The 213,658-nt window shown below is 42.7% G+C and overlaps 3 protein-coding genes and 2 pseudogenes across 13 annotated transcripts; 2 read left to right on the forward strand and 3 right to left on the reverse strand.

Annotated features, from left to right (window-relative positions):
• The first annotated feature begins 41,201 nt into the window (after window positions 1–41,201).
• On the forward strand, window positions 41,202–118,745 carry CFAP263 (cilia and flagella associated protein 263). Of its 7 annotated transcripts, XR_013411829.1 has the most exons (10): window positions 41,202–41,385; window positions 43,984–44,110; window positions 45,254–45,415; window positions 49,669–49,824; window positions 51,130–51,210; window positions 53,984–54,139; window positions 59,125–59,232; window positions 70,143–70,298; window positions 74,617–74,757; window positions 80,872–81,011. XR_013411829.1 is itself a non-coding variant. In XM_077986342.1 (9 exons), exons 1-9 carry the CDS (start codon window positions 41,285–41,287, stop codon window positions 117,799–117,801), a joined length of 1,074 nt encoding a protein of 357 aa, XP_077842468.1. In that variant the 5' UTR covers window positions 41,202–41,284; the 3' UTR covers window positions 117,802–118,745. The 7 variants fall into 7 exon arrangements, 6 of the variants coding, with proteins under 6 accessions (XP_077842468.1, XP_028697013.1, XP_028697014.1 ...); XM_077986342.1 differs by lacking the exons at window positions 74,617–74,757; window positions 80,872–81,011 and adding an exon at window positions 117,775–118,745; XM_028841180.2 differs by lacking the exon at window positions 80,872–81,011 and having other exon boundaries at window positions 71,345–74,796.
• PRSS54 (serine protease 54) lies at window positions 71,878–86,433 on the reverse strand. Its single transcript, XM_028841179.2, is given in 6 exon segments — window positions 71,878–72,405; window positions 76,550–76,681; window positions 78,195–78,453; window positions 83,490–83,667; window positions 86,348–86,396; window positions 86,398–86,433. Coding segments are annotated over 6 exon segments (1,182 nt in total).
• Window positions 118,746–130,371: 11,626 nt separating the features above from the next.
• GINS3 (GINS complex subunit 3) lies at window positions 130,372–199,733 on the forward strand. Of its 5 annotated transcripts, XM_077983778.1 has the most exons (7): window positions 130,372–130,922; window positions 145,819–146,071; window positions 146,189–146,256; window positions 181,188–181,271; window positions 188,775–189,327; window positions 196,682–196,915; window positions 198,101–199,733. In XM_077983778.1, the coding sequence occupies exons 5-7, from the start codon at window positions 189,142–189,144 to the stop codon at window positions 198,329–198,331; spliced, it is 651 nt and encodes a 216-aa protein (XP_077839904.1). In that variant the 5' UTR covers window positions 130,372–130,922; window positions 145,819–146,071; window positions 146,189–146,256; window positions 181,188–181,271; window positions 188,775–189,141; the 3' UTR covers window positions 198,332–199,733.
• On the reverse strand, window positions 175,139–175,237 carry LOC114674570 (U6 spliceosomal RNA; annotated as a pseudogene).
• LOC114674574 (U6 spliceosomal RNA) lies at window positions 181,108–181,207 on the reverse strand (annotated as a pseudogene).
• Window positions 199,734–213,658: the final 13,925 nt, after the last annotated feature.

Genomic DNA, 213,658 nt, shown 5'->3' on the forward strand with positions numbered 1-213,658 from the left:
CGGGATTACAGGTGCCCACCACCACACCCAGCTAATTTTTTTTTTGTATTTTTAGTAGAGACGGGGTTTCACCACGTTGGCCAGGCTGGTCTCAAACTCCTCACCTTGTGATCCACCCTCCTCGGCCTCCCAAAGTGCTGGGATTACAGCCATGAGCCACTGTGCCTGGCCATTTTTGTGTTTTTAATGAATGCATATTTGGGACTGAGGTATTTTCTTTGTTTAACTTTTTTTGTTAAAAAAAAATTCTGACTACAAAGACCTGGAAAAGAAAAGTTAAGGCATTTTGAAAACTATGTAATTATCCTAGTCCTCATCAAACTTTCTATTTAATTATTTATATTATTGGATTTTGTTTGTTTGTTTTTTGAGACAGAGTCTCGCTCTGTCATCCAGGCTGGAGTGCAGTGGCGCAATCTCAGCTGACTGAAAGCTCCGCCTCCCGGGTTCATGCCATTCTCCTGCCTCAGCCTTCCTAGTAGCTGGGACTACAGACACCTGCTACCATGCCTGGCTAATTTTTTTGTATTTTTTTAGTAGAGATGGGGTTTCACCAGCCAGGATGGTCTCGATCTCCTGACCTCATGATCTGTCTGCCTCAGCTTCCCAAAGTGCTGGGATTACAGACGTGAGCCACCGCACCCAGCCTTTTGTTTGTTTTTTGAGACAGAGACTTGCTGTGTCACCCAGCCTGGAGTGCAGCAACATGATCACTGCTCACTGTAGCCTTGACCTCCCAAGCTCAGGTGATCCTCCCACCTCAGCCTCCCAAGTAGCTGGGAGCACAGGTGCTTGCCACCGTGCCTGGCTAAATTTTAAAAAATTATTTGTAGAGACGAGGGTCTCCATATGTTGCGCAGGCTGGTCTTGAACTCCTGGGCTCAAGCAATCCACCCACCTTGTCCTCCCAAAGTGCTGGGATTGCAGATATGAGCCACCAGGCCCAGCAGTTGTTTATATTATTATGGACTCATGGATGTCTATTTTATTCAATGAGTTATAATCCATTATTATCATGAGTTATTTTGATGCTCAAATCATTTCTATTGGCTGGTGGGAGCTCCTTCCAACTGGCTTCTGAATCCCTTTTACCTGTGCTATTGTCCTCTGATCGCTTTCTTGTTTTTTTTGGCACAAAATTTGCTCCTGGTTCATCTTGTACTTTTCCTGTTCCAGCCCTGAAATCAACCATTGCTCAAAGGGATCCTGATTCCTTTTAGTGGAGGGTAGTGTTTAGAAGCCAACATCAGAGCATGAGTGTGCTCATTGTTATTGAACTGTTGCTGCTCCCAGGCTGACCTAGAGAATATATGTATGTATATGTTCAATAACACACACACGCAGACACACATTTATATCTCTATTTATTTCTGTATTTATTTGTGTATATTGAAAACTATAAGTACATTTCGTGCCTCCAATTCCAATCTAAACCATAGAACTCATTCTAGTTTTCTTCCTTTCTATATTTGTAACCCTCTTTTCTGACAGTGAGCAAGCTGGCGATACAGGCTCTTTGAGGTGGAGGAGGCAGTGTTAAGAAAGGTCTCTCTGAGAAGGTGACATTTAAGCTGAGACTTGAAGAAGTGAAGGCATCAGTAAGACAGATTCTGGGGGAAGAACATTCTGGGGAGAACACGATAGTAATCGCAATGGCCCTGCAAGAAGCATGCCAGTGTGTTGGAGGAACAGCAGGTGTCCTGTGGCTGAGCCAGTAGGCAAATAATGCCAGCCAGGTAAGAGGGATGGTTCAAGTAGCACCCTATTGTAAGCACTACAATAGTGACCAAGATAGGAAGCCATTGGTACATGCTGAATACAGAGGAGATACTGCTTTGTAAAGGATTGCTCTAACTGCAAATGTGGAAGCAGAGCCACCAGCCGGGAGACCTGCAGGAAACCAGGAAAGTGAGGAGGATGGTTGGGAAGGTGGTGAGAAATGCTCAGATTCAGGAATCGTATTTTAGGGGAAGCTAACAAGATGTGGCATGTGGGGTTTGAGAGGTAGGTGGTGGCACATGGTGCTATGTAAGTGTTTGTTAAATAAATAAGAAAAATTGTATGCAAAGCACTCAGCACAAAGTGTGCCATATAATAAATGAATCATTATCACTGTCCATTGATGAATGAAGATGAAAACCTTCCCTCAGTCCCATTGACCCAATTCTGGCCGCATCTTGGCATCCTGAAATGTCACCTCTTGAGCAGTGCTACCCCTTTTCTACCAGCGCTCCCTCATATCCCGTTTCCACCCTTCCCAGTGACTCAAAACTCCCACTTCTTCTGAGTCCTGTCCCTGCAGGGTGTGGGTTGGTATCTGATAAGCTAATTCACAATAAGGTATGGACTTCTTGCAAGATGCTTACCCCTCCCAGAAGGATTCACATTTTTAAAAGGTGGCAACTTATTTACTTACCTCTGGGAGTGTGGTGGAATCTCTGACAGTATGGCAGGGTGGTGAAGGAGGTTATTTTGTTTTGGGCAGGCCTCAAATGACACTTTATGGACATCTGGGACCTCTTTGAGGGGGCCCAGCCCAGGGCCAGGCTGCATTCCTCTGTCTCCTGCCTCACGTTACAAACCCTGGCACTTACTGCTGCTATTTACTGCAAGAACTTGATCCTGATGTGGCCAAAAGATCATCATTCTAGATTCTCTCCCCATGGTGAGCAGGGCTTGGTGTAGCGGCCGTACCCTTTTGAGACCCTCCACCTGTGGGATGGCTCAGAAATGCATTGATCAGATTTAATCCACGAATGGAAATTTATGACCTGACGCCACGGTGCTGGGTACCTCAGATTGCGGGCAAAATTGGTGTCTGTGCAAGATTGGTTTAAGAAGCAAGGCCACAAAACCACAGTGAGATACCACTTCTAGCCCACTAGGATGGGTGTAATAAAAAAGATAGATAGTAACAAGTGTTAACAAGATGTGGAGAAATGAGAACCCTTATATATTCAGAGCTGGTAGGGATGCAAAATGGTGCCACCACTTTGGAAAACAGCTTGGTAGTTCCTAGAAAGATTAAACACAGTTACCACATGAGCCAGAAACTTCACGCCTAGGTGTATTATACCCAAGAGAAATTAAAACGTATGTCCCCCGGAAAACTTGTAATGCATGTTTATAGCAGGATTTTTCATAATAGCCAAAGAATGGAAACAACTCATATGCCCATCAACTAATGAATGGATACATAAAACCTGGTATAGCTGTCCAATAGAGTATTACATGGCAATAAAAAGGAAGGAAGTACTGATCCATGCTATGACATGGATGAACCTTGAAAATATTGTGCTAAGTGAAAGAAACCAGACACAAAAGGCCCACATGTTGTATGGTCCCATTTATACAGAATGGACAGAATAGGCAAATCCATAGAGACAGAATGTGGGTTATGGGTTGCTGGGGACTGGGCAGAAATGGGGACTGATTGTATTGGGTATAGAGTTTCTTTTTAAGGTGATGAATATGTTTTAAAACTGATTGCACAACTCTGTGAATATACTTTAAAAAACCCATTGAATTGTACACTTTGGTATGTGAATTATATCTCCATAAAAGTTATATATTCATAAAAATGAAAGCAAGTAAGAAGGGAAGAAAGGAACGCACGGAGGGAGACAGACAGGGAGAGAAGGAAGAAGGAAGGAGGAAGAAAGGAAAGAATAAGAAGGAGGAAGGAGGGGCCAGTGTGGTGGCTCACACCTGTAATCTTAACACTTGGAGGCCGAGACAGGCAGATCACTTGAGGTCAGGAGTTCAAGACCAGCCTGGCCAACATAGTGAAACCTTGTCTCTACTAAACGTACAAAAATCAGCCAGGTGTTGTGGTATGCAACTGTAATCCCAGCTACTCGGGAGGATGAGGCATGAGAATTGGTTGAACCCGGGAGGTGGAAGTTGCGGTGAGATGAGATTGTGCCTTTGCACCCCAGCCTGGGTGACAGAGCCCGAGTCCACCAAAAAAAAAAAAAGAGGGAAGAGGGAGGGAAGTGAGGGGAGGGAGGGAAGGATGAAGGAGGAAGAAAAGAAAGGAAGAGAGAGGAGGAAGAAAGGGAGGGAGGAAATGAGGGAAGAGGGGAAGAAAGAAGGAAGGAAAAAAGGGAAGGATAGAGAAAAGAAAGGAAGGAAGGGAGTGAGGGAGGAAAGAAAAGGAGGGAGGGAAGGAGGGAAGTAGAGAAGGAAGGGAAGGAGGGAGGGAGGTTACAGTGAGCTGAGATCATGCCACTGCACTCCAGCCTGGACGACAGAGTGCAACTATGTCTCAAAAAAATAAAAATAAAGAGATACCAATAAATGATGGCCTTAATCACCATAGACACCAGAACTTGAGCTGTATGGTGAAGACACCTGGATGCACAAATGAGAAGAGTGCAAAGTACTCTGGGAACTTAAAGCAGGGGGAGACACTACAATGTTAGGACCTGGAAAAGAAGGATTTTCCTTAAAATTTTATAGAAACGTGTATGTGTGTATACATAGATGCTTACATTCTATACAGAAGAAGAGAGAGAAAAAAAGTAAAAGCCTACAAAAATAATCACCTAGTCAGGTCTGGTGGCATGTGCCTATAGTCCCAGCTACCTGAGAGGCTGAGGTGGGAGGATGGCTTGAGGCCAGGAGTTTGAGGTTATAGTGTGCCATGATCATACTTGTGAAGAGCCTCTGCTCTTCAGCTTGGGCAACATGGAAAGACCCCATCTTTTAAAAAATAAGAATAATGGGGCTGGGAGCAGTGGCTCACGCCTGTAATCTCAGCACTTTGGGAGGCCGAGGTGGGCGTTGAATTCCTGACACCTGAGGTCAAGAATTCAAGACCAGTCTGGCCAACATGGTGAAACCCTGTCTCTACTAAAAATACAAAACATGAGCTGGGTGTGGTGGCGGGCACCTGCAATCCCAGCTACTCGGGAGGCTGAGGCAGGAGAGTTGCTTGAATCTGGGAGGTGGAGGTTGCAGTGAGCCAAGATTGAGCCATTGCACTCCAGCCTGGGCAACAAGAGCGAAATTCTGTCTCAAAAAAAAAAAAAAAAAAAAAAGAAGAATGACCAAAATTATGTTATCAGTGGTTTTCTTGAGGAGGTTTAAGGAAATTTTAAAGTGTTCTTCCCTGAGCTTGTCTGCATCTTCCAATTTTCCACAATAAATATGTATTACGTTTGAGTTTTTTTACATTCTTTGAAAGAAAGCCAGCAAATAAATTTGACAGGAAACAAAACTCAAGAGTAAGTCAAGAGAAATGAACCCCTTATCTGAGCACACAGGGGAATGGAGTGCTGAGAAAGTATGTTCTCCCCAATTCATAAATAACTAGTTGTGACAGAAACAAAAGAAGTAAAAACTGGGTTTTTACTAACTGTGTTGTAGGTTGCTAAGAGGTCTTCAGATCAGTTTATAGCAGTGGTTTTCAATAGGGGGTGATTTGTTTCCCTGGGGCACATTAGGCAATGAATGGAGACATTTTTTATTGTCACCAATGGGAAAGTGGTAGGTATCTAGTGGTGGAGGCCATGATGTACTAAACATCCTGTAATGCACAGGACTTCTTCTGCAACAAAGAATTATCTGGTCCAAAATGTCAACAGTGCCACAGTTGAGAAATCATGATTTATAGGAAAAAAGCCAAAGGGAAAAAATCAGAATCTGAGGTGTCCACATTATAACTCTAATTATGTAAATACAAAGGCAAAGATATGGTTAAAACTAGGTGCAGCCCATTCCCACCCACCAAATCCTGCTCCTTGACAGCAGAGATGCCTGCCCTGCTGTCATCCCCACCCACTGGGGGATAAGGAGTGATGAACAGTTACTTTTTTCTTTTTTTCTCTCCTCTGGAATAGGATTTCTGTCCTTACCATGGAACATTATGCAGCTTTCATAAAGAATAAAGTAAATCTATATGTGCTGACATTGAAAGATGTCCAGAATATATTAAGTGAAAAAAAAGCAAATTGTCCAATGATATGTACAGCAAGATTCATTTTTGTAAAAGGAAACTGTACAAAGGGGTATAAATACTCACGTGTGTAGGGAAGCATCATTGCAGCGATCTACACTGGGGGGAAAATGGAAAACATGGCACTTTCACTTAATAGATTGAAGGCATTAATTTTTGTCTGCCCTCTCCCAAAGCCAAACCAAAATCAGAGTCAATGAACTAAAAAGGTATGAACTCACAAAAGAAACAAAATGAAGCAGAGACAGGAAAATAGCAGATGAGAGTTTTAAACAAATTTTTGGAAGGTGGAAAGCAGGTGAGTTTGGTAGAGCTGAAAATGCCTGCAGAGGGAAATATCAACCAGCAGTCAGTGTACCTGTTAGCCTACAGTCTTTGCATGAAGAAGTGGCTTCCTTTTCTCCAGATGCTTGACATCCGTCTCGTGGGAAAGTGACATAATGTGTTGTTCCTCCCACCCTTTACTGCTATCTGCTGGAACATTATCATAGGTGGACAAAGCAAAAATGTTTACAAGGTGAATGGTACCCCTAAGATATGGTTCCACTGTGTGCTGCCCAGCCTGCACGCCTGTACAAGGGGTCTCCCCACAAGAAATAGAAAGATCTATGGACTAAAACCCCAAATGCCAGAAATTTAGTCAGAATGATGTGTTGGAGGTGGTTATGATTTGAATGTATCCCCCAAAGACCTTGTGTTGGAAACTTAATCCCCAGTGCAACAGTGTTGGGAGGTGGGGTCTAATCTGAGGTGATTAGGTTATGAGGACTCTCTGCTCTTATGAATGGATTAATGCTATTGTCACAGGGGTGGGTTCATCACTACAAATTGAGCTTGTTGTAAAATCCAGTTTGGCCCCCTCTTCTCCCATACTGTCTTGCCTTTCCACCTTCTGTCATGGATGGTGGTGCCCAAAGGCCCTCACTAGATGCTTGCACCATGGTCTTGGACTCCCCAGACTCCAGAACTGTGAGCCAAATACATTTATTTTCTTTATAAATTACCCAGTCTATAGTATTCTGCTATTGCAATACAAAATGGACTAAGATAGAGGTGGAATGGGCTTGAAAACAGAAGTATGACTAGGAACCCCATGTAAGAGGTGGTGAGACCACTGTGGAGATTGTGTTTTCCAGAGATAGCCACTACAAATATCTCCCATTCCACATGCTATTCCACAATGTGACTGACATTCCTCCTCTTGAGAGATACAGTCTAGGTCCCCTCTGTTTTAGTTGAGGCAGGCTCAATTAAAGTGACTCGTTTATAACCATAAAATTCAGTGGAAGTGGTGGTGCTTTAATTTCCAAGGCTGGAACTCTCATGCTTAAACTATAAACCTTCTATGTGAACAGTTTGACTGCCCTGACACTGCCATATTGTAAGGAAGCTTAAAATAGCTCATATGGAGAGACCACATGGAGAAGACCTGAGACTTCAGAGAAAGAGTGGTAGATGCTTTGCCAGCTGCGTGCTAATCCAGCTTCAATCATTGTTTGGCTGCAACAGCATGAGAGATCCCAAACTAGAGCCACCCAGCTGAGCCCTTCCCAAATTCTTCAGCTGCAGAAAGTATGAGAGACAGTAAAATCAGTGTTTTTGTTTTAATTAGTTTGGGGTGATTTTTTGCATAGCAATTATAACTGGAATAACCACCTGGATCTCCTTTCAAATCTGGGGTGGCCGGGCAACTACCCCTTCCTGATCTTGCCAGAAATTTGTTCTACAGAAAAATGAGACTTAAGGACACTAGAGGCCAGGTGCAGTGGCTCACGCCTATAATCCCAACACTTTGGGAAGCCAAGGTGGGTGGATCACTTGAGGTCAGGAGTTTGAGACCAGCCTGGTCAACATGGTGAAACCCTGTCTCTACTAAAAATACAAAAAATTAGCCAGGCATGGTGGCAGGCACCTGTGATCCCAGCTACTTAGGAGGCTGAGGCAACAGAATCACTTGAACCTGGGAGGTGGAGATTGCAGTGAGCCGAGATGGCGCCATTGCACTCCAGCCTGGGCAACAAGAGCAAAACGTCATCTCAAAAAGAAAGAAAGAAAGAAAGAAAAGAAACCACTAGACATGGCAGAAGGGAGGGGGAGACACTATACTAAAAACGGGGATGATATGTGAAAATCTGTGTACCCTAGCCCTTCCTTGACTCTAAGGATGCTGCCAGCCAGGCACATATCCTTCCTCAGCAGGAGACTGAAGATTATCCCTAGAGAAGACTCAGAAAATTAGCCTAGATATTATGGACCAAGCTAAGTTCTCCACATAGAAGCAGGAGTGTGCCTTTTTAAAAAGTTAGATCTCACTATAATTCATATCCTTACAGAAATAATGAGATATTGCATCCATAAGACAAGAATAAGATTTTACTTTAAAAAAGGAGGGGCAGCCATTCTTACACTGCTATAAACAAAATACCTGATATGGGTAATTTATAAAGAAAAGAGGTTTAATTGGCTCACAGTTCTGCAGGTTATACTGGTAGCATAGGGGCTTTTGCTTCTGGAAAGGCCTTGGGAAGATTACAATCATGGTGGTAGGCGAAGGGAAAGCAGGGACATATTTCATGGCCAGAGCAAGGAGCAAGAGAGAGATCGGGGAGATGCTACACACTTTAAACAACCAGATCACATGAAAACTCACTCACTATACAGTACCAAGCGGGGAAATCAGCCCACATGATAAAATCACTTCCCTCCAGGCCCCACCTCCAACACTGGGTTTTACAATTCAACATGAGATTTGGGTGGGGACACACATCCAAACCATATCAGAGTATCTTGGTTTGGGTTTCCCCAGCAGCAGACTCTGAGACAGTGAAAAGTAAAGTTTGGCAGGTATTCCCAGAAAATACAAGTTGAGGATTGGGGAAGTGAGATAGATAAGTGAGGGAAGCCAGTGAAAGGTGTGCTATCCAGCCAGTTAGCGTTGTGGACATTCAGAGCTTAATCTTACTAGGAAACTCCAAGAGGTGGTATAGAACTTGCTGCAGAGACATCCCAATCAAAGCGCAAGAATCTACCAACTGCTTCTAAGGGAACTGACCTTACTTTCTTTTTTTTTTTTTTTTTGAGACGGAGTCTCGCTCTGTCGCCCAGGCTGGAGTGCAGTGGCCGGATCTCAGCTCACTGCAAGCTCCGCCTCCCGGGTTCGGGCCATTCTCCTGTCTCAGCCTCCTGAGTAGCTGGGACTACAGGCGCCCGCCACCTCGCCCGGCTAATTTTTTGTATTTTTTTAGTAGAGACGGGGTTTCACCGTGTTAGCCAGGATGGTCTCGATCTCCTGACCTAGTGATCCGCCCGTCTCGGCCTCCCAAAGTGCTGGGATTACAGGCTTGAGCCACCGCGCCCGGCCGGGAATTGACCTTACTTTCTTCCAGCTTGTCTTGTAATCAGGCTGAGGATGCTACTTGGAAGAAAACAGCCCTTGGGCACACAGTCATAGATATTTACAGAAAATAGCCTTGGGCAGCATGCAGGAGCCAATGCCAAGGATTTGTGGATGGGGCACCAACAATGTCTGCTACAAGAAGGAATCAGAAGACAAGAAAGAGTTCTTGCAAATGAAAAATGTGAAAGTAGAAATAAAACATTCCATGGGACGTTGAGACAGGAAAAGTTAAAGAAATCCTTCAAAAGTAGGATAAGAAGAGAGATAGAAAGAGATAAAAATAGAAAAGAAAAATATCCAAGAGGTCCAACATACAACTAATAGAAATTTCAGTAAAAGAAAATAGAGGGTACAGAAAATTGTTATAAGACTAATTCATAATTTTTTTTCTCACACCTGTAATCCCAGCATTTTGGGAGGCTAAAACAGGCAGATGGATTGAGTCCAGGAGTTCAAGACCAGCCTGGGCAACATGGCAAAAACCCATTTTTACTAAACATAATAAAAATTAGCCAGGCATGGTAGCACACATCTACCATCTGTAGTCCCAGCTACTCAGGAGGCTGATACAGTAGGATCATCTGAGCCCAGGAGGTGGAGGTTTCAGTGAGCCGTGATTGTGCCACTGCACTCCAGCCTGGGTGACAGAGTGAGACCCTGTCTAAAAAAAATTTTTCAAGAACATGACTCTCAGGTTGAAAGGAGCTATCAAATGCCCAGAAAAATAAATAAAATAGAGTCACATCATCACAAAATTTCAGACTACACAAATTAAAGAGAACAGCCCAAGAACTTCTATAAAGACGATATAGGCTTTATACACAAGATCAGGAATGAGAATGGCATTGGACTTTTCCAAATACACAATGGGAGCCCAAATGTAATGGTTTCAAAAATTATTAGAAAAAATAATTTCCAACTCTAGAATTTCCAACTCTAGAATTCTAGAATTTCAAGCCAAAGTCCCAGTCCATCAGGTTTGAGGGTAGCATAAAAACATTTTCAGACATACAAGGTCTCAAAAAATATACTCCCATGCACCCTTTCTCAGAAAGCTACTAGAGGATCTGCTCTACCAAAAAGAAGAGAGTATCAAGAAAGAGAAAGACAAGAGATCCGGGAAATACAGAAAGCAACACAGAAGAAAGAGAGAGAGCTGTGGGTGGGCCACACAGACAGAAGGAGTTTTCTGTAGTGGAGTAGGATGGCCCCAGAGCATCCTTGTGGGAAATGGAATTTCTAAATGATGTTGTGCTTGACAGTGTAGACAATAGCATCCAGAGGGGTTTTACACTCCTGTAGGAGAGTTTTAAAAGAATTCATGATAGAAACATAGAAATCTAAGCAGGTGTAAAAAAATATTTCCCAGAGGAAATATTAAACAAAGAAAACAATGTAATCATATGTGGCTTAGCAACAGTGGTTCCTGCCCTTGGCTGAACACTGGAGTCCCTTGGGGAGTGTCAAAGCATCCTGATACCTGGACCCCACTCCCAGACAGCTGAGTTGACTAGATCTAGTGTGTGGGCTGGGCTCTGAGATTATTTAAAACTCCCTGTGTGGTTCAATGTGCAGTTAGAGAACCACTGTTTGGCAGGAAAAAGTAGTCCTATGGTTACAATAATGTAAACAGAGGATACTGATTTAACTGGAAAACTGTCATATGGGAATAATTGAGAGAGGGAGACAAGTTGGTAGGGTGGTGAGTGTAAAGCATTAAATCCACTTCCACCACAGTAGGAAGGCAGTCAATCATGTCTAAGGTTGAGAAATCAAGAAATCATATATTAGCATCTTATTTGTAAATATGGAGGTAAGTACCTGAAGAAACAGCTGAAAGTGACAAGTCATTTTCTTTTCCCTTTTTTTTTTTTTTTTTTTTTTGGCGGGGGGATAGGGTCTGGCTCTGTCCCCCAGGCTGGAGTGCGGTGACGCGATCTGGGCTCACTGCAGCCTCCACTTTCTGAATTCAAGTGAGTTTCCTGCCTCAGCTTCCAGAATAATTGGGACTACAGGTGCCCACCCCCACGCCCCCATGCCTCCATATCTGGCTAATTTTTTTTTTTTTTTTTTGTATTTTTAGTAGAGATGGGGTTTCACCATGTTGCCCAGACTGGTCTGGAACTCCTGGCCTCAGGTGATCCACCTGCCTTGGCTTTCCAAAGTGCTGGAATTACAGGCTTAAGCCACCATGCCTGGCCTGAAAGTGGCAAGTCGTTTTCTTACAAGAGCAGGGCTCAGAAGTGGATGTAATTGGGGGTTGATTACTGATTTTTTTCTATAAGCCTTGTATTATTTGACTTATTAATACCAGGAACATGAATGAATTTGGTCAAAGTTGAAAAAAAAATTTTATTAAAGATTAAAGAAAAATTGGAAACAACCTAAATATTTATCAATAAGAAAAGGATAAATAAATGTTGATATATTCATGTAAAACAATACCATTGTCATGCTTAGAACAAGGTAGCTATGTACGTCCAACATTGAAGAGATCCTTAGACTCAGTGTGACTGGGACTGGCAAATAATAGGTGTGATATATGGCGGCATTTATATAAAACACATGTACACAAAATACAGCTTTCTATTTCCCATGGACCTAGACATACGTACAAATAAAAGCACATAGAGAACGGTGGAGAGGAGAAAACCCACGGGCTGTGGCAAGAGTGGATTCAGGTGGTGGGTAAAGGTCAAAGCGAATTTTGCTCTGCTTCATTTATTTTTCCTCAAAAAAGAAAGATGTCTGTATTAGTTGCAAAAATAAATGTTAATTTTAAAAATTGAATATGCATTAGACAAAATCTGGAATGTTGCCATACTGAGCTATTAATAATGGTTTCTTTGGGGGCGTGGACAGGGATGGCGGGCAGGGAGCGGAAATTTTCTCTTTTTACCCTGTGTTATTCAGTAATCATTGTTTTTGTTTTACAAAGGTGATCGTTGGGAAGACTTTTGAGTAGAATGGGGTTCTGGGGTCCTGGTAGTTCTGGCCTGGTCCGTTTGTGTCTTCTGCTTCTGATTCCAGAGAAGGGAGGAGGGCCAGGGTTGGCAGGGGCCGGCTTGGCAAGGGCAGGCCTCAGCTCCAGGGGGATCTGGTAGAACCTGCTGTGATGTCAGAAGGGCATGTTGACAGGGTGACTCACTTTCCAGGAGGGTGGATATGGCTCCTCTCCTCCCTTCACAGGAGCTGCCTGTGGAGCTGTCGCCTGCGGGGTGCCCTGTTTCAGCAATCCTAGAGGAGGAGTCCCTTCTAGATCAATAGAAAACAGGGACATTTCAATCCAGGCCTTTGCACAGAGTTCTCTTGCAGCCAGCCTGGGGAAGTTGTGCAAGGTTCATTGATTAGAGCAAAGGGTGAGAGGAAGGGATGGCAGAGAATGGTAGAAGAGTCTTGAAAATGAGGCTCTGGGGGCCCCCAGGCCTAAGTGTGTATGGGAGGGAGGGAAAGGTTTTAGTGATCCCTTGAGCTTCTTTAGGGACCTTATATTTTCCAGGAGCTCCTAATTCTAACCATTTTTAAAATTTGCTCCCCAGGACGACTTGTGAAGTAGATGGAACTGGTGTAAATATCCCCATTTTCCAGATGAGAAGACTGAGGCCCAGACAGATGATTAGATCATTCATCAGAGGCTTGAGTTAGTAGCTGAGTCTCGTGTCCTCTCAGCCCAACCCACAGCCTCTGTTTGCTTTTTTTTTTTTTTTTTTTTTTGAGACAGAGTATCACTCTGTCGCCCAGGCTGGAGTGCTGTGGTGTGATCTCGGCTCACTGCAACTTCCGCATCCTAGATTCAAGCGATTCTCCTGCCTCAGCCTCCCGCATAGCTGAAATTACAGGTGTGTGCCACCACACCCAGATAATTTTTGTATTTTCAGTAGGGATAGGGTTTTGCCATGTTGGCCAGGCTGGTCTTGAACTCATGACCTCAAATGATTCTCCCACCTTGGCCTCCCAAAGTGCTGGGATTACAGATGTGAGCCACTGCACCCAACCTCTCTTTCCCTTTTTATCAACCACAGTGTCCCTCCTGAGGGAAAACAGAGAGACACAACTTCCTCCAAGACAACAGCCTCCCTCCTTGAGATCCACTATTAACTCAGCCGCGAGTGCCAGACTGGCAGGGACAGACATGCTCATGTTGACCTCTCAGATAGTTGCTGGTCCTCCAAGTCACTCCTTCCCAGTGAATCCACCCAGCGTTGGCTACAGGGTGGTACTGTGTCCAGTGCCTTCCGTACATGATCTCATTTCAATCTTGAAACAAGCCTGTAGTGTAGGTGATATTATTATTATCACCCACGGTGATGCTGGCCATTTGGGCCATTTGTAAACCTGTTTTTACATTTCTCCATTTTGCTTTTTTTTTTTTTTTTTTCAGACTGAGCTTTGCTTTTGTTGCCCAGGCTGGAGTGCAATGGTGCGATCTCAGGTCACTGCAACCTCCGCCTCCCAAGTTCAAGTGATTATCTTGCCTCAGCCTCCTGAGTAGCTGGGATTACAGGTGCATGCCATCATGTCCAGCTAATTTTTGTTTTAGCACAGACGGGGTTTCACCATGTTGGCCAGGCTGGTCTCGATCTCCTGACCTCAGGTGATCCGCCTCGGCCTCCCAAAGTGCTGGGATTACAGGCTGAGCCACCGTACCCGGCCCATTTTGCTTTTCAATATCCAGGAGTAAAACAACAACAATGATCAGGTCTTTCTTGATTTCTGTTTGGCTCTGTTCATTCAGCACCTGCTTATTGGGCACTTGGTCTGTGCTGCTCTCTCCTCAGCATGGGGATAATACAGGGGACAAAGCAGATGGCATCCCTGCCTTCAAGGAGCTTTTGGCCTCCTGCAGGTTGGGGTGAGACTGACAGACCGTGAAAGTGTGTTATCACTTTTGATCTTCATAACATACCGTAGAGGAGCGGATGGGAGGTATAGGTGGTCTTCTGTAAGGTCATGCAGAAAGTGGCTGGCAGAGGACTAGAGTCTTCCATAGCCACAATGGAAACAAGAGGAATCACAAATGAGAAGGAAGGGGACACCTGAGAGTGTCACAAAGTCCTGAGGTTTTAACACACAGTGACCAGTGAACTCTAGATACCAGCATCCTTCCCCATAGCCATCATTTTATCTCATTCTGTTCACAACCATATGGGGTAAGCAGGCAATGCTTCTTCATTTAACAGAGGCTCAGGAAAGCTTGCTTAGGTCACACAGCTAGCGGGAAATACAAGAGAGAGGGAGATAGAAGAGAGAGGGAACTCCAAACCCAGTTCCCTTCCTCGTTCCATCATTTGGTGAAGCTCAGAGGAAGGAGGATGAAACCAAGATTAAAAGGGGGCTCTGAGCTGGGCTTGGTGGCTCACGCCTGTAATCTCAGCACTTTGGGAGGCCAAGGTGGGCAGATCACTTGAGGCCAGGAGTTCAAGACCAGCCTGGCCAACATGGTGAAACCTCATCTCTACTAAAAATACAAAAATCAGCTGAGTGTGGTGGCTCGTGCCTATAATTTCAGTTACTTGGGAGGCTGAGGCAGAAGAATCCCTTGAATCTGGGAGGCAGAAGTTGCAGTGAGCTAAGATTGCACCACTGCACTCCAGCCTGGGTGGCAGAGTGTGACTCTGCCTCAAAAAAAAAAAAAAGAGGCCAGGCACGGTGGCTCATGCCTGTAATCTCAGCACTTTGGGAGGCTGGGGTGGGTGGATCATGAGGTCAGGAGTTCAAGACCAGCCTGGTCAACATGGTGAAACTCTGTATCTACTAAAAAGAAATCCAGAAATCAGCTGGGCGTGTTGGCGCATGCCTGTAGTTCCAGCTACTCGGGAGGCTGAGGCAGGAGAATTGCTTGAACCCGGGAGGCAGAGGTTGCAGTGAGCCAAGATCGTACCACTGCACACCAGCCTGGGCGACAGAGTGAGACTCTGTTTCAAAAAAAAAAAAAAGAAGGACTCTGGCTTTCCAGACTGACCCACAACATGGTCTGATGCTTGGAGGTTTACAAAGCACTTTGATGCTCCCTTTCTGGTAGCACTGTTCTGTCTCTTCTTTTGTGGTCCATTAGGGCAGACCTTACCTGGGCTCCAGAAGTGAGCATGTGTATTAGCAGGACATAGGTGGCACATTCAACTCTGTCACTGAGGAGGGTGTTATAAAGGATCTCTTTACTAAGGTGAAGGCAGGATCTAGGGAGACAGACAAGAGTTGGTGCACTGTCTTGGGTCCTGCAATAACAGCAGGAAGCCATCATCTCCCATATCTGAGGGGCAAGGAGGGAGGGATTACTGGACCCATGATGAATGGTGCTGTATGAAGAAGGCACCTTGGCAGGAGCTGCAACCTTCAGTTGACACACGCAGCCAGGGCATGGAGACATGGGAGGGAAGTAGCTGAAAATGCACTCTGACCTTACTCTCTTCCTGCCCTCCAGTCTCCTTCCTGTGCCTTCCATTTGCTGAACCCAACCTAAACCGGGAAGGCAGGGGAGCTTGTTTTTGTCATCTCTAAGGTCACCCTCCCAAGGCACAGAGCAGGGTGGAAAGGGTGGAGAGTGGCTGTGGAGAGGCAAACAGAAGTGATTCAGCACAGCACATGACCTGGGATTGGTTCAGAGATGGCACGTGACCCAAGCAGACCAATAAGCCCTGGGACAGTTGCAGATGGTCTGGGAAGAAGCCACTCTCTCATTTTTCAGGTTGCACAGCTGGTGGGATACGAGCCCATGGCCATCGAACATCTTGCTGCCACACAAGAGCCTGCCACAAGGTGAAGCCAACACAGAGGTAAACTGAGTCCAGAAGAGAGAAGAGAGTTGGTAACTTGGTGACATCATTAATTGTGTCTCTGGATCCAGCCATGCCTGAAGGTAGAGGAAGATCCAATAGATCCTTGTTTTGTTTAACTTGACAGGCGCTAGAATTCTGTCATTTGCATCAGAAAGTGTCCTGACTGACACAGATACCTGATGCACAGACACATGCAGCTGCTTGACTAACGTCAGGTCAGCATGGAGGTCTTGAAGGCCTGGGCCATGAGAGATACTTGTGAACAGCAATCCCTGTGGGTAGTGGGGGTTCTCAGGAATCATTTTAAGCGATAAATCTAAGAATGGGTAGATGTCTCCAAAGGCCACAGCCTATATGTGAAGTCATGACAACCGCCAACATCATATCTACAGCTCTCACGTGCCAGCGGCTGCATCGAATAGTGTCACCCTCTGCAAGATCCTCCGGAGGCACCACATCCCCATTTTACAGATGAGGAGGCTGATCCATAGAGATGTGAAGTCACTTGCCAGGGCCAAGATTTGAAATCAGATGTCTTGGCCCTTCTTAACCACCTTCCCCACCTGACTCCCTGCAAACTTCCCCAAGCAAAACAAAGTGAAATCCCAATACACCAGGTCAGACATGATGGCTCATGTCCATAATCCCAGTGACTGAAGGGCTGAGGTGGAGGTTCCCTTGAGGCCCGGAGGCCAGGAGGTTCCCTTGAGACCAGCCTGGGCAACATAGCAAGACTCCATCTCTGCAAAATAAAAATTAAAAAATTAGCTGGGCTTGGTGGCACGTGCCTATAGTTCCAGCTACTCAGGAGGCTCCAGTGGAAGAATTGCTTGAGCCCAACAGTCCGAGGTTGCAGTGAGCTATGATTGTGCCACTGCACTCCAGCTGGGGTGACACAGTGAGATCCTGTCTCAAAAAATACATTTAATTTAATTTAATTTAATTTAAAATCCCAATATACCAATATATAAAACAGATACCTTTTTAAAGCTGACCTGGGTTTGGATGTCAAAGTCAGGGTTCAGAGAACTCAAGCAGAGCTCCCTGAGGTTCACCGTGACACTGTGGAATTCCCTATACCTCCCCATTTGAGTGTTACTAGGATAGGCCCACCATGGAATGTGATGAGGAGGAAGAGAGGTTATTTGAACCCACATTGAAGAAGAACCTCAAACATAGACTTTTGCTTTAACTATCTTATGGGGGAACACAATTATACTTGCATCACTTTTTGTGGGGGGTGGTTAAAAACCATTGGTTTTATAAAATGTAAACACTTGAAATATACTGCAATATGTATAATTCTTAATTTGAGCATTCTTCCTCATCTTCCTTCTCCTCCTCCTCCTCCTTCTTCTCCTCCTTGTCCTCCTCCTCTTCCTCCTCCTCCTCCTCATGCTTCTTCCTTTTTTAAAAGTTGAGGTGTAAATTCTGTGCCAAAAGGAACCAGGAATGTTTGGAGAAATGGCTGATTCCAGATTTGGATAAGGGAAATAAATACAGATGCACATCTAGCTTGCCAAAAGTAAGTGAGTACACAAAAAATGATGGGAACATGTCAAAAGGACACCGGAGCCAGCTGGAAGGGGCTCCTATTGGCCAAATTTGGCACAATTTGAGCATCAAATGGAATAATGGTAGTAAGAGATTACAGCTCATAGCATAAATTGTTTTATTGGTACTGATAAAAATAAGTGTAGAATCCTGACTAAGAAATGTAAAAGGAATGATGGAATTAGAAAAATCACCATTTGACAGCTGTCATAGTAACAATGTATTTAGGCAAGCATCACCAATGAATGCTGAAACAGGTGGGTGAAAGTATGATGAGAAACAGGATATTTACATCGACTTAAAGTGTCTTCCCACAAGATATTGATAAATTACAAAGGAAAAACAGTAATTTTACAGTAGAGAAATCTGGCAGGCACCATCTAACCAAGTGATCAAAGTGAAAATCACCACCTAGGTATCAAATGCCTCCTGATGCACTGCACTGAGAATGATGCTTCAGTTGGTGGTATTCCTGCCCACAATGCAGAACCGGACTCAGATCACGAGGAAGCATCAGACAAGCCCAAATTGAGAAGCACTGTTCAAAAATAACTGACCTTTACTCTTCAGAAATGTCAAGGTCGCAAGACAAAGACCAATGAAATGCACCAGATCAAAGAACACTAAAAAGACATGACCATGAAACAAAATCCTGGAACAGAAAAATCCATTCACTTATTGTACTCCAAGGGATATTAGTAGGACAATTGACAATTTTTTTTTTTTTTTTTTTTTTTGAGATGGAGTTTTGTGCTCTCATTGCCCAGGCTGGAATCCAATGGAACGATCTCAGCTCACTGCAACCTCCGCCTCCCAGGTTCGAGTGATTCTCCTGCCTCAGCCTCCTGAGTAGCTGGGATTACAGGCATGTGCCACCACACCTGGTTATTTATTACTTTTTTTTTTTTTCTATTTTTAGTAGAGATGCAGTTTCACCATGTTGGCCAGGCTGGTCTCAAACTCCTGACCTCAGCTGATCCACCTGCTTCGGTCTCCCAAAGTGTTGAGATTACAGGCGTGAGCCACCGCGCTCAGCCGACAAAATTTAAATAAGTTATCTCATTAGATAACGCTATTATATCAATGTTAATATCTTGGTTTTTATAATCTTTTAAGAAAATGTCCTCATTTCTAGGAAATATACACCAAAGTATTTAGGAATGAAGAGCCATTAGATTTGTAAGTTACTCTTCCATGTTTCAGAAAAAAACAGAGAGAGAAACAGAGAAAGAACGATAAAACAAAGGTAATGAAATGTTAACATTTGGGGAATTTGGAGAATCTGGGTAAAGGGTGTATGGTAATTCTTTATTCTATTTTGCAACAAACTATTTCAACATAAAAAGTTAAAAATAATGCAGTGTTAAAAATATATTTCATACATTGGGATTATTAATGTGATCCCCAAAGGGGCAATTTATGACTAGAGGCAAAGGTCTAGATTATCATAGGCAAGTTCATTACATAAATTATTTTATCAGATAAAATGAGCTAATTGTTAATCTGTTAAAGCTGAAGGTTATGACTTGTTTTCAGGCTATTACTAATAAAAACAAATAAGTATACAAATGAAAAAAATTGAAGTGTAGCATACATGTGGTAAAGTACAATTCTGTGTTATGTGTGTGCGTGTATATATGTTTGTATACACACACACACATACACACACTACTTCATTGATGCTTATTCATCATTTAATCCTCTCAGGAACCTGGTCAGGTGGGCATCATTATTTTTATTTTACAAGAATGAAGGAAACTGAAGAAGGTTCCACACTAGCAAGGGACAGAACCCAGATTTGAACCATTGTCCTTGGAATTCCAAAGCCGGTGTTTTAAAGCACTCTGCTACACTAATTACTGATGCTATTGTCATCAACAAATATTGACTGGGTACCAGTTACTCCACATCCCTGTGCCCCAGTTTTTTGATTTGTAAAATGGGATCACAACAATACGTGCTTAATAAGTTAAGACATGCTAACCGCTCAGAACAGTGCCTACATATAGTAAATGCTCACATGTGGGTTATTATTATAACCTACTGTGCATAAGGCACTGGGAATACCACGAGGTCTAAGATGCCATTCTCCACTCCTGGGGCTACTGTCTATCCAGGAAGCCATCCCAGGCAATTCACACTGAGGACTGGCCTGTGGATCTCTGATCCACAGAACCAAACAGAGGGATGCCTTGGAGGGAGCAGCCTTGGCCAGCAGGACAGAAGGCGGCCTCCCCATATTGCTCCTTGGTCGAGGAGGAGCTACTGCACTTATTTGGCAGCCATCCTTCTGGTGACTCCCCAGGCAATCTAGAGCTTATCTAGGCCCTCCGCCCTCCCCCTGGGTCTGCCACCACCAGTGGAATGGTCTTAGTGAATGAGACTTGGCCTTCTGCCTGGAGATCTCCCCACTGGCCCTGGTGGTCCGTGCCAGGATCAGTGAGCATCTAACCAGAAAGAGAGAAACTATTCTAAAAGCATTTAAAACTGGCGGTGATTGTAGGAAATTGGATACCTAAGTGATGGATGAGTGGGGAAACCAAAGAGGCACGACAGTAGGAAGCCACTGCTGCCTTCCCCTCCCCCGCTCTCCTGCCCCTGGCTGCAGGAGCAAGGAGACAGGGGATGCTACTGCACCCCATGGAAGAGACGCAGTCACAGCCTGTAAGCTTCTTCCATTCTCCTGCCTGCTGGGCTGTAGGTAGCACCATCCAGCTGATCCAGGGGCCTGGGAAACCCAGCCTGAAGGGCTCAGTGCCAGCCTTTACCCCTGATCAACCCACCCACCCACATGCTACCACAACACTCACAGACACAGGGGAGGAGAAGGGTGAGGAATAGATCTCAGGGCACATGAGGCCAGCACCAGCCTCTGGCCTTTCCACCTGAGCATTCCAATTACCCACCCTGGCCTGGGCCTGGCACAGATTTGAGTTCCATAAATGGGTTGAACAGATGATTGACTGTTGGGGAAAGAGGGCACAGTGCCTCATGTCACTGATTTTTTTTTTTTTTTTTTGAGTGAGTGCCTGGTATAATCACCCTGGACAACTATTTGGCAGTAACTACTAAAGTGGAACATTTTATGACCTAGCAATTCTACTCCTAAGTGTATACCTAGCAGAGATGTGTCTGTGTGCTCACTGAAAGACATACACACACACACACTGGAGTGATCATAGCAGTGCTTACTGCAATAGCCCCAAACTGGGAACTCCCCAGATACTCATCAACAGGCAACAGTGGAACGGATAAACACAATGGAATACTGTACAGCAACGAGCATGAACGATCTATAATTAACCTTCATCAAAGTGGATGACTCTCATTAACATGATGTTGAATGAAAGAAGCCAGTCACAAAGAAGAATGTACTGCGTGATTCCATGTATCATAAATAGAAAGGCAGGCAACACTAATGTCCGCTTCAGAAGTCAGGGTAGTGGTCACCCTTGTGGGTGGCAGTGACAGTGAAGGAGTATTTGAGGGGCTTCTGAGGCACTGGCAATGTTCTGTTTCTTCAACCACGTGCAGGTTACACAGTGCGCTCAGTTTTTGAAATTATATCAAGTTGTACTTATAATTTACATGCAGCTTCTTGTACGTAATTCTTTTTTTCTTTTTTCTTTGTGTTTTTGTTTGTTTGTTTGTTGTTGTTGTTGTTGCTGTTGTTGTTGAGATGGAGTCTCACTCTGTCACCCAGGCTGGAGTGCAGTGGTGTGATCTCGGCTCACTACAACCTCTGCCTCCTAGGTTCAAGTGATTCTTGTGCCTCAGCCTCCCAAGTAGCTGGGACTACAGGTGCACGCCACCATGCCCAGCTAATTTTTGTATTTTTAGAGACGGGGTTTTACCATGTTGGCTACGCTGGTCTCGAACTCCTGACCTCAACTGATCCGCCCCCCTTGGCCTCCCAAAGTGTTGGGATTACAGGTGAACCACCATGCCCAGCCTGTAATTCTTTAATAAAAAATGAATACCTTAGTGGAAGGACTGTTTTCTTTTCCCACTTCCTGCTTTCTCTTCCCACTTCCTGCTTTCTCTAGTGAGCCTCCCTGGAAACCTGATGAAGAAGGCTGGGTTCAGAGATGAGAAGGAAATGAACCCAAAGGACTGGGCTCTTTTTGGGTGCCAAGCCCTGTGCTGAACCCTTAGGAGAATGGTCCAATGACCCGTCTGTAGCACACAGGCACACACCCCCAGGGGACAGCATCATGGTTATGAGGAATGAGGTTGGAGAGGTGAGGTGACTTGCTTCGTATTACACAACTAGTAAGTGGCTGGGGCAGGATTTGAACCCAGGTCACCTCCAAACTCCCCAGGCCAGGCTCCTCATCCCTTTGTTCCTTTAAGATCCAGAGGAAACAGGAGACACAGGTAATGACTATGGCTCCTGGCCCTTAGCTATGAGTTTCTGATTCTGATTTTTAAAATAGGAGCTACCTTGTCAGTGAACAGGCCCCAGCTCTGACGCTTTCTGGGGACTTTGTGCCTCTGCCTCATCCTTGCTGGGACAAAGTAATTTCTAGACACCAAAGATGCCTGATGTCCCTCTCTAAATGAGGTCCAAAGACTTTGTCCTGGCCTAGGTCAGGCCCAGACATGAGTCCCTGTAACTTTAGGAAAAAGAGAATCAAGCTCAACATAAATACCAAGAGAAAGCATCCAGCTGGGCTCGGTGGCTCATGCCTGTAATCCCAGCACTTTGGGAGGCTGAGGCAGGTGAATAACTTGAGGTCAGGAGTTCAAGACCAGCCTGGCCAACATAGTGAAACCCTGTCTCTACGAAAAATACAAAATTTAGCTGGGCATGGTGGTGCAGGCCTGTAATTCCAGCTACTTGGGAGGCTGAGGCACAAGAATTGCTTGAACCTGGTAGGTTGAGGTTGCAGTGAGCCAAGATCGTGCCACTGCACTCCAGCCTGAGCAACAGAGCAAGACTCTGTCTCAAAAAAAAGAAAAGAAAAGAAAAGAAAAGAAAAGAAAAGAAAAGAAAATATCCAAACAGCTCACACTAGAAAGGAAGGTCAAAGGGAGCCCCCAGAGAACGGGGAGAAAAACCAAAAGGTGGATATTAGTAATCACCATCTCAGCTTTTTTTTTTTTTTTTCTAAAAGGTGAATCAGCTGGACATGGTGGCTCACGCCTGTAATCCCAGCACTTTGGGAGGCCAAGACGGGAGGATCGCCTGAGGCTAGGATTTTGAGATCAGCCTGGGCAACATAGCAAGACCCTGTCTCCACGAAACAAAACAAAACAAAAACAAAACAAAAATTAGCCAGGCATGGTGGTGTGTGTCTATAATCTCAGCTACTTGGGAGGCTGAGGTTTGAACCCAGGAGTTCGAGGATACAGTGAGCTATGATTGTGCCACTACACTCCAGCCTGGGCAACACAGTGAGACACTGTCTCAAAAATAAAATAAAATAAAATAAAATAAAATAAAATAATAAAATAAAATAGTGAAGCATAGACTGACTTTCCTTCAGTTCTTCAAATGCGCTCTCTTTTCTCTCCAGGCCTTTGCACAAGCTCTCAAGCTCTTCCTTTTCTTTCTTTCTTTTTTTTTTTTTTGAGACGGAGTCTTGCTCTGTCACCGGGGCTGGAGTGCAGTGGCTGGATCTCAGCTCACTGCAAGCTCCGCCTCCTGGGTTTATGCCATTCTCCTCCTTCAGCCTCCTGAGTAGCTGGGACTACAGGCGCCCGCCACCTCGCCCGGCTAGTTTTTTGTATTTTTTTTTTTTTAGTAGAGACGGGGTTTCACCGTGTTAGCCAGGATGGTCTCGATCTCCTGACCTCGTGATCCGCCCATCTCAGCCTCCCAAAGTGCTGGGATTACAGGCTTGATCCACTGCGCCTGGCCAAGCTCTTCGCTTTTTAAATACCAAACTTCCCTTGGCCTTTGCTTGGGGGCTAAAGTTGTTGTGGTGGAGTCTGGCTCACCTGGATTCGAATTCAACTCAGTCTGCACATCTCAGCTAAGATCTTACTTACTCCAGGAAACCTTCCCTGGTGCCTTAAAATCTGGTACACCTTGAACTTCTTCCATTACAGCATTTATCACCCTAAATTGTAATGGTCTATATCAGAGCGGAAGCTCAATGTGAGCAGGGACACCATCGGCTTTGCTGCTCACTGCTGCATGTCCAGGACCAAGCATATAGCAGTTGCTCAATAAATATTTGTTGGAAGACTGAAAGAGTTTTGTTTTGTTTTGTTTTGTTTTTGGTAGAGACAGGTTCTCTGGCAGCCATCAGATGATAATTTTCACAACTTGCCCATGAGCCTGACTGAGTTCCTTTATCTGATATTGCGTTGTTTTTGTTTGTTTTTAGAGACACGGTCTTATTCTGTTGCCCAGGCTAGAATGCAGTAGCATGATCATAGCTCACTGCAGCTTCAAATTTCTGGGCTGGAGTGATCCTCCTGCAGGTGCGTGCCACCATGCCCAGTGGATTAATTTTTTTTTTTTTTTTTATAGAAACAGGGTCTAACTTTGTTGCCCAGGCTGGTCTCCAACTTCTGACCTCAAGTGGTTCTCCCACCTTGGCTTCCCAAAGTGCTGGAATTACAGGCATGAGCCACTGCACCCAGCCCCTTTATCTGATTTTTGAGCAGCTTCCCATTTGGGAAAGAAGAGGCGAGGTACTTCTTACTTATGGTTGAAGCTTAATACTTAGAATGGATCCAACCCTATTGTTCAAAACATAAAATCCTGCAAAAATTCAGGCAGGAACAACATCCCCATAAGGATACTGGGGGCTAAATCAGAGGAAATGGGCCCAGAAAGGTGGAGGGACTGAGTGGGCGGGAGAGGGTGGCCTCTGGACTCAGAGAGGGCGGCCTCACCCACTCTGAGCCCCTTTCTGTTTGTAGCTGTCAAGATTAGCAGAGGCAATTCTCATTGCTTTCCAGAGAAGAAATGCCTCTCTGAAGCAGGGGTTCTCAACCTGAGCACTACTGACATTTGGGGCCAGATAATTCTTTGCTGTGGGAGCTGTTCTGTATATTGAAGGGTGTTTAGCAGTGTAGAGGCTATGAAAATGCATACCCATCTGGTCTGATTTCAGCCCCACCCTGGGAATAGCTATGTGACCTTCAGCAAGTTGCTTAATTTCTTGGAACCTCAGCCTCCCTGTGAGTAAAACGGGGGTTAATGAAGTTACCTGAATTTCACAGAATCCTCAGGCTGATGAAATGAGATAATGCGTAGACTGTGCTTAACACAGTGTTGAGCATACAGCTAGCACTCATCTGCTAAGACCCTTGTTCCAGGGTCTTAGCAGATGTAATTAGTGAAAGATCTCAAGATGAAAGAATTCTGGGTTTAGGGTTGGCTGTAAATCTAATGATGTACAATTATTATTTGTCAATTAAAGAAAAATAAAACTTATGACTGGTGTCCTTATAAGAAGAGGAGGGGACACACAAAGCCACAGGGACGAAGTCCATGGGAAGATGGAGGCAGAGATTGGAGTGATGTAGCTACAATCTAAGGAATGACGAGGTTGCCAGGAGCCACCAGAAGCTAGGAAGAGGCAAGAGAGGATTCTTCCTAGAGCCTTCAGAGGGAGCGTGGTCGTGCAGACACCTTGCCTCCAGACTTCCGGCCTCCGGAACGGAGAGATGATACATTTCTGTTGTTCTTATGGTAATTTGTTACAGCAGGCCTAGTAAACTAATACACACGGCATCTCTGGCTCCACCCATGAAATGCCAATCTCACCCCCTCAGGACAAACAGAAATGCCTCAGACATTGCCAAATGTCGCCTGCGGGAGGGGGCCAAATCTTTCATGCCAACTTGCTGAGAACTCCTGGTCTAACGGAGCGGAGTGGATTTGTGGAAAAGACAGAGCAATGTGGAATAAGCCTGGGTTTGGATTTCGGCCCCACCCCAAATGGCTACGTGACCTTGGACAAGTTGCTTAACTTCGCTGAACCTCAGTTTGCGTATGAGTAAAACGGGGCTAATGCAGGTACCTGTATCTCACAGAATCATTACGCTGATGAAATGAGATAATGTGTAGAAGGTACTTAGCACAGCGTTGGGCACACAGCTAGCACTCAAGAAATATAGTACCTGAAACAATACTTGTTACAAGTGTTTTTTATTAAGCAATAATAATATTACCTAATTGGTAATAAATATATTAAGAAATAACAATGACAAGTAAATTATGACTATGATCACTTAAAGCCTGCAAGCTGACTCAGTTTCTCAGGTGGTAATCTACTATAGACTGCTGCCAAACTAGGGCAGTGGCTCCTCTCAGAGGAGGAGGTGCTGGGGTGCCCATCTTGGTGTCATACTTTCCAAACTGCTGCCTCGTCTTACTTTATCCCATTTGATGGCATATTAGCCTGATGATATCCTTGTAACATGCATAGGGTAAACGCTTAAAATGTCATCCCCACTTTACAGAGGTGGACACTAAGGCACAAAAACATTAAGTTATTACCAAAGTAATTACCAGTAGCCAAGCCAGGCCTGGAACCCTGGGTCATTTAAACACGATCTGCTCTTGACTCCCCTACCTCCAAGCCATCCCCTTTCCCACTTCTTTGAGACCCCTGTTACTACCCCACCCCCTTACAAAGCCTGGCTCCAAGAAAAGAAGCCGATACCCTACAGCTTAGAGTGACTTTACATTCAATAGTCATCTTCCCGAGGGATATTTGCGCAGTGAACCTCCGTCTAGTGGGCCAACAGGTAGTTTTTGGAGCTGACGTGAAATCCTCAGGTAGGTGGAGTCCAGGTGTATTTATTAGTCGGGGTCCTGTAGGAAACAGAACCCTACTCAGTTCAGCTGAAGAGACCTTAGTGACGGGGCTGTTTCCATTCCCATGGGACTGTGAATAAGGGAGCCTGCGAAGATGGTTGTGGCACCCAGAGACCAGCAGCATTCCAGGTAATTCTAGGTGAGACGGGGGAGGGGAGGGATGATAAAACCAGCGTCCTGGGTCAGCCAGACACGAGGTATGATCAAGGAGACGCTGTGCGCCGTCAAAACTAGGGTGGGAGAGCAGAGAAGAAATATACGGGGTGCTCTCCCTTCCCGCCCGCCTGTCTCCTTGGACGCCTCTTATTGGCTGAAACCAACTCGAAGTCAGCCGCAAGGGAGCCTGGGAAATGGAGTCCACAGGAACCAGCCTCCCAGGGCTTAGGGCAGGGAGGGACAGGATTATGGGGAAGGGGGTTGAGGGAGGGAGCATCGCTAGCACACGGATGGGTGAGGTGGTGATTTGAAGGGGTAAAGGGAAAATCAGCAGCACAGGCAAGGAGCTGATGTGGTTATAACCGTATTTGTATGAACTCTTCTGCTAGGAACAGGACGCCTGGAAACATACTGGCTCACACTGACTTTGTATTTTTGGTGCTTGCTTTAAAATCCAACCACTTTGCTTGCTAAGTTGCCAGGACCGAGAAGCGGGCAGAAAGGAGGAGGAGACCTCCTTGGAAGATAATCGAATCTGAAGGAGGTGAAGGGATGAGCCATGTGTTTATCTGGGGGAAGAGTGTCCAGGCAGAGGAACTGCCAGGATGAAGGCTGGGAGGCAGGAGGATGCCTGTCACGATTGAGAAACCGCCAGGAGACCAGTGTGACTAGAAAGGACTAAGTGAAGGGGTCGGGGTAGGAGCTGAGGTCAGAGAGGAAATAACTGGGGTGACAGACAGGGTCAGCCACAGTAAAGCACTTTGGGTTTTACTCTGAGTGAGTTGAGAAGTCATTGGAAAGCTTTGTTAGGAAGAGGCATGATCTAACTTACGTTTAACAGGATCCCTCTGGCTGTTGTGTGGTGAATGCACTACAGGAGGTGGAGGTGAGAACAAAAGGGGATGAGAATTTGGGATTGGGCAGTGTTTCCCTCCCTCCCTCCCTTCCTTTCTTCCTTTCTTCCTTCTTCCTTCCTTTCCCTTCTTTTCCTTCCCCTCTTCTTCCTCTTCCTTTCCTTCTCCTCCCCCTACCCCTCCTCTCTTTCCTTCTTTCAGCTTTTTCTTTCTTTCTTTTTTTTTTTTTTTTCTGAGACAGGCTCACTCTGTTGCCCAGGCTGGAGTACAGTGGTATGATCTTGGCTCACTGCAACCTCTGCCTCCCTGGTTGAAGCAATTCTCCTGCCTCAGCCTCCCAAGTACCTGGGATTACAGAAGCGTGACACCATACCTGGGTAATTTTTGTGTTTTTAGTAGAGACGGGGTTTCACCATGTTGGTCAGGCTGGTCTTGAACTCCTGACCTCAGGTGATCCGCCCACCTCGGCCTCCCAAAGTGCTGGGATTACAGGCATGAGCCATCATGCCTGGCCCTCGCCCCTCATCTTGTAGTTTTATTGACCCATAACAAACTGCAGAGTGATGAGATGACTGCTATAATGTAGACAAAAGATGATGGTGGCTTGGACTAGAGTGGTTGTAGTAATGAGAAGAGGTCAAGTTCTAGCTTTACTCTGAAGCTTGGACCAGTGGGATCTGCTGACAGATCAGATGTGGAGGTGAGAGAAAGAGGAGAGTCAAGAGTTAGTCAAGGATTACTCCCAGGTTTGTTGGAAGGAGTGATGAAGTTGTCCTGGAAGGATGAAGTTGTCAGTTACTGAGATGGGGAAGAATGGGTTTGGAGGGAGGGGGAAAGTCATGAGTTTACTGCAGGTATGTTAAGTTTTACGTGTCCATTACACATGCAAGTGCAGATGTTGAGTAGGTGGTTAGATGTAGACAAGGCTGGAGTACAGAAGACAGCATGTTTATTTGTTTGTTTTACAGCTTTATTGAGGTGTAATTGAAATAAACAAACTGCAGGTATATAAATATTGTACAGTGTACAACTTGATAAATTTTTTTTCTTTCTTTTTTCTTTTTTGAGATGGAGTCTCGCTCTGTCACCAGGCTGGAGTGCAGTGGCACAATCTTGGCTTACTGCAACCTTTGCCTCCTTGGTTTAAGTGATTCTCCTGCCTTAGCCTCCCAAGTAACTGGGACTACAGGTGCACGCCACCACGCCCAGCTAAGTTTTGTATTTTTAGTAGAGACAGGGTTTCATGTTGGCCAGGATGGTCTAGATCTCTTGACATTGTCATCTGCCCACCTTGGTCTCCCAGGGTGCTGGGGTTACTGGCGTGAGCCACCGCGCCTGGAAGATAAGTTTTGATATATGTTTACACCCACGAAATCATCACTCCCAAAAGTTTCCTTGTTCCCCTATGTGATCCCCTCCACCGTATTCCCACTTCCCTGCCCCCTCCATATCCCAAGCAGCCATTAATCTGCTTTTCATCATTGTAAATTAGCTTACACTTTCTAGGATTGTATACAAATAGAATCATACAGCATGTACTCTTTCTAAAATCCAACTTCTTTCACTCAAACTATTTTGAGATTTATGCATGTTGTTGCCTGCATCCATGGTTTATTCCTTTCCCTGTTTTTTTTTTTTTTTTTGGATGACAGATAGCATTCCATGGCTCATATATATGTGTGGATTTGTTTCTGGACTCTATTTTATTCCATTGATCCATTGTCGATTTGTCACCAATGCCATGCTGTCTCAATTACTATAGCATTATAACAAGTCTTACAGTCAGGTAATATAAGTCATTCAACTTTGTTCTTCCTCTTCCTTTGTTCTTTCTTCTAAAGTTGTTTTTTCTTTGTTCTTTGAATTTCTGTGTGGCAGTTAGAATCAGCTTATCAATTCACAAAAATAAAGTCTGATGGGATTTTAATTACAGTTGCATTGATTCTACAGATTAATTACCCAGGATAACTGATATCTTAATATTTAGCCCTGTGATCCATGAAGGTGGTCTCTCTCTCTCTCTCTCTCTCTGCAGTACAGGCATTTTAGTATTTTAAATTTCTGTCTAAACACTGCTTTGGGTGCATGCTATTTATTTTAATATTTGGTGTTTGATTTTTATTCCATTTAAAGTAGTTTCTAATTTCCTTATTGATTTGTTTTTTAACCTATTTGTGATTTAAGAGTGTGTTATCTTGTTTCCAAATATATTAGAGGTTTTTCCAAATGTCTTTCTGTTTCATTTCTAATTTAATTCTATTGTGGTGAGAGAACATACTTTGTATGGCAAATACTTTTAAATATACTGAAGTTTATTGTTTTATGAATATGGTCTTCTTAGTTATGTTCTGTGTGCACTTGGAAAGAACGTGAGTTCTGCTGTTGTTGGGTGGAGTGTTTTAGAAATGTCCGTTAGGACACTTCAGTTAATAAAGCTGCTCAGATCTTCTATTTCCTTACTTATTTTTGTGTCCTTTTAGCCTATCAGTTTTTGAGAGATTGGTGTTGATATCTTCGAAATCTTTATTATTTATTTATTTATTTATTTATTTTTGAGACGGAGTCTCGCTCTGTTGCCCAGGCTGGAGTGCAGTGGCGCGATCTCGGCTCACTGCAAGCTCCGCCTCCTGGGTTCATGCCCTTCTCCTGCCTCAGTCTCCCTAGTAGCTGGGACTACAGGCGCCCGCCACCACGCCCGGCTAATTTTATGTATTATTTTTAGTAGAGACGGGGTTTCACGGTGTTGGCCAGGATAGTCTCGATCTCCTGACCTCGTGATCCACCCGCCTTGACCTCCCAAAGTGCTGGGATTACAGGCGTAAGCCACCACATCCAGCCTGAAATCTTTAATTGTGAATTCGTCTGTCTCTTTCTTCTTGCAGTTCTATTGGTTTTTGCTTCATGGATTTTGAAGCTCTCTTATTGGATGCATAAATATCATGTATTTATGAATTCATCCCTTTATTATTATAAATGGACCCTCTTTATTACAGGTAATAGTATCCTTTGTTCTGAAATATACTATGTCTGATATTAACATAACTACTTCACCTTTCTTTAGTGTTTGTATTATTGTTTGACTAGTGTTTGTATCTTTTTCCCTTTTACTTTTAACCCACTTGTGTCTTTATATTCAAAGTGCATTTTTTTTTATAGGCAGCACGTATTTAGGTTTTGCTTTTTTATCCAATCAGATAATCTTTGCCTTTTAGTCAGAATGTTTAGACCAATTACATTTTATGTAATTATTGATATGGCTGGATTTTAATCTACCATCTTGATATTTTCTACTTATTCTTTCTTAAAAACAGCTGTATTGATATATAATTCACATACTTAACAATTCACCCACTTAAAGAGTACATTCAGTGACTGTTACTATATTCGAAAGTTGTGCATCTATCACCCCAATCAATTTTAGAACATTTTTCTTATCCCAGAAGAAACTCCACATGCCTTATCCATCACTTATCCCTCCTTTTCCCTACCCCAGCCATAAAAAACCACTAATCTATTTCTTGTCTCTAGGTATCTGCTTATTTTTGACATTTCATTTACATAAAATCACACAATATGTGATTCTTTGTGATTTTCTTTCTTTTTACTTATCATAATGTTTTCACGCTTCATCCTTATTGTATGTATCCACACTTCATTCCTTTTATATTGCCAAATAATATTACATTTTATAGATACAACATTTGTTCATCTGCTCATCAGTTGATGGACATTTGTGTTGTTTCCACTTTTTGGTTAGTTTAAATAATGCCCCTGTGCACATTCATGTACAAGTTCATGCATGGATATGTGTTTTAATTTCTTTTGAGTATATAATAGGAGTAAAATTGGTGGATCATAATGTAAGTCTATGATTAGACTTTTAGGAAAGACCAAACTTTGTTTTTCAAAGGAGCTGCACCATTTTCCATTCCCACCAGCAGTTTATGAGGATTCCAATTTCTCCGCATTCTTACTGACACTTGTTTTTATCTGTCTTTTTAATTATATATGTTTTATTATATATTACACTTCCATGATGACTAATGTTGCTGGGCATCTTTTCATGTGCTTATTGATCACTTGTATATCTTTTTTGGAGAAATGTCCATTCAAATCATTTGCTAATCTTTTTTTTTTGAGACAGAGTTTTGCTCTTGCTGCCAGGCTGGAGTGCAATGGCATGATCTTGGCTCACTGCAACTTCTGCCTCCTGGGTTCAAGTGATTCTCCTGCCTCAGCCTCCAGAGTAGCTGGGATTATAGGCATCCATCACCACACTTGGCTAATTTTTTGTATTTTTCGTAGAGACAGGGTTTCACCGTGTTGGCCAGGCTGGTTTCGAACTCCTGACCTCAAGTGATGTGCCCGCCTCAGCTTCCCAAAGTGCTGGGATTACTGGCGTGAGCCACTGCGCCTGGCCTATTTGCTTATCTTTTAGTTATTGAGTTGTAATAATAGTTCTTTATATATCCTGAATATAAATCCCTCATCAAATATATGATTTGTAATTTTTCTCTCATTCTATGGATTGTCTTTTCACTTTTTTGATGGTGTTCTATGAAGCACAAAAGTTTTTAGTAAGTCCGGCTTATCTATTTTTTCTTTATTGCTTTGCTTCTATTTGTTCTTTTTGTTTTGTTTTCCTTTTTCTGCCTTCTTTTGGATCCATTTTGAATATTGTACAATTCCACTTTATCTCCTTTGTTGACTTAGCTGTATTAGTTTCATAGGCTATTGTGATCTATTGCCACGAACTTTGTGGCTTAAAACAACACAGATTTATTCTCTTATAGTTCCAGAGGCCAGAAGTCCAAAATGGGTTTCATTCAGCACGACTGTATTTTCTGTAGAAGCTTGAGGGGAGAATTCTCCAGTTTCTAGAGCTTCATTCCTTGCATTCCTTGGCTCCTAGGCCCTCTCCTCCATCTTCAAAGTTCACAGCATAGCATCTTCAAGTCTCTCTCTGCTGAGGTTGTCATATTGCTTTCTCTCTTCTGTAGTAGAATCTCCTTCTGCCTCCCTCTTGTAAGGACACTTGTGATTGCATTTAGAGCCCACTTACATAATCCAGGATAACCTCTCCATTTTAAGACCTTTAACTTAATCGCAAACTTGTTAAGACCTTTCCCCCCTTTACAAGGTGATATTCACAGGTTCCAAGGATTAGAACCTGGATATCTTTGTGGGCCATTATTCTGTCTACTACATTGTCTAGACATTCAGTCTAGAATTAAAGCTACTCTTTTAGTTTTATGTCTTTGCTGTGTCATTTTTATCATTGCTTTAGGGTTTGTAGTACATTTCTTTAACTTAGTACAGTCTATCTTCAAGTGTTATTATACCACTTTATGTATAGTATAAGAACTGTATACCATCACACTCCCATTTCTCCTCTACTATCATTGTCATACATTTCACTTATAAACTCTACAATGTAAATGTTTTTGTTTGTTTGTTTGTTTTTCCTTTTTTTGAGATGGAGTTTTTTGCTCTTGTCACCCTGGCTGGAATGCAATGGCCTGATCTCGGCTCACTGCAACCTCTGCCTCCTGGGTTCAAGCAATTCTCCTGCCTCAGCCTCCCAAGTAGCTGGGATTATAGGCATGTGCCACCACGCCTGGCTAATTTTGTATTTTTTTTTTTTTAGTAGAGACGAGGGTTCACCATGTTGGTCAGGCTGGTCTTAAACTCCTGACCTCAAGTGATCCACTGGCCTCTGCCTCCCAAAGTGCTGGGATTACAGGTATGAGCCACCATGCTCAGCTACAATGTAAATGTTGTAAACTCTACAAGACATTTTTTTTTTTTTGAGACGGAGTCTTGCTCTGTCGCCCAGGCTGGAGTGCAGTGGTGCGATCTCAGCTCACTGCAAGCTCCGCCTCCCGGGTTCACACCATTCTCCTACCTCAGCCTCCCGAGTAGCTGGGACTACAGGCGCCCACCACCACGCCCGGCTAATTTTTTGCATTTTTAGTAGAGACGAGGTTTCACCATGTTAGCCAGGATGGTCTCGATCTCCTGACCTCGTGATCCGCCCGTCTCGGCCTCCCAAAGTGCTGGGATTACAGGCGTGAGCCACCGCGCCCGGCCGACATATTTTTGTTATATAAACAGTTATTTATCTTTCAGAGAATTAAATGAGAGAAATATATTTACTTACCCACTTAGTTACCATTTCTAGTGCTTTTCATTTCTTTGTGTTGATCCAGATTTCCATCTGGTATCATCTTCTCTCTGCCTGAAGGACGTCTTTTAACATATCTTTATGGTGAAACTCTTCTGGCAACAAATTCTTTCAAGCTTTTGAATATCTGAAAAAAATTTATTTTGTCTTTATTTTTAAAAGATATTTTTGCTGTGTAAAGTATTCTAGTTTGACAGATGTTTTTTTTTTTCTTTCAGAACTCTACCAACTTGAATTGTTACCTACAAGAAATCTGCTATCATTTTAATCTGTGATTCTTTGTATATACTGTGTCTTTTTTTTTTTTTTTTTCCTGGCTGCTTCTAAGGTTTTCTGTTCATCACTAGTTGTAAGCAATTTAGTTATGATTTCTTTGGTGTCATTTTCTTCATGTTTATTGTTATATGAGATTGGTTGAGCTTCTTAGATCTATAGGTTTGTAATTTTCATCAAATGTGGAAAAATTCAGCCATTATTTCTTCAAATATTTTTTCTGTCTCCTCCACACTTCTGAAGATGAGCAGGATCAAGGAAAGACACTACAAAGGAAAATATCAAGAGAAGGCAGTACAAAGGAAAATGTACTAAGCTTCTTACATCTTGGAGATGCACATTTGCATAGTCAGGACTTTAATCTCGGAAAATAATAACCCAGAGCTTGCTCCATGCCTGGTACCTGGTTAAATGTAATCTCAATGAACTCTTCCAAGACCTTAGTGGGAATGGCTTTGGATGGATAGGAGAAGGACTGGGATGGGAAGGAATGAGTAATGATTAAAGGTACAAGCTTTCGGCTCCAGCTCTGCATGTCACCTGCTGTTTGAGTAATTCACATCACCTCTCAGGCTTTCACTTCCTCACCTATACAAATGAGGTGAGTAATAGTGTAACTGACCGAGTCCAGCTGCTCACCGCTTGGAGGCCAAAAACACGAGAAGTGAGGTGTGGTGAAAGGAAAGCAACTTTATTCAAATGCTAGCAGTTGGGGAATGGCCAGGCTCATGCCTCTGAAAGACCATTCTAACTTTTTGGGCTGAGTGAAGGGGTTTAAGAAGGAGAAAGGTGGGGGAAACACGTGGGACTGGTGCAGCGGGAGGTCTTGTTATCTTGATCGCCTGTCTGGAGGACTGGTTTGCATCATCCTAACTGCGGTAGCGGTGGGCTAACTGCTCCTAACTCCCCCTAATCAGACGGTTCCGCAGTCGGGTCTCTCTGCCTGGCTTGTTTCAAAATTGATCCCTGGAATTTCTAAGCAAGCACATAATTAGATAAGCGAGTACTGTTCAAAGAAGTGGCTGGTGGGAAAGGGCAAAACAAAAAGTTTCAAAGTATGTTTCAAGGCTGGAAGCAAGAAAGGAAAAATGTTTTAAAACGCATTTTGAGGCTGGGATACTTGATTACAATAGTACTTATTTTACAGGGTTAAGGAACAAAGCACTCGAATGTTGGCTGTTATTACTACTATTTTTTTTTGTTTGCCAATATTTGAAATATCCCTCTTCCTTACTAACTCAATTCTTCCTTAACATCAATTAAAGCAATATATGTTGCTCAGCTGTGACTGACTCCACTGATTGAGGATTGAGCCAAGATCTGTTTATTTCCTTCTTCAGCTCCACGTCTCTGGAGCTTTCCCTGGGATATGGAGGTTTTCAGGATTAATAACGGGATGAGATACTCAGTTCAGATCAGCCTCAGTCTCCTTTTCCCATCTTGCTTTTCTCCCCTCCTCTTCTCCATTCTGTTGCCTCTGGACTTTCCAGGGTGGAGTCCGAGAGAACAAGGGGAGATGTAAGAGACAGAAGAGGTCTCACATGACAGCAATGATTTTGGGCTTATGCTCTTGTGACCTGCTTGTGCCCCCAAAGCTTCTCATTCTCGAAGGGCTACTGTGGGCTCCCTAATGATTCTCCCACAGATAAATCCCACTGATTCCCTGCCATAAGTCACAGTGTTTTTTCTTAAGATTCCTCTTGGTCTTCTGAATTTTCTGGATATGTCTCCAGCCTCTTTCTGTGAAGACATCTGACCCACGAAAATCCTTTCTCTTGCCCCATCTTGGGGTCAGTGCAGCCTGCTCCCTGGTAGCCCTTGCCCCTGCCTCCCCGTTAGATGTACAGATCCCTCCAGCCTCTACTTTTAACTTCTTGGGGGCATGAGGCAGATGTCAGCCCCTTGCCCCCAAACTCCAGAGCCTCAATAAGCTCATCTGGTGACAGTCTGGAGACCCCTCATTTGGTATGTGAAACCCCTCCTGCAGTAACCCCTCCTGTGCCTTTCCTTACAGAGAAAGTTCAGAGTACTAGGACAGCTGTCGCCAAAGGAATTGCCACTTCTCAATGGTGTACCAAGAGCAGAGTAGTGGGAGGTTCTACCTATGGTGTAGGAAATAATTTAGAATTGCATTGTCCATAAAGACCTTTAAAACAATAATAAAATCAACCAAAAGTTGGTCTTTTAAAAATTGTTATTACTGGGTGCTGGCAATTCTAAACAATGACAGCAACAAAATTCTCCTCCCCCCAAAAATCATGTGTGGGTCTAAGTCCTAAATAACGGCTACAGTTAATGTTGAGCTTTTATGGTACACATTTTGGCTTCAAATCGGCATATTTCGATTCAGAGAACTCCTTGCTATACAGTCATCCCCTGAAACTCACAGACTCAGTTACACTCATTTATTTTGTGAATAGGTTCCTATAGGTTTGGAAAAGTTTGGGCTTGTTTTGGGTAAAGTTCTCATCTCCAGCTCCTGTGGTATAATATATTCTTGCATTTGAATAACAGGTTCAAAATAAGCGAGGATAGTACAGTGATAGCAAAGACAAAGAAATGGAACTTGAGTTACTTCAGTTTTGTTATTCTGTGTGACTTTTTTGGAATTTTAATTTGTGTTTAAAAGCTAAGGCAGTGGCTGGGCGCAGTGGCTCACACCTGTAATCCCAGCAGTTTGGTAGGCCAATGAAGGCAGATCACGAGGTCAGGAGTTCGAGACCAGCCTGACCAACATGGTGAAACCCCGTCTCTACTAAAAATACAAAAATTAGGCCGGGCGCGGTGGCTCAAGCCTGTAATCCCAGCACTTTGGGAGGCCGAGACGGGCAGATCACGAGGTTAGGAGATTGAGACCATCCTGGCTAACATAGTGAAACCCCGTCTCTACTAAAAAATACAAAATAAAAAAAACTAGCCGGGCGAGGTGGCGGGTGCCTGTAGTCCCAGCTACTCGGGAGGCTGAGGCAGGAGAATGGCATAAACCCGGGAGGCGAAGCTTACAGTGAGCTGAGATCCGGCCACTGCACTCCAGCCTGGGCAACAGAGCAAGACTCTGTCTCAAAAAAAAAAAAAAAAAAAAAAGTACAAAAATTAGCTGGGTGTGGTGGCATGTGCCTATAATCCCAGCTACTCAGGAGGCTGAGGCAGGAGAATTGCTTGAACCTGGGAGGCGGAGGGTGCAGTGAGCCGAGATCGTGCCACTGCACTCCAGCCTGGGCAACAGAGTGAGACTCCATCTCACAAAAAAAAAAAAAAAAAAAAAATTAAGGCAGTGATGGAAGCAATTCAAGTGTCCATCAACTGATGAATGGATAAACAAAATGTGGTATATCTATACAACAAAATAGTATTAAGCCTTAAAAAGAAAGGAAATTCTGACACATGCTACCGTATAAATGAACCTTTAAGACATGCTAAATGAAATAAGCCAGTCACAAAAAGACGATAGTATATGACCCCGCTAATGTAAAGTACCTAGAGTGGTCAGATTCATAGAGACAGAAAGTAGAACTGTGGTTGCCAGGGACTGGAGGGAGGGGGAAGCGGGTATAGAGTTTTATAATGAATATGGAGTTTCCATTTTGCAAGATAAAAAAGTTCCGGGGATTGGATGCATAACCGTGTGAACATACTTAACACTACTGTATTGTACACTTAGAAGTGGTTAAGATGGGCTGGGCGCGGTGGCTCACGCCTGTAATTCCAGCACTTTGAGAGGCCGAGGCGGGCAGATCACGAGGTCAGGAGATCGGGACCATCCTGGCTAACACAGTGAAACCCTGTCTCTACTAAAAATACAAAAAGTTAGCCGGGCGTGGTGGCGGGTGCCTGTAGTCCCAGCTACTCGGCAGGCTGAGGCAGGAGAATGGCGTGAACCTGGAAGGCGGAGCTTGCAGTGAGCCGAGATCGCGCCACTGCACTCTAGCCTGGGTGACAGAGCCAGACTCCGTCTCAAAAAAAAAAAAAAAAAAAAAGAAGTGGTTAAGATGGCAAATTTTACAGGCCGGGTGCAGTGGCTCACGCCTCTAATCCCAGCCCTTTGGGAGGCTGGGGCCGGCGGACCACGAGATCAAAAGTTTGAGACCAGCCTGACCAACATAGTGAAACCCTGTCTCTACTAAAAATACAAAAAATTAGCCAAGTGTGGTGGCGGGCGCCTGTAATCCCAGCTGCTCAGGAGGCTGGGGCAGGAGAATCTCTTGAACCCAGGAGGTGGAGGTTGCAGTGAGCTGAGATCATGCCATTGCCCTCCAGCCTGGGCAATAAGAGTGAGGCTCCATCTAAAAAAAAAAAAAAAAAAAGAAAGAAAAAGAAAAAGAAAAAAGATGGTAAATTTTATGTTATTATTTTTTTCTTTTTCTTCTCACCTGCCTGGGTCTCCCAAAGTGCTGGGATTTAGAGGCATGAGCCACTGCGCCCGGCCATGTTATGTATTTTTTAACCACAATTTTTAAAACATGTAAAGCAGCTTGAACAGCAAGGTGATCCAAACAATATTTTTGTTTGGCAAGTGCAAATTTTAGTTCATACATCTAATATGTTACCAAATTAGAATAATATCTTTAAGACTGGAATTTATTCTTTGTGTTGGTTTGAGTCCTCCAAACCAAGATAAAATTAGACATGAAGAGATCTCTTTCTTGGGGAAAGCGTCTGTGATGGACAAAGGAGAGGAAGCTGGAGTAGACAAGGACAGCCTCCCACTGTGATGACATCTGGGAGAGGATGGAGGGAGGGCAAGGGAGCAGCCATCCCAGATCAAAGCACGGCGCTAACAAAGTTCCAGCCAGCCTGATGGGGAGTCTTTGAGTCCATGATGCCAATTAGGCCAGGTACAGTGGCTAATACCTGTGATCCCAACACTTTGAGAGGCTGAGGCAGGAGGATCTCTGAAGGGTAGAGTTCCAGACTAACATGGGCAACATAGCGAGACCTCCATTTCTACAGAAAAACAAAAACAAAACAAAACAAAACAAAAGAACAGAGGGAGAAAGAAAAAAAAAATTAGCCAGGCATGGTGGCATGCCTCTGTAGTCTCAGCTACTCCAGAAGCTGAGGTGGGAGGATCGATTGAGCCCAGGAGTTCAAGGCTGCAGTGAGCTATGAATGTGCCACTGCACTGCACTCCAGCCTGGGCAGCACAGTGTGACCCTGTCTCAAAAAAGTAAAAATAAACTCCCCCTTCCAAAAAAACAAAAACAAAAATTTTAAAAACAGTTTCCAATTAGATGCGTCCCCTGGGGCCATTTCTCTCTCCACACAAAATAGATGACCAGCCGCAAGACCACTTACAACCCTGCCAGTTGGGAAGCTTTCCTTCTCCACTGTCTTTCACTACCTTTTGTGAAGTGGTTGTAATGCAGCCACTGTCCATTTTTGGCTTCCAAGCCAGCCCATCTGTAAACTGAGCTCAAGCCTTTGCCTTCTCTTCCAGGTGGTCATGAACTCCCCAAGCCCCTGCAAATATAGTCATACATTTGAGCTGGGGGAGGGATCCTGGTGCAAATGTGGTGGGTGCCACGTTGGTCTGGGCTACCTGCTCATGCAACTTACTCATGCTCTCTGGTCTTGCTGAGGCCCAACCCTGGCTTAACCATTTTCAGGACTGAGGCTGGGCCTGTCCTGCTTAATAACTCAGTGGGTCCAGCGGAACCCAGCTGGTAGAGGGCAGGACTGGATGCATGGTCACTTGGTACCCCATATATTCAGCGTTCTGTCTCTACCAGGGTATAGTAACAGGCCAGGAGTTATTTCTCAAAAGACATATAATTCTCTGCTGTGGATCATATGGTCTTGTTTCAGAATCCTGGGTCCTTTGTTGTGATTCTCCTGCTGGGTCTTGCTTTAAGATTCCTGCTGCATCTTTTTTCACCACGGATACCCCCAATGCCATAGAGTCTATTGTATCACACAGCCCAGTTGGCAGGGTTGTTTGCATCATAGCCTCTCAACTTGCTACAGAGCCCTTTCTTGCTCTGGGTACACTTGGAGCTGGCACCTTTTTATGTCACCTGGGGATAGCATCCATTTGTGTCACCTTGAATATGGACATATTAAGTATTCCTAAATGTGGTCTGCATTGTCCCTAGAACCTAAAGAGGCCTACCGCCAGAGAGAAGGTGGTAGGGCTCCAGCTCTCTGCTGCCATCTCCAGTAATTCTACTCTGGTCCCAACTTTGTGCACCCTGAGCAGCAAAACAAAAACCTTCCCTCAGATCTAGGGAGTGCCTGTCAGTGCTAATGCATGCCCCTTGCAGGGGAAGGTGGCTGACACGCACCCCAAGCACTTTATCACATCTTGCTTTCTAAGCACATCTAGAGCTTACCCTCCCTAGGAGAAGTCTCCCCGTCCTGCGCTCTGTCCTCTTTTATCCCGAGGGGGAGCAGAGAGCTCCCGTGTTGCCTCCCTGATCCTTACCATGTCTCACATCAGCGTAGAAGTTAACAGCACGGACTTTGGGTTCCACCGGAGCTTGATTCCATTCTTGAGTGGAATGGAACCTAAGCTACTCCATTCCTTGGTTTTCTGATCTGTAAGATGACGGCAATAATATCAATTGTACCAGATTGTTTTGAGGACTTAAGGAGATGACTACGATGCACAGTGTGACGCATGATGTTGCTGTCTGCACCCCAGGTTCCAGCGGCTTGTTTAGAAGCTGTTTCACTCATTTAATTGGAAGCTCCTTGAGGATCAGAATGGTCTTTTGCAGACATTCCCCCTAGGATACTAAGGACACAGTAGATATTCAGAAACTATTTAGGGATGTCTCTTGAATGTATACCCATTTTTATCAGCCACGTTTTTTCCTTCCAGAAATGCAGGATGTTAATATCTGAGAGGAGCTGCTGTTAGCATGTAGGAAGCCCCAGGTGGTGAACAGAGCAGGGGCCTCCCAGTGGGACAGGGGAAAAAGGACACTGATAAATTGTGTTAATTTTCTGGGCCCCAGTTTCCTCATTGGGAGAATGGAGAGAGTGATAGATACCATTATAAGGTTGTGGCGAAGGTTTTTCATAAACTATGCTAAACACGATGCCAAGGACACAGTAAGTGCTGAGAAACAGCAGCTGCTATTATTACTATTAATTTAAGAGTTATTGTTAAAGAAGTGAAACTGAACGCACTTAGGTGTGCGGTCAATGCCAGCAAACTGGCTGGGTCCGCACGGAGACAGGCGGGGCAGGGTGGGGAGGGGCCACCGGAAGCCCCACCCCTTTCCTCGCGTCTGGTCGCCCGGGTAACGCGCCGCCGCATCGCCGCGTCGCAGCCGGAGTGACGTGTGGCCGCCGGCACCCGGAGCTCCTGGGCACACGGCATTGGCAGGGACCACTTCGGCAGAGTGATGACTGATGATGAGATCGAGAGCGTCCTCTCCGACTCCCATGAAGGGTCGGAGCAGGAGCTGCCTGTTATCCAGCTGTGCGGGCTGGTGGAGGAGCTCAGGTACCGCGGCCAGCGCCTAGGGGCCGCCCCTCTTCCTCCTGGGCCCTCCTCCCGGGGCGGCCTCCGACCCGGGTACTAGCATGGAGAAGATCCAAGCCCGCATTGAGCACTGGGGAGACTTTGCTTCTGCTCCTGCGTCTCCACCACCACTGAACCAACAAGCTGTTGGTGGAGCTAGATCGGGGTGGTGGGGCGAGGGGGTGGGGCCGGTGGTGGGAAGCCCGGAGGGTAATTGGAGAAGTGAGAGTTTCAGCCGGATGAGTCTCTCTTGTGCCAGACGGTGTGCTTAGCCGATCCACAATTCTACAGAGGCAAGTTGGACCAGGTGACTTCTAAGCCCTTTTCTGATGCTAAGATTCTATGATAAGGCCGGGCACGGTGGCTCACGCCTGTAATCTCAGCACTTTAGGAGGCGAGGCGGGCGCATCACTTGAGGTCAGGAGTTCGAGACCAGCCTGGCCAACATGGTGAAACCCCGTCTCTACTAAAGATACAAAAATTAGCCAGGCGTGGTGGCACGTGCCTGTAATCCCAGCTACTCTGGAGGCTGAGGCAGGAGAATCACTTGAACTTGGGAGGCGGAGGTTGCAGTGAAGCGAGATTGTGCCACTGCACCCCAGCCTGGGCGACAGAGAGAGACTAAGTCTCCAAAAAAAAAAAAAAGAAAAAGAAAAAATCTGTGATAAAACTAACACGGCAGCAGAATAGAAACCTAGCTATTGAGATGGTTTTAGTATGAGGCAACGTGTGCCTGAACCTGGATATAAGCATGGAGATGGATAGTAAATAATGACTGGCCCAATAGTCTGCGTTTATTTTATTTTATTTTAGTTTTGCAGTCTACTTTATATCTACTACTATAGCAAGTAAATTGGATATCAAGATTCCATGATGTAGTTTAGTTGTACAACTTACTGGTCTTGCACAGAATATCCTAGCTCTAGCAGCTGAATAGATGTTACTTCTTCACAGCTACAAATACTTTAGGTCAGAACTGAGGTATTATTACTAATAGTTCTCATTTTTGAGTGTTCCTATGTACTATGCATTTACATATATGATCTTATATGATGACACTGCAACCCTAGGAGGTGGGTAAGGAAACAAAGATACAGAGGTTAAGTCACTTCCCTAGGTTCACACAGTTAGTCAGTGGTAGTGCTGGGATTCAAACTCAGGTGTGACTCCACAGACTACACACACCTGGAGCATGATATATGCTGAAAAAGCAAGCTAGTTTGATAGATTGTGTTTTCTATTCAGCCTTTTCCACTAGTTTGTTTTGTTTTGTTTTTGTTATGGAATCTCACTCGCTCTGTCACCCAGGCTGGAGTATAATGGCATGATCTTGGCTCACTGCAACCCCTGCCTCCTGGGTTCAAGTGATTCTTCTGCCTCAGCCCCCGAATAGCTGGGATTACAGGCGCCTGCCACCACACCCAGCTAATTTTTATACTTTTAGTAGAGATGGGGTTTCACCATGTTGATCAGGCTGATCTCGAACTCCTGACCCCAGGTGATCCACCTGCCTCGGCCTCCCAAAGTGCTGGGATTACAGGTGTGAGCCACCATGTCTGGCCCCACTAGTCTTAAAATTCAGCCAAACAGGAATTATTAAAAGTAATAGCAAAAACTGCAGTTACTTTTGTGCCAATGTAATAGATCAATAACACATGAAAACATCAAAGTTGTTCTCTCTCTCTCTTATATATATATACATATATATATGTGTGTAACACACACACACATACACACATAAGAGAAGTTAAGAAGTTAAAAAGGTTATAACCTTGGCATATACAGGATAAACTAGGTATGTTTTCTTTTCCTCTGTTCAAAGTTTTCCACAGTTTATGATAAACTTCTGGTTGATACTTTTCATCTATTGGGTGCTGGAAATAAAAGAACTGAAAAACATAAACCAAAGGAAACATCTGAAGATTGTGGGTGTGTGTAACTTCAATAATATAGTAATTCAGGATGGGCACAGTGACTATTATTGCCTGTAATCTCAGCACTTTGGGAAACCAAGGTGGGAGGATCACTTTAGGCCAGGAGTTGGCGCCTAGCCTTGATAACATAGCAAGATACCACCTTTACAAAAAATTTTTTAAATTAGCCAGGCATGGCGTTGTGCACCTGTAGTCCTAGCTACTTGGGAGGCTGAGGCAGGAGGATTGCTTGATCCCAAGAGTTCAAGGTTACAGTGAGTGCAACAGAGTAAGACCCTGTCTCTTAAACAAATTAAAAAAATATGTATATATATAATATATAGTAATTCAGAAATAATTTCCCAAATGGGTTCAATGATACTTGAAACCTATGACAATTTTCAATGTAATACTAGTGTTCTGAATTTTATGGCTCATAAACATATTAATAAAAATATCAAATATATAGCACATGTCAGGCACTGTCCCAGAGGCTTTGTCTTCCTTATTGGAACCCTAAAGTTCTATTCTTATACCCATTTTATAGGTGAGGAAACTAAGGCACCAAGAGGTTAAGGGGTCTTGCAGGTCCACTAGTTATTAAACACTAGTTATTTGGGGTTTAAACTCTTATTACTAGAACTTACTCAGGTACCCTGTCTTGCAGCTATGTAAACTCTGCTCTCAGAACTGAGACTGAGATGTTTGAGAAATATTACGCTAAACTGGAGCCCAGGGATCAGCGACCTTCACGATTATCAGAAATTAAAATGTCAGCAGCAGATTATGCACAGGTACACAATGGAGATCTAGAACATTCTTTTATTGTTTGTCCCCTTAAATGCAAGTGGCATTTGTGTATCTGCCTTTGGTGTGCCCTCTACGGCCAATTGACCATGGGACCTTCTTCTCCCTGTTTTACTTTTGATTTTTCTTTGCCCTCTAGGGTTTCTCTTTCAAGTGACTACGAAAGAAATTGGGTTCAGTTAATAGTGGATTGACTCTCCCAGCATATCTTAGTTTACTTGAAATAATTTCTTTTGGCGAGGTGCAGTGGCTCAGGCCTGCAATCCCAACGCTTTGGGAGACTAAGGTGGGAGGATCACATGAGACCAGGAGTTCGAGACCTGCCTGGGCAATATTTCTAGACCCCATCTTTACAAAAGAACATTCTTAAATTAGCCAGATGTAGTGGCATGCACCTGTAGTTTTAGCTACTTGGGAGGCTGAGGTGGGAGGATTACTTGAGCCCAGGAGTTTGAGGCTGCAGTGAACTATGATCACATTGCTGCACTCCAGCCTGGGCAACAAAGCAAGACTCTGTCTCAAAAGAATTAAAAAAAAAAATCATTTAAATGAAGGGACTCAACTGTTTACAAGGCCCCGCCAGCCACCTAAATGAGGAAAGTAGGCCTGGCACAGGCCCTTGTCTCAAAGGGGTTATCTGTGGAGGCTTATCCTTTGAGGGCCAAGCAAACCCATATGTACCCTGGACCACCCACTTTTGACCTTTGCCTTAAATGCATAGAAAGTCCAAGATGTTTGTTTGTCTGTTTTGCTGAACACAGTCCCCCACGGATGCAGTTTCTTTCCTGTGTTCAGCTCAGGAAGTACCTCTGAGCTTCCCCTGTCTTTGACTTGAATGCTAGTCTATAGCAGCTTCACAGCCTTTCCACCTCAAGATGTTTACCCTTATTTATTTTCACTTCATTGTCAAACATAGGCCTTTGAAGTATTTAGTGTAGGGGCTTACGATGACTTGAGAAATAAATGTCAGCTCAGGCCTAATATCCAGCATCCTTTTACCGTGAATTTATTCTCCCCGGCTGTCACTCTGGGGAACTTCTAGCAGGTCAGAGGATCATTTCGATGCCTACCTTGGGCTGGTTTATTACTAATTCCTCTTTGACAATGGCTTTGTTTCTGTTGGGTTGCAGTTTCGAGGCAGGCGTAGATCCAAATCCCGGACAGGTGTGGACCGTGGGGTGGGCCTGACTGTCGACCAAAAACTTGAGCTGGTACAAAAGGAGCTGGAAGACACGAAGGATGACTTACGGCACATGAGGGCAAATGCGGAACGCGACATGCAGCATCACGAGGTACACTTTCCTCCCGGCGCAGCCTGTCCTGCCCGGGCTCCCCACCTCCACCCCATCAAGAGGTATCTAGAGTGGGTTCATGTGATTGTTGGGGCTTTAGAAGAAACACAAGTAGGATGAGGCGAATCCAGGGCCTATCTTCAAGGAACTTACCACCTGCTTGTGGGGACGACATAGTTTCGAACTTTTTTTTTTATGGGAAATTTCAAAAATACACAAATGTAGAGAGGCTAGCACAACAAACCCCTATGTACTCAACACCTGGGTGCAGTGATCATCAACATATGGCCTCTTTTGGTTGATCAACTTTCCCTTCATCTGGCTGGGTTACTAGGAAGTGAAATCCTAGTGAATCTCTGTACATAGTTCAGTATATATCTTTAATATATGAATTCTTTTAGAAGACATAACTACGATAACCCTAAATGCTCTTAAAATTTTACAATAATTTCTTTTTTTTTTTTTTTTTTTTTGAGATGGAGTCTTGCTCTATTGCCCAGGCTGGAGTACAGTGGCACGATCTCAGCTCACTGCAAGCTCTGCCTTCTGGGTTCATGCCATTCTCCTGCCTCAGCCTCCTGAGTAGCTGGGACTACAGGCACCCGCCACCACGCCTGGCTAATTTTTTTGTATTTTTAGTAGAGAAGAGGTTTCATCTATTAGCCAGGATGATCTCAATCTCCTGACCTCGTGATCCTCCTGCCTTGGCCTCCCAAAGTGCTGGGATTACAGGTGTGAGCCACCATGCCCGGCCTACAGTAATTTCTTAATAATACAACAGGTTTGAGGTTTAAGTTAGTGTATTAGGGTTCTCGAGAGGGACAGAACCAAGAGCATACATGTATATATGAAAGGGAGTTAATTAGGGGGAATTGGCTCACGTGATTACAAGACAAAGTCCCACACAATCGATCGGCTGTCTGAAGGCTGGGAAAAGAGAGAAGCCGGTAGTGGCTCAGTCCAAGTCTGAAAGCTTCAAAACCAGGGAAGCCAACAGTGCAATCTTTACTCTATGGCCGAAGGCCCTTCAGCCCCCAGGAAGCCGCTGGTACAAGTCCCAGGGTCTAAAGGCAAAGAACCTGGAGTCTGATGCCTGAGGGCAGGAGGAGCGGAAGGAATTGTCGGGCGTGGGAAGAAGAGGGAGAGCCAGAAGTCTCAGTACACAAGCTTATCCAGCTTCTTCCACCTGCTTTGCTCTAGCTGCTCTGGCAGCCAATTGGATGGTGCCCACCCACATTGAGGGTGGATCTTCCCCTCCCTGTCCACAGACTCAAATATCAGTCTCTTCTGGCAACATCCTCACAGACACACCCAGAAACAATACTTTCCCAGCCATCTAGGCATCCCTGAATCCAGTCAAGTTGAAACCTAATATTAACCATCACAGTCAGTGAATTGAGTGAAAAGTCCCTAGGTCAGCATTTCTTTTTTTTTTCTTCTTTTTTTTTTTTTTTTTGAGACGGAGTCTTGCTCAGTTGCCCAGGCTAGAGTGCAGTGGTGCGATCTCAGCTCACTGCAAGCTCCGCCTCCCAGGTTCATGACGTTCTCCTGCCTCAGCCTCCCAAGTAGCTGGGACTACAGGCACCCACCACCATGCCCAGCTAATTTTTTTTGTATTTTTAGTAGAGACAGGGTTTCACCATGTTAGCCAGGATGGTCTCGATCTCCTGACCCCATGATCCACCCGCCTCAGCCTCCCAAAGTGCTGGAATTACAGGCGTGAGCCATTGCTCCCGGCCCCTAGGTCAGCATTTCTATACGGCACACGTGCCCATGGTTCATGCCCTGTTACAGACTAATATAGTAGTGTCTCTTAGTGAGTCCAATACAGTCAATTTCCTCCAGAGAAGAAACATCACTGTTAATTCGGTTGCCCACAGGATGACGTTGTTGGCTTGCATTTGAGACCCATGTTGTATGAAAAATAGATACTTCTGTTCTATTTCTAAAGTTTTCTATTTTTCTGTTTCTAAATGTGGGCATTCACAGAATCACACTTGTCTCAAGAGGGACCGATCAGTAGACTCATGTCTCCCATTGATGCAACCATCTGTATACATCAACTGATACCGCTCTCCCACCCCTCCTCTCTCTCTTTCCAAACATGCATTGTTGAATTCTAGCAAGTTAAAGGAGGTTGGGATGTGGTAGCGTTATCCTGACCTGCTAGGTTGTGCAATGTAAGCATCAAGTGCAGAGACAGAGATCAGTATGGGCTAGAGTGGTCAAAAAGAATGTGTTGAGGAGGTAGGGCTTAAAAGGGACTTGGCATGATCTTGAAGAATGATGACATCTGTTTAAGGCACAGGGAAAGAAAGGCACCCCAGGTAAAGAGAATGACATGGGCAAGGAAGTGGAGGTGGGCACAAGCATGGTGAGCTCATGACATTGAGGAGGCTGGTGTGATTAGAGAAGAGGCTACTTTGGAGGCTGCTTCAGGAAGTCAGGTTGAGTAAGGCAATGATTTCTTGAGAGCCATGCCAAGGAGTTTATCTTTGATGTCTTAGAAAGCTGGACCTCACTGAGGATACTTGAGTAGGAGAGCAACGTGTTGAAAGCAGCATTTCAGGTGGATTGATGTTCTACCATGTGGAGATGATGGGGCTGGGAAGAGGCTGGAGCCTGAGGTCAGCCAGTGAAAATGCTTTTGCTTCTTGGTGCCCAGAAAAAAAGTCTGAACTAGGATGACTTGCAGTCTGGCTGCAGATACCATTCCAATGTATTTTTTATAGTAATGTGTGTGTGTGTAAGTGTTTTCTTATTTCCAGGCAATCTATGTTGTAGAATGTTGAAAAATACAGTTAAGCTAAAAGAACATTTGAAAACATTCACAATTTACCACTCACAGGTAATTTCTGTTGACTTTCCATTTACCTCCTACAGTTTAGATAATTTTCTATGCATATATGAATTTCTTCTAAAAAATAGTATCATGTTATTTTGTAAACTATATTTTTCACTTAACAACATCTCTTTATGTCAATACATATATTCATTTTATAACTTTTTTTTTTTTTTTTTTTTTTTTAAGAGATGGGGCCTCACTGCATTGCTCAGGCTGGGGTGCAGTGGCCATTCACAGTCACGATCATGGCACACTACAGCCTCAAACTTCTGGCCTCCAGCAATCCTCTTGCCTCAGCCTCCTGAGCAGCTGGGACTACGGGCACCATACCTGACTTTATAATATCTTCTTTATTTTTTTCCATTCTCTCCCCTCAAATACTCAGGCTTGGAAGTATAATGTCTTCTTTTAAAAGTAACAGAAATATAATAAGAGTGCCTCTTTATTTCCCCACTAATCCATCTCTGTAGATGTAACTGTGGTTCATGTTTTGATGTATATCCTTACAGATATTTTTAATGGATAAATAATCTCAAATATGGAAATACATATCTAGATAGATACCTTGGCCAGGCATGGTGGCTCATGCCTGTAGTACCAGCACTTTGAGAGGCTGAGGTGGGCGGATCACCTGAGGTCAGGAGTTCAAGACCAGCCTGGCCAACTTGGTGAAACCCTTCTCTACTAAAAATACAAAAATTAGCTAAGAGACACCACCCGCATGGTGGTGGGTGCCTGTAGTTCCAGCTACTCAGGAGGCTGAGGCAGGAGAATTGCTTGAACCGGGGAGGCGGAGGTTGCAGTGAGCTGAGATTGTGTCACTGCACTCCAACCTGGGCAACAGAGAGAGACTCTCTCTCAAAAAAAAAAAAAGGCCAGGTGCGGTAGCTTACGCCTGTAATCCCAGCAATTTGGGAGGCCGAGGCGGGTGGATCACAAAGTCAGGAGATCATGACCGTGCTGGCTAACACGGTGAAACCCCATCTCCACTAAAAATACAAAAATTTAGCCGGGCGTGGTGGCGGGCACCTATAGTCCCAGCTACTCGGGAGGCTGAGGCAGGAGAATGGCGTGAACCCGGGAGGCGGAGGTCGCAGTGAGCCGAGATTGTGCCACTGCACTCCAGCCTGGGCGATAGAGCAAGACTCCATTAAAAAAAAAAAAAAAAAAAAAAGATAGATACCTGACATCTGTTTTTGTTTGCTCTCTTTTTATGGATTCTATTTTTCAAAGAATGCTTTTAACTAATAACATTGAATAGTCAAGTTTGTATCTTAAGGATATGTTCCTAAGACTAAGAAGAAACATATTTTGGGACACAAAGAGGCCTGGGAACTTAGGTTTTCTTAGAGGACACATCCTTGAAGATTGCTGGAAACATTCTTCTCTCTTTGTGCTGATCCCCCAGGCGATCATTGAGGAGGCTGAAATTCGATGGAATGAAGTTGCGAGAGCAGTGCATGAGTTTGAAAAAGATATTCTAAAAGCCATATCCAAGAAGAAAGGGAGTATTTTGGCCACTCAGAAAGTGATGAAATACATAGAGGACACGAACCGCCGGAGGGTGAGTTGGCAGACGGAGCTTAAAAAGGGAAAAAACATTCTTGCAGGGATGTTATAGAAATCGTCCATGTGAAGCAGCCTAGCTCCATTTGGTCTACCATAAATGTTGCCCACATATGCAGATTTTCTTTGCATCCCTGAAAGTGTATGTGTATATGCATGTTTTAAAATGTATGTTTATGGCTGGGCGCAGTGGCTCACGCCTGTAATCCCAGCACTTTGGGAGGCTGAGGCAGGCGGATCATCGGAGCTGGAGGACCAGCCTGGCCAACATGGTGAAACCCCATCTGTACCAAAAATACAAAAATTAGCTGGGTGAGGTGGTGTGCGCCTGTAATCCCAGCTGCTTGAGAGGCTGAGGCAGGAGAATTGCTTGAACCTGGGAAGCAGAGGTTGCAGTGAGCCGAGATCACGCCACTGCACTCTAGCCTGGGCAACAGAGCAAGACTCCATCTCAGAAAAAATAAATGAATGAATGAATGAATGAATGAATGAATGTTTATCAAGGTTAACACCAGCCAGGCAGGATGTATATTAATAGTACCTCAGATTGATTTCTGTTTTTTGTTATTTGTTTCAAGATCTGTTATCTTTTCTTGAGAAAGGTATGAGACTGGTCTGGTCCAGCCTGTCTAGAGAGATGACTGTGGAGTAGGACAGGTAAATCTCTTCTTCAAATTTTAAAAAAAAACCTTTTAAAAAATTGTTATAGAGATGGGGTCTCACTGTGTTGCCCAGGCTGGTCTTGAACTCTTGGGCTCCAGCAGTCCACCCACCTTGGCCTCCTAAAGTGCTGGGATTACAGGTGAATCTAAAGCTCTTTGAGATCCTTTGTTATCAGGAGATAGACCTTGGGCTGTTATGAGAAAAAAGGAGAATTTGGGGGGTAACCTTCATTTCCAGAGATTTTACAATATGTCAAGCTTTAGATCCTGGAGACAAGGTAGGGTTACTAACCCTAACATGTTAAGAGTAATAAAAATTATGTAAACTACCATGGGAATACAAGACCAAAAATCATAAGATCATTTTGTCAGGAAAGACCCCTACAGTAGCATACACCCAAATAATCTTGATTTTGAAAGCAATGTAAAATTTGCATGTTGCAAAACCAATGTGTTCTGCTTCTTGGTCATGAAATATCATACCAGCCCCAGCTTAAGTAGAAGTAAAAGGACCTAAAATAAGTGACAGAATGTTAGGGCTCAAGGTTTGGTTTGCAGCCCCAGAACCATCCACTTTTCAAACCAATGGGAAAAAGGAGAGAAATAGATTAAATGCATTAAAATATGCCTTTATGTTTTAGGATAATATGAAGGAGAAATTACGTTTGAAAAATGTTTCTCTCAAAGTTCAGAGGAAAAAACTGCTTTCACAATTGAGGCAGGTATGTGGTCCTTTCTCTCTCTCTCTGTTTCTTTTTAAGGTTACCATGGTAGGCTGAATAAGGTTCCCACCCCCACCCCAAAATGTCCATATCCTAATCCCTGGAATCAGTGAATACATTAACTTACATGGCAAAAAGGATTTTGCAGATGTGATTAATTTAGGATCTTGAGATGGGGAGATGGTTTTGAATTACCTGGGTGGGCCCTATATAATCTCTCTCCTTATCAGTGGGAAGCAGGAGGGTGGGAGAAGCTATGATAACAGAAGCAGAGATCAGAGTGATGAGCTTTCATGCTAGGGAGAAGGGGCCAGGAATCAAGGACTGCAGACAGCTTCTAGAAGCTGGAAATGACAAGGAAACAACAGATTCTCCCCTAGAGCCTTGGGAAGAAATGCAGCCCTGCTGAGATCCTGATTTGAGCCTCCCAACCCATTTCAGACTCCTGACCTCCAGAACTATAAAATAATAAATTTGCATTAAAGCCACAAGGTTTGTGGTGATTTGTTACAGCAGCAATAGGAAACTCATATGATGACTGTGCAGGCAAATCAGAGGTTTTCTGTAGACAGAGTTGGCGTGAATTTAAAAGACCCTCAAGACATACTTGTTGGCCCTTTCTGGGAAAATGGCCTGGTAGCACAGTTATATGTGCTTTGATGTGTCTAGCATCACCACCAGCTGACCCTAATGGCTCCTGATGAAAGGCAGTAAGGCAAACATGGTTCCGTCCTTTCCTAGCTCAATATTTTTATTATTAACTTGAATTTGGGCACTGGTGGCATGCTCATCAAAGGGGGCTACTGACAAGGACACAAAACTGGGCAGGAGAATTAACACGTTGGGGCACTATTGCTTGAGTGACTTGGGATCCAGAAAGACCTCAGCAAGCTGGGACAGATTTAACAGCATGAAGTGACGAAGGACAAGTGTAACACCCTACACTTTTGATCCCCCAAAATACCTGATCAGGTACAGGTTGGCTTAGCCATAGAGTACCTGATAAAGTCAGCTCAGCTGGTGGTGATGCTATGGCATAGGCTGCACTTATAGAAACACAGTGCCCAGAACAAGGAAGGGGTAGACTTTCTCTGCTGTGTCTGAGCGGCCCCTACCTGGAGTGTCATGTCACAGGGTGAGCCCCACCCTTGGAAGAATTGGCAAACTAGAGTTCACATCGGAGAGCAAGCCAGATGTCGGGAATAGAAACCATCTCCAAGAGCCTGGGACTGATGTGCCCGAGGAGAGAGGGCCCAGGAGGGCCACAGCCATGTCTCCAAGTGCTCAGGGTTGCAGCAGGAAGGGAGAGCAGAGCTGGGGCTGTGGATGGAGGTGTCAGGGAAGGAGATTTGAGTTCAGTGCAAGAAAAAATTCTGCAGTGAGTGGTCCCAGTGGAGCTGTCTGCAGATCATCAGTTCCTGGTACTTGGAGGTTCATGTAAGCACCGGCATCTTGAAGAGGGGCTTTAAGCTGGAGATAGGGAGTAGATGGATGATCTTTAACCTTAATGCTGCTGCTACACAGAGGTAACACAGACACGGGCCCTGCCCTTGTGAGCTCCTAGACTAGTGGGCAGCAGTGTTGTGAGAAAAGGTGTATATGTGTAATTGTATACAGAAGCTATATACCAAGGACTGGCTGGGCGCGGTGGCTCACACCTGTAATCCTAGCACTTTGGGAGGCCGAGGTGGGTGGATCACGAGGTCAGGAGATTGAGACCATCCTGGCTAACACAGTGAAACCCTGTCTCTACTAAAAATACAAAAAAATTAGCTGGACATGGTGGCGGGCGCCTGTAGTCCCAGCTACTCGGGAGGCTGAGGCAGGAGAATGGCATGAACCCTAGAGGCGGAGCTTGCAGTGAGCCGAGATTGCGCCACTGCACTCCAGCCTGGGTGACAGAGCGAGACTCCGTCTCAGAAAAAAAGAAAAATAAAAAAAGAAGCTACATACCAAGGATCACAGAGCTAAAGCTTCCAGGGGCTCAGCAGAGAGAGGGATCCCCCTCCGGTGTGGAAAACAGGTTGGGAGCATCTCAGCTGGAGGAATGGTTGTATTGGGGCTTAAGGAAGTTGTGTTGTTTTGGGAAGGGGAAGAAGATGAATCCCAGGAGATAGGACAGACAGCATGAGTGAGGTGTGGGAGTGAGGAACAGCAGTTCCCAAGTCGGTCTGTTGTCTGCCACAGATATAAAGTGGCATAGACCTGGCAGGGCTGGTAAGGTGGGCCAGGACAGGGAGGGAACCTTATACACTCGGGCACTGCAGTGCAGAAATATCAGATGATCAAAGAAGGGGGAATCTATGGGCTGCTTGTCCTGGGTTTTTCATGTTAAAAACAACTTTTAAATGGCCTGATTCTTTCTCTTCCTTCATGGCCCTGTTAGGCACCACCCACTGTGGGATGTCCTCTGTGCGTGACTCAGTCTTTCATCCTCCCCTGGCCTGGCTTAGCGACTTCTGTGTGCCCTCTGCCCCCACTCCCCCACATTCCCCCCGAACAACACATCCCACTGCGCCACACTGTTGAGTCAATGGCTTGTCTGTAAACCCTCATATGCACTGCCTGGAGCCAGGGAACATTGTATTTACTTAAATCTCTATTCCCAGTGCCTAACACCATGCCTGGGACCAAACAGATGCCCAATACGTGTTTGTTGAATGACTGAATGATGACTGACCTCCAAAGTCTTATCAAGAGTTGCAAGATGTGAGCCATACATTCAGAATCACAGCTGACGTATCATCTTTTCTTTCATCTTTCTGAGCTGTAGAAAGAAGAGGTGGGTGAGGCCCTTCATGATGTTGATTTTCAGCAGTTGAAGATAGAGAACGCTCAATTTCTTGAAACAATTGAAGCAAGGAATCAAGAACTGACCCAGCTAAAGCTCTCATCTGGAAATACTCTGCAGGTCCTCAATGCCTACAAAGTAAGGCCATCCCTGATGCCTAAGGCTCCCCCAAGGCTTTCCATACTCACCTTTCTGGCCACAGGGAGGTTCTTGTGCACTCCGGTTTCACACAGCGCTTAGGTGCCCCCTCACTGTCAAGCCATGTGTTCTGAAATTTCCTGAATGCTCCCATAACCCTGGCTGTGTGTGAGAACCAGGGTTTTTCTTTAAAAAGAAAAAAAAAAAAAAAAGATAGATAGATGATAGGTAGGTAGATAGATGGATGGATGGATAGATAGATAGATAGATGACTAGTCCCACTCTGACTAATTGAATTAGGAGGTGAGGGCTATGCATCTTATTTATTTTGTTTTCTTTTTTATTGTTGTTGTTAATTCCCCAAGTGATTTTTATGGATGGTGAGTTTTGAGAACTAACCACATTTAGAGCCCTGTTTAATTTGAGCACATTATAAGCACTTTCCTGCTTAAAACCCTGCAAAGGAAAGCAGTCTTAGCTATAGATCAGAAAACTACTAAATAATTTATCATCCAAACAGAACTCTTTTGGGAGGGAAAAGAGGCACTGTTAATAATTAGGCAGAGACTATAGGCACACAAAGGGCCTGGCCCCAACAGACGAGGCCATCTGGTTACCCTGCTAGAGACCATCTAATGTAGTATTCAGCAACTACAGGCCAGTGTATCCCCACCCACTGCCCTGTGAGCTAAGAATGATATTACAGAAGAACCTTTATAACCAATTTGATTATAGAAAACACTAACTGGAAACCAAATGAAGCAACATTGGTTTCTTCCCTAGAAATTCCATTTCTTTCATTAGTAGACCTATATTCTAAAATATTATTATATCTTGAATTGAATCGATAAAACGTTGGTAGGATTTTTTTCTCTTGTTAATGTAAGTACACAATACCCACAATTTTGCTTCTGGGCTTGCAAAACCTAAAATATTTACTATGTGGTCCCTTACAGAAAAGTTTTGCTGACCCCTCACATAGTGCCCAGGTGATATCGGTGGCTATGAGCTTAGGTAGCTCGCAGATGGGCTTTGTTTGGTCCACACAGTTTAAAAATGTGAATGTGAATGCGTTTAGGCCAGGTTTATGTTTGTTCAACATTTTCCTTTTACAAATGAAAAAAACCGAGGGTCAAAGATGCAGAGTAGACAGGGAGCAGTGGCTCACACCTGCAATCCCAGCACTTTGGGAGGCCTAGATGGGCAGATCACCTGAGGCCAGAAGTTCAAAACCAGCCTGGCCAACATGGCAAAACCCTGTCTCTACTAAAAATACAAAAAATTATCTGGGCGTAGTGGTGCACACCTGTAATCTCAGCTACTTGGGAGGCTGAGGCACAAGGATTGCTTGAACCCCCAGGGGCAGAGGTTGCAGTGAGCTGAGATCATGCCACTGTACCCCAGCCTGGGCAACAGAGCAAGACTCTGTCTCAAAAAAAAAAAAAAGATGCAGAGTATTTGCCAAATTCAAGCAACAAGTTACTGACAGAGATGGGACTCCAAGCCCAGTGTGCATCCCACCTAACTCAGTGTGTATCCCACCCGACTGCCTTTTCCAGCATAAAGTATGTAGAAAACAGTGTGCTGGCATTCTGAAATTTATGTGTCATAAACATCCGACAGATCCTCTACTTTTAGCTTCTCTCATCAGTTTTTAGCTTATCTGATCACTGTTATTTATAGAGGAAACCAATTCCTGTGGCTCCCAGGCCCTCGCTGCCTGGAGAGCGGGTTGTACTTGCTTAGATCACACTGGACCTCCATCTTATCCCGTGGAATCAGTTAAGTAGCACAGGGCCTGCCTGGTCTTGTGGGGGAAAAGCCAAGGGTTTTGGAAATGGAGCTACTGATTTTTAAAATCAAACTGCCAGGTTGCAGGGCCTGACCTCTTTAGGATGGGTCTAAACACGCAGTGCAGATTGCTTGCAGTACCCGAGATCAGCAGCACAGGCCACCATGGGCAGAGTGAGAGCCATTCCTGGGGGAAATGGAGGCAGAACAACTGAGTTGTGGAGTCAGACCTTGCCTGTGCTTGAATGTTCTGCTGGGGGAGGTGCTTCATCTAGGCAAGATTCTTCACCTCTTGGAAGCAAGTTTTGTGTCACCAGGATGATGCTCTATCTAGTATGTGTTATGTCCCCAGCATCAAGGATGGTGCCTGGCCAAAGCAGGTGCTTGGCCAATATTGCTGAATGAACTGCTTGCAGAACAGGTGTGTATTTGGTAGGCGTGGGAGGGTGACAGGAGGGGCCACTTTGATGTAAATATGAAACATTCATTCTCCCAGCAATCCGAAAATGAAAATAAAGAAACAAATATCAAACACCCAAGTATGAAACCTTGTTAAAGACATGCAGAATAATTTTCCTCTATACTAAAAGTACCAATACCTTCAGTAGGGTAGGCACCAGGCTAAGTGCTAAGGGTACCGCATTGAGACAGCACCAGGCAGAAATGGGCTCTTCTCTTCTGTGAGTTTCATGTGTGAGCCTGAGTCAAGGTGGCAGCTTTTTCTCTGACTTTATGCCCTCAAGCCCTGCCTGGTGGAGTTTGGTGAAATGTAAGCATGTGACTACAGCTGTGATGAGTCACTCCAGACTGCCTGTAAACTAGTGATCTGGGGCCTTGTAGGTAGAATTCTAAGATGTCCCCAAGACTCCCCAGCCCCTGGTATCTACACCCTGTATAATCTCCGGCCAGGACTGTGAATATGATGGTTTCGGTTAAGTTCTGTTCTGTTCTATGGGTCGGTTATACTGTATGGCACAGTTGACTAAAGACCGGGAGATCACCCACTTGGCCTGACCTAATCACACGAGCCCTTTGAAAGAACAGTTTCTCTGGAAGAGGAAGTCATAGATATGAACCATGAGGAGAAATGGCTGGAGGAGGTCTTCTCCATTGTGGGCTTAAAGACAGAGGGGCCATATGGAAGGGATTCAAGAGGGACCTCTGGAAGCTGAGGCGACCTCCTGCTGATAGCCCAAAAGAAAACAAGGGCCTTGGTCCTATAGCTTCAAGGAAGTACCTTCTGCCAGCAATAAGGGAGCTTGGAAGAGGACCCTGAGCCCTTGACAAGAACCACAGCCCTGGCGGACACCTTGATTTCAGCCAGATGCGACCGTGGGGGAGAATCCAGCCACACTGTGTGCAGACTCCTGGCCTATGGAAGCTGTGAGATAATAAATGGGTGTGGCTCTAAGCCACAAAAGTCTGTGGTAATTTGTTATATAGCAATAGAAAGTGAATGCAGTCCTTTTCAAAAGTGGCCTCCCCAAGGGACCCACATCTTGACTCAGCATCACCAATGCAGCTTTTATCAGCCTTCGTGGAGACTGCCCTGGCAGAGCCAGTGATGGCCTCGCTGCTACTCTTGTACCTCCATTCCTTCCTGCCCTGCCGCTCTAAGTTGGTGACCACTTGTCTTCCCTCCACTCTCCTTCCTCCCACCTGAATTGCTGGATTTGCAGCAAAGTCCTGCCCCATCTCCCTGGCCCCACACCTCACCCTGTCAGTCTGGTCTCATTCACTTTTGCTTTCGTTAGCAGAGCAATTCTCAGGCAGGACATGGAACAGGGAATGAGCCTTAAGAAGGGAGGCCTGAAAATAGGAGTGGGGAAGAGAATGGCCCCTGGGTGCTGGAAGGTCCCCCAGGCAGGTGGTTCTAGTCTTCTCTGTTTTGACACCCTGGGGCAATGCCCTTGCCCCCTCCTCCTGCCTTTACTTTGACTGTGGCCCTGCCGCTCTCTACCCACTCTCCCAGCTCCTATTAGATCCTCCTCTCCTTGGCTCTTTCCTTAGCTTGGAATGTTCTCTTCCCTCTTCACCTAGACATACTGACTCAACCTTTCAGCTCTCTTCCCAGCATATATATATAAAATATATATATTATATATATATAATATATTAAATATATAACATATATATATTTTTAATATATAATATATATATTATATATATATATATATTTTTTTTTTTCAGGAAAACCTTCTCCAACGCTGTCCTGGCATTCTCATAGCTTGGCACAATTGAGTCTTACATTTCTTCTTGCAATTATTTTACTGCCTTTCCCCTACTGTCCGGGCTGTGAGCCAGCCTTCTGGTGGCAGAGCCTAGTTTGCTTCACTGGCCAGTGCGTGGTGCAGGGACTGGCGCCTGGTGGGTGGGTTTTCAGGGTTTGTTGAGTGAGCTCCCCCAAATCACTGTGTCTTTCCCTTGGCCCACTCCTCTGCTCAGCAAAGCACATCCCAGCGCCTCTGGCCGACTCTTCCCCACTGAGAGAGAGTGGTCAAAAGGGGACCAATCTAAGAAGCAGGGGTGGGGCCTGCAGGAGCCGGTGAAGGGCAATGATGCCGTGGGAATCTGCAAGGCTGTGCTCCTGCAGGACTCCTCTAAAACTAGCAGGCCCGGCCTCATTAGGTGATGAGACGGTGGTGGAGCCTGTGGGCTGTGGAATCTCACTGTATGGGCTCAGTTCCCAGCTCCCCCTGGTCTCTGTGTCCTTGGGGAAATGGTTTTACCTCCCTAAGGGTCAGTTCTCTCACCTATAAATGGAGATAGCAGTAGCACCCACCTTATGAGGAGTATTCCCCACTCTCCATCCACATGAGATAGTCACGGCAGCTGTTTGTTGAATGTTCTCCATGTGCCTCAGCACTCTACCAGGCTGTCTCCTGTACACCTCTCCACAACCCTACATGGTGACTGGACCCAAGTTTAGAAAGGTTCTGGGACCTCCCCAAAGATTTAGGTCCCCGTGTGCCTTACTTCTTTGCCTGTCCAGCTGAGGACAAGACTCCAAGGTCCCCTCCTACCACACCAGTTCTCAGACATCAGGATTTGGAAAATCTGGGCAACAGTGAGAAAGGCAATTTGGACTTTCTGGATGGTCCTGCTTTTCTGTTCGTTAACAAAGAGCTGTCTCCCCTTCCTGCGGTTCTGAGAGGTCATCTTAGCTCAAGACTTGCTGTGTTGTTATATTTCAGAGCAAGCTTCACAAGGCAATGGAAATATACATCAATCTGGACAAGGAGATCTTGCTGAGAAAAGAACTACTTGACAAAATTGAAAAAGAAACACTACAAGTAGAGGAGGTAGGAGAGGGCAAAATGTGGTATTTCTGGTATTTGTCTCCTTGTGTTTATAAGGGCTTGAGTCAAGGTCCACCAAGATCTAAGCCACCTTGCTGGTTTATCTAGAAAAGCCTAGACCATAAAAATCAAAGTAGCTCTGGGCCATCAAAGCACAAAGTGGCACCTGGAGACCTACAGTCCAGGTGTGTCGCATTTTACTGCTCAGTTGGGTTCTAGAGTCACCTCAGAAAACAAAAATTTCGTAGAGTCCAAATAACATTTGGGAATTCCTTAAGTGACCCATAAAGTACAATATTCAAAGTTTCGTGTCTATAACCCCAGGAAAAATGTTTAATGCATGTAGTAATGTCCCTGATAGGAAAAAAAGTACACATGCCAAAATAGAATGTTTGATGTAAAGGAGAGACAGAGAGAGGAAAGAGAGACAGAAAGAGAGAGAGAGAGAAACAGAGAGAGAGAGAGAGGTCATAACCATATGACATCTCGCCTGATACCCGGGCTAGACACTCACAGCCTGAGTAGCCTGTAGCAGAGACCACTGAAGGACAGCAGACCTGTGACCTCTGTCCTGGGCTCACTCCAAGGCCTGTGGTCACTGTGTGAAGAGGTGAATGGAGTCATCTGAGCTCCCTGCCTATCTAAATTGCAATTTACCTCTCTCATTACTTTGCTGACAATTGATAGCTGAATTTCCCTAACTTAAATGCACATAGGATGTGATGCAAAGAGAACTTTTTGGGGCGCAGGAGAAAGAGTGCTGGACTCGTGATCAGAAGGCCTGGTACGAGGTTTGGTGCTGCCAATTTCTAGTCTTGAACAAGCTTTTAAATAGGACTGTTTCCACGTCTGTGAAATAGATCTACTGCCCTTATTGTAGTGGCTAGAGAGGACCACATATAATGACGCTTTGTTAACCTCTAAAACTGTATGATTATTAGTGTCATTGTCTTGTGTGGCCCCAAATTTGCCTACAGTGGCCCCAAAGCCACAGGATTATTCACATCTAAGTTACATCACAGCATGCACATCATTTTCTCGATGGAGAACCAACATCTTCCGCAAAAAAACCCCAGGCTCAGTACAGAGTGGCAAGAAGCAAAGTTAAAGCAAAAACCTGTGAACTCTCTTAATGCAGAATTGCTGTGGTCCTTATTTATTTTTTCCTTGGGTTGATAGTTATTAGATTAAAAGTAAAACTTAAAATTGATTTTTTTTAAAAGCTGGGCATTCACTGCTTAGTATATTTTAGTTTTCTTGTTAATGTTTTGAAAATAGCTTTATTGGAATTTAATTTATATACCATATAATCACCCATTTAAAGTGTACAGTTCAGTGGATTATAATATATTCACAGAGTTGTGTAACCATCAGCACAATAATTTTAGAACATTTTCATCACCCCAGAAGAAAACCCTGCACCCATTAGACCTCCTTCCCCATAGGACAGGTGCAGTGGCTCACCCTGTAATCCCAGCACTTTGGGAGGCTGAGGTGGGCAGATCATTTGAGGTCAGGAGTTCAAGACCAGTCTGGCTAACATGGTGAAACCTGGCCTCTACTAAAAATACAAAAATTAGCTGGGCGTGGTGGTGGGCACCTGTAGTCCCATCTACTTGGGAGGCTGAGGCAGAAGAATCGCTTGAGCCCACGAGGTGGAGGTTGCAGTGAGCCGAGATTGTGCCATTGCACTCCAACCTGGGTGACAGAGGGAGACTCCATCTCAAAGCAAAACAAAACAAAAATCTACTTAAGTACATTTATTTATAAAATGAAAGAAAGAAAAGTCCTTCTCCATTCCCCACACCCCACTCTCACCCTCCAGCTCTTGGCGGCCACTAATCTACTTTATGCCTCTGTGGATTTGCGTATTCTGGACATTTCATTTAAAAGAGATTATACAATATGTGGTCTTTTATGAGTGGCTTTTTTCACTTGGAATAACATTTTCAAGGTACACTTGTATCATGTATCATTTGTTTATTGTCATGGCTGAATAGCATTTCATTGTGTGGATAGACCACATTTTATTTATCCATTCATCACTCAGTGGACATTTGGGATTCCACTTCGGGACTATCGTGAGTCATTCTGATATGAACATCCTGGTACAAGTTTTTCTGTGGATACGTGTTTTCTTTTCTCTTGATGTGTTTTCTTTTCTCTTGATGTGTTTTCTTTTCTCTTGATGTGTTTTCTTTTCTCTTGGACATATACCTAGAAGTGGAATTGTGGGTTATACATGGTAATTCTATGTCTAACACCTAGAAAAACTAGCAATCTGTTTTTGAAAGTGGCTGCCCCATTTCATATTCCCACAATGTGTGAGGGTTCCAGTTTCCGTACATCTTTGTTATTCTCAGTTTTTTAAAAAAATGGCCATCCTACTTGGTATGAAGTGATATCTCGTTGTGGTTTTTATTTGAATTTTCTAATGACATGGAGCATCTTATCATGTGCTTATTGGCCACTTGTCTTTCTTTGAGAAATGTCTAGTCAAGTCTTTTGCTTAGTTGGGTTATCTTTTTAACTTACCCATTGTAAGTTGAAAATATCATAAGTTAAAAATGCATTTAACATACCTGACCTACTAAACATTATAGCTTAGCCTAGCCTATTTTAAATATGCTCAGAACACTTACATTAGCCTACAACTGGGCAAAATCATGGAACACAAAGTCTGTTTTATAATAGGGTGTTGAATGTCTCATGTAATTTATCGAATACTGTACTGAAAGTGAAAAATGGGTTATGTCGGTACTCGAAGTATGGTTTCTACTGAATGTGTGTTGCTTTAGCACTATCTTAAAGTAAAAAAAAAGCAACTTAAGTTGACCCATTGTAAGTCAGGGATCATCTGTATAAGATTCACAAATATTTTCTCCCATACTGTGGATTTTCTTTCACTTTCTTGATAGTTTTGTCTGCAACACAAACGTTTTTAGTTTTGGTAGAAGTCCAATTTATCCATTTTTTTTCTTTTGATCTTGTGCTTTTGGTGTCATATATAAGAAATCATTGCCTTACCCAATATCATGAAGATTTTCTCCTCTGTCTTCTTTTAAGATTTTATAATTTTAGCTCTTATGTTTAGGTTTATAATCGATTTTGAGTTAATTTTTTTAAATGGTGTGAGCGAGGAGTTCAAAAGCTGAAAGAAGAAAGGAGATGAAATATGTTCACAGAGTTTGTCATATTAACCTTTTTGTTTACATTTCTTCCTGTGAATTTGAGTTACTATCTGATGTTTCTTATGTAAATACAGCTTTGTTTCAACCTGCCTCCTTTGTGCTGTTACTGTCAAATACACTCCATGATTACATGTTATAGTTCCCCAAATACAATTATATATGTATTTTTATACACTTGCTTTTTAAATCAGTTAAGAGAAGAAATATGCAATTATACTGTCTTTTATAGTTACCTATTATACAGTTAATTTTATTTGCACTACTTTTTTAATGTCGATTTCATATTCCTGTAGGGTATCACTTGTTTTCAGCTTGAAGAACTTCCTGTAGTGTTTCTTGTAAGGCAGGTCTGCCAACCATGACTTCTGTAGGTTTTTGTTAATCTGGGAATGTCATTATTTTTCCTTTATTTTTCAGAAATAAACTTTTATTTTAGAAGTTTTAGATTTACAGGAAAATTGTGAAGATAGCACAGAGAACTGCCATACACCTCATACCCAGTTTCCCCTATTTTAACCTCTTATATCTGTAAAATGTGTTTTTTACAATTAATGAACCGGTATTGATACAGTATTATTAATCAAAGTCTGTGCTTTTGTCACATTTCCTTAGTTCTTACCTAACGTCCCTTAACTGTTCCAGGATCCCACCCAGGATATCCACATTACATTTACTGCTATATCTCCTTAAGCTCCTCTTGGCTAAGACAGTTTCTCAGAATTTCCTTGATGTTGATGACCTTGACAGTTTTGAGGAGTACTTGTCAGGTTTTTGTAGAATGTTCCTCCACTGGGATTTGTTTGATGTTTTTCTCATGATTACACTGGGGTTTATGTGTTTTGAGGGGGAAGACCACAGACATAAAGTGCCATTCACATCACATCATTTCAAGGGAGTCTACTATCAACATGACTCATCATTGATGTTAACCTTGATCACGTAGATGGATAGTATGTGACGGATTTCTTCACTGTGAAGTTACTCTCCCTCCTTTCCATACTGTACTCTTCGAAAGGAAGTCACTATGTACAGCCCATACTTAAGGAGTGGGGGTTCCACATAATTTATTTGGAATTCTTCTGTATAGGAGATTTATCTATTCTCCCCCATTTATTTATTTTTAACATCATTTATTTATTTTTAACATCATTTATTTATATCAGTTTCAATTCATAGATACTTGTTTTATATGTTGGGTTATAATATCATAAGCCATGCATTGTTTAATGATGGAGATACATTCTGAGAAATGCATTGTTAGGCAATTTCATCATTGTGTGAACATTATAGAGTATACTCTATGATGGTATACCTAGATAGTATAGCCTACTACACACCTAGGCTCTATTGTGTAGCCTGTTGCTCTAGGCTATAACCCTGAAAAACATGTTATTATACTAAATGCTGTAGGAAATTATAATACAATGCTAAGTATTTGAGTATCCAAACATATCTAAACATAGAAAAGGTACAGTAAAGATATGGCATTATAATCTTATGGGACCATCTTCATAAGTGGTTTACTGTTGACCAAAATGTTTTATGTGGCATGTGACTGTATTACATTATTTATTTTGTTGCTCAGATTGTTCCAGGTTGGCCATTGGGAGCTCTTTCAGTTGAATTTGGTGTCCCTTTGACTCTCTTCATCTTTATGGCTTTTTTTTTTTTGAGCACTTCCTTTCTGGCACCAGAAGATGTTCTAAGCTCATCTTAGATATTTTCTGCCTCAGTCCTAGAATCCACCATTTCTCCAAGGAGGCTTGGTGTCTTTTATTTGAGAATGACATTAGAAACCAAGATCTGAGTGTGTTGATTGCTTGCTTTCATTTTGAAAGATCATTTTGAGGATTTAATATTCTTGAGTGGCAGGTTTTTTTCTTTCAGCCCATTGCCTTCTGGCCTTCATTGTTTTGGATGAGAAATCAGCTGTTAATCTTGTTGGGCTTCTCTTGTATGTAATGAATTGTTTTCTCTTGCTGTTTTCAATATTTTCTCTTTGCTTTGCCATTCAACATTTTGAGTGTGATGAGTCTCTGGGTGTGGATTTATTTGCATTTCTTCTGTTTGGAGTTTGTTGAGCCCTTTGGATGTGTGGCTTACTGTTTTCCAACAAATTGGTGAAATTTTCAGCCATTATATCTGAATAATTTTTTCTACTCCTTTCTCTTTCTTTTGTCTCTCTGTTACTCCCATTACCTGTATATTGGTACATTTAGTGGTGTTCCACATTTCTCTGAGACTGTTAATTTTTCTTCATTCTTTTTTCTCTTTGCTCCTCAATCTGCATAATCTCTATCAATCTACAAGTTTACCAATGCTTTATTCTACTGGCTTAAATCTGCTGTCAGTCTCCTGTGGTGAATTTTTCATTTCAGTCATCATATTGAAAAGATTCTGGATTTTCTATGTTTTAAAAATGAATTTCTACCTCTTTATTGATTTTTGTTACTTGATGAGACATTATTATTATTACTTTAATTCTTTAAACATGGTTTCCTTTGGTTTTTTGAATAGCTCCTTTGAAGACTTTGTCTGCTAAGTCCACCATCTGCTGTCCCTCAAAGGCAGTTTGTTTTGCCTTCCCTGGGTGGATCATGCTTTCCTATTTCTTTGCCTATCTCATAATTTTTGTTGGAAGCTGTATATTTTAGGTGATACAGCAATTCTTGATATTGATCCCTCCCACCCCTTTCTTGGGCTTGTCATAGTTTTTGCTTGTTACTTGTTGAGTGACTTGGCTGGACTAGATCAGTAAAGTCTATTCCCCTCCTATTAGTACTCTTTTTTTTTTTTTTTTTTGACATGGAGTCTCGCTCTGTCACCCAGGCTGGAGTGCAGTGGCGCGATCTCGGCTCACTGCAAGCTCCACCTCCCAAGTTCACGCCATTCTCCTGCCTCAGCCTCCCAAGTAGCTGGGACTACAGGCACCCGCCACCACGCCCAGCTAATGTTTTGTACGTTTAGTAGGGACGGGGTTTCGCCATATTAGCCAGGATGGTCTCAATCTCCTGACCTCGTGATCTGCCTGCCTTGGCTTCCCAAAGTGCTGGGATTACAGGCGTAAGCCACCGCGCCCGGCCCCCTGCTGTTAGTACTCTCTAATGTTTCTCCTCACCTGGTGCAGCCTTGGTCATGGATACAATTGCCCTGATGACCAGGGATAATTGTTGCTTCTGCTGAGTTCTCTTTGACTCTGCATCTTCCTACTAAGCTTACAGCTGGTCTACCTCTATTGGCATCACACCTGGCCATCAGCCTTCATTAATTGTTAGCTAATTGCTCTATTGCTTTCAACAGTACCCTGAGACAGTAATTGTTTTACATTCTGATTCAATTAAAGTCAGGACCCTTTGCAGGGGCAAAGTGTTGCCAGTCTTTGAGGCTTCCCCCAACTCTCAAAGGGCTCTTCTTAGTGGTCTCTTTCTCTGTTCTGTTAAACATATAGCTGGCTTAGTATTTTACTTGCTGCTACTAACATTGTGGAACTACCAGCCTCCTCTAAATTGCTTACCTTAAAAAACTCCATTGTTTCCCACACAGTTCTTAGGCATGAGCTCCCCATCTCTGTTCCAAATAAAGCAAGTCCCCTTGGGCAACATTCCATGGCCCTCTGATTTATAGCCTGATTTGGTTTGGCTCTGTGCCCCCATGCAAGTCTCATCTCAAATTGTAATTCCAATGTGTCAAAGGAGACACCTGGTGGAAGGTGATTGGATCATGGGGGCAGTTTACCTAATGCTGTTCTTATGATAGTGAGGGAGTTCTCACGAGATCTGATGGTTTTTAAAGTAGCAGTTTCAGCTGCACATGCTCTCTCTCCTGCTACCTTGTGAAAATGTGCTTTACTTCCCCTTCACTTTCCACCATGATTGTAAGTTTCCTGAGGCCTCCCTAGCCATGCAGAACTGTGAGTCAATCAAATCTTCTTTTCTTTATAAAATTATCCAGTCTCGGGTAGTTCTTTACAGCAGTGTGAAAACAGACAAATACACAGCCTCTCTCCCTGGGCAAAACTTCTGCACTGCTGCCCTGGAACTGGGGTGGGACAGTGGACAACTTTTCCCATAGTGACATTGCTGTGGGTTGCTGGGTGGGAATCATAATCTCTGGTCTTCTCAGCGTGTCCCTCACAGCTATAGCACTTATGTTTTAATGCCTTCGTTCTTGCTACTTCATAATATTTGTCTTAGGTATTCTCAAATCACCATCTGGACAGGAGTATGCATTGATGGTTCTGCCCATATCTTTGGGTCTCTCCACAGTTGTTTGTTTATGCTAAACAGACAAGAGCTATTCACTGAACACCTGACAATTTATTATTGCATTCTGAAAACAAGTTAATAAAAATGAAATTAGTGGCTTGTTTTATAGTGTATTGAAACAGTGGAAGGTGCAAACCAATTACCTGGGGATCTTATTAAAATACAGATTCTGAGTGGGTAGGTCCAGGGTAGCCTGGGAGTCTGCAGCTCCCAGGTGTTTCTAGTGCCACAGATTGTGCTTTGTGAAGCAAGGAATTAAAAGACAATACCATATTGGGAAGATTCAACATAATAAAAATGTTAGTTCTCTTTAAGTTGATCTGTGAAATATGATATTCCAATTAAAATACCAAGGAAGGTTTTTTTGTTTGTTTGTTGTTAAGAATCTAAATCAACTGACTCAAAAATTCCTTTGGGGGGGGGAAAAGAGTATCCCCAAATTCCAAATGAATAAATGAGAGGACTAGCCCTATCAGATAATGAAATATGTTATAAAGTTACAATATTTAAAACAAGCTCAGGAATAGGCTGGAAGATCAAAGAAAAATGTATAAGGTCTTATAATGAACCCTGATACAGATCATATAAGTATATAAATATTTGATAAAACTTTGATGTTGATACCTTTATGATAAAAGTGGCATGGCATTAATCAACAGACAGCCAGATTATTGAATACATGACATGGGGTAACTGGGGTAACTGGTCAACCATTAAGGAAAAAATTAAGTTGGAACTATGTCTTTTACTGAAGTTAATTCAGGTATATCAGATATTTAAATGTAAGTAAGAAAACCATTAAAATCCTAAAATAAATACTAGGAAAATTTTTAATCTTGGAATGAAGAGGCCTTTCAAAATATAAAACCTAGAAACTATGACATCAGTAAAGTGAGTTATATAAAAATGTAAGTTTTTCGCATAGCAAAAATGATCATAAGCAAAGTCAAAAGGTAAATAACTGGAAAAATGTTGTATCTAAAATCACAAGGAGCTAATAACTCCAAACAAATAACTTCTACAGATCAACAAGAAAAAACTAATAACTAATAGAAAAAATGGGCAAAAGTTTTCAAGAGTTTACTGAAAAGCTAAAATACTAAAACGTGAAAAATGCTCTACCTCACTCATAATACAAAGAATACAAAATAAAGCTATGATGGGATATTATTTTCCTCCTCTTAGATTGACAAAGATCAAAGAGTTGATAAAACTGGAGTGAGAGAATGAGGGAAAACCGGCAGTCTCAAACATTACTGCGGAAGTGTAATTGTCTTGATTATTATAAAGGGGAATTTAGCACTGTTTACCAAACATTAACATGCACATGTGCTTAAGGCAGGGTTTTTCACCCTAAACACATTATTATTGACATTTGGGGCTGGATAATTCTTTCTTGTGGCGGCAGGGCAGGGGGAGGTCTTGTGTATTGTAGGGTTTTTAGTAGCATCACTGGCCTCTACCTACTAGATGCCAGCAGCACCCCTCTAATTCCCACAAAAATGTCTTTAGGCATTGCCAAATGTCCCCTGGGGGCAAAATTACCTCTGGTTGAGAACCACTGCCCTAGAACAAGCAATTTCACTTTTAGTAGTTTATCCTACTGATTCACTTGCATAATGACAATGTGATGTATACCCAGATGGTTAGTAATTGCAGCATTGCTTATTGTAATAGCAAGAGATTAAACAGTTAAGTGACTGTGGGATAATTGTTAAATTATGGTACATCCATGTGGAAAATTATGTAGCTGTCAAAAAGAATGAGTAAATTCTTCATGTGCTGATACAGAAAGATCTTCAAGATTTATTGAATGAAAACATCTGGATGAATAAAAGTGAATAGAGTATGCTACTATTTAGGTCAAAAAAGGGAAACATGTTTGTATAAGCCTAGATTTCTGGAAGGATGCACAAAACCTAAAAACAGTGTATGCTTCTAGGCAGGAGACCCTCCTGATGGGGTGACAGGAGTGGGATGGGAGCTCGTCACAGTGTACCATTTGAACTGAATGTATAGCCTAAACAAAAGAATTAGTAAAATAAAAGTTAAAAGGATAATGTTAATTTTTGGGGGGGAGACAGTTTCACTCTGTTGCTCAGGCTGGAGTGAAGCGTCATGATCTCGGCTCACTGCAACCTCCGCCTCCTGGGTTCAAGCGATTCTCCTGCCTCAGCCTCCCAAATAGCTGGGATTACAGGCCTAAGCCACCATGCCTAACTCAGTTTTGTATTTTTAGTGGAGATGGGGTTTCACCCTGTTGGCCAGGCTGGTCTCAAACTCCTGACCTCAAGTGATCCGCCCGCTTTAGCCTTCCAAAGTGCTGGGATTACAGGGGTGAGCCACTGTCCCCAGCTGATGTTAATTTTTAAAAAATGCATTTTATTAAAAGGGCTAATGAATTTTACAGTATGATAATTTTTAAAATAAATATTTAAAAGACAAGGATTACTCACAAAATTGAATTACCATAGGTTCTAGCCATTCTGCATCTGGGAATGTACCCAAAAGAATTGAGAAGGGAATTGAACAGAGTTTTATACACCCATGTTGACAGCACCATTCTTCACAATAGCCAAGAAGTGGAAGCAACTCAAGTGTCTTATCGATGGATGAATGGATAAACAAAATAAATAAAATGTGGTATATCCGTACAACGGAAAATCATTCCACCTTAGAAAGAAAGGATGTTTTGACGCATACTACCATGTGTAGGAAACTTAAGGACATTATGCTAAGTGAAATAAGCCAGTCACAAAAGGACAAATAGTGTATGATTCCACTTATATGAGGTACCCAGAGAAGTCAAATTCATAGAGACAGAAAGTGGAATGGTGGGGGCCAGAGGCTGGGAGACGAGGGAAGGAGGAGTGATTGTATAATGGGTACAGAATTTCAGTTGTACAAGACAAAAAGAGTTCTGGAGATGGATGGTGGTGATGGTTGCACAAGAATGTGAATGTACTTAACGCCACAGAACTGTATAGTTAAAAATGGTTAAGATGATAAATTTTATGTTTTATATATATACCTTATAATTTAAAAAGACATGGAAGTGAATTGAGTCTGATCGAAGTACACTTAAATACACAATTTTTCACACACAGAAAAACCCTAAGAAGTCTACAACACATTCCTTAATAAAGGAGAGGAAGAGGAAGGAGGGAAGGAAAGGAAAGGGGAAGAGAGACAAAGGAAAGGAAAGGAAAAGAAAAGGGAAAGGAATGAAAGAAACAAGACTATTTAGACCGCACTAGGTGTTTCTGAACTGGCTTAAAATATGTTTTGCAAAAAAATCAGAGTTTTGTGATTCCCACCCCCTCCCCAACCTCTTTGAAAATGTAAACATTATTTTTGGAACTCTATTAGAACCATGGGAAGAGATGTCAGGGCCAGTGAGTTCTCAAAGCAAGAACTTCTGGGGTTCCCTGGGTGTAACTGGTTCTTCCCAACCCAGGACCGGGCCAAAGCCGAGGCAGTGAACAAGAGGCTCCGGAAGCAGCTGGCTGAGTTCCGGGCGCCACAGGTGATGACTTACGTCCGGGAGAAGATCTTAAATGGGGACTTGGAGAAGAGCATCAAGATGTGGGAAAGGAAAGTAGAGATAGCAGAGGTGAGCCACGGGGAGCCCTGAGATGGGCAGTCTTTTATGTCTTCAGTGTTTTCATTTAGGATTTTGTTCTTTGGGCTAAGAATATAGATGTTTGGATATGTAATTTCTGGGAGAAACCTCAGCAGTTGCTTTAACTATTAAACCAAGATGAAGGATGATTTTTTTTTTAAGTTCCCCCTTTTGCATTGTTAGGGGCAGGGTCTTTTCCATTTTCAGGGAGAAACTCTGTAGTAATAGTGTGTTTTTAGTTGCCTGTTTTCTTAATGAATTCTAGAAGTTTCTGAATCCCTCTGCACTGGTAATTTAGTGATTGCTACTTTATACATGGAGAAGTCAGTTTTTTAAAAAATGAGATACTGATAGATTTTTAAATATCACTCAGGACCTCATTCCATGCATGTACACAGTCGCCATGGGTCTTTCTGCTTTTCAACGAATCCCGCAGACTTTGAATATGGTAGTGTGACAGGAAGCGCCCTTGCTCCTGTGAGCTGTGGGGGATAAATGGGCAATGGAAACCATATGCTGGTGTCAGAAGAAAGACAAGCACCCAGACTGCCATGGCCACGTTGCAAACTGAGGTCACGCAGGACATCATCAGAGTAGCTTAGAAAGCCAGTCAGGTCACTTGGAAAACTGGGACCTTGGCGTTTTCACATCTAGACCCTGGTTCCCATTTCCTATGTTACTTTCTTCTGCCTCTCCTTTGGCCATTTTGCAGCAGAGAGTAAATTAGGATCCAAACTTAGGCCCCTTAGATCTGAAGCTGAGAAGTAGCGGAATCGTGGCAGGAGCATGCAACTTCTCACTTCACTGAGCAGAAGAAACATGCTCTATAGAAAAATCCTCTGGGTGGGTGCTGCCCCTTGGTGGCCCCCACACAGCAGCATGCATGGAGGACATGCTGCCCCACACAGGGTTGCCTGCACCATCACGGGGCTGGATGAGGGCTGCATTCTGAGTAACCATAATCAGTTTTCCCCAAGTGACCTTCTCCCCACTCTCCTTTATAGTTTTTTTTTCTTTTCTTTTCTTTTTTCTTTCAGATGTCCTTAAAAGGCTACCGTAAGGCTTGGAATAGAATGAAAATAACCAATGAGCAGTTGCAGGCAGATTACCTTGCTGGGAATTAGCCAGAGGCAGGCCACGGCTTACAGACCACAACATGACCTATTAAAGTAATCAGCTCCTTTCTAGTCACCGGCTCCTCTGACTGTTCCCTGTCTGCCTGGTGTTCCCAACCCCCCAGCCAGGCTGAGCATCACCTCCTGGGCCACATCTGCCCATGTGGAGTGTTTTCACAGCCTGGCCCCTGGAACTGTTGCCACTGAAAGAACCACAGGGCGCTCTAATGGTTTGACACTTGTTAGCCAGCATTTAGTTCACAAGCATAATAAAAGTGACCTTCCCACACCCAGGAGAGGGACAGAGGAGGGAGAGCCAGCCCAGTGTATGCTGTGGGCTTATCCATGGCAGCCCTGGTGTGCAACTATTAAAAACAGACACCAAAACAGCATGGTGAATGCCTGGCACTCAGCATTCTGAGCTTACTCTTCAGTTTGGTGGGGTGGCTTCTAGACTAGATACTGCTGCAAAAGAAAACAAGCATGAAGGAAACCAAGATGATTTCTGCGGGCTGATGCAACCTTTTCTGACCTGCAGAAATCCTACCTTCCCCCACCTCCCCACCATAATAGTCATAGTATAAGGGTTGTACAGATGCCTCAGGAGACCGGCCTGATTCCTTTACACCCTTCTCCCTAACATCTAGATCATCTCTAGAGCTGGTTGCTAGTCGTGAATGCGTGATGGTCCTTCCTTGTCCCTGCAAGTATGATCCAACATGGCCTAGTTCAGAATCAGAATTCTGTGTCATGGCGGCATTTGGTCCCTGGTGGGAGAAAGAAATCAACTTTTCCCAGTGGTGGAGTGACGACAGGGGAGGGCCGGCCCTCTCAGCCTTGGATGTGATCCATTTGCTGTAGTCTTCCACCTTGGTGTACAGAAACAGGCCAGGGCACGTCTCACCACCGAAGTTCAGCACTCCTCTCAGAACCCACAGATCGAACTGCTGTAGCTGGCACATCATTGGGCTTCCTGGGTCCCCCTGTGACAAAAGACAGAAGGCTTCAAGTCTTAGAAAAACTAGTTTTTGTTGCAAATCTATCCTTGTGCAATATACTGTTTGCTCTAGAAATGTTTTATGCTGGTTCTCACTGGAAATGGGGCAAATTATAGGGTACGATTTCAAATCTAGGCAGCCACCACCACAAATTCCAGCAAGATGACTTTTCCTTTTATTATGCAAATTAGCTGTGGACTTCTACTGATTGCCTATAGCTTCCTGGTTCATACTTCATTTTCTTGCCCCTTTCCAGTCCTTTGGCCAAACCTTCCCTCTCTTCTGGCTGGCTTCTCATTCCTGAAATGTTGGTGTTTGTTTCCATTCCGTCCTGAAATGCTCACGTTTTCCCTTCTCTCTGCCTTGCTTCGACCCTTAGTTTAAGCCACTTCCTGCCGCCTGGCAGCTGCTCACCAGCCTGGCTGGCTGTACTCTTGGTCTTCCCCACTCCCAAGGGAGCAGTCCTCTGGGACTCAGGAATTCTGCCACATACACTTTACCTAAGGTGAGGGAGTAGAAGCTTGGCACCGTTAGCTAGATATGGGACCCTGGCAAGTGACCAAATCCTCTCTGAGCCAAAGTGGGAACACAGTTAATGCCTGTAACACGTGCTGAGCACAGCACAGTGCCTGGCACACAGCACACACTCAATAGAATATTAGCTACCGTCATCTTGATGTCTCTATAAAGGCCATCATCTTTCTGAAAAGTTGGGGAAAACGGGAAAAGCAACAAGGCAGCTACTAGGTATCATTTACCTTACCTGCCCTGACCCCACGCCCCCAGGTCTCCTCTCAAAGGAATTCCTGCCCCTCCTGTGGCCCATCTGTGTCCAAGAAGGGGGTGGTCATCCCTAGGCTAGCCAGCCACCTCTGACCTGTGTGGCCTGCCTGGCTGGAAGGCCCAGGCGATGACATGTTGCTCTCATGGTTCGGACTGAGACACAGAATGGGGCTGCAATTAACAACAGGAAACAATCTGAACAGACTCAACCACAAGCAGCAGAAGGCAAGAGAGCAGCTGCCTCAGCCCCTCACCATCCAAGGCCTGGGTGTGTGGTCTGTCTTGGGTATTTCTCTCTCTCTTTCTCTCTCTTTCCTTCTTTCTTTCTTTCTGTGTCCCCGAGGCTGGAGTGCAGTGGTGCAATCTTGGCTCACTGCAACCTCCACCTCTGAGTTTCAAGCAGTTCTCCCACCTCAGCCTCTCGAGTAGCTCAGCTATGTGCCATCATGCCCAACTAACACTTTTTTTTTTTTTTTTTTTTTTTGAGATGGAGTCTTGCTCTGTCCCCCATGCTGGAGTGCAATGGCATGATCTCAGCTCACTGCAACCTCCTTTTCCTGGGTTCAAGCGATTCTCCTACCTCAGCCTCCCCAGTAGCTGGGATTACAGGCGCCCACCACCACGCCTGGCTAATTTTTATTTTTAGTAGAGATGGGGTTTCACCATGTTGACCAGGCTGGTCTCAAACTCCTGACCTCGTGATCCACCCACCTTGGCCTCCCAAAGTGTTAGGATTACAGGCATGAGCCACCGTACCCAGCCTAATTTCTGTATTTTTAGTAGAGATGTGGTTTCATGATATTGGCCAGGCTGGTCTTGATCTTCTAACTTCAAGTGATCTGCCCGCCTTAGCCTCTTAAAGTGCTGGGATTAGACATGAGCCACCATGCCCAGCGGGGTATTCTTTTTCAATAAATCTCCCCTTTTCCAAGGAAGCCACACCAGAACAGAGAGAAAGACCCGTGGGAGAAGAAGGGAGCAACTCCGCGGGCAGGGCAGCAGGGAGGCCGTGCTGCAAAGCTGCTGTGATTCCCTGGTGATCTCAGCAGGTCAAGGCGAGACACGTGAGAAAGGCCTTGAGGACTTCATTCTGTGCCTCTCTTTGGATGGAAGGGGGTGCTTTAGTGCAGAACTCTTGACTTTTCAATTGACTGGTGAACAGGCCCTTGTGTGCACCTATGTCTGCCTAGGTCATGGGGGCTCCCTGGCTAAGAATGACATGGTTCCCCCCTTCATCTGTCCCATTCACAGTTTAACTGTAGTGGTATAGCCAGAGCAAGAAAAAGAATGTGATTTAGGACGAATGATTGGATGAATGATTGGGAGATGTCCTCAGCTATGGCGTGGTTTTGCAGGTCGCTGTTCCACCTGGGCACAGCATATGCACTTTTTCTCTTCCCCATAATGCTGTAGGGGCTGCGACTTCTGAAGCACAAGAAGCAGAGGTGAACAGCTCCAGATGCCCCTCTGGAGCTACCCTACTTCATCTCCCAAGGGAGCGGCCACAGCCCAGAGTGGGGTCTTTCAGTGTGTGATCTTTTCCCTTGACATTCAGCAAAAGCCCTAACAGTGGTAAAATAAAGGCTGGATGGGTGAGTGCAGAGTGATTCTGCTTTTGTTGGGTTTTGGGGAAACCCATAGGCAGATTCTGAACCTGGTGGTTGATTCTACATGTGGGAATTGTGGCTTTGAAGACCTCTGGACATGAGAACATATTTCCAAAACAGAGGATTCTACGGGGACAGGTCACCATTAAGTGGTGTGCAAGCATAATTCTGTTAAAAAATGAAGGCCTGTTTAGAGGTGTGTCACAGTTAAAAACCAACCTGCACTTTGCAGTTAGATTTTAAAAGATGGTCACTTAGAGTAGAAATAGCTTATAATATTCCATTGAATCTAAGATACAGTTAGAAATCAACATCTTTGAAATTAGGGTGCGTCATTTTTTTTTTTTTTTTTGAGATGGAGTCGCTCTGTCGCCCAGGCTGGAGTGCAGTGGTGCGATCTCGGCTCACTGCAAGCTCCGCCTCCTGGGTTCATGCCATTCTCCTGCCTCAGCCTCCCAAGTAGCTGGGACTACAGGCACCCACCACCATGCCCAGCTAATTTTTTGTATTTTTAGTAGAGATGGGATTTCACCATGTTAGTCAGGATGGTCTCGATCTCCTGACCCTGTGATCCGCCTGCCTCAGCCTCCCAAAGTGCTGGGATTACAGGCGTGAGCCACCGCACCCGGCCAGGGTGTGTCTTTTAATCAGCTGACATCAGAGTTTAACTGACAGCATTTTTTTCTTTCTTGGGATTACATAAAATGATGGTGCATTCCATAATTGGCAGCATCTTAGATCTGAGGACGTATGATACTTGTTTGATGGAATGGTTGAGGGCAGAATTTTGTTAAAAAGCTCTATCTTCACTGTATTTTAACACATTATCTAATTTAGGAAATTGTTAAGATCCCCCACCTGGCAGAGGACCCAGTACGAAGTAGGCACTCAATAGATGTTACACCAACTTTGGAAGGGCAAATGTATTTCTTAATGAGAGGCAGTCCATGCTTTTGCAATAAAATGACTTAGAAAAAATTATCTTTATATATGTATTTTTCCCCTTGCTCTAAAAATCCTGCCTTTCTGGATCCTATAGGGGAAAAAAAAAAAATTCCCCATCAGGTGTCCTGAAGGTTATTTAAAGGAGAGTGAGTGATAAGCTTCTTAGAAAAGCAATTCTAGAGTAGAGGAGATAAAGTGTATCTGGATATCTGGTAGACCTAGGTCCTTGTCTTTGCTCTAACTTTTATTGACTGTGTGACCCTAGTAAGCCACACTTTCTCCAGATTTGGATATGAAGGGCCTGAACCAGGTGTGTGTGACTTCCACACATTTTTTTTTGAGGCAGTAGGACAGCCACATCTGTACAGCCCTCATCTGGCTGGAGGGCAGGGCTTCTCAGAGAAGAAAAACCCAGTAACTGATAGCATCAGAGGGGAGTCTAGGTTCCCTAGAAGCTGAATACAGCAGCCCCACACTGTAGACCTGCTCAAAGCATATCTGCCTATGTGGTTTGGACTCAGACTTTCAAATTTTTAGCTAGTTAAAAAGCACCTGTGACTTAGACAAGCTGCATCATGTTACACTGAAAATCATGACTGGTTAGTTCATTCAGCAGATTTTTATTGAGCGCATACTGTCTGCCAAGTGCTGTTCACTCCAGAGACAGCCACTCGTCCCAAGCTCTAGTCCCTGCCCTCACAGATATCCCCATCTAGGGAGGGGGTCCCGAGGCTCCCTTGGATGTGACCAAGGCTTACTCTCAACACTTAGCTTCTATTCCATGAGGTTCTTACCAAGCAGGCAGTCTTGGTTTCCTCTTTCGTGTGGCTGCCGCATTCTGTCTTCTGGAGTTTGTGTAGGGGACATATGTCAAGATCTTTCACGAAGATTTTCCTCAGGATACTCATCGTCATGTGATTTCCTGTCTGGACCATGCAACAGAGAGCCCAGGGATTATTAATGAGAAGGCAGTCCCCTATGTCAATACAACTCCCACTCACATAGCCAAATGAAAGTGAGAATTTTTTTTTTTTTTTTTTTTGAGTTGGAGTCTTACTCTGTCACACAGCCTGGAGTACAGTGGTGTGATCTTGGCTCACTGCAACCTCCACCTTTCGGGTTCAAGCAATTCTCCTGCCTCAGCTTCCGGAGTAGCTGGGATTACAGGCATGCACCACAACGCCCAGCTAATTTTGGTATTTTTATAGAGATGGAGTTTCACCATGTTGGCCAGGCTGGTCTCGAACTCCTGACCTCAAGTGATCCACCTGCCTTGGCTTCCCTAAGTGCTGGGATTACAGGCATGAGCCACTGTGCCCTGCCAGAAATGTTCTCATAAATTCCTTTTTTTCATAGAAATAAGAACCTGTGACTGAGTTTTTGCTGAAAACTACCTCCACTTTGAACTCGAATGTGCAAACAAGCAGAGAATACCCTTCCTCCTCTTCTAGAGAGCATCCATTTCCTTGTTTCTTTCTTTCCCCAAAATGAAAGAAAACAAGGATGGCTTAGACAAGAGGACAATCAGCCCTAGTTTGGGGACTAACATCCCCTCACCCCTCTGTACTCTTGTACTCATTCCAGGGTGTCCACTGCCTGTGTACTTCCAGTTTTGATGTAAGGCTAGAGGGTAAAGGACCAATGTGATGTAAGAATGGCCACGGAATGGGCGCAGTAACTCATGCCTAATCCTAACACTTTGGAAGGCTGAGGTGGGAGACTTGCTTGAGCCCAGGAGTTTGAGACCAGCCTGGGCAATATAGCAAGACCCCATCTCCACAAAAAATAAATTTAAAACAATTAACCAGGCATGGTGACATGTGCCTGTAGTCCCAGCTACTCGGGGCTGAGGCAGTAGGATCACATGAGCCCAGGAGTTCAAGGCTGCGGTGAGCCGTGATGGCACCACTGTATGAAAAAGACCCTGCCTCAAAAAAAAAAAAAAAAAAAAAAGGCCGGGCACGGTGGCTCAAGCCTGTAATCCCAGCACTTTGGGAGGCCGAGACGGGCGGATCACGAGGTCAGGAGATCGAGACCATCCTGGTTAACACGGTGAAACCCCGTCTCTACTAAAAAATACAAAAAACTAGCCGGCCAAGGTGGCGGACGCCTGTAGTCCCAGCTACTCGGGAGGCAGAGGCAGGAGAATGGCGTGAACCCGGGAGGCGGAGCTTGCAGTGAGCTGAGATCCGGCCACTGCACTCCAGCCTGGGTGACAGCGCGAGACTCCGTCTCAAAAAAAAAAAAAAAAAAAAAAAGAGTGGCAACAGAAAGGGAAAGCCCTAGGAGACTTGACTGATTAGGTAAGGGTTTCAGCCAAACTCTAGAACCTCAAGCAAGCTCCATTATTAAATTAAGATAGGCCCTAGATTGGATTATCCAGGTCACCCCCACTGCCAGCACACACACAGCCTCCTCTGGGAGGAGGAATGCCTTAACTGCAGATGTGGGATTCCATCCTGACACCCAGCAGTTCTGCAAGACTGGTGGTGTATGCAACTTTCTGCCGAGGAAGCAGATGGACTGGACCAGGTTGCCAAAATGCATCGCTGTGTCTGTCTTCAGGAGGGCTATGTTGTTGCTCATGGAGTTGTTATCAAAGTCCTCATGGATGATGATGGTATTGACTGGATACTCTGTGTGAGCAATCTTGCTGGGATCCATGTTACTTATACCCACTATAACGACAATGTCCTTCCTGGAGAGAGAGCAAGGGAATCTTGAGAGGCCAAGACAGCAAGGAAGCTTCACACTTCCCTGTTTTCCTATTTATGTTTTTTCAGCCTGGAACACTCCTATTCCATGTGTTAATTCTTCCTGACCCCTTTGGACTCAAGTTTATAGGAAATCTTTTATGAACCCCTAGGCTTGTGCCCTCTTTTGTGAGCCTGCAGAATCCTGGAGATTCTTCAATCTTAACACCATTTGCCCCACCACTAAAGAAAATCTGTTAACATGTTATTGCTGATTAACGTTTTTTCTATGAATAGGTTTTTTGTTTGTTTTTTACATATTGTAGTTTGCAAAAGTAGTAATTGCAGTTCTACCAAAGATGTCATCTTGACTCCCGCTTTTAGTATTTGACATTTTAAGATAGGCATCTTTCCTTATTATATATTCTGTAAATACATTTTGGAGAAATTAAAGTTCTAATAACAATAGAATTGAGTTGGGTGTTTTCCCTTTCTCCTCTTGGGAATCACCCAAGAAACTGTGAGAATGAGGAACAAATACAAACACCATAAAACCAAGAGACGCTAAAGAATTCAGATCTCAGAGTCAAAGGAAGAGCTGATGAAAGGAAGGATGGCAGGAGTGCAAAAGTTGTAGATGACACTGACTGCCACAGAGCTCAGAAAAAGCTTGTTGAGCATGTTCTTATCAAAGAAGCAAAAAGAAAAGAAACAAGACCATCACCAAAATGAAGCCCAAATCAAAAGCAGCATAAAGGAGAATAGGGCCCACAGAAAACACAATTAGGGGCATTGAGAAATGTGACCAAAATGAAAATTAACAAAGATTTTTAAAGGCTTGAGAGGAAAATGAAAGATAAGGCAGTCACAGGAGACCCAGCTGACCACAAAGAAAGTAACCAAAATGATGAAACAGGAAAGATATTTCAAGATATAAATTTTTTTTTTTTTTTTTGAGACGGAGTCTCACTCTGTCACCCAGGCTGGAGTGCAGTGGCCGGATCTCAGCTCACTGCAAGCTCCGCCTCCCAGGTTTACGCCATTCTCCGGCCTCAGCCTCCCGAGTAGCTGGGACTACAGGCGCCCGCCACCTCGCCCAGCTAGTTTTTTGTATTTCTTAATAGAGACGGGGTTTCACCATGTTAGCCAGGATGGTCTCGATCTCCTGACCTCGTGATCCGCCCGTCTCGGCCTCCCAAAGTGCTGGGATTACAGGCTTGAGCCACCGCGCCCGGCCTCAAGATATAATTTTAAAAAACTTTTCAGAACTAAGACTTGAATCTATAGTTTGGAGACAGCTAACCTACCTCCAGTAGTGTTGACTGTCCACTATATAGTTTGGAGTAGTTAACGCTGAGACATAGTTCTGGTCAGGTCCCAACAGGAAATAAATGTTCTACTCAAATAAGATAAATTGGGGTGAGTTTAATAAAGGGAGTTTTTACAAAGGTCTTGGCAGGATGCAGGGAAACCACAAGGACAGCTCTGGGCACTGCATGCTATAGGCAGCTCCTGCTGAGGTAACGACGCTGTGCTGACACCGTCTCTGGGCTCTAGGTGAGGGAAGGATGTGATCAGACAGAGCTGTGTAGAGTGGGTCACTTAGCTGGTAAAAGCAGCCAACCAGCAGCCAATATGCAGTAGCCCTCGGAGGAGTAAGGACCCTGACTTCACTCTCCCCACTCCCTCTGATCTCTTGCCTCTTATATGATTGTTGGCCAAAACCAGCTGGAATCCAGAAGGCAAAAAAGACCACTGGTATAACCCATACAGGTGAGCCTCCTGGGGCCTGGCAGGGTAGAAGAGTAGAGTAGATCTGAAAGGGCAGGTGGGGGAAATCCAGCACAACTAGTAAAGTTGCTAGACTTGAGTGACAAAGAAGGAATCCTTGGACATCCAGACTAACAAAGATGAGGTCATCTTAATTAAGTTTGGCTGTATTGTCTAACCAAAGTACTGGCATTACAGGTGTGAGTTTTTGCGCCTGGCTGGTAGGCGATTTTAATTCACCTCTGACAGTCTAGGACAGATAAAGTAGACTTCCTTGCCCAATTTTATATATTGAATTATACACCAACCATGGAGAATGAATGAACTTTTTAATTTACCTGTGAAAATATTCACATGGACCACCCATAGGAGACAGACAGGACAACCTCAACAAATCCTAAATAGATCACCATGTGGTATAATTCAATAATGTTAGAAAACAAAACAAAAAACCCTAGCACCTGGACATTTTAAAACTCTGTCTTGGACACACATGGTGGCTCACATCTATAATCCCAGCACTTTGGGATGCCAAGGCAGGTGGATCACCCGAGATCAGGAGTTCAAGACCAGCCTGGCCATCATGGCAAAACCTCATCTCTACTAAAAATACAAAAATAGCTGGGCATGGTGGCATGCGCCTGTAGTCCCAGCTACTTGGTAGGCTGAGGCAAGAGGATTGCTTGAATCCAGGAGACCGAGATTGCAGTGAGCTGAGAGCGCACCTCTATACTGCAGCCTGGGTGACAGAGCAAGACTGTCTCCAAAAAAAAAAAAAAAAAAAAAAAAATTATATAAAATTAAAAAATCAAGCTCTCACTTTAATAAAACCCTTGAGTCAAAGAGAAAATCAAAACCAAAAGAATGGACCAGATAGAAAATAGCCATAATGAAAACGCTACATAGAAAACAGAACTTCCATGGAGAGCTAGTTGGCAGTAGCTCTCAGGATTTTAAATGCATGTCTTTTTTAGCCCAGTCTTTCTACTCCTGGGATGTCTACACTATGGCACACTTGCATGTATGTGAAATAATGCGTGTACAAGTCCGTCTGTTGCAGCATTTTTGGCAGTAGTAACAGATTAGAAACAGCCTACATTTCCATTAACAGAGGACTGTGTGGTTACGGTACTTCCATTACAGGCTATTGTGCAGCTGACAAAAAGAAGGCATTAGCCATTTATGTACCAATAAGAAAAGGTCTCTAAAATTTATGATAAAGTGAAAAAAGGCTGTGAGTAAATTAATGTGTATGGTGTGCTACCAGTTGCATGGTGGGTGTGTCGCGGATATGTTATGAACTCAATTGCATTCTTTTGAAAATTTGTAGGTTGAGGTCCTAACCCCCAATTTGACCATATATTTGGAGATAGGGCCTTTAAGGAGGTAATTAAGATTACATGAGGTATAGGCTGGGGCTGTAATCTAACATGACTGGTGTCCCTATAAGAAGAGAAAGAGACACCAAGAATACACAGGCACAGAGGGACCATGTGAGAACACAGCGAGAAGGTGGCTGTCTGCAAGCCAAAGAGAGAGGCCTCAGGAGAAACCAAATGTACTGACACCTGGATCTCAGACTTCCAGACTCCAGAACTGTGAGAAATAAATTTCTGTTGTTTAAGCCACCCAGTCTGTGATATTTGTTATGGCAGCTTAAGTAGACTAATACAAGGGGAAAGAAAATTCTCTGTCAATAGACATAAGAAACAATATAGCCAGACCTATAGGTATATCGATATCCATGAGTGCTTTGAGTATTTAAGAAGGAATAGGCAAGAAATTGGTGACAGAATGTGACTCAAGGGAGAAAAACTAGTGACTGAGGGGTGGGGGAGGGAAGGAGCTGTTTTTCGCTGTACATCCTTTGGTTTCTCGTGAACATTTTACTACATACTTTTTTTTTTTTTTGGACATGGAATCTGGCTCTGTCACCCAGGCTGGAGTGCTGTGGCACGATCTCAGCTCACTGCAACCTCCACCTCCCAGGTTCAAGTGGTTCTCCTGTCTCAGCCTTCCTGGTAGCTGTGATTACAGGTACATGCCACCATGCCCAGATAATTTTTGTATTTTTTAGTAGAGACAGGTTTTTGCCATGTTGATCAGGCTGGTCTCAAACTCCTGGCCTCAAGTGATCTGCCCGTCTTAGCCTCAGTGCTGGGATTACAGGTGTGAGCCACTGCACCCGGCTGCACATGTATTTTTAATTAAAAATACAAATCCTATGTTAAAGTATTTACCAGCTGCATAATATTCCATCAAGGATTTATATTATAATTTATTTAGCCAATTATAGTCATTATACTCTCTCCCCCAATACTCTCTGTGTGTTTATATGTAATTATATATTATATACTATATGTTACATATAATAGAGTATTGTGTACATATATTCAATATACATATATGTTACAATATACATGTATATTATGTATAATAGAGTTAGTATATAATTACATGTATATTATATACTATATATTATGTATAATATATTTATGTGTATAGCATGTATATATATGAAAAATTATAATTTCATCGCAATAGTGGGACATTAGGTTTCTTTTCAGTGTTTTGTGTGTAATTAACCATCCTAGGAACAACTTTGTACATACAAATTTTCCAGTGGTTGAAATTATTTCCTTAATGTTGATTCCCAGAAATGAAATCACTGGGTCAAAGAGTGAGAAATATTTACCAAAAACTTTATTCTTTTAGTAATATTTATGATTTTTTTCTGGTTTAAAAGAATGCATATTTGTACTACAGAATTTGCAGAATACAGAGAAGCTAAAAGAAGAAAGCAGAAATTGTGCATTCTGAGCATTCAGAGATAAGCACTCTTAAAAGTGTTTCTGTATTTTTTTCGAGGCTTTTCTCTGTGTACATGTATTTGTGGCAGTAACGTTTCTAAGGCCCAAGTGTTTTAAGGTAAGGGCTCCTATCGACTGGCCGAACAGGATAAGCGGTAGGGACCCTAGTATTAGGAACCAGTGCCTCTGTGATGGCAGTAAAATCAGAATGAATATCCCACCTGCATTGAATGGAGACTCATCTTTTCATTTTTCCATTGCGAGGCCTGCAGTCCTCACAGCAGAGATCAGCCTTGGCAACCGGTGATTTTAGGGCTCACAGCAGAGCAAACGCTGAGCTGGTAAAAAGCCCTGTCCCCCAGAATGCACCTTGCAGGGCCTCCCCAGGCTGAGCAGGAGACAGGGCCACCCCCACCCTCACCCGCGGCGATGCTGCGGGCCCCAAAAGCAGGGGCACTGGCCTGTTCTGAATGGCGGATGCGATGCTGAGGACCCAGAACTCGCTGAGGATGCAGCCGAAAGCCAGGTGTGTGTACTGAGAGTCCTGCAGCGACACCACCCACGGGAACTCCATGCTGCTGACCAAGCCCTCCTTGAGGTCAGGACCGTAGAAAACGGAAGCTTTCTGGACGCCACAACCTGCGGAGCAGGTGCGGGGCCTCACTGCCGGGGCAAGGAGACCTCAGGACCCTCTCTTCTGCGGGCTGTCTCGATCATCACTAACGTTACCCGCAACCCCTGCTTCTTTCTTCTTCCTAGTATGTCTTCTTCACCCTAAAAGATGCTCAGTGGCATTTTTGAATCCCAAAATTATGTTAGACTACAAATAAAAACTCTCATCTATTGAACACATAACGGTACATATTGGCAATGTCTGCCACGTTTCGTGTTCATCAGCAGTTCTCAAAGCCTGGTCTGGAACCCCCGGGAGTCCTCAACACACTTTTGGGATCTGCAAGGTTAAAGCTATTTTTGTTTTCTTTTCTTTTCTTTTTTTTCTTTTTTGAGAGGGGATCTCATTGTGTCGCCCAGGCTAGAGTGCTAGGTAGGATCATAGCTCCCTGTGGCCTCAACCTCTCGGGTTCAAGCAATCCTCCTGCCTCAGCCTCTGGAGTAGTTGTGACTACAGGTGCCTGCCACCACCCCTGGCTAAATTCTTTTATTTTTAGTAGAGATGAGGTCTTGCTATGTTCCCAGGCTGATCTAGAGCCCCCTAACTCAAGAGATCCTCCCTCCTCAGCCTCCCAAAGTGTTGGGATTACAGGCATGAGCCACTGCGCCCAGCTTTAAAACTACTTTCATAAGAATGTGAAGACATTATTTGCATTTCTGCTCTCTTCATTAATGTACCATAGAATTTTCCAGAGGCTACAGGATGTCATCACTGTGATTGCTAGTAGTATGTGTGACCTTGTGCATTCCTTTTTTTATTTTTATATATTTTAAAGATGGAGCCTCACTCTGTCGCCCGGCTGGAGTGCAATGGTGCGATCTCGGCTCACTGCAACCTCCGCCTCCCGAGTTCAAGTGACTCCCCTGCCTCAGCCTCCCGAGTAGCTGGGATTACAGATGCACGCCACAACGCCCAGCTAATTTTTCTATTTTTAGCAGAGATGAGGTTTTGCTCTGTTGGCCAGGCTGGTCTTGAACTCCTGACCTCAAGTGATCTGCCTGCCTCAGCCTCCCAGAGTGCTGGGATTACAGGCGTGAGCCACTGCGCCCGACCAGTGACTCCTTTTTCAGCCATGCATCCAACCACACTCAGCCCTGGCAGGTGCTGAGGTAGGGCCTGGGATTCCAAGAAAGGATTTCAGGAGCCCATCAGAGTGACATGCTGAAGAGTGATGGCGATATAGAGGGATATGTGACCCAGGGAGTGTGCCCAAAGTATAAGAGGAGGGGGCATGAATTCTGCCCAGGACATAAAGTCTGGGAGGGCTTCCCCCTGGGGGCAACCTTGCATATGAGCACCAAAAACAGTTTCCAAGCCGTGACCCTAAGAACTGATTGTAACGTACAGAATTATCATTAAAGGAGCACAGAGGACCTCTCCATCATGGGGCATCATACGACCAGACATCTCCATTAATTGACACTTGGTGACTTTGCTGGAACAATGACAGACTGATTTTAGCAAGATGATGTCTGGGAGGTCACTAAGTGCATCAGAACCACTAGAGACAGGATTCGTTAGCTTTGGTCTGATTTCTCCTTGAGACGTTGGCAATCTACGGTACAAGGCATTCGCTAACCTTCCCTAATCCCACAAAAGCTTATGAGCGTGTGACCACTTTTGCTTTTTCAAAGCTCTAGTTGGCTAGTTTATCTGACCTTACAAAACCCTTAAAAGACAAGACGTAATGAGGAAATCTGACCCAGAGATGAAATGCTTGTCTTGACCCCTTAGCTGTGGCTTTTTAAGGAGGGAGAAGACCTTTCTGTGTTTTCTGGGTATCCCCTGGTCTCCTTGGGGCTGCAAGAAGACAGGGAGCTGCGGGAGGCTAAGGGAGCTGAAGGACTCACCTCTGTGTGTGTGTGTGTGCATGTGTGTGTGAGTGTGTGAGTCCGTGTGTGTGTACACGTGTGTGTGCGTGACAGTCCGTCTGTGTGCCTGTGTGTTTGTGTGTGCGTGTGTGTGTGTGCGCGCGCCCATATGTGTGTGTGTGAGTGTGTGTGTGTGTGTGTGCATGTGTGTGTGAGGGTGTGTGTGGACTTTCTCATGTCTCCCATCTAACCCCAGGAAGGCAGGGCAGGGCCAGCTGGGATGGCAGCAAGGTGGGACAGAGCCTGCTTTAGCCAGCTATCTCCTCTCCACCTGCCCTCTGTAGGCTGGAATTCTTAGTTCTGAGCAGCTTAGAGGTCAAGGGAGGAGGGGACCGCAGCTGCCACTTCTGCCATCTGAGGCTGTGGTAGCCTCCCAGACACCTGCAGCAGTAGAAGCCCCCGCTGCTCCCGGGACCAGTCCTGCTGTTGGGGGTTGTAGTTTGCAAAAGAGCAGTATTCTCCAGGAAGGACAGGGCAGGGGCTGGGAGTGGAGAGGCAGGCCTCTCGCTCACCCCTGTACCCAGAGAGCCTTATTTTCCTAATGACACTACCACCCTAAGGATTGGCTCTGACTTTAGTTTCCTCCATCCACGTCCCATGATTCACTTCTTTGCCTGGTTCCTGCCACCAATGTACTGCCGCCCAGTACAAAGTGCCGTGAGTCATCTTCCCTGAGCCCCTCCTTGGACATTAAGGACCACTTCATTCTCCTGGATGATCCCCGTCTAAGCCACATGTGCAGCTAAAGTCAGAGGGAGGAAAGCAGCGCACTCACTGGTGGAAGAATGGAGAAGGCCGAGCAGCACCAGGAGCACCCCTCGCATCTCTGCCATCCCAAGAGAGACCCGTCGCGGACACCATGGGCAGCTGGGGAAACAAAACCCAGTGACTCCATCCTCTTCCCAAACACATGCGGGGTTTTCTAAGCCTCTTTTATCCATCCGCTTCCCAAACACACACGTTCCCTCCCAAACGTCGGAGGCTCTCCTTCTTTCTACCAACAAAGGTTCCAAGATGTAGGACACTGACCTGTCACATCCCTAGTGCTTGGTTCTGTGTAGTAAAGAGGCAGGACCAGTTGGCTCGCACTGTGGTTTGTGAGATGGCCCGAGAAGAGAAGGCAGCTTACTCTTGTCAATTTTCTTCTCAATTCAGCCCAAGCCCCTGAGCACCCCAGAGAGTTGGGTCTCTGAAAAGGGTTGCTTTTTGACTCGTGAAATTCAACCCTTGCCTTAACTCTGTAGCCATAAAATGCTGCTGAAAGAGAAGTAGAGTTTTAGTGGAAGCCCACCCTGGGATTAATGCCTGTGCTGTGGTTTTATCCTTCCTACTAAACTCTGCTGGCTAAAAGAATGCTAGGCTCTGTTAACTGTTAACAGCCTGTTTCTTTGTTTATTTTAGTTTATTTTGTTTTGGGACTGAGTCTTGCTCTATTGGCAGGCTGGAGTGCAGTGGCACGATCTTGGCTCACTGCAACCTCTGCCTCCCAGGTTCAAGCGATTCTCCTGCCTCAGCCTCCCAAGTAGCTGGGACTACAGACATGCACCACCATGCCCAGCTAATTTTTGTATTTTTAGTACACATGGGGTTTCTCCATGTTGGCCAGGCTGGTCTCGAACTCCTGACCTCAGGTGATCCACCCGCCTTAGTCTCCCAAAGTGCTAGGATTACAGGCGTGAGCCACCGTCCCCGGCTGACAGCCTGTATCTTTACATAGGAACAGCCCCAGCATTTAGCTTATTCATTTGCACAACCGCAGTAGGAAGTAGACACTCTGATTATCGCCATTTTACAGATTCAGAAACTGATACTCAGAGACATCGAGTAGCCAGTCCAAGGTCACACAGCTGTCAAGCAATGCACAGAAGCCCAAGGAACCCCTGTGCACAGTTCTAAGTCACCATGTTCCACTCATGACACTGGACGCCTCTTATCCTCAGAATGGTCCTCAGAGTTCTTCCATGAACTGCTCCTGCTCAAGGAGAAATGAACTCAGGCTGGCCTGACACAGTAGAGTTCAACAGAAGGATTTCTTCTACCGCCTTGGGAAGAATGTTCCATTGTGGCATCACGGTTACCATGGCATCACCAAGCAAATGTCTGGACATGGGGACTTAGGAGGAGCTAGGATGAAAGGCCTCCTTGTTGCTTAGCCTTGGCAGGGCTCTTCTGGAAGCCAGGCTCTCTCCTAGTCGTCTGAGAAGACATCCTTTTTGTTAGATCCCAAAATCCTCTCTGGTCGTGGCCACGGTCTGTCTACCCCACTCAGTGCCTGCCCTGTGTCCACACACGCTTGTCAGACTGGACTGAGGAAGCCCACAACTGGGGTGGGTTTGGAATTTCCAGTCCGCGTCAGCATCTTACACTCCCAGTGTGGTTTCTTTCAGACTTAGCCCAGTTTTCTTTAGCCTCTCAGTTTCCGGGTCCAATCTAAGCTACCAGACCAGTTCTGCCAAACCAGAGGCCCGGATGGGATCTGCCACCCCAGCCACTGCGAGCAGCTTTGGTTTCAGCCCAAATGCCAGGACTGGAGAAGTGTTGACAAGGTTGAGGTAAGATGTTAATTCCACGGAACCACAGAGGGAGGGTGGGCGTGCAGGCCTCTGGTGCAGACGCTCAAAAGATCCTTACTGGATGGGTAGATGAATGACTGATGGAAGGCAGGAAGGCTGGTGAGAAAGTGGAGCCTGGCTGGGCATGGTGGCTCACGCCTATAATCCCAGCACTTTGTGAAGCCGAGGAAGGCAAATTGCTTGAGCTCAGGAGTTTAAGGCCAGCCTGGGTAACATGGTGAGACCCTGTCTTTTACCAAAAATACAAAAATTTAGCCAGATGTGGTGGCACATGCCTATAGTCCTAGGTACTCGAGAAGCTGAGGTACAGTTAGCTGCGATCACAACACTGCACTCCAGCCTGGGTGACAGAGTGAGACCCCATCTCAAAATAATAATAATAATAATAATATGAGGCCTGAGTCCAAAGGGAGCCGCTACCTCCTTCCTCCATGGTTCCCCTGATGTCCTGCTGGCTTCACCACCCTCCCTCACCTTTAGCCCTGTGCAGGGGAGCAGGGCCACTGGCTTCTGCTACAAGAATAGAAAATTTTTGGTTGTGAGAGAAGTGGGAGTTGATTCTTCAATTTGTTCCACATCACAGGTCTCAAAGAGCTGTATTTTAAATTTTTATTTTTCATTGTTTTTAGAGACAGGATCTTGCTCTGTTGCCCAGGCTAGAGTGGAGTGGTGCAATCATAGCTCACTGCAGCCTCGAACTCCTGGGCTCAAGTGACCCTCCAGCCTTGGCCTCCCAAGTAGCTGGAACTACAGGCCTGTGCCACCAGGTCTGGCTAATTTTTCATATTATATTTTTTTGAAGAGATGGGGTCTTGCTGTGTTGCCCACACTGGTCTCAAACTCTTGGGCTCAAGTGATCCTCCTACCTAAACCTCCCAAAGCATTAGCAATTATATAGATATGAGCCACTGCACCTGGCCCTCAAAGAGCTTTCATTACCATATGTTTCCTCACTCACAATTCCCAGTCACCCTGGCAGGTCAAAGGCATTTCCTGAGCTTTCCAGGTGAGAATATGGTGGCCCAGAATGTGTTTCTCATTCTTTTGTTCTTTGCTTAATACCTGTGTCCATATGGACGTATGCCTAAACTCTGTATTAAGTATGTGTGCAAGAGTTTCTCTAGGATTAGGATTGCTAGGTTACAGGATATGTTAAGAGAAGCCTAACTTTACAAAATAATGCTGAATAGTTTTCTAAGGTGATTGTTTGAATTTACACTCCTACCAGCAGTGTATGTGGACTTTCATTGATTCGTCTTCTCCCCAACACCCGTTACTGTCAGCCTTAATATTTTGCCAATCAGTTGGGTATAAAATGATATTGTGCTGCTAATTTGCATTTCTCTGATTTCTAAAAAGGTTTAGGATGTGTCCCCTCATTTATTGGGTGTACAAGTTAATCTTTGTGTCTTTTACTCTTTTTTTCTGTTGAGTTGCTTGCCTTTTACTTATTGATAAGTAGAAATTCTTAATACAGTCTGCATGTTGTTCATAATATGCATTTTGAATATCTTCTGAATAGCTCACAATTTGTGGCCTGTACTTTTTATTTCTTTTTTTTGTTTGTTTGTTTGTTTGTTTGAGATAGGGTCTCACTCTGTCACTCAGGCTGGAGTACAAGTGGCTCCATCATGGCACGCTGCAGCCTCAACCTCCCAGGCTGAAGCCATCCTCCCACTTCAGCCTCCTGAGAAGCTGGGACCACAGGTGCCTACCACCACACTTGGCTACTTTTTTAATTTTTGGAGAGACAGGTTCTCACTATGTTACCCAGGCTGGTCTCGAACTCCTGGACTCAAGCAATCCTCCTGCCTCAGCCTCCCAAAGTGCTGAGATTACAGGCATGAGCTACTGCACCCAGGCCTGATTTCTTCATGGTGCTTTTGAATAACCAGAAATCTTAATTTTCATGAACTCACATGTATTCATCTTATTCAGTTAGGACTCTTTGTGTCTCGTTTAAGAAATTCTTCCCTAGCTCAGCATCAGAGATATATTCTACTCTATCTTCTTCTCAAACCCTTGAAGTCTTGTTTTTCACATATAAGTCCTCAACCTGTATGGATTCATTTTTTTACATGGTGTGGATACTTAGTTGTGCCAGCATCATTTGTCACAAGTCTCCAATGTGACTCCAGCACATATCAAAGTATACATTTCTTTGTTGAACTTCTCTTTGTACTTAGTTTTCTAGTTTATTATTTTCTGCCCTTATCTTTTATTGTCTGTTTTCTTCTACCTGCTTTGAGTTTGTGTTATTTTCCTAATTTTTTATTTTTTAAGACAGAGTCTCGCTCTGTTGCCCAGGCTGCAGTGCAGTGGTGTGATCTCGGCCCACTGCAACCTCCACCTCCCAAATTCAAGCAATTATCCTGCCTCAGCATCCTGGCTAATTTTTGTATTTTTAGTAGAGACAGGGTTTCGCCATGTTGATCAGACTGGTCTCGAACTCTTGAACTCGTGATCCGCCCACCTTGGCCTCCCAAAGTGCTGGGATTACAGGCATGAGCCACCACGCCCAGCCTATTTTCCTAAAATTTTTAGCTGGCATTTAGTGTGTTAATTTTAGCCTTCCTTTCTAATACAAGTCTTTAAGGCATTGTATTTCCCCTAAGTACCATTTCCCTGTAGCTCTTAACTTTTGATACCTTGTGATTTCCTTATCATTCAGTTCTGTTTTTACATTTCCATTGTGATTCTTGTTTGACTCTTGAGCTACTTACAAATGTTTTCTTAAATTTCCCAAACATATGACTAGTTTTATTTACCTTTTTGATACAGACTTCTAACCCAGTTGGTTGGAGAATGTGATCTGTGTAATACAAATCTTCAAAATCTCTGAGACGTGCTTTGTGGGCTAATATGTGATAAGAATTGTTGTACCTGTACCATGTTTGCTTGAGGAAAATGTACTGTCTATATCTGTCAATTATCCTCAAGCTTGTTGACTGTGCTATTCAAATTTTCTGAATTATTCCTGATTTTTTTGTCTCCTTGGCCTATCAATCATTCAGAAAGGTGCCTCCTATTATGCTAGTGAATTTGCCCATTTCTTCCTATAGTTACAGCAATTTTTGCTTTATGTGTTTTGAAGCTATTTTCGCCCAGATACACAAATTTAGAATTGTTAACTATTCTTGGTAAATTGAACTATGATTCTCATTATTCGCTGTAGCTATGTTTTATAAAGTCCTAACAAACACTGAATTAATGAATACTGAACTTTTGTTCCTAGGGAAAATAACAAGAGTAGGTTCCCGAAAGCCTCTGGTCACAATTTTTATAAAATGGAGTACAATGATGCGATCTCGGCTCACTGCAACCTCAACTTCCTGGGCTCAAGTGATCCTCGTGGATAATTTTTTTTTTTTTTTTTTTTTTGTAGAGACGGAGTTTTACCATGTTGCCCAGGCTGGTCTTGAACTCTTGAGCTTAAGCGATCCACCTGCCTCAGGCTCCTACAGTGCTGGGATTATAGACATGAGCCACCGTGCTGGGCCTTTGTCTTTTTAATTGATATGTATACTCCTCTTATGTTTATTGGGGTTATTGATTTATTTTTTCTGCTCCTCACCCTCCTCCCACCTCTAACCCTCAAGAAGGCCCCAGTGTCTGTTGTCCCCCTCTTGGTGTCCATGTGTTCTCATCGTTTAGCTCCCACTTATAAGTGAGAACATGCGGTATTTGGTTTTCTGTTCCTGCATTGGTTTGCTAAAGATAATGGCCTCCGTGTTTGTTTCTGCAAAAGACATGGTATCATTCTTTTTTATGGTTGCATGGTATTCCATTGTGTATATTCCATGGTATATATGTACCACATTTTTAAAATCCAGTCTGTCATTGATGGGCATTTAGGTTGATTCCATGTCTTTGCTATTGTGAATAGTGCTGCAATGAACATTCGAAATGCACATTTAACTTAATCACCTCTAACATTAATTACTATCTTAACTCTTTCCTGATAATACTACAAGCTTAAAATACTTTAAACTTATGCTTATGCTCTCGTTCCATATTTTAGTTCCATACATTATACTTTACTATTATTTTATTCAGATAATAATTATTTAGATTTGAATATCTCTTCCATGAATAGTCTTTAGAAATTTCTTTAGTACAAGCTTCTTGATGACAAATGTTTTTGTTTTTCCTAATGTAAAAATGTCTTTTTTGTATCCCTTTCTGAAAAATAGTTTTGTGGGTATACAACTCTAGGTTAAGAGTTATTTTCTCTCAGTTCTCTGGAGGTGTTTTTTCTCTGTCTTCTGAGTACCATTGTTTAAGGTTTCCCTGAAATCCAATTGTTTTCCATTGTAGATGCTCTGTCCTTTTTCTCTGGCCCCTGTTAAGAACTTCTTTCATTTTTGGTGTACCATGGCTTTACTCTGATACTTCAAGCATGAATTTATTTTTAATTTACTATTTTAGGATATGTTATGCTTTCTAGCTTTGTATATTTATATTTTTTGATAAGTTCTGAAACAATCTCAGCCATTATCTTTTCAAATACTGCCTCTTCTTCAGGGTCTCTATTCTTTACTTTTGGGATTTCAAATAGATATATGTTAGACTTTCTCATTCTGTCCTTCATATATCTCATCAAAGCCTTCATATTTTAAATTTCTATCACTTTGTGTTGCATTTTGGTGGATTACTGTAGACATATCTTCCAGTTTATTAATTCTCTCTTCATCTTTGTCTAATTTTCTGTTCAACCATCCTCTGGAGGTTTTTAAAAATTCAACAGATAAATATATTTTTTTTAATTTCTAGAAGACCTGTTTTTAAGTCTCCCTGTTTGTTTCTGGTTGCATCTTGTCATGTGCTCATCTGTGTCATTCCATCCGTTATTTCTGCAACCATTTCATATATATATATATGCTGTATATTTGGTATTCGACAGTTCCAGGATCTGCTATTTGAGGGAGAGGGGGATTCCAAATGTTTTTAGTTTCATCTACTCTCATACAATGTGGTTGCATTTCCCATGTGCCTTCCTAATAATCGTGAATTCATTTTTTTGTTCCTAATCTAGGGCTCTAACTTGGATGCATTTTCTTCCAGACAGAAGTTGCTTCTGCCTCTACTGGTCACCAGAGGGCACCACTAACCTGGTACAGTGGCTTGGCTTCCTACCCTCTCCACTGGTAAAGTGTGTTAACAGCTGTGCTGCTGCCCTAAGGCAACCCCTACTTTCCCAGAGGTTAACAGCTCATTTTTCTTGGAATCCTCTCCTAAAGTTAGTGGGAGCAAAGATAACTCAAAGGGTGTGTCCTCTGCACTGTTTTGCAGTAAAAGGTTGTCTCAGATCACCTAGTCTGCAGTGATGCTCAAAGTCAAAAGGGCTGAGCCTCACAACATAGCACACACTCAAAGCTGGACTAATGGATGCCCAGTGGAGCAAAACATAATTTCTAGGTAGTCTTCATACTTCCTGTTTGTACTTTTGGATTTCTGGTTTCTATTGTTTGGCTTTATTCACTCAAGTTTTTGGCTGTTTGCTTGAACTCATCTTACTCTCCAATTCATGTGTCCCAGTGAAAGTGATTCACACTAGAGTCTCAGCCACTCTTTTTTTGAGTTATGGTATTTACACTTCTGTTTTTCCTCACTGTTTTTACACTTCACTGAACCTCTTTTAGCCTTCCCCTCATTTTTGTGAATTGGGGCTATAATGCCATGCAGGCCTGATAACCCCACAGGCTCAGGGTGGACCTGCAACCAGCCCTGCCAGATTCCCTCATCTCTGGAATTTGAGTCTTGAGCCAGGGGACAAAAACAGTGTAACAGCTGGAGCTGCCAAGCTAGGCCAACGGCAGGTTCTGTTGGCTCTGCTGTCACATCAGGAGCTCTTCCCTGTTCTGTCCTCCCTGAGAGTTGGAGCTTCTATGTTCTATCTCAAATCCCACCAGCACATTTCTTTTCCGCATGCTAGTCAGAGATAGTTTCTGTTGCTTCTGACCAAAAAAACCCTTAATGATAAACAAGTCTTGTGCTTGGAATATCTTTCATGCCTAAGCATTTTAATTCCAAGTCTATCAATGACTAGTGGCAATAAGGTCTCTTCAACAATAAAAACAGCAGCAGTCACTGGAAAACAATTATTTGTTAGAGTAGACTTGGGTTTCATCATGGTTAATGTTCCTAGAGCTTTTATAAAAACACATTGTAAAACATTTTGTATATACAAAAGAACACATTTAATGTATATCAATAATGGTATAAACACAAAACCAACAACATTCTGAGGTACCTGCAACCCAGTTTATGAATTATATTAGAACGTCATCACAGAGTACATAAGAAGCCCCTTGTTGGCCCTTCCCCAATCATGTTCCTCTTCTTCTCCAAGGAGAACAGCTCAGGTTTTTTTCATACACCATCATCTAGTAGGGTTTACCTCTGGAATGCAAGGATGGTTCATCAACCACAAGTCTATAAATCTGATATACCACATTAACAGAATGAAGTATAGAAATTGTTACCATCTCGATACATGGAGAAAAGCATTAACAAAATTCAGCATCCTTTCATGATTAAAAAACTCGCAAGAAATTAAGTATAGAAGGAATAAAGCTCAGCATAATAGAAGTCATATTATGAGATAATATTATTATCAAGCCCACAGCTAATATCATACTGAACAGTGAAAAGCTGAAAGCTTTTCCTCTAGGATCAGGAACAAGACAAGGATGCCCACTTTTACCACTTCAATTAAATATATTAATAGTACTGGAGATCCCAGAACAACTAGGCAAGAAAAAGAAATAAAAAGCATCCAGATCAGAAAGAAAGAAGTAAAGTTGTCTCTGTTGGCAGATGACATGACTTTATATATATAGAAAACCCTAAAGATTCTACCAAAAAAACTGTTAGGTTTGAGCCTCAGGAAGGGGGGAAAAAAACCTGTTAGGACTAATAAAAAATTCAGTAAAGTGGCAGGATACAAAATCAACATACAAAAATCAGTAGCATTCTGTCCACTAACAATAAACTATCTAAAAAAGAAATCAAGAAAACAATTCAATTTATAATAGCATAAAAAATTACTTAGAAAAAATTTAACCAAGGAGGTGAATGATCTGTACACTAAAAACTATAAAATGTTGCTGAAAAAATTGAAGAAGACACAAATAAATGGAAAGATAGCCCTTATTCATGGATTGAAAGAATTAATATTGTTAAAAGTTTCATGCGATCTGCAGGTTAAATGCAATCCCCATCAAAATTCCAATGATTTTTTTTCTTTTTTTAAAATTTATAAACAGAAGAGGTTTAATTGACTCACAGTTCTGCATGGCTGGGGATGCCTCAAGAAACTTACAATCATGGTGGAGGGCCAAGAGGAAGCAAGGCATGTCTTATATGGCATCAGGAGAGAGCTCCAATGACATTTTTCATACAAATGGAAAAAAAAAATCATAAAATTGATATGGAACAACAGACAACCCTGAATAGGCAAAGCAATCTTAAAAAAAAAGAACAAAGCTGGAGACACCACACTATCTGACTTCAAAATATACTGTAAAGCTATAGTAATCAAAACAGTATGGTACCATAAAACTAGACATATAGACCAATGGGACAGAATAGAGCACCTAGGAATAAATTTATACATTTATGGTCAATTTATCTTCAACAAAGGTGGCAAGAACATGCAATAGGAAAAGAATAGTCTTTTCAATAATGGTCTTGGGAAAATTGGATGTCCACATGTAGAAGAATAAAATTAGGCCCTTATCTCATACCACATAAAAATAAACTCAAAATGGGTTAGAGACATAAGACCTGAAACTATAAAACTATTAGACAAAAACATAGAGGAAAAAGTCTTGACATTGGCCTGGGTGATGATTTTTTGGATTTGACTCGAAAACACAGGCAACAAAAGCCAAAATAGACAAATGAGGTTCCATCAAACTAAAAAGTTTTTTTTTTTTTTTTCTCACAATAAAGAAAACAAAACAGGGCCAGGTGTGGTGGCTCACACCTGTAATCCCAGCACTTTGGGAGGCTGAGGTGGGTGGATCACCTGAGGTTGGGAATCTGAGACCAGCCCGACCAACATGGAGAAACCCTGTCTCTAATAAAAATACAAAATTAGTCGGGGGTGGTGGCACATATCTGTAATCCCAGCTACTCGGGAGGCTGAGGAAGGAGAATAGCTTGAACCCGGGAGGTGGAGGTTGTGGTGAGCTGAGATTACACCATTGCACTCCAGCCCAGGCAACAAGAGCGAAACTCCATCTCAAAAAAAAAAAAAAAAAAAAAAGAAGAAGAAGAAAAGAAAGAAAAAAACCCAACAGAGTAAAGAGACAACTATCGAATGGGAAAAAATATTTTCAAACCATACATTCTGATAAGAGGTTAATATTCAAAATACATAAGGAACTCAAACAACTCAATAACAAGAAAATAACTTAATTAAAAAATTGGGCCGGGCGCGGTAGCTCAAGCCTGTAATCCCAGCACTTTGGGAGGCCGAGACGGGCAGATCACGAGGTCAGGAGATCGAGACCATCCTGGCTAACCTGGTGAAACCCCGTCTCTACTAAAAAATACAAAAAACTAGCCGGGCGAGGCGGCGGGCGCCTGTAGTCACAGCTACTCGGGAGGCTGAGGCAGGAGAATGACGTAAACCCGGGAGGCGGAGCTTGCAGTGAGCTGAGATCCGGCCACTGCACTCCCGCCTGGGCGACAGAGTTAGACTCCGTCTCAAAAAAAAAAAAAATTGACAAAGAACCTGAAATAGACATTTCTCAAAAGAAGACACACAAATGGCCCACAGGCATGTTCAACATCACTAATCATCAGGGAAATGCAAATCAAAACTATAAATCACCTCACACCTGTTATTATCAAAAAGACAAAAACTAACAAGCGTTGGCAAGGATGTGGAAAAAAAGGAAAACTTGTACACTATTGATGGGAATATAAAACCCATTATGGAAAGGAATATGGAAGTTCCTCAAAATACTATGATCCAGCCAACCCACTCCTGGGTGTGTATACAAATGAAATCACTATATAAACGAGATATCTGCACTCCCGTGTTCATTGCAGCATTATTCACAATAGCCAAGATATGAAAGCAACCTAAGTGTTCATCAATGGATGAATGGATTAAAAAAAAAAAAAAAAACCCATAGTACATATACACACAACAGAATACTATTCAGGCTTAAGAAAGAAGAAAATTCATTTTCTTTCTTTTTTTCTTTTTTAACATGGATATGTTCTTTAGTGGTGATTTCTGAGATTTTGGTGTACCCATCACCTGAGCAGTACACACTGTACCCAATGGGTAGTCTTTTATCCCTCATCCCCCACTTTTCCCCGAGTCCCCAAAGCCTGTCGTATCATTCTTATGCCTTTGCATCCACATAGATCAGCTCCCAGTTGTGAGTGGGAACATAGGATGTTTGGTTTTCCATTCCTGAGTTACTTCACTTAGAATAATGGTCTCCAATTCCATCCAGATTGCGATGAATGCCATTATTTCCTTCCTTCTTATGCGTGAGTAGTATTCCATGGTGGGTGTGTGTGTGTGTGTGTGTGTATTCTAAATGAGTTACTTAACTACTCGGCACATTCTAAGTGAGTTTCTTAACTACATAGAATATTCTAAATGAGTTACTTAACTACTCAGTGTATATGTTGTGTGTATATGTGCTGTGTTTTTTAATCCATTCATATATATCACATTTTCTTTATCCACTTGTTGATTGATGGAAATTTGGCTTGGTTCTATGTTTTTGCAATTGTAAATTGTGCTGCTATAAACATGCATGTGCAAGTATCTTTTTTGTATAATGACTTCTTTTCCTCTGGGTGGATACTAAGTAGTGGGATTGCTGGGTCAAATGGTAGATTTACTTTTAGTTCTTTAAGGAATCTTCACTCTGCTTTCCATAGTGGAAAGTTTACCTTCCATCAAATGGTATAAAAGTGTTCCCTTTTTACCACATCCACGCCAACATCTATTAATTTTTGATTTTTTTATTACAGCCATTCTTGCAGGAGTAAGGTGGCATTGCATTGTGGTTTTGATTTGCATTTCCCTGATAATTAATGATGTTGAGCATTTTTTCACATGTTTCTAGGCCGTTTGTATATCTTCTTTTGAGAATTGTCTGTTCATGTTCTTAGCCTGCTTTTTGGTGACATTGTTTGTTTTTTTCTTGATGATTTATTTGAGTTTCTTGTAGATTCCAGATACTAGTCCTTTGTCAGATGCATAGTTTGCAAAGATTTTCTCACTCTGTGGGTTGTCTGTCTACTCTGCTGATTATTATTATTATTATTTGCTGTGCAGAAGCTTTTTAGTTTAATTAAGTCCCATCTATTTAACTTTGTTTTTGTTGCATTTGTTTTGGGTTCTTGGTCAAGAATTCTTTGCCTAACACAATGTCTAGAAGGATTTTTCTGATGTTATCTTCCAGGATGTTTATGGTTTCAAGTCTTATATTTAAGTCTTTGATCCATATTGAGTTGACTTTTGACTTTTGTGTAAGGTGAAAGATGAGGATCCAGTTTCATTCTTCTACATGTGGCTTGCCAATTATCCCAGCACCATTTGTTGAATAGGATGTCCTTTCTCCACTTTATGTTTTCATTTGCTTTGTTGAAGATCAGTTGGCTAAGTATTTAGCTTTGTTTCTGGGTTCTTTATTCTGTTCCATTGGTCTGTGTGCCTATTTTTATACCAGTACCATGCTGTTTTGGTGACTATAGCCTGATAGTATAGTTTAAAGCTGGGTAATGTGATGCCTCCAGGTTTGTTGTTTTTGCTTAGTCTTGCTTTGGCTATGTGGGCTCTTTTTTGGTTCCGTATGAGTTTTAGGATTGTTTTTTCTAGTTCTGCAAAGAATGATGGTGGCATTTTCATGGGCATTGCATTGAATTTGTATATTGCTTTTGGCAGTTTGGTCATTTTCACAGTATTGATTCTACCCATCCATGAGATTGGGATATGTTTCCATTTGTTTGTGTCATCTATGATTTCTTTCAGCAGTGTTTTGTAGTTTTCCTTGTAGAGGTTTTTTGCCTCCTTGGTTAGGTATATTCCTAAGTATTTTAATTTTTTGTAGCTATTGTAAAAGGGGTTGAGTTCTTAATTTGATTCTCGGCTTGGTCGTTGTTGATGTATAGCAGTGCTACTAATTTGTGTACATTAATTTTGTATCCTGAAACTTTACTGAATTCATTTATTAGTTCTAGGAGCTTTTTAGATGAGTCTTTAGGGTTTTCTAGGTATCTAATCATATCATCAGCAAACAGTGACAGTTTGACTTCCACTTTACTGACTTAAAGTGGAGAGAAATAAAGAAATAAATGTCTCCTTTAAATAAATAAAGGGCATCTCTTGTCTGATTGCTCTGCCTAGAACTTCTAGTACTGTGTTGAATAGAAGTGGTGAAAGTGTGCATCCTTGTCTTGTTCCAGTTCTCAGGGGTAATGCTCTCAACTTTTCCCATTAAGTATAATGTTGGCTATGGTTTTAGAAAGTTCATTTTCAACTGTATGAATGAATCTGTAGGATATTATGCTAAATGAAATAAGCTAGGCACAGAATGACAAATGCTGCTTGATCTTGCTTATATGTGGAATCTAAAAAAATCGAACTCAGGAGCAGAGAACAGAATGGTGGTTGCCAGGGGCTAGGGGTGGGGGCCTGGGGAGATGTTGCTCAAAGAGTACAACAGTTTCAGTTAGGCACGATGAGTACCTGGAGATCTATTGTACAGCATGGTTACTATAGTTAATAATAATGTATTACATTATTGAAAATTACTAAGAGAGAAGATATTGAATGTTCTCACCACGCACAAAGATAATTATGTGAGGTGATGGATATGTTAATTTACTTAATTGTGGTATAATCATTTCACAACATATACATATATTTAAAGATCACATTGTACACTGTAAATATACACTATTTATTTATTTGTTTGTTTATTTTTTAGACAGAGTCTGGCTCTGTCACCAGGCTGGAGTATAGTGGCACCATCTCCTGGCTCACTGCAACTTCTGCCTCCCAGGTTCAAGTGATTCTCCTACCTCAGCCTCCCCAGTAGCTGAGATTACAGGAGCGCACCACCATGCCCAGCTAATTTTTGTGGTTTTAGTGGAGAAGGCATTTCGCCATGTTGGCCAGGCTGGTCTCAAACTCCTGACCTCAGGTGATCTGCATGCCTTGGCCTCCCAAAGTGCTGGGATTACAGGTGTGAGCTACCATGCCTGGCCAAATATACACAATTTTCATTTGTCAATTATATCTCCATAAAACTGGGAAAAAATAAAGGATAAAAAAGGAGACTCTAATAAATACTATAATATAATAAATTCCTCTAACATTCCAAAAAAAAGAAAGAAATTGACATGATTGGTGGAGGTGAAGTCTCCAGCATGGCCCAGACAGGCAGCCTTTTCCCCTTCTTCCTCCCCAAGGTCATCACTACAACAACAACACTGCTGTCTTTACACTTTTACTACAAATTACATGTATCCATAAACAGTATGCTGCATTTTGTGTGTTTTTAAAATGGGCTCACACCATACATATCATTCTGCTTCTTGCCCTTTTGTTTTTCTTTTCTTTTCTTTTTTTTTTCTTTTTGAGATGAAGTCTCACTTTGCCACCCAGGCTGGAGTGCGATGGCAAATTGGCTCACTGCAACCTCTGCCTTTCAGGTTCAAGCAATTTTCCTGCCTCAACCTCCCAAGTAGCTGGGATTATAGGTGCCTGCCACCATGCCTGGCTAATTTTTTGTATTTTTAGTAAAGACAGGGTTTCACCATGTTGGCCAGGCTGGTCTCAAACTCCTGACCTCAAGGGATCTGCCTGCCCCGGCCTCCCAAAGTGCTGGGATTACAGTTGTGAGCCACCATGCCTGGCCTGCTCTTTCATCATTATTTCTTTTTTTTTTTTTTTTTTTTTGAGATGGAGTCTCGCTCTGCCGCCCAGGCTGGAGTGCGGTGGCCGGATCTCAGCTCACTGCAAGCTCCGCCTCCCGGGTTCTCGCCATTCTCCTGCCTCAGCCTCCCGAGTAGCTGGGACTACAGGCGCCGCCACCTCGCCCGGCTAGTTTTTTGTATTTTTTTTTAGAGACGGGGTTTCACCGTGTCAGCCAGGATTTCATCATTATTTCAAGATCTAGTCCATTCATTTTCATTGCTGTCAAGTATTATATCCCATAAACACACCTCAATTTATTGATTCATTCCCGTGCCCATGGACATTTGCATTGTTGCCAATTTCTAAAATATTAACAAATACCTGTAGTAAACATTGTTATACCATTATCCATATGCAAGTGTAAAGGTTGTAAACCAAAAATAAAATTCTAAGCTTGCTAACTATCTGAATGGATTCCTCCTCTCAGCCAAGGGCATTCCAAAGTTGACCTGAAAAACTAGCTCAGGCCATGATGGGAAGCGAGGGTCGGCCTCATTATACCTTTCTCTCTTGGAATTCAGACCCAGCTGACCAGTACTGATATCAACACAGACCTTAAGACTGATAGAACAGACTCTTTAAGTCTGATAAGAAACATTTACAATCTATTCTTTCTGAAGCCTGCTACCTGGAGGCTTCATCTGCATAAAACCTTGGTCTCTAGAACCCCTATTATAACCCAGACATTCCTTCCTATTGATTCCAGGTCTTTAGATAATAACTCTTTCAACAATTGCCAATCAGAAAATCTCTGAATCTGCCTATGACCTTGAAGCTTTGAAATTATTGGTAAAGTAATATTAGGAATGTCTTAAGAATTGTCAGCATTTTTTGTTTGCATTTATTAGGCAGTTTCATACTTATCTCTGCTAAACACTATACTGTGTCAAAATTTGACATAAGGGCTAGAAAAGTATAAAGACAGCCCATGACAGAATGATTCTTTGCTTGTGTAATTTTTTTTTTTTTTTTTTTTTTTTTGAGACAAAGTCTTGCTCTGTTGCCCAGGCTAGAGTGCAGTGGTGCAATCTTGGCTCAGTGCAACCTCCGCCTCCCAGGTTCAAGTGTCTCCTGCCTCAGCCTTCTGAGTAGCCGGGACTAAAGGCACACGCCACCACACCTGGCTAATTGTTGTATTTTCAGTAGAGACAGGGTTTTGCCGTGTTGGCCAGGTTGGTCTCAAACTCCTGACCTCAGGTGATCCACCTGTGTCAGGCTCCCAAAGTGCTGGGATTATAGGCGTGAGCCACGGCACCTGCCCTGCTTGTGTAATTTTTGATAAATAAGACATTTAATGTCATTGGTTCAATGAAAACAACTAAATCCTATGTTATTGGTAAAATGTCCATATATTTAACCTTAAGTTTCTTACTTAAACATGTGAAATTCACAGACCATAAAAGTTGTTAACAGAAAAATAACTTTAAATGATGACTATCTTGGTTTTAATAAATAATCTAGGTAAACTATTAAAAATAAAATAAGTAATCAGGTAAATGTAATGGAACAAATGCTTGTAAACAACCATCATATAATATAGAATCTGAGGTTATATTAAAAAATAGATATTCATTAAATGTCTGAGTAATTTCGAATTTAAAAGATTATAGGAAAACCTTTTTCTGAAAAAAGTACTCTTATTAAAAGGTAAATAATTTCTGTCTAATTCAAAGGTCATTTAAAGGCTATATTTAAAACAAGGTAAAAGGAACCAGGAAAATATGAGATTCTTAAATAAAGTTATAGATATAAAGAGGTACTTTTGGTAAGACAAGTTAAAAGAAAAATAACTTTGTATGACAGAGAATCATATATGGCAAATTTTTGTCTTAAAATGACTGGTTGTTTTAAAAAGAGGGTTGTTGGCCAAGCATGGTGGCTCACACCTGTAATCCCAGCACTTTGGGGGGCCAAGGCAGGCAGATCACCTGAGGTCAGGAGTTCAAGACCAGCCTGGCCAACATGACAAAACCCCATCTCTACTAAAAATACAAAAATTAGCCAGGCTTGGTGGTGGGTGCCTGTAATCCCAGCTATTCAGGAGGCTGAGGCATGAGAATCACTTGAACAAGACATGAGAGTCACTTAAACCTGGGAGGCAGAGGTTGCAGTGAGCCAAGGTCGTGCCACTGCACTCCAGCCTGGGTGACAGAGCCAGACTCTGTCTCAAAAAAAAAAAGAAAATAAAAAGAGAGAGGGATGTTTAGGACAAACCAGAAAGCCCAAGCATGTTATGAATGATCCGTGTAAGTTGTAATAAGGTTAGTAAAAAAGGGATTTGTTTTTAAAATGTTATGATTAAGTTGGCAATACTTAAAAGGGAAATATAACGGTCTTTCTAGAAATTGGACTTTGATATCAAAAATACACCAATACAAAACTAAAGGACTGGTTAGAATAAGATTTTATTTAAAATATTGACTTATTCTTAATGCAAGAAGTTTTTAATTTTTAAATTCCATAATCAGTTTCTTTTTAAAAATTCTTCAGATTGATATCTCACAAGTTCAGCTTCTGCCATACTCCACTGCCTCAGCTCTTTTTCTCTTTTGGGAAGGCCTGGGATGGGAACTCTCTCTGTCAACTTTTGTTGGCTCCTATAATTTTTTTAATAGTCTAATGTGAGGGAGATAATTTTTGGAAACAAGCAAATGAAAAATCTTATGGGATCTGCCTTTGTATGTCTGCTATGTCAATATGCTTATATGTGTCATGTGGAAGTAATATTTCACTACCAAACTATTAAAAGAGCTCTAATCAGTTGGCTTAAAATAAGTGTTTATCAGACTAATAACAGCTAGCTCAGATGCCTTTTAGTTCACATGACTTTAGTAATATTTGGTAAGATTAATTTGGTAAATATAATCTCAAACATTTCTTCAGTAGTTTAAAATCTTAAAGTCATGTTATGTTAAATTAAGTTATCCTCTTTTTTCTCATTGGGAATTTGGGTTACTAAGAGTCAAAATCATAGAAAAATAAAATGTGTTTTGGGTGAAGTTTATAGAAACACAGGATGTGGTTTAAAATGTTTTTTTTTTTTTTTTTTTTTTTAGTTTAGAGGCTATTTAAGTAAAGGGAAAATTATATACATAAAACTAAATAAATAAAGATAACTTTTTGAAGGTGAGATATGAGAAACCTTTGACTCTTGGGTGACCACGTGGTTAACCCATCTTTAGGGGCTGCAGCTGGGCTGCATTCAGTTACTGAAGGTAAAGGTTACTATGGAATTAAGAGATGGATCATACTCCTACTCCCAGGAAGTTAGTTCACTGGGTGCATAAGGAAATGCAGACTAATAAGGAAAAAACAAAATATTCAACTGGTTATTGTTATCTGTAATAGCCAAAATGAAAGTCAAAGAGTGCTGAATTGGGCCTTAAGGCTGGACCAAGCTCAGATGTGGGTCTCTCTCAGGTTAGGCCACTAGCCTGGTAGCTACCCACAAAATTTAAGATTAAGCCAGGGCAACAAAAGTTACCTCTGAGATCTGTAGTTATTATACCAAGATGATAGTTAGTGTGGGGGAAGGGCACAACCAAGTAACTATTCAAATTGGAGGGTATAATGTAAAATAATTGTTCCACTTTGTAGATTGATATCATCAGCTTCCTGAGAAACCTTTATGTAATGGGTTATAAAAATAACTACTTTAAGGACCATATCTATAATTTCAAATGCTACAGAATGAAAGAGCATGTTCAGGTTGATGCGGGACACACAGCTCACTATTGAACAATCTGTGATGAGTATATGTGATTCACACACATAGGAGGTTTTTCCTGAGAGAACGACCAGCCTAGTAGACAGGATAAATGCCACTGTAGGATCTGTTAACCCTGAGAAGTGGACTTTCTAACTTTCCCTATAAAATGCCAAGTGGAGCACCCCAGATAAAGCAGCTGGTATGCTTCATATGCAAACCATGTGGGCCTGGTTTTATGGTGATCACGATATTCTCCCAGTGAATATGCCTTTCCCAGGTCATGGTAAATGCCGTGGTTAAGGGGGCCCCTGCTACATGGGAACCACAGGTGACATTACTCCTGCAAAATCAAACGACTGATTGAGAAGCCTTACCAAATAATTTGCTGGCCCTCATGGGTCTTATAGATGCTAATAAAACATTAAAGTAATTAACAAAAAAAAAAAAAATGGGAAAGGCAAAAGAGACTCAAAAGACTAGTTCCAGAAGGGTGGAAATCTTTAGATGACCATTAAGAAATGAAATAAATAAAATGAAAATTGATGGAGGTTAAAACAAAGGTCTTTACAACACTTACCAAAGCTTAGGTGGAACAAAGGGAGCCACTGCTGGTCTCCCAATGTTACTGGAAGGGGGTCTGCATCCAGACCCCAAGAGGGGGTTCTTGGATCTCATGCAAATAAGAATTCGAGGCCAGTCCATAGTGTAAAGTGAAAGCAAGTTTATTAAGAAAGTAAAGGAATAAAGAATGGCTACTCCATAGACAGCAGACCCGAGGGCTGTTGGTTGCCCATTTTTATGGTTATTTCTTGATTATATGCTATACAAGCGGTGGATTATTCATGCCTCCCCTTTTTAGACCACATAGGGTAACTTCCTGACTTTGCCATGGCATCTGTAAACTGTCTTGGTGCTGGTGAGAGTGTAGCAATGAGGATGACCAGAGGTCACTCTCATCACCATCTTAGTTTTGGTGGGTTTTACCCAGCTTCTTTACTGTAACCTGTTTTATCAGCAAGGTCTTTATGACCTGTATCTTGTGCTGACCTCCCATCTCATTCCTGTGACTAAGAATGCCTTAATCTCCTGAGAATGCAGCCCACCAGGTCTCAGCCTAATTTTACCCAGCCCCTATTCAAGATGGAGTAGCTCTGGTTCAAATGCCTGTGACACCATTAAAGGGCCCCACACTAGTTTTCTACATGTACCCCAGATTGGGGAGATTTGAGAAAAATCAAAAGGCAAAGATTATAACGAGAAAGCTGACATTGCCTGGAGCAATACTGACACAAATTAAGATAAAAATTTGACAAAAGGGTCTGAGTTCCTTGGCTCAACTCCCTGCTGGGAACCCAAATCCTTTTTCACCAGAAAAGATAAAATGGTCTGGGGGTGGAGAAGAAAAGTCCCTGGTACCAGAACGTAAGAATGTAAAGATTGATAAGATTATGAAATTTGAGATGTTTAAACAGGCTTTATATAAGAGAGTTGCAACTCCTTTACCTAAATGTCTTATGAAAATGGGTATCGTATCTGACTGGGGGATGTTTCTCCTACCTAGTACTATAAAACTGAAGGCACGTAAATCTGCCTGTATTAGTCTGTTCTCACACTACTAATAAAGACATACCTGAGACTGGGTAATTTGTAAAGGAAAGAGGTTTAATGGACTCACAGTTCCACATGACTGGGGAGGCCTCACAATCATGGCAGAAGGCAAAGGAGGAGCGAAGTCATGTCTTACATGGCAGCAGGCAAAGACAGCGTGTGCAGGGGAACTCCACTTTATAAAACTATCAGATATCATGAGACTTATTCACTATCATGAGAACAGCATGGGAAAGACCCACCCCTGTGATTCAGTTACCTCCCACAGTGTCCCTCCTGCAACATGTAGGAATTATGGGGACTAAATTCAAGATGAGATTTGGGTGGGGACACAGCCAAACCATATCACTGCCCTTTAAGAAATGTTCACTGGACACCCTAAATGGGAACTAGTAAGATTGCCTGAGCCCACAGAATATTGGGTAAAAGCTGGAGTGCTGGTTGGGACAAATCCTCCACTGATAGCTCTTTGTGGAGTGTTCACTGGGGCTTATGGCAAAAGCTGTGAGCACCTCCCGATGACAACTACTGAGACTCTGGAGTAGAGAATTTCCACTTGAGGGACATTTACTGCCTTGCTGTGGGATGTTAACCAAAACTTCCCCTATGCCAATGGAAATAATGGTGCCCAAAATAATTCCATGATAAAAAATGGTTTATATAGGATCTTGCTTCCTGGGGATGCAAAGTGGAGGTATTCATGAGCAGGGAGCCTCTTTTCCCCCAGGACTGATCTAACCATGTAAGCAGCTGGTAGATTTGACAGTGCCTGATAAACGGCTGTCATCTGACAAGAGCTGCTTCACTTGTGAATGGCAGTTCCAAGGTGAACAAACAACATCTTGTTTGGAAGCCTGCTGCTCTGGTTAAAGACAAGTCAAGGAAATCTTTTTCTTCTGAGTTATTTATAGTTTAGAGCAACTGGGTAAAAAATGTTTTTGTGAGTAAATTTACCTTTTTCTCTACCTGAGTTCTCCAAAATTTGGAAACTGTTCATGAGCATTCTGATTTTATATCAATATCATTATTTGCATAAGTTTAGTAAGAGTCTTTTTTCTTTTAAAACAAAACAATTGGAGACATTGGTTATTCTACCAATGCTTTGCCTAGAATAACATATTTTTAGTTAAAGTTCCAGCAAAGCCAATCTAAAAAGAGCCTATCTGGCCAATCAATCATTGCTGCGTTTTATGTAAATAATCAGACCAAGTATAATAAGCCTAAAACTTATTTTGCAGCCGGGCGCGGTGGCTCACGCCTGAAATCCCAGCACTTTGGGAGGCTGAGGCAGGTGGATCACGTGGTCAGGAGATCAAGACCATCCTGGCTAACATAGTGAAACCCCATCTCTACTAAAAATACAAAAAAAATTAGCCGGGCATGGTGGCAGGTGCCTGTAGTCCCAGCTACTCGGGAGGCTGAGGCAGGAGAATGGTGTGAACCCGGGAGGCAGAGCCTGCAGTGAGCCAAGATCATGCCACTGCACTCCAGCCTGGGCAACAGAGCAAGACTCTGTCTAAAAAAAAAAAAAAAAAAAAAAAAAAAAAAAACTTATTTTGCACACAAATTGGTCTTACTATAGTTTCTCTTTAGTAGAAAAGGAGGGCTAGAGAAAGATAAATTGTTTCAAAGAAAAATTATAACGCCTGTTACTAGATTCCAGCCCTGACATTTATTTTTGAGTGAAGATTGAATCATGAATTCTTTCTTGGCTACAGTAATCCTCTAGAGTAACAGGATATAATTTTCTAAATGTTTTTAGTTGGCACCCAATGAAAAAGGTTCCTTTTTTCTCCCATCTGACAAATGAATTCTCTTTTGATTGTCTATTTATTTATTTATTTATTTTATTTTATTTTTTGAGACGGAGTGTCGCTCTGTTGCCCAGGCTGGAGTGCAGTGGCACGATCTTGGCTCACTGCAAGCTCCCCCTCTGGGGTTTACGCCATTCTCCTGACTCAGCCTCCCGAGTAGCTGGGACTATAGACGCCCACCACCATGCCCAGCTAATTTTTTTGTATTTTTAGTACACATGGGGTTTCACCATGTTAGCCAGAATGGTCTCGATCTCCTGACCTCGTGATCTACCCACCTTGGCCTCCCAAAGTGGACTGTCAAATTATTAATGTTATTTATCTCTCATAGTTGTACTTCTTCCCAGAAAACCAGAATCATGGTTTTCTGAGATGATTGGACAAAGCCTGCGAATCTCCCTTATTTGGAATCCCCCTGGGGCCCATTTTTTCTCACTGCAAATGCCCTGCTGCTAAAACTCTACCAGCACCCCACCTCTAGTCGCAGGGACTATGGTGGAAGAGGTGTTCCATCAAAACAGAGAATGGGGTCTCATTCAGTGCCTGGTCCTCCAAAAGCATGAGATTGTAAGGGCTGGTTTTGAGGGACAGAGTTAGTTCAGACCCTCCAAATCAAGGATGGGTACACAGATGCCTAAACAGCAGGCAAAATAAGGAACTCTGCCTCCTGGGTTACTAGATTCATGGCACCTTTTCATTCATCCCAAACATAAACAATTTCCTGCTTCCTATAGAATTAAAAGAAAATTATTACTAAAAGGATATAAAGATACCTCATGACAACACCTCCTGGGTATAGCACACATAGTTATAAGTTTATGGAGATAGATATATATTTAAAAAAAGTTTTAAATCAGTCACCTTACGACAAATTACTAAAAGATCACATAAAAGCATTGTGGCACAACAGAAGTCCCTAAATTCCTTAGCTTGAAAGGTTTTAACAGTGCTTAAGTTTTATATAGCTAAGTTTTTGTATAACAGTGCTTAAGTTTTGTATAGCTAAGTTTTGTATAACTAAAACCAAGATTACAGTATCTCAATGCATAGAAGTTAAAGATAAGTCTGTAACTGAAACCAAGATTACAGTAACTCAATGCATAGAAGTTAAAGATAAGTGAATTTTATAACCCTGCCTTTGGCATTTTGTTTGTTGGCTTTTATATTATTCTAAAAAATGTGAGGGTTAATGAATGCTGGTCTATGTCCATTCTTGACTAGCCTAGAACATTTAAATTGTCTGTAAGTCTTTTGACTTGAAGTCCCTTGGCCATAGGGGTCCCACCAAGGGACTAGATGGACCTGGGGCAGGCAGCCATGCCACCCTGGCTACACTGTGGGACAAAATAAAAGTTTGGTGACCATTGATGTTGCCTCTGGCAAATTTTTGCCAGAAGGGGGAGAATGTAAACCAAAAATAAAATTCTAAGCCCCCCAGTCATCTGAATGGACCCCTCCTCTCAGCTAAGGGCATTCCAAAGTTAACCTGAAAAACTACCTCAGGCCATGATGGGAAGTGGGGGGCGAGACAGGCAGACAGGCCTCATTATACCCTCCTCCTTTCTGGAATTCAGGTCCAGCTGATCAACATTAACATCAACACAGACCTTAAGGGTGACAGAACAGACTCTTTAAGTCTGATAAGAAACACAATCTATTCTCTCTGAAGCCTACTACCTAGAGGCTTTATCTGCATAACATTATAAAACCTTGATCTCTACAATCCCTTACTGTAACCCAGACATTCCTTTCTTATTGATTCCAGGTCTGTAGATAGGAACCTTTTTTTTTTTTTTTTTTTTAGACTTAGTCTTGCTCTGTCACCCAGGCTGTAGTGCAGTGGTGAGATCTCATCTCACTGCAACCTCCGCCTCCTGGGTTCAAATGATTCTCCTGCCTCAGCCTCCTGAGTAGCTGGGATTACAGGCATGGCATGCACCACCATGCCCAGCTAATTTTTGTACTTTTAGTAAAGATGGGGTTTCACCATGTTGGCCAGGTTGACCTTGAACTCCTGGCCTCAAGTCCACCCATGTCAGCCTCCCAAAATGCTGGGATTACAGGCATGAGCCACCGTGCCTGGTCTTAGATAGTCTTTCGATTGATTGCCAATTAGAAAATCTTTGAATCCACATGTGACCTGGAAACTCCCCTGCTTCCACTTGTCCTGCCTTTCTGGACCAAACCAATATACATCATACATGTATTAATTGATGTCTTATATCTCGCTAAAATGTATAAAACCAAGCCTGACCACCTTGGGCACATGTTCTCAGGGTCACTCATATTTGGCTCAGAATAAATCCCATCAAATATTCTACAGACTTTGACTCTTATTGTCAACAACTATTTTCTTTGTGTTCCATAAGCTAACCTATTACACCAAAGAATCATCTTTGCTAGAGCCTACTGAGTGAATGCTACAGTGAGTTTTCCTGGGAGGAACTTGTCCTTGCCATAAACCAACTTGCCATTCTATTTCTCAAGGTCAATGATGAAAGCCCTGGAGGAAATGGAAAACATGTCTAAATATATTCTATCTGGGCTCTGAGGATCCCCTACAGTAAGAATCTGATCTAGCCACAAACCCCATTTCTGCTGTCTGGGGCTAGCCATTGTCCAGTTCCTCCTGGGACCTCCTTGGTGCCTGGGGACCCTTGGAGTTTCCATGAGTTCCAGGCACATATCCAGCCACAGGCTGATGTGCTACAAAGGACAAAAACTGCCATTTTTCCAAGGATCCCCTTGCAAATTAAGTTGGTGTCTCTGAAGTCTGCTTGTTCTACTAACGATGGCTGGGCTCAAGGCCACCCTTCCCTGTAAGAAAAAACTCCGCATAGAGAGGACTCTTCCGCCAAAACATAGAATGGGGTGCGATTCAATGCCTGGACCTCCAAAAGGCGATCTATTGTTGAAGAGAAAAAGCAAGCTACAAAACAGGAAATAGAATGTGAGCTCATTTCTGGGTTTTTAAAAACTACATTATAAAAAGATATACATAGAAAATGTCTGTCAGGCTACAGCCTCCCCTCTGAAGGATGGGTTAAGAATTCAGGGATGGTGGGGAGGAGATAGCGATCTTTTACTTTTGACTCCATTTAATTTTGTGCTTTTTCTTTCATAAGCATGTGTTACTTTTATACAATAAGGAACATTTGCGGAAGGCAGGCTATAGTGTTTCTGGCCTTTCTGTGGAGCTCAGAGGAGCACAGTTCATTTTAAGAACATTCTATTATAAATAATTCGTAACAAAGAGTATTGTGTTTCAAACAATATATGATATCTTTAACACTTATCAGCCAATAAGTGCTTATTGTATAAAAGTTAGAAGGAGGTCTTTTTTTAGAACCAAGTGTGATGCATCTAAACCAACTAACTAACGAAGGGCTCCATGTGTCCCTCGCTGTAAAATAAAGCAGCGTTAAGAGATCGGGCACCCATCTGTCAGACTGGCTGTTAAAATATTCTGCCTCATTGCAGAAATAGACATCCTGGATTACCCGTATCATCTTACTGAGATAGACAGGAGGGACAGGAAATTCCAGGCAACAAATACAGTAGCCACCCCCCACTGCACCTCATCCATGGTTTCAGTTACCCACAGTCAACAATGGTCCAGAACTATTAAATGAAAAATTCCAGAAATAAACAATTTGTAAGTTTGAATGGTGCATCCTTCTGAGTAGCAACGAAATCTTGCACCACCCTGCTCCACCCCTTCTTCATCACAAGAAAAAGGGTAAGTCCAGGACAATAAGATATTTTGAGAGAGAGAGAGAGTCCACATCCACATAACTTTTATTACAGTATATTGTTATAATTTCTCTATTTATTTTTTGAGACAGGATCTCACTCTGTCACCCAGGCTAGAGTGCAGTGGCACAATCTCAGCTCACTGCAAGCGATTTTCTTGTCTCAGCCTCCTGAGTAGCTGGGATTACAGGCATGTGCACGTGCCTGGTTAATTTTTGTATTTTTAGTAGACATGGGGTTTCACCATGTTGGCCAGGCTGGTCTCGAACTCCTGACCTCAAGTGATCTACCCGCGTTGGCTTCCCAAAGTACTGGGATTACAGGTGTGAGCCACTGTGCCCAGATAATTGTTCTATTTTATTATTGTTGTTAATCTCTTACTGTGTCTAATGTATAAATTTAACTTTATCAAAGCTATATATATATGGAAAAAGAAGTCATCTATATGGACTTTGGTACTATTCATGGTTTCAGGCATCCACTGGGTGGCTTGGAGCTTACCTCTGTGTACCTCAACTTATAGGTGCAAGAGATGGGGGAAAGGCAGGAAGAGTGTCCCAGTTCTCAGCACGGTGCTTCAGTTTCTTTCCATTGCAGTTTTCTTCCCCAGCCTCCTGTCTGCCACCCCGCCCCTGCCCTCACCCTCATGGCATCCTGTGGGTCCTGCCCCTCACTGGTCTCCCTGCCTCCTCCAATCCATCCTCCACCTTGCTGCCAGACATCTGGCTCCAGGCAGCTTTGCCTAGGTCTCACCTCCCTGCCTGCTGGCAAGAAGCCCCCTAGGCTGGGTCACCAGCTCCTGCCAACCCGTCTAGCACCATCCCAGTCCCTCCAGACCTCAGCCACTCACCACACCGCATTTCACCATGTCAGCAAGACCCCAGACATGGGCCCACGTGCCTTGCTCCCGGAAGCTCTCCTACCCTGTCTCCACCCCCGTACCCTCCTCTCTAGTGAATTCTCTGGGTGTGTTTTTAAAAACTCTAGTCCTCAGTCAGGCCTGGTGGCTCATGCTTGTAATCCCAGTACTTAGGGAGGCCAAAGCAGGCAGACCACTTGAGTTCAGGAGTTTGAGACTAGCCTGGCCAACATGGTGAAACCCAGACTCTAGAGAAAATACAAAAATTAGCCAGACGTTGTGGCACATGTTTGAAGTCCCAGCTACTCAGGAGGCAGAGGCACGAAAAACACTTGAGCCCAGGAGACGGAGGTTGCAGTGAGCTGACCTTGCACCACTGCACTCCAGCCTGGGTGACAGAGTGAGATCCTGTCTCAAAAAAAAAAAAAAAAAAAATCTAGTCCTCAAGACATAAATTCCACCTTCACCACTTAAAAACAGCTACCATTAATAATTAATATGCAAAACACCTAATTATATTATCTTATTTAATTTTCACAAAGAACTATTATTGCCATTTTACAGATGAGGAAACTGAGGCTCAGAAAGGTTAAGATCTGGGCTTTGAAGCCAGGTCTCTGCCACCCCAAGTCCTGGGCTTTTATCCACTGAATCACATCAGAATAGCTTGTGGCTCAGTGGACAAAATTGGTTCTGTCCTCTGCACTGGAACAGGAGGTTCCCGAACGGAGGGGCTGTGTGTTTTATTTGCCTTTATATTCCCAAGGTCAAACACAAGACCTGGCCCAAAAGCACAAGGAGGGAGGGAAAGAGGAAGAGCAGGAGGAGGGGAGTCTTTTTCACATTCAGTTAGGGGAGGTGTCGCTGGGAACTGGCACTCTTTCTCATTCACCCAACAAATGTTTATTGAGCAACTACTAGGTGCCAGACATGGCACCAAACAAAGTCCTTCCTGAGGGAGCTCACCTTCTAAAGTACTGGGAAGAAAAATCAAGCCAGGTTAGGGATGGTGTGTGTGCTGCTTTGGAGAGGGTGTTCAGGGGAGGAGGTTGCTGGGTGGAGAATAGCTTGGAATGGGCTAAGTGGCGGAGTGGGGACCTCAGTCTGAAAGCCTCTGCAGCAATCCGAGGAGATGGTGGAGGCTCAAGCCGGGGGTAAAAGTGGGTTTTAGTGAGAAGTGGTCGGATTTAAAGACTATTTTGAAAGTAAAACAGACAGGACAGGAATCCAAAGCTGAACGTGGCCTGTTTTTTTACCACAGTACACCTCATGGAGAGGAAAAGCCAGTTTCACTTAAAAATGTCTGTGAAGAAACCATTAAGATGATTAATTCTATGACATCTTGACTTTGGAGTACATGATTTTTTAATATTCTGTGTGATGAAATGGGAAGCCCTTCTGCGAACCGGAGGACAGTGATTACCTCCAGGCAACATCCTCTGTGCCTGAGCTGCTGGCCTCCCAGCCCTCTTGGTGATGGAACTTCGTTTTTACTTAAAAGAATGACTGACAAACTGTGCTTACTCAGACTTGGGTATTTGGTCAACATTTTCTTGAAAATAAAAGGAGTGAGCCGTCGCTTCAAGGAGAACAACTGAAATATTTGTTGACATGATAAAAGTTGAGCTTTTAAATGAAAATTAGCATTTGGGAAACTTGTATCCACCACTGTAAGTGTGGACACTTTCCAATACTTTACATACTTTTCTGATGAGATTGGTGGTGACGTTACCAAATGTGATTTTTAAATTTTGTATAACATTTGGAAAATCTGCATCACTCCATGAACTGATATTTTCCAAATGACCAGAACACAATTCGATGAAGCCATGCGTGAGTAAAGATCCATCGAAAGACCAAGTGCAGGCTGCGTGCAGCGGCTCACGCCTGCAATCCCAGCACGTTGGGAGGCAGAGGCGGGTGGATCACCTAAGGTCAGGAGTTCGAGACTAACCTGGCCAACATGGCGAAATCCTGTCTCTACTAAAAATACAAAAATTAGCCAGGCATGGTGGTGCAGGCCTCTAATCCCAGCTACACAGGAGGCTGAGGCAGGAGAGTAGCTTGAGCCTGGGTGGTGGAGGTTGCAGTGAGCCGAGATTACACCACTGCCCTCCAGCCTGGGCAACAAAGCAAGACTTCGTCTCAAAAGACAAAAGAAGAAAGCAAAGCAAAATAATGGATTTTAATATAAGAGAATATGAAAAAGTCATTGATGTGGCTTCAGAGTCCACATGCAGCTAACCTATAAGATAAAGCATCAATTGTCGAGTTTGGGTATGGTCAGGCAGGGCATGGTGGCTCATGCCTGTAATCCCAGCACTTTGGGAGGCTGAGGTGGGTGGATCACCTGAGGTCAGGAGTTCAAGACCAGCCTGGCCAACATGGTGAAACCCCACCTCTGCTAAAAATACAAAAAATTAGCTGGGCATGGTGGTGCACACCTGTAATCCCAGCTACTCAGGAGACTGAGGCAGGAGAATTGGTTGAACCCAGGAGGTGGAGGTTGCGGTGAGCTGAAATTGGGCCACTGCACTCTAGTCTGGGAGATAGAGCAAGACTCTGTCTCGAAAAAAAAAAAAAAAAAAAGTTTGGGTATACTCAAAGAAGGCTATGTACAATGATCTAAAAAGGCCTTTAAAATATCTGAACTTTTCCAACTACACCTATCTGTATGAGGCCAAACTTTCTTCATATATACATTAGCCTGATAGGGCTGCCCTCACCAAGTACCACAGACCAGGTAGCTTAAAGAGCAGAAATTTATTTTCTCACAATTCTAGAGGCCGAAAGTCCAAGCTCAGGGTATCCCCAGGGCTGGTTTCTCCTGAAACCTCCCTCATTGGCGTCTGATGTCTGCATGCTTCTGGTGTCTCTATGTGGTCTTCGCTCTGTGCCGGGGTCCAGACTTCCTACTCTGATAAAGACACCAGTCATAGCGGATTAGGGTCCACCCTAATGTTTTCATTTTCAACTTAATTGTACCTGTAAAGACCCAGTGTCCAAATACACTCACATTCTGAGGTAGTGGGGACATAATTCAGACTGTAACAGTATACTTCAACTAAATAATAACATATTACAAGAGGTTAAATGTAGAGGCCATATAAGAATTCAGCTGTCGCCGGGCGCGGTGGCTCAAGCCTGTAATCCCAGCACTTTGGGAGGCCGAGACGGGCGGATCACAAGGTCAGGAGATCGAGACCATCTTGGCTAACACGGTGAAACCCCGTCTCTACTAAAAAATACAAAAAACTAGCCGGGCGAGGTGGCGGGCGCCTGTGGTCCCAGCTACTCCGGAGGCTGAGGCAGGAGAATGGCGTAAACCCGGGAGGCGGAGCTTGCAGTGAGCTGAGATCCGGCCACTGCACTCCAGCCTGGGCGACAGAGCCAGACTCAGTCTCAAAAAAAAAAAAAAAGAATTCAGCTGTCTTCTATTAAGCCAGATATTTAGAATATTGATAAAAATGTAAAATAATGCTACACTTTGCCCAAAATTTATTTGCCCAAAGTATATTTTTCACAAAAAAAAAGTTGCGTTAATATGTAATTGGTTTATTATTTTTAGAAGAATTAATAAAGGTTTTTAAACTTTCTCAGTTTATTTTTTGCTTGAGATAGAGTCTTACGCTGTAGCCCAGGCTGGAGTGCAGTGGCTCACAGCAGCCTCCGCCTCCCAGGCTCAAGCGATCTTTTCAACTCAGCTTCCCAAGTAACTGGGGCTACAGCTCCACAACTCCACACCCAGCTATTTTTTTTTTTTTTTTTTTATATGTTGGAGAGACGGGGTCTCACTATGTTGCCCAGGCTAGCCTCAAACTCCAGTGATCTATCTCCAAAAGTCCTGGGATTACAGGTATGAGCCACTGTGCCCAGCCTTTTTTTTTATTTTTATTTTTTAAGACACAGGGTCTCATTCTGTCCCCAGCAAGCTGCCACACAGTGGTACAATCATAGGTCATTGCAGCCTCCACCACTGGGCTCAAGCAATCCTCCTGCCTACGCCTTCTCCTCCCAAAGTGTTGGAACTACAGTTGTGAGCCCCCACACCTGGCCTCAGTTTTAATTTCTAATAGGTAATTTATTTTTGGTAGATATAATCTGTATAAATAAAACCTCTTTGGAATTCTCAATAATTTGTATAGAGTAAAGGGGTCCTGAGACTGGTTTACAGTGATGAAAATTTGTGTTTAGATCTTTTATCCAAATATCCCACTAGGAGACTGACCTCAGGGCATTTGCGCTTGCTCTTTGAATACCTTATTTGTCATGCCCTGTACTGTGATAAAGGTGTGTCTAAGGGGACCTTATCCATCACCTTCCTTTCCTGACAGTAATTATTGTTTTCTCAAAGACATACAGCTTCAACCCTTTTCATCTACTCTGAATACTGTCCTGAATCATCTCCGATACAGAAAATCTGGAGTGCCATTGTTCAGGTCTTAACTGAAATGTCACTTCCTGGGAGAGGCTGCCTAAAACCCATAACCCATGCCATAGATCAGAAATAAGTTCTTGGCCAGGCACGGTGGCTCACACCTGTGATCCCAGCACCTTGGGAGGCTGAGGCGGGTAGATCACCTGAGGTCAGGAATTCAAGACCAGCCTGGCCAACATGGTGAAATCCCATCCTGGAAGGCAGAGGTCACCAAGATTGCACCACTGCACTCGAGCCTGGGTGACAGAGCAAGATTCTGTCTCAAATAAAAAAAGAAAGAAAGAAAAAGAGAGAGAGAGGAAGGAAGGAAGGAAGAAGGAAGGAAGGAAAAGAAAGAGGTTCTTATGGCACCCTGGGTTCTTCCCTCATAGCACCTACCAGGGGGATTGTAGAGTTGCTTCTGAGAGTATTAGTTCAGCCTCCCCCATTCAAAGTAGATCTATAAAGCTAATGTCCTTGTCTCTCTTGTTCATTGCTGTATCCTCAGTTTCTAGGACGTTTGTTCAAAGAATGAATGAATGAAGACATGCATTCAACTGCTGTGGACCAGTGGAAGCTACTAGTGGAGTCAGGGGCGCTGCAGCTGTGCACACAGGCATGCAGTGTGGGAGCATCGCTGGTGCATCGCCTGACTTCTGAGGATGCTTAACGTTTCAAACCACAGCAAACTTCATTATAGAACCTATTTTCCAGAACACATACACAAGATAGTGCTGTGTGGAGGAAGAAATGAGGTGCGCCTAGGATCATCAAAATCTTCACTCCACCCCCAACCTCCTATCCCCACTTTTTTGCCACTGACAGGTGAGCCCATTGGAAATAAGCCAGTAAGTCTTCCTGGGACCTCCTTCAGCTCCTTCTCCAGGGAAAAGGCAGAATGCAAATACAGTTTTCGATCTTGTGTGAATTTGGAAAATGTGCAATGTAGAGAGGCCCGTGTGCATTTCATGGCAGATCCAGAAAATAAGGTTTAATGATGAGAAAAGAAGGAAATGATTGTCAAAATATGACTTCATAAGGTACAACCCCAGGGGGCCTACTTTGGCAGTAAAGATAATTAAGCTTAGATTTTTAAAGGTCAATTTTAACCAGCTTGTGAGGCAAATGGCAACAGTAACATCATCCTAGCCCTCTATATCTATGGCAACTGAATTTCTCAGCTGTAATTAAACATAAAACTACAACTACTGCATTGGTCCCAGCACCAGCTGCAAATACATATACGAGAACAAAGTAGGCAAACTTGACACATCCTTTTGGAATATTCTGGCCATTTACTGGGAAAAGAAGCAACAGAAACTGCTGTTAAACCTGCTGCTAATGACGCCAGGTTGCTGATCCACCAACCTGCCTCTGTCTGGGACCTTGTGTGAGAGGAAGACTGATCCCAAATCAATTGCTTTTCATTCATATATTGGTTATAAGCTGGAGAGCAAAGGTAGCAAAAAAAAAAAAAGGTGATTATTTGGATATTTGAATTATCTTTTTAAAAGTATTTTTTTTCTAATCTCAAACATGATTAAAAAGGACCAGGCACAGTGGTTCACACCTGTAATCCCAACACTTTGGGAGGCCGAGGTGGGCAGATCACTTGAGGTCAGGAATTTGAGACCAGCCTAGCCAACATGATGAAACCCTGTCTCTACTAAAAATACAAAAATTAGCCAGAAGCAGTGGCATATGCCTGTAATCCCAGCTACTTGGGAGGCTGAGGCAGGAGAATCACTTGAACCCAAATGCAGAGGTTGCAGTGAGCTGAGATCGCACCACTGCACTCCGGCCTGGGTGACACAGTGAGACTCCATCTATAAAAAAAAAAAAAACAAACAAGAGAGATTTTAAAAAGAAACCAACACATATTTATTGTAGAAAATTTCTAAAATTCAGACAAATGTCAAGAAGAAAAGAAAAAGTACCTGAAGTCCCAATTAGGTTGTTTCCTGTCTTTTTTCTGTACGTGTATTTCATACAATTAGGATTAAGCATATAGTTTTGTGTCCTGTGCTTTTTTCCCATTAAGAGTATGTTACGATCTTTTTTCCATATTATTATTCTTCAAAAGTACAGCTTTTAACAATGGCAGAAAATTTTTACCATATAACTCTCCTATAAATTGTCTTTGTACTTTATCTCATTTACTCCGCATTGTGGGATTAGTCATTTTTACAGCCTGTCAGCATGTCCTACATAGGCAATCTAGCTCCCCAATTTAGGAGGTAGAGTTCTTGGCATCTGTTGCACTGATCTCACTCCACTTTGGAGTCTCAGCTGAAGCCAAAACGAGAGTCCCGTTTTAGCATCCTGTTCCATATGTAAAATTGGAGGGAATAACTAAGACAAATTAATAAAAATACAACAGTGGTGGTAGACTTTCACCCACTTGTTTCAGTCTTTGTTGAACTAAATAGAGAAAAGAAAGTAAGGATATTACAGAGGAGGAGAATATAATGACTAAATGTTCTGAACTGTATCCTTTGAAAAGAGTAGACTTCCTTTCAATTAAATGGAAAAAGGTATAACAATGTCCACTGATGAATGGGTAAACAAAATGTGGTATATACATACAAGGAGGCCAGAGTGGTGGTTCATGCCTGTAATCCCAGGACTTTGGGAGGCCAAGGTGGGCGGATCGCTTGAGGCCAGGAGTTCGAGACCAGCCCGGCCAAAATGGTGAAACCTTGTCTCTACTAAAAACACAAAAAATTAGCCAGGTGTGGTGGTGCACACCTGTAGTCCCAACTACTTGGGAGGCTGAGGCAGGAGGATCACCAGAGCCTGGGAGGCAGAGGTTGCAGTGTGCCGAGATCACGCCACTGCACTCCAGCCTGCGTGACAGAGCAAGATCCTGTCTCTAAATAAATAAATAATACACACAATGGAATATTATTCTGCCTTTAAAATAAAGAAATCCTGTCATGTGACAACATGGATGAACCTGGAGAACATGATGCCAAGAGAAATAAGCAAATCACAGAAGGACAAATACATGATTCTACTTATATGATGTCAAACTCATAGAAAGAGAATAAAATGGTAGTTGCCAGAGGCTGGAGGGAGGAGGGAATGGGGAGTTGCTAGTCAGTGGATATAAAATTTCAGTCATGCAAGAGGAAAAAGTTCGAGAGATCCGCTGTATAACAATGTAGCTATAAATAACAGTATTGTGTTGTACACTTTAAAATCTATTAAGAGGGTAGCTCTTACCTTAAGTGTTCTTGACACAATGAGATCAAGTAAAACGGAAAGCCCATTGTATATAACAAACTGGAAATTTTACAGTCATATTCCTGATCATAATGCAAGAACACAAGAAATAAGTTAAAAGTAGATGAATTGGATGTCTTTTGTAGTTGGCAACAAATAAAACAAAATAAAATAAAAAGTAGATGCAGAAAGACATTTGAGAATGTCAAGCCTTTCTATTGAACTACTCTAGAACAAAAATACATTTATAAGATATTTGGGAAATAATGCTAATAAAAACACTCCATATAAAAACTCATGGATCACCCTAGAGCTATACTCAGAGGAAAATGCCTACTCTTAAAACATTCTGGGAGTAAGAAAAATAAAATACAGCAGTCAATTAAGTCTGCCCAAGAAGTAGGGAGGAGAAACTTCATTTTCCCTTCAAGAGCTGCCTGAGGTGACGTGCCCATTTTGTCACACTCCCAAGAGTCAAACACTTTAGCAAAACAATAAAGATCACAACTCCAAGGCTTATTTGGAGCTCAACAAGTTAGACATAAGGTGTTTCGTTGGTTTTGTTAAAAAGCAGATATACTGAGATATAATTCACATCCCACCATACAATCTACCCACTTAAGGTGCAAAAATGAGTGGTTTTTACCATATTCACAGGTTGGTGCATCCATTACTATAACCAGTTTTTAGAACATTTTATTTAATTTTAATTTTTATATTTTTGAGACGGAGTTTCGCTCTTGTTGCCAGGGCTGGAGTGCAGTGGCGCGATCTTGGCTCACCACAACCTCCGCCTCCCGGGTTCAAGTGATTCTCCTGCCTCAGCCTCCCGAGTAGCTGGGATTACAGGCATGTTTCACCATGCCCGGCTAATTTCGTATTTTGGGTAGAGACAGAGTTTCTCGATGTTGGTCAGGCTGGTCTCGAACTCCCGACCTCAGGTGATCCGCCCACCTCGGCTTCCCAAAATGCTGGGATTTCAGGCATGAGCCACCATGCCTGGCCGGAACATTTTTATTACCATTGAAAAAACTCCATCCCTTGACCAGGTGGTGGCGCATGCCTTTAATCCCAGCACTTTGGGAGGAGGCTGAAGTGGGAGGATCACCTGAGGTAAGGAGTTAGAGACCAGCCTGGCCAATATGATGAAATCCCGCCTGTACTAAAAATGCAAAAAATATCTGGACTTGCTGATGCACGCCTGTAGTCCTGGCTACTTGGGAGGCTGAGGTGGGAGGATCGCTTGAGCCCAGGAGGTGGAGGTTGCAGTCAGCTGAGATGGTGCCACTGCACTCTAGCCTGGGTGACAGCATGAGACTCTGTCTCAAAAAAAAAAAAAAAAAAAAGAAAGAAAAATCCCATTTCCATTAACAGCCATTCCCCATTTCTCTCCATCCCCACCCTGCTGGCAACCACTAATCTGCTTTCTGCGTCTGTGGATTTGCCTATTATGGGAATTTTATATAAATGGAATCCTGTGGAGAGAGAGAGAATGGAGAATGACTGCTTAACTGGGTACAGGAGTGATGAAAAAGTTCTGGAACTAGATAGTGGTGATGGTTGCAAAACATTGAGAATGTATTTAAACATGCCTAAGTTGTACACTTTAAAATGGTTAACCAATCCGGGCAACATGGTGAAACCCTGTCTCTACCAAAAAAATAAATAAATAAATAAATAAATAAATAAATAAATAAATAAATAAATAAATAAAATGAATGAATGAATGAATGAATGAATGAATGCCAGGCATGGTGGTCCCAGCTACTCGGGAGGCTGAGGTGAGAGGGTTGCTTGAGTCCAGGAGGTTGAAGCTGCAGTGAACCGAGACTGCTCCACTGCACTCCAGCCTGGGTAATAGAGTGAGACTCTGTCTCAAAAAATAAAAACTAAAAATAAAAAAATCTATAATAAAGTGGTCGATTTTATGTTATGGTGGATTTTATGTAATGTGTTTTTCTACCATAATAATTTTTAAAATCCAAACCAAGGAAAGCTAGTATTTGTGAAGTCATTAGGCAGAACCATATCTAATTTAAGAATTAGTCATGAGCATTGAAGTGGATTCCTTTTTGTCACATTGTACTAAGAGAAACAACAAACACTGCCAACAAAATATCACCCAAAACAACAACTATTTAAGCTTATTTAACCAAAACACGGAGGTTAGGCATTTTGTTTCTTTGAAAGCAAGGTATAATAATTTTAACCAAACAAACATGTGGAGCTAAAAAAGATGTTTTAGCAATACACATAAAATTTTAATAGATTGTTACCTAAGTGACTATGAAAAGCTTGAAATGTCACATTATGATGCTGGCTTCACCTTGCTCTGTTTATTTACAGACTAGGAAAGAGAAAGATAAGCCTCCAGCCTTATCAAGGTCCTAAAAATTTCTCACTTTGGCAGCATTAAACTATTGTGCAAGAGCAAGTGGGGTCAGGCTCTGTGACTCACGCCTATAATCCCAACAAGCTACCAGCTTTCAGGTCCCAAATGTAATAAGACTCAAAGAAATGGCATCAAATTCTAGAGCAAAATCAATCATCTACCATGATTGTGCTGAATATCCTCCTGTTTCTACATAAGGGAACATTAAAGTCAGCTTCTGAATGGCTTGCGACTTTAAAAATAAAACTAGCCAGGCGTAGTGCCACACACCTGTAGTCCCAGCTACTCTGGAGGCTGAGGTGGCAAGATTCCTTGAGCCCAGGAGATCAAGGCTGCAGTGAACATGAGTGTGCCACTGCATTCTAACCTGAGTGACAAAGCAAGACCCGGTCTCTATTTTTTAAAAAAACTATTTAAGAAAACTGCAACCAAGTATTAATGCAGTGATTTGTGATCTTGGATGCACATTAGAATCATCTAAGGGCTTTTAGAATCTTCCATGCCCTGGTCACACCCAAGGCCAATTTTTTTTTTTTTTAATTTATTTTAGGTTCTGGGATACATGTGCAGAACATGCAGGTTTGTTACATAGGTAAACGTGTGCCATGGTGGTTTGCTGCACCCATCAACCCATTATGTAGGTATTAAGCCCAGCATGCATTAGCTATTAGTCCTGATGCTCTCTCTCCCCCTGTGCCATCGACAGGCCCCAGTGTGTGATGTTCCCCTCCCTGTGTCCATGTGTTCTCATTGTTCATCTCCCACTTATGAGTGAGAACATAGAGGCGTTTGGTTTTCTGTTCCTGTGTTAGTTTGCTGAGGATGATGGCTTCCAGCTTTATCTATGTCCTGGCAAAGAACATGATCTCATTGCTTTTTATGGCTATATAGTATTCCATGGTGTAGATGTACCACATATTCTTTATCCAGTCTATCATTGATGGGCATTTGGGTTGGTTCCAAGTCTTTGCTATTGTGAAAAGGGCTGCAATAAACATACATGTGCATGTATCTTTATAATATAATGATTTATATTCCTTTGGGTATATACCCGGTAATGGGATTGCTGGGTCAAATCATATTTCTGGTTCTAGATCCTTGAGGAATTGCCACACTGCCATCCACAGTGGTTGAATTAATTTACATTCCCACCAACAGTGTAAAAGCGTTCCTATTTCTCCGCAGCTTCACCAGCATCTGTTGTTTCTTGACTTTTTAATAACTGCCATTCTGACTACCCCAGACCAACTGACTCAGACATTGGGTGTGAGACCCAGGCATCAGTATGGCATTAAAGCCTCCCAGGTGAGTCCAATGTGCAGAGGTTGGCTGTCATGGCAAGAGATGCTCGACAATTAAGAAATCGGGAATACCTGGCCAGAGGCGGTGGCTTACACCTGTAATCCCAGCACTTTGGGAGGCCAAGGTGGGCAGATCACCTGAGGTCGGAAGTTCAAGACCAGCCTGACCAACATGGAGAAACCCCGTCTCTACTAAAAATACAAAATTAGCCGGGTGTCGTGGCACATGCCCATAGTCCCAGCTACCCGGGAGGCTGAGGCAGGAGAATCGCTTGAACCTGGGAGGCGGAGGTTGTGGTGGGCTAAGATCGTGCCATGGCACTCCAGCCAGGGCAACAAGAGTGAAACTCTGTTTCAAAAAAAAAAAAAAAAAAAAGAAAGAAAGAAAAGAAATTGGGAACACCTTCTTTCTATCTGCCAGAGGTAAAGCTACTCAATTTTGCAGAAATAAACATGTAGGAGAAATCAAAGTCCTGCTCTCAAAAGAAACTTTCAGAAGCTCTGGGCCAGCTACATGGATGAAAGAAATGCTACAAGGGACTTGTGAACCTCGCTTGCATTCAACCACTCATTCATTCGTTCATTTATTCATTCACCGATTCACTCACAAAGTCATTTATCACTGTTATTTATTTCTTCAATCAGTCAGTCATTCGCACAACATTTCATAATATCACATAATGTTCACATAATATCAAGTCCTGGAGAAACTGAAATTGAAGGAAGGATGGTGCCTGCCCTAAGAAAGCTTGTGATCTGGGATGAGGGTGAGGGGTAACAGATGGCGGTAATTGAGTTCAGGGTGCTCAGGAAGGAGACTGTCCTGGGTGTGACGAAGTGTGGGGGGAAGGGGTGTGTCACCCCGCTGAGTGGGGAGGTGGTGGAGGAGGGGGCTCCCTTGAAGACAACTTTCTGGAGGAGAGGACACCTGAATAAGACCTGAAAAAGGACCAGGTGTGAGCCCATCTGCAACAAATCCCCTGTGAGTGTGGCTCTCAGCCTGGCTGCACCTGGGAGATTCCTTCATGCCTGGCTCCACCCCCAGAGACTCAGGTTTCATGGGGCTGCAGTGGGGCTTGGGCATTCATATGTGTTTAAAATATGATTTTTTAAAATGAAATTCATATAAAATTAACCATTTTAAAGTGAACAATGCAGTGGCATTTAGCACATTCACACTGTCGTCCAATCACCCCCTCTACTTGGTTTCAAAACATTTTATCACCCTTAAAATAAGACGCTGTGTACCCATTAAACAGCCACTGCCCATTCCACCTTTCCCCAGTCCCTGGTGACCACAAATCTGCTTTCTCTCTTTATGGATTTAACTACTCTGGATATTTTGTAGAAAAGGAATCAGTCATACAAAATGTGACCTTTTCCATCGCTTCTTTCACTTGGTTTAGTGCTCTGCGGTTTCGCCGTGTTGGAGCATGGGTCAGCCTTCCTTCCTTTTTACAGCTGAATAGTATTGGCTGCACCGCAGTTTTTTTTTTGTTTGTTTGTTTTTTGTTTTTTGAGATGGAGTCTCACTCCGTCGCCCAGGCTGGAGTGCAGTGGCGTGATCCCGGCTCACTGCAAGCTCCGCCTCCCGGGTTCACACCATTCTCCTGCCTCAGCGTCCCCAGTGGCTGGGACTACAGGCGCCCGCCACTGCGCCCAGCTAACTTTTTGTATTTTTAGTAGAGAGGGGGTTTCACTGTGGTCTCGATTTCCTGATCTCGTGATCTGCCTGCCTCGGCCTCCCAAAGTGCACTGCAATTTTTTATTCATTCATTCGTTGATGGACATTGGGGATGTTTCTGCCTTTTGTGGCTATTGTGAGTAGTGCTGCTATGAACGTGAATGTACACATGTTTGTTTAGTATCTGTTTTCCATTATCATTTGAGGTATATATTGGGCATCTGTAGTTTTCTTGGTTTTTGTTGGTGGTGGTGGTGGTGGTTTGTTTGTTGTTTTTTCTTTCTTCCTTTCTCTTTTTTTTTTTTGAGACAGAGTCTCGCTCTGTTGCCCAGCTGGAGTGCAGTGGTGCAATCTCCACTCACTGCAACCTCCACTTCCCCAGTGCCAGCGATTCTCCTGCCTTAGCCTCCTGAGTAGCTGAGACTGCAGGCACGGGCCACCACGCCCAGATAAGTTTTGTATTTTTAGTAGAGACAGGTATCTTGCCATGTTGCACAGACTGGTCTCCAACTCCTGACCTCAAGTGATCTGCTTGCCTTGGCCTTCCAAAGTGCTGGGATTACAGGCGTGAACCACGACACCCGGCTGCATCTGGGTTTTTTAAAGCTCCCCTAACGATTCTAAAATGCAGCCAAGGCTGTGAAGCACTCAGTCCAAGCAATGTCCCCACCCTGTGGCTCTGGTTTGAGAAATTAGGTTCCTGGGTCATGGCTCTGGAGAGTCTGACTTAGTGGACTCAGGGGTCTCTCTCTCCTTGAATCTCTCTCTTCCCTGATTGACAGGTCAGCCTACCTATCAGCCACAGGAGTGCCTTGGTAAATGTCCCCTTTGTGAAGGCCAAGAATAGCCCCCTTTCCCTCCAGAGTGAGGTCCCTCACTCCCAGCTCAGGGCCCCTGGCGCCCCTGCCGGTTCCACTCCCCCATTCTTCCTGCTTGGGTCAGCCTCTGCTCCCGATCTGTGGGCCAGACTTGGGCACCCAAATCCCCCAAGAACAAATCACCCTGTTTAGAGACAGGGCAGCCTGAATGGATCTTTAAGGCCCAGCGCCCTCTAACCCTGTAAGGACACAGTCGGGCTAAAGATGCCTCCATCATTCTTGTGGCTTGACAGGATATCTTGGTCTGAAGCATTGGTATTCTGGTTATGAGCCATGACACAGTTGTCACCAAGAATCTTTTATATTTGTGTGACTAACGGGCCTATCCTGTAGATTTTCCCCAAGCAAAGGAAGCTGCTTCAAAAGAGATCCCTTGGCCAGGCATGGTGGCTCATGCTTGTAACCCCAACACTTTGGGAGGCTGAGGTGGGCAGATCACTGAGGTCAGGAGTTTGAGACCAGCCTGGCCAACATGACAAAACCCCATCTCTACTAAAAATACAAAAATTAGCCAGGCATTATGGCGCGTGCTACTTGGGAGGCTGAGGCAGGAGAATCGCTTGAACCTGGGAGGCAGAGGTTGCAGTGAGCTGAGACCATGCTGTTGCACTCCATCCTGGGTGACACAGAAAAGACTCCATCTCACCAAAAAAAAAAAAAAAAAAAAAAAGAAAAAGAAAAAGAAAAATCCCTTAACCTCCAGAAACAGAACTATGCCAACAATTTTCAAATAGCCCTTGTCCAGTCTCAGAAAAATTAGAGTCCACGGAGCACTGGTTATTTAGATAAACCAAAATGGTATAGACTCTGGCACCAGTGTCAAATTCAAGGACATCATGGGGCCTCTATGAGTGTACAGTTACCTGGTGTGACCTCTCCAGGAGTGAGGCAGCCGCTTCCCTCACTTGAGAACTAGAAAACCGGGACGAAGCAGACTTGTTTGCCGGAGTAGGAAAGGTCAAAGTGGTTATAAAAAGCTTGCACAATAAAAGGCAAAACTTCTGGAAATAAATATTCTTGTGACAACCAAGTCCCATTCTACAAGTCAGGGAACAAAGCCGGTTAATCCGGGCAGGCGTGGTGGCTCATGTCTGTAGTCCCAGCACTTTGGGAGGCCAAGGCAGAAGGATCGCATGAGCTCAGGAGTTCAAGACCAGCCCTTATAAAATAGTGAGAACCCCATCTCTACAAAAGGAATTTTTAAAATAGCCAGGCATAGGCCAGGCATGGTGGCTCACCCCTGTAACCCCAGCACTTTGGGAGGCTGAGGCAGACAGATCACTTGAGGCCAGGAGTTCGAGACCAGCCTGGCCAACATAGTGAAACCCCATTCCACTAAAGATACAAAGAATTAGCCAGGTGCGGTGGTGCATGCCTGTAGTCCCAGCTACTCGGGAGGTTGAGGCAGGAGAATCACTTGAACCTGGGAGGCGGAGGTTGCAGTGAGCCAAAGGTTGCAGTGCACTAAGATTGTGCCACTGCACTCCAGCCTGGGTGACAGAGGCTCCATCTTAAAAAAAAAAAAAAAAAAAAAAGCCAGGCATGATGGTGTGTGCCTGTGGTCCCAGCTACTCAGGAGACTGAGGTGGGAGGATCACTTGAGTCCAGGAAGTCGAGGCTGCAGTGAGCTGAGATTGTACCACTGCACTCCAGCCTGGACCACAGAGCAAGACCCTCTCTCAAAAAAAAAAAAAAAAATACACTTAGTCTAACTGTTGAAATGCTTATACCAATATTTATTTCTCCTATGGGCCAAACTCTGAACTCAATGTGTTAACACATATTCACCCATTTAATTCTCACAACAACCATATGGGTAGAATGTTAAAGATGAGGCAGCTGAGGCCTAGAGAGGTTAAATGACAGGCCCAAGGCCACACAGCTGGTAAGCAGGGGAACTGGGATGCAAACCCAGATACGTCTGACTTCAAAGTGTGTGCGTTCTGAATTACAAATATCTTGAAAACAACATCTGTTGGTCTTTGGGAGGCCGAGGCGGGCAGATCACTTGAGGTTAGGTGTTTGAGACCAACCTGGCCAACATGGCAAGACCTCATCTCTACTAAAAATACAAAAATTAGCCAGGCATGGTGGCGCGCACCTGAAGTCCCAGTTACTTGAGATGCTAAGTAAGAGAATCGCTTGAACCTAGGAGGCGGAGGTTGCAGTGAGCTGAGATTGCACCACGGCACTCCAGCTTGGACAACAGAAGAAGACCCTGTCTCAAAAAAAAAAAAAAGAAAAAGAAAAAACATCCGTTGGAAAATAATGACCTACCGGACTTCATAAATGCTGCAATCACTCAGAATGACAAGGATGTAAGAGATAGTCACTGGGCATGTTTTACAAATAGAAAGAACATGCTGTAAGCTAACTGCTAGGTTGGCAGTCTTCGAGGTGAGGGACGTGGCGAATATCCTTGTGTTCACAACACAGAGTCTGGCCCTGGGTAGAAACAGTGCTGGGTAAAAACTGGCCATTACCGACATATTATTCCCATATGAGGGGGCTAGTTACTCCAGTGGCCTTCAAAGCAACATGTTTTGTAAAAGAAGTTATGTGTTGGATTGCTCTTTCAAATTGAATAAACCATACACCGGGTGCATTGGCTCACGCCTGTAATCCCAGCACTCTGGGAGGCTGAGGTGGGCAGATCACTTGAGGTCAGGAGTTGGAGACCAGCCTGGCCAACATGGTGAAACCCCATCTCTACTGAAAATACGAAAATTAGCCGGGTGTGGTGTCACGTGCCTGTAGTCCCAGCTATTCGGGGGGCTAAGTCAGCGAATCGCTTGAATTCGGGAGGGGAGGTTGCGGGGATCCTAGATCGCACTGCTGCACTCCAGCCTGGGTGACAGAGTGACACTCCATCTCGGAAAAAAAAAAAAAAAAAGAAAATTCAATAAACCATAAATCTATAAAATGTCTTCTTTTACTTTTATTTTTATTTTTGAGACGGAGTCTCGCTCTGTCACCCAGGCTGGAGTGCAGTGGTGCAATCTCGGCTCACTGCAACTCCGCCTCCCAGGTTCACACCATTCTCCTGCCTCAGCCTCCCGAGTACCTGGGACTGCAGGCGCCCACCACCACGCCCGGCTAATTTTTTTGTATTTTTAGTAGAGACGGGGTTTCACCGTGTTAGCCAGGATGGTCTCGATCTCCAATAAAACGTCTTTTTAGAGCTTCTATTTCCCAAGAAGATGAGCTTAAAAATATATTATTTAAAATGTTGTTTTATATATTATTTAAAATATTATTTATAATGTGATAGAATATTTAATATTTTATTAAACATTAATATTTAATGTAATATTTTAAATGTTATTATAATAAAAATATTATTATTTAAAGTATCATTCACTGAACAACACACCTCACTCCAGAGGTACAGAGAATTCCAGGACAGTTGCAGTAGACATGGGAACATTTTTCTTCTCAACTGGGTGAGTGTGAAGCTCTCAGTCGTTTCCTGTGGTGAACGCATAAACGTCGTCACCCATGCATTGCCCAAGAAAGTTAAATATTTCCTTCCCACCCAAGCAGTCCCGTCAACCAAATACCACACTGGTGCTTCCGTGCGATGATCATTTCTGCCGACAGGGGGCGATCTTGCTCGCCACATTCTATATTGACGCTTCCTCAAGCCGCCTGAACGTGGCACTCAAGAAAATTAAGGTAAATGATTTCTATGCTGACGATTCCTTGGCGGAGAAACTATTTGCAAACAGCAAGAGAAACGTGCTCAAAAGTCAAAGCGCTTTGCCTGGTTTCTGATCACTGTTTATAGGAGTAACTGCTGTAGAAAAGAAAGAAAGAAAAAACTGCTTGTTTTTGTCAACTTGTTGCAAATGTTAAAACTTTAATTAACGTGTTAGCTGTTTGTTTCGGTGCCTTTTCTTCATTGACGTCAGGTGACTTTTTCATCGGCTGCATTTCCAATGAGGCAAAGTGGCAAACTCATCCTTTCTGTGAAATGAACTGTCACAGTCAATGGGCCATGCAGGAGGTGTCACCCTCGCTGGGTGACAGTTTGGAGCGTTAACTCCTCATCTCTGAAACTTGGGCTTCTAGCCACTCTCTGGCTTCCCTTGCAGCCTCTTACAGACCTGAGTGAACCCAGGAGACTAAACAGGGCCGTTTCCAGCCTTAGCACCGGTTTTGTCTTGGAGCTCAAAGGTAAGATTTCATGCGATGGAAAGTCTGTTGCTTTAAAAGCAAACCAACCAGGCCGGGTGCAGTGGCTCACACCTGTAATCCCAGCACTTTGGGAGGCCAAGGTGGGTGGATCACTTGAGGTGAGGAGTTCTAGACCAGCCTGGCCAACATGGTAAAACCCTGTCTCTACTTAAAAAATAAAATACAAAAATTAGCCAGGCATGGTGGTGCACACCTGTAGTCCTAGTTACTTGGGAGGCTGAGGCAGGAGAATCACTTGAACCTGGGAGGCAGAGGTTGCAGTGAGCCAAGATTATGCCATTGCACTCCAGCTTGGGAGACAGAGTGAGACCCAGTCTCAAACAAACAAACAGAAAAACCAAAAAAGTAAACCAACCAACCCTCTAAAACTGCTGTTACAGAGGCCCAGAGGTGTCAGGTGGCACAAAGAGGCAGCTGGAATTTAAACTCCAAGTCTCTTAGCTCGAAAAATAAATCAAGTTGACAAAGATAAAGCTCTTGACATAGATGGCGTTTAAGCCTTGTTAATCCATTTGAAGATGTTCTCAAAAATTTGTGTTGGTAAGCTTGAATTCTAAATGGAAGTCCAAGAAATCCAAGCTTCAGTGTGGAAAACTGTAATCATAATTATTTACTAATTTATAAAGAGACAGTATCTTGCTTTGTTGCCCAGCCTGGAGTGCAGCGGTGCAGTCTTGGCTCACTGCAGCCTTGAATTCCTACCTCAAGCAGTCCTCCTACCTCAGCCTCCCAAGGAGTGAGGACTACAGGTGTGCGCCACAACACCTGGCAACTTTTATTTTTATTTTTTGTAGAAATAGGGTCTCAAACTCCTGGGCTCAAGCAATCCTCCCACCTCAGCCTCCCAAAGTGCTGGGATTATAGGCATGAGTCATGGTGCCCAGCCCACAACTATTTTTGAAAGATGACCGACACACGACCCTCAACTCTTTTGTTTGGGAAGATGAAAATAGGCCTCACTACTTATAGCACAGATGAGTTTTCAGGAACACACCTGGCAATGTGATCGCCCAACATCCACGAAGTTACAGAACAGTTTTGAGCTGGAGGAAATGCCTGGATGGAGAAGGATTTCCATGTGAACAGACAATGGACATCTGCTTGTCTCATACAGACTTTTCTCCCAGGGGAGAATTCTGTCCTTCTCTAACGGACAGGGTGGGGCTGCTCCCCACTGTGGAAAGAAAAAAATTATTTTCATATGTTTTTAGGGAACAGGTGGTATTTGGTTACATGAGTAAGTTCTTTAGTAGTGATTTGTGAGATTTTGGTGCACCCACCACCCGAGCAGTATACACTGAACCCAATTTGTAATCTTTTATCCCTCACCTCCTTTCCACCCTTCCCCCATACCCAGAGTCCCCAAAGTCCATCGTATCATTCTTATGCCTTTGCATCCTCATAGCTTAACTCCCACTTATGAGTGAAAACATATGATGTTTAGTGTTCCATTCCTGAGTTACTACACTTAGAATAATATTCTGTGGGCCGGCGTGGTGGCTCATGCCTATAATCCCAGCACTTTTGGAGGCCGAGGTGAGCATATCACCTGAGGTCAGGAGTTTGAGATTAGCCTGGCCAACATGATGAAATCCTGTCTCTACTAAAAAATACAAAAAAAAAAAAAAAAAAACTTAGCCACATGTGGTGGCAGGTGCCTGTAATCCCAGCTACTTGGGAGGTTGAGGCAGGAGAAACGCTTGAACCCGGGAGGTGGTGGTTGCAGTGAGCCAACATCGTGCCACTCCAGCCAGGGCCACAAGAGTGAAACTCTATCTAAAAAAAAAAAAAAAAGAAAAAAAGAAAGAATAAAAGTCTGCGGCTGGGCGTGGTGGCTCATGCCTGTAATCCTAGCACTTTGGGAGGCCAAAGTGGGTGGATCACTTGAGGTCAGGAGTTCGAGACCAGCCTGGCCAACATGGCAAAACCGCCTCTCCACTAAAAATACAAAAATTAGCTAGGCATGGTGGCATACACCTGTAATTCCAGCTACTTGGGAGGCTGAGGCACAAGAATCTCTTGAACCTGGGAGGTGGAGATTGCAGTGAGCCGAGATTGCACCACTGCACTCCAGCCTGGGTGACAGAGCGGGACTCTGTCTCAAAAAATAGAAAAGAATAATAGCCTGCAGAGTGCTCCTTCTCTCCTTTCCTTCCTTTTCCTCAAACCTGGATTGCGCTCCATATTGTTGCCGCCAGGAAAACCGCAGTCACTGTTTCTGCTGTAGCCCTGACAACAGGTGGTCAAGCACACAATGGATAATTCTGGTTTGGAAAGGACAGAGCTCAGATGGTCCAGTTCCCTCAGTTTGCAGAAGTGGGGGTTGGCGAGTCACCTGCGCCACCTTTGGTAGCACAGCTGTGGCTAGAGGCAGCTGATCTGGTATTTAGTTAGGAGTTTTTCCCATTGCATCCCAAGGGATCAAGACTGGAGGGACCACGCACATCGGAAATTGCCTTGGAACTTTTTATGACCAAGTTCCTAGAGAGTTCTTTTTTTGGGTGCTCACAGAACTTAGTTCCTGTGATCTGAAAACCAAAAGAATGGTGAGATTTTGGAATATTCTGTTGTTTTCATGGCCCTACTCTGTTTAATAAAAGAGCTTTTCAACTTCCCAGCTTGATTCAGTTGTTGAAAATGTAGAATTTACGCCGGGTGCAGTGGCTCACACCTGTAATCCCAGCACTTTGGGAGGCCGAGACAGGCAGATCACCTGAGGTCAGGATTTCAAGGCCGGCCTGGCCAACATGGTGAAACCTCATCTCTACTAAAAATACAAAAATCAGCTGAGTGTGGTGGCAGGTGCCTGTAATCTCAGCTACTTGGGAGGTTGAGGCAGGAGAATCGCTTGAACCTGGGAGGCAGAGGTTGCAGTAAGCCAAGATCGTACCACTGCACTCCAGCCTGGGTGACAGAGCAAGACTCTGTCTCAGACAAAAAAAAAATGAAAAGAAAAAGAAAATGTAGAATTTAAGGTAGACATTGTTTCCAACTCAGAAGCTCTTCCTCTCTTCTTCTCAAAACCTCCCATTTTTCCAGGCCTAGTTCAATGTTTTCCCCACAACATCCCTACAAGATCTCCCTCAATTAACCCAATTAAGGTGACTGTCTTCCTTCCACACAGTGCTGGAACTTCCTCTCATTCGAAATCTCTCTTCCTCTCCCTCATATTAAAAATGGTATTAAAGGCCGGGTGCGGTGGCTCACGCCTATAATACCAGCACTTTGGGAGGCCGAGGCAAGTGGATCACGAGGTCAGGAGATGGAGACCATCCTGGCTAACATGGTGAAACCCCATCTCTACTAAAAATAACAAAAAATTAGCTGGGTGTAGTGGCGGGTGCCTGTAGTCCCAGCTACTCATGAGGCTGAGGCAGGAGAATGGCGTGAACCGGGAGACAGAGCTTGCAATGAGCCGAGATCACACCACTTCACTCCAGCCTGGGCAACAGAGAGAGACTCCGTCTCAAACAAAAAAAAAAAAAAAAAAAAATTGTATTAAAACTACCTTTCCCAGACCAGAGTCCAAACCCACTGGTTTCTGCAGTCAATATATGAGTGTCTGTCCCCCTCATGCCATGTATCATTGACGTCTCTATCTTTGCCATTCTGATACGTAAAAAAAAAGCTATTTTTTTCTTTCAGTAAGAATTTATAAGCCTTTTTTTTTCAGTCAGACATCATAAGCCATTTTTGCTTCTTTTTCTGGGTCTGCTTATTCTTGCACTTTGTCCATTTTTCTATTGATTTGTTGAACTTATTAATCAATAGGAACTGATTATGTATTAAATAAACTCTAAAATAGATCATGCCATTTAAAAAATATTTATTTATTTATTTATTTAATTTTTGAGACAGGGTCTCACTCTATCACCCAGGCTGGGTTGTAGTGGTGCAATCACAGCTCACTGCAGCCTCCACCTCCTGGACTCAAGCGATCCTCCCACCTCAACCTCCTGAATAGCCGGGACTACAGGCTTTCGCAACCATACCCAGCTAACTTTTCTTATTTTTCACAGAGATGGGGTTTTGCCATGTTGCCCAGGCTCTTCTCAAACTTCTGGACTCAGGCAGTCTGCCCACCCTGGTCTCCCAAAGTGCTGGGATTGCAGGCGTGAGCCACTGTGCCCAGCCTAAAAAATATATATTTATTTAAGGGTGAGTAAAGGGGCTCATCCCCGTAATCTCAGGAGTTTGAGACCCTGTCTCTAAAATGAAAATAAAAAGATTTTAAAAATTAGCCGAGTGTGGTGGCATGCACCTGTAGTCAAAGATACTCAGGAGGCTGGGGTAGGAGGATTGCTTGAGCCCAGGATTTGAGGCTGCAATGACCTCAAACTCACTGCAGTGAGTATGGCTACCCGCCTGGGTGACAGAGTGATGCCCTGTCTCTAAATATACATAAATGTATAGTTTATACCATAAATCTGTGATATAAGTTTTTCCTGTGCATATGTTTTAACCTTTATATGGTAAAATTTATCACTTTTTTTTTAAGGCTCCTTGATTTTTAATCTAGCTTGGAAAAATATTCCTGACTTCAAGATTTTAAAAACACTCTTTTTTTCTAACATTTTTTCAAGTACTTTTAATGGTTTTACTGTATTGAAATTTTTGCTCCGTTTGGAACATATTTGGGTGTGAAGAGTACATTGGAATTCAACATAAAAATTTCCCAACCCACTTAGTAAATAATCTACCTTTTCCTACTGATTTGAAACGCCATGTTATCAAAAAACAATCATCTTTTGGGTTTTTGTGAGCCCTCTAGTCTGTCCCATTGATTTGCGTGGCCACTCGGGTGCCAGTATTTAGCTGTCTTTATTACTTCTCGGCTTTCTTACGGTATTTGTTACTTTCTGCACTACATTATGTAAATTCACAGCAATGTCAAGATTTGTCACACTTCCAAATTTTAGGTCCTTTTTCCCCCCAGACAGCACTCCCCTTCATTCCCCCCGCCCGGCCCTGGGGAACTTTTTTTCTTCTTCTTTCTTTTTTTTTTTTTTTTTTTCTTTTTTTGAGACAGTCTCACTCTGATGCCCAGGCTGGAGTGTAATGTTGTGATCTCGGCTCACTGCAACCTCTGCCTCCCAGATTCAAGCGATTCTCATTGCCTCAGCCTCCAGAGTAGCTGGGATTACAGGCACCCACCATTACACCCGGTTAATTTTTGTGTTTTTAGTAGAGACAGGGTTTCACCATGATGACCAGGCTGGTCTCAAACTCCTGGCCTCAAGGGATCTGCCCACCTCGGCCTTCCAAAGTGCTGGGATTACAGGCATAATCCATTGACCCCAGCCTTCTCTTCTCTCTTAAACTTATTATCTCTATCACTCATGTGAAGTTTAGTGTCATGCAGTCTTTTCTGGTTACTCACTTTTTTTATACACATCTTATTTTCCCACGAAGATTGTCTCTCCTGGAAGGCTAAGCTAATCTTTCATGTACCTACACCATCCGCAGCAGTATCTGGTACACAGCTAGGCACATAGAGAAATTCTGAGGATACTGTTAAAAAGCATTGTCTCAAAATTGATAAGAATTAACATGGTAAGTATTAACTTCTAAAATAAATAACATTTATTTAGAACATTTATTTTAGAAGTTGTCTCTCCCAAAAATCAGTCCTTTTTCAACAACCAATATTTTTTATTTGCAAATTTTGTTCAAGGTTATTTTACATTTTAAAATTCATTTTATTTTTAGTTGTAAAATTTACATAACATGATATTTACCATTTTAACCACCTTAAGTGTATAGTTCAGTAGCATTAAGGACATTCACAGAATTGTGCAGTCATCACAACCATCCATCTCCAGAACTTTTTAATCTTGTGAAACTGAAATTCTGCATCTATTAAACACTAACTCCTCATTCCCCCTCTCCCCAGCCCCTGGCAGCCACCATCCTTCTTCTTATCTCTGTGAATTTGACTACTCTAGGTGCCTTATATTAGTGGAATCATACACTATTTGCCTTTTTGTGATTGGCTTATTTCACTTAGCATAACATCCTGAAGGTTTATCCATGTTGTAGTATGTGTCAGAATTTCCTTCTATTTTAAAGCTGAATAATGTTCCATTGTGCTTATAAACCACATTCGGTTTATCCATTCATTCAACTAGGGTCGCTTCTACCTTTTGGCTATTTGTGAATACTACAGCTATGAACATTGGTTTACAAGTATCTGTTCCAGTCCCAATCTGTTTCAGCTCTGTTGGGTATATACCCGGAAGTGGAATTGCTGGGTCATATGGTAAATCTATGTTTAATTTTTTGAGGAACTGCCATCTTGTTTTCCACAGCAGCTGCATCATTTCACACTCCCACCAGCAGCCCACAAGGCTTCCAATTTCTCCACTTTCTCATCAACCCTTGTATTCTGTGTTGAGTTTTTCTTGTTTGTCTGTTTTCTTTTCTTTCTATAATAGACCTCCTAATGGGTGTGAGGCGATATCTCATTGTGGTTTTGATTTGCATTCCCTAATGGTTAATGACACCAAGCCTCTTTTCATGTGCTAAATGGGTATGTGTCTATGTCTTCTTTAGAGAAATATCAATTGAAGTCCTTTGTCCATTTTTAAGTCTGGTTACTTGGTTTTTTTGTGTTGTTGAGTCATAGTGGTTTTTTAAAAATGTTCTGAATATTAACATCTTTTAAGATATACGATTTGCAGACATTTTCTTCCATTTCATTAATTTCTTTTTCACTCTGTTGATAGCATCCTTTGATGCACAAAAGTTTAAAATTTTTATTTTAGCCCAATTTACCTGTTTTTCTTTTGTTGCCTGCTGTTGGTATCACATCCAAGAAGACCTGACAGTCTGATAGTATGATGTGGTCCCTTAAAACGGGCTGTCACCCTAAAATATTAGAAATTCTAATAAGAGAGCCTGGGCCAGCCAGTTATATAGGTTTTCCAGAAAGTATAAGTTGTTCCAGAAAATGTGAAAGTATGTGTCCCAACTCTCCTGGTCAACAGATTTGGCTTACAGGATCCGTGTAACATGTTTTCATCACTGAGTGCAACTCTGTCCTCAGAATACCTTGTCAGAGCAGAAGGGGGCAGATGTGGTCCTACAGACACAATTAATAAGACAAAAATGTTGGGCAAGGTCATCTTGGAAAAGGTTGTTACTCTTGGAATTTTAATAGGCCCAACTGTATTATAAATTGTATCTGAAAGGCACAACTATGTAAAGTACAATTTATTCTTCAAAATACAATGGAGGATTGAGTGAACATGCAACTGTAACCACAGGACAAGAAGGGAGTCCTGAAATATGCTCTGATGGCAACTCTGGGCTTATCTTGGTATCAGAATGATCACACGCTTTAGGCCGGGCAAGGTGGCTCACGCCTGTAATCCCAGCACTTTGGGAGGCCGAGGTGGGCGGATCACTTGAGGTGAGTATTTCAATACCAGCCTGGCCAATGTGATGAAACCCCATCTCTACTCAAAATACAAAAATTAGCCAGGTATGGTGGCATGCACCTGTAGTCCCAGCTACTTAGGAGACTGAGGCACGAGAATCACTTGAACCCGGGCACAAGAATCGCTTGAACCAGGAGGTGGAGATTGTAGTAAGCTGAGATTGCGCCACTGCACTCCACCCTGGGTGACAGAGTGAGACTCCATCTAAAACAAACAAACAAACAAACAAACAAACAAAGAATGCTCATAAGCTTCAAGTTCGATATCCAGAACATTCTGCTTAACCCCTAACGTATTTATTTTTGTCACTTGTTTCTGGTATTCATAAAGGTATCTTTGTCTACCGTATATGATTTAAAGAAATTTCTCTTACATTTTCCCCAAATTTGAAAGCAGCGACCTTCTGTTCTGTAGACCTGTGTGAAAATGTCAAGTTCACATGAACATGAGACTTAAAATACAGATACATTCTCAAGTCATCAAAAATATGTAAAGGGTCAAAACTACATTTTTAAATTATATTCTGGTTTGGAGTTTTCAAACCTTCAAAAATCACAAGTCATTTTTTAAAAAGTCCTGAGCCTTTACACTAAAATGTAATTTGACCTTTTTCAAACACAAACTTGACTGATACATAGAACAGATATTATAAAGAAATTTATGTGCGTTATACCTAGCGATTCATATTAATGGCGAGTTTTCAGAAAAGAGTAGTAACAGTAATAACATTTCAGAGTCACTAGGTTAGAGATCAAGATTACAATAATTTTTTTCCTTTTTTTGATGTTGCAGCCTATCCAAATCAAAAGAAAACAAATATATTTTCCACCTATAGATGGCAATATTTGTACAATGAGTTTATCTTTATTAAAGGAAGATTATTAGAAATAATCTTGATGGAAAAATCTTCAAAGCTTTTTATAATGGAAAACTTCCAGCATACCCAAAGGTAGACAGAGTAGTATAATGGACCACCTTGCTCCCACGATCCACGTCAACAGTTACCATGGCCAGTCTTGTTTCATTAACCCACATCCCCTTCCCCTCCATCTGGATTAATATGAAGCAAATCCCAGACTACTGCAAAATTAAAATAGAAAAATAAAGTTATGATACCACCTGCAAAACACCTTCAAGGAATTCTGTTGGTACCCATGGAATCCTAAAAATAAATAAGTGGCCAAATAAGAAACAATCGAAAGCAACCCTGATGCTGTGAAGATAAAAAACACTGAATGGCGGCCAGGCACGGTGGCTCACGCCTGTAATCCCAGCACTTTGGGAGGCCGAGGCGGGCAGATCACGAGGTCAGGAGATCGAGACCATCCTGGCTAACACGGTGAAACCCTGTCTTTACTAAAAATACAAAAAAATGTAGCCGGGCACGGTGGCGGGCGCCTGTCGTCCCAGCTGCTTGGGAGGCTGAGGCAGGAGAACGGCGTGAACCCGGGCGGCAGAGTTTGCAGTGAGCTGAGATCGCACCACTGCACTCCAACCTGGGCGATCGTGTGAGACTCCATCTCAAAACAAAAAACAAAAACAAAACAAACAAACAAAAACCACTGAATGCCATAACATTTCATGGTAAAACTTTATGTCTATCACACACTGTAAGGTTTATATCTGTACAATGTATACAGGTAAAATAAAAGGTAATACTTTAACTCTTTAAAATATTTACTAGGCCTGGCACGGTGGATCATGCCTGTAAACCCAACGCTTTGGAAAGTTGAGGCAAAAGGATCACCTGAGGTCAGGAGTTCGAGATCAGCCTGGCCAACATGGCAAAATCCTGTCTCTACTAAAAATACAGAAATAAATAAAATAAAAGCAATTACTAACTCACAGAAATAACAAAATACCAAATGACAGAATATGTGACATGCACATCCTTCTTTGGGGGGGAAAAAAAAGACAAAGTCCAATTATAAATTTAAAAATTAATTAATAATAAAAACTTTTAAGTGAGAAGCCCCTGCAAAGTGAGTGATTAGATATAGAAAGGGAATCCGAGGAAGCAAGGGGAATGGAAAATTACTGACTTGTTAGAACAAAGCAGTGACAGCTGCTGGCTCTAAAATTAGGAACGGAGACAAGGAATTTTCAGAGCACCACCAAACAAATCACAAAGGCACAAGTCACCCAGCACCTTTTAGAAAGATTTTTAACTCCCAAAAGAATACAAGGCAAGCGACCGCCAGGTCGATCATTCAGGGACTGTGCTTCCCTAAACCTTGCTGTTCACTGAGTCCAGGGCCGTTTCTCTACAGAGGGCTGCCCTTGAATGACAGCTCAAATGGAAACCAAGGGCAGAGAGGATGCACCTCTTTAAAGTCTTTTGTGTTTTCTGTGCTTTTCTGAGATTTTGCTGATTTCACAGACAGTCTAGAAGTCTAGCACACACTGCTTACATTTTCATCATACTCTTTGAGCTTTTCCAACCCAAACTCTGGGAATAAACTGATTACCCATAGCCCTTTAGTTGCCCAGGTACCACACTTTCAGGCACCTGGGTGGCAGATTCTTTTTCGCATCTGAAGCAGAAACTTAGCCAATTATACTTTAAAAAAATCCCTATGTGATAATCTGTAAACAGAGCAGTTGTGCCCTCAGGATGAACAAAGGGCAACTTTAAGAGCCCAAGATCTGGCTTCTGTTTGGGCCTCTGTCCTGGAGTGACTGAGGACCTCAGACAGGACACTCAGGCCTTTAGTGCCCTCCCCTAAGAGGGGGTAGCCGTACTTGCCCTAAGTCACAGGGAAACCAAGGAAACAAAACATAAAAACACTTTGAGGCTGGGCATGGTGGCTCATGCTGTAATCCAAGCACTTTGGGAGACCAAGGAGGGAGGATGGCTTGAGCCCAGGAGTTCGAGACCAGCCTGGGCAACATAGGGAGACTCTGTCTCTAACAAAAAATTTAAAAATTAGCTGGGCATGATGGCATGTGCCTGTGGTCCCAGCGACTCAGGAGGCTGAGGTGGAAGGATCACTTGAGCCTGGGAGGTGGAGTGAGCCGTGATCACACCACTGCATTTCAGCCTGAGTGACGGAAGGAGATCCTGTGTCAAGAAAAGAAAAAAAGGACTGATTGGTTAACATCAGGTCACTTCTGGTTACTTTTTTGGAAGGGTTAAAGCAGAGGAAACCTTCTTATTATGCTCACTCAGATAGACTGGAATCCCCTGTTTTCAGGAGAAACTGGTCTGTTTGGAATCTCCCTGCTTCCTTAATGTTTCAGTTTAATTACTGGCATGTAGCATGAGTGATTCCACTTTGGTTTGGTCTGGTCTGTTGGGGGCATAGTGTAGGAGCTCAGCCCAAAACAATGGCCTCCCAGGAATTTTGTTTAACAATACAGAGAAGTTAACTACATCACTAGGTATCTAACTTAAACTCAGGGATTCAGTTAGTTGCTAACTAGCTTATTAGATTCTGGGACTTCTCTTGATTACTCCTAAATTAGACTGTTAAATAACATCTAACATGCCTAGTTTCACTTCCTCTTCTGGGAAATCAGGGAAATACTAGTACTTGGAATTTTGACGATTTCTATCGCAAGACGTTGGCTACCAAGTAGAGAGAATTATCTGGGCACTATATATTTTGGATTAATTGCTACATGGTGGTACTAATATGGAGATATTTGCTGCAAAGAAATAAATTTGTGGATTATATTCATTTTCCAGACTGCTTGAGAGCCGAGAGTTTGAATCTTGCATAATGACTAAAAGAAGGAATTCTAACCAAAAAGATATCTCCAAAAAAGTCAGAATACTGGTACAATTTGTGGTTTCTATCACAAAATGCCACAAATTTAAAGTAATATGTAGGAAAAGGTTATAGGAAAAGGTTATAAAACTGTCACCTAAGGTGAAGTTTTGGAATCACTGAACAGGGAGAAGGACCGTTCAGAAATCTTTTTGTTGGTTGTAGACTGAAGCAGTTAGAACCTTCCTAGGTCTCTTTTCGGGACAAGCAGATGTTTTCAATTCCATTATGTTCCCTGTGATTCCTTGATTGGGAAATCGTGGTCAGTGTGAAGCAGAGAAACATCACTACTGTGTAGATCAGGATTTCTCAACTGTGACACTGTGGACATTTTGGCTGGGTAATTCCTTGTTGAAGAGGACTGCTGAGTGTACAGTAGGATGTTCGGCAGCACCGTCCCCCAGTTATGATGGCCAAAAATGTCTCCAAACATTACCAGGTGTCCCCTGGGGGCAAATTGTCCTCACTGAAGAACTGCTTGTGTACAGATTCAGCCACTGAAGCAGAACTGTAATCAAGTTGAAACTGAGCTGGTTACATCCACATAGGACTCAGGATACCATCTGGTACAGCCATTATGAAGATTAATGAAGAAGCTGTCTACTGTGGCTCATTTGGGAAATTCCAAAAAGTAAAATAGGACTGATCATCCTACAGCAGTTAATCAGACTATAATATATTCAGAGAATTTATAAACTGTAAGCAATTTCAGTTCAGTAGTTTCTTTTCTTAAAATCATTCTTTTAGTGTAAATGAGAACTACAAAACTATGGATTTTGTATGATTGCACTCATATGAGGTACTTAGAGTATTCAAATCCATAGAGACAAAAAGTAGAATGGTGGTTACTAGGGACTGAGGGGAAGGGGAAATGGGAAGTTGTTTAATAGGTACAGAGTTTCCATTTTGCTAACTGAAAAGAATTCTGGAGATTGTTTACACAGCAACGTGAAACAATCAGAACTTAGCACTACTGAATTATACATCTAAAATGATTAAGGTATTAATTTTATGTTACAAATAGATTTTTCCACTTTTTTTTTTTTTTTTTTTTTTTTTTGGTGGAAGGAGTGAAGTGAAGGGAGTGGAGGGAGTGAACATTCTCCACACATTTGAACATCCTCATTAGCTCCAAGTTGACAAATGCAGAGAAGTGCTCCGATTGGCCTGGCCTTTGACTGGTCCATGCCTGGACTAATGAAAGGTGAATAGGATGGGGCTATCATTATTTTCCCAGGATGTAGGAGAGAAGAAAGAGCAGATATCCATTCCTGATCCAATTTAACTCTAGCCAGGAATCTGGAGTCTGCAATTGCCAGCTCCCATTCAAACCACATTGCTGGTGTGGACAGAGAAGCATGCTTCATGCAAAAATCAGTTCTAAATGGACTAGAGTGTTAAATGTAAGACCAGGAACTATTAGAAGAAACTACTAGAAGAACTTCTTTATGATATTGAACTGGGTGAGGCTTTTTTTTTTTTTTAAATAAAACCTCAAAAGCACAGGCAACAAAAACAGACATATGAGATTACCTTAAACTAAAAAGCTTCTGCACAGCAAAGAAAACAATAAAGTGAAGATACAACCTACAGATTGGGAGAAAGTATTTGCAAACTATCTATCTAACAAGGGGTTCATATCCAGAATACATAAGGAACTCAAAGCAAAAATCACCAAATAATGTGATTTTTTAAATGGACAAAAGACCTGAATAGACATTTCTCCAAAGAAGACATACAAATGGCCAACAGGTATATGAAAAAACGCTCAGCATCACTAATCATCAGAGAAGTGCAAATCAAAACCATGATAAGATATTACTTCATCCCAGTTAAATGACTGTTATAAAATTATAAGACAAAAAATAGCAAATGCTGGCGAGGATGCAGAGAAAAGGGAATGCTTATACACCGTTGGTCAGAATGTGTAAATTAGTACAGCCACTATGGAACACAGTATGGAAGTTCCTCAGAAAATTAAAAATAGAACTACCATATGATCCAGCAATCCTGTTACTGGGAATTTATCCAAAGGAAAGGAAATCAGTGCAATGGAGAGACATCTGCACCCCCATGTTTATTGCAGCACTATTCACAATGACCATGATATGGAATCAACCTGGGTGTCCATCAAGAGATGAATGGATAAAATAAATGTGCTAGATATACACAATGGAATACTATTCAGCCACAAAACAGAAGGAAATCCTGTCATTTGCAGCAATATAAATTAACCCGGAGGACATTATGTTAACTGAAATAAGCCAGGCACAAAAAGACAGACACTGCATGATCTCACTCATATGTGGAATCTTAAATAGTTGATTTAATAGAAGTAGAGAGTAGAATAGTGCTTACCAGAGGCTGGAGAGAGAGAGAAGGAGGGGTACCAGAAGAGGTTGGTCAATGGCTACAAAATTACAGTTAGACAAGAAGAATAAGTTCTGGTGTTCTATTACACAGTAGGGTGACTACAGCAAAAAACAATGTAGTGTATATTTCAAGATAGCTAGAAGAGAATATTTTGAATGTTGTCATCGCAAAGAAACAAATGTTGAAAGTGATGGATATGGTAATTAGCCTGATTTGATCATTATGCAAATGTATACATGCACAGAAACATCAAATGATACCCCATAAATATATACAATTATGCATCAATTATAAATACGCCATTAATTTTCAAGAAAGAGGAGGGAGAAAGAGGTTCAGGGCAGACAGAACAATGACTTAATCATGCAATATCAACCACCATAAACATGATCTAGTTGTTTTCTGTCCTTGTTGCCTCCTGTATCACTGTCACCAAGTTGAACTGAGCTGATTACATACACACAGGGGTTAGGATACCATCTGGTACGGTCCTGAAGATTACTGAAGAGTTGCAGTCTTCTGCAAAGGGAAACATGATTTATAAAAACTAAGCCTGTGTTGAATAAGAGCCTGCATTGCATAACCTGGGAAGAGGCTGTGGTTGACTCAGCTTTATTCGTTACCTTATCAATTAAGGCATTAGATATTAGGCTGCCATGAAGAGAGCCACACCACCACGAGCTTTGGAATTGATGAAACTGAGTTCACAGCTCAGCTCCACCACCTTGCAGACCATCTCATACCTGGGCACCTCCAAGTGCCTGAGAAAATTTTAACCCAGGTGGCAACGTAGAGCCCCTGTATTAGGCAGGATTTGGAGGACCAAAGACAATTTATTGGGGTTTAATGTGAAGGCTTATCATGAAGCCTTATGAAGCTTATCATGAAGGCTTATCATGAAGCCTTATGAAGCTTATCATGAAGGCTTATCAGGTGATTTATTGGGGGTTTATCATGAAGGCATCTGCAGTAGAAAGATCAGATACACCTAGCCGGGTCCTGCCTACCAGACTGCTCAGAAACAGCCACAGCTGGGCCTGATGGAGACCCGTGTAGTAGTAAGATTGCAGCCCAGCTCTGAGAGCAGAGTATTTCGCCTCCCTCTTCCCTCCACCTGCCCTTGTTTGGGTCAATCCTCACTCCTTTCCCATCCAACCTCCTCCTTCACTCTGCACCTTTCTCTACTTCATTGCTTCTGTTTATTCATGGCAATCTGTGCCTGATGGGCTCCTGCCATGCATCTTTCTATCTTCTGCTTTTGCCACTAACCCTGTCTCCTCTTGTATTTTCGAGTTAAAATTCCCTGCAGAGAATCTGATACGCCCAGCTAATCACCATCAACCCTGATTGGGTGGAACGTCTGCAGTGGGGCGCTTCGCAGCCTGCTGATCCTCCAGGACTCGGGTGTTCTGGAATCGGCTCTCATCCCTGGTTGGGGCATCAGTGGTCCAGGAGTGGAGTTTCATGGTGTGGAAAGTGACTGATCCCTCTGCACAGGACTAGGGCAGAGCTGTTTTCGAGGAGAGGAGCACCGAGATTATGACAGGTACCATCTTGACCTAGCTCAATGCCTACCTGTACAGTAGGCATTCAACATGTGTTTCCTCTTATTTATATTATATTATATTATATTATTTTATTTTATTTTATTTTTGAGATGCAGTTTCGCACCTGTTGCCCAGGCTGGAGTACAATGGCACGGTCTCAGCTCACTGCAACCTCCGCCCCCAGGTACAAGCAATTCTCCTGCCTTAACCTTCTGAGTAGCTAGGATTACAAGCACCCGCTACCATGCCTGGCTGATTTTTGCATTTGAGGTGTCACCATATTGGCAAGGCTGGTCTCAAACTCCTGACCTCAGGTAATCTGCCTGCCTTGGCCTCCCAAAGTGCTGGGATTACAGGCATGAGCCACCATGCCTGGCCTCCTCTTATCTTTAGACCATTAATGTACTCTGCTCCAGCCACTGTGTTGGGCACCAAGGAGAAACAGACACGCCCAGTCAAACATTTACTATTTATTTGTGTTGGGAACATTTCAACTCTTCTATCCATTTTGAAATATTCAATATGTTATAAAGTATAGTCAACATACTGTGCTATTGAACACTAGAACTTTTCCCATCTAACTGTATATTTGTACCTATTAATCCTCTCTTCATCCCCACAACCCTTCCTGGCCACTGGTAACCATCATTCTACTCTCTACTTCCACGAGAGATGAACTTTTTTAGCACCCACATATGAGTGAGAACATGCAATATACATCTTTCTGTGCCTGGCTTATTTCACTTAACATAACAACCTCCAGTTTCATCCACACTGCTGCAAATGGCTGAACAGTATTCCAGTGTGTGTGTGTGCACATGTGTGTGTGTATCACATTTTCTCTATCCATTCATTCATTGATGAACTCTGAGGTTGATTCCGTATCTTGGTTATTGTGAATAGTGCTACAATAAACATGAGGATGCAGGTATCCCTTTGATATACTGATTTCCTTTCCTTTGGGTAAATGCCCAGTAGTAGGATTGCTGGATTTCATGGCAGTTCTATTTTTTGTTTCTTAAGAAGTTTTCATAGTGTCTTCTCTAATGGCTGTACTAATTTACATTTCCCCGAACAGTGTATAAGAGTTCCCTTTTCTCTGCATTCTCGCCAGCATTTGCTATTTTTCGTCTTCTTGATAATAGCCATTCTAACTGGGGTGAGCTGTTACCTCATCGTGGTTTTGATTTGCATTTTTCTGATTATTAGTGATGTTGAGCATTTTTGCATAGATCTGTTGGCCATTCATGTGTCTTTTTTTGAGAAATGTCTGTTCGGAAATGTCTTTGTCCAATTTTTAATGGGATTATTTTGTTTTGTTTTTGTTTTTATTGTTGAGTTGTTTGAGTTCCTTCTATATTCTGGATATTAGTTCCTTGTTGGATGAATACTTTGCAAACATTTTCTCCCATTCTACAGGTTGTCTCTTTACTCTGTGGATTTTTTTTTTTTTTTTGCTGTACAGAAGCTTTTTAGTTTAATGTAGTCCTATTTGTCTATTTTTTGTTTTTTGCCTGTGCTTTTGAAGTCTTTGCCATAAAACCTTTGTCTAGGCTCTAGGCCAATGTTCTAATGCATTTTCTCCATGTTTTCTTCTTGTAGTTTTATAGTTTTGAGTCTTACGTTTAAGTTTTTAATCCCCTCTCGGTTGATTTTTGTATCTAGTGAGAGACAGGGATCTAGTTTCATTCTTGTGAATATAGATATCCAGTTTTCCCAGCACTTCACGTTTATTAAAGAGACTGTGCTTTCCCCAGTGTATGTTCTTGACACCTTTGTTGAAAACCAGTTGTCTGTAAACAGGTGGGTTTATTTCTGGGTATTCTATTCTGTTCTTCTAGTCTATGTGTCTGCTTTTATTCCAACATTATGCTGTTTTGTTTACTATAGCTTTGTGCCGTATTTTGAAGTCAGGTTGTGTGATGCCTCCAGCTTTGTTCTTTTTACTCAGGATTGCTTTGAATATTCAAGGTCGTTTGTGGTTCCAGAAAAATTTACAATTTTCTTTCTATATGCGCAAAGAATGTTATTGGTATTATACAGGGATTGCATTGAATCTGTAGATTGCTTTGTGTAGTATAGTCATTTTAATAATATAAATTCTTCTTATTCATGGGCACCTGATGTCTTTCCATTTGTCTGTGTTCTCTTCAATTTCTTTCATCAGTGTTTTGTAGTTGTCTTTGTAGGGGCCTTTCACCTCCTTGGTTAAACGTATTCCCAGGTATTTTATTCACTTTTTTGTATCTATTGTAGATGGGGGATTTCTTCTCAATTTCTTTTTCAGCTAGTTCATTACTGGTGTATAGAAATGCTGCTGATTTTTTTTTTTTTTTTTTTTTTTTTTTTTTTTTTGAGACATAATCTCACCCTGCTGCCCAGTCTGGAGTGCAATGGCACAATCTCGGCTCACTGCAACCTTCACCTCCTGGGTTCAAGCAATTCTTCTACCTCAGCCTCCTGAGTAGCTGGGATTATAGGCACCCACCATCATGCCTGGCTAATTTTTGTATTTTTGTAGAGACAGGGTTTCACCATGTTGGTCAGGCTGGTCTTGAACTCCTGACCTCAGGTGATCCACCTGCCTCGGCCTCCCAAAGTGCTGGGATTACAGGCGTGAGCCACCATGCCCAGCCAGAAATGCTACTGATTGTTATGAGTTGATTTTGTATCCTGCAACTTTACTAAATTTGTTTATCAATTCTGAGTTTTTGATGGGTTTTTCTATATATAAAAGTACTTTCTGCAAAGAAGGATATTTTGACTTCCTTTTTTCCAAATGGATGCACTTTATTCCTTTCTCTTGCCTGATTGCTCTGGCAAGGACTTCCGGTGCTATGTTGAATAACATGGTGGAAGTGGGCATCCTTGTCTTGTTCCAGTTCATAGAGAAAGGCTGTCAGCTTTTATCCTTTCAGTAGGATGTTAGCTACAGGTTTATCATATGTGGACTTTATTATGTTGAAGTATGTTTCTTTTATGCCTAATTTGTTATGAGTTTTCATCATGAGGGGATGTTGAATTTTATCAAATGTGTTCTCTTCATCTAGTGAGATGATCATATGGTTTTTGTCCTTCGTTCTGTTGACATGATATATCATATTTATTGATTGGCACACGTTAAACCATTCTTGCATCCCTGGAATAAATATGACTTGATCAGTATGTATTATCTTTTTGATGTGCTGTTGGGCTCAGTTTACTAGTATTTTGTTGAGGGCTTTTGCATCTATATTCATCAGAGATAGTGGCTTGTACTTTTCTTATTTTGTGTTCCTATCTGGTTTTGGTATCAGGCTAATGCTGGTCTCATAGAATGAGTAAGGAATATTTTCCTTCCATTCAATTTTTAAAAATTGTTTGAAAAGTATTAGTATTCTTCATAAGTTTGGTAGCATTCAGTAGCAGAGCAATCTGATCCTGGGCTTTGCTTTGTTGGGAGACTTTTCATTATTGATTTGATCTCATTTCTCATTATTGATCTGTTCAGGTTTTCTACTTCTTCCTTATTCAATCTTGATAAGTTGTATGTGTCCAGGAATTTATCCACTTCCTCAAAAAACAATTTGCTCTTCCAATTTGTTAGCATATAGTTGTTCATAATAGTCTCTAATGATCTTTCTTATTTCTGTGGTATCTGTTGCAATGTCTCCTTTTTCATTCCTGATTTTGTTTCTTTGGGTCTTCTCTCTTTTTTTTCTTGGTTAGTCTAGCTAGCAGTTTATCAATTTTGTTTATCTTTTCAAAAAACCAGGTTTACATTTCATTGGTTGATTGTATTGCTTGATATTGTATTGCTTGATATTGTCTTGATATTCTTTAGTTCTGCTCTGTTCTTCATTATTTCTTTCCTTCTTTTAATTTTGGATTTGGTTTGTTTTTGTTTTTCCACTTCCTTGAGGTGCATCCTTAGACTGCTTATTGGAAATATTTCTACTTTTGTTGATGTGGGCATTTATTACTATAAACTTCCCTCTTAGCACTGTTTTTCTGTATCCCATAGGTATGTTGTGTTTCCATTTTCATTTATTTCAATTTTTTTTCTTCTTAATTTCTTCATTGAACCAGTGGTCATTCAGGAGCATGTTGTTTAATTTCCATGTATTTGCGCAGTTTCCAAAGTTCCTCTTGGTATTGATTTCTAGTTTTATTCCGAGTGTGGTCTGAGTAGATACATGACATAATTTTGACTTTTAAAAGTTTGTTGAGGCCAGGTGCTGTGGCTCACACCCATAATCCCAGCACTTTGGGAAGCTGAGGCGGGTGGATCACTTGAGGTCAGGAGTTCGAAACCAGCCTGGCCAACATGTAGAAACCACATCTTTGCTAAAAATTCCAAAATTAGCTGGGTGTGGTGACAGGCACTTGTAATCCCAGCTACTCAGGAGGCTAAGGCAGAAGAATTGCTTGAACCTGGGAGGCTGAGGTTGCAGTGAGCCAATATCGAGCCACTGCACTCCATCCTGGGCAATAGAGTGACACGCTTGTCTTGAAAAGAAAAATTAAAAATTTTTTTTAAAAAGTTTTTTGAGACTTTTTTTGTGGCCTAATATATAGTCTGTTCTGGCAAACGTTCCATGTGCTGATAAAAAGAATGTATATTTTGCAGCTGTTGCATGAAATATTCTTTAAATGTTTGTTAGGTCTATTTGGTCTAAAGTGCAGTTTAAATCCAGTATTTCCTTGTTAGGCCAGGCGTGGTGGTTCACGCCTAATATAATCCTAGCACTCTGGGAGACTGAGGTGGGTGGATCACTTGAGGTCAAGAGCTTGAGACCAGCCTGGCCAACATGGTGAAACCCCATCTCTACTAAACAATGCAAAAATTAGCCAGAAATCACTTGAACCCTGGAGGCGGAGGTTGCAGTGAGCCAAGATCATGCCACTGTACTCCAGCCTGGGCAACAGAGCAAGATTCCATCTCAGAAAAACAAAACAAAACAAAAAACACAGTATCTCTTTGTTGATTTTTTTTCTAGATGATATGTCCAACACTAGAGTGGGGTTGAAGTTCCCAGTTACTATTGTGTTGGAGTCTGTCTCTCCCTTTATTTTATTTTATTTTATTTCATTTTATTTAGTTTACTTTTTAGTAGAGATAGGATTTCAACACGTAGGCCAGGCTGATCTCGAACTCCTCAGCCTCCTCAAGTGATTCGCCCACCTCACCTCAGCCTCCCAAAGTGCTGGGATCACAGGCAAGAGCCACCGTGCCCAGCCTACCTCTCCCTTTAGATCGAATAACATTTGCTTTATATATCTGGCTGCTCCAGAGTTAGGTGCATATATATTTAGAATTGTTATATCCTCTTGTTAAATTGATATCTTTGTCATTATATAATAATATTCTTTGTCTCTTTTTACAGTTTTTAAAAATTTTTTAATTTTATTTTAAAAATTTCAATAGTTTTTAGTGGAACAGGTGGTGTTTGGTTGCATGAAAAAATTCTTTAGTGGTGATTTCTGAGATTTTGTTGTACTCGTCACCTGAGCAGTGTACACTGTACCCAATGTGTAGTATTTTATCTCTCACCCTCCTCCCACTCTCCCCACTGGGTCCCCAAAGTCCATTATATCATTCTTAGGCCTTTGCATCCTCATAGCTTAGCTACCACTAATTGTTCCTTTTTATGGCTGAGTAGTATTCCATGGTATATATAAACCACATTTCTTTATCCACTTGTTGGTTGATGGGCATTTAGGCTGGTTCCATGTTTTTGCGGTTGTGCCACCATGAACATGTGTGTATGTGTCTTTTTCATAAAATTCCTTATTTTCCTCTGGGTAGATGCCTGGTAGTGGGATTGCTGGATCAAATGGTAGTTCTACTTTTAGTTCTTTAAAGAATCTCCATACTGCTCTCCATAGTGGTTGTACTAGTTTACATTTCTACTAGCAGTGTAAAAGTGTTTCCTTTTCACCACATCCACAAACATCTGTTTTTTAATATACATTTTAATTATGGCCATTCTTGTAGGAGTCAGGTGGTATCTCATTGTGGTTTTGATTTGCATTTCACTGATAATTAGTGATGTTAAGTATTTTTTCATATGTTTGTTGACCATTTGTATATCTTCTTTCAAGAATTGTCTATTCATGTCCTTTGCTCACTTTTGATGGGATTATTGTTCTTTTCTTGCCGATTTGTTTGAGTTCCTTGTAGATCCTGGATATTGTCCAGGATCTTGATTTGCCCTTGTAAGACTATTTCCTGGATATTGTCAGATGCATAGTTTGTGGATATTTTCTCCCACTCTGTAAGTTGTCTGTTTACTCTGCTGATTATTTCTTTTGCTGTGCAGGAGCTTTTTAGTTTAATTAGGTCCCATCTATTTATCTTTGTTTTTGTTGCATTTGCTTTTCATTTCTTGGTCATGAACTCTTGGCCTAAGCCAATGTCTAGAAGAATTTCTCCAATGCTATCTTCTAGAATTTTTATGGTTTCAGGTTTAAGACTTAGTCTTTGATCCATCTTGAGTGGGTTTTTGTATGAGGTAAGAGATGAGGATCCAGCTTCATTCTTCTACATGTGGCTTGCCAATTAGCCCAGCACCATTTGTTGAATAGGGTGTCCTTTCCCCACTTTATGTTTTTGTTTGCTTTGTCAAAGATCAGTTGGCTGTAAGTATCTGACTTTATTTCTGGATTCTCTATTATATTCCACTGGTCTATGTGCCTATTTTTATACATGCTCTTTTGGTGACTATAGCTTTGTAGTATAGTTTGAAGCTGGGTAATGTGATGCCTCCAGATTTGTTCTTTTTGCTTAGTCTTGCTTTATCTATGCAGGCTCTTTTTTTGGTTCCATATGAATTTTAGGATTTTTTTTCCAGTTCTGTAAAGAATGATGATGGTATTTTGATGGGAATTGCATTGAGTTTATAGATTGCTTTTGGCAGTAAGGTCATTTTCACAATATTGATTCTACTCATCCATGAGCATGGGATGTGTTTCCATTCGTTTGTGTTGTCTATAATTTCTTTCAGCAGTGTTTTGTTGTTTTCCTTGTATAGATTTTTCACCCCCTTGGTTAGGTATATTCCTAAGTATTTTAATTTTTTGCAGCTATTGTAAAAGGGGTTGAGTTCTTGATTTGAGTCTCAGCTTGGTCATTGTTGGTAGATGCCAGTGCTACTGATTTGTGTACGTTGATTTTGTATCCTGAAACTTTACTGAATTCATTTATCAGATGTAGAAGCTTTTTGGATGAGTCTTTAGGATTTTCTGGGTATATGAACATATTATCAGTAAACAGTGACAGTTTGACTTCCTCTTTACCAATTTGGATGCCCTTTATTTCTTTCTCCTGTCTAATTGGTTTGACTCTTTTTACAGTTATTGACTTAAAGTCTGTTTTATGTGAGATAAGTATAGATACTCTTACTTGCTTTTGGTTTCTGTCTTTGAGGGATATCTTTTCCATCCTTTCACTTTCAATCTATATGTGTCTTTATGGGTGAAGTGAGTTTCTTGTAAGCAGCATAGACTTAGGTCATTCTTTTATTATTCCATTCAGCCAGTCTATATCTTTTTAAGTGGGATATTTAACCCATTTATATTCAAGGTTATTATTACTGATAGATGAGAACTTATGCCTGTCATTTTGTTAATTATTTTCTGGTTGTTTTGTATATCCTTTGTTTCTTTCTTCCTCTGTTATTGTTTATTATTGTGATTTTGTAATTTTCTATAGTGGTAACATTTGACTGTTTTCTCTTTCTCATTTGTATATCTGCTTTACCTGTGAGTTTTACACTTTCATGTGTTTTTATGGTGGTAGATATTGTCCTTTGCTTCCAGATGTAGGACTCCCTTAAACATTTCTTGTAGGACTGGTCTAGTGATAATAAATTCCCTCAATGTTTCCTTATCTGGGAAAAACAGCTTTGCTTGCCATAGTAATCTTGGTTGACAGGTGTGGTGTTGTTTTCTTTTAGCACTTTGATAGCTTTCTCTAGGTTTGGGAAGTTCTCTGTTATTATTCCTTTGAATAAACTTTCTATGCCATCTCTTTCTCAACCTCCTCTTTAAGGCCAATAACTCTTAGATTTGCCCTTTTGAGGCTATTTTCTAGATTCTGTAGGTGTTCTTCATTGTTTTTTATTCTCTTTTCTTTGTCTCCTCTGACTGTGTATTTTCAAATAGCTTATCTTCAAGCTCAATAATTCTTCCTTCTGTTTGATCAATTCTGCTATTAAAACAGTCTGATGAATTCTTCAGTATGCCAATTGCATTTTTCAGCTCAAGAATTTCTGCACTTAATTCTTTTAAATTACTTCAATCTCTGGTAAATTTATCTGATAGAATTCTGAGTTTCTTCTCTGTGTTATCTTTAATTTCTTTGAGTTTCCTCAAAATAGCTATTTTGATTTCTCTGTCGGAAAGGTCACATTTCTCTCTTTCTCCAGAATTGGTCTCTGGTGGCTTATTTAGTTCATTTGGTGAGGTCATGTTTTCCTGGATCATCTTGATACTTGTAGATGTGTGTCTGTGTCTAGGCATTGAAGAGTTATGTATTTATTATAGTCTTCACAGTCTGGGCTTGTTTGTACCCATCCTTCTTAAGAAGACTTTCCATATGTTCAGAAGGACTTGGGTGTTGTGATCTAAGCTGGATCTGCTTTAGGGGGTACCCAAAGCCCAGTAACACTGTGGTTCTTGCAGACTTGTAGAGGTACTGCCTTGATGGTCTTGAATAAGATCTAGGAGAATTCTCTGGATTACCAAACAGAGATTCTTATTCTCTCTCCTTGCTTTTTCCCAAACAGAGTCTCTCTCTCTCTTCTTAGCTACCTGGAGCTGGGGGTGGAGTGACACAAGCACCTTCATGGCCACCACCACTGTGACTGTGCTAGGTCAGCCCTAAAGCCAGCACAGCACTGCGTCTTGCCCAAGGCCTGATGTAAACACTCCCTGGCTACTGCCTATGTTTGCTCAAGGCTCTGGGGCTCTAAAATCAGCAGGCGGCAAAGCCAGTCCTATGATCCTCCCTTCAGGGCAATGAGTTCCCCCAGGCCCCAGATGGATCCAGAGGTGCTGTCCAGGAGCCACGGACTAGAGTCAAAAACCTTAGAAGTCTACCTGGTGTTCCACTGCACTGCAACTGAGCTGACACTCAAACCACAAGACATAGTCCTTCCCACTCTTCCCTCCCCTTCCCAAAAGCAGAGAAGCCTCATCCCATGGCCACCACTACCACAGGCCCCTGGAGAGTACTTCCAGACTACCGCTGATGTTGCCTTAAGGCCCAAGCACTCTTCAGTCAGCTTGTGGTGAATGCTCTCTGGCCTGGGACTCACCCTTCAGGGCAGTGGGCCTCTCTCTGGCCCAGTTAAGGTCCAGAAATGTCATCCAAGAACCAAGTACTGGAATCAGGGACTCCAAGAAACTGCTTGGTGCTCCACCCCACTGTGGCTGAGCTGGTACCTAAAGTGCAAGACAAAGTCCCCTTTACTTTTTCCTCTGCTTTTCTCAAGCAGAACTATTGTCCCATAGCCACCATGGGAATGTGCTGAGTCTCACTTAAAGCCAGCAAGTTTCAAAGTCTTACCCAAGGCTCTTGATATAGTATGTGAGTATCACTGCTGGTTATTCAAGGCCCAAGGGCTCTTCAGTTAGCAGGTGATGAATGCTGTCATGACTAGGTCCTTCTGTTCAAGACAGTGGCTTCCCTTCTAGCCCAGGGTATATCTAGAAATATCATCTGGAAGCTAGGCCCTGGAATGGGGGCCTCATGACTCTGGTGCCCTATCCTCTTGTGGCTGAGCTGGTATCCAAGATAGATGCAAGACAAAATCCTCCCCGCTCTTCCCTCTCCTCTCCTCAGGCAGAAGGGAGGATCTCTTTTGGAGAGCTATATAGCCTGGGGCTAGGGGAAAGGTGGTGCCAGCACCCCCTTAGCCACCCCAGCTGGTGTGTCAATAGGTTGTGTGCCCCCGTCCTCCACCCAGTCTACTGGCTCTGGGTCAAGTTTAGCACTAGGACTCACCTAAAAGTTGCAGTCCTTGTGGCCTAGACTGCCTTTCAACTTTATTTAGAGCTCTTGACTACTTTAGCCCACAGTGGTGAGGTCTGTAGGACCTCAAGTTCTGACCACTGGGATCAGCTATTCCCCTCTGGCTAGGGCTGGTTTAAATGCTCCCTCCATGGGTGGGCATCAGCTGAGTTTGGTGTGGCTTTCCTTTCTGCCATAGCAGGACAGCACTGAGTTTAATGCCTCGCAATTGCTGTGTTGTCCCTCCCCCAGCCCATAGTAACACTGTCCACACCACATCGCTGCTACTACCAGGGGTTAAGCAGAGGTCGTGTCAGAGATTTAAGACTGCTTTTTTCTACCTCTTCAGTGCCTCATTCAGTGATACAAAATTAAAATCAGGTACCATGAGTCCTCATCTGATTTTGGTTCTATGAAGGTTATTTTGTTTTCATTTTTGTTTTTGTTTGTTTATTTGTTTTGTATATAGGTAGTTGTTAAATTGATATCCTTGCGGGAAGGACAATCAGTGGAGCCTTCTATTTCACCATCTTGCTCCATCTCTGCCTCTGTTAGCACTTTGAATATATCATCCCATTCTCTCCTGGCCTATAAAGTTTCTGCTGAGAAATCAACTGTTAGTGTGATAGGAATTTCCTTTATATGTGATGTGATGCTTTTCTCTTGCTGTTTTTTGAAATCTCTTTTTGTCTTTGACTTTTGACAGTTTGACAATACTATGTCTTGGAGAAACCCTTTTTGGGTTGAATCTATTTGGTGATCTTCAAATTTCCTGTATCTAGATGTCTATATGTCTTGCAAGACTTGGGAAGTTTTCAGCTTTTATTTAGTTAAATAGGCTTTCTATGACTTTGCCTATCTTTTCTTCTTGTGGAATTCCTAAAAATTAAATATTTGGTCACATTATGGTGTGCCATATGTCACGTAGGCTTTTTTCATTGTATTTTATTCTCTTGTTTATTTCTTTCTTTTTATCTGGTTGGGTTATTTCAAAAGGCCTTTCTTTGAGATCAGAAATTCTTATGTTTGATCTTGTCTATTGTTGAAGTTTTTCAATTGTATTTTTATATTATTCAATAAATTCTTCAGTCCAGTATTTCTTTTTTTAATTACATATATCTCTTTTTTGAATTTCTAATTCAGATCATAAATTGTTTTTCTGATTTCTTTGCATTGTTTATCTGTGTTCTCTCATATCTCACTGAGTTTCTTTAATATCATTATCTTGAATTCTTTTTCAGGCACTTCATAAACTTCCTTTTTTGAGGGATCCATTACTGTAGACTTATTGCTTTCCTTTGCAGTGGTCATGTTGTCTTGCCTGTTCATGTTTCTTATATCCTTATGTTGATGTCTATGCATCTGGTGTAATAGCTGTTTCATCTGATTTTATGAGTTTGCTCTCATAGGAATAATTTTTCCTATAGATTTAACTATAGTGTTGGTTGGGTAGAGTGCTTTGGCTGTGATTCTGGGTGGACACAGTGGTGTAGTTTCCATGTGATTTTGTAAACTATAATCAGCATCAGTGGTGTCTGTGAGTTCTTCAGTGGCTTAGACCATGGTTGTTAGTAGAGGCTGTGGTGAGGCTTTGCTGGGAATAGAAACAGCCAGCAGGCCATTTCTCAGGTGCCAGTGGTGGTGGTGGTGGGTAAGGGTGGGCCTGTCCTCAGGCCCCTAGATGACATGTGCAGACACCAGTGGAGTGGGAAGGGTGGGTTGATCCACAAGCTCCCAGACAACATGTGTGGATGCCAGTGACAGGTAGAACATACCTGTCTTCAGGTTCCCTGATGGTGTGTGCATATGCCGGTAGTGGTGGGTGGAGCAGATCTATCCCCAGACCTCAGACAATGCACACTAGTACCAGCAGCAACAGGTGGGGTGGGCTTCTCCTCAGGACCCTGGATGCTGCACATGGGCACCAGCAGTGGCAGGTGGCAGGGGTCAATTCCCAGGCTCCAGACGACATGCATGGGTGCTGGTGGCAGGAGGGGCATGCTGTTTTTAGGTCTCCTCAGTGATGCACTGAGGCACCGGTAGCATCCAATGGACAATGTGCACAGGCACCCAGTGGTGAGCAGGTGGAGTGGATTCCACATACACGTTTTTTTTGTTTTGTTTTTTTGGGGTTTTTTTTGTTTTTGAAATGGAGTCTTCTTGTGCTGCCCAGGCTGGAGTGCAGTGGCAAAATCTCGGCTCACTGCAACCTCCGCCTCCCAGGTTCAAGCAATTCTTCTGCCTCAGCTTCCCGAGTAGCTGGTATACAGGCACAAACCACCACACTTGGCTAATTTTTTATGTTTTTGGTAGAGATAGGGTTTCACCATGTTGACCAGACTGGTCTTGCAACTCCTGACCTCAAGTGATCTGCCTGCCTCAGCCTCCCTAAGTGCTGGGATTATAGGCATAAGCCACCACGCTCGGCCCACATATACTTTTTGGAAAACAAAAATGGAATTTTGATATACATCTTTGTCTTCAACTTGTGTTTCTGTTGTTGGTTTTTGTTTTGTTTTGTTTTGTTTTTTGAGATGGAGTCTCCCTCTGTTGTCCAGGCTGGAGTGTAGTAGTGCAATCTTGACTCACTGCAACCTCTGCCTCCTGGGTTCAAGCAATTCTCCTGCCTCAGCCTCCTGAGTGTCTGGGACTACAGGTGCGCACCACCACAGCTGGCTAGTTTTTTTGTATTTTTAGTAGAGATGGGGTTTCACCATATTGGCCAGGCTGGTCTCAAACTCCTGACCTCATGATCCGCCCACCTCAGCCTCCCAAAGTGCTGGAATTACAGGCATGAGCCACCACACCCGGCCAACTTGTTTTTTTACTTAAGAGTATACCAATCACTTTAGCTTTTCAGGCCAGTGTATACAAATTTACCTTGTTCTTTAAATTAATGCACAACTGGGGAAAAGGATTTGGGGAGGCAGTGTCTAGGATTAAGAATAGGACCTCTTTTGATTTTTTCCAGATATATAAGTGAAAATTGAAAGTATTTTAAATTACCTTTGGTCACTGGGGTATAGTTCTTTGAATGCCACATCAAGCTCAGATGGGCATTGGGCACTGTAAGATTTATTCAGATTACATTAGAAAGATCCCTAAGGCAGAAGGGTGGAGGATAGATTCATGGAAATGAGACAGATGGTGAATTCAATTAAGAGACTCTTTATGGAGATAGCTCAATATTTCAAGTCAAACATGATCAATACTCAGAAGGGAGATTATAGAGTTCCCAGATGTTTAGGAATTAGAAGCAACAAGACATGGTGACTGGTTGGATGTGGAGGACAAAGTAGAAAACACCTAAAGGGACTTTTAGGTTTTGTTGTGGGTAATAGGGAGATGGAACCATTCATGGACACAAGAATAAAGAAAGGTAATAAATTCACTTCTGGAACTTGGTAGAGTTTAAGTGGCCCTGGCCATCCACACAGGGGTGATTGGAATGTTGGTGTGAATTCAGGAGGCATCGACCTGGGAGTCACCACCACATAGGTCATATTGGAAGCCATGACAGCTGATGAGATCATCTAGGGATGTGTGTGTAGACTAGAAAGAGAAAGGGGAGTAAGGATACTATATCCTCATCAAAAGAGGAGAAAAAATGTGACCAGCAAGAGAGACCAAAAACTAGCAAAAGGTAAGAGAAGTACTAAGGTCAAATGCCATAGTGGAATGCAAGAGCAGAGAAAATATCAGGGAGAATAAAGGGCCAAATAGCATCAAATTCTGCAGAAAAGCAAGTCAAGTAATATCTGAAAAGGGTGTAGGAGGTTGTGGGTAAGTTCAGTGATATAGAGGGAGCAGAAGCCAGAGTACAGGCTCAGAGGATGGAGAAGTAAGTGTGGAGCAAGAGGTGGACACAGCAAGGGCACACTACATGTTTGAGAAATTGAATTCAAGATGTAAAAGGAGAGGAGTTAAGCAATGGTTAAGGTCACACAGGGTCATAGGGATAATTTTGAACTCATACCGTAGTTTTATATAGAGATGAAAAAACCCAGAGCTCAGAGAGTCCTCTTTAGCTTTATAAAATCAAACTTGTCAAGTTAATGGAGCTTATTTAAGTGAGTCAGACCCCATTAGAGCATATGTCACTTGACTGTTATAGGTACGCAACCATGACTCAGAAATGCTGACACAAAGCCATGTGGTACAATATATTACTAAGCAGTGCTTATGCATTGTCACACAGTGATTAGAAAGATTGCATTTTGGTATATGGCTGGCAGAACAGCTCAGAACTATGTAAGTTACATATCTCTTTGTGGAAATTTTGGGAACTTGTATTTGATTACAAAATGCCCTGAGATTATAAATCCAATCAGTAGATACAGAAAACTTACAGCATAGCTTTCTTCATATCAAGGCCTCTGTAAGAAAAATGTGTTAATTTAATTCCATAGAACTTTTTTTACTGGTTCAAGTGATTCATTCTTCTAAGCAGATGCCAGTGTGATGTAGTGATTAAGAGCACAAGCAATGTAATTCAAAAGACTTGTGTTTTGAATCCAAGGTCAACCACTTATGAGCTGTGAGATCTTGGGTAATGTCTTAGTCTATTTTGTGCTGCTATAACAGAGTTTTAACAGACTGGGTAATTTATGAAGAACAGAAATTTATTTTCTCACAGTTCTGGAGGCTGGGAAGTCCAAGATCAAGGTGCTGGCATCCGGTGAGGGCCTTCTTGCTGTGTATCCCATGGCAGAAGGTGGAATGGCAAAAGAGCACCCAGGCACAGAGGAAGAGAGCTGAGCTTGCTTTTATAACAAACCCACTCTCCTGGGTTAATCCATAGATGAGGGCAGAGCCTTCATGACCTAATCTCCTCTTAAAGTTTCTACCTCTTAACACTGTTGCATTGAGGATTAAGCTTCCAAGGCATGAACTTTGTAGAACACTTTCAAATCATAGCAGGTAAATTCCTAATTTGTAAAATGAGGAAAATAATAGTACCCACCACAGAGAGTTGTTATGTAGGTGAAAATGAGGTCATGCATATGCAGTGCTTCGCACAGTATATGACACCTAGTAGAGGCTCAGTGAGCATGAGATGAAATTCAATTCACTGGGGCCAACAGCCAGACACCGCTAGGAAGGGAACCCCAGGCACAAAGGGCTAAAGGCAATAATAACTGTGGCTGAGCTTGGAGAGGAGAGGATGTGGGTGAAAACTGGCAGAAAATGAGATAGGCAGAGTGGTAACAAGGTATGTGGATCTTCTGTTGGGGAAAAAAATTGTATAGCAAAGCTCCAAATAGTATTATTATTTTATATATGCATATATATATTCATATATGTATATTCTATATCTACAAGTACATATACACTACGTGTTACCATCAGAGTCTTTTCTATGGTTTGCTAAACCTATGACAGGGATATTTCCTGAGCCACTGTATCTTTTTTTTTTTTTTGGAGACAGGGTCTCACCCTGTCACCCAGGCTGAAGTGCAGTCCCACAATCTCAGCTCACTGCAGCCTCCTCCTCCTGAGTTCAAGCGATTCTCCTGCCTCAGCCCCCTAAGTAGCTGGATTACAGGCACCCACCACCACGCCTGGTTAATTTTTGTATTTTTAGTAGAGATGGGGTTTCGCCATGTTGGCCAGGCTGGTCTAAAACTCCTGACCGCAGATGATCTGCCCCCCTAGGCCTCCCAAAGTGCTGGGATTACAGGTGTGAGCCACCACACCAACCTGTTTCTCCACTCCAGTGTCCATGCCAGCTGCAACTGTACTTTGCGTCAACCAGTATTCAAGGGAGGACTCTGATTGGTTCAGTTCATCTTTTCAAGCCAAGCCCATGAGTTGTGCTCTGCTTGGAACAGGGGTTTGCCCATCCAATCAGCTGTATCCAGGGCTAGAGGGAAAGTGGAATCCCATGCTTCAGAACCTGCCCTTTCGTGTAACAGGAGCTGAGACCATGAAATCTGCCACAGATGAGACCACACTGAGTAAGCAGCATCCTGAGTTATATCTATCTGTTGGAGGGACGGAGGAGAAAAGGCAGGCAGGTGTAAGATATGAGTGGCCAACTGTCCCAGTTTGCCTGGGACTAGGTTTAAATTTTTAATAGTAGTGAAATGTACATGTCAAAACATTTACCGTTCTAATGACTTTCAAGCATGCTGGTCTGTGGTGTCATTGTGCAAACATCATCACCATCAATCTCTAGACCTTTTCATCTTTCCAAACTAAAACTGCACACATTATACACTAATTCCCCATTTTCCTTCTCCCTAGCCCCTGGCAACCATCTCCTGTCTGCCTCTATGAATCTGACTACTCTAAGTACCTCCTATAGGTGGAATCATACAGCATTTGTCCTTTTGTGACTGGCTTATTTCATGTAGCATAATGTCCTTGGAGTTCCTCTATGTTGTAGCATGTGTCAGAATTTCTTTCCTTTTGCAAGCTGAATAATATTCCACGTCTTGTTAACTTATTTATTCATCAATAGACCCTTGAGTTAGTTCTGCCTTTTAGACTGTTATGGGTGGGACAGGCTCAGTTTTAACACTAAAAGTCTTGTGTCCCAAGAAATTTCTCAGTCCTGGGCAAACTGGGACAACTGGTCATCCCAGACATAGACCCAGCTAGCATACCCAAAACCAGGACGCCAGCACAAGCAGCCAAGGGCATCACCACCAGGGAAACTCCGCCTGCACAGGGCATGATTTTGGTGTCCCAGGAAAGGTGACTCTTCCCACACAGCCTTGGAGAACTAAGCAGGCTAAAGAGAGGTGGTTATCAGAGATCCTTAATGGAGCAGTCAATTCTCAGTGAGAGAATTCATTGTCCAAATGGGACACTGAACATAATAACCTCACACACACACACATCCTCACAGTCCACAGCATTCGGTTTTGCCTAAGCCTGGCCTTATTCTTAAATACCAAAGTGCATCAATGATTTAACTCCTACGAAGCTGAGAGGGTTTTCCCTTCACAAGAAACCTTATAAAAATCATGCATTTCTCAGTAAATAGATCTGTTTCTTCCCTCATGTATTTTATTTTTATTTTTATTTTTTTGAGACAGAGTCTTGCTCTGTCACCCAGGCTGGAGTGCAGTGGCACAAACTCGGCTCACTGCAAGCTCCGCCTCCCGGGTTCACGCCATTCTCCTGCCTCAGCCTCCCGAGTAGCTGGGACTACAGATGCCCGCCACCATGCCCGGCTAATGTTTTTGTATTTTTAGTGGAGATGGGGTTTCACCGTGTTAGCCAGGATGGTCTCGATCTGCTGACCTCGTGATCCGCCTGCCTCAGCCTCCCAAAGTGCTAGGATTACAGGAGTGAGCCACCACGCCTGGTCTGTTTTTTGTTTTTTTGAGACAAGGTCTCACTCTGTGGCCCAGGCTGGAGTGCAATGGCGTGATCACAGATCACTGCAGCCTCAACTTCCCAGGCTCAAGCAATCCTGCCATCTTAGCCTCCTGAGTTCTTTGTACTACAGGTATGCACCACACACCCAGCTAATTTTTTTTTTTTTTTTAATAGAGATGGGGTTTCACCATGTTGCCCAGGCTGATCTCGAATTTCTGGGCTCAAGTTATTCACCCACCTCCCCCTCCCAAAGTGCTGGGATTATAGGCATGAGCCACCGTGCCCAGTCCTCCTGTTTTTTGTTCACTATTTCTTAAATGTGCTAGCTGCCAAATGTACCACTTTTCTATATATTTTTTTCACACTGCATTGCTTGCAAGAAAACAGAATGCTTAGTTTCTGGCGTTAAACACTTGTGTTTTTTTTTTTTTTGTTGTTGTTTTTTTTGTATTAGCTTCAGTACAATTGACAAGGCGTCTGTTTTTCATGGTCTGTAACAAGGTTTGTTGTGTGCTAAGAATGAGAACAGTAGGTTTTGGGGAGGTGTAATGTTCTATTTGCATTGCTTTCCCAACTGCTAGTGCTGACAGATTTGAGCATCTTTCAGGTCTGAAATATTTTAAATCTTTCATGGCATTGGAGATGGGTGGAGGGAAAAAGTGTCTTTTTTCTAAAATACATGCTTAATCTGTTTAGCATGGAATCAAACCATACTTTTTGTACTTTAAATCTCACATTTTAGATTTCAACTGCATTATATTGTCTTGTGTTTATGGATAGTGTGGGATGCAGGACTTTTTAAAGAGCATTTTTATAGACTCTTTAGTTAATTTTCCTATTTTCATTAAGTAAAAACCCTTATCTCCTAAAAAGAGGTTTCACCAACAAATATTAGGTGAACAGGATACGCGGTAAATAAGTTGAAAAAACTCAGTGATAGTGATGTGATATTGATCATCATAAATAAAATAAACAGGCAACCGGGCCTGTTTCTCAGGATCAGACAGCTATAAGTAGCTTCACTTCAAGGGATCAGAATTGTCAGGGAGCATTACTGGTTCCTGCTGAAGAGTGAGTCTACTTTACCCACGGCTCACCCTCCAGCTCAACACATCAATGCATAAGAACCCCTACATGGCTGGGACTGATTAATGATTTTAAAATTTAAATTATGTGTAATTATATTTCAGGAGATAAAAGCTCCCCTGGGGCTCAACCCTGGTGATTTATAGTGGAGTCACAGAGCCATTTATACATCCAGCAGCAGAATGTTGGGGAACAGTGCTTTGTCACTTCATGGGGTGCAGTGACACCCCTTCCCACCCCAAATTTATTAATCAGGAGATTTAGGTGGCCTTCTGAGGTGGGTGCATATTGCTGGCACTAGCCTGGGTTCTGTTCCCTCTCCTACCAGTAAAAGCCCAGATGTCCCCCACCGAAAGGGGCGTAGGATCATTGTGGTACATAAACTGATGGTTTATAAGCTCTCATCTTTGCATTCACTACAAAAAAATTATTTAAATTTCATATTTGCTTTAAAATTTCTTCGAGTTTTAAATGTAAAAACAATACATGCACAGGTTTTAAATGTTAAACCCTGCAAAAAAATATACAGTGGAAAGTAAGTCTCCCTCCTCCCTTGACCTTCAGGTTCTTAGTTCTCCTCCCTAGAGGAACCACTGTTACCATTTTTATTAATATATTTCTAGAAATATTCTATGCTAATACAAGTATAGTTATAAATATATGGCCCCCATTTTTATAGAAGTGGTAGTATGCTACACACATTGTTCTGTACCTTGATTTTTTAAATTAAACTTTTAAAGGTATTGTTGGTTCATATGCAAATATAAGAAATACAGACATTCCTAGACTTAGGACAGGGTTACGTCGCAGTAGATCCATCATCAGCTGAAAATATGGTAAGTCAGAAATGCATTTAATACACCTAACCTACTAAGCATCATAGCTTAGCCTAGCCTACCTTAAACATGCTCAGAACACTTACATTGGCCTTCATTTGGGCAAAATCATCTGGCAACACAAGACCCTGTAGAGTATTGGTTGGTTACCCTCATGGTGGCACAGCTGACTGGGAGCTGCGGCTCACTCCCCCTTGCCCAGCATCAAAAGAGAGTATCATACTGCATATCACTAGCCCGAGAAAGGGTCAAGATTCAAAATTTGAAGTATGGTTTCTACTAAATAGGTATCACTTTCACAGCATGGTAAAGTTGGAAAAATAGTTAAGTCAAACCATCATAACTCAGGGAATCGATGTAATATAGGGAGACCAGGGCACTCTTCATCCAGTTTCCCCCAATGGTAACATCTTGCAAAACTGTTGTACAGTATCACAACCAGGATATTGACGTTGATATAATCCATTGACCTTATTCAGATTTTGCCACTTTTACTAGTACTCTTTTATATATGTACCTATCTTTATACAATTTTATCATATGTATAGGCTCAGGATCCACCACCACAGTCAAAGTTCAGAACAGTTCCATCCTAATAGGGATCTCTTATGTTTCCCTTTTATAACCATACCCAGCTTTTCCCTGTCCCTTCTGCCATCCTGAATCCCCTGGAAACCACTAATCTCTCCATTTCCAAAATGTTGTCTTTTCAGAAATGTTATATAAATGAAAATATGCAGTATATTATCTTTTAGTATTGACTTTTTTTTCTCCCAACACAATTTCCTGGAGATTCATCCAAGTTATTGCATAATAAATGCACAGCTATTAGTCATGCAATAGCTTATTGCTTTTTATTGATGAATAGTATTCCATGATATGAATGTATTACAGTTTGTTTTGCCGTCAACCTGTTGAAGGACATCTAGGTTGTTTCCAGATTTGGATTATTATGAATAAAGTTGCTAGGAGCATTCGTGTACAAGTTTTTGCGTGAACATAAGTTCTCATTTCTCTGGGATTAATGCCCAAGAGTACAATGGCTAGGTCATATGGTAATTGCACATTTAATTTTGTAAGAAATTACCAATCTGTTTTCCAGAGTGATTGTACCATTTTATGTTCCTATCAGCAATCCAGTTTCTTTGCATCCTCACCAGCATTTGGTGTTGTCACTATTTCTCCTACAAATAGGAACAGTTTCATTTCTTCTCAAACTGTATGCCTTCTGTTTCTTTTTCTTACTTGTCACAGTGCTTTTTCTCAATTAATATATTACTTGGGGATCAGATCAGACCAGCAACTTAGATCAACCTCATGTTTTTAATGCATTTGTAGTATTCCATAGTAAAATCACCAAAATTTATTTTGCTAGTGTCCTATTGATAGGCCTTTAGTTGATTTCAATCTTTTGCTATTAGGAACAGTGCTCCAATGAATATCCTTACACATGTCTTTTCACACATGTGCAGGGTGTTACAGAAAAAATATATAGAAATAAAATTGCTTCATCAAAGAGTATATTCACTTAACATTTTGACAGTGCTAAATTGCCCTCCAAAGAGTTAGACCCAATTTATAGTCCTATCCAATATATTGTCCTCTCAAACTAAATTTAAAGATCATTGCCAACCTGAAAAGTGAAAAAATGACATATTCTGGTTATAGTTGCTAAATTTTGAGGTAAGCTTAAACTTTGCTTGAAATAAAACCAAATTTATAAAACTAAAAAGTGGCTTTGTAAAAATAGAGAAGTACTATATTATCTTTTTATGTATCAAAGTTAGATAATATTACTATTTTTTATTCAACCAAATTCTTCAGGCTGTGTTTTTAAAACAAGATTGGGCTCATTTCACATTTCTTTTAAGTATCTAGGGGGCGCTGTAGCTGAGGCCTTTTAGCAAACAGTCCCCAAACTCTAGTACTGCTCCTGTCTTCAAGGAACTTGCAGTGTAGCAACAGAGTCGAAATAACTTCACTGTATTGCAGTAAGTACTAGGATAACTGTTTAGAGTAGATGCTGTATCTACAGTACAGAGAGAAAAGGAATTTAGCTGAAGCTGGAGGTTAGAGAATGCTTTGAGGAGGAGAGAACATCTGAGCTGAAGAGTGAAGGCACTCCAGGCAGAGGGAACAGCATGAATGAACTTCAGGAGTGAGAATGACAGAAATTCAGCATTTCCAGAGGGGCAGGGAGAATATTAGGCCAAAACTGCAGGCAGGAGCCCAGTTAGAAGCAAAGATCTAGCTCTCTCCTGCAGGCTGCAGGGACCATTGATGGTTTTAAGGAGAAAATAGTCAGGTTTGCATTTTAATTGCTTGCTGTTTGTGTGTTGTGCAGACCTGGATATATAGGCATTCAGATAACTATACCTTTTTGGTGTGCCTGAAATAGTTCGTAATAATAAAAACTGAATGTTCTTATACATAAAAACTTTTCCTAATCAAGTCATTGCCATTTGTATTCATTTCCTGTTATTGCAATAACAAATTATCACACACTTAGTGGTTTACAACTGTATAAATTTATTATCTTACAGTTCTAGGGGGCAGAAGTCTGAGATGGGTCTCACTGGGCTAAAATCACAATGTTAGCAGAGCTGCGCTATTCTGGATAATCCATTTCCTTACTTTTCCATCTTCTAGAGGCCACCTGCATTCCTTGGGTCATGGCCCTTCCTCTATCTTCAGAGTCAGCAGTGTAGCATCTCCAGACCCCTGACTTCTGCTCTTGCCTCCCTCTTTCACTTAGAAGAATCAATGTGAGTCCATTGGGCTGACCCCAATGACCCAGCATAATCTCTTCATCTCAGACTCGACTGATTAGCAACCTTAATTCCATCTGTAACCTTAATTGTCCTTTGACAGGTAACATAATAGATTCCCAGGTTCCAGGGACTATGACTTGGACATCTTTGGGGAGAACTATTATTTTGCCTGTCACCTCATTTATTCAACATTTTTAAAAAATTGAATGGTGGCGAAAAGATGCATAACATAAAATTTACCATTTTAACCATTTTAAGAGTAGAGTTCAGTGGCACTACATACATTCACATTGTTGTACAACCATCACCAGCATCCATCTCCAGGACAGGACTTTCTAATCTTCCCAGGCTGAAACTCTGTACTCCTTAGAAAATAATTCCCCATTCTCCCCTCCACCTCCCATTCCCTAGCCACCATCATTCCACATTCTATCTCTGAATTTGACTATACTCTAGATGACTCATTCAACACCTATTGAATAACTACTATGGGCTAAGCACCCTGCCACAAACTGGAGAATCAAAGATGAAAAAAGACATAGTCGGCCAGGCGCGGTGGCTCATGCCTGTAATCCCAGCACTTTGGGAGGCCGAGGCGGGCGGATCACAAGGTCAGAAGATCGAGACCATCCTGGCTAACACGGTGAAATCCCGTCTCTACTAAAAATACAAAAAATTAGCCGGGCATGGTGGTGGGCATCTGTAGTCCCAGCTACTTGGGAGGCTGAGGCAGGAGAATGGCATGAACCTGGGAGGCGGAGCTTGCAGTGAGCCAAGATTGCGCCACTGCACTCCAGTCTGGGCGACAGAGCGAGACTCCGTCTCAGAAAAAAAAAAAAAAAAGAAAAAAGACATGGTTCCCAGTCTCAAAAGATTTCATCAAGACTCAGGGGGAATGGCTGGGTGAGGTCACTCACGCCTGTAATCCCAGCACTTTGGCAGGCAAAGGCAGGCTGATTACTTGAGGCGAGGAATTCAAGACCAGCCTGGCCAATATGATGAAACCCCATCTCTACTAAAAATACAAAAATTAGCCAGGCATGGTGATACACGCTTGTAATCCCACCTATTCAGGAGGTTGAGGCAGGATAATTGCTTGAACCTGGGAGGCAGAGGTTGCAGTGAGCCTAGATTGCACCACTGAACTCTAGCATGGGTGACAAAACGAGACTCTGTCTCAAAAACAAAACAAAACAAAACAAAATTTAAAAAAAAGAAAAAGAAAAAGCAACATCAAGGATATGCATGCACAGAGGAAAGGCCATGTGTGAGGACACAGCGAGAGGGCAGCCATATTGCCATCCCCATCAAGTTACCAATGACTTGCTTCACAGAATTGGAAAAAACTACTTTCAAGTTCATATGGAACCAAAAAAGAGCCTGCATTACCAAGACAATCCTAAGCCAAAAGAACAAAGTTTGAGGCATCATGCTACCTGACTTCAAACTATACTACAAGGCTACAGTAACCAAAACAGCATGGTACTGGTACCAAAACAGAGATATAGATCAACAGAACAGAACAGAGCTCTCAGAAATAATACCACACGTCTATAGCCATCTGATCTTTGACAAATCTGACAAAAACAAGAAATGGGGAAAAGATTCCCTGTTTAATAAATGGTGCTACTTTAATAAATGGGAAAACTTGCTAGCCATATATAGAAAGCTGAAACTGGATCCCTTCCTTACACCTTATACAAAAATTAATTCAAGATGGATTAAAGACTTAAATATTAGACCTAAAACCTTAAAAACCCTGGAAGAAAACCTAGGCAATACTATTCAGGACATAGGCATGGGTAAGGACTTCATGTCTAAAACACCAAAAGCAATGGCAATAAAAGTCAAAATTGACAAATGGGATCTAATTAAACTAAAGAGCCTCTGCACAGCAAAAGAAACTACCATCAGAGTGAGCAGGCAACCTACAGAATAGGAGAAAATTTTTGCAATCTACTCATCTGACAAAGGGCTAATATCCAGAATCTACAAAGAACACCAACTTATAAGAAGAAACACAACCCCATCAAAAAGTAGGCAAAGGATATGAATGGACACTTCTCAAAAGAAGACATTTATGCAGCCAACAGACACATGAAAAAATGCTTGTCATCGCTGGCCATCAGCGAAATGCAAATCAAAACCACAATGAGATACCATCTCACACCAGTTTGAATGGTGATCATTAAAAAGTCAGGAAACAACAGGTGCTGGAGAGGATGTGGAGAAATAGGAACACTTTTACACTGTTGATAGGACATTCAGCCCCACCATTCAGCCATTGTGGAAGACAGTGTGGCGATTCCTAGATTCCTAGGATCTAGAACTAGAAATACCATTTGACCCAACCATCCCATTACCAGGTATATACCCAAAGGATTATAAATCATGCTGCTATAAAGACACATGCACACGTATGTTTAATGTGGAACTATTCACAATAGCAAAGACTTGGAACTAACCCAAATGTCCATCAATGATAGACTAGATTAAGAAAATATGGCACATATACACCATGGAATACTATGCAGCCATAAAAAAGGATGAGTTCATATCCTTTGTAGGGACATGGGCAAAGCTGGAAACCATCATTCTCAGCAAACTATCGCAAGAACAAAAAACCAAACACTGCATGTTCTCACTCATAGGTGGGAATTGAACAATGAGAACACTAGGATGCAGGAAGGGGAACATCACGCACTGGGGCCTGTCATGAGGTGGGGGGAGGGGGGAGGGATAGCATTTGGAGATATACCTAATGTAAATGATGAGTTAATGGGTGTAGCACACCAACATGGCACATGTATACATGTGTAACAAACCTGCACGTTGTGCACATGTACCCCAGAACTTAAAGTATAAAAAAAAAAGACTTGGGGGGAAATGCATAGACTAAAATGCAGTTCCATCCTTTACCTACAGATCTCAGTCCCAGCTTCTTGCAAGTATGCACGGTCCTGCACAGCCAGGTCTTGAGTCCATCTTTCCAGCTGTGTGGACCTTGTGTTGTGTCTAGTACAGTTTCAGGTCCTGAGAATAGAAATATAAATGAACTGTGGTTTTGGTTTCATTATTTGCAGCCTGCATCATCCTTTCTTGGATTCACTTTAATTATGCTTTTTGATAAAATATTCTCTTGAGTAATTATTCCTAGAAAATCTATGGATCACAAAATTTATGAGTGCTGGCCTATTTAAACATTTCCATATTTTGACCTCACACTTGATTGCTATTTTTACCGGTTATAGAATTCTAAGTTCAAAATAATTTTCCCCCAGAACTTTGAATATGTTGCACTGTCTTCTAATATTCTGAGTTTCTGATAAGAAATCTGATATCAGTGGCAGGTGTGGTAGCTCACTCCTGTAATCCCAGCACCTTGGGAGGCCCAAGCAGTTGGATCTTGAGCTCAGGAATTCGAGACCAGCCTAGGCAACATAGTAAGACCTTGTCTCTATGAAAAATACAAAAAATTAGCTGGGTGTGGTGGCACACACCTTTGATCCCAGCTAATTAGGAGGCTGAGGTGGAAGGACTGCTTAAGAGCCCAGGAAGTAGAGGTTGCAGTGAGCCGAGGTCACACCACTGCACTTCAGTCTGAGTGACACAGAGTGAGACCTTGTCTCAAAAACAAACAAACAAACAAACAAAACTGCTATCAATTCAATTCTTAAGAGTTCTTTTGTCAGTAACCTGTTCATCCTCTCTGAAATGTTTAGGGTTGGAAATGTTTAGGGTTTTCTTTTTATCCTTTAATTTATAAATTGCAAGCATAATGTGTCTGGGTGTAGATATTCTTTTCATTTATTCTGCATAGATCTGAGTAAGCCCTTTTAATCCAAGAATTTATTTCTTCAGTCTGGAGAAATTTTTTTGTATTATTTCTTTCATTACTTTTTTTCTCTCCATTCTCTCCGGTCTCTCCTAGCCTATTAACTGAACATTGATATTTCTGGATCCATTTAACAAGTCTCAACTTTTCTGTCATAGGCTCTATCATTCTTTACTTTTGTAAGACACTGTGGGAAAATCCCTCAACTTGATCTTTTAGCTCATTTTCAATTGAGTCTATTCTGCTATGTGCCCTACCTATTAAGTTGTGGAGGGTTTATTTTATGGTAATGATAATATTTTTAAATTTCCAAAAACAGAGTGGTTTATTTATTAGCAGTTTCTTCTTTCTGATAATATTAATTATAATTATTTTAAAGTCTTTTGATTGCTGTATGAATTCTGTGTTTTGGGTACTCATTTTTCTGTTTGTTGAGTTTGATGTTTTGTGTGTGTATTGTGTTTCCCAAACTGCTGATGATTCTTAAGTATCTATTAATACTTATAATTGGAAGTTGTAATTGAATATCTGTCTATATCAGTCCATCTATCATTTATCTGTTTTTTAGTTCAAAAGTAAATCTTGGGTCTCCTAATGACAGACTACAAAGTTAGGAAAGGATAATATGTTTGCCTTCTGAGTGAGAGGAACTCTCAGGGTCATTGTAACTTACCTGAAATACCTCCCTCCTTTTTGGTCCCAGTTTCAGAAGTCCTGTTTCAGAGAGCTCTACTCAAGGCTTTATCCTGGTGGTGGGGGTGGGGAAGGTAATGCCAGCTTCTGAGTCAGCATATGTGGGAAAAGATCTTTTTCTTTTATTTTTCTTAACTTTGTATTAAAATGTAGCATATATCAGAAAGTTGCTCAAAGTTAACACATCCTTATAACGAGCACCAAGATCAAGAAACAGAACAACTAGGGGCCTTGCATCCCCTTCCAGTCACTGTACCTCCAAGGGTAATCATTGTCCTAACATCTATTACGGTAGATTTATTAAATATTACTTGATTAAAATATTATCTCTATTAAAAGATTATCAATGGATTCATACTCTTTCATATCTGACTTCTTTCACATAGCATGTTTGTGAGATTAATCCACCTTGTTCTGTGTGGTTGTGGTTTCTTCATGCTTGTTGATGTATAGCATTCCATTTTATGAACAAACATTTATCTATTCCTTTTCCTGTTGATGTACATTTGGGTAGTTTGCAGCTTGAGGCTATTGTTAGTAGTACTTACTCATATGTTTTGATGAACATATGTATGGACTTCTTTTGGAACAGGAATTGTTGGGTCATAGGGTAGCTACATGTTGGCTTTAGAAGATAGGGCCAACAGTTTTCTACAGTGATTGGACCATTTTACACTTCTGCGAGGGTGTTCCACTTGATTCACAGCCTTGCCAACGCTTTTCTGTCCTTTTCATTTTAGCCATTCTGGTGGGTGGTATTGCATTTGGGTTTTAATTTAAATTTTCTTCATGACTAATGAAGTTGGAGACATTTTTATGAGTTAAATTTTCTATGCTCTTTTTTTCTCAGCTTTTTATTATGAAAATCTTAAAACACAGAAAAGTTGAAAGGCTGGCATAATGAACATGCATATACTTAGTACCTAGATTTAAACAATTGTTAGCCTTTTGCTATATTTGCTTCATGTGTGTGTATATGCATATATATACACATACACATAATTGTTTTGCTGATCCATTGTAGAGGAAGTTGCAATCATAATGACACTTGACTCATAATTACACCAGTATCTCCTAGAAATAGATATTTTTCTACATAACCATAAAACCATGATCATATATAACACAATTAACAATAATTTCCTAAAAATACTGTGTAATGGTCTGTGTGCAAGTCTCCCCAGTTGTCCTTAAAGTACCCGTAATCTACTTTTTTGAACCAGAAGCCAATCAAGGCCAAATCCTTGCATTTTGATTGTTATAGCGCTTTAAACAGATCCCTCATCTTCCCCACCTCTCACCCACGACATTGATTTTTTTGGAGAGCCAAATTCTGTTCCAGTTATCTATATAAAAATTTTTTAAACCCCAAAACCTTAGCAGCTTAAAACAATTATTTTATTATATTTTATAATTTTGTCAATCATAATCAGGCAGGGCTCAGTCAAGTGATTCTTCTTTTTCACATGCCATTGACAAGGTCACTTGGTGGTATCCACTTGTTATATGGACTGGTCTGGAGGCTCCAAGATGGCTTCTGCATACTCATGTCCAAGACCTTGGTTGGGATGGCAGGAAGGCTGTGATCAGCTGGGACTGCCAACCGGAGCATGTCCATGTAGCCTCTCTGGCTAGCATGGACTCAAAATGGTCAGTTTCCTTACATCTTGACTCCTGGCTCTGAGGACGAGTGTTTTGGAGATCAGAACAGGAGCCACACTACCTTTTATGACCCAGTAGCAGGAGTCACACAGCGTCACTTCCATCAGGCTCTGTTGTTTGAAGCAGTCACAAAGCCCATCCAGATGCAAAGAATTTGCAGCTACGTTTTTAAAGCTGCAGTGATCTGTTCTTCAGTCACAAATAATGTGCCCTTTTCTCACATGCAAAACACACACCCTTTTCCAAGATTCCTCCAGACTCTCATTCCATTAGGGCACCTGGCTCGGACTGTTTGAGATCCGCTCTTCTTTATCGTGGGCTCCCCGTGAAGCTGCTGTAGAAGTCTTAGAAGTATTATTGTCTAGCTGACATGGGCTAAGAGGCATGCCCTTTGGATTCTTCAGGAATTTGGGGTATAACTAAGAGGAGACACAAAAAGCACCATTTTAAGTCTTTCTGAGGCCATTAACAGGATCTTACAGTTATGCACTGCATTTCCTGAGACTGTTTTCCTAGCATTACTCTTGTAGAATGTTCCCCATTCTGATTTTGTCTGCTTGTTTTCTCTTGGTCTCATTTAACCTTTTCCAAATCCCCTTCCCTCAACTCCGTATTTCCTGCAAAATTGGGTCTAGAGGCTTGATTTGATTAAGGTTGAATATTTTGGCAATAATACTTTGTAGGTGATTTTGAATACATTATACTGCATGATATCTATAGGTATATCATGTCAGGTTGTCCTATTGTTAGTATGTTAGGTTCCATCACTTGCATATGGTGGTGATCCCCAGGCCTCTCCATTGTAAAAATGTACATTTTCTTCCTTGTAATTTTCATGGAATTTGTGGGGTGATACTAGGAAAAATATGAAATGCTGCAAAAATTCATGTCATCCTTGTGCGGGGACCATGTTAATCATCTTGACATACTTCCAATTTTAGTCTGTGCTATGGAAGCACGTCCTGCCCTGGCTCTCACGAATTTGTAACTGTAATTGGTTCTTTGCCTGATGCATGTGGCAAGTCAATATGCTAAGGCAGCAGAGAAAGAGGTTTAATCATAAGGCCGCCAAATAATAAGACAGGAGAAAATCCCAAATCTGTCTCCCTGAGGAGTCTGGGGCTAGGGATGTTAAGGGTTTTGGAATGGGCCAAAGTGTGAAGACGGTTGATTGGTCAACAAGTCCAGGGTGACGTCATGGGATAGGGAGATAAAGAAACTATATCTGTACATTGATTTGGTTCCTCTGTGGGATCTTTAAAATGGTTGACATCAGCTACTCCGCTAGAATTAAGGATTGGCTTAAGCCGTTCTTACACAAAACCATTATGATTCTAACATCAGAAATCCCATCTATAGAAACAATGGGGATACAAATGGTCAATATCTAGTGCTACATGAATTTTGGTTACAAGGAAGTGGGTCAAATTGCAGCCTGACTACTGCTTAATTATAACTATATTTCTGCCCAGAATTCTTGTTAACCCTGTGAGGACAGCTTCAAATACAGCTCTTCCATCTCTTGTGCCAGCACCTGCTCCTGCTCCAGATGTCTGTTGACTTAGGCTTAGAATATCCCTAAATTGCTCTCACTTCCTTGGTGGTCATTTTTGCTACCTTTGGTTAAGCCGTGTTCGTCTTTTCTCCAGATTTGTTGTCATTCAGATTTCACCTGCTTTCTATCCTCCAGAAATTCCTGTATTCTTCTGGTCTTCTGGTGGCCCTCTTTATTGTGTTCATGTGTTTTTATGGGTTTCATGTGTACGTAGGAAATACAGAGAGACAGAATGTGTTGTGTAAGGAGATTTGAGGCAGGAAGTAGGGAGGTAGTGTGTGTGCTGTGTTCAGTCAGACATCTCTGGACAACCTTTGCTCTTGGGAAACTATATCCCAGGGCAGAAATGAGGAAGTGTCATATGTATCAAATCATTACATTGTATCTCCTAAATATATATCATTATTATTTGTCAATTAAAAATTTTAAAAAGGGCCAGGTGTGGTGGCTCATGCCTGTAATCCCAGCACTTTGGGAGGCCATGGTGGGTGAATCATTTGAGGTCAGGAGTTCAAGACCAGCCCGGCCAACATGGTGAAACCCTGTCTCTACTAAAAATACAAAAAAAAAAAAAAATTAGCTGGACGTGGTGACATGCACCTGTAGTCCCAGCTACTTGGGAGGCTGAGGCAGGAGAATTGCTTGAACCTGGGAGGCGGAGGTTGCAGTGAGCAGAGATTGCACCACTGCACTCCAGCCTTGGTGATGGAGTGAGACTCCGTCTAAAAAAAAAAAATTTAATTTAATTTAATTTAAATTAAATAAAAAAATAAATATCAGAGGATAAAGATAGAAACCAGGTTATTGTGGATTGTATTACGTTTTCCCCAAATTCATAGTTTGAAGCCCTCATTCCCAATGACTATATTTGGAGACAGCATCCTTAAAAAGGTAATTAAGGTTAAATGACATCATAAGGGTGGAGCCCTAATCCAACGTGACTGGTGTCTTATAAGAAGAGAAAGAGACACCATGAATGAGTGTGCACAGAGGAAAGGCCATGTGAGGACAGAGCTAGAAGGTGGCCATCTGCAAGCCAAGGTGAGAGGCCTCACCAGAAATTAACCCTGTGGACACCTTTATATTGGGCTTCCAGCCTCCAGAACTGTGAGAAAACTAATTTCTGTTATTAAACCACTCAATCTGTGATACGTTGTTGTGACTCTAGCAGACTAATACACATAACATGAAAGACATGACCTCCAGGAAGTGACTTATCCAGGCTTTAGAATTTATTCTGTAACCAGTGGGAAGCCATTTGGGTCATAAGCAGGGGAGTAATGGGATCAGAACTTGGGAGCAGGAAGATCACTATTGGAGTAGTCCAAAGGAACTCCAGAGTAAGGAGACAGTAGAGGCAAGGACACCAACTAGGAGGCATTTTAAGCGTATGGGTGAGAAATGATGATGGCTTGAACAAAGGCAGCTGGGTCAATAATATAATAACAAGAAGGTAAAGTCAGCAGAATTTGTTGACTGGTTGGATGTGGGGAGGTAAGAAAGTAAGAAATACCAAATTCTTCCCAGGCTCCTGAATTGCATCTAGTAATTGAAATGAACATTTATTTGTTCATTGCAGGTAGTAACTGCAATGAACATTTATTTGTTTTCTACCCAGCTTCCTTCTTCCTAAGAGCTTCCAGATTGTCACTCAACACGATCTCCCAATCTCTCTTGTTGTACAGCCCATGTGCTTTGGAGAAACTGAACTCTATCTTGGCTTTAGAGGTGGGCCTGGACTGACTTACATTAATTAGCACATTCCATGGCTCTCACTGTAGTTTTTGGTTCAAGAGTGACAGTGTGATCTAAACCTGCCAATCAGTGAATGCCAGAACTCTTGATTGGAATACCGGGACTGAAGTGCCCTTTCCCACTTGACAAGAACAGGGAGGTGGATAGACCTGACTTATTTGAAAACCATCTTGTGACTCCAGGCCCCAGGAAAATGGGCCATAGACTAGAGCTGACCGTAGCAGACCAAAGCAAGAATAGATCCCCAGTGGTATCCTTGGGCTATTGGATCAACCAACCATGAAGTCCTTGACTCTCGTGTTATAAAGCCTAGAAACCCCTTTATTCTTTAAGCCAGTTCAAATTGGATTTTTATATTACTTGCCATATAAAGATACAGGTTAATTGCCACTTTAGTACAGTAGGCAGCGCATCAGTCTCATGAAGACACAGGTCGTTGGGTAGATGGTGGTGCCATTAACCAGGAAATGCAAAGCAAAAAGAGGGACTGGTTTGAAAGGAGAGATGCTTTGTCCTGAACTTGCACAACCCCACATGTTTGCTTGATGTTGATCCCTGGGCCTGTGGGATTGAAAACACAGAAAAAGAAAACTTGGATTAACAAGTTACCTCTATAATAATGATGCAATGTGTTTACATATGTTGGCTTTAGTAGCCACAGCCAACAGTTTTCCACAGTGGCTGGACCATTTTACACTTCTGTGAGGAGGTTCCACTTGATTCACAGCCTTGCCAACGCTTTTCCGTCCTTTTCATTTTAGCCATTCTGGTGGGTGGTATTGCATTTGGGTTTTAATTTACATTGTCTTCATGACTACTGAAATTGGAAACATTTTCATAAGTTAATTTTCTCTGATCTTTTTTTCTCAGCTTTTTATTATGAAAATCTTCACCCACAGAAAAGTTGAAAGGCTGGCATAATGAATATGCATATACTTAGTACCTAGTACCTAGATTCAGACAGTAGTTAGCTTTTTGCTATATTTGCTTCGTGTATGTGTATGTGTATATAATTGTTTTGCTGATCTATTGTAAAGTAAGTTGCAATCATAATGACACTTGACCTATATACCGGTATCTCCTACAAATAGACATTTTTCTATATAATGAAAAAACTGTGATCATATCTAACACGATGATATGGTTTGGCTCTATGTCCCCACCCAAATTTCATCATGAATTGTAATCCCCACATGTTGAAGGAGGGAGGTGATTGGATCATGGACTGGTTTCCCCATGCTGTTCTCATGATAGTGAGTGAGTTCTCACAAGATTTGATGGTTTGAAAAGTGGCAGTTTTTTCTTCTCTCTTCTCCCTCCTGCCGCCTAGTTAAGAAGGTGACTGCTTCCCCTTCTGCCATGATTGTAAGTTTCCTGAGGCCTCCTCAGCCATGCAGAACTGTGAGTCAATTAAATCTCTTTCCTTTATAAATTATCCAGTATCAGGGAAGTTCTTAATGGCAGTGCAAAAACAGACTAATACGCAATTAACAATTTCCTAAAAATATTGTGTAATGGTCTGTGTGCAAGTCTCCTCCGTTGTCCGCAAAGTACCCGTAATCTACTTTTTTGAACTAGAAGCCAATCAAGGCCAAATCCTTGCATTTGATTGTTATAGCACTTTAAACAGACACCCCCACCCCATTTTCCCCATCCCTCATCCATGACATTGAGATTTTGGAGAGCCAAATTCTGTTCTAGAAGTCTATATAAAGATTTTTTGTTTTTTGTTTTTTTGAGATGGAGTCTCGCTCTGTCACCCAGGTTGGAGTGCAGTGGTGCAATCTCGGCTCACTGCAAGCTCTGCCTCCTGGGTTCACGCCATTCTCCTGCCTCAGCCTCCCAAGTAGCTGGGACTACAGGCACCCGCCACCATGCCCAGCTAATGTTTTATATGTTTAGTAGAGACGGGGTTTCACCATGTTAGCCAGGATGGTCTCAATCTCCTGACTTCATGATCCGCCCACCTCGGCCTCCCAAAGTGCTGGGATTACAGGCGTGAGCCACCATGCCCAGCCAAGTCTATATAAAGATTTAAGGAAAAAAACACTCCAAAACTTCACTGGCCTCAAACGATTATTTTATTGTATTTTACAATTTTGTCAATTGTGAATTCAGGCAGAGCCCAGTCAAGCAATTCCTCTTTTTCGCATGACATTGACAAGGTCACTTGGTGGTATCCACTTGTCATATGGATATGGTCTGGAGACTCCAAGATGGCTTCTGCACACTCATGTCTGAGACCTTGGTTGGGATGGCAGGAAGGCTGTGATTAGCTGGGACTGCCCACCAGAGCATGTCCATGTTGCCTCCCTGACTAGCATGGACTCAGAGGGGTCAGTTTCCTTACATCCTGACTCCTGGCTCTGAGGAGGAGTGTTTTGGGGAAGAGGACAGGAGCCGCATTACCTTTTATGATCCAGTATCGGGAGTCACACAATGTCACTTCCATCAGGCTCTGCTGTGGCTCCCATTATGCTCTGTGACAAAGCCCACCCAGATTCAGAGAATTTGCAGCTATATTTTTGATTTTTGGGTTTTTTGTTGTTGTTTTTCTGTCACCCAGGCTGGAACACAATGGCACAATCACAGCTCACTGCAACCTCAACCTTCTGGGGTCAGGCGATCCTCCCACCTCAGCCTCCCAAGTAGCTGGGACTACAGGCACACACACCACCATGCCCGGCTAATTTTTGGATTTTTTGTAGAGGCAGGATCTCACCATGTTGCCCAGGCTGGTCTCGAACTCCAGGGCTCAAGCAATCCTCCCACCTCTGCCTCACAAAGTGCTAGGATTATTAGGCATGAGCCACCATATCCGGCCTGTTTTTAAAACTGCCATGGTCTGCCCTCTGGCCACAAATAATTTGCTTCTCTCTCACATGCAAAACAGGCACTGCTTTCCAAGACTACGCCAAAGTCTCATCCCAATGTGACATCAGGCCAGGCTCTTTGAGGTCTGCCCTTCTTGGGCTCCCTGTGAATCTGCTATGCAACTACACCCTCAGGAGTCCTCGAAGCATTGCTGTCTAGCTGAGAGGTGCTAGGAGGCATGCCCTTTAGATTCTTAGCTCTTTGTGTAACTAAGAGAGCACAAAGCACCATCCTACATCTTTCTGAGGTCATTAACAAGGGTCTTAGAGACATATTCCCTGAGATAATATTTTACAAGCATTGTCCTTATAAAAATACTCCACAATCTGCTTTTGTCTGCTTGTTTCCTCTTGGTGACATTGAACTTCTCAAATCCCCCTCCCTTACCTTCATATTCCATGTAAAATTAGGTTTTGATGCTTAATTGGATTCAGGTTAAATATTTAGGCACAAATAATTCATAGGTGATTCAGTATACACACTGCATGATATCTATAGGTACATCATGTCAGGTCATCCTGTATTAACAGGTTAGGTCTCATCATTTTCATAGAGTGGTGACCCCAGATCTCTCCATTGTAAAAATGTACATTTTCATCTTTGTGATCTTTGTGATTTGCATGAGATTTGTGGGGTGGTACTACGAAAAATGCAAAATGCCTCACAATTCATGTCATTCTAGTACAGGGGCTGTTCTAATCATCATGGTATCCTTCCCATTTTAGTTTGTACCACGGAATCAAGTCCTGACCTGACTCTTGTGAATACAGCTCTTCCATCTCTTGTGCCAGCACCTGCTCCTGCTCCAGGTATCTGTTGACTAAGCCGGGAATATCCCTAAACTAGCTCCCACTTCCTTGGTAGTCATTTGCCTACCTTTGGTTAAGCTGTGTTCGTCTTTGCTCCAGGTTTGCTGTCAGTCGGATCCTGTCTGCTTTCTATCCTCCAGGAATTCCTGTATCCTTCCGGTCTTCTGGTGGCCCTCTTTATTGTGTTCCTGTTTTTGTGGGTTTCATATGTACATATCAAATGCCCACTGAGAGACAGAATGTACTGCGTAAGGAGATTTGAGGCAGGAAGTAGGGAGATAGTGTGTGGGCTTGTGTTCAGTCAGATGTCTCTAGCCAACCTTTACTCTTGGGAAACTATATCTCAGGGCAATGATGAAGGAATATCACATGTATCAAGTCATCACATTGTACTATACATATATATGTATATGTGTATATGTGTGTGTGTGTATATATCATTATTATTTATCAATTAAAAATTCAAAAATAAACTTTAAAAAAGTTTCAGAACATGAAGATAGAGACCAGATTGTTATGGACTGTGTTTTGTGTCCCCTCAACACTTGCAGTTTGAAGCCCTAACCTTTAATGTGACTAAATTTGGAGACAGAGTGCTTCAAAATGGTAATTAAGGTTAAATGAGATCCTAAGGGTGGAGCTCCAATCCAGTATGACTGGTGTCTTATAAGAGAAAGACTCCAAGGATGCATGCACAGAGAGGAATAGCCATGTGAGCACATAGTGAGATGACAGCCATCTGCATGCAAGGAGAGAGGCCTCGGAGAAACCAGCCCTGCCTGATGAAGTTGAATTAACAGGTACCTCTCTTATAATGATGCAATAGCTTCTTCTTTGCAAGTTAAGAGGGACACACACACACACACACATACACGCACATGCAATATCTCTCAATATATAAGACGGGTTAACAATTTCTGTTAGTGCTGCTGAAGACTGTGGGAAGAATCTAAAATTGGTGCTACCCACACACAAGGTCGCATCATGCCCATCAATTTATTTTGATCTCATGGAAGGCGTTTTGGAGCAGTGCTCAAGAAATAGCTCAACCAAAAGAACATCTAAATTATGTAAAAATGAACTCCAATGATTCAGATCTATTAATCTTACATAGTAAGATTTCAAACATGGTACTGTAATTCCAAAACACAAATAACTGTAATAATTTGATCTCGTAGGAGATAAATTCTACCTGATTTTTTGCAGGAAAAAGTTGGAGAACAATACTTTATCACCTTCAAATATATTTGGTAACTGGAACTGAAGGGGAGACAAGTGTAGCCAAGCCTAGACCAAGGATGATCATCAATAATGACAGCTATTTAACAGATGATCATCAATAACGACAGCCATTTGACAAATGTTCATGGAGTGCTTGCTATGTCCCAGGTATTCTCTGAGGTGCTGAGGACGCAGCACTAAACAAACATGAATAATGATGATAAGAAAGACATTTATTGAGCTCTTATTGTGGGCTAGGCCCTGAGCTCAGTGCTTTGTATACAGCTGACCCTTGAATAACATGGGTTGGTTTGAACTGCATGAGTCCCCACTTATACATGATGCTTTTTTCAGTAAAAGTTATACCATGGGCTGGGCATGGTGGCTCACACCTGTAATCCCAACATTTTGGGAGGCCAAGGTGGGCGGACTACAGGGTTAGGAGTTCGAGACCAGCCTTACCAAAATGGCAAAACCTCATCTCTACTAAAAATACAAAAACTAGCCAGGCGTGGTGGCCTGTGCCTGTAATCCCAGCTACCCAGGAGGCTGAGGCCAGAGAATCACTTGAACCCAGAAGGCGAAGGTTACAGTGAGCCGAGGTCATGTCACTGCACTCCAGCCTGCACAACAGAGCGAGACTCCATCTCAAAATTAAAAAAAAAAAAATGTATACTGTGTGTGTCTGACTCTCCTACCTCCCCTTGCAAGCCCTCCACTTCTTCCACCTTGGCTACCCCTGAGATAGCAAGACCAGCCCTTCCTCTTCCTCCTCCTCCTCAGTCTGCACAACATGAAGATGACAAGGATGAAGGCCTTTATCATGACTCACTTCCACTCAATGAATAGTAAATGTATTTTCTCTTCCTTATGGTTTTCTTAACATTTTCTTTTATTTGGCTTACTTTATTATAAGAATACAGTATATAATACATATAATACGCAAAATATCTGTTAACTGTTCAATAAGGCTTCTGTATATAATACATATAACATAAAATATCTGTTATGAACTGTTATCAATAAGGCTTCTGGTCAACAGCAGACTAGTAGTAGCTAAGTTTTTAGGAAGTCAAAAGTTATATGTAAGCCAGTGGCTCACACCTATAATCCCAGCACTTTGGGAGGCTGAGGTAGGAGGACTGCTTGAGACCAGGAGTTCGAGACCAACCTGGGCAACATAGCAAGATCCCACCTCAATAAAAATTTCAAAAATAATTTTTTAAATTTAAAATGTTATATGTAGATTTTTGACTGCGTAGGGGTCAGTGCCCTGACCTTCTCATTGTTTGAGGGCCAACTGGGTTTTAGCTTATTTGTCCGACCCGCACCACAACTCTGTGAACTACTATCATTATCTCCATTTTACAGATACAGAAGCTTCTGAGAGGTAACTCACCCACGGTTACAAAGCCAATTGAAGTGGTAAAAATTGGACCCTACTCAGGCCTGTTGGCTTCCTGAAGTAACACAGCAATTGACTAGAAACGGCTGCTAGAAATGCTTCATAAGTAGGGAACTAGGCCATTTAAAATTGTATTTGCTTAAGCATTCCTTTTTTACAGTTGATATAAAGGTAAAATTCAGTACAGTTCTACCAAAACTCAACAAAATCTACATTACTGGAGCCCAATCAATGAACTTTCATCATGATATTAATGACTTAAGCTCATGGATCTACAGAATTATATTGTGACTAGCATGTACCTTGGCAAACAATTTTTTTTTTTTTTTTTTTGAGACAGAGTCTCCCTCTATCCACCAGGCTGGAGTGCAGTGGCACAATCTCGGCTCACTGCAACCTCCACCTGCCAGGTTCTAGCAATTCTCCTGCCTCAGCCTCCCAAGTAGCTGGGACTACAGGTGTGTACCACCATGCCTGGCTAAGTTTTTGTGTTTTCAGTAGAGATGGGGTTTCACCAGGCTGGCCAGGCTGATCTCGAACTCCTGACCTCATGATCCTCCCGCCTCGGCCTCCCAAAGTGCTGGAATTACAGGCATGAGCCACCGCGCCCGGCCCGGCAATTTATTTTTTAACCACTTTAACTTAGTATTTTCAGTGTTTTACTGCTACATTTTGTAACCACTGTAATATCTACATATCATCTGTACTATTATTTACTTAAAACTTTTACTTGATGTTTTAAAGAAAATTTAGTATTACTGCTCTAAATAAAGAGACATTAAATCGCTCAATAAATATTTACAAAGTGCCCAATACACACTAGGCAGCAGTGATATAGCACTGAAAAAGAAACTAAAAAATATCCCCACCCTCATGGAATTAATGTTCTAGTAGGGGTGACAGACAATAAACTAGATAAATGGCCGGGCAAGGTGACTCATGCCTGTAGTGCCAACACTTTGAGAGGCCTCGGCGGGCAGATCATTTGAGGTCAGGAGTTCAAGACCAGCCTGGCCAAGATGTGAAACCCCGTCTCTACTAAAAATACGAAAGTTAGCTGGGTGTGGTGGCAGATGCCTGTAATCCCAGCTGCTCAGGAGGCTGAGGCAGGAGAATCACTTGAACCTGGGAGGTGGAGGTTGCAGTGAGCAGAGATTGTGCCGTTGCACTCCAGCCTGGGCAACAAGAGCAAAACTCCTTCTCAAAAGAAAAATAATAAAGTAAAATAAACAAGATAAGTAAAATATATAGTTAGAGACTGATCAGTGCTGAAGGGAAAGGGGGGTGTCAGTCCATTCTGTGCTGCTGTAATAGCTGAGACTGGGTAATTTCTAAATAACAGAAATTTATTCTCTCATAATTCTGGAGGCTGTGAAGTCCAAGATCAAGGCACCAGCATCTGATGAGGGCCTTCTTGCTGTCCTCACATGGTGGAAGTCAGAAGGGCCAACAGGGGGACAAATTCTGTGTTCTCACATGGCATGTGTAGAGAACCCACTCCCCCAACCCCTTTTTATAATGGCATTAATCCATTCTTGAGGGTAGAACCCTCATGATGTAAACACTTCCAATTAGGCCTCACATCCCAACATCGTTGTTTCGGGGATTACATTTCCAACGCATGAATTTTGGGGCATACTGTCAAACCACAGCAGGGGATATCAAGTGTGTGAGTTAAAACTGTTGTTAAATAGTTAAAATTTTAGATAGAGTGGCCAGGGAAGACCTCATCGCGACAGTGACTTTTGAGTGAAGAACTGAAAGGGACAAGCCATGTGAAAATCCTAGAGAAACACAATTCAGGTAGTGGAACAGACAATGCAAAGCACTGAGGACCAAATGTATCTGGGATGCTTAAGGAACAACAGGGAGGTCATGGGCAGAAGCAAGGAGACTAGAGAGCTAATGCAAAAATCCAAGAAAGAGGTGATGGTGACTTAAACCAGAATGATAAGAAATGATCAGATTCTAGAAATATGAATGTTAAGTCAACATTTGCTGATAGGCCAGTTAGCTGACGGGCCACTACAAAGTGTAAGGGTTAGGAGAGGAGATCAAGAAAAATCCCAAAATTTTGGCCTGAGCAGGTAACTGGAAGGATGGTGCCCAATACATTTCTTTTTTCTTTCGTTTTCTTTCAATGAACCATGTGTACAGTTTTTCATGTTTCTCCTTTTTCCCCCCACCCCCAGATTTGCATTCTGTCACTGGCACCACAACCTCCTCACTCAAGAAAGAAATTTAGAAAGCACTGGTATTCAAAAGAACAGATGCAAAAGCTGCTTGAGGTTTTGCTCATCTAAAGCCTGTGTGTTCTTTGGAGGCTATGACTTTTAAGGGCAAGTCATAAAAGCTAAAGTGGCCCCTGCCCTGTTCACCAAAACACTTGTTCTAAGTTGTAAAACACTGCAGTTCTATGATTCTGAAATCTTGAAAGGATTATAATGAAAAAAAAAAAAAAACTCTATTTTCAAGGATCCAGCAGATACTTTTCAGAATACTGATATTTTGTATATTGTAAATATACCAAATATACTCTGAATATTATCAGTATCAGCTTTCTCAGAGAACAGAAATACTACTGGCTCTTAGGATTTAAGCTATTAACACATATCTGTGCTTGAAAGCCACATGCCACTTTTGTCAAATGAATTGATGCAGTTCAGCATCATAAGCTCAAATATTCATTAATTTCACCTTTTTCTGATTTATTCACTTGTTTATTAGTTCAGGAAAAGGACAGTTTAAATAGAGTAACAATATATACACAATAATAGTTTCATGATGACATTAAATAAGACAAATAAGGCAATCTGATTTTATGTTAAACATTGGCCTATTACTTTATTATTAAAATAATAGTGGTATTTGAGTTTGGAGCCAGTATTCTAGTCTTTGTACAAAGATAATGCCTTTCTTTGGCATCAATAAATCAGTATGCATCTATCTTAATTATATCAGCATAAAAAAATAGCTTACTGTCCTTGGCAGTAAATAACATTGCCTTCAATTAGCCAAATTATATTTCTATCTCAAACTACATCCAGTACCATATATCCATGTCATCAGAGAAATTTTAATTATCACTGCAGATTGTGTTTATTTTTACATTGGACTGTATCACAAACCAAACATTTAAAATATGAAAAAGGAAAAAACCTTCATATAACTGCCTCTCAATGCGCCTCCTCTCTAAAGCTTCTAGGCTGCTTTCTCCATTGGGCTGCAGACCTTCCTGTCTAGTAGCTCCTGGACACCATGTGTCCCAAACTGAACTCATCCTTTCCCTCCAACTGCCCCTGTTCCTGTGTTCTGTGTATCTATTCATGACATGTCCATCCACCTGGTCAACCAGGTTCAAAACCTGAATCTCTGACTACTCTCTATACTTCACTTCCTGTATCCAATTGGTTGCCAAATACTGCCCACTGAACAGCTTCCAAGCATCTAACCTCTCTCTATCTACTGCTGGAATTCTCTTCCTGAAGCTCGGATTTATGTTATTATTTGCCCCCAAACCTTGCATTTTCCTCCCATTTTCTATGGAATGGCCTAACTCCTTAGAATGGTACCAAGACTTTCCAGTTTGGCCATGCCTTTCCACCCCACTCTACCTTGTTTTCATTGTCCTCTGAATTTCATTTATAAAGGTGACTGGGTGATGACAATCAATGAATTAGTGGCCAATGCCTTTTAAAGTTTTATTATTAAAAAATAATAAAAAAGAAAGAAAGTTTTATTATAGTTCTCAAGAGAAGGGGCTGTGCCTATGACCACACGAGAAAGTATTAGGGTCAATGAGGAAGTAGAGGGAGCAAGGAGAAAGCCCAGAGCCTTTATTGCCATGGGAAGCAATGGGCGAGGCAGGGAAAGGAAGTCTGAGCAAGCTTAGGATGGAATAGTTTGAATAATGTTGGCGAGATCTGGGATATAGGGGTGAATTTTAGTTGTCTGGTACTTGGCCATGGGGTGATTTATTACAGTGACTTGGGGCAGGGAAAATATTGGTGTGTGAGATGGATAAAGGTGGTGTGGGGATATAGGCTTGGGTTGGTTGGTTTGTATATGAAAGGGGTGTTCACAAGCAAGTTGTTTGCTATCTCTAGGAATTAGCTAACTCTGGAGGGGCAATTCTTCCCCAGGTCCCCAAGGCCCCAAGATGTCAACGCATCATAAAATACAGAAAACAGAAACTAAAATCCACAATTAATACACACCCCCCTTCCCACACACCCTTTACTCCCGACTCCAGTAGCCGCAGAAATGCTCTTCTAGACGAAGTAAGTTCTGTAGCGCATCTCTCAACAATCTGCTACCACCCATAGCCCTGGCTGAGGACAGCCATCAAACTTGATACTATGCGACCATGGTCCTTCCCCTGGTCACTGGATAGTGATCGCACCCAACACAGGCACCCCCATCTATAGGGTGGCTGGCGATCTGTGGCCATGTGGCCTGCCTGGACCAATCGATAAACTGGACCAATCGGATTTCCATTTTTAGGGATTTAAATTCAGAGCCATAAAAAGAGATTGTCAGTTGATGATGAGCTAGGACACCCTGAAGTACACTCACAACCTTTGCAAATGTGCAGTCTAGTGCTCCACTAGATATACCCACCCCGTCCAACCTCCACCAAAATACTAACCAAATACAACACACTAGTTCATTATCTAGACTATAATAACTCGCTGGGGATAGTGCTGGAAGTTTTTGTCTAACATTTCTTTCAAATACCAAGATTAACAGAGTTGCATAGTGAAAAAAAACTGTAGGAAAGAGCTGGACTTAGGCCTGGAGCGACGGGCACAAGATGCCTTTATTTTAAACCCCTAAAAGTGTTGCAAAGTGTTTTTAACTTCATATAAATATTTAAGGATCACATGAACACAGTCCAGTACAAATGGGTCCAGGAGCTCAACGAGCGTTCCAGCTTCTTCGTAATGTTCCCCTACTGGGCAACTAGCGGAGGGAAGAGAACTTCCGGCGCCCCCACCTACCGCTCCCCTGCTGTGTCCCACTGCTCTAAATCTGCAGACTTGGTCGATTGCTTCTGCCTGGGCGGTACCGCCCGAATCGACTGCTCCTGTCTGACGCGTCCCCGGGCGCGGGAAACGAGTTTCAATCCACTTTCCTGACCCCAACCATCCTGCCCAGTGTCCGCCTCCCCGTCTTCTACACCCCTAACTCCCTGAGGCTCCTCCGAATCACGCGAGTGGAAGCGGAGAAGCTCAAGTGGCCGCCATGTCGGAGGCTTATTTCCGAGTGGAGTCGGGTGCCCTGGGGCCTGAAGAGAACTTTCTTTCTTTGGACGACATCCTGATGTCCCACGAGAAGCTGCCGGTGCGCACGGAGACCGCCATGCCTCGCCTAGGCGCTTTCTTCCTGGAGCGGAGCGCAGGCGCCGAGACTGACAACGCCGTCCCACAGGTGAGCCTTTGGGTGCGGGGTCCCGCCCGGAAAGACTTCAGCTCCCGGCGGGCCTCGCGGCCCTGGGACGCCGCGTCGGGGCGCGCTGCCCCCTGGGATTTGTAGTTTTCGTGGAGCCAGGGCCGAAGGCGCTAACGACTTCTTCCTGGGAACTCCGCGGGGGTCTCGTCGCGCTCAGGGTGGTCTCCAGACTTGTTATTCGCCATCTGTGGTGAAACTACACTTATCATAGGTCGCCAAGCGCCTCCAACATTGATTTCATTTTTGAAACTGTCCAAATTCGTTAGTGTCTTCCCCCTACCCCCTGCAACGTGTGTTGAATGCTTGAAGATTGGCTCCAGCTGAACACTTCAGAATTAGAGTTCTGATTATGTTTGCCTTAAAACAGCTTTGGGCTCTGTAAGAGCATGTGATAAGTGGGAACCCCAAGTTGCTAGATTCATGCCTGCATGATGATGACAGGATCAGCACCCACTTACTGAGGGCTTACTTAGTGCCAGCATGGATGGGTGTGGGGAGTAAGCTTTTCCCTTTAATTGAACAGCCAGAAACGTTGGGTCACTTGGCCAGGAGCTTCAGTTAGTGGTGAGCTGACTTGGCCAGGAGCTTCAGTTAGTGGTGAGCTGGGATTCGGAACCAAAGGTTGTATGGCTTCAAATATAAAACTGTCCCAGGAACAGGGCTTGTAATGATTATGTTGGATTTCCTGTTTCACCTGTTTTGTTTAGAACAATGTTTTTTGTTTGGTCTGTTTGTTTCAAGTTAATTTTTATCAAAGTAATACATAACCAACGTTTTAAAAGTCAAATAGGCCGGGCGCGGTGGCTCACTCCTTTAATCCCAGCACTTTGGGAGGCCGAGGCTGGCGGATCACGAGGTCAAGAGATCAAGACCATGCTGGCCAACGTGGTGAAACCCCATCTCTACTAAAAATACAAAACTTAGCTGACTGTGGTGGCGTGCGCCTGTAGTCCCAGCTACTCGGAGGCTGAGGCAGGAGAATTGCTTGAACCCAGGAGGCGGAGTTTTCAGTGAGCTGAAATTGTGCCACTGCACTCCAGCCTGGCTACAGAGCGAGACTCCATCTCGAGTCAAATAGTACCAAAAGATTTATAAGAAAAAATAACAGGCCCTGCCTTGCTTTTCCCACTTCCCCTTCCAAGTCCACAGGGCTCATGTACCTTTTTTAGTGGTGTCTTAAGATTCATCTCCGTATTTCTAAATAATATTCTTAAACTTACCTTGTTGGGTTGTTTTTTGTTGTTGTTGTTGTTTTTTGGATGTAGACATTATCTGTTGACTTTGTATCCTAGCAAATGAGGATTTCGTTCCCATACACACTGGTAAACATGGCTCTATGCTGCCCATACTTTATTCATATTTCCTTAGTTTTTAGTTAATGTCCTTTTTCTGTTTCAGGATTCCACCTAGGATACCACATTGCATTTAGTAGACATGTTTCCTTAGCCTCCTGACAGTTAATCAGACCTCCTTGTTCTAATGACCTTGACGGTTTTGTGGAGTGGTGGTCAGGTATTTTGTAAAATGTTCCTCAATTGGAAATCTTTGGTTTTGGGGGTAGTTTTGTTTTTGTTTTTAGTTTTTTGTTTTTTTGACAGAGTTGCCCTGTCATCCAGGCTGGAGTACAGTGGCATAATCTCAGCTCACTGCAGCCTCTTCCACCTCCTGGGTTCAAGCGATTCTCCTGCCTCAGCCTCCCAAGTAGCTGGGATTACAGGTGCCCACCATCACACCCAGCTAATTTTTGTATTTTTAGTAGAGCCAGGGTTTCACCAGGTTGCCCAAGCTGGTCTGGAACTCCTGACTTCAAGTGATCCACCCACCTCAGCCTCCCAAAGTGCTGGGATTACAGGTGTTAGCCACCTCGCCCAGCCTCCTTTGTTTTTGTTTTTATTCTTTTTTCTCAGGATTAGACTTGGTTATCAGCTTTAGGGAGGAAGACCACAGAGGCAGGCAAAGTGCCATTTTCATCACATGTTAAGGGTGCCTACTATCAACAGGACTTTTTACTGTTCATTTGAACCTTGGCAGAGGTAATGTTCATGAGGTTGCTCCACGTTTTCATACTGTACTCTTTGGACGGAAGTCATTATCACTCACTGAAGGAGGAGGGAGTCATGTTCCACTTCTTTGAGTGCAGAGTGTCTCCATTAATACTTTAGAATCCTTCTGCATGGGAGATTTGTGTAGGAAGGTTTGTATGACATTTAATTTCGTTTATAGGATTATTCAGACTTTATTTCTTCTTGTGTTCATTTTGGTATATTGGTTTTTAACTAAAAATTTGACCATTTTACTTTTTTTTTTTTGAGACAGGGTCTTGCTCTGTTGCCCAGGCTGGAGTGCAGTGGTGTGACATGGTTCACTGCAGCCTTGACCTCCCAGGCTCAAGTGATCGTCACACCTCAGCCACCTATGTGGCTGGGATTGCAGGCGCATGCCACTGTGCCCAGCTAATTTTTTTTTTTTTTGAGACGGAGTCTCACTCTATCACCCAGGCTGGAGTGCAGTGACCAGATCTCAGCTCACTGCAAGCTCCGCCTCCCAGGTTTATGCCATTCTCCTGCCTCAGCCTCCCGAGTAGCTGGGTAGTTTTTTGTATTTTTTAGTAGATACAGGGTTTCACCGTGTTAGCCAGGATGGTCTCCATCTCCTGACCTCGTGATCCGCCCATCTCGGCCTCCCAAAGTGCTGGGATTACAGGCTTGAGCCACCACTCCCGGCCGCCCAGCTAATTTTTGTATCTTTTTCTTTTTTTTTGGTCTAAATTTTCAATGGTATCAGTACAATGTTCAGAATTCCCTTTACTATCTTTTTAATGTCAGTAAGATTATAGTGGTGCCCTTATTTTTATTTTTAATATCAATAAGTTGTGTTCTCCTTTTCTTGATTACCCTTGCCAGGAGTCTATCAATGTTTTTATTCTTTTAAAAGAACTAACTTAGGACTCTGTTAGTTTTCTCTTTTGTACTTTATTTTAGGTCATTAAGTTCTTAATTAGTTCTTTCTGTCTACTTTATTTGGGTTTAATTTTCTATTATTTCCTCCCCCACACACCCCCACATTTTGAGATGGAAACTTAGGTCATTAATTTTTCAATCTTCTTTTATACATTCATAGCGATACATTTCTTTTAAGTACAACTTTAATTGCATTTCATAAGTTTTGATGTGTTATATTTTCATTATCAATGAACTAAAAATACTTTTTAGGCCAGGCACGGTGGCTCACACCTATAAACCCAACACTGGGAGGTGGAGGCGGGAGGATCACTTGAGCCCAGGAGTTCGAGACCAGCCTGGGCAACATAGTGAGTCCCCATCTCTACAAAAAATAAAAATAAAAAAAGCCAGGCATGGTAGCACACACCTGTGGTCCCAGCTACTCAGGAGGCTGAGGCAAGAGGACCAGTTAAGCCTTGGAGGGTCAGTACTGCAGTGAGCCATGATCACACCACTGCATCCCAGCCTAGGTGACGGAGCAAGATAATATCTCAAAAAAATAAATAAAAATTTTTAAAAACTGTTTAATTTCTATTGTGATTTCTTTTTTGACCCATAGGTATTTAGAAGACTAGTGCTTAATTTCAAACATTTTGAGATTTGGTCATTTACCATTTTTGTTTTTATTTCTAGCTTGATTCCACTGTGGCCAGAAAACATAGTCTGCATGATTTCAGTCTTTTGAAAGTTGCTAAGACTTGCTCTATGGCAAAGCATAAGACCAATTTAAACATTCTGTGTGGACTTGAAAAGATGTCTGTGTGAAGTCATGGTGTCCAATAAATAATCTGTATGTGTGAATTAGCTCATTTGTTAATTGTTTTGTTGAGATATTCTCTATCCTTGTGATTTTTTTTTCTATTTTTTTTTTTATGCTGAAAAACATGTGGACCAGGCACAGTGGCTCCTGCCTGTAACCCTAGCACTTTGGGAGGTGGAGGTGGGAGGATCACTTGAGGCCAGGAGTTTGAGATCAGCCTAGGCAACATAGCAGGACCCTCTCTCTAGGAAAAATTGAAAAATTAGCTGAGTGTGGTGGCACATGCCTATAGTCCCACCTACTCAGGAGACTGAGGCAGGAGGATTATTTGAGCCTAGAAGACCATTGCACTCCAGCCTAGGTGACAGAACAAGACCCCATCTCTTAAAAAAAAAAAAAAATTTATTAAAAAAATGTTAAAAGTCTCTCACTATGATTATGGATTTGTCTGTTTATCCTTTTACTTCTGTTAATTTAGACAAATATTAATTTTCTAGTAGATATAATGACCCTTTTATTGTTGTCACATGTCCCTCTTTATCTCTAGTAATGTTCCTGTCTTTTGATTAGTGTTTACATGACATTTTTTCATCCTATTTTTAATTTTTCTGTGTCTTCATATTTAAGGTATGTCTCTTTTTAAGCAGCATGTAGATGGGTTGTGTTTTTTATTCAGTGTGCTGATTTTTAATTAGTATATTTAATCCATTTACATTTAATTTAATATTGACATATTTGCGTTCATTTTTACCTTCCTACTTTTTTCTTATGTCCCATCTGTTTTAGCTTTCTTTTTCTATCCTTTCTTGACTTCTTTTGCATTAATCAAATTTATTTTGCTATTCATTTACCTTTTTATTAGTTTATTTAGTTATTTATTCTTCTTTTATTTTAGTGGCTACCTTAAATATATTACACAATCATTTTTGACTAAAAAGAATGTTATATAAGTTACTACTTTCACCACTTCACAGAAATGACTAGAATCTTAGAACACTTAAACCCATTTTGTCACTTGTGTTAATCATGATGTATTCTAATTTGACTCATTGAAAACCCTATAAAACATTAATATTATATATCCACTTACATATTCTTTTCATTACTCTTTTTTTCTTTTTGCATTTCCATAGTTCTTTCTGGAATCATTTTCATTCTCTCTTCAGAATTCCCTTACTCTGGATCTTCTGGTGATAATTCTCAGTTTCTGTCAGTGTCACAGATCCCCAGAACCAACCCAGATTTCATGATTCACTAAGGAGACTCAAAGGACTCAGCATATAGTCACACTCATGGTTAAGATTTATTACATCAAAAGGATATAAAGCAAAATCAGCAGAGGGAAAGGTTGCATGGAGTAAAGTCTGGAGGAGACCAGGCACAAGCTTCCAAGAGTCCTTCCTAGTGGAGTCACACAGGACACACTTAAATTCTCCAGTAATTTGAATTCTGATAAAATGTGTGAAATACTGTCTACCAGGGAAGCTTGTTACAGACTCAGTCCCCAGGGTTTTATTGGAGGCTGTTCATGTGGCACTTTCTGTCCAGCACAGACCAAAATTCAGACTTCCAGAGGCAAAGCAGTTGTTCAACATGAATCACATTGTTTCCACAAACAGTTTAGGCACACTCTCATTGGTTCTGGGACGGGTGAGAATCCCTCTTCTGAAATCCAAGTTCCCAGATACCAACCAAGGGCCAACCTTACAAGCAGGCCTTGCTAAGATAGCAGTCTCAGGCCTACTGTATTAACTCTTTTCTGCATACTTTCTCTATGGAAATGCCTTTATTTCACCTTTACTTTTAAAGAATATTTTCACTGGGTATAAGATTTTACACTCGCAGTTATTTTCTTTTAGCACATTAAAAAAATCCATTTCCATTGTTTTGTGGCTTCCATAGCTTCCGTTAAGAAGTTGGCTTTTTTTCTTTTTTTTGAGATGGAGTCTCTGTCGCCCAGGCTGGAGTGGAATGGTATGATCTCGGCTCACTGCAACCTCCACCTCCCAGGTTCAAGTGAGCCTCCTGCCTCAGCCTCCCAAGTAGCTAAGATTACAGGCGCCCACCACTATGCCTGGCTAATTTTTGTATTTTTAGTAGAAACAGGGTTTCACCATGTTGGTCAGGCATGAACTCCTGAGCTCAGGTGACTTGCCTGCCTCGGCCTCCCAAAGTGTTGGGATTACAGGCATGAGCCACCGCGCCCGGCTAAGAAGTTGGCTTTAACTCTTAATGTTCCTTCTTTAAAGGCAATGTATTCCTCACTCCCATCTACAGCTCTTTTTAAGATTTTCTCTGTCTTTGGTCTCACAATTCAGGTAATATATGCCTAGTTGTGATTTTATTAGTATTTATTCTATTAATACTTGTTATTCATAATGTTCCTTGAATCTGTGGTTTGATATCTTTTTTTAATTTTGAATAATGTATAGCTATTATCTCTTCAGACGTTTATTTTGCGTCAGTCTATCCCTCCTCCCCATTAAAATACATGCATGTTGAAGTTTTTCTTTCTTCTATACCTTATTTCATACATCTCTTAGGCTCTTCTCTGTTTTTTCTCTAGATGCTTTAGTCTGAATATTTTCTCTTGACCTTTTCTCCCATTTACAGTCCTCTCTTCATCCATATCCAGTCCAGTAAACATGTTAAATTTGATTTAATCTATTGACTTCTTAGGTTCAATTATTATATTTTTCAGTTCTGGAATTTCCATTTGATTTTTAAATTTATCTTAAAGTCGGCGCCTAATTTCTCTGCTATTCGGTGTCAAATAGAGGGCTTACATCCGTCACTTCTTTCTCAGATCTTAGGCCCTTATGTCCTGGTGATGCTGGCAGCCTTGAACTCAATGTTGGTCTGTCTAGTCCTGTGCAGTTTGCCAAAAGCTCTGCTTCCACTCCCACAAAGCTGTTCCCATCTTTTTGCAACAGTTCTCTCTTGTGAGAGTGTTTGGCTTTTACTGCTTCACTCAATCCAGTTGTTTGCCTTTGATTTTTTGGAGATTTATGACTCTTAATTTCTGGTCTGTCATGACCACCTCATCTTGTTTTCTAATTCTGTTGAGGCTTTAAAAACTAGAGACATGTGTTCTGTCATCTCTGAAGCTGTGATGTGGGATGGGAAGGGGCTGCCACCCCAGCTCAGGTTGATCCTATACTTCTTTCTGACCCCTAGCACCCAATAGGGTGCTTAGCACATAGCAGGCACTCGGCAAGTGGATATTTAGAATAAATATTGAATATTCAAAGAAAAAGGAAATGTTTACTGTAGTTCTGAAGTGTCTACAATTGGACAGTTTTTATTTGTGTTAGTTAGAAGACTCTCTCTTATCCTACATTTTTGTTCTCCACCGTGTTTTTGTTGTGTAAGTCCATTTTCTCTCTCCATTCCATCATCACATAACCACGCACTTCATTGCTTCAAGTCACAACCAGGTCTTCTGTGCTTGACGGCCACTCCCCCAGAGAGAAAAGGCAGTATTGCTCAGGTGATGTGTATTTCCTTTCCGTCACACACATTTCCTATGTTATTTGTCTGTTTTTAAAATCTACATTCATGCATGCTGCAGGGTTCCAAGCTTGAACTCCCCTTGTGGCTGGCAAAAGGACTTTTCGACAACAAGCGACGGATCCTTTCTGTGGAACTCCCCAAGATCTACCAGGAGGGCTGGAGGACGGTGTTCAGTGCGGATGCCAATGTGGTGGACCTCCACAAAATGGGGCCCCATTTCTACGGGTTTGGCTCCCAACTCCTGCATTTTGACAGTCCCGAGAATGCAGACATTTCCCAGTCTCTGCTGCAGGCAAGTAATGGGTGTGAAAACCTTTGGTGCTGCACCTGTCTCAGGAGCCAGCCCCAGATACTACTTTTACCCAGGACAGTGTATGATTTGTAAATTTAGTTTGTTATTATTCCAGGTCAGCCTACAGTTACACTGTCTTCCCATTATATATTATAGATATACACATACACACACACTTTGTTTTAATATGACTTGTCTGCTACTACTCATATTTGCTTGCTACAAGTTGAGGCCAGCAGGAACTCTAGGAAATGAGAAAAGGGTGATGATGGCCAGGTGTGGTGGCTCACGCCTGTAATCCCAGCACTTTGGGAGGCCAAGGCGGGAGGATCACTGAGCCCAGGAGTTCAAGACCAACCTGGGCAATATAGTGAGATCCCATCTCTATTAAAAAGAAAAAAGACAAAAAAAGGGTGATGGTGCATTACAGATGACAGGTACTTAGATACACAGTTCCAGGCCTGGTCTGAGGGTTCCTGTTGGAAATACAAGAGTTACTGGGTTATTTGTTTCCTTCCTTTGTTCTGGGGTTAGGGCTTGGCCCTGCCATGAACCAGCAATATGACTTGGTCAAGCTACTTGACCTCTCTGGACATCAATTCACCTGTAAGAATTGATGGAGATGATAATAGTGCCAAAATTATAGAGTTGTGGTAAAAGTATGTAACACCGTGTAATAAACAATAACTTATATTGTTATTGCTTTTCCAGGATAAAACAATGTTATACATCTGTTCCCATCCTTTATGGTATAACCTTATTTTAATTTTTCATAATTATTTTTTATTCTGTTACTGTTAGAAGAAACCATCATTTCTGTCTCTTGGGACAGAAGCATTTGCTACTAATGACTAATGACAATGCTAATAATGACAATGCTAATAATGACAAAAGTTTCTCAGGAAGCTTGCTGTGTGCTACCCATTTGCTAGGTGCTTTACATGTATTCATTGGTTTTCTTAACAACTTACTGGATTTTCATAACAATCCACTTCACAGATGAGGAAATCGAGGCTTGGCAATGTGCAATAACTTACTTGGGTGCTAGAGGGAATTCAGACCTCCTTCTGAGTCCTACACATCATTCTTTCTTTTCATGCCATTTAAATGTTCTGAGATAAAAATGGATATGACTTTGTGGGGTGTGAGGTCAACCCTGACTTCTCATCCTCCCTTGTTTTCCAGACTTTTATTGGACGTTTTCGCCGCATCATGGACTCCTCACAGAATGCTTACAACGAAGACACTTCAGCCCTGGTAGCCAGGCTAGACGAGATGGAGAGGGGCTTATTTCAAACAGGGCAGAAAGGACTGAATGACTTTCAGTGTTGGGAGAAGGGGCAGGCTTCTCAGATCACAGCTTCCAACCTCGTTCAGAATTACAAAAAGAGAAAATTCACTGATATGGAAGACTGAAGGCTGGAAGAACACACAATGGCTCCTTGTAGACGTATCCCTCCATGTGTCCTTGATCGGAGCTGGCTGACCTTGTACAGAACCAGAATCTTGTCCCATTTCGTGGCTTATTCCCTGTGGCCATAGGGAATTATAGGGAACTGGACATGCTGGAGGATGTGGGTGTCCCTGGCTCTGTGAGTCTTCCAGGACTGTCCCACCCTGCTGACCCACAGCCAGGCCCTTTAACCCAAAAACCCACGGCCAAGGAAAAATCAAAGTCCTTCCTAAATAAGAATCACTGCCATATAATATATCACAGTAGAGTTGAGACTGGGCTTCCTTGTATCTGGGAGTTTGGACAGCTCCAGATGTACAGTTTCACTGGCCACAAAGCACAGGTACAAACTGGGTCATCTTCGCCTGGTCACAAAATGTTCTCTCGATCTTATTTGCCTCATCTTCCTCATGTACCCCACCATGCTGGCCTGACTAAATAGCTCCTGCTGCCTGCCTGCAGGGAGTTACCCCAGTTTCCAAAAACAGTCGCCCAGATAAAGGAGGAAAAGAGAAAGGCAGACGAATAGCATGGCTTTTACTAAAGAAAAGATATTGGCCTCATACTCTATACTCAGGGCTTAATGAACTGGAATCTGCGTAACTCAGCAGTCAGCCCGGAAGGGAAATGGTTAAACAGCTTATTTTTGCCTCAGAGAGCCCAAGAGCACCCGCACACTTCTTCCACTCCCTGTCTAGAAAAGCTGTCAGGGAGTCATTTGGAATTGCAAAGTAGTTATTAAGGGGTGTTAACCAGCCTGCATTACATCCAGAAGTCAGGACTTGGTTGCTGACTGTGAAGGGCCCTGTTTTCGAAACCTAACATTGCAAGTGTAAGAGAGCAAGAAGGCTCCCTTGTGCTTTTCTTTCCTCTTCAGTAAATGTTGCAACCTTACTGCATAGAAGATCCCGGACCATTTACTGGAACCTGGTTAAGCAAGCACAAATCTCTTTTCCTGAAGATCAAGGATGCAACCTCAAGTTGAGAAAGAAACAGCATTACCTGGGCCCATTAGACCGTTCGCAGGGCTTCACTGCTTCCCCTCTGACACTCCACAACTAGCAAAAAATTGTCTTTGTCATTGGAAATTATAGAGGGATTTGGGTATCCAGATTGTGTAGATGCAAACTTAGATTGTCTTGATGCAAACTTAGAACCACAGCAATGCTTTTAAAATGCCTATTTTAAGATGGAATTGATGTTTTTATAATTTGATTTTAGTAATAAATGATGGACTTTGTACATGAATATGTTCTGTACAAGTACTCTTTCTGTCACTAGTACTACAGATAATCATCAAAGCTATCAGAATTTTGTCTTTGATCATATTTGACAGTAATGCACAAATAAATCCATGTTTTAGCAGATGCTCTTTTGCTTGTGTGGTACACATAAATAGGAGGTACATTCTCTGTAGGAGGGTGCTGTGTCCTAGGAAGATGAGATTTCTATTACTACCGCAGCATTTATATATAGCCAGGGCCCCAGAAACCATTCATAGAGCGAGAAAAGCATATTATTTAACTTTTGGCATCATTCTTTTCACACATAGCTTTATATTTAAAGTCAACCCTAAGTCTGCTGCCGTTTTTTCCTACTTCCTAAAAAAAAGAAATTCCTCGGGGGCCATGTGTCAGGAATATGTAGGTATTCATTTCCAAAATTTAGCCCCTATTTTACATTTCGAACAGATTATATTACACGTAGCTTGTGAACCCATTTTCACTTACAGATCTGCCTTCAGGCCTGTCGGACTACCCCTCTCCCCAGCAGCCCTCCAGTCAGTCGTTTGGATTTTTATTTGTTCTCTTCAAGAGGTTAATTTAAGGAAAAAAAAAAAAAAAAAAGGCCGGGCGCGGTGGCTCACGCTTGTAATCCCAGCACTTTGGGAGGCCGAGGTGGGCAGATCACGAGGTCAGGAGATCGAGACCATCCTGGCTAACACGGTGAAACCCCGTCTCTACGGAAAACACAAAAAATTAGCCGGGCGTGGTGGCGGCGCCTATAGTTCCAGCTACTCGGGAGGCTGAGGCAGGAGAATGGCGTGAACCCGGGAGGCGGAGGTTGCAGTGAGCAGAGATGGCGCCACTGCACTCCAGCCCGGGCGACAGAGCGAGACTCCGTCTCAAAAAAAAAAAAAAAAAAAGACACAAATGGACTCAAATACCAAATTGCTCTCAAACTCCACGGAGTAAATGTGTGCCATTTCCCCTGAAGCACTCTGTTCCCACATAACTGTGGCCTTATAGATAGAAGACCTCAGTATATGCAGGTTTTTCCCAGGGACAATGTGGGCTGCCAGGAGGAGTGGGGCAAGGCTCTGTCTCCTGCTGTTTGTGACTTCTGGATTTGGGTGGCTCTGGGCTATCCATGGCTCTCCATCTCCACACTGATGGCTCCCAAATTCCTATCTCCAGCTCGGATCGCTCCCTCCAGCTCCAGACTTGGATCCAGTCCCCTGCTTGATGTTCCTACTTCCCCGCGGCCTGCTCCTCCTCTGATCTTTCCCATCTCCATTTTTTACAACTCCATCCTTCCCTATTGCTCAGAACAAAAACGCTGTGTCCGCCCTGACCTTCCTTCTCTCACTCTCCAGATCTTTTGGGTCTACCATCAAATCATTTGCAGCATCCGGCCACCTCCACATCACCTCCGGTGTTGTCACTTGGGCCAGGCCCCTACCATTTCTTTTCTGGAGTTTTGGGGTCACCCCCTAACTGCGTCCCTGCATTCACCCTCCACTCCACCTTCAGACTCTTCTTACCATAGCAGTCAGAGTGCTCTTGTTAAAAAGTAAATCCAATCTTGTCGATTCTCTGCTCAAGACCCTCCCATCTTAGAGATAAAGGCTACCCAGTTATCCCAGCACACTTTGTTAAAAACTCATCTTTGAGCCGGGTGCGGTGGCTCATGCCTGTAATCCCAGCACTTTGGGAGGCCGAGGCAGGTGGATAACTTGAGGTCAGGAGTTTGAGACCAGCCTGGCCAACACAGTGAAATCTGTCTCAAAAAAAAAAAAAAAAAAAAAGTCATCTTTACTCTGCTAATCTGATGTTGAATGTCTTTATTGCTTGCATGGCAGAAATAATTTGTTTCTTATTTTAAATAAAAAGTCCACCTTCTCCGTAAGAATTCTGAGCATCTTACAGAGCTTCTCACTAATCTCTCAGCACCTCTGAACCCGAGGTTTCTGGAATACTGTGTCTGAACTAGTGAAACTGGCATGCAGAAGCACTGAGTGACTCAAGTTCAAACAGCAGTCAGTTCCACGCTGCGTCTGTCTGTTCTGTCCTGTCCTCCAATCCTTCAAGAAACCCCAAGGGAGCTTTTGATCTTTGTGCTTGAAACTATTGTGTCTATGTGAAAATGTAATATTTTAAACTGACCTTGGCAAAAGAAAATAACCGCAGAGGCCGTATATATATTTCTCAAAGCAGATATTTTTGTGTTCGGGAGAAAAATCTATAAAATGTAAGGTAGATGCTTAACTATAAGAATTTTTTTTTTTTTTTTTTTTTTTTTGAGACAGTGTCTTGCTCTGTCACCAAGGCTGGAGTGCAGTGGCGCGATCTCAGCTCACTGCAACCTCTGCCTCCCGGGTTCAAGCGATTCTCCTGCCTCAGCCTCATGAAAAGCTGTGCCACCACGCTCAGCTAATTTTTGTATTTTTAGTAGAGACGAGGTTTCACCATGTTAGCCAGGATGGTCTCGATCTCCTGACCTAGTGTTCCATCCACCTCGGCCTCCCAAAGTGCTGGGATTACAGGCATGAGCCACTGCACCAGGCCAACTATAAGAACTAGTCTAAGAAATGTAATTTCAACATTCCTTATCTAGTGAAAGCAACTTTTTAGGTCATTTTATTTTATTTTTTGAGACAAGGTCTCCCTTTGCTACCCAAGCTGGAGTGCAGTGGCCCAATAACAGCTCACTGCAGCTGTGATTTACGCCTTGACCTCCCAGGCTTAAACAACCTTCCCACCTCAGCCCCCCAAGTAGCTGAGATTACAGGCACGCGCCACCACGCCTGGCTAATTTTTGTATTTTTTGTAGAGACGAGGTCTCAGTATGTGGTACAGGCTGGTCTCAAACTCCTGAGCTCAATCAGTCCACCTGCCTTGTCGTCCCAGAATGCTTGGATTACAGGTGTGAGCCACCGTGCCAGGCCGATAAATTTCTAATATTGAATACACATAGAAACATTTGTTTAAAAGATAATTAAGTAAATGTTCTAAACCTAAGGAAAGGTATCTGAAAGCTGGAATTCCGTTGCTATATCTGTTTCTGTGTATGTGTGTGCGTGTGTGTGTGTGTTTCTGTTTTGCTAACTCTTGATATTATCCTTTTGAATGATATTATCCTTTTGAATTATCTGAAAGCTGGAATTCTGTTGCTAATTCTGTGTGTGTGTGTGTGTGTGTGTGTGTGTGTGTGTGTGTGTTGCTAGCTCTTGATATTATCCTTTTGAATGAGCAGGAGTAAATCTCTCATCCTTAATGGTAACAAATAAAATGTACAGTGAATCAAGGACAAGTCTGGAAAAATGTAGAGTCACTCTTTTCCGGAGAGCAAATGACTAATATAGGTGACAGGCCCAGCCTGCTTTTGTCTGAGCTCGTTCTGTTTTTTTAAGCTTCTGCTTTTCTGCCTAGTTAATCAAAGGAGACATAGTGCAGCCAGAAACAACTTGCTTGCCAAGCCACCTTACTTTAGCATAGCAGCGTTCTCCTACCGGGCTACACTGTCCCGTTGCCAGCCTTGTGGTCTGGGGAAAGCTGCAAATGAGGACACACCCAGAAGCAGAGATCTCCTTTCTGTATCTGCTTTTTCAAGATCAAGTCAAATCAACAAAGTAGGCATCATTTCATTCAACTTTTTTTTTTTTTTTTCTCGAGGCAGGGTCTCGCTCTGTCACCCAAGCTGGAGTGCAGTGGTGCGATTTCAGCTCACTTTGACCTCTAACTCCCAGACTCAAGCGATTCTCCCACCTCGGCCTCTGGAGTAGCTGGAATTACAGGCATGCACCACCATACCGGCTATTTTTTTTTTTTTTCAGTAGAGACAGGGTCTCGCTATGTTGCCCAGGCTGGCCTCAGACTCCTGAGCTCAAGTGATCCATCCACCTCGGTCTCCCAAAGTGCTAGAATTATGGGTATGAGCCACTGCCCGCAGCCAAACTTTTTATTTTAAAAATAATTTTAGATTTATAGAGCAGTTGTAAAGGTAAGACAGAGAGTTCCCATATATCCTTCACCCAACTTTCCCTAATGTGTTACATAATCATGGTACACTTATCACCACTAAGAAGTTAACACTGCTACACTTTTAACTAAACCATGGGCTTTAAGCAGATTTCACCAAATTTTCCATAAATGTCTTTTTCCTGTTTCAGAATCCAATCCAAAGTCCCACATTGCACTTAGAGGGCAATCATTTTTCAAAGCAAAACTGTATTAGACTCTTTGCTACATTAATTCAGTAGTTCAGCTTATTGGAAAGGTTTCATTGCATTGAGGCAGGTGCACTGGGGCCAGTTGGAGCTTACATAGGATTAAACTACCGGTAAGCACATCAAGAAGAGAGAGAGTATTTGCTTTTCTTTCTTTTTAATTTAATTTAATTTATTTTTATTTAGTTTTTTGAGATGGAGTCTTGCTCTGTTGCCCAGGCTGGAGTTGCAATGGCACAATCTCAGCTCACTGCAACCTCTGCCTCCCAGGTTGAAGTGATTCTCCTGCCTCAGACTCCTGAGTAGCTGGGATTACCGGTGTCCGCCACCACACCTGGCTAATTTTAGCATTTTTAGTAGAGATGGGGTTTCGCCATCTTGGCCAGGCTGGTCTTGAACTCCTGGACTCAGGTGATCCACCTGCCTCGGCCTCCCAAAATGCTGAGATTACAGGCATGAGCCACTGTACCTGGTCAAATATTTGCCTTTCATTGAAATTTTTACTTTTCGTCTAGTACTTGCAACTGACAGAAAAAGGCCTCTGATTTTACTTAGAACTTTTAGCATTCTTTCTCTTTGATAGCAATAACTTGATTTCCTCCCCCTTTCTCTTCTGGCACTCTCTAGCTAATTTTCTCTGTGTCTAAATGAGTTTAAAACAAGCATGGCTTTCTACACCAACATGATAGTGTCAGCATAGCTCTGAAGATAGTGCCTGGGAACTGCCAGTGTTTCAGAATTCATAATGGAGCACATGGAATCAGTTCATCCTGCAAACATCTCCCAGCCGTGGCTCAGGACAAAGAAAAAATCAGGCCGAGCGAGGTGGCTCTCGCCTATAATCCCAGCACTTTGGGAAGCTGCAGCAGGAGGATAGCTTGAACCTGGGTGTTTGAGACCAGCCTGGCCAACATGGTAAGACCTTGCCTCTATAAAAACTAAAAAATTAGCTGAGCATGGTGGCTCATACCTGTGGTTCCAGCTACTCAGAAGGCTAAGATGGGAGAACTGCTTGAGCCCGGGGAAGTTGAGACTACAGTGAGCAGTGTTAGCGCCACTAAACTCCAGCCTGAGTGAAGGGAGTAAGATCCTGTCTCAAAAAAAAAAAAAAAGAAAGAAAAGGAAAGAAGAAAGAAAGAAGAAAGAAGAAAAGAAAGAGAGAAAGAGAAGAAAGAGAGAAAGAAGAAAAAGAAAAAGAAAGGAAAAAGAAAGAAAGAAAGAAAGAGAAAGAAAGAAAGAAAGGAAAGAAAGAAAGAAAGAAAGAAAGAAAGAAAGAAAGAAAGAAAGAAAGAAAGAAAGAAAGAAAGAAAGAAAGAAAGAAAGAAAGAGAAAGGGAAAGAGAGAGAGAAGGGAAGGAGGGAGGGAGGGAAAAGAAAGAAAGGAAGAAAGAAAGAAAGAAAAAGAAAGAAAGGAAGGAAGGAAGGGAGAGAGAGAGAAGGGAAGGAGGGAGGGAGGGAAAAGAGAAAGAAAGAGAAAGAAAGAAAGAGAAAGGAAGGAAGGAGGGAGGGAGGGAAGGAGGGAGGGAAAGAAGGAAGGAAGGAAGGGGAAGGGAGGAAGGAAGGAAGGGGAAGGGAGGAAGGAAGGAAGGAAGAGAGAAAGAAAGAAAGAAGAAAGACCCCAGAGTTTCAAGCCTTTACAACGCTTTCTGCTCCTGTATCACCCTTGAGAGGGAAGTTTATTTCCAGGTTTAAAAAAAAAAGTGTATTTGATTCTCACATGACTTGTATGTCTCCTTTTGTACAACAAAAATTCTTCCTTGAGGACATTTTCTTTTCTTTGGACACAGGAAAGCAAACAGGTAGCTAAGGAGTATAGATTCAAGTGCAGCAAATAAATGAGGCACATACAAGAAAGTGTCATTCATTGAAGGGAAAGTAGCTGGGTGCGGTGACTCACACCTGTAATCCCAGCACTTTGGGAGGCTGAAGTGGGCGGATCACTTGATGTCAGGAGTTTGAGACCAACCTGGCCAACATGGTGAAACCCTGTGTCCACTAAAAATACAAAAATTAGCCAGGCGTGGTGGCGTGGGCCTGTAGTTCCAGCTACTTGGGAATCTGGGTCACGAGAATTGCTTGAACCTGAAAGGCAGAGGTTGCAGTGAACAGAGATCACACCACTGCACTCCAGCCTGGGCCGCAGAGTGAGGAAGAGTTCGTCTCAAAATAAAAAAATTTAAAAAAAAGGAGAAGAAGAAGAAAGGAAAGTCTGCTTAAGATTTGTTTTGAGGCTTGTTAGACTGGAGGCCGACACTGGTATTAAAAGCCAGCATTGCCAGTCATGGAGGAGAGAGATGACAGTGGTTGTTCCCAGAGAGCGGCCTTATCTTAATAGGACAGAGAGGACTTGGCACTCAGCTATCTCTTTGGTTTAGGAGCAGAACATTTTAAAAACTGTTTCAAAGGACACTTGTTTTCTAATTTAGCATTTCATGTTCACTCTGATTTCTTTATCTGAGATGCTAAGTAAACATGAAGTAATGTGCTTCTTTTTATGTATTTATTTATTTATTTTGATTTATTTACTTTTTTGTTTTTTTTGAGATGGAGTCTCACTCTGTTTCCCAGGCTGGAGTGCAGTGGCACGATCTCGGTGTACTGTAACCTCCGCCTCCCAGGTTCAAGCGATTCTCCCGCCTCGGCCTCCTGAGTAGCTGGGACCACAGGCATGAACCACCATGCCAGCATGCTTCTTTTTAAATAGTTCAGCAGTCCAAGAAGCATTTTCCCAGGTTTTGAGCCAGCTCAGACCTTGATCAACATTTCAGAGGATCCTACAGCCTGAATTCCTAGATCATTTCAAAGATTTTTAGGGAGGGGGGGAGCCATATAACACATCACGCTTGTGTATGGCCAGGATTGAAAATCCAGAAGGCATTTTTTCAAAAGAAATCGATAAAAACTAAAACCTCATTCCATTTTCAAAGACTCTAATTTTCATAGACAAAGCAATCCTCCCACCTCAGCCTCCCAACTAGCTGGGACTACAGGTGCATGCCACCACACCTGGCTTATTTTATTTATTTAGAGACAGGGTCTTGCTATATTACCCAGGCTGGTCTTGAACTCCTGACCTCAAGAGATCTTCCTGCCTCAACCTCCAGGAGTCACTGGGATTACAGGCATGTGTCACTGTGCCTGGCTAATTGAAAAAAAAAAAAAAAATTAAAGAGCCTTTGTGATTTTGAAGAGCTCCTCTGCCACTTCAAATTAAAAAAAAAAAAAGAAAGAACAATGTGTCACAGGTTATTGTATTCATATCTGTAGAAAGAACAAAGTGTTCAGCTGAGTTAAATGGAGATGAAACTATTGCTTTGCTTAATTACAGTTCATGCACACCCACCTCCTCATGTCATCCATATGATGTGGCACAGTCCCTCAGGGACTCACGTCTCAGAGCAAACCTCACAGGAAAGAGGTTACGTCTTCAAGCTCCTGACAGTCATTCACTGCAAAATCAAATAAACTAATACAAGGGTAGCCACATGGTGGAGGCTGTGGAGATGTTATCAAATCTCCCTAAACTGGGAGCTGCTATGCAGCGGCTCAGAAATCATAGCCTAGAGTCGAAGGGGCCCAGAAGGATGAACTATTCCGGGGCTGTTAAAAATATGTATACTTTTTGGCCAGGCACGGTGCCTCATGCCTGTAATCCCAACACTTTGGGAGGCCAAGGCAGATGGATCACCTGAGGTCAGGAGTTCGAGACTAGCCTGGCCAACATGGTGAAGCCCTGTCTCTACTAAAAATATAAAACTTAGCTGGGTGTGGTGGTGTGCGCCTGTAGTCCCAGCTACTTGGGGGGCTTAGGCATGAGAATTGCTTGAACCTGGCTGGCAGAGGTTGCAGTGAGCCAAGACTGCACCACTGCACGCCAGCCTGGGTGACAGAGTGAGACTCGGTCTTAAAAAATATATATATAAATATATATATACACACACACATATATATACAGACACACACACACACATATATACACACGCATATATACACTTTTTATTATTTTATATTTGATACATGCCAAAGAATATACGTAACATATCTGTGTGTTATGAAGTGGTGTAATACAATGAACACCCACCAACTTTCCACTAATTTAAGTTGAGAACATGATCATTGCTTCCTGCACAGTTTCTCTGCCACCCTCTATCCCCAGAGTAATCACTATCCTGGATTTTATGTTTATTACTTCCTTAGTTTTTATATCTAGTGAATATATTATTTTGGTGTTTTTGTTTTGTTTTGTTTTGAAATGGAGTCTTGCTCCATCACACAGACTGGTATACAGTGGCATGATCTTGGCTCACTGCAAGCTCTGCCTCCCGGGTTCAAGTGATTCTCCTGCCTCAGCCTCCCGAGTAGCTGGGATTACAGGCATATGCCACAATGCCCAGCTAATTTTTGTATTTTTCGCAGAGACGGGATTTCACCATGTTGGCCAGGCTGGTCTCAAACTCCTGATCTCGGATGATCCACCTGCCTCGGCCTCCCAAAGTGCTGTGATTACAGGCATGTGCCACTGTGCCCGGCCTGATATTTGGTTTTTGGTTGGTTGGTTTGTTTTTGAGACAGATTTTTACTCTTGTTGCCCAGGCTGTAGTGCAATGGTGCAGTCTCAGCTCACTGCAATCTCTGCCTCCTGAGTTCAAGCGATTCTCCTGTCTCGGCCTCCCAAGTAGCTGGGATTATAGGCGTGTGTCACCATGCCCGGCTCATTTTTGTATTCTTTTAGTAGAGACAGGGTTTCACCGTGTTAGCCAGGATGGTCTCAATCTCCTGACCTCGTGATCCACCCGCCTTGACCTCCCAAAGTGCTGGATTACAGGCATGAGCCACCACGCCACGCCTGGTTTGTTTTCGAACTTGGTAAAACTAAATTCCTGTTGCATGCAGTCAGCTGCATCTTGCTTCTTTCACTCAATTTTAATTTTCAATCGCGTCATCGCAGCTCATTTTTACTGCTGAATATTATTCTATTGTGGGAACATGTCACAACTTCTGAAAGTGTTCTCTTATCAGCAGACATTTGGTCCATTTCCAGGCTTTTTTTCTATTACAAACATTGTCACTGTTCAGATTCTTACATAGCACACATTTCTCTGGGATGAACACCCAAGTGAAAGTGCTGGCTTATAGGGTCTGCCAGTGCTCTACTTCACACGCTACTGCCAAATCACATGACTTTATTCACTCATCAACAGTGTACAAGAGTTTCTGGCCGGGCACGGTGGCTCATGCCTGTAATTCCAGCACTTTGGGAGGCCAAGGCGGGTGGATCACGAGGTCAGGAGATCGAGACCATCCTGGCTAACACGGTGGAACCGTCTCTACTAAAAAAATACAAAAAATTAGCCGGGTGTGGTGGCAGGCGCCGGTAGTCCCAGCTACTCAGAGGCTGAGGCAGGAGAATGGCATGAACCAGGGAGGCAGAGCTTGCAGTGAGCCGAGATCGCGCCACGCACTCCAGCCTGGGCGACAGAGTGAGACTCTGTCTCAAAAAAAAAAAAAAAAAAATCCATTATTAGAATTTTTTTTTTTTTTTTTGCCAATTTAATGGGTATAAAAAATATCTCATTGCGGCCAAGCACAGTGGCTCACACCTATAAATTCTCACTACTTTGAGAAGCCAAATTGGGAGCATTTCTTGAGACCAGCCTAGGAAATATAGCAAGACCCCCATCTTTACTTAAAAAAACAAATTAGCCGGGCATAGTGGGATGCGCCTGTGGTCCCAGCTACATGGGAAGCTGAGGCAGGCGGACTGCTTGAGCGTAGGTCAAGGCTAAAGTGAGTCTTAATCATACTACTGCACTGCAGCCTGGGTGACAGAATGAGACTCTATCTCAAAAAAAATTATATATATATATAAATTTGTATATATAAATGTGCCTCTGATTTTCATTTTTCTAAGTACTAATGAGTTGCACATTTTAAAATACATTCATTGGCCATTTATGCTTCCTCTTTTGTGAAATGCCTGTTTACTTGTTTTGCCCATTGTTCTACTGGTTTACAGGTGTTCTTTCTTTCTTTTTTTTTTTTTTTGGAGACAGAGTCTCGCTTTGTCACCCAGGCTGGAGTGCAGTGGCTCCATCTCAACTCACTGCAATCTACACCTTCCAAGTTCTAGTGATTTTCCTGCCTCAGCCTCTTGAGTAGCTGGGATTACAGGTGCCTGCCACAACACCCTGCTAATTTTATATGTATTATCTCATTTAATTTCCACAAAAACCCTAAGAGATAATTATTGTTATCCCTATTTTACAAAGAAAGAAATAGACACAGTGAGGTTAAGTGTGTGCCCAAGGTCACACAGTAACAAGTGCTGGGCCCAGGGCTGGAACCCAGGTCGGGCTGATCCTGAGATCCAGCTCTTCCCTGCTCTGCTCCACTGTGCACTGAGCAACAGAGCAGGCCAGGGCAGCCCTCTTCCCACTGCACTATCAGGTGTCTCTCTCTTCAGTCCTGGTCCTCCCAACACCGTTTCTATAGGTCTCGCCATCCCCTCTTCCCACCGCACTATCAGGCGTCTCTCTCTTCAGTCCTGGTCCTCCCAACACCGTTTCTATAGGACTCGCCATCCCTTCTAAGTGTCTCCTTTGGAAAAATTGGCCCAACTATGCCTATGTCATATAACCATTATCTGCAGTAAAAACAGGACTCCTCTTTCTGTTTCAAAACACCGTTCATGTCATTGACAACCCGTGCTCATTCCCGAGATTGCAAGCTGCTATTTTTGAAAAGTTATTTTGCATGGCATTTTGCCTCAGGGGCCCTTGGTCTGTTTAATCTGGGTATCTCAGTTGGCAGAACACCGCGTGGCTCTGCGGATTGATTACATGTGTCTAATCACACAGCAGCTCTGGCTGCTACAAAAACTCCCTTGCCTCCTTCTCTCTGCCTCGCCCCCAACTGCCTTGCTCAAAACAGGTGATGGGTGGCTCATGGTTGGTTCAGAGGAAGGGAGATTAAGAGACAGCAGAGGCTACACAGTTCAACCAGTCCCTGTAGGGCAGGCTTGGCTGTTTTCTGGCTGCTTCTGCTGTGAATTTCACTGACAGCAGAAATTAATCCCACTCATTCACTCATTCATTCGCCCCTCCAGTGAGGGTCTGAAGTCAGGAGCGGAATGGTCAACCCTCCCTGCCCTGTGGAGTTTACACTGTAAAGGGCAAGGCAGACTATAAACAGGATTGCAATGAGATCTGTGAGGTGAATTAAAGGGCATGTGTAAATAAAGACAGAGTCTCGCTCTGTCACTCAGGCTTGAGTGCAGTGGCACAACCCTAGCTCACTGCAGCTTTGAACCCCTGGCCTCAAGTGATCTCCACGCCCCAGCCTCCCAAGCAGCTACTTGGGAGTGTGCCACCTCCCAAGTACAGGTGTGTGGCTACAGGTGTGTGCCACCGTATCTGGCTAATTTTTCTTATTCTTAATTTTTATAGAGATGAAGTCTCACTACATTGCCCAGGCTGGTCTAGAACTCCTGGCTTCAAGCAATCATCCCACATCAGCCTTCCAAAGTGTTGGGATTACAGGTGTGAGCCACTTTGCCCAGTTTTCGGGGACCTTATTTAAATAGTAAGTCCAAAGAGGGGCTCTCTGAGGAAAGATGCAGAGCTGGCTGGGTGAAAAGCCCAGAGGAGGTCATCATTCCAGGCAGTGAGAGGAGGTCCTAGGTCAGGAAAAGATGAGAGGTGTGTGACTTGGGTGGCCTGTCTTAAGGAACAAAAGCAGGCCTGGGTGGCAGAGGTGTGGATAAGAGTGACAGGAGATGAGGGAGTGGGGAGGAGGCAGAGAGCAGATCCTTTGAGGGGTGAATATGATAGAGCTGGCCCTAGGGGTAGAACTGACGGTCAGGGAGTGGGAGGACATTATTAGATCATCACAAGTGTGAGCCCAGGACGGGCCATACAGATTGCCCTGAGAGCTGTTGGCAGGGCCACCTTCCAAGTCAGGTTGTGTGTGACTGGAGGGCCTCTGGGGAAAATAACATTTAAGCAAAAGTCCCTAATAGGAACTGGCCACAGTGACTCATGCATGTAATCCCAGCACTTTGGGAGGCCAAGATGGGTGTATCACTTGAGGTCAGAAGTTCGAGACCAGCCTGGCCAACATGGTGAAAACCTATCTACACTGAAAATACAAAAAAATAGGCATGGTCTGTAGTCCCAGCTACTGGGGAGGCTGAAGCAGGAGACTCACTTGAACCCAGGCGGTAGAGGTTGCAGTAAGCCCAGATCATGCCACTGCACTCCAGCCTGGATGACAGAGCAAGACTCCATCTCAAAAATAAATAAATAAACCCCATAATAGTGGTTCTCAAAGGTGTAGTCCCCAGACCAGCTGCATCAGCACCACCTGTGAATTTGCTAGAACTACAGATTCCAGCGCCCACCCCAGACCTACTGAGTCCTCCAGAGCACAGAGGATGGAGCCTAACACGCACTCCATTCATGGCCTGCGAAGTGCAAGCTGTCAAGTTCCAGAGTGTGCTGGCATGTTAAGATGCACAGAGTCGTGTCGTGGGGACACACCCTAGCCAGCGGGTTGTACCCACCCTGGCGTGGAACGAGGACAGGGCCCCGCTCCGGTGGGTTTAGCTGATTTCAGGGTGCCAGGGTAGAAACAGAAATGTGTCTGCACAGCCGTGCTGGGTGAAATTTCACACTTGGCAAGGTGTGAACAGAATTAACATTTGCTGGAGCAGGTTAGAAGCCTTTAGACTGACTGTGAGTTACAAAATCAGGCAAAGAAAGAAAAAAAAAGGAAGGGGGAAAATTAGGTGACCTTCAACCGCATTAACTCAAGCCCAGCTGCAGAGGATGTTACCAAATTATCCGCTAAGAAAACCTACCCGGGGCTGAGAATAAGCCTGAGACTTCAGCCCCCAGGGGTCCTTTTGAAAAGAAAGTTCTCCGCCTGAGAACAGCTGCTCACAAGAAAGCGCCTCCTCCACAGTGCCTGCAGAGCATCAGGCCTCGACACCTTAATTGCTCCGATAGAAACAAGCTAATGGGGTTTTAATAAAAATAGAACCCAAATAGGCGTTGATCCCCTATTTTTTGCAACCAGAAGCACTGCCACTGTTTCAGTGCCATCGGTGCTAGCCAGGGGGGCTCTCCTTCATACCGCCGAACCCTGGTGAGAATTAAATAAAGAAAACAAGCTTATGGATTCAATATTTTGAGAGCTTCAACAAAAAGCAGAACTCTGTCAACAACAGCCTGGTTTATCCTAGGTCCAGGGAAAAACAGGTCAAGACACGTGCTCCAAATCACTAAAGGCAATAAAAGCTTGGCACAGGTGGGGGTGCTGGGGGTCCTGCTCCCCAGCACGGGAGTGAACAGGACATTGGCTGCTCCTCAAGACAATTTGAATCTTCAAAAAGTAAGATGCCTGTTTTCTTGTCCAGGCATGGTGGTTCACGCCTGTAATCCCAGCACTTTGGGAGGAAGGTGGATCACCTGATGTCAGGAGTTCAAGACCAGCCTGGCCGACATGGCCTAATCCTATCTCTACTAAAAATACAAAAATCTGGCGGGCATGGTGGCTCACACTTGTAATCCCAACTACTCAGGAGGCTGAGGCACGAGAATGGCTTAAACCCAGGAGGCAGAGTGAGCCGAGATGACGCCACCGCACCCCTGTCTGGGTGACAGAGCAAGACGCTGTCTCAAAAAAAAGTCAGTTTTTAGCAAATCAGTAGTTTCAGGTAGGATCATTTAGTAATTAGGGGTCCAGGCTCTGGGCTGGGAGGCCCTGGGTTCAAACCCCGGCTTTGCCATTTTGGAGCCACGTGATATGGGAGTACGGTGCTTAACTCGGCGCCCCATTTTCCT

The sequence above is a fragment of the Macaca mulatta genome, chromosome 20 (assembly GCF_049350105.2).
Source record: "Macaca mulatta isolate MMU2019108-1 chromosome 20, T2T-MMU8v2.0, whole genome shotgun sequence".
In the NCBI taxonomy this organism is placed as follows: domain Eukaryota; kingdom Metazoa; phylum Chordata; class Mammalia; order Primates; family Cercopithecidae; genus Macaca; species Macaca mulatta.

Bases quoted from the DNA above. Each gene is read 5' to 3' on its own strand.
- CFAP263 (XM_028841180.2), top strand. From the start codon at position 41,285: ATGACTGATGATGAGATCGAGAGCGTCCTCTCCGACTCCCATGAAGGG. The intron at 41,386-43,983 runs GTACCGCGGCCA...CCTGTCTTGCAG, and splicing joins GGGCTGGTGGAGGAGCTCAG to CTATGTAAACTCTGCTCTCA. The intron at 45,416-49,668 runs GTACACTTTCCT...CTGATCCCCCAG, and splicing joins GCGACATGCAGCATCACGAG to GCGATCATTGAGGAGGCTGA.
- GINS3 (XM_077983777.1), top strand. From the start codon at position 189,142: ATGTCGGAGGCTTATTTCCGAGTGGAGTCGGGTGCCCTGGGGCCTGAA. The intron at 189,328-191,664 runs GTGAGCCTTTGG...TTTTTGAGACAG, and splicing joins CTGACAACGCCGTCCCACAG to GGTCTTGCTCTGTTGCCCAG. The intron at 191,782-196,681 runs GCGCATGCCACT...TGCATGCTGCAG, and splicing joins CTATGTGGCTGGGATTGCAG to GGTTCCAAGCTTGAACTCCC.